General features: G+C 43.7%; 1 protein-coding gene, 2 long non-coding RNA genes and 1 other non-coding gene across 14 annotated transcripts; 3 read left to right on the top strand and 1 right to left on the bottom strand.

Annotated features, from left to right (window-relative positions):
* The first annotated feature begins 14,833 nt into the window (after positions 1-14,833).
* Positions 14,834-120,714, top strand: LOC132534953 (uncharacterized). Its single transcript, XR_009546722.1, has 2 exons — positions 14,834-14,962; positions 120,571-120,714. It is a non-coding gene; the product is annotated as an uncharacterized LOC132534953 (long non-coding RNA).
* On the bottom strand, positions 41,397-149,764 carry LOC132534952 (uncharacterized). 6 transcript variants are annotated; one of them, XR_009546717.1, is made up of 10 exons: positions 149,638-149,764; positions 147,347-147,441; positions 145,432-145,491; positions 143,418-143,523; positions 68,912-69,061; positions 65,796-65,981; positions 61,862-62,028; positions 58,713-58,819; positions 42,340-42,430; positions 41,397-42,098 (listed from the first exon to the last, which is right to left on the bottom strand). It is a non-coding gene; the product is annotated as an uncharacterized LOC132534952 (long non-coding RNA). The 6 variants fall into 6 exon arrangements; XR_009546721.1 differs by lacking the exon at positions 68,912-69,061; XR_009546718.1 differs by lacking the exon at positions 145,432-145,491.
* Positions 138,754-138,917, top strand: LOC132535179 (U1 spliceosomal RNA). Its single transcript, XR_009546957.1, has one exon. It is a non-coding gene; the product is annotated as a U1 spliceosomal RNA (small nuclear RNA).
* On the top strand, positions 148,663-230,627 carry PGR (progesterone receptor). 6 transcript variants are annotated; one of them, XM_060179725.1, is made up of 8 exons: positions 148,663-150,053; positions 150,571-150,722; positions 185,148-185,264; positions 206,087-206,389; positions 218,874-219,018; positions 220,486-220,616; positions 223,540-223,697; positions 229,219-230,627. In XM_060179725.1, exons 1-8 carry the CDS (start codon positions 148,663-148,665, stop codon positions 229,372-229,374), a joined length of 2,553 nt encoding a protein of 850 aa, XP_060035708.1. In that variant the 3' UTR covers positions 229,375-230,627. The 6 variants fall into 6 exon arrangements, with proteins under 6 accessions (XP_060035708.1, XP_060035709.1, XP_060035710.1 ...); XM_060179726.1 differs by lacking the exon at positions 185,148-185,264; XM_060179727.1 differs by lacking the exon at positions 206,087-206,389.
* The last annotated feature ends 15,074 nt before the right edge of the window (positions 230,628-245,701 follow it).

Genomic DNA, 245,701 nt, shown 5'->3' with positions numbered 1-245,701 from the left:
GAGGATTAATAAACACAACAAGCATCTCAAGACCACCAGCTTTACATCCTGTATTCACACTGCAGGCAGCTTAACCCTTTTAAAATAAAGTGGTTAACAAGCTAAGAGGAATTCATACAAAATGCTGTCACTGTGACATTGTTCTTCTCAGACCTGGTGTATTCTGGAGACGTGGATACCACCAGGAGGTACACCAGTGATGTCCACATTCTGCTGGCCCAGCCTTGTCCACTCCTATCACCAAGAAGCAAAACGAAGCCTGTTTCCTACATCAGTGCCTCACTTTCCTCTGTGCTTTTCCTCGTTACTATGAAACTGAGAAATCACACAAATGCAGCATGGTTCTACGAGGTATAGAAAGTGAATCACCAGAATCTTATTATCTTCCTAAACTTTGCAAGGACAGAAATGAATAGCAAACAAGTGTCTAATCTCAGGGGACTTGCAACCACGTGAATAAACAAGACTGCATACAATTTGAGAAGCACTCCCTGCATACCTACTGTGTAGAGGCCACAGGAATATAGGCCTCTTATACATTATCTAATATCATCCAACTCAATGCTTATAAAGACTGTCCAACAAAATGCTATTATCTTCCTTTCAGCAATGAGAAGATAGGTTGTCAGAAGTTGAGTGACATGCATGCACAGTGTCAGAGTCAGAAACAAGCCTAAGCCTACTTCATGGCAGGTGTCTTCACAGTGGCCTTGACCAATGAGACTAGAATGTGCTTGTCTCCTTCGAAGTTTATATTTTAATCTTTTGTTTTTTATTTTTCCAAGTCAGGGCATTGTGCATGCATGATTTCATCTCCTTCAGAGAAACTTTTTCATCCAACTGGGGGGAAGGAAGGAGAAACAGCACAGTGCCAGAGCCTCCCCTCAGTGCTTTGGCATTCCCATATGGTGTTGGGGCTCAACCTCAGATGACCCACATGGCAGGGCACTCGACCTACAGGGTGAGCTCTCTCTCTAGTCTCTTACATTTAAGTCATTTGGTCAGGAAAAATGCATAGAGCCTGATAACCTGAGTTCTGTTACTTATAATCTCAGGGGCAGACCACAGAACGAGCCAAGGGAGTCTAAAGAGAAGGTTTGGATTACAAAGGGCTTCAGATATAAAAGAGAATTAGGAAGAGGCACCTGTGAAAGGAGTGTGGTCACTGTCAGCAAGGCTGAAAGTTGGCACTCAGTCAGGGACACTAAGAACATTCTTTAGAGAGAAAGAGCCAGTTAAGTGGTTTGACTCTCAAGAAGAACAGACTGAGTCAGGGGCAAATGTGTTGACTTTATGTGGGCAAACTACCCCACCCAGAGCTCCAACAGGAAGGAATCTAGTGTCTTAGGAATAGTCAAAAGGAACCAAGCTGTCAACTAAAAATAAGAGACTGTTTGCCAACCAAACAGGCTGGCTAACCCCCAACAGTACCACCATCAGCAAGGTTTCTAGCTCCATGCCAAGGAAGATGCATTTCTCTGAGGATCAAAGAGTGGACTGATTCTGATTCCACAAGCAGAGGCAGCCTCCATCTTCACCCTGAAGTCTCCCTTCACAAGATTCCAGGCAAGGTTTGAGAGAGGTGTCTGCTGAGTGGTGATAGGCGTGAGCTCCAGTGTAGTTTGAATCTCTGCTGTTTGGTACATTTTAAATCACTAGAGAATAAAAAAATATATAATAAAAAAAGAAGAATTCCTGACTGGAGCTTAGCGTTATCCTTAAGAACCTTCTCTAATTAGCTATTCAAATGAGCAAGTTACTCAGAGGTTGTGAAAGGGTGGGGAAATAGCATGGTGATTATATAAAAGGCTTTCTTTAACTAACATTTTTATAAGTGACTTAATAGTGGTTTACAAAATTATAAGGTTAGGGGCCAGGTCACCACCTAGTTGAGTGCACACTGAAATGTACAAGGACCCAAGTTCAAGCCCCCCATTTCCCCCTGCTGTCGGGAAGCTTCACAAGTGGTGAAGCAGATCTGCAGGTATCTTATCTTTCTCTCTCCCTATCTCCCCCTCCTCTAAATTTCTGTCCTATCAACTTGATTAATTAATTAAAAAAGATCACAGGGGTACTGTAAAAGACTCTCCTGCCTGAGGGTCCAAGGTCCTAGGCTGGCATCATACACTAGAATTGAACAGTGCTCTAGTTTTTAAATAAATAAATCAAGGGTTGTAGAGGCATCAGATCCACCTTCCTTGCATGGATGATAGCTGAAAAGTCAGCTAAACCATACAAGACACTCTCATCCCAGGCCTTTACTTTTAACCAAGACAGGCTGGGGGTGGGCGTGGGGGTGTGGCACCCCAGGAACTCCATGAAAGACCTGGGTAATTCAGACAAACCCATTGTTTCCTGAACTGTTAGAATGGCTGCATTTTCTCCTTTACTCTGTATTAACACCTGTCACCAGAAAGTCTCCACAGACACAATTCAAAACATTTCTCCACAGCAAGTTTGATGATCATGGGTGGCAAAATGCTTTCCTTTGCTAATCAACTATTTGCAGAGATTTTTCTTTTTGTGAAAAAACTTGAGTAAACAGCTGCAGACACAAACTATACATATAATTTTACTATCAGTGCCCTGCTGGGTAGTCAATATATCTAATATAAGTGAATCATCTTGATACTGATTCATATTTTTCAAGCTTTCATGAAAATATTTTAAATGGTCATTGGCAAAGGGAAGCATACCTATTTAGGAGGTCATCTATTATTTTTTTAATTTAATGTACTTTTTAAAATTTGTGATTAACAGTAGGTTACAAGATTGTCGTTCCATACCACAACCCCCATCACAGGAGGTCAGATGTTCTGATAGTCATAGCACTCTCTAAATATTACGTGATCTGGAGTGCTAAAATAATATCCATGAGAAAATTGATGTGTGCAAAAATCTAAGAATTTGTCACTTTTTTTTTTCTACTGCCTGCCCTACAAGCCACAGGATTTTATCACTGTCTATTCATAAGCTGCAGGAACAGTGAGTGAACAGGAGATAGGCAGGCAGGCCGTCTGGGAAATATACAGAACATCATGTTTTCTTTTTCCTAACTCATTATATAAAACTTTGACAATGACATTCAAGAAGTGGGTCTTGAACTTCTCAGTTCTGCAATTTTGGCCTAATCATTGTCCCTGAAAATAGACTATCACCACTGAGTAAGCTCAGAGTGAAATAAGCTTGCTTATTTTCATGGCTCAGACTAAAGGAACTACAGCAATGCTCTGTTTCGGCCTTAACCTTTTCAGTATTCTGTGGCTCAGCCACCTGACATTTACCCTTCACTCTTCCTCAGAAAATGGACTGTTCCTCGGAATAATGCAAAAAGGTCAAATTTTGCCTTGCATTTCAAAAACAACTTACCCTGTTGTTGTATTGTTGTTGCTACTGATCTGCCTTTATACATTACATGTAACCACATACTGCTGCATAATCCCTATATACACATGTAGTGTGGATGCATGATCAAAGACCTTTTTTTTTTTTTTTTTTTTTTTTTTGCTATCAGGGTTATCACTGAGGCTCAGTGCCTGCATGAGTAGAACATTCCTGGTTACTTGGGTTTTTTTTTTTTCCACAGATGGTTAGAGATAGAGAAAGAAGGAAGTAAAGGAGAGAGAGAAGAGACAGCTGCAGCACTGCTCCATTTCTTGTGAAGCGTCCCCTACACATACACCCTCCACCATGAGCAGAACCAGGGGCTTGAACCCAGGTCCTCATACATAGTAACATATGTACTCTACTAACTGCTCCACCACCTGGCTCCTGATCAAAGACATTTGTCAGAGTGTAAGTTATGACTCTAGAGAAAACATACCTGTAAATATGGACTTTGCTTACTACTTGTCCATTGGTTTTTTTTTTATTATTATTTCAACGATCCCAACTCTAGTATCTCTGTGTGACCTACCTCTTTTACTGAGCTCTCACTGCCCTAGTAGTTGAGGGAACTGAACCTAGAAGCCAGAGCACACTGCTCCTAGCAACCATTTTAGAAGAGGGAGGGAGAGAGAGAATGGGAGAGAGAAAGAGAGAGAGAAGGGTGAAGGGGAAGAGAGGGGCAGAGAAAAAGAGGAGAGATAAACTAATACTGCTCCACTGAGCATGACACTTTCCCCCTCTGGGTGGAGACCAGGGGTTTGAACCCAGGTCTTCACATACAGTAATGTGTGCACTCTACCACGTGCACCATTACCCAGTCCCCCAGCTATGCATGCTTCATTCAAGTCCATTTACCTCTCAGAACCTCACCATCCCAATTCTTAAGATTAACAGTGCTTGGCACATAGTAAACATTCAGTCAATGTCAGAGATTGTAGATAAAGGAGGTGACTCTAAACTCCCCCTTTCTAAACCTGAGTTAAACTCTCTCTTACACCGAATAGATACTAATAAAAGTAGGACCAGGTAGTTGAGTACCCTGTGCAAGGACCTGGGTTAAAGACACCGGTCCCCACTTGCAGGGAGGAAGCTTCACAAACAGTGAAACAGTGCTTCAGCTGTTTCTCTATCTCCCCCTTCTTAATTTTTCTGTCCTATTAAATAAAAGTAATACATATTTAAAATACTAATAAAAGCTAGATTTTAGATATGACACCTAAAGTTCGGTTACAAGTGTAACGTAATAAACACTAGACTTCAGTTCATGTCTCTCTGATCAGCTGGCTTATCTGAGGCCTCAGTGGAGACCAGCAGGAGAGAATGACATGGGGACAGCTAGCAATGCTTGTCCATGGGAAGTCAGCCTTCATGACACACATCTGCAATCCTTAAAAAAGAGAAATTAGGGAGTTGGTTGGTAGCACAGCGGCTTAAGCACATATGGCGCAAAGCACAAGGCAAAAGGCAAGGACCAGCGTAAGGATCCCAGTTCGAGCCCCCAGCTTCCCACCTGCAGGGGGGGGTCCCTTCACAGGTGAAGCAGGTCTGCAGGTGTCTGTCTCTCTCCCTCTCTGTCTTCCCCTCCTCTCTCCATTTCTCTCTGTCCTATCTAACAAAGACAACATCAATAACAATAATAACTACAACAACAATGAAAAACAATAAGGAAAGAAAAGGGAAAATAAATAAATATTTTAAAAAACTTTTTTTAAAGTGAGAGAAATTACCAGCGTAAGGACCCTGGTTTGAGCCCCCAGCTCCCCACCTGCAGGGGGGGTTGCTTCACGAGAGGTGAAGCAAGTCTGCAGGTATCTGTCTTTTCTCCCCCTCTGTCTTCCCCTCCTCTCTCCATTTCTCTCTATCCTATCCAACAACAATAACAACAGCAATAATAATAACCACAACAATGATAAAACAACAAGGGCAACAAAAGGGGAAGAAAAAAAAAAGCCTCCAGGAGCAGTGGATTCATAGTGCAGGCACCAAGCCCCAGCAATAACCCTGGAGACAAAAAAAAAAAAAAAAGGGATTTTTATCTGTTTTCTTTCTTGAAATTGGTTGCCTTGAGTCAGCATCTCTGGGTGAGGAAACATGCTTTGTAATCTGCAGCCAGTGGGCCCATGGAAGCCTAGCAGGGAATACATTAGTTTAGCCGGTGCATGTGGCTTCAAAGAACCACCTGCAGGCAACCCAGAGCAATGAAGCCAAGACTGGCTCCATGGCTTTTAGCAGGTGCTGTCTAGAAACACAGCTCAGAGCAGTGGCAAGTGAGATGAGACCCTGGAAGGGCTGGGTGGTGGTACACCCAGTTGAGTGTATATAGTACTAAGTGTAAGGATCTGGGTTCAAGCCCCTGTTCCCTTCCTGCAGGGGAAGCTTCACGAGTGATGAAGCGGGTTTGCAGGTGTCTTCCTTCTCTCACTCTCTTATCTCCCTCCTTTCCCAATTTCTCTCTGTCCTGCCCACTAAAATGGAAAATATGGTCACCAGGAACAGTGGATTTATAGTGCAGACACTGAGACCCAGTGATAACCTTGGAGGGAATAAAAAAGCCTGTTGGGAATGGGAGCTATAGTATAAGCACTGGGCCCCAACAAGAATCCTAGTGGCAATAAATAAGTAAGTAAATAAGCAAAAAGCATCGCGCCCTTGGTGACTGTATGACAAATGAGTACAGCTATGACACTGAACTAGAACAGGGCTGTGTAAGTCCTCCCACTACTTTCTCTTCTTCAGCAATGAGAGGATGTCTGAACCCCAGGATGTAAGCAGCTCAAGTAAATATGTTCAGATATGAAATAAGACACACTTAAAATATCAACATTACCAGCAGCAGTCACCACTTGCCAACTACATTAAGTTCTACATTTCTGTTGTCTCTACCTACATGATCTCACATACTCCTTATGATAACCCCCCCCATGTAGAAATTATTTATTTTTTTCCTAGAGATGAGACTACTCAAGCCCGGTTCACTCAAACACCTTGCACGAGGCCACAAAGCTAACAGGTGGTAGAATCAGGAATGAGAGCTACCACTGTTTGAGAACTATGGTGAAACAGAAAGATCCATTTGTTGGGAGTTGAGGGGACATTAATTTGCAAAGTTGGGGTGGTCTCTGTGGACAGAGGGTGATTTGCACATGTTCAGTGGTGGTACACAGGCATGGAGTTGTGTGGCACGGATGAAAGAACATTATTTCCAGCGCCCAGTCTGGTTCCCACCCCCCACATAGTCCCAGTGCAAGGAGGACAATGGCTCTTCTTGGAGTTGAGGCCACAGAGGCTTAGATCACAGACAGATGCTGTTTTGTATCTTGACATCCTGAGTTAACAATGCAAAACACTTAGGTTGGTTCCAGCGTCCCCCCAAACCCCAAAACCTTGTAGGAAGCTAATATACCAAGTTCTGTTCAAATGAGATTCTAGGTTCTGTTGCTGGCCTAATATGAATTCTCATCCATCCTAAAATTACATGGGCTAAAGGTAGTCTTCGCTTCTTAGAAGAAGAACTGTGAGTTCCACAAAGATGTGCCCAGAAGATCTGCTAAGGGCATAGACATGGGCTGATTTAACTCTCCAAGTAGAACATTTAACTCGATACTGTATAAAGATGACAACCACTTGTTACAAATCACAGTGCCCTTATGATTATCTTAATATACCTGGATCCCATCTGACTGACAAAGCTGCGTCTCTGACACCCAAAGTAAGAACAACCTGTAAGCTGTCTGTCCTTTTAGAGACTGCTTGCTTAATGTGTGCCTTTTTCTCTGGGTGTACCTCATGTGATGCTTTAACACATCTGCTTATTTTAATCCTCTCATCAGTCACATCAGATTGAGGTCTAGAGAAAAGAAACGGCAATCATTACTCCTGCTTAAGGCCAGGATACTAATCCCGCTGTTTTTCAATGCCAAGTCTTGTGCTTTATGCATGTGAGCACATAATTGTCCAAGTGGAGACTATCTCCAAGAAGAAGAGTAGTGAAGTAATTACCAAAGTCAGGTCAAGTTGCTCCTGTTTGCCAGCAGTGAAGTTGCGTAAAGAACAAATTGTCTTTCAATTTACTAGGCAATAGCAGAAAAAGAAAAAGGAAAAAAAAAGAAAAAGAAAAATCTTGACAGAAGTCAGCCACTAGAGGGTGCCGTCACTCCTCGAGTCCTCAGGCTATCCAGAGAGCCAAAGGGACCCAGAGAGAGAGGCCCCAGGCTTCTCAAGGCATGGGGCTTCTGCATCCACTGTCCAGAAAATTCAGGAAGTCAGCAAGAAAACTTCCATTTAAGGAGTGTGGAGCTAGGCTTTATGAATACAGATAATATATTTGAAATGATCTTTAAACAGATTTTTTAGAAACTTTAATGGAGGGTTAATAGTTTACAGTACGGCCCTTGACATACAGGAGCAACCCCTCCCCTCCCCTCTTTAGAACTAACTAGGTGACAGACAGAGGGAAACTGATAGTCACACTGTCTTCCTGATGACAGGCCGCTGTCTTCTCTCAGGCAGACGGGATGCATGTGTGATGTGAAGAGTCAGCTGCGCCCTATCACCCAAAGACTCAGAGTTTACACGCAGGCAGGATCATCTCGAGCACCATCCATAGACCACCAGGCCGCCCTCGATTCTAAATGCTCTTTCAGCCACCGTACTGGACATGAGCACAAAGGAGGGGACAACACGGAAACTTCTCAGAGCATTTAAAACGCGCTGACTGGAGGAGTGAGGAGTGAGTGAGTGGGTGGGTGGGTGAGTGGACACATGAAATCTGTTTAAATGTGCCCACCAGTAACAAGGAGACCCCCACTTCCCCTTGACCCCCCTATGATATTGTGTTCTTTCTATGCATCAGTATGCTGATTCCACTGCAGAATACTGTGCCCCAGTATGGTTCCGTAGCCCCCATGTCCACTTGGTTGATTCCAAATTATATTCCTCCATGAGGATAATTTCTGGAACCATCCGTTCCACCCCGGTTCCATGGCTGCCAGTTCTTAGCAACATCGCTCCGCCAGATATTCGTCGGGATGCGGCATCATCTAAGTTCATTTCCCACATCTACGCTCGACCGGACCTGCCCATATACGCGGATATCTTCGCCCACCCTGTCCAATGCTTGACGTCTCATCACCCAATCTGGTCCCCTACGCCTACACTGAACTTCTCTGTTCCAGACTCTTGGAAACAGAGTTGGCAGTCAGCTGAGGTAAAGAACAAACACCTCATCACAGACCCCTGCAAGCGTCAACCCGGCTTTGACCTAGCACGTTATGATTGGGCCCTCCTCAATCGCTATCGAACAGGCCATGGCCGGTGCACTGCTATGTTCCATCGCTGGGGAGCCAGAGACGACCCGAACTGCCCCTGCGGCTACAGACTATGACCCACATAGTCAATGACTGCCACCTCTCCAGATTCAAAGGAGGTCTCAAAACTTTACATCAGGCTCAACCTGACGCTGCTGACTGGCTACGGAAGAAGGGCAAACGCTAGAAGTATGCTGAGGGTCAAGCTGAATCCTGTCCCTGCAGGTGATGACAAGCACAGCCTCATTCTCACAGCAGGTGCCTCACAAGCGCCTGATGAATACAGAAGAGAGGAGCTGGCTCTAATTAGATGTAATAGCTAAATCTGGGCCAGGGGAAAGTGAGAATGAACAGTGGAGGGGGGACATTAGTGATAAAGCAGTGCTGGCAGTGCCCTGCTCCAGTTCAGTGAACAGAAGAAAGGGTGGGCCTGAGAAGGCTTGTAGGGATGCAGTGAGAGCATGGGCAAGGTAGGAGAGGCTCAGCAAAGATGCCCTAATGGGTTTTCCACATCCAGGTTGATTGGCTGTTGAGAGAAGAAAGGACAGCTTGTACTACTCTGCGCAGCACGAGCACTGGTAGTTTGTGACAGCTATAGGTCATGTATCTATTTCTCTATCTGACAAGGACGAGGAGCAGCTGGTGGCTGGTACAAACCCAGATTGGCTTGTTCAGGCCATAAACTATGGAGGTAGAGCCTGGGTTTTCTTTTTTTTTTTTTTAATTTTAATTTTTATTTATTTATTTTTTTGCTCCCTCCCCCCGAGCCTGGGTTTTCTGAGTGAGTTGAAAAGGAGGTAGGGTGTGTGATTAGTGCTTACATGTCTGCGTAGACTCTGCTGGAGTGGACAGACTCAGGCTGCAGGTGGGAAAATGAAGCTTAATGATTCTTTGTCCCTGTTTGCCTCCTAAAAGTGAAAAGAAAGGAGCTTTTACACCTCTCCCTCCCCTACTCCCTGCCTACCCTGCTTGCCTCAACTTGATGAAATCTAACAAGCATCAACGGCAATCTTAGTATGTGGCACTGTGCTAGGCACAGAGGAAGTGAGATTGAGATGGCCTGCAACCTCCAGGGCTGGCTGAATACAGCAGTCAGTGCACAAGTCATATCCATGTGACCAGCTAGAGGGAGAATGATGACAACAGATGAATGAATAATAGACAAAGATGCAGAACAGATAAGAGACCTACAGCAGGATAATCATAGAAAACTTCACTGTTCATGGAGCAAACACCATTCAAAGGAATGCAAATGAATTTCTACCACAGAAGTCTAATTTTTCCTCCAATAAAATGATCAGAAAGGGGACCAGCAGTGGTGTGCCCAGTCAAGCACACAGTACTATGCACAAGGACCTGTGCAAGGACCCAGGTTTGAGCCCCTGCTCCCCACCTGTGGAGGAGGGTCTCTTTATAAGCGGTGAAGCAGGTCTGCAGGTGTCTTTCTCTCCCTTTCTATCTACCCCTCCCCTCTTAATTTCTCTGAAGCTAAGCCTTTGGCAGGGCAGGGCCAGGGCACACTGGAGGAGCTCTGCCCCTATGCAAATGGCACAGATATCTACTGTTATGCAGACTGCTTGTGTGATTTGTGCTTTCGCCCACCAGCTCCTTGGTTTCATATTTATTTATCATTGTCATGAGAGAGCACTGCTTACCTCTACTATATGATGATGCCAGGAATAAAAGCTGGGGCCTCTGAGGTGTCAGGCATGCACGTTTTGTGTACTGCCCTATTGCTGTGTCTGTAGCTTTTGACTCTTTTCTAATCATCTTACTTAGCTTCCCTGCCATGGCTGCAGCTGCTGCAGGCAGGCTCCCCCTCCCCAGAACAACTGTGCCCCCCACACACACACACAGGGCAAGGTGGGAGGGGCATTAAGAGTCATGCTTAACTTTTTTTTTTTTGGCCTTCAGGGTTATTGCTGGGGCTCGGTGCCTGAACCACAAATCCACTGCTCCTGGAGGCTATTTTCCCCCTTTTTGTTGCCCTTGTTATTTTTTTTTATCATTGTTGTGGTTATTTTTATTATTGTTGTTGTTGGACAGGATAGAGAGAAATGGAAAGAGGAGGGGAAGACAGAGAGGGGGAGAGAAAGATAAGACACCTGCAGACCTGCTTCACCGCCTGTGAAGCGACTCCCCTGCAGGTGGGGAGCCGGGGGCTTGAACTGGGATCCTTACGCCTGTCCTTGCACTTAGCTCCACGTGCGCTTAACCCGCTGTGCTACCGCCTGACACCCAATGCCTAACTTTATTTTATTATTTATTTCTCTTTCAAAATTGTTAGTGATTGTTATTTTATTTCCTTTGAACATTAAAAAAGATAATCTTATTAAAAATATCAAGCAAGACTGTTCTTGCCCTTTAGTGTTTGTTTTTACTAGATAGACAGAGAGAAATTGAGTGGGGAGGGAGAGATAGACACCTGCAGCCCTGCTTCACCACTTGTGAAGCTTTTCCCCATATAGGTGGGGACCAGGGGCTTGATCTTGGGTCCTTGCATGCTGTAATGTGAGTGCTTAACCCAGGTGCACCACTGCCTGGCCTCTGTTGTTGCCCTGTGCAAACCATTAAGTGCCCACCTTTCCCCTAGGAACAGGGCTCAGTAAGAGTTCCAGGTAGCTGAGTCACTTAACAACATCTAACACATAGGGTTTCCTGACATCTTCAAGCATCTTCTAGTTGTTCTTACCATGTTTTAAAATTTTTATTTATTTATTTTTGCCTCCAGGGTTATCGCTGGGGTTCAGTGCCTGCACTATCAATCCACTGATCCTGGAGGCCATTTTTTCCCATTTGTTGCCCTTGTTGTTTATTGTTGTTGTTGTTATTATTGTTGTTGTTATTGCTATCATCATTGTTGGACAGGACAGAGAGAAATCGAAAGAGGAGGGGAAGACAGAGGGGGAGAAAAAGATGGACACTTGCAGACCTGCTTGACCATTTGCGAAGTGACCCCCTGCAGGTGGGGAGCTGGGGGCTCGAACTGGGATCCTTACTCCCATCCTTGCCCTTTGCGCCACGTGCGCTTAAACTGGTGCGCTACAGCCCAAGCCCGTTAACATGTTCTTTTATCACTTTTTCTGTCCTTTCTCCCTAACAGCTTAGCCACCCGTCCCACCCCCACAACACAGGAATGGAAAACAGGTTTGTGTGTCAAGAAAAACCCCACATTCTTGTAATAGTCAATGCCTTCCAATCCTAACTTGGAGGAGGTAATAGGCAAATACACATTATTGAAGGTGTGTGTGTGTGTAGGGGAGACCCTCAATGTCATATGAAGAAAATTCACTGAGATTTTGAAGATACTGCTGTAATACCTGAATATCCCACTGGGTGGCAGCAACACCTTTCTCTTCCCGGGCAGCCCCTGGGACTGGTCTCCCCTGGGTAGTGGACTATGTAGAAACAGAATCATGATTAACTGTCAGAGAGCACCTCAGAGTGTCTGGACATTAGCAGAGATGCTCCAGACAGGGTGCAGCTGACTCAAGACACGTCCCTGAGATTTGCTGTATCAGTTACATCTTAAGCTGTCTCCCTTGCTTCTGTCACACTGAGGATAATTTCAAGGAGAATGTGACATATGCTCACTCTAAAGCGATCAGGTTGAGGCAGGCCAGCTAGGAGACAGGAGCAGAGGGAGAAAAGTCTTGCTGTTACAAAGTCATCTTTTTTTGCATTGCTCTAAGGCATGTCTGCTGCATACAAGCAATTATTTCTCCTTCATATCCACCCAGGCCAAAAACACAATAAGTAATGCAGGGGCTGGTTAGAGCTGCACCCCGTTAAGCTATTACCATGAGAAAAAGGACCCAGCTTCCAGAGGTCCTGCTCCCCTCTCAATTTCTTTCTATTCTATCCAAAAAAAAAAAAAATAGAAAGGGGGGGGATGGCCACTGGAGCAGTGGATTCATCTGCACTGAGCCCTGATAGCAATGAAAGAGAGAAAGGAAGGAAGGAAGGAAGGAAGGAAGGAAGGAAGGAAGGAAGGAAGGAGAGAAGGAGGGAGAAGAAAGAAGAAGGTAGCACAGTGGAGAAAGCCTTGGAATATCAAACATAAGGTCCCAAATTCAACCCCCTTGCACCAGAGTGATGTTCTGGGTTTCTCTCTTTCCCTCTCGAATTAACCAACAGGTAAATATTTTTTAAATACTTAAAAGTGTTAAGACACCAATCTTAACCCACTATCTGTGTGTTTATCCCCTAATACCCAAGATGCTAGAGACCATGAGTCAGCATGAAGAGAGATGGCTGTTAAAGACCAGTAAGCGCAGACCCAACACAATGCCCACCCATCTCCACCCGTGCACACCACAAGGACTAAGCAGAGCACAGTGTGAACGGGCCTATCATGGACAATGGGGACTGGCTTGAGAACCACTGTAAATGTGGAAGCCTCTCGCCCCTATGCGGGCTGACTTCCTGCCTGCCTTTCTATAATCCCTTTAGGTTTTCTACCCCAAGGCCTTATTTATCTTTAGTCCTTCTTTACCTGCACACACTATTTACTCCCTGTGGAGCGTGGAGCTAGGTTTTTCTCATTTGCTGAGATCAAGTCCATACTCAGCTTTTAGTGGGTGCCTTTTCTAAACAAATCTACAATCTTTGCCAAAATCTGGGGTGCCCAGTGACTTCTCTTTCCAGGTGACTTGAGAACCTCTCAGACTAGCAGGTTACAAGATCATGACTGACCAGAACACAGGGGTGGGGCAGGGCCCCCAAAGTACACACAGCCTGGAGGGGTCTTCAACATCTAATGGCAAGGTGCACTAGGCTACAACACAGCGGAGAACGTGTGCTTATCACAGTGCCTCATACACAGGGCAGCTGATTTGGCAAATGCTTCAAGTTTCAGTGTTGCCAAGTGAGTTGTTCAGGGACCTCATCCAATATTCTCCACTGCCAAATGAATTCAAACTACGACCTGCTTCCCTCAGCATGGAAGCTTTGCATTCTGATGGGACCCAACCGAGTGAGGGAGGAGGTGGTGAACTAACATTATGAAGTGCTCACCTCACAGTATGCAACACTTAAAAGCTGAAGGCTGAGGTAAACAACTCCTCACTGCAGCCAAGTATCCAGGACTGCAAAATCAAACTGAGCCCAGTCCTGCTTCTCTGGCTAGCCAAACTTGAGGGAGCGGGCCAGTGGAGACACCCTTGATGGGAGGCACCCAGGTCTTTCCAGCAGGGAACATTCAAGTTTGCACATAAGTGTTGCTTTCAGAGAGGTTCCCTCAGGAATCAGGATGGACTTGTGGTAAACAGTTTTGAGAAACGTTATACAATTTTGTTCCCTCCCGAAGATTCACAATACTCTTAATTGTCCTGAGGATGCTGAAAAGTCCTAAAGTCAAAATAGTTTTAACTTTTTAAAATCACTTTACTGGTTTGACAATCTTGAAATTGTATATGTGGAAATGTATATGTGGACCTCACAGTTGCAGTTTTACCTTTTGGGACAACTCTTCCCTTCAGATAGAGACAGAGACAGAGACAGAGACAGAGGGAGGTAGAGACGCAAGCACAGCGAAGCCTCCACTGCCATAGTGAGTGCACATCCTTAGAACTTCACTGCCACTCCGCTAGTCAAAGCCACCACCATCCTCCTTTGGTGGTGTGCATTTCTCAACAGCTAGGCCCAACACTCTGCTTACAGACTGAGGAGAGGGGCCTGAACCCTCGAAGGCTACACTAATCTCTCGTGCGCGGGGATTAATCACGACTTCTCTGCCTGAAATCTTGTAGGGGTCAAGGATATTGCGGAGTGAACTCTGAGAAAACCTGAGCAGGAGGCTGTGTGGCGGCACACCTGGTAGAGTGCATATGTTACCATGCATGAAGACTCAAGGCCCTGGCCCTCGACATCAGGGATCACCCCAACTGGCTGAACAATGCTGAGGTGTCTCTCATTTTATCTCCTCTCCCTCTCTCTGTTTATCTCTACCAGAAGAAATTAGAGGCGAGGGGGATGGCTGCTGGAGTCACACTGTAGGCACTGAGCCCCACTGATTAGCCCTATGGTAATCAGTAAGTAAATAAGAACCCAAATAGATCAGTGGCCTTAGAGGAAATAAACAGGTTATCCAAACAACTTGAAATCAATTATGATTTCCTTAAGAATGCATCCACGGGGGTCGGGCAGTGGCGCAGTGGGTTAAGCGCATGTGGCACAAAGCGCAGGGACCGGCGTAAGGATCCCGGTTCGAGCCCCCGGCTCCCCACCTGCAGGGGAGTCGCTTCACAGGCGGTGAAGCAGGTCTGCAGGTGTCTGTCTTTCTCTCTCCCTCTCCCTGTCTTCCCCTCCTCTCTCCATTTCTCTCTGTCCTATCCAACAACGAATTGTGTCAACAAGGGCAATAATAATAACCACAACGAAGCTACAACAAGGGCAACAAAAGGGGGGAAAAATGGCCTCCAGGAGTGGTGGATTCATGGTGTAGGCACCGAGCCCAGCAATAACCCTGGAGGAAAAAAAAAAAAAAAGAATGCATCCACATTGGACTGGGGAGATAATGTCATAGGTAGCAAAAGAGAATTTTCATGCCCAGGGCACCAGAGTTCCCAGGTTCAGTCCCCAGCACTGGCATAAGTCCCTCCCTCCAAAAAATTAATTTTGTTTACCTAGTCAAATGCTTTTTGCATATTTTAGAAAGTATTCATAATAACTTTAGATAAGAGTATTTTCTCAGTGTTTAGTTTGATTTTTTAATATTTATTTATTATTGGATAAAGACATAGAGAAATTGAGGGGAGGAGGAGATAGGGAGAGAGACAGAGACAGAGAGACATCTGAAGCTCCATTTCACCACTCGTGAAGTTTCCCCCTGCAGGTGGGGCCTGGGGGCTTGAACCTTCATCCTTGTGCACTGTAGTGTGCGCTCGCTTAAGTAGGTGCACCACCAACTGGCCTCTCTGTTCAGTTTGTATATTTTTTCCTCCAGGCTTTTTTGCCGAGTTTTTTTTTTTCCCTTGCCTGTCTAATTCCACTGCTTTTGGCTTTTTTTTTTTTTAATTGAGGGAGGTAGGCAGGGTGCTGGGAGACAACACCACACTGCTTCACTGTGAAGCTGCCCTTTGTGTGCTACTCCCTGTGGTTGTCTGAGATGTGAACCCCGGGCTCACCTCTGCTGAAGAAGTGATGCAAAGAGAAAGAAGAAGAAATGGGGAGAGAAATATAGGGGGAGAGAAAGACAGACACCTGCAGACCTGCTTCACCGCCTGTGAAGCGACTCCCCTGCAGGTGGGGAGCCGGGGCTGCTGCACTACTCACTCTCGATTTCTGTTTTCTTATTGCTCAGATTCATCTTACTGTTCTTAGTAAACTGAATACTGATGCTACTAAAACTTAATATTCAATTTTTAAAAATGTTTGTGAGGACAGGTGGAGAGCCAGATCATCATTTTGACACATGGCAATGCCAGGGATTATATCTAGGACCTCATGTTGGAAGTCCAGTGCTTTACCCACTGAGCCATCTCCCAGGATGCTCAAACCTTTGATCTTTACAGCTAAGCATTTTCAGAGGTTGGGAGACAGCTTACCTGATAGACAACACACCTTACTGAGCCCAAGACCTGGGGTGCAAGCCCAAGTCCCCCATGGGAAACCTGTAGAAACTCCTTAGGGAGGGGAGAGTGTTGCTGGAGGACTCAGCTTATGAAGGGAGTGCTCACCTGGCAGAAGCCAGGTCATAATTACCCGTGAGATTGTCAGGGCTGGGACAGCCAAGGGACTTGGTCAACAGCGGGTCTGGGAGATGGCTAGCTAAGCATGTGACAACTAGGAGCAGAATACATGCCGGCCCAAAATGGTGTTCTAAGAATCTACACCGCCAACCCCTCCCCACCAAGGAAATACAGAAGAGTAAGGGCCTGAGGACCATTACCCCAATAAGAAGTTGAAGTCCCTTGCTCAGTTCTCAGGCCTGAGTTGGAGGCAGATGTGGAACTGACTGAGGCATCTCAGCCCAGGAGAGATGGTGCCACCATGAAACACCTCAAGGATATGGATGCGGTGCCACTGCTCAGGCAGACTGAGAAGACCTCACGCACACAGGGTGCAGCTAGACTTCATGCACACAGGGTGCAGCTACTCACAGGGTAGCTAAGTTTTTCTATTTAAATTAGAAAAAACAACCTAGAAACTTTACATTTACTGGGGAGGGATAATGAGTGTTGCCTCTCAGTAGTTCTGTCCTCAGATGCTGTTGTGACAGTGCAATACCGGATGCCGTAGATGGGACATCCACAGGCCCATCACATCAGTAACAGCAGGGTGATCGGACAGAAACAGACTAGGACCCTGGGGAAACACACTCAGGGACCTGCTGTCTCAGGGATTTGTAGGAGTCCACGGGTCAGGAACTTGTGGACTTCCCTCCCCCAGTGTAAGACTGAGTCACGTCTACCAGAAGAAAGAAACAACACCTGCTAAGCCATTGGAGTGCTAGAAACAACCCTTCCAGCGGTGGGAGCACAGAGCCAGGTGACATAAAAGACCTCCAGCTTGGGGTCAGGTGGTGGCGGACATAGTTGAATGTGTGCTGTACCATGTGCAGGGACCTGGATTCAAGGCCCTAGTCTCCACCTGCAGGGGGAACTTTTCATGAGCAATGAAGCAGGTCTGCAGGTCTGCAGGTCTCTCTCTCTCCCTCCCTCTCCCTCTCTCTCTGTCTCATCAGATAGGAAAATGGGAGAGAGCAAGGAAAGGAGGAAGGGAGGAAGGGAGAGAGGGAGGTAAAGAAAACTGAGTTTTGAGAGCAACAGATTCATAATATAGGTGCCGAGCCTCAGTGATAACCCTGAGTAAAATAAAATAAGACCTCAGCTTGGAGAGAGACTGAGGCCAGCCAGTCGAGGCTATGGGACATGCAGCCCCGCCCCTTAGCTAGCACACTGGCTGACAGTGTGGGCCGCTGTCCACTCTGGCCAGTGGTGGAAAAAGACTGCGTGGGGCTGATGATGAGTGCCAGAGGGAGAATCGCCAGTCAGACACCTGGCACTGTGCAACAGAGAATTAAATGCACAGCTGCTAAAAAGCCAGCTCCCCATCTGGAGCACGTGACTGGGCTGCCAAGCAACCATGTGCCCCAAATTGCCTGTTGTGAGAGCTGGGTTCTATCACAGCCACCAAGTCGCCAAAGTGGATCAGGCACAGCCAGTGGGACTAGAGGACAGGCCCACTCTTGTGAGAAAATAGACGGCTTCCGTAGTCATGACCACCTCCCCCACCCCAGCCGGAACCTTCCACGGTGGCACTGCAGTGTGTGGAGTCCCCTCCCACCCAGCTGTCCTTCCCTCTGCCCTTCATGGTAGGCTGCTCCGCAGCCCCTCAGTGTCCCTCCTCTTCATCCTTCCTAGCACTTCCCTGTGTCTCTGGTGCATCCATGTGCTTTTTGGAGTGCCCAGGTTAATATAGGAGAAGCCTTTTGATGTTAGTCTGTGAGGGAAAAGAAAAACCCTGACTGAGGAAGAGACACCAAGACTAGCTTTTCTTGAGGAATTAGCCTTGAATCCATTCCCCAAATCTTTTGTAAATAACAGATAACGAGTTTTCTGTCCTCATCCTACCCCTATACTCTCGAGTCAGAATTCTGCTTCTCTGCATAGCTCCCCTGCACAGCAGTGCTATAAATTCTAACTGACTACAGCAGGGACTGGAGAATGTGAGTTCCAGTCCAGGCCTCCAGGCCAGAGAGTTTGCATTTTACCTCCCATTGCAAGTCAGCTGGAACTGGCAGTCATTAATACAAAGCCAAGCTTGCTGGCCCTATTCCTGTGTGGTCTCTCCCTCCCTCTACTTCCATTCCTGGGAGTGTGTGGTAGGTGGCCCACTTGAGAGCCACAAGGATTCTGCCACAGATGGCCCACCCTAGAAGAATCATTTCTGGTTCTGATAAGGTCTTGGGATTCACCCTGCCGAGGACTTTTGTGATGGAACAGGAAGTAATACTCTGGGGGGCCACTGTGGTTGTAGAAACTGGGAGAGGGAGGGGGTATTGGTGGAAATATGCCAAGGTGAGTGTCTCTTTGACATACTGGGCACTGGTCACTTTCACTTTGACCGACATCAATCATGAGGGAACCAACTAGCGGTGCTGAGGCCTTCATCCTAGAGTCCCCTGAGGCTGCTCCCAGGATTTATGTGCATCTTCTTTAGTGCCTCCCTGTGAGGGCTGGGTCCCACACTCACTTCATACTCTCCAATACATCTATTGTGGAATGCTGGTTCTTTGAGATGTTAAAAAAATGGTTCTATGGTATTAGATTAATTAAACCAGGAGGTGGCTCTAAGGTCCTGGTGGTCTACTCAGCAAAGCAATAGCTAAACCCCTACCAGCCTCCAGAGAGCAACACCAAAATCTCAGAACCAATCACAAACAGCCTATAGGCTTTCAGTTGTAAATTTTCAGTTCCATGAAAGGGTTTCTTCCTTCTGCTTCTGCTCTTTCTCTGCACCTGTCCAAAAGTCAGGCCTCCTCGCTGCCCATGCTCCCCTAACCACTTCAGCCCAAGACTGCCCTTTCTGCTCCACTTCAGTTCTTCCAGCTTGATATGCCTCACTCTATCTCTTAATAGTTGTCAAACTAATTTTGAAAATGTCAAACCAGATAACAGGCATAGGGATTATAAAGTTAATAACAGGCATAGGGATTTTAAAGTTAAGCCATTTTGACTTTAGGACTTTTCAGTATCCTCAGGACAATTCAGAGTATTAAGAATTTTCAGGAGGGAGCAAAAATGTATCGCAACATTTCTCAAAACTATTTACCATAAGCCCATCCTGATTTCTGCAGAGAACCTCTCTGAAAGGAACATTTAAATGTAAACTTCAAGGTGTCATATTGGAAAAGATCTGGGTGCCTCCCTGTCTCAGCAGGCCTGCTCCCTGCACACACACACACACACACACACACACACACACACACACACACTGTAAACATGGCAACTGGGTGGATAAAGGTAAGAGATGGGAAGCACACACAGTAAAGTGACCATATCCTTTCTTTATTTGTCTGTCTCTTCACCTTAAACATTTGTAGAGCCAGTGCCTAGGATAACAACCCAACATACACATAATCCGTGAATTCTCCACTGATTCTCTCAGTAACTATTTATTCCTCAAATTTGAGGAAATGCTGTTGTATTTCATGAATGCTACTACTTAAACACTAAAGGTTACTAAAGATTATCCAGATGTAAAAGTTGCTGAGGAAATGAAGATATCTGGATAAACTGACCATAAGTCTTGGATTTCATTACAAAGGACTGTGGTGAATGCATTAGCAACATTTTAAGAACTTATATGATATATGTGACGTGGGGGTAGCCAATGTACAGGGGAACAAAGGCTTTTAACTCAGTCTTATGACACTACACCACACACACACACACACACACACACACACACACACACACACTGAGAAAGAAGAACATCTTTTAGTTTGTCCACACTTGATAAAAGCATAGGGCCATATAAATGATTTTTAAAGTGAATTCTGGAATTTAAACAGTCTATTAGAAAGTACACTATGATCAGGAGGGAAAACACTTAAGCAGAACTTGAACTGGAGTTGGTGTATTACACCAAAGTAAAAAACTCTGGGGTGGTGGGCAGCATTCATATCCTAGAACATGATGGAAGAGGAGGACCTAGTGGGGGTTGAATTGTTATGTGGAAAATGGGAGATGTTTCACATGTACAAACTATTGTATTTTACTGTCAACTGTAAACCATTAATCTACCAATAAAGACATTTTTAAAAAGTTACACTATGAATAAGCACATTAAAAATTCAATAGGCTAACATTCGACTAGGTCACGATAAATATCAAGTTGTAGTCAGAATTCCTAACTATACAAAGTTATTTTTGAAGTTTTTCATAACTATAAGCCTCTGTGCCTCCGCAGACAGAGTTCCTTGACCTCCTGGGTGAGATCTTTATAGCAATGCTAACACACCATGAAAAAATGAATGTCTAGTTCCAAACTCAAGAACAAGAAAACAAATAACCCATCCAAAAATGGGGAGAGGACATGGACAGAATATTCACCACAGAAGAGAACCAAAAGGCCAAGAATCATATGAAAAAATGTTCCAAGTCTTTGATTGTCAGAGAAATGCAAATAAATAAAGACAACAATAAAATGAGATGCTACTTCACTCCTGTGAAAATGTCATATATCAGAAAAGGAAGCAGCAGCAAATGCTGGAGAGGTTGTGGGGTCAAAGGAACACTCCTGCACTGTTGGTGGGAATGTCAATTGGTCCAACCTCTGTGGAGAACAGTCTGGAGAACTCTCAGAAGGCTAGAAATGGACCTACCCTATGACCCTGCAATTCCTCTCCTGGGGATACATCCTAAAGGAACCTAACACATCCATCCAAAAAGAGCTGTGTACACATATGTTCTTAGCAGCACAATTTATAATAGCCAAAACCTGGAAGCAACCCAGGTGTCCAACAGCAGATGAGTGGCTGAGCAAGTTGTGGTCTATATACACAACGGAATACTACTCAGCTATTAAAAATGGTGACTTCACTGTTTTCAGCCGATCTTGGATGGACCTTGAAAAATTCATGTTAAGTGAAATAAGTCAGAAACAGAAGGATGAATACAGGATGATCTCACTCTCAGGCAGAAGCTGAAAAACGATCAGAAGAGAAAACACAAGTAGAACCTGAACTGGAACTGGCATATTGCACCAAAGTAAAAGACTCTGGGGTGGGTGGTGGGGAGAATACAGGTCCATGAAGGATGACAGAAGATCCAGTGGGGGTTGTATTGTTATGTGGAAAACTGGGAAATGTTATGCATGTACAAACTATTGTATTTACTGTTGAATGTAAAACATTAATTCCCCAACAAAGAAATTTAAAAAAGTGAATGTCTACCCAGTCTGTCCTTGAGTTTAAACTTCTGGAGGACAGCAACCGTATCTTATTAGCTTTTATATCTTCACAGACAGTATTTGGCATATAACTCAATGTTTAATAAATATGTGGTAAGTGGAACTCTGTCCACTGCTCATCCCCCTACCAATTTTTTATTTTATTTATTTTTTTGATTGTCAAATGGATGCAGTCTAAAATGCTTCAGTTCTTTTTTACTAGGAGCTACTGTGAATTAAAGATTTAATCTTTCATTATGTACCTACCTATTTTTTTTCATATTGCCCAGTTTCTCAACCTCAGCACTTAATGAAAATAGCATGAATTAAATATATATCACGACAAAGCATCACTCCAGCATATGCAATGCTGGGGGCTGAACTCTGGACTTCAGTCTTGTAAATTCTTTGTTCTCCTTCGGTGCTGCGTCTCTTTCCAGGCTGCAGCCTCAGCACTGCAAACACTCTGGGCCAGAAACCGCCCTGTTGGAGGATAGGGGAGGGAGGCTTCCCAGTGTATTCGAGGTTGTTTGCAGCATGACCTCTTCCTACTTGATGCCCATACCACTTGCACCACTCTGACAATCACAGATCTCTGCAGGTGATGCCAGTGGGATAAAATCACCTGCTTGAGAACCGCTGATTGTGTCTGTTGGAGATTTTACAAAAGGGGCAAAGAGAACACAACAAAGCAAGAGCCAAAGTCTTGTCTAAGACAGATTAGCTGGCCTGTACAGGATTATGTGACTCCAAAGTGAGAGCCACATTCCCCCAGGCCGTGACTGAATCACAGTGAAATAAAGCCTGGTCTGAAGGATGAGGGGTACTGCTCTTTATAAAGGAGGTAAGCACACCTGGTAGTTTCTGGCACCTACAGATCTGAGGATGCGCTTATTCAATCTGAACATGATGTAGGATGGCTTTGGAGAGTTGTGTAAGTCAACAAACACTGACCAGCAGGACAAAGCATTTAGGGTTTGCCATGAATATGTTCACTTTCTGTAGTGGTGGTTGCATGTTCCAACCTTTGTAGTTTCTGCCATCTGACTCTTTTCTACTCCCATTGTTGTACCAATAACTGAGACAGAAAGACCCAGCCTGTGGAGCTAGGTAAGTCCTGCATTCAGTGAGGATGATCAGATGTTCTTTTTTTCCCCCTTTGTTGCCCTTGTTGTTTATTGTTGTTATTATTGTTGTTGTCGTCACAGATGTTGGATAGGAGAGAAATGGAGAGAGGAGGGGAAGACAGGGGGAGAGAAAGATAGACACCTGCAGACCTGCTTCACTACCTGTGAAGCGACCCCCCTGCAGGTAGGGGGCTGGGGGCTTGAACCGGAATCCCTGTGCCGGTCCTTGTGTTTTGTGCCATGTGCACTTAACCCACTGTGCTACCGCCCAACTGGCCAAGAGCCAGATGTTCTTTAGCCATATAAGTGCTTCATGACAACACACCTGCATCTGACTGCATCAACATGTAATTACATCTGTTAAGCCCCCTTTTAGAAAGCAAGACAGGCCATCAGAGTCTCAGCTTTAAAACAATTTCCAAAGGAAGTAGTATATCAGCACGGAATACGCTGATAATACATACTCGAATGAAACGGTCCATTTTAGTATCACTTCTTTTATCTTCTTACCATCTGTAGCAAGCACAATTTTCATTAATTAATTAATTATTTGTCATAAATTTTCATTAAGTGAACCACTTCACTTTGGCCAAATTTTCATTTATACAATATATATGGCACAGTGTCTAAATGAAATATATATATGCCCTGATGGTTATTTATGAGGTTTGGTTTCCACGATGAATCCAACATTCCTGATGGCTGAATGGATCTCTCTCTCTCTCTCTCTCTCTCTTTCTATTTGATAGGGCAGAGAGGTTGAGAGGAAGGGAGAAATAGAAAGGGAGAAAGAAAGATACCCACAGCTTTGCTTCACTGCTCATGAAGCTTCCCCTCTATAGGAGGGAGTGGGGGCTTGAACCTGCATCTTTGCACATGGTAGTATGTGTACTCACCCCAACCTCCACCCCATCCAAATCCATGTTTATTTGCACGGAGCCTCATGCTCATCAGGGTCAATAATCTGACAAGACTCACTCCATGAATCCTAATGCATCATGTCTTCTAGAATGCTTTAACAATCTTCAGTCAGGACTTTGCCGTGAAAATTACAAAGAGCTGCCCAGGTAGTAGTGTGGTGAATTGTGGCAATTTTGGACTTGCCAACTTAAGGTCCTTAGTTTACTCCTTGGCATAGTATATGTGCTGTTATTGTCTCTGTCTCTTCCCTTGTCTCTCTGTCTCTCCCCCCACTCACATAAAATCTTTTTTCAATTTAATTTTTTTAATTTATAAAATGGAAACACTGACAAAACCATAGGATAAGAGGGGTACAATTACCACCACCAGAAATAAATCTTTTAAAATTAAGGAGAATAACTAAACCTATGTTTGCTGACAAGTGATTAAAAGCAGTACGAAAGCATTACATAAAGGAACACTGGACCTTTTCAAAATCTCTTAATATCATACACAAAGGTTTGCACTAATACAACCTCACAAGGGAAAAAAAAAACCCTAGTGTGGAGTAGAGCATTTTCTAGAATGCCCTAAACTGGATATATAGCTTGAGAGGCAGACTCTGCCCAGTTCTCGACATAGACTTCAGCATGAAAGGTCACGCTGTCCTGGAGAACAGGTCTCCATGGCCTTGGGTGTGCTTTCATTGTGCTGTGGAAGACAGAAAAATAAAGAACTGCTCTTCATGCCTTTCTTTTGGGCAAGGGCAGCTCATCTCTTGGCAAGCCTACTGCATTCCTCCTAGATTTGGAAGCAGCCCACCCAAAGTCCTGGAAGTCTTGCCACCCTGGAACTTTGGTTTGAAATAGTAATTGAGAAAGGAGATGTACACAGGGAGGCTCCCCCCACCTGCACAAGTATCTTCTGAGTGTTCAGATACTCTCTACCATTACCCCAAGTTCCCCACCCCTCAGCTTGGTGCAGGTGCCTCACAATCATCTCCCCCTTCCTCCTTTTGAAATGCCTTGAGGATCAGTCACAAGCCCCCTATTTTCCCAACTCCCTCCTCTAATTTGGTTGCCAGTTATCATTCCCATATAATGGAGGTATCTTGCCTCTCATGGAAGTCTTTTATGAAGAAATCTGATTTCCACTTTTTGCATGCACAAACACCATAGTTGCCTGTGGCTGGGGTGTAATCTTTTGAAAAGGGGGACTTGTAATCATGGTAAAGGCACTCCATCAAGTGCCTTGAATGCTTAGGAAGATTTTAGCAAACAGTGAGAATCCCATATCTTACTTTTCTATATAGTCATAAGTACTGAGAGCTGTGTTCGTTCATACTGACCTAATCTTAGACAGAAGCGCACATTATTCTCACTCCGAGATACAGTTTTAGAGAAAAACAGTGCTGTTCCTTGTCTATGTTATTTGAGTAGTAATAAAGATGTCTGCACTGGGCACCCTAGGAGGGTCAGAGGCCCTATTCAGAAATAAGAAAAGATAATGGAGGTAGAATAAAACTAGATCTGAAGGTGTGCCATTATTTTGATAGTCTGTAGTGCATTGTTGAGCTTAGGGTATTGAGGCGCTTTCATAACTAAATCTAAATGAGTGACAGTGAAGTTCTGAACTTTTCAAAATCCCAATTTGGTTTATATACTCTTGGGCGACAGAACTGCATTTCAAATAGAACACACCCTGACATGGGCTTTGCCAGGCCTAGATTTGTTTGTCATTCAGATCCACAATGAGGAAACAACAAAGCTTAGAACAGTATCTGGTACACATATCAGGGGCAGTTATACCAGACCACCTTGGAAATGTGGTTAGATCTGTACTTGTAAAAGGAGCCTGAATGAATGTTATTCACGAGCATTTGAAGACATTAGGTACCAGGGCTGGGTCCTGAGGCACATGTTACAATGCTCAAGGACTCAGGTTCAAGGCCCTGGTCTCCACCTGTGGGGGGAAAGCTTTGTGAGTGGTGAAGCAGTGTTTCAGCCCTATTTCTCTCTCTCTCTCTCTCTCTCTCTCTCTCTCCCTCATCCTCCCTCTCCCTTTCTCTCTCTCCCTCCCTCCACCTCCCCTCTCAATTTCTGGCTGTCTTTATGCAATAAATAAATAAAGGTTAAAAAAGACATTAGGTACCTGTTCTTTTTGAATGTGGCATTGACTCTGAAAAACCAGGGGGAAGAAAGCACTAGACACTGGAAATATGGGATGACCAATAGCAAGGACAAAAATGCTGCAAGCAAGATTGTTAATAAATGATGATGCTCCAGTGCTAGTGCATGTGAAGCTCGTGCTATTATATGGGCCTAGAAAGATCCACCCCCCAAAGTCTGCTCAGAGCAACCCAAGTAGTGCAGTTCTTACAGTGTCTGAGGTTGTCATACCTGAGAGTCCTTCTCTCATCTGGGCAACACAATCCCCTGCCTCTCTTAAAAGTAAAGCCCTTGTACAGGGGAGCTCCAGAGTTCAACTAAACATGAGCGACGTGTTCAGCCTCCCAGATTACTTCACTGCACACACCTACTGGAAACAGAATGTCTTCATGTCATGTATACCTGAATGCATTTCAAATTCTAACAAGTTATATAAGCATTCTGGGGCATTCCTCTGAGATCTTATGAAGCAGATGCATGCGGGTGTACTATCTAGGAAGCACTTGGGCAACTGTGTCATGTGTCCCCACCACCTTTGTTCCCCAGAGTTATTTAATTTCACTGTCAGGGGTTATCAAAGGAAAAAGGAAACATAGAATAAGAAATGGTTGCCAGAGTCATTTCCATTACACTGAAATTTAACCAAGGTCTTCTTTTGGCAGATGACTTCTCCACCACTGGAAGTTTTCTTGGAGGGAACAGTGAGTATTGAGTTAAGTACTAAGTACTGAGTTAAGTATTAAGTGTTAGCAGCTAGTATTTGGAAGCACTTGGTATTTTGAAAACAACAGATCACTTTTAATTTCTTTTTTTTTCTTTTTATGTGGCACGCCACAGAACAAATGCATGCAAGACACTGCTTAATGTTCTCCCTAGCCCATTTTTTTTCTCCCTTTACCTTTTAGGAAGAGTGACAAATACATAAAGGAGAGAGACACCACAGCATCTCTCTACCATCCATGGAGCTTTCCCAGGGAGGCTCATGCTGCAACCATGTGCTGCTAGGGCCTCAGCCATGGTCCTTGTGCTGGAAAAGCTTGTGTTCTATTGGCTGAACTAGCTCCAGCTCCAGACTGCGCTTATTTTGTTCGAGAGCTTTATACTATGGAGATGTATGAGGTGGAGTTTATCATCTTGATATAGCAATTCTTTTTTAAAAAAATAATTGAGGTAGCATTAGTTTACAAGACTTTCTATGTTTTAATGTGATTTCACACCTCCTCAGAATGCATCTCACCACACCAAGCCTACCACCTAAGCACCAGTATGGCTCTACCACATCCCCTGGGCCCCCTCTCTCTCTTCAGTAATTTCTTCCTCTGGTAGCTCTGTGGTCAGAACACAGGGTCTGTTTTTGTTTGGTTTGTGATGGAAGTTCTTGAAAAAAAAGTAATCCAGGTTGAGTTAATGGTAGTTTTTGATAACTAAGCATTTTTGTATAATCAATATGAACTTAATTTCAGAAAGTTCATTTTTATTTTTTATTGCTACCTGTGTTATCACTGGGGCTTGGTGCTAGCACTACAAATCCACTGCTCTTGGAGTCCATTTTTTTTCTGAATTTTTTTTTAAATGAGATAGGACAGAAAGAAATTGAGAGAGGACAGGGAGATAAGAGAGAGGGAGAGAAAGTTAGAAAAATTCAGACCTGCTTCAGCACTTGTGAAGAGAACTCCCTTCAGGTAGAGAGTGAGGGCTCAAACTTGGGTTCTTTTTTAAAAAAAATATTTATTTTATTTGTTTATTCCCTTTTGTTGCCCTTGTTGTTTTATTGTTGTACTTATTATTGTTGTTGTGATTGATGTCGTCATTGTTAGATAGGAAAGCAAGAAATGGAGAGAGGAGGGGAAGACAGAGAGGGGGAGAGAAAGACAAGACACCTGCAGACCTGCTTCACCGCCTATGAAGCGACTCCCCTGCAGGTGGGGAGCCGGGGGCTCGAACTGGGATCCTTACACCGGTCCTTGCTCTTTGCGCCATGTGCGTTGCGCTTAACCCACTGCGCTACCACCTGACTCCCTAAACCTGGGTTCTAGCGCTTGGTAATATAGGCGCTTAACCAGGTGTGACACCACCTGGCCCCCATTTCTTATTTTCTTTCTATTTTTATTTGATAGGGCAGAGAGAATTAGGAGGAGAGAGACAGAAAAGGAGAAAGCTAGACACTGTAGACATGCTTTACTGCTCCTGAAGTGTCTGGCCTGCAAATGGGGATGGGGTTTGAACCCAGATTACTGCACATTGTAATGTGTATAACCAGTCAGATGCACCACTGCCTAGCCCTAAAAGGTTTTAAGCACTAGAAAATGTGTGTCACTGACTTATTCAGGATCATTATGAATATATCCTCTGAGTCTCCTCACTGGTAGAATGATGAAGTTGAGCTAGCCATATAATCTGATGACTGCAGAACTGTCTTATCTGTAGTACTTATGAGTTCACTAAATACTGAATCTTTGGAAAATGATTGATGCACATGTTTCTTTCAGTAACCAACGTTCAGTGGATACTCATTTATCTTAATGACAATAGCTTTCTTATAGTCAGTTGAAATGTTACTAACATAAAATGCCTAATTGTTCTTTGAAAGAATGCTGGAACCTTATGCCAGCAAGGAAAATAATATTTTAAAAGCATGGCAATAAATGAAGAACAGTACTCAAAATTATTTACTGACCAAGTGATGTAAAGAGATAAGAGAAAAATACTGGATAGTTTCACATATATGTGGAAAATAGATAACAAAAAAAAATTAAAAAGAACTTTCCAGAAAAAGAAGAAAAAAAAAGGTAACCAACCAAATGGTGTCTCAGCTCTTAGACCTTCTGAGGAACTGTGGTGGTTATGAGAGGGTGGCAAAGGACTTCAGTGGAGGTGGCAGGGACTCACATATGCCATGTGTGGGTGTGAAATTATGGCCCTGAGACCTTACACTTTTGTAAACCAGTTAGATCACAAATAGTAAAACAATGCAAACTTATTCTAATTCTTGTGTTTTATTTACTTTCTTTATTATCTTTTTTAAAATTTATTTATTGGATAGAGACAGCCAGAAATTGAGAGGAGGAGGGAAGCTAGAGAGGGAGAGAGACAGAGAGACACCTGCAGCCCTGCTTCACCACTCACAAAGCTTTCCCCCTGCAGGTGGGGACTGAGGGTTCAAACCCAGGTCCTTGTGCACTGTAGCATGTGTGCTCAACCAGGTGCGCCACCACCCAGCTCTGTGTTTTATTTACTTTCTATCTGAAAGACAAACACATGTGTGTCTGCACAGTGAGGTTCCCTATGTGACAGAGCACAGTTCAGCAGAGGCTGGAGAGGGTGTGTTCAGTGGCTGCACAGTGGGGCAGTGGCCAGATCTGAGGATGTCTACTGTCATATGAAATTTCTTTTTTACTAAGGCAACTGAGTAGCATGACTAGTAATTAAATTGAGTCAAGATTCTAACCAGATTAGATTTCTGATGTCAATGAAAGAGAGGCTGGAAACAACCTTAGAACGAATATCATTCCTTAAATCTGCTACTTTCACATTTCCCTTTTCATAGCCCATCAATCTACTCTTTATTCCAGAGCATTCTGCTCATGAAACGTTGCTTCTTTTGTATTTGGAATTCAATTGCATCCCTTCTTGAAAGATTTATCATCTAGCTTACTGCCCAGTCAAAAGCACTTGGATCTACACTTGTTTTTCTTATTCCAAAGAGTATTCTCATTTTATATTTCTTTTTATTAGCTAGAATCCTTTCAAATTGTACCATTTGCCATTTTATCTTAAAGAAAAGTATATTCCATTTCCCCAGGGAACACCTATCTTTTTATCTCTGAATTCTCAGTCTGAACATCCTTTTAAGCATGTGAAACATGAGTTACAATGAGGCAACTCCTTAATTCTTGAAATTCAGGCTGTCAAAGAGGCCAAAAATCATGCTGCAAGGTTCATGCATCCCAAGTGTCACCATATTTTACCTTCATTAAGTTATTATGATATTTACTGAATTTATCTTTTACTAAATAGCAGGGTTTTAAAGTGCCCTGTAGAAATTCTTGTATGTTATGGCACTTGGGATTTCATATGTTTTATTGCAGAACTCCTAGGCCAAAATTTATATTCTTTTTTAAAAAGAATATAGAGATAGAGAAAGGGAAAAATTGAGACAGTAGGGGGAGATAGAGAGTTAGAGAGACAGAGAGTACACCAGTAGCTCTACTTCACCACATGTGAAACTTTCCCCCAGCAGGTGGGGACCAGGGGCTTTGAACCTGGGTCCTTGTGCACTATAATGTGTGTGCTTAACCAGGTGCACCACTGCCTGCCCCCACCCCAACTTATATTCTTTTAATGGGTATTGCTTTTTCTACAGTAAATACAATAGTTTGTAAATGCATACTATTTCTCAGTTTTCCATATAACAATTCAACTCCCACTAGGTCCTTTGTCATCCTTCTTGGACCTGTATTCTCTCCCCCCCGCACCCCAGAGTCTTTGACTTTGGTGCAATACACCAACTCCAGTTCAGGTTCTACTTGTGTTTTCTCCTCTGAGCTTGTTTTTCAACTTCTGCCTGAGAGTGAGATCATCCCATATTCATCCTTCTGTTTCTGACTTACTTCACTTAACATGAATTTTTTAAGGTCCGTCTCCAAGATCAGCTGAAAACGGTGAAGTCACCCTATTCTTTTTATTTAAAATATATTTAGAGAGGGACTAGCAAAATATTTCACATGGATAGTATGCTGCTTTGCCATGCATGCAACCCAGACTCAAGACTTACTTCCACTATACTGGAGAAAGCTTTGATGCCATGGTCCCCTTTACTCTCTCTCTGCCTTGTTGTGTCTGTCTGTCTGATAAGTTATCTTAAAGTGGTGAAGCCCCAGTGATGACTATTCAATAACTATTGCTCACTATGCCTGTATAAAGTGTTTATTCTTTTTTTTAAACTTTTTTATTGAGGGGGTTAATGCTTTACAATGTAGTCTTTGTATATAATTTCCTTATGCGTGTACATGGCCCTCACAGCACAAGTGTCTGCACACCTCACTTAATATTCAGAGCAGGCCCTTTGAGGTAGGTCATGTTTTCTTTATGCTCTACGTAAGGAAAATGAGGCTAAAAGAGGGTAAGTAGCCTGACAGGTTCACAATTAGAAAGCAACACGTTAAACTAAGCCTAACATCATAAGATTTCCGTCAAGGCTCATATTCTTGGGACACCTAGGAGCACAGTAAGGGAAAACCATATTAGCTATAGCAATTTACAGCGAAGCAGGTATCAACTTCCTTGTGAATCCCGAATTCCCCATGATAGTGTTAGAACTTCCTCTATCTAACTGGAATCACTATTCCATTCTTAGTAAGTTAAACTTAGATTAAAAAAAAAAAGACTTTCCAGACCTATTTCTTGTCTTCATTCAATGTAAACTGCTCAGGCATAAGATAAAATTAAATGTTTTCAACAAATTAAGCATTTGCATGCACATTCACACTCATATATTTACTTATTTATTTATACTTTGCCAGGGTCTCTCATAAGCATGATTATAGATAGCTCTCCTGGGCTGATACCCCTCTGCCATCCTTTTCACTTCAAAAAAACAGAGATAAACATGGAAGGAGGCACCAAGAATGGGGGTCAGAGAAGGAGAGACACTATACCACCACTTCACTATCCACAGAGCTTCGCTTGTGTGATGCTAGGGTTCAAAACTGAAGCTTTACACCTGGTAAGGTGCATATCCTGCAAGGTGAGCTATTTGCTGGCTCATCCACGAATCTTCTTGTGCTGAAACCAACTGCAATTTGCACACCTTTTTGCAGCAATATACTTAGATTGTATTATCTCACACAACACAAACCCAGGAGGAGTGTGAGCTTTATGGTGCTTATTTTATTCTCAAGACTATCTTCATGTACTCAGACCCTTCAAGCCTCTTCCTCTTGGTAACAAAATGGTTGCAGCAGTTCTGTAAGTCAACTTAAGAAGTGACTAGGGGGACCGGGTGTGGCTCACCTAGTCAAGTGCTCACATTATAGTGTGCAAGGACCCAGGCTCAAGCCCCTGGTACCTATCTTAGAGGGGAAGCTTCATGAGTGGTGAAGCAGGGCTGCAGGTCTGTCTGTCTGTCTCTCTCTCAATAGTAAATAAATAAAATGTAAATAGATTTTTTTAAAAAAAGAAAGAAATTACTAGGTCCAGTGGAAGAAGAGGGAACATTTCCTATTCTGACCACTTACAGGGAAAATGAAACTTGTAGAAAGGGGATGGAAACTTAATGACAGGCTGGGTGTGGTAGTGAACATCAGGAAATGGTCAGCCTTGACATGAACATTGCTTCTATCCAGGAAATAACCCACACTTAGGAAAGCATGCCCACAGGCATGTTTTCTGTAACAATGCTGTTAGATGATGTTACTAGATCTCCAGTTCTTCAGATGCAGAAACTGAGGCCCAGAGACAGTAAGTGCTTGACACGCTGAGCCAGATCTGGTGTATGCTCTTTCTCCTAAACAGAGATCAGCATACTAGGTAGCTGTCCTTATTTCCAGACCCCCATTCCTCTTCTCAGTTTTATGGTAGGTATGAACTATTGAGTATACACATACTAATCTAATTTCCCTGTCCTTTATTGACTAAGCAATTTCTACATCATTGGCTACTCATGAGAACAAAACAAAAACACTGCAGAATTGTAGTAAAAAATTCTGGTGTCCGTTGGAAGTAGTAATAGGTATAGGTGTGACTTAGAAAGGAAGAAAAAGCAAGACCACAGAAAAAAATGGGTGATTCTATATAACTACAGACAGCTGCAGAAATAACAAGCAGCCCGTATCAGTGACCTACTGCAGCTTCTAATGGAGGGAATGGAGACACAGGATCTGGTGGTGGGACAGTGTGGAATCTGCCTCTCTTATCATTTTATAAACTAGTAATAAGTCACTTATAAGAATAAATAAAATAAAAATAAAAGCATCAGAGGAAAAAAAAAAGATTCTGGTGTCCATGCCCTACTTCATACAAATTACGTGAAAATCTTTGGAAATGGTAAAGAGAGTTTGTTAAAAAGCTCCCTGAAGTGATCAATAATCAGCTAAAATTAAATAATACCCTAAAGATAAGCTTCTCTCTTAAAATATGGCTCTGCCCCTTTATCACCATTTTCAGGTATATATTACAGAGTAGAGCTTGTTAATGCAGACCCTCACGAAAGGGAACTCTAAAAGATGTGCTTGATTTAGGGAGAAAGGATTCCAAGTGGCATGTCTGAGAGGCAAAATGGGATAATTAACCAATATGACTGCTAATAGTAGTAACAAATATGGTATCTAGTTAAAAAATATAAAAATCACCCACATTAAAAAATGAAGTCTATAATTTGCCAGTTGGTTTAGATGAAATCAATTTATTCTAATCCCTGCATCATTAAGAAGTAGAAATATATTAATCTTATGTTGATTTTGATTATTTACTTATTTATTTTGACCAGAGAACTGCTCATCTCTAACTATTGGTAGTGCTAAGGATAGAACCGGGAAGCTCTGGCATGACTTAGTCAACCCAAAGGAAACTTTATGAAGAAATGAGATGATATAGAGAAAGGGAAGAACAAGCAGACAGCATAAACTGACATGACACCTATAAACCACAAATACATCAGTAATCACAATATGAATAGCTTAAATTTTCTAGTTTAAGCAACCAAAAAGTCAAAGACTATCAAAATCAAACCTATGCATAAGTGGTGTGCACAATACACTTAAATTATAAGAAAAACCAAGAATAAAAAAGGCTAAAGGAACGAAAAATAACATTTTAGCCAACAGTTAACCAAAAGAAAACTATTAAATATGATAGAATGAACTTTGAGGCAAAGATGATTGATAAAAATTTCAAGTTCACCTTTGGTGGTGGGAATGGTGTTAATATATACTCCTGGGCGCTGGGTATTGGCACAGTGGGTTAAGCGCACATGGCACAGAGCACAAGGACCGGCTTAAGGATCCTGGTTCGAGCCCCCGGCTCCCCACCTGAGGAGGGTTGCTTCACAGGTGGTGGAGCAGGTCTGCAGATGTCTATCTTACTCTCCCTATCTCAGTCTTCCCCTCCTCTCTTGATTTCTCTCTGCCCTATCCAACAACGACAATAATAACAATAACAACGATAAACAACAAGGGCAACAAAAGGGAAAAAATAGCCCCAGGAGCAGTGGATTCACTGTGCAGGCACCGAGCCCCGGAGACCACCCTGGAGGATATATATTAATTTATAGTCTTATAAATCACCGTATTAAATTTTTTTCAATTTCAATTTAGCAAGGAGAATTTACTATTTTAAGCACATAGTCACGTAACTATGGCAGATTTTGTTTTCTGTAAAGATATATTTATTTTGTTAGGAGCTAGAGGGAAAACGACAGCATTACTCCAGTACACACAATGCCAGGGATAAACGTGCCACCCCATATAAACATGTCCAGCACTCTATCTACTATGCCACCTCCCAGTTTACAACAGCGAGCCATTTTTTACACATACTTATTTCCTCCATTCTTTTTCTCTGTGTCTGTTGAAGTTATAATTGTATATCCCCCACGAATCTGATTGATCAAGCTGATAAATGTTAGAGAGGTATAGAAGATTTGAAATAAAAAAAAAATCAAACCTAAATTTAATGGGCACAGCACATAGCACAGTAAACCACCAAACTACACATATTTGTTACATCTAGCCAACAGAGAATATTCTTTTAAAAACACTGCAGAGTGGAAAATAGAACTTTTTTTCTTGAAAGGGAATCATAGAGATTGCCCTCTGACGTTAAAAAATTAAGATGTAAATTCCAAATGGATCTTGGACTTGGATGTTAGACCAGAAACTATCAAATATTTAGAAGAAGATATTGGCAGAATTCTTTTCCACCTAAATTTTAAAGGCATCTTCAATGATATGAATCCAATTACAAAGAAGACTAAAACAAAAATAAACCAATGGGACTACACCAAATTAAAAGGCTTCTGCACAGTAAAAGAAATCACCATCCAAACAAAGAGACCCCTTACAGAATGGGAGAAGATCTATACATGGCATGCATCAGACAAGAGACTAATAACCAAAATATATAAAGAGCTCACCAAACTTAACAACAAGAAAACAAATGACCCCCATCCAAAAATGGGGAGAGGATATGAACATAATATTTACCAAAAAAAGAGATTCAAAAGGCCAACAAAAATATGAAAAAATGTTCCAAGTCACTGGTTGTTAGAGAAATGCAAATAAAAACAACAATGAGATACCACTTCACTCCTTTGAGAATGTCATACATCAGAAAAGGTAGGAGCAACAAATGCTGGAGAGGTTGTGGGGACAAAGGACCCTCCTGCACTGCTGATGGGAATGTAAATTGTGGAGAGCAGTCGGAGAACTCTCAGAAAGCTAGAAGGGGACCTTCCCTATGACCCTGCAGCTCTTCTCCTGAGGATATAGCCTAAGGAACCCAACACACCCATCCAAAAAGATCTCTGTACACATATGTTCTTAGCAGCACAATGCATAATAGCCAAAACCTGGAAGCAACCCAGGTGTCCAACAACAGACGAGTGGCTGAGCAAGATGTGGTCTCTATACACAATGGAATACTACTCAGCTATTAAACATGGTGAATTTAGGGGGCTGGGCGGTAGCACAGCAGGTTAGGTGCACAGAGTGCAAAACACAAGGACTAGCATAAGGATCCTGGTTGGAGCCTTTTCCCTCTACCCCTGCTCCCCACCTGCAGGGGGACACTTTGCAAGTGGTGAAGCAGGTTGTTTATCTTTCCCTTTCTGTCTTCCCCTCATTTCTTCATTTCTCTCTGTCCTATTCAACAACAATAGCAGCAGCAGCAGCAGCAACAATAGCAATGGAAAAAAAAGACCCTCTAGGAGCAGTGGATATGCAGTGCAGATACTGATGCCAAGAGGAAAAAAAAAAACCCTGGAGAGGTAAGTAACCCTGGAGGCAAAAAAAAAAAAAAAAAATCACCTTCTTCACATCATCTTGGATGGTGCTTGAAGAAATCATGTTCCTTCATGAGATCAGCCAGAAAGAAAAAGATGAATATGGGATGATCCCACTCAGAAACAGAAGTTGAAAAATAAGAACAGAAGGGAAAACACAAAACAGAACTTGGATTGGGTTTGGTGTATTGCACCAAAGTAAAGGACTCTGTGGAGGGGGGAAGGTTCAGGTCCTAGAACATGATGGCAGAGGAAGATATAGTGGGGGTTGAATTGTTATGCAGAAAAATGAGAAATGTTACATGTGTACAAACTGTCTTCATTGTTGACTGTAAGCCATTAATCCCCCAAAAAAGAAAAAGAAAATAATGATTTCAAGGGTTCAGGCCATAAAGGACATGTTACCATGCATAAGTACCTGAGTTTACCACTCCCTCCCACCAACCTGAAGGGAGGGGAATTAAAAAAAAAAAAAAAAAAAAAAAGGAACTAAGGAAATACCAATCTTCTAGCCTACAGACCCTGGTATCAATGTACTGTGGTTGGTTTATGAATAACTTGGAAGATTTACAACTCCAAGGAAATGGAAAGAAAAATGAGTCAAATATAGACCACTTTGGAAAATGAGTCCAATCTAAATCAGTATGAAAAGATTTCAACGTTCCCTAAATCAAAACAGACCAGAGTATTTCTGACCTGCAAATTAAGATGCTTTGTTTGAGTCTACACAGGGCTTTGTAGAGTGTCCTCTCTGTGCTCTTAACCAGAACAGTCATGAAATATATACCTCAGCAGAAGAGGAAAACAGAAATTGTTCAAAGGAATTTCCTAGAGAGAATTCTACACAAGCATCTGTTTTTGCCATGGCCTCTTTCTTGCCTAGTTATAAATAGTGGAGGAATAAGAAACAAGTCAAGTTATAATAGTTGTGGATGGTAAAAATCTCTGTGCACCCTGGAGGATATGGACTCCTATGTAACTGCCGCTCTTCAGTAGAATCACAAAGTGACTAAAGTAAAACTGAACATGCAAAAGAATTCAGGAGGAAGATGATTTTTTAAAAAACACTCCTGATTAAGGGGAGAAGGTTAAAAAAAATCAGGGGTCAGGCGGTAGCACAGCAGGTTAAGTGCACTTGCCGCAAAGTGCAAGGACAGGTATAAGGATCCCGGTTCGAGCCGCCGGATCCCCACCTGCAGGGGAGTCTTCACAGGCAGTGAAGCAGGTCTGCAGGTGTCTGTCTTTCTCTCCCCCTCTCTGTCTTCCCCTCCTCTCTCCATTTCTCTCTGTCCTATCCAACAACGAACGACATCAACAATAACAATAATAACCACAACAAGGCTACAACAACAAGGACAACAAAAGGGGGAAAAATGACCTCCAGGAGCAGTGGATTCATGGTGCAGGCACTGAGCCCCAGCAATAACCCTGGAGGCAAAAAAAAATCATTCGGGCCAGGTGACGGCTCAGCCAGTAGAGTGCATACATTACTACACACAAGGATCTGGGTTCAAGCCTCTGATCCCCTCCTGCAGAGGGGAATTCTCATGAGTGATAGTCTCCTTTTCTCCTCCTCTCTATTTCTATCTCTCATCCTCTACCAGAAGGGGGGGGGGGGACAAGGCTGCTGGAACTGGTGAAGCTGTGTAGGCACTGCCCTTGAGTGACAGCCCTTGTGATTTTTGTCTTCTCTACTAAAACTTATCTTTTTTTTTTTATTGCCAAAGCTTGAAGACTCTAGTTTACTTGCCCTTTTCAGACAGAAAGACAGAGAAAAAAGAGAAGAGAGACCAAAAGACACCACAGAGCTGAAGCTCCACCCTGTGCAGGAATCCAGACTCAAAGTTGGGTTGTGTGCAAAGCAGAGCAAAGCAGGTGCCTTCCTGGAGAGCTCTCCTGCTTGCTCGCAATCTGCTCTCCTATGTCTTCAATCAGAGACTTGAACTGCTTATCCGGTTGTCGAAAACAATGGCTCACCTTCCTTGCCAGTTTCCCAATGCAGCGATGTTCCCGTCAAGCTAAATACTGGGAGAGGAGAATCCTAAATCATATCACCAAAGGGCCTCTCTGCTTTATCAATACCTAAGCATCCTGTTGCATCATTCTGACCCTCTGGTCTTCAGAAACCTAGGGATTTTGACACCCTGTCAGCTAGTATTATCATTATTTCTGAAGCTAATATAGACACTTAATCTATAAATCAGAGAAAGATGATATTACTAATTGTAGACATCTACCTGGTATTTCCAGATTAGCATGTTTTGTATATAACTCTGAAGTCAGCACATGGATGTTTCTGATATATAACTTTGACAATTTCATCTAGTAGAGGAAAGAGCATTAAAAATATTTGGTTTCAGAAAACTAAATTGTTTCTCCCCATGGGAGATAAGTATAAAAAATGTCAAGGAGAAAATTCTCTGCTTCACAGTTGGTTGCACGCCTCTTTAAAAGCCAGGGCTCCTTGACACCTAGCACCTCTGCTGATGACTGCTTTATGACGCACTTGTTCGGATTTCAGGCTCGAGGCTTCTGGATGTAAACTCAGGAACAGGACAGAATGTGTCTGTAGCAGCAGTAATGCCTGTGTCGATCTGAACCATTCTAAGGCTCCCTAGGTCTTGGGCTACCTTTTACTAGAGACTGGAAAACAGGTTGCTAATAAGGAAACAGAACGGAGCACACGGCTAGTCTGGAAAAGTCTAAGTCAGGCAAGCCCAGCTCACACGGAGGTGTGTTCTGTGTGGAGCAATAAAATAAGCAAACTCTCATGGATTTGGTGGAATTAAACTGGCTTCTGAGACACTTATATGTGGACTGGACCGACATCTACAAGCTAGCCCTGCACAGACTGAGGGTTTATTACGCAGCACCAAGAATGAAGAGTTAGCATAGAGGCAGCTGGGCAGCTGAAGCCCCCAGTAAAGTGCACATGCTACATCATGACCAAGGAACCAGGTTCAAGGCCCCGCTTGCCACCTGCAGGTGGAAAACTTCATGAAGCAGTGTTGTTCTTTGTGCTATATTCCACCCCACCCCCAACAATGTCTATCAATAATAATAAAAAAAAAAAAAAGGCTGTCAGGAGCAGTGGACTTCTTATACACACACGGCGCCCTAGGCTAGCCCTGGTGGCAATACTTATTATTATTTTTTCTAAAGAATTATTGCAGAAATACTTCTTGCAACAATTACTCCTCTCCCCTGTTCCATTAACAGACAAGTCTGTGTGTACCAGGGGACGTCTTCACTCCTGTACCTTCAGTTGGGGGGGAAACAGCTGCAAACTGCTACTGATGGCAACACTGGGGAGGACAATGACGGGCACTGTCACAGCAGGTCTGAGCCCTACTCGTGACATTGGGGCTGCTGTCCCAACTGCAGCTTCAGAGACAGGGAAACTGACCTCCCAGATCAAGATGTCAACCCGATTCCTAGAGCTCACAGGACAGTGCCACCGAGTGGGTTGTCCTGCCTTTCTGTCTCCCCCACCCAAGATGGCTCCAACAACCTCTGCTGCTGCGGACCCATTGCTGAGCGCCCACGCTGAGCAGCAGCCCCCCACCAGAAGACACGAGGGGGCTCTTCAGGTGTCTGCAAGGTGCACTTTAACCTCCCGCTCAACGGGAACAGCAGACTTCCTCATACTGCGGGGGCAAGGAGGGGATTCCTTTCTCTCGCTTTTCATATTTTTAATTTATTTTTAATGTTTACATTTCTCTTTATTTATTGGATGGAGACAGAAATCGAGGGGGGAGCGGGGAGACAGAGAGGAAGAAAGACAGAGACACCTGCAGCCCTGCTTCACCGCTGGCAAAGCTTTCCCCTTGCAGGTGGGGTCCAGGGCTCCAACCTGGGTCCCTGTGTATTGTAACACGTGCGCTCAACCAGCTGCCACCAGCCGCGGCCCCTCTCTTTGCCTCCAGGGTTACCGCTGGGGCTCGGTGCCTGTACTCTGAAGGCACTGCTCCTGGAGGCCATTTTTCCCTTTTTGTTGCCATTGTTTATCATTATTGTTGTCGTTGGACAGGACAGAGAGAAATGGAGAGAGGAGGGGAAGACAGAGAGGGGGAGAGAAAGATAGACACCTGCAGACCTGCTTCACCGCCTGTGAAGCGACTCCCCTGCAGGTGCCCCCCTTTTAATTTAAATGATTGTTCACACTGACAGGACAGAGAGAAACTGAGAGGTGAGGGAGAGATGAAAGAGAGGGAGAGAGAGCCCTGCAGCCCTGCCCCACCGTTCGCGAAGCTCCCTTCCTGCAGGTGGGGAGCGAGGGCTTGAAGCCCGGTCCTTGAGCGCGGTAAGGTGCATGTGTGTGCGGTTTCTCTTTTTCTTTTCTTTATGTAGGGAGAGGGGGAGGGGGAGGGGGAGGGAGGCGGCGGCCCGGCAGCTCCGCAGTGTGCAGAGCTTCCTCACGGGGTGCCCAGGGGGCCTGGGTGCTGGGTGGCATCGCGCTGCCCCAGCTGAGCTGACTCCGCCCCGCCTGGCATCTCTGGGTGCTGCACGTGACTCCGCACGAAGCCCAGGGGCCACCTTCGTCCTCGCAGCCCCCGAGTGGGGTGACACAAAGGGACAGGGCCCTGCTGTGGGAGGTCAGCTCCGTGTCGGCGCGGGCGGGGGCACCACCTCCCACCCCCACCCCAGGCCTGAAGAGGGGCGACCTCCCTGGGGGCCCCGGGCCCACCGTCCCCGCGTCCTCAGCTCGCCGGGCAGTTGTCACCTGACGTCCGTGGAAGTGCTTCTGAGGGCGCCCGCTCTCCTCAGGGCCTGTTGCCTGTGGGTGTGATCTAAGCGCACCGTGACGTGAACACGCTGAGACCTAAGCGTACCGTGACGTAAACACGCTGACCTAAGCGCACCATGACGTAAACACGCTGACCTAAGCGCGCCGTGAAGTAACCACGCTGAGACCTAAGCGCACCGTGACATAAACACGCTGAGACCTAAGCGTACCGTGACGTAAACACGCTGAGACCTAAGCGTACCGTGACGTAAACACGCTGAGACCTAAGCGCACCGTGACGTAAACACGCTGAGACCTAAGCGCACCGTGACGCAAGCTCTCTGGCTGACGCAAACCCACTGCCAGATTCCCACGCTGCCGGAAACGCGTCCCTTTCCAGCGGCTGTCGTGAAGCCGGAAGTCCTGGTCGGGTGACTGGCGCTCAGTGGGTGTCGCCTCCCCCGAGCAAGCTGGTGTTGTTGGAAGTCCTGGGTCTGCCGCTCCACATCCGCGTCGCCCGCGAAAATCAAGTGCGACCTCCAAGCGGGCGGTGCAGAAAGTCTCTCCACGACGAGACGCCACGGGGGCATGTGCTCGTTTCCCTGCGGTCCACACCGCGAGCTGAGACCGAGTATGACTTGATGAACCAGCGAGTCATCCAGGCTGCGTTCATTTTGTCCAGGAAGAATTTGTTTTCATGGCATCTACTCAGAAAGTCACCAGCCCAATACCAGATTGTAGAATTTCCAGTAATTATTTAAAATAGCATTAACTGTAATTGTACCATCCAATGGTTACTTATTAAAGACCCTCAATACATATTTACTGAATGTAAGGCATAAATTAAAAGGAAAAAATGATAAACACATTAATGATACGCGTAAAATAGTCTTTCAAAGTATCTTTATACATGCTCATTTCACAAATAGAAAAGATGTGGTATAAAAACTATCATAAAAAATGCACCAATAAAATAAAGCCTAAATTGTGACATCTAGTAATCTCTGAAATCCATAAATACTTTTATCACCTTGCAATGAAACAACAGTTTTGTAGTATTTGCTGATCCCTATTTTGAACATTCAGTACTTAAAATAATTTAAAATTTTTAATTACATAAATATTCATTAATCAACAAAAAGAAATGTGACTAGAGATTTTATTAAAGCAAAAGTTTTCTAATTCCAAAGCAAGGCACAGGACTAATGCTGAATGTTTACATCTTAATTGACTTTGAGCATATCTGTTTTCTTTCTCTCTCTTCATTTTATCCTTGTCAATGTGTGATTCCACTGCTTCAAGCAGACTATTTTCCAGTTTTAACTTCAGGTAGAGACATAGAGAAAAATAAGAGGAGACACCACAGCATTACTCTACCATTCCTGGAGCTGCCCCTGGTGCCATGTATGACACTCCCATGTAGTGCTGGGGGCTTGAGCTTGGGCCCTAGTGTGTGGCAATGTGTGTGTGTTCTACCAGGTGAGCAATATTCTGTCCCCTTGTCTGATTTCTAAAGCTTGTTCCTTCCAAAGAAAAGATCAGCCCAAGACTGAAAGGTGCCAGGTCAGCTGCCCTGGGCAATGGATGCACCTGCAAGAACAAGCATTAGGGAGAATCAGAGTCAGGGCAGAGTCAAGTTTTATCTCCCTCAGGATAATCTATCATGACCCTGTAGCTGAAGTCCTTAAAGTTTCCAAGGGACACATTAATCTGGGCCCTCATCATGAAGGTTAGATCAGCAGTCTACATGATTTTAAACTTTATCATTACAAAATTTGAATTCTGGCACAATCTATTTTATTTTATTACAGGGTAAGGAAAATATACTCACAATATAATGTTTTGTTGGGGAGAGAAGGTAGGCACACACATCCAAAGATTTCTCCTCCATTTTTTCATAACACTCCCAAAGATTTTAGAGACTTGTTTAGGTAAAAAAGAGAGAGAGAGAGAAAAAGTCAATTGAATGGTGGCTCTCCAGTCAAACCTAGATCACTCTGATTCCATGGTGATATTTTGTATATTATCAGTGGATTAAAATAACCATTATCCCATCCAGCTCCCAAAACAAAGAGAGATACCTTCACCGTTTGACATATGAATATCAGTCTCTGGGTTCAGCTACTGTCAGTGACTAGTTCATCATGGGCTTGAAACTACCTGGAAACACCTGTTGCCTGCTGTTGAAGGTGCAGAGTGCCAGTCCTCCCTGGGCTGGCCTGAAGCAGATCCCCATGCGATGGCTGCATGTGCATTACCCAGGAAAATGGGCAGAACTCTGCAGAGCAAACCTTGAGCCAATGGAACATACTGTGGAGAGTTGTTCCCCCTTTCTCCCTGCCAATGCACTATTCCGAGACTCAGTGTATTACAGCACATTCATTAAGGACTGTCTTTTAGGGGAAGCCATTTTATTTAACTTTATTTATTTATTTATTCCCTTTTGTTGCCCTTGTTTTATTGTTGTAGTTATTATTGTTGTTATTATTGATGCCATCATTGTTGGATAGGACAGAGAGAAATGGAGAGAGGAGGGGAAGACAGAGAGGGGGAGAGAAAGACACCTGCAGACCTGCTTCACTGACTGTAAAGCGACTCCCCTGCAGATGGGGAGCTGGGGGCTCGAACTGGGATCCTTACGCTGGTCCTTGCACTTTGTGCCACCTGCACTTAACCTGCTGTGCCACCCTCTGGCTCCCGGGGTGGCCGTTCTTATCTTGATGCTTTCTTCCTCCTTCTGTACTCTACCACCTGTCCTCTGAGGAGATTCCAGCACCTCCACATGTGCCATTCGCAAGTTCCTGCCCAGTGCAGAGCTAGCATAGAGTCTGCTCCGGCAGACGCGTCTACTGAATTTGAGAAACCATGGCATTTAGATGCCAAAGCGATGGTGAGTGGGTGTCCGGACTACTACTCCTGTCTCTATCTTTGTGAAGATTTTTGTCCAGGAAGCTACCTCATCAGAGCAGACAGTTGACCACCCCAAAATCACAGAGGTAGTTGCAAAGCCTGGTGAAGTCTTACCACCTAAGTCTTGACCATATGCTTTTCACCCCACAGTTTTGACCTTGACCTGTGACACAGGCACAAGCACAAAGGGGGTCAGTACATCTCACAAATCACTGGACCATATGTTCTTCCACCTTTTTTTTTTTTTTTCTTTTTACCAGTAGTCAGTTTTTACAGCTTTCATTCCAGGAAGAGGCAGTCATGATTTTTATACATAGTCGATCTACTTAATATCTACATTCCTAAGCATAAATTATTTTGGACTAGTATTACTTGATAATAGTTGCATAGTATCACTAATAAAACATCTCCTGTATTAGGGTCTGAGCACAAGACTTCAGAGTATTTTGAAACAACAACTCCCGAATATTAGCCCCAAGCTGACTCCATAGGGCTTCCCACTATGTGGTTCTAATCTGTGAATGATCAAATATGATCAGTTTATTTCAACAAACATGTTTGGGGATCATTTGAGCTAGTGGGCACCCAGCCCACTCTCTGACAGATTATCTAAATCAATTTTTTTCAACAGAAATCTTTCCTAGAGACTCTAGATTTCTCTGCGCAAGTCCCCAGAGCACTTAGCCTCACCGTGTGGAGGGAGCAATGGCAAATGGTGTGGCTGCATCCACCTTCATTCTTCCACTCTTCTAAGGAACGACTTTACAATTCTACACCTGCAGGAACTACATAGGAGTTGGTTTACTTTTGCAATCCCTGTGATCTGCACAGAGGAAGGCCGCACTAGATGTAGTAAATATTGCTTCAATTAAATGCTGACTCAGTTCACCTTACAGGGTGACCAGCCTGACATTTCTGCAGTGAAAGCCCCACATCCCACAGCCCCCCAATGCTAGTCCCAAGAAAACACAGATGGTGGATCACCCTGCTATAGGAGAGTACAGACTGCTCAAAAAAAACCAGGTCTTCTAAAGCATGAACCCTGAGACACTTCTGTGTATGCATATAGATAGACATTGCCAGACTGGAATTCTTTGAATTGTCTTCCCAAGACTCTTCCCCCAATTTACTAAGACCAGTTTCATGTTACTAGAATTATCTTAAAGACGCTTTCTCTGGCAAGAGATGAATTCCTCTGTTGTTAGAATTAGACTTCAAAGATGCTCAAGTGACCAAGCCAGTACATTGTGATGGTAGGTCACCGTGAAGGACTGTCCCATAAAGCATCAGAGGAAATATCCTTAGTCATCAGTGTCTGTGTCTTCTAACCTTTCTTTGATGCAGTAGAACTGGCAGGCCTGTTTACTCCTATATCCTGAAGGTGTGGCGATTAAAAACTATAGAAAAATATTCCTTATCAGCTCAAGATTTTACATTCATTTGTTAGACTCCACTTCCCTTTCTAACTGATGTCTCATAAAAGTAATGCAAAGTGGGAGTTGGGCAGTATAACAGTGAGTTAAATGCTTCACAGGTGGTGAAGCAGGTCTGCAGGTGTCTATCTTTCTCTCCCTCTCTGCCTTTCCCTCCTCTCTCCAATTCTCTCTGTCCTATCCAACAATAACGACATCAATAACAACAATAATAACTACAACAATAAAACAACAAGGGCAACAAAAGGGAATAAATATAAAAAAGAAGTAATGTAAAGCATCCATTCTGATTGTGTTAAAAATAGGAGAGGGGCCAGGAGACAGCTTACTTGGTAAAGTGTGCTTAACCATGTGTCCGGCTCTGCTTTCTAACCCTGGAAGCACATGAGTACTGTAGATGACACTGGGTGAGCTCTATGATGGGAGCAGTTCTCTCTCTCTCTCTTTCATCCCCACTCTTGCCTGTGTGTGCCTGTGTGTTCATTCTTCTCTATTTCTCTCAATTAAAATAAATAAAACCTAGGTCAGGGAGATTGCTCAGCAGGACTATACAGGCTCTCAACACATGTTTTGACACCAAATAAAAACACAGTAATAGGAAAGTATGCAAAGTAAACAGTTTCAAGTATCAGCCCTACTCCACACCTAACTCTGTCAATATTTTCCCCTCCTCAGAGAGCACTGCTGGGGATGACAAACTGAGCCTGATTTACTACAGAGTTGAGTTATTTGAAATCTGTTGTATCCAGACCACTAAACTTATCAGCTAAGCTATCAAAGACAGCACCTCTCCTGGGTTCTTGAGGAATGCTTGGTTACATTATATGTGAACATAATTTCTTCAAAAAGAGAATCATTTTGTGCACGTATCATTCCTATGTATCTCTCACAGGAGTTCAGTGGACATCTTCAGGCAATGAGATCTAACAGAAGAAACAACCAGGGAAAAGAAATTAGAGGCAAGCTTGGCATATTTAATTTCTTGGCCACTTTTTCTTCTTGTGCATTTGCTTATTCATACTGTATGAATAAGCAAATGCCACGCGTGAACACAATATGTTCATCCTTCCTCTTTATTTACACTGCAAATATTTTCTCCTAGTTTTTTTTTAATTCCATGCAAGAATACCATGTATACACCTCTTGTTCTTGTAGACAGAAGCTTTAGTATTTTGTGTCTAGATTTTCTTGAACAAGTCATTTTTTAAAATTATCTTTATTTACTTCTTAGATAGAGACAGCCAGAAATTGAGAGGGAGAGAGGCATCTGCAGCACTGCTTCACCACTCGCAAAATTTCCCCCCTGCAGGTGGGGACTAGGGCTTGAACCCGGGTCCTTGCATGTTGTAACATGCGCTCAGCCAGGGGTGCCACCACCCAGCTCCTGAACAAGTCATTTTTCCTGTGAAAACACATGTCACAACCCTTCAGTTATTGCCAATTGTCCTATTCCTTCCCCCTCTGTTTTTACCAATGGATTGCTCAACTCTGCCATGTGGTACTGGGGATTGAACCTATGAATAACCTTTTTGTGTTGTTTTTTTTTCATTTTAATAAAGTTTTATTATTCTTTCACCTAAAATGTTGCCACCCTGAAAGTCATTCATTGCCAAGAGACAGAACAACAAATCACTAGTAGGCACATTTTATGAGATTACCATATACCTCACAGTTGTGACAGCTTTGTAAAAAACCTTCCCAAGTCTGAAAATAACCTTCTACAGTATGGGTTCTGCCCCAAGAACCCTACAGCTGAATTTCAGATGTATTTTTTTTTCTTCAAGCAAAGAAAAATTTAGGATCGTTTTTCCGAAGCTCAGAGAGAACCTGAGAGTACATATTTCCAGGTTATCTTCTAGTTAGTTTTGGAAATGGTTTAGTGAAAGGATTACTCATAAATTCTTCCCCACTCATACATTTCTTAGATTCTAAGAGAGCACTTGGCAAGGGTATACAGATTATATTGAAGAGCTGATCCCTCAAAATTTTGGAGGGACAAACCGATAAGAAGCTCAAGTTAATTGTAAACCTACCTGTACTCAAGACCTGACATAACTTCTCCAGGCACGGCTCTAACAAGAATTGGGATTTTTGTGTATGGATGGATATTGCTAGGTCTGATTGATTGTAAGCCTGGGTAATATATGCGTGTGCGTGCATGCATGTGTGTGTGCGTGCGTGCGTGTGTGTGTTCAAATTGGAGTTATCAGTGGAGCTCCCTGCATGTATGATTCCATTGCTCTTAACAGGTTCCTTAAAAAAAACATTGGGGGGTGCACGGTGCAGGTGGTGGTACACCTGGTTAAGCACACACATTACAGTTCACAAGAACCCAGGTTTAAGTCCCTGGTTCCCTCCTGCAAGGGGAAAGCTTCACAAGTGGTGAAGCAGGGTTACAGGTGTCTGTCTGTCTCTCTCCCTCTCCTCTCAATTTATTTCTGTCTCTATCCAATAATAAATAAATAAATAAAAATATTTAAAAATGGTAATAATGAAAGGCAGAGACAGAAGGAGAGCCACCAAAGCACTGTTGCATTGCTTATGAAGCCTCCCCAGTGCAGGTACTCCCAAGTGGGCTCCTGCACATGGTAAAGTGTGTACTCTGCTGGACAAACTATCTCCCAGTCCCATGGAAACTGTTTTTAAATCCTTATTGGCATTGATGGTGCCCATTTATGCTGGGGAGGCCTGAGTGCATCAAAACTGAGCACACCAACTGTTTATCTCTCTCTTTCTCCTCTCCCCCTCCACTTACCTGTCTACTTGGAGAACATGAATCTTATGGACCACCTACTCAGTTTTGTGAGAATTCTTAGTGGCAAATATATAATCTAGAGGGCAGTAAATCTAGAACTGAGGCCCCCAATGGTACACCTGCACACACCTATACGTGGCCCTGTGTTTAGACGGTTGTGTGGCCTTTTCTCTCAACATAGGGAATTTCACCTTGCTTCTGTTCTATTTCTGCTCCCTAATTTGTTGTTTTCATTGGTAGGAGTAATTTCTTTTTTCCCCCCACTATAATACCCCAAAGGTCCAAATACAAAACTCAAAGCAGAGTGGTTTTCAAACCTATACTGTGTGACCACATACTCAGAAATCAGTAAACTGAACACATCACTATTACTTTTTAAAATTTTGTTGTTTAAACATCACAATTTGGTTCTCTATATACCATCCATAATGGAAACGGTATTGTTAATTAACACTCAACAGTAAAAAGTACATAAACCCTAAGGACAGATGAAACAACTTCCTTATCTTAAGTAAAGTTCTAAATCATTCAGAGGACATTCAACTGGGATGGTTAGAAAATAAAATATGGGGGATATCTAATCTTTGATAAGGGGGCCCAAAGTATTAAATGGAAGAAGGAGGCTGTCTTCAAGAAATGGTGCTGGGAAAACTGGGTTGAAACATGCAGAAGAATGAAATTGAACCACTTTGGATCAAAGACCTGGATGTTAGACCAGAAACAATCAATTACTTAGAGGAAAACATTGGTAAAACACTTTCCCACCTAAACCTCAAGGACATAGTTGATGAAACAAACCCAACTGCAAGGAAGACTAAAGCAAAAACAAACCTACATCAAATTGAAAAGCTTCTGCACAGCCAAAGAAACTATCAAACAAACAAAGAGACCCCTCACAGAATGGGAGAAGATCTTCACATGCCATACATCAGACAAGAAACTAATCACCAAAATATACAAAGAGCTCAGCAAACTTAGCACCAAAAAAAGCAAATGACCCCATCCAAAAATGGGCAGAGGAAATGAGCAAAACATTCACCTCAGAGGAGATCCAAAAGGCTAACAAACATATGAAAAACTGCTATGGGTCACTGATTGTCAGAGAAATGCAAATTAAGACAACACTGAGATACCACCTCACTCCTGTGAGAATGGCATACATCAAAAAGGACAGCAGCAACAAATGCTGGAGAGGATGTGGGGACAGAGGAACCCTTTTACATTGCTGGTGGGAATGTAAATTGGTACAGCCACTGTGGAGAGCAGTCTGGAGAACTCTCACCAGGCTAGACATGGACCTTCCATATGACCCAGTAATTCCTCTCCTGGGGTTATACCCCAAGGACTCCGTAACACCCAACCAAAAAGATGTGTGTACTCTTATGTTCATAACAGCACAATTCATAATAGCTAAAATCTGGAAGTAACCCAGGTGCCCAACACCAGATGAGTGGCTGAGAAAGCTGTGGTATATATACACAATGGAATACTATGCAGCTATTAAGAACAATGAACCCACCTTCTCTGACCCATCTTGGACAGAGCTAGAAGGAATTATGTTAAGTGAGCTAAGTCAGAAAGATAAAGATGAGTATGGGATGATCCCACTCATCAACAGAAGTTGAGAAAGAAGATCAAAAAGGGAAACCAAAAGCAGGATTTGACTAAATTGAAAGTAGGGCACCAAAGTAAAAACCCTGTGGTGAGGGGTAGACATGCAGCTTCCTGGGCTGGCGAGGGTGGGGGTTGGGGGGCTGGGATGGGACACAGTCTTTTGGTGGTGGGAATGGTGTTTATGTACACTCCTATTAAAGTGTAGTCATATAAATCACTATTTAATATGAGGGGGGAAATTGATTGTATGTCTTGGACTTTTTAAAACACAGACTGAGTCTTTTTAATATATAGGCTGAGTCTTTGATATGCGGACTCTCTCAAAAGCCTAGACCAGGTAGATCAGAAGCAACCGGTGGCACAGCTATATACAAGATGCTGGGTATTATACAGCAAACCCGAACAAAGGGACTTTTCAAAGTTAACCCAATTACCAAATAATGTGATGATAATAATAACTAACCATTGTCTTCTTGAACCCTAAGACAGCAGGAGCCTCACATTTCCACTATAGAGCCTATATTTCCCCCCAGTCCTGGAACCTTAGGGTAGGGCCCACTTTCCCGTATGCTTCTCCCAATTCATATCAAATAATATTGTATCCGCCGATTGCAACCTAATCAACGCAATGAGTGCCACCTCAACATGCTTCAGCTCAGACTGTGTCCAGAGACTTCAGGTGTTGAATGACAACCCTTCAGCTTCATTACTCGGGTGAGACCTTTCCTTTCATAGTATTCTCTAATTCCATCCCAGGAGGTTCACTTCCTAACAAAGTCCCAAAACCTAGATATAGACCAAGTCCCCTGAGACAGAGTATATGTTCATATGTATCCATAAACTAGGGCAAAATATATACCTGAAAGCAGAAGTACACTAGAGTTTGCAGTGAGTACCCCCCAACACTTCATCTCTACTATTCCAACCTTTGGGTCCATGATTGTTCAACAGTTTGTTTGGCTTTGTATGTTAACTTTCTTTTCAGCCATCAGGTTCCAGATGCCATCAGGATGCTGGCCAGGCTTCCCTGGACTGAAGACCCCACCAATGTGTCCTGGAGCTCCACTTCCCCAGAGACCCACCCTACTAGGGAAAGAGAGAGGCAGACTGGGAATATGGATCGACCAGTCAATGCCCATGTTCAGCAGGGAAGCAATTACAGAAGCCAGACCTTCCACCTTCTGCAACCCACAATGACCCTGGGTCCATGCTCCCAGAGGGATAGAGAATGGGAAAGCTATCAGGGGAGGGGATGGGATATGGAGATTGGGTGGCAGGAATTGTGTGGAGTTGTACCCCTCCTATCCTACGGTTTTGTTAATGTCTCCTTTCTTGAATAAATAAAAAAAAATAAAATATGAGGACTGGAGTTGGTGTATTGCACCAAAGTAAAAGACTCTGGGGGCAGGGGGAGGGTTCAGGTTCTGGAACATGATGGCAGAGGACCTAGTGGGAGTTGTATTGTTATGTGGAAAGCTGGGAAATGTTATGCATGTACAGACTATTGTATTTACTGTTGACTATAAAAAAATTATGCCCCCAATAAAGAAATAAAAAAAAAGATGGGCGGGGAAGGAGGGTTCAGGTCTTGGAACATGATGGCAGAGGAGGACCTAGAGGGGGTTAGACTGTTATGGGAAACTGAGAAGTGGTACACATGTATAGACTACTGTATACTGTCAACTGTCAACCATTAATCCCTCCAATACAGAAAAAGATAAAACACATATGGAAACTTTAGTATGGAAAAACATAAAATGACTCCTTTTTGAATGACTGGATCCAAGGGGGTGAAGGAGACATGGAGGAGATTCAGTTCCAGCAGCTTTCACTAATTTTATCACTCTGTGAAATCACTGTGTAGGAGTATGTCATTCCAACCTCAATCACAAGACAAAGATGCACTCCCCTGCAAACTTTCAGACAACTGCAAACTAAGTTTATGATTCCTTCAGGAACCCATGATTCATTCCGGAAGGCTCAGAGGCCAGCACCAGCTGCAGAGTCTTCTGAGCCTCCTGGGGACCAAGCAGCCCAGGCTTTCAGACCTCCAACTGAGAATCTGCACCCTAACTTCCTCCCAGAGGCATCTGCAAGATGAATGCTTTTCTAGATCCTCTTCACCAGCTTACTACCTCTCCAGCCTCAGTTTACCCCCAGGCCCCAAAGCTAGCCTGACAAAATTATCAAACCTAAGTTTCTTTTTCTCCCTCTTCCAGCTTTCTAAGAAAGTCTGTGGTTTCCATTTCTTAGCTCTGGACATGCAGCACCGGCATGATGACAGACAGGAAGAACCTATGGGAGGCTCTGTTGATACAGTTCACCTGACAGAACAGGAGAGGACGCTCCATGATGGTGCCTTCTGCTAGTGTAGGCTGCTACTGATGCCAACACCAAAGACCCCATTTTCTCAAGAGTTGGGGGTGCAACTCTGACTTGGTTTATGCTACAAGGTCCTCCCCCATGGACAGACTGTCTAAGGTTAGATAATACTTGAAACCCCTTCCTCTCCCCTCCCGCTTTCCTTTGCTGATTCTTCCTGCATGAATCACATGCACCCCAACTCCTGCCTCACATTCTATTTCTAAGAAACCCCAACAGAGGCAATGTCTAAAATGGACTTTTAGGAATTTTTCTGTGTTGCCTGTGAACTCGCTGCAATCCCACCCTCATCCCCTTAAAATAAAAGAGAAATTGAGAAAGGATGGGGAGATAAAGGGAAAGAAAGATACTCTTGAAGACCTACTTAACCACTTGTGAAAGCTCCCCCTATAGGTGGGGATTGAAGGCTTGATCCTGGGTGTCACAATCATTTTTATAAACATATTTGCAGTGCAGTCACATTTACATACATGCACGTATGTATATACCTGTATGGATGCACCTACTTTTATACGCAATGATTTCTTCAGCTTCAACGTTATCATTCACAGACCAGGAGGAAAAAATAAATAGGAAATTCAGGCCAAGCTGTAAAAGTCAAAATTATTGGGTGCTAAAGAAAATAAGAAGGGACTAGGTTGAAAAGAGGTTATAAAGCAAGTAGACAGTGGGGTTGAAGAGGAAGGATGCTTCCCAGAGCCTCACTCTTTCAGAAAATGCTATTAGATGTTGTAAATTGCAGTAGGACAGCTTCTCACAGAGCAGATTTACATGAAATTACTTTTCTAGGCATCCATTCATTTGCTTCCCCATTTTGTAGCTTGGTATAGTGAAGAAAAAAAAAAAAGACCAAGATTGCTCTTCTCTGTAGAACTGGGTCCAGAGAGAGCCTTCCAATTATATACATTTACATGTGGGGTGTGTGTGTGTGTGTGTGTGTGTGTGTGTGTGTGTGTGTGTGTGTGTGTGTGTGTGTGTGTTCCAGGTCTTGATTTTAAGGGAGAACTTGTGGGAGGGTGACTTGCATTGGGGATTATATTCTCCAGAGGACTGAGGTCAGGGTGAAACATTGCTTGTTCTGACTTTTTTTGCAATTGTATTAACATATCTGGAAACTCAAGAATATATGCTGCCAATAAGTTCTGCTCCCAAAAGACGGCTGAGTGTTGAATAGAACTCTGGGTCACCATGGCCCTCTATTCTCCATCATTGCCTCTCACCAGCTCTGCAGACAGCACACACTTCTCCAGTGATTACAGCCGACCAAGTTTCTACCACTGCAAAACTCCCACTGGCGTTACACTGTCCTCTCTCGAATAGCAGTCCATGCCTTCCTATGTCTCCTGAAGCATCCTCCCTGAGGGTGAGGAGTAGGGCTGGACCCTGGGTCCTTGTGCATAGCACTATGTGCGCTTAACGGTATGCTAGTGCCTGGCCCCCACTGTATTTCTTTTTTTTGTATAAATGTTTTTCTTTTTAAAACTCTACAAACTATTTATTAGGTAGAGACAAAGAGAAATCTAGAGGAAAGGGAAAGTTAGAGAGGGGAAGAGAAAGGGAGACATCTGCAGCTCTGCTTCACTCCTCGTGAAGTTTTCCCCTTCCAGGTGGGGACAAGGAGCCTGAACTCAGATTTTTGCACATGGCGACATATGTGCTCTATCATCAGGTGCACTGCCACCACCTGGGCCCGATTTTATTTCTTAATTCTCACTATTTTAAAAGTAATTGGTTGTCAGAAAGTCATAACACTTTTCAGAGTCCAGAGTGCTAACCATTACACCATGGAAACTCTTTTAGTCATAACATGTTTCTTTACATGGTAAAACAGAAAAATACACCGTGACTTTTCATCTATATATATATATGAATGAGATAGAGCTTCATGTCAGATAGAGGGAATGAGAGAGAGGGCAGACTACCACTCTTGTGCATATGTGGTACCAGGGGTTGAACCAGTAATCTCAGATATCTAAGTCCAACAATGGACCAAGCCAATTCCCCAGCCAGTAAAATGTGTTTTTTTTTTTTTAATACAAACAGGCTCTTATAGGTCTGATGGTGCTCACTGAGAGAGGCTCCCTGCCTAGCTGACTGGGAGGTTGAGGGTGCTGCATCAGAGCCGTGCTGATGTCTGTGAAGCACCTGGTCCATGGAGGCTCATGGCACACACTTAGTAAATAAAAGACTGTGTGAGTGTTCTTGAGTGATCTCAGCTCACCGTCTCTGTACACAGTCCTGTACCTCGTGAGTTTCACACAGATTTAGGGCTGTGGGCACCATCCTGGTTAGTCCATGACAGTGATAAACCAGAGCCATAGGCAGTTTGCATGACTCCGTGCAGGGCAACTGTCTGCTTAGAGACATCTAAGTGTGAAGACTAGCACTCACTCTTACCCTCCTTAAAGCTGATTCCCAAAATGAAGGAGATGCAAAAAAAAAAAAAAAAAAAAAAAAAAAAAAAAAAAACCACACGACTCCCTAATGCACTGATGAATGACTTCCTCAGTCATAAACGAGTTGAAATAAGACGGTTCCTCTCACTAGAAATTCTGCCATCAGCCCCTTTATGATGAACTGAATGGCTTTCCCACAAGAATCAGGCTTGTCTTGGGTCTTCAGCTGACCAAACCCCCTTTCTCCGCACATGAACAGCACTGGAGTCAACCCGCACAGCTTCCCACCATGAGGTATATGGAATACAAACTGCAGTCCTATGGACCAAACAGGAAAGTTTAGTTGCCTTCTAACCATTTTAGAATGGAAAAAAAAAAAATGTTTCCAAGGGAACTGCACAGTTGAATTGCAACCAGTAGAAAGGCTGAAAATAATGCTTCTGTCTGTCCCCCTAGAAACACATCTCTCCTTTCACACACCCGCCTCTGTCCTGAAATGCCTGGCGCCAGACGAGGTGGCTTCCAGGACCAGCTCTCTTGTAAGCAGCCCATCCCTACAGTGGGGAGGAACAGAGCCACTTTCACAACAGCAGGTTGTCTTGACATGATGAGGTAAATTACCTCCTCTTGGATACCAAGTGGTACCAGGAAAAAGTAATTTACCTTCCTTAGATTACACACCCCTGGAGAGAAGCACTCCTGGAGATGAGCAGATGGCTTCTCCTTGGTCCTGACTGTGTTCTCTGGCCTCAGCTATCAGAGGGTGGCCTTGCTCAGTCATCACAGGAGGGCTGCTTCCATAGAAAAACAGAGGTCATGGCTGGCTCCATAGACTGACAAATGTGTGTCCTACAATGCAACTGGGATCAGCAGTGGCAATGAAAGCAGTGTGCTTGCTAGCATGAGGCCTCCAAACAGCAAGGTTCGAACATGTGGAGCCAGGCTGGTTGGAGAAGCGGCCTGAGATCAGACAACCAACCACCCTCCCAACCACTCACTGGGTTGAATTAGACACTTAAAGGCTCAGTGACAATGAGGAGGTGACCTCTTGGGGACAACTCTCGAACTACAGTCATCATACTAGGTCCTGAAAAACTCAATCCCATAAAGTATCCACTGTGTCTCTAAAGAGTTAATGTGACTGTCCTCCTTCCAAATGACTCAGCTGAGACAGGTGTGCATGGATCTGATTGCATCAAAAGCAAACACCAGGGAAGATGGATGTTTACAGAGCTGGAGACAAGAGAGATTAAATTGACATATATCAAGATGGGCTGGTTTAAAAATACACAAGGGTGTCCTGACCTATCATTGTGTTCAGGGGAGAATTAGCTTCAAAAAGGCAATGATTTATTATCGTTTGTTTTATTTTGTGTTCTGGGAACACTGCTAGATTGAGAGAAATAAAACAGACCAGAAGCCTTCACATATGCAGTTATTATTTTGGTAATGTGATGTTGCTACTAAGCCTTATTTATGTCTAAACAACAACAACAAAAAAGGTCTGCATTTATAGTCATGGAAAATTAGCACTTAAAAGTAACAGAGCCATTAAATGATGAAATGTTTCTCAATTAATAAGACCCTAAAAGAATTCTTTGGAGTCACACCAAATTAAAAGAAAACGTCCTGTGGAATAGGACTGCTATAAAGAGTAAGGGGGTCGGGCGGTGGCACACCCGGTTAAGCACATAGTACGAAGTGCAAGGATTTGGGTTCAACTCCGTGGTTCTCCACCTGTAGGGGGGTCGTCTCAAGTGGTGAAGCAGGTCTGCAGGTGTCTATCTTTCTCTCTCCCTCTCTATCTCCCTGTCCTCTCTCAATTTCTCTGTCCTACTCAATACAATGAAAAAAAAATGGCTGCTAGGAACAGTGGATTCATAGTGTCAGTACCAAGCCTCAGTGATAACCCTGGAGGCAAAATAAATAAATAAATAATAAAAACTACTCAGTAGTTGACTTAGCAATTAAAAGAGATGATATTATATATAAAGATTTGAGTATTTCACAAAAGAAAAAGATACAGTCATGACAATTATGTACAGAAGATATTTTCACCATCACTACTCATGCAATTCAAATCACAATGAGAACCTACATTATACCTACTAGAAAGACTATTAAAACTACTGAGTAGAGCCCCCAGTGGTGGCCTAGTCACTAGAATGTTGGACTTAAACACAAGAGGTTCTGAGTCCGATCCCCAGCACTACATGTTGCCAGACTGATGCTCTGAGCTCCCCACCTCACCTTATGTTAATAAATAAATCTTTTAAAATACTGGGTTGAGGTCCAGAAGGTGGCACAGTGATGGGGTCTTGGACATTACACACGGAGTCCCAACTTCAACCTCCAGCATTCCATGTCACAGAGATGCTCCAATTTTCTTCCGCATCCCCATTAACAAATGCACATACGTATTTTCTTTTTTCTTTTCTTTTCTTTTTTTGGTCTCTGAGGTTATTGCTGGGGCTCGGTGCCTGCACTGCGAATCCACTGCTCCTGGAGGCTATTTTTTTCCCTCTTTTGTTGCCCCTGTTGTTTTATTGTTGTTGTGGTTATTATTGTTGTTTTTGCTGTCATTGCTGTTGGATAGGACAGAGAGAAATCAAGAGAGGAGGGAAAGAGAGAGGACAGAAAAAGACACCTGAAGACCTGCTTCACCACTTGTGAAGCAACCACCCTGCAGGCAGGGAGCCAGGGGCTAGAACCAGGATCCTTGTGCCGTCCCGCGCTTTGCGCCATGTGCTCTTCTTGACCCAATGCGCTACCACCCAACCCCCACACATATATATTTTCATACTGAGTATATACCCATATGATCTAGACTTCCCACCCAAGAGAAATATCAACCCATTCCCACACAAAGATTTGCTTGTGAATATTCATAGATGTTTTATTTGCAATGTCCAAATAGAGGAAACAACCCAAATGTCTATCAATAGACAACTGAGCAAACTGATTGTAGTATATTCACAATCTAGGGTATTACTGAGCAGTAAAAAACAGTGTTATAAGAAACATCCTGGGAGTCGGGCGGTAGCGCCGCGGGTTGAGCGCACATGGTGCAAAGCGCAAGGACCGGCATAAAGATCCAGGTTTGAGCCCCCGGGTCCCCACCTGCAGGGGAGTCGCTTCATAGGCGGTGAAGCAGGTCTGCAAGTGTCTGTCTTTCTCTGTCTTCCCTTCCTCTCTCCATTTCTCTCTGTCCTATCCAACAATAACGACATTAATAACAAAAACAATAATAACTACAACAATAAAATAACAAGGGCAACAAAAGGGAATAAATAAATATTAAAAAACTAAAAAGCTTAAAAAAAAAAAAGAAACTTAAAAAATAGAAAAAAAGAAACATCCAGATTATGGTGATGGAAAGCAAAACAGAAAGATACAAAGGGATAACTTGGCTTACATAAAACCCTTAAAACATAAACTAACCTATCGTCTCAGAAAAGAAACCCACAGCTGCCAGAGATCTAGGAGGCAGGAAGGAAGGAGTAGGTGAGAGGGAGGGAACCCAAAGAAACCTTTCTAGATGAAGGCTGTGCTCATTACTTTTCCTGTCATAGAGTGACAGACGTGTACGTACGTCAAAATTAGCCACATCTGACTCTTGAAATGTATGCAATTTATGCAATTTTTATTTGTCCTTTTCCCCTTCAATACAGTGAACAGTCTAAGAAACAAGTGAATTATATCAGTGCCACTAATACACTAATAGCAATAAACCTGGATTGAATCCTAGGTCTTCTAAAAGAAAAGAGAGATAGCAGAGTGAATTAAACCTGAGTCCAAGTGATAATTTCCTCATGTATACAAGTAGTAATGGCGCTATCCATTGTGGAGGGTTAGCACTGACTAAGCAGAACCCCTACGCCTAGCAACACTGTAAAACAAAGCACAGCAGTGCTCGGAGGGCCGTGATCCGCGTGCTCTCATTAAAATAAAAATAAGTAAATCTTTAAAAACACATTTTGTGATCTATGAGCCATTATATAGATCCGATATGTTAAAGATATTTCATTTTAAATATCTTTCTTAAATACCATTATGACTGATATAACAAGAACAAAGCTATAGTTTGAGTTTCATATTTACAGTCGACAAACACAGTGGCTGAAGATAATTCTTAACCAGAGTTGGGTGTGGGCACATCAGGTGGAGCATGTGCATTGTTGTGCATAAGGATCCACAAATGGTGAAGTAGTGTTGCAGGCTTCTCTCTTTCTCCCTCTCTCTCTTTCTTCTTTCCTCCCAATCTTGCTCCTCCCTCTCTCTGAATTTCTCTCTCTGTCCAAAAATAAATAAATAAATACATAAAAATACTAAAAAAAAAAAAGATAATCCTTAACTTTCTAGGGGTTTAAGTACAGTAAAAGCTACAAATATCTTTCCAAAAACTCACACACAACCATGTGACATTCTGCATACAATTCTGAGGTTTGTAGCCATTCCACCTTTGAGCCCATACATCTCAGGAAGGGAAGATGGCTCACATATGAATACATTGCATTAGAGGCAGGAGTAAAAGCCATCAAACCCAACTTCCTCTCTAGTGAAGAAATGTATAGTACAGTACACACATTATAGTATAGTGTGCAGTCTTTGGGCTAGTATTTTGACCCAGTCTTCTCACAAATACCTTCAGTGCCAGAAAATCTAGGTAGTGTTTTATAGTGTGGAGAGTTAAGAACTCTTGAGAAGTACCTACTATTCTTACTCAGCACCTGATTTGCATCTGTGATGTCCAGCGCTCTTCCACTCTTCTGAAACTTGAGCAAGCCCCAGCAAGTACTGCAAGGTGTTCTGCTTCTATTCCTTAAAAAATAATAATAATAAATAAAAAAAATAAATGGTGATGTCACTGTTTTCAGCTCATCTTGGATGGAGCTAGAAGAAATCATGTTAAGTGAAATAAGTCAGGAACAGAAGGATGAATACGGGATGATCTCACTCACAGGCACAAGTTGAAAAACAAGATCAGAAGAGAAAACACTAAACAGAACCTGGACTGGAGTTGGTGTATTGCACCAAAGTAAAAGACCCTGGGGTGGGGAGGGGGAGAATACAGGTCCTATAAAAGCTTGACAGGGGACCTAGTGGGGCTTGTATTGTTATGTGAAAAACTGAGAAATGTTATACATGTATGAACTATTGTATTTACTGTCAAATGTAAAACATTAATCCCCCAATAAAGGAAAAAAATTTAAAAACTCTCTCAAAGAAAGACTGAAATGGACAAAAAAATCCCCCCCGTACTCCTTTCTTTGCTGATGCTTGGTTGCTGGCACTACAAATCCAATGCTCCTGGCAGCCATTTTTTCCAATTTTATTGAATAGGACAGAGAGAAATGGAGAGAGGACGAGGAGGAAAGAGGAGGAGGGAAAGATAGACACCTGCAGACCTGCTTTGCTTGTAAAGTGGACCCCCTGCAGGTGGGGAGTCCGGGCTTGAACATGGATCCTTATGCTGGTCCTTGCACTTCATACTATGTGCACTTAACCCGGTGCAACCACCTGCCCCCCTCCCTCTGTATTCCTAAAGTCATGAAGATATACGGTTAATGAACAATGAAGAAACCTGACACTAAGACACCATCTGTCTGCTCAGTGAATGGAAGCACCATTCCCCACCCTCCCCCCCCCGGGGCATGGGATTCTGTGTTTGAATCTTCAAGTAGAAATTAGAAGTTTAATCTGGAGTAACATAGTAACCTTGTCTTCAAATGTGGTGTAATAAAGTACCTACCTCACAGTGTTTTCAGGACAGCTGATTGAAACTATAAATGCAAAGTAACTGTCACAGAGTACATCCTGTAAAAGGGAGCCATTAGTTATCACTACAACTGCACAGCACCTTTGTGGGCATAAAAAGACCTTGCAAACATAATTGGTGTTCATTTTCTTCCAAAGGTTGTTTATAATGTAGCAACTGGGATCAAATCACACTGACTAATTTAGACAATGGGTTTTGAAGTGATTTTAAATCTAACTAGTGTCCAAAAGATGCTATGAGGAAATTATTTTCACTGTTGACTCTAATTCTAGATTCAGTATCCTTCAATTAGTTTATTTATGACACTATCATTTTCTTCAGATGATAGCAAAAGACACAAAGATGTTTAATAAAAGTAGATCGACTGTTTTGTGTGCAGATCTTAGATTTGTGGGTTTTTTTGTTTGTTTGGGTTTTTTTTAAAAAAAAATATTTGTAGAGCTCTCAAGATAAATACTGAGGCACCACCTGAAATCATATGCTTTTAAGAATCCGAGTCATTCTAAACCTTAAGTCAAGTGCAGAAAAACGCGCATGGATTGTGAGTCTGAGCTAAAGTTGTAAAACTGGAATTAGAAATCCCAGATCCAAGTATTTATTTTGAGCATCTATTTGCATGTGTCTTGTTGACGGACTTTACAGGTAAATGCATAGCTTTGGATTATATTTACGAGTATAAATTTTGAACAGAGCCATTTATCTAGGAGCACAAGAGAGTTTCATTTATGAAGTTTAGCATCACTGTTCTTGAAATGAGGATTACCTACTAAACGTTTCACCCCTTAAGGAACTTAAAGGTAAAATGATATGTTGTGGTAAAATGGCATGTATCCATACACATCTTAGTCCACAGAACTTCATATGCAAAGTATTATTCACAGAGGTGATTTGTCCAAACCAAGCAACTACATAAAAAAAAAAAAAAAAAGAAGGCTTCAGGGTGTGGGGAATAGCTCACCTGCTAGGGTGCACACTCCAGTGCCTCAAGGAACTGGGTGAGCCCCCAGCAGCACACAGGAGCACCTTGCACAAAGGTGCTGTGGTGTCTCCCCTTATCTACTAACCTATCTATCTTACATTAAAAAAGGAAGAGCCTGCCAGAAGCAGTGGAACGGCACATAAGCACCAAGAAAGAAAACACTGGCAAAGAAGGAGAAGAAGGAGGAAAAGGAGAAAAAGAAAGAGGAGGAGGAAGAGGAGGAGAAGGAGAAGGAAGAGGAGGAGGAGAAGAAGGAGAAGAAGAAGGAGAAGGAGAAGAAGGAGAAGGAGAAGAAGGAGAAGAAGGAGGAGAAGAAGGAGGAGAAGGAGAAGAAGGAGGAGGAGGAGGAGGAGGAGAAGGAGGAGAAGGAGAAGAAGGAGGAGGAGGAGGAGGAGGAGAAGGAGGAGAAGGAGAAGAAGGAGGAGGAGGAGAAGGAGAAAAAGAAAAAAAGAAAAAAGAAGATGGGTATGGATAGATGAGAGATTGAAGGGGAAAGAACTTTGATTAAAGGGAAGACGTACTTTGCTCTAAAGAGAGGGAAATAGTTAATGGTATTCAGTTGGTTACTGGCCTAAGGAGATGTTGAGATGGGGTGACAACTGTTCCCTTATTTCAAAACATTTGCCAAAATCAGCAGCCAAATTTCTAGCAGATTAGATATTTGATTGCTACTTACTGTTGACAATATTGACAACTATTTATTGTGTTCCAGAAAAGGAATCTCATGTTCACTGTTAAGAGACACTATATCTATTGTTGAATAGGTGCTAAATCTATTATTTTAAAAAAAATACATAGATTATGGGAACTACTAAAATAGTGAAAATTGGGAGAAAAAAAGGGAGGGGGAAGAAATAAACCTTTGTGAGAGTCTTGCAGTTTTATTAAATCCTGTAAGTAACAGCTAGGTTATCACTTTGTAACAATAAGACAATAAAAGTTCAGAATGTTAAAATGTGTACATTTATTCCACATGTGTTGTATAGACAAATATGCACAACGATGGCACTTGTATTCAGAGGATATAAGGACAAAAACCAAACAAGATCCCTTTATTAAAGGAGACTGCTGTCCTAACATATGACAAGAACCAACAATAACTTACCCAGGGTCACATGACTTAACGGTGAAGGGGTCTGAGGAGCAAGGGGGTGTTTCTCTCCATCATTTCTAGTTACCATGCCCAGAATGAGGTGTGGACCCATACAGTGGCACAATTCCCTCCAATTTGAGTCTGGTTTTCCAGGCCTTTCCTGGAGAGCTGTCAAGATACTAAATATAACAGCAGGAATTGCTTAGAAACCTTACAAGGGACAAAAACTATAACTGAAATACATTCTGAGACATCAACTTATAGGTTATTTTTGTATTTTAAGCTTTTGCTTTCCTTTTGCTTCCTCCCTCTGTCTCTCTCTCTCTGTCTGTCTCTGTCTCTCTCTCTGTCTCTCTTCCACTGTCACCAGGGCTATTGCTGGAGCTTAGGTGCCTGTGTGATGATAGTCACTCACAGTGACTATTTCTTCTTTTTCTTCTTTTTTATTTTATTTTTTTTAGGAATACAAACAGAGTGAAATTGAGAGGGAAGGGGGAAGTATAGGGGAAAAGAGACAGAGAGAGACACCTGCATCAGTGTTTCACTGCTCATGAAGCTTCCCCCACAGGTGAGGACTGGGGTTTGTACTGGACCCCTGTGCATGGTAACGTGTGTGCAGAACCAGATGTAGCACTGGCTGGCCCCTCCTTTTGCCCACCTTCAAGTTTATGGCTGGTTTCGTGGTCACTGACTTAAGGAAAGTATACGCAGAAGGAAGACAAACACTATTAAGTCCATGTGGCTTTTGTTTCTCTAGGAAAAAAAAAAGGAGGTGAGTGCAGAGATAAAAGATATAGGAAGCAAAATTCTGCTGCCCACCCCAAGACCACTCCTGGAGCCTCTGGGGTGAGAAGAGGTGGGCAGAGAGAATGGGGCCCCTAGGGAACTCTCCCACCAGCTTTCTAGCAGATCCCCAAAGAAAGGCTGGATGGCATTTGGAGACACACACATTAAGCAGCATGGGAAAGAATTCTACCCTCAATGAAGCACCAACACAAAAGCCTCACAGTCTTCAGCGATGGAACTGGGGAAGTTGTAGAGCTGGCAGACCACCAGACTTGCACACCTCAGGCTCCAGCTTTAATCCCTGGCACTGCATGTACTGGAATGTTGCTCTGGTTTTTCTTTCTCTGTCTCTCTTTCTCTCTGAATGGAAAACAAAGTTGTATGAAGCAGGGATAACATGCACTTATAAACCCTGGTTGTGCGTGCACGCGTACACACACACACACACACACACACACACACACGACTACATGAAACATATTTAAAGGTTTAAAACTTACGAAATTTGCAAGGCACAGCAAGCTATTCATAGCTACCGGTTAATAGACTGGAGAATAAATTATTTATTTCCTTGAACCCTGCAGAATGCAGATTGAAAAGATAGTGTGGTTCGTCAAATGACAGCAAAGGTGACGTACACTAGGCATGAAAGGAAAGGTTGGGGACATCTGAAATTCAGCACAACAGGGAGATACGACTATGGTAGCGAAAACTCAGAAAGTATGAGACAGAACCTATAACTATGCAAAGGGCAGAGGGCAACTGACAAGTAGAAGAAAGACAAACAAGTCACTATTTAGCAAAGTCAAGGTCGAGCTAACAAAGTGCTACTTAGCTGCCGACTTGGGAGTGTTTGTTTCATTCATCTTTGCTCTAAGTTGTGTTTCTTCCATCTCTGCTGTAGTGGCCAGGGATGCTGGGATTTGCACACCTGGGGCTCCAGTTCACCCCCCACCCCACCCCTCTGCATGTCCCAGAGTGCTGCACTGAGTCTGTTCTCATGTAAAACTCTCTTACATATACAATACTCAAAATATAATTTTTTTTAAAAAAATAAATGCCTTTGTTGGGGCCAGGTGGTGGCATACCCAGTTAAGCACACATATTATCTTGAGCAAAGACCTGCGTTCAAGTCCCCTCTCCCCACCTGTGGAGGGTGCCCTTCATGAGTGGTGAAGCAGGTCTGTAGGTGTATGTCTTTCTCTCTCCCTCTCTATCTCCTCCCCCCTCTCAACTTGTCTCTGTTCTATCAAATAAAAACACAGAACGAAAAAAAAGAAATGGCTGCTGGGAGCAATGGGTTTGTGTTCCAGTCCTGTGCCCCAGTAATAGCCATGGTGACAATTAAAAGCAAAAACAAAAACCTTTGCTTTAAACGTGTTTTCCTCTAGAAGGTAAAAAATCACTATGGTCTTAACACAGATATTACACATTTGCACCCACATAAAGGAGTAAATATACTCAACAACAAGTCTTTACTCGTAATTTGAAACTTTATAGCTACTTGATCCACAAAGTCTCTGGAAATCAACTGCCAGTCACTTACTGGGTAAACTATACAGAAGCCAAGAGTTTTGTTTCTTTGTTTGTTTTTACTTTTTTTCCTGTAAGGGTCTTGAGTTATATCAGTTCTTTATACATTGTACAAGTACTCAGGCATAGTCTTAATTTCTGTCAATTCATTTTAAAAGCAGGGGCTTAAACCTACTTATGGGCAATGACTACAGAAACTTGGGACTCCCTAAAAATGCAAAAAGCAGGGGCCGGGTGGTGGCACACCTGGTTGAGTGCACCTATTACAGTGCGCAAGGACCCAGGTTCAAGCACCTGGTCCCCAACTGCAGGGAGAAAGCTTCACAAGTGGTGAAGCAGGGCTGCAGGTGTCTCTCTGTCTCTCTCCCTCTCTATCTCCCCCTTCCCTCTCAATTTCTGACTGTCTCTATCCAACAAATAAATAAAGATTACAAAAAAAAATTTTTAATGCAAAAAGCATCATCAGAGGCTTAATTTGTAAGTTCAGTTCTACTAATAAAAGCTTAGTTTGATTGCTAAAACTTACCTGCAGGTACACCTAGTAGAGCACACATATTAAAAATGCATTTCCTAAGATGCATAGAAATAAATTTAAAGTGTAGTTGAAAAACCATATCTTCCATCAGTTGGGCTGGTTGGTGGCCCACCTGGTGGGGAATACAACTTGTTCAGTGCAAAGGTGCCAGGGTGAAGCTCAGCACCACACGGGAGCACCGCAGACCAGAGGAAGCTCCCCACAAGTTAGAGCAACACTGTACTGTCCTTATTTCTCTCTGTGTTTTAATTATTAGTGATTGAATACTGGTTGCCAAGATTATAAAATTACAGGGACATACTTCAATAACACACTCATCACCAAAGTTCTGTGACACCTCCCCCCCGCAACTGATAACCTCTGTAGTTCTCACAATGGTTTTAGAAACCGTTTCCAGTTCTGGTTTTTTCTTTTTATTTTTACATGTTTAAATGTTTCAGCTCTCTATATTCCACTTATAAGTGAAACCATCAGGTAGTTTTCCTTCACTTCCATACTTACTTCACTAAGCACACTCACCACAAGTTGTATACATTTTTGTCCCCAAAGAAAAAAATTTTAAATTGCAGAATAGTGGGGCCTGGGTGGTGGAGCATCAGGTTAAGCGCATATAGTGCTAAGTACAATGACTAGTGCAAGGATCCCGGTTTGAGCCCTTGGCTCCCCATCTGCAGGGAGGTTGCTTCATAGGCGGTGAAGCAGGTCTGCAGGTGTCTGTCTTTCTCTCCCCCTGTTTTCCCCTTCTCTCTCCATCTTATCCAACAATAACAGCAAGAACAACAATAATAGCAACAATAACCAGAAAGAAATGGTCTTCAGGAGCAGTGGATTCTTAGTGTAGGCACCTAGCTCCAGCAATAACCCTGGAGGCAATAATAATAATAATAATAATAATAATAATAATAATAATAGTAATAATAATAATAAACTACAGAATAGTACTACATTGAGTATATGTCCTATGACTTCTTCATCTAGTCATCTGTCGATGGGAATTTAGACCGCTTCCACTTAGACATGTGAAGAAATACCACACTTCACTTACCATTAGAGAAATGCAAATTAGACCCACAAAGAGGTCCCACGTCATACCTGTGAGAATTGCTCCCATCAATAAAGCAAGTGATGACAAGTGCTGGAGATGTTGTGGAGAAAAAGGTATGCATTCTTGCTATGGAGACAGCACAGTGGCCATTCAGAAGACTTTCATCCTTGAGGCTCCTCAGTTTTAGGTTCAATCCCCGGCACCACCATTATAAGTCACAGCTGAGAGGTGCTCTGGTTTAAAGAAAAGTTTAAAAAAATACGTTTTTTTAAATTTCCTTTTTGTTGGCCTTGTTTTTATTGTAATTATTATTATTGTTTTATTGATGTCGTTGTTGTCGGAAATAACAGAGAGATATGGAGAGAGGAGGGGAAGACAGAGAGGGAGGAGAGGAAGATAGACACCTGCAGACCTGCTTCACCGCCTGTGAAGCGACTCCCCTGCAGGTGGGGAGCCAGAGGCTCGAACCAGGATACTCACGCTGGTCCTTGTGCTTTGCACCACCTGTGCTTAACCTGCTGCTCTACCACCCAACTCCCAAAATACATCTATTTTTTAAAATATGCACCTTTCTCTCTTCCTTCTTTCTCTCCCTCCTTCCTTCCTTTCTTTTTTACCAGAGCACTTCTCAGCTCTGGCTTACGGTGGTATGGGGAATTGAACCTGGGACTTTGGAGCCTCTAGCATGAAAATGTCTTTGCATAACCACTGAGCGATCTACCCCCACCCACTTTTCCTATTCTCAGACCTTTTGTGGTGGCAGTGGTGTACAACTCTATACGTGTAACCTCACAGTCTGTTAACCTATGATTAAAGCACTAATTAAAAAATAATAATGTTTAAAACCAGAAAAAATGTCTTCTTGACTGAGTTTATCACTACGTGCTTACTATGCTCATTTACTTCAGACATCCAGGTATTAAGCCCACTTCCACTGCCATGGCGGCTGTATGCATCCCAGCCTGATCTACTGCCCATTCTGTAGTAGTCTGGTCTTAACTGTTAGAGGCTCCAAGCCAAACATGGTTTGTTTTTACTATTCCCCCCCTTTCCTTCCCAACCATCTCAAGTCACCTTTTCCGTGGCGACAAAGCATATTTCAGACTCTACACCCAGATTCCAAGCCTTTAAAAAAATAACTTTCTAACAAGATGCCCCCTCTTCAGGCAAACTTTCAATGTTCCTCATGGAGAATGAAGAAGCCCAGCCTATAAAGCATGTATCTTCCCCTCAAGCACAGCCTAGCTCCATCAGAGAACTGCTGAAATGAGGGAGTGCAGTTTGATGTCCTCTGAGCCTCTGAATGAGAGAGTGCGGACCTGCCCCTGTCTGTTTCCTCAGACACATGAAAAGCCTGCTCTTCCTCTCTCAGTTCTATAATGAACTTAAAAATAAATGTGAGTGGTAATCTTTCCTTCCATTAAAATGACACATTAGAGAGCCTAGTAATTTTGGAAAACATTAACTTGCATTACGTTTTTTCTAGTTCCAGGACCAAAGAACATGGGCAACGGGGGATCGGGCAGTAGCGCAGCATGGCTCAAAGCGGAAGGACCGGTCTAGGGATCCTGTTTGAACCCCCGGCTCTCCACCTGCAGGGGTCGCTTCACAAGCGCTGAAGCAGGTCTGCAGGTGTCTGTCTTTCTCTCCCCCTCTCTGTCTTCCCCTCTTCTCTCCATTTCTCTCTGTCCTATCCAACAACGAATGACATCAACAACAACAATAACCACAAGGCTACCACAACAAGGGCAACAAAAGGGAGAAAAAAAAAAGGGCCTCCAGGAGCAGTGGATTCATGGTGCAGGCATCGAGCCCCAGCAATAATCCTGAAGGCAAAAAACAAACAAAAAAATAGACAATGATTATTACTCCAAGAGAAGCACAGACTAACGCTGTCCAGGACAACACATCTATTTTGGGAACCCACAAGTGCTGTGCTCAGTGCTAGGCCTGGGGATGCACAGGATGAGGAGCAAGATATTATTTCTACCCTTGAGGAACTGGATTTCTCTATGAGGAAATAAGTGCAATAGTAAATAACATTTATTAGGCTTTATAGTAGGGAATGAGCATCATGTAAGCGAGGAAAATGCCAGGGACTATCTCCAACGCTGTCTCACCTACCTCCCGCTAAGGACTATAACATGTCCACATCCTCACGGATGTGTGCTGAGGTGCATCTCTGCAGGCAGAGTCTATGTCCTCACCCTGTTGTCAGACATGACTATGCAACCTGCCTGAACTCAAGGAATCAGAAGTGGCATCGTACCAATTGAAAGCAGAAGCTGTAAAGTCAACTGCTTGTGTTGACCTGGTCTCTTGCACTCCTTTTCTTTGCCATGTAAAAATGGACACCTTAGACTGGGACAACTCTTTCTTCCTGAGTCTTAGAATGAAAACATTCATGCACTGAAATATACCAGGACAAGGCTGAGCTATCACCAAATTGTATCACACACCCAGAAGTAAAACAAACAAAAACACAAATGCCTGTGGTTACAACCTACTGATTTGTTTTTTATGACAAAGGCTAAATACAAATAAGCCTGCCCATCATGGTTCATCAGATTTTTTTTGTATGATTAGCTACATATCTGAATCTAAGAAGCAGAAAAGGTGCTAGTTGACTAGTATTTATATATGATTACTCAAAAAATAAAACAAAACCAAAAATTTCATGATGGTGTTCCATAATGCTTTTAAAGGATCCAGATGGGGCACACCTGGTTAACTGCACATAGTACTAAGTGCAAGGACTGGCACAAGGTCCCGGGTTCAAGCCCCCCTTCCCCACCTTTAGGGGGAACACTTCATGAGCGGTGATGCAGGTCTGCAGGAGTCTTTCTTCCTCTCTATCTCCACTTCCCCCTCTAAATTTCTGTCTATCTAATTAAATTAAAAAAAATGGAAAGAAAAAGAAAAGGAAAAAATGGCTGCCAGGAGTGGTGTGTTTGTAATGCTGGCTCTGAGCCCCAGCAATAACCTGGTGGCAGTAAAATAGTAATAATAATACATACGTGGATAAAATCTGATTTTTTTTTGTGGACTGATGTGAAATTTGTACAGCATTCTTTTCTGATGGCATTGTAACTGGCCATAAATCTTTAGGAAGGTAACTATGTGAATTTAAAGAACTTTCTACTTGACTGGGAAGCTAGCTCACCTGAGAAGGAGCCTGCTTTGCCATGCAGGAGACTGAGGTTCGAGCACTGCACACACTCCCACACTGGGGGGAAGCTTCAGTATTATGGTTTCTTTCCCTCTCTGTGTCACTACCTGAAGCAGATGGTCTGGAGTGGTGAAGCCTTTGGTGCTGACAAAAAACAAACAAACAAACAAACAACAACAACAACAAAAAACACTTCTTTTGTTCAACAATACCATTCCTGGAAATATATAAGTTGTAAGAAACAAAATTACTTAATGAGGAAAAGGTTTTCTTCTCCATAGCTACTACTCATGGCAAAAGCCATAAAAGAATACAATACTACACATAGCAGTGTGAATACATTCGGTGAATTATGACAAACCACTTTTTGAGAATATATAAGACATTAAAATTGTACTTATGAAGACCTGGCAGTAGTAGGGTAAGTAAAATCCAGTCAGCTGGGCTGAGATCTGTAGTTCAATTATAACTCAGCCAAATATGTAGAACAGGGGTGACAGTGGAGAGTAGAAACAGCTACTGCCATCCCCTCTGCTTAGCCCAGCTCATTCCAATACTTCCCTCGAGCTGCCGTTGATGGTTGATGGAACGGCAGATGACAAAGCCAGCCACATGCCAGAAATGCTCACATCACCACACAGTGTCTTTCACTGTAGAGAAAGTTCCCTGTGTTTCGGTTGCAAATCTGTCTTTATTGTAACTAAGAGTGTAATTCAGTGCTTTTGACTACTTACTAAAAGGCAGAGAACCAAATCTGAAAATATGAAATACCGGAGGCAATTAAAACAAGAACATGCTGACTGGGGAAGAGAAGATGTAAGGAGTGGGAAGATTTTTTTTGTTTTTTTGTTATATATCCATGGAAGGTCTTAATTACTCTCTGGAACATGCAGAGATGTGAACACTGTGTATAAATGAGAAAAAGAAACAGCAAGCTCATTAAAGAACTACAGAGATACTTTGCTTATTAACATGAATTAATAAGCTAAAGGGAAATGTATTGTTTTGTCCTCAAATGACTTCTAGGCAGAAATGAGTCAGAATGTTGATTTGAAGACAGCAAGAAATCAGTGCATCTGTGGAGCAGATGGCGTGGTTTCATGGAAGTGTGGACAGGCGTGTGACGGTGATACTGGGGAAAGATCTTCTTCTTCATAAGCAGACACTGAGGACTTATGGGTGATGGTATGACATGTGTGAAGATGACTTTCAAGTGGTTCTGAAGAGATCAGATTAGAGGCAGATACAGAGAATAACAGAACAAAGAGGTCTGTGATGACAAGAACTCAGGAATTCTTAGCAAAAGACATGCAGATGCTACAGCCATCATATAATCCTGAGATGATTTTTAAACAAAAGTCATCTTAAAAGTAAACTGCAGAAAGAATTAAGGAAATTTCAAAACGAGAAATTAAACTTGTGTTGGTCAAGTTACAGAGTTCTCCCTTCCATCTGGGAGAAATAAAGGAAACCCTCTCAAGATAAAAGAATCTTCATTCAGGATCCTCCAGATTCCCAAGGATCAAGCTATCCTAATTAACATTTCACAGTAAAAAAATTTACTAGGAACATCAGTAGCTTATCACCAAGAGAAAGTCGTCAGAGTCAACAGGAGGCTGGGAGTTGGTTTAGCCAGCAAAGTGCACGTGGGATCATCTGCAGGGAGGAAGCTGCACCAGCCACAGAGCACGGTCACACTGCCTCTTCTCACTCTTGCCTGTCTCTCTCTAGCCATCTCTGTCTCTCACCCTCTACCAAAAAAAAAAAATAAAAGAAAACAGCCACTGGGAGTGGTACAGTCATCTAATTACCAAGCCCATATCATGACCCTCTCTTCTCACTCTTGTCTGTCTCTCTCTAGCCATCTCTGTCTCTCACCCTCTACCAAAAAAAGAAAAGAAAACAGCCACTGGGAGTGGTAGTCTAATTACCAAGCCCATATCATGACCCTGGTTGTAACAAACAAAACAAAACTCAGAAAAAGCAGGGTGTGTATGTAAATTATTATATAAACAAGAAACAGTGATTTTAAATAGTGAATTTAGAATACTGAGGGTTTCAGGTGAAGGATATAACACAAGTGCATTTAATGCATCTCAAGAAATAAATTAATATTTATTTTCTTATTCAAGACATGGAACAGGAAATAATGTGATATCAAAAATAATCAGGCAGGGTGGGCAAGATAGTATAATGGTTCTGCAAAGAGACTCTCATGCTTGAGGCTCTAAGGTCCTATGTTCAGTCCCCCATATCACCATAAGCCTGAGCTAAGTAGTGCTCTGGTAAAGACACACACACACACACACACACACACACACACTCACACACACAGTGGTGCCAGGGATTGAACCTGGGAACTCAGAGCTTAAGGCATGAAATTCTCTTGCATAATCATTATGTTTTCTCCCTAGACCCAGATAAAGCACATTTTAAAGATCAAAGTGAATTAAATAAGAGTCACAATAAACATAGTCAACTCTTTAGCAAAGACGAGCTGTTGGGTCCTCAGGGTAAACCTGAGTCAGTACTCTGCCCGAGATCATGGCCATCCTTTTTGAAGCAGGGACACCAGAGTCCTAGGGATAGAGGCTATTTTGTAAAACCATTATGTGCTCTCCCTACCCAGTAAAAATTTTCCTGGGACAGCCAGCACCGGCTCAGATACCAGGGCCTGGCCTTGGAATCCCAAACTTTAATGCCACGAGGGTGGGGAGGATATAAATAGTATGAGACCATTTATCATAATAAATGAATACATCAATAATAGCAGTTACAAAAACATGCATACCAAGTGATAACAAAATACATGCAGGGAACATAAAATTCAAGATGGTGCTGCTAGCTCTCAGCACTAGAAATAAAGACTCTGGGCTGGAGAGATAGCTCACCTGGCAGGGCACCTCCTTCATCATGTGTGTGGCCTGGGTTTGAGCCCTGGCTCCACACAGGAGTGTCAAAGTCCCTGGAGAAGCTCTGGTGCTATGGTCACACACACACACACACACACTCTCTCTCTCTCTCTCTCTCTTTGAAAAAGTCTCATCAGAATGATGAAAAAATCCAAGTATCAGCCCCCTGCAATGACAAATGAAGAAATAAAAGGAGGAAAGGAGAGAAGGAAGGGAGGGAAGGAAGAAGAAAGGAAAAAAGGAAAGGAAAGAGACAGAAACAATTTGGAATGAGAGAGATTCAGCATTCTTAAAAGATACTAATGACCCTTTGTTCCCTACCTTAGTGTTTTACGGTCCCTTTTTATTTGTTAAATTAAGGAAGATGATAGGTAGATGGATGGACAGGTAGGTAGACAAGGATTATGACTGACTTCATAGTGAAACACCTAGCACAATATACATGATATAATCTTATTTAATATTAAAATGCTTTATGCAAGTAATGCTAAAAAAATATACACACCCAAAATGTGCAAACTATTTGTCGTTTCCCTTTAACTCTTTTAAGGCATCTAATTCCCTACTTTTAATGTTTATTTATTGGGTAGACAGAGAGGAATTGAAAGGAAAGAGAGAGAGAGCGAGAGAGGGAGAGAGAGAGAGAGAGAGATGCACCTGTAGCATTGCTGACATTACAAATCCCCCACTTCTGGTGGTCTTTTTTCTTAATTCAATAGGACAGAGAGAAATTGAGAGGGGAGAGTAGTAGAGAGAGGGAGAGAAAGATAGATAAAACACTTGCAGACCTGCTTAACTGCTTGTGAGGCGACTCCTCTGTAGGTGTGGACCTGAGGGCTCGAAATGGGATCCCTGTGCTGGTCCTTGTGCTTCGTACTAGTACTATGTGTGCTTAACCTGGTAAGCCACCACCCGTCCCTGCTCCATTTCCCTAAATAAATGCCAGACCTCTAAAACTAATCTTTAATAACTATGAATATAATAGCATATTTTTATTTTTCTATAACCTAAACTTCAATTAGTCATAATTTGAGAACTATTTTTAAACAACACATTTCCTTTGATTTTTTTGGGCTTGAAATGTCAAAGTCTTAACACTGTCAAATAGTCCACGTGCTTCAAACAGATGAGTGAGGAAGGCAGACTACAACAGCCCTCCATCCTCCACAAGCAGTGAGTGCTCTTGGCATAATACTGCTGCTCTCTCTAGTTACCAGGACAATCTATCAGCTCCTTCTTAGGTCAGACTGGCTTTCTGATTCACTTCCATTTAGACATGTTGACCTGATGTGTGCTCACAAGAGTAGGTCTTGACAAACTAGCAAGCCCTAAATCAAACCTGAGAGGGGGTTTCAGAAGGAAATGCTTGCCAGGCATTTCTGTGACATCAGCCACTTTGTGCTCAGGCTGTATTCAGGGTCAAGCAGGCCCGGCTCCTTCCCAGACACCCCCACCTCCCAAACACACACGTGGGCTTCTGTGAGCATCTCTGGGAAGCTGAGGTGGGTAGAAGTGGGCCAGGGGTCAGTTTATAACTGCAGCAAGTATTATAGGTGTTGCTGGTCTGGCATGGGAACCACAGTCGAGGCTGGTGCAGGCTAAGGCATAGTCCATGCACAGGTTCATGTCACCGTGACCTAGTCTGCATGGGCACAGGTAAACACACAGTATTACAGCCCCGGCTGATACAACCACAGCTCTCCTCCGGGGCCCATCAGCTCCTTGCTGGCATCTGCTTTCCACCTGGAGAAAACCAAAGGAGCCATGCCAGTAGGCTTGACTGGGCAAATAGTCTAGCTGTTTTATAAAGCTTTGTTTACAGTCTAGCTGTTTTATAAAGCTTTGTTTACAAATGAGAGAGGGAGAGAGAGAGCGAGCGAGAGAGAGAGCCAGAACATTAGCCAGGCTTATATGATGATGTCAGAGACAGAACTCAGGACCTCATGCTTGCCAGCCCTGCCTTTATCACTGTGCCACCTCCTGGGCCACACAGATTTTTAAGGATCTACTTACTTTTCAGAGAGAGGGGTGGGGGAGGGGGAGGGAGAGACAAAGAGAGAGAGACAGAGAGACTGAGAGACTCCAAAGCATTGTTCTGGCATATTTAATGTTAGGGATTGGTGAAACTTGGTGCCCCAGGCTTTAGCCACCTCCTTGGCCCTGTATTAACCACTCAAAGTAAGAGTCTTTCTAGCACAACTTCTATCACAATGGCATGGGAGCCTACCTACAGTTCTTGGCATACTATCTCTTTCTTTCTAGCACAGTACAAGCTTGCTGGGGGCCTTGTCTGTCTAATTCACTGCTAAATACTCAGTAGATTGAAGATAGAAATCTATGCAAATCATTGGGTAGAAGTGTTCCTTAACCACTGCTGATGCTGGCAGAGGGGGAACCAGCAGTATGTGCAGAAAAGCCCATAGGGAAGGGCACAGTCAGCATTTCTTGTGCACACCCACCACTTACCATTTCTTCTCTCCTCGCCATTTATCTCTCTGCTCTCAAGGATTTCATCATCTAAAAGGGGCCACTTATTCTCATTTGTACCACTAAAACTGAACCAAAACCTATCCAGCTTGTGACTTCACCTATTTCGTTGTATTTGTAATTCTTTTTTTTTTTTTTTTTTTTGCCTCCAGGGTTATCGCTGGGGTTTGATGCCTGCACTATGAATTCACTGTTCCTGGAGGCCATTTTCTCCATTTTGTTGTAGTTATTATAGCTATTGTTGTTGTTGGATAGAAAACAGAGAAATGGAGAGAGGAGGGAAGACAGAGAGATGGAGAGAAAAATAGACACCTGCAGACCTGTTTCACTGCATGTGAAGTGACTCCCCTGCAGGTGGGGAGCTGGGGGCTTGAACTGGCATCCTTATACCAGCCTTTGCACTTTGCACCATGTGCACTTAACCCGTTGCGTTACCACCCAGCCCTTGTATTTTTAATTCTGATTTGATTATTCTCTCCCTTTGTGAGAAGAACTCTTTTATCTTACGGAGCATATCAGTATAGTTTATTTTATTAGCTTTATTTATTTATTGGAGAGATCCAGAATTTGAGAGGGAAGAGGATGATAAAGAGAAAAGCAGAGACACATCTGCAACACTGCTTCACTACTGGCAAAGCTTTCCCTCTGCAGGTACAGGAGACCAGGGGCTCAAACCCAGGCCGTTGTATACTGTAACGTGTGCTCAACCAGGTGTGTCACCACCCAGCCCCTCAGTATAGTTTATTAAAACACTTAGATATCTAAAAATAGCCAAAGCAGAGCAGGCTCCAAAAGCAGAAATAGGAATCTACTGAGGCTAGTCTATAGTTTCCTTATTCTTGGGTGGTGGTAGATAACATAATGGTTATGCAAACAACCTCTCATGTCTGAGGGTCCGAAGTCCCAGGTTCAATTCCCTGCACCATCTAAAACAGAGCTGAGCAGTGCTCTGGTTTAAAAAAAAAAAAAAAAGAATATAGTTTCCTTATTCTCCCCAAGTTTCACACCATTGTCCAAAGTTAGAGCTTTTGGAAAGCAAGGTCAACAATCTAACTTGAAGGAATGCATGTGATCTCTTGCCAAGAAGTTGAAATGTTAGCTTACTTGAAATTTTAAGCATTATATTGAAAACATGTCCCTGTATTTTTTCCCTTTGTTTTGAATGAAACCTACTTTCTAAACACATTTTAAAGGCCTTCCACCAACTGCATCTTTCAGTGACACTACCTAATTCAGCTTTCTTTTCTTGAACTTTCAAATTAAGAAAAGCCAGTCAAATCAGATTTTTAATTTTCTTGGGGTTTACTGATGCTTTCTAATACTCTGATTTGCTACTCTAATCCCAGTGGTTGCCACAACTCCTCCTCCAGCAGCTGCAGCTTCAGTGAACACCCCCAGGTGAATCCTCTGGATTTGCAGCTGTGCACCCCCCCACCGCCACCCCCACCCCCGCCCCAGAGGGCAGCTCGTAGAGCAGGGGACTAGGACTTTTGGAATCAGCCACGTGGGTGTGAATCTCCATTTCTACTGGGTTTTCTTTTCTTCCACTTTTATTTCTGACAAACAGTGGATTACAAGATCATAAAATTATCGGGTATAGTTCCACACTGGCACCAGAGTTATTGCTGGGGCTTGGTGTCTGCAAGACTCCACTGCTCTAAGCAGCTCACTCGCCCTTCCTTTCCTTCCTTCCTTCCTCCCCTCCTTCCTTCCTTTCTTTTTTTTTCTCTTCTTCTCCTTCTCTTTCTTTTTTTTTGCCTTCAGGGTTATCACTAAGGCTCAAAGTCTATACAGTGAATCCACTGCTCTGCGAAGCCATTTTTTTTCCATTGTTGTTGTTGCTGCTGTTATTATTGTTGTTGTTGTTGCTGCTGCTGCTGTTGGATAAGACAGAGGGAAATTGAGAGAGGCGGGGAAGACAGAGAGGAGGAGAGAAAGACAGACACCTGCGGACTTAATTCACTGTTTGTGAAGTGACTGCCTTGCAGGTGGGGAGCCGGGGCTTGAGCCCAGATCCTGATGCTGGTCCTTGTGCTTCACAGTATGCCTGCTTAACCCACTGCGCTTCTGCCCAGCCCCTCCTCCACCTCCCTCTTCTCACCCTCCCTCTCCTTCTTCCTCCTTCTTCTTAATAAAAATTTTAATTAATCTATTTATTTATTTATTTATTTATTTATTTATTGGGTAGAGTCAGAGAGAAATGGAAGATCAAGAGAGACAGAGAGAAGGGGGCTGGGTGGTAGCATAGTGGGTTAAACACACATGGCACAAAACGCAAGGACTGGCATAAGGATCCTGGCTCAAGCTCCTGGCTCCCCACCTGCCGGGGGTCACTTCACAAGCAGTGAAGCAGGTCCACAGGTGTCTGTCTTTGTCTCCCCCTCTCTGTCTTACCCATCTCTCTTGATTTCTCTCTGTCCTATTCAACAATGACAGCAATAACAACAATAATAACAATGATAAACAACAAGTGCAACAAAAGGAAACAAAATAGCCTCCAGGAGCAGTGGATTCATAGTGCAGGCACTGAGAAAGAGAGGAGAGAGAGAGAGAGAGAGAGAGAGAGAGAGAGAGAGAGAGAGAGAGAGACCAACCCACAGACCTGCTTCACCACTCCTGAAGTGTCATCCCTACAGATGGGGAGCGGGGGCTCAAACCTATGTCCTTGTGCATTATAACATGTGCATTCAACCAGATGTGTCACTACCCAGGCCCCTGCCTTTTCTTCTTGATAGAGGGTTAAAGGCAGAGAGAGAGGAAGGTGGCAGTGGCCAGTGGCTCGCCAGGTTAAGCACACATAGTGCAAAGTGTAAGATTTGGAGCCCCCAGCTCCCCAACTGCAGGGAGGTGGCTTTCCAAGCGATGAAGTGGGTCTGCAAATGTCTATCTTTCTCTCTATCTTCCCCTTACCTCTCAGTATCTCTCTGTGCTATCAAAAAATAAAAATAAATGGCCTCAGGAACAGTGGATTCATAGTGCAGGCACCGAGCCCCACCGATTACCCCAGAGGAAAAAAAGAGAGAACAAAGGAAAGAGAAAGACAGACAGAGACACTACTTCATGGCTTACAAATCTTCATACGGTGACTGGGGGCTTAACCCGAGTCCTTGAACAGGGGTCAGTCAATGTGTGCTCTACCGAGTGAGGCATTTGCCGCCCCCTAGATCGGTGGTCTTCTTTTTTAATGCACTGCCACGGACTGAACCCAGAACTGCATGCATGTGAGGCACGTAATCTGTTGAGCCACTTTCTCATCCTCTCTGTCCCTACTTTTGTGCAAGACTTCAAGCCTGCTGTTTCCACCCTCAAAGTTTTCATTTCCTGTGTGCTTGAGAAAAATACCCAGTATCATAGCACATGTTAAATACCTAATGCACGACAGCTCAAAACCACAAGTCCCTTCCCTTCCCAGAGGAAGGTGCCTGAGCTCCTGCTTTATGTGTTGCATTTCTGGTGAAGCATCATGATCCTGAGTGGACTCTGGGCTGAAATGAGACTGACAGCTTCTAAATCTGATATTAGACTCAGAGAAATGCATGAGAGTATCAAGACAGAAAGAAGAGAAAATGGAGGAGAGACTAGGAAAGGACCCTCTGGAGCAACAGCATCTAAGAAATCACTATCCAGGGGGCCAGGGCTCGTGTCACAATGTGCAAGGACGTAGGTTCAAGGGCCCCCTCCCCACCTGCGGATGGATGCTTCGAGAGCAGTGAAGCAGAGCTGCAGGTGCATCTCTTTATTTCTCCTTTGTTTCTATCCAGTAAGTAAATAAATAAAATACAGTAAAAAAAGAAAGAAAGAAAGAAAGAAAAAAGAAAGAAAGAAAGAAAGAAAGAAAAGCAATGACTATCTAACCTTCCTATCTTTTCTTGTTCCTTTTGTTGGCATTTCCCACGGCTCAATAATGGGCACATTGCTTTTCTCTCCACCAGTGAGTCATGCATTCATTTTAACAGCGATTTACCTAGGACCTATAAATCTGTAAACCTTGTTGCATGGTCTAGACACAGAGTAATGAACCAGATGGAAAAAGTCCCTGGTTTCACAAGCCTATAATCTCGTGGGTCAGTCAAGCAATTAAGCATCCAACAATCAAAAGAGCAAAATAGCCAACAAAGAAAATATTAGCCAGCAGACACTGCCCTGATGCCACTAAAAGTAGATCTGTCATAGGATCCAACAACTCATCTCCTAGAGACAGACGCAAAGAAGAACACATTAACACATCCAAAACTATATGTGTACATCTATAATCACTGCAATATGACTTAAAATAGCAAAGTTGTAGAAACAATTCAAGTGCCCAATGACAGACATGTGGACAGGAAGCTCTGTTCTGTAGACAGTGGAAGACTCCTTGGCTATCACATGAACTGGAAGGGAACATGCCCAGTGGAAGAAGCCAGGTGGAGACAGATGAAGACTGGACAACCTCACTTACACATAGGCTCTCAGGAAACAAAGCAAGAGAATGGACAAAGTCAAATATAAACAAGACCCTTGGAGAATGCTCCAAGCTACAGATCTAAAGCTGCCAAGGGTAGAGGGGGCAGGAATCTCAAGAACTGTAGTAGAGGGAGACTGTTGCTTTGGTGGATTGTGGTAACATTTATCTTATCTTTCTTCCTTCGTTAGCTGCCACCAGGTTTACCAATAAGGCTCAGTGCCAGCATTATGAATTCACCACTCCAGGCAGCCATTTTCCGTCCCCCTCCCTCCACTACTTTAATTGATAGGACAGAGAGAAATTAAAAGGGGGGGGGGAGAGAGAAAGAAAGAGACTTGCAGACCTGCTTCACTGCTTGTGAAGCATCCCCCCACACACACACACAGGTAGGAACCAGAGGCTTGAACCCAGGTCCTTCTTTTTTTTTTTTTTTTTGTGTTGTGTATGCTCAATGGTTAACATTTAAGAGGTGTGAAATGTAGCCCTAAAACAAATATTCCTGTAAAACAAATTTGCCCTGTAACATACACACCCAGTTTGTGGGACATACTCCACCTGCTCAATCAGCTGGGATACCCTGCCAGATAAGCTAGCTGTTTCTGCCTAGGAAGCTTCTGTGGGGGGGTGCTCAGAAGCCAGGAATGTAACTGAGCTCTGTTCTAAACCCTGCAGGGTTTCCCAGATGCTCACTCCCTTCCATGCGCTCCCCTGCATTTACTAGCTCAATCAAAAGATAACACCCACTTATGGCATTCATATGTTTGTAGCCCATGCTTTGAACCAGATCAAGTGCTTCTGGATCAACCTCCGACATTATCCAGTACAGAGCAACAGACAAGTCCTGTTGAGCGTTGTTGAATGAATGAGTGATACACAGATCTCTTCATATTCTTAGTTATAGTGAAGACAGATGCAAGTTTTGTTTCTGTAAGTCTTTTTTCCTTTTGCTGTTTTTAACATTATTTATTTGATAGGACAGAGAAGTCTAGAGGGAAGGACAAATATATATAGAGGGGGGGGGGACAGAAAGAGAGACAGAGAGAGACAGAAAGACACCACTCGTGAAGCTTTCCCCTTGCAGTTGGGGAATGGGAGCTTGAACCTGAGTCCTTGTGCACTGTAATGTGTGCCCTGAACCAGGCACACCACCACCTTTATTTCCAGAAGTCTTAAACGCATGCCTCACATCTTGGCCAGTTCTACTCACTCCAAATGCAGACAAGCATAATGTGATAATGCATCTAGTGAGTCTCCTAGGCAACCCCTGTGGCAGCCTCTGGATACTGGATACCTGTTGTTTCCTATCTTCTCAGAGGAAAGAGCCCATAAAAATGAAGACAATGGGGGGGTCGGGCAGCAGCACAGCGGGTTAAGAGTAGGTGGTGCAAAGGGCAAGGACCAGCGTAAGGATCCCGGTTCGAGCCCCCGGCTCCCCACCTGCAGGGGAGTCACTTCTCTAGCAGTGAAGCAGGTCTGCAGGTGTCTGTCTTTCTCTCCCCCTGTCTGTCTTCCCCTCCTCTCTCCATTTCTCTCTGTCCTATCCAATAACAATGGCATCAGTAACAGTTACAATAACAATAACAACAACAACAAGAGCAACAAGGGCAACACACAGCAGTGGATTCGCAGTGCTGGCACCGAGTCCCAGCAACAACCCCTGGAGGCACACACACACACACAAATGAAGACAATGGATGGAGCACAGCTTCTCACTCTTTGTTTCCATGCCCATCAACTGTTCATGTTAAGATGGCTCTAGAAATGTTTTTAGCTTTTTAATGGGCTGCTGTTTCATAGTGAAGTATGAAAATGTAACTGGCTGCATTTCTCAACCAAGAAAGCAACTCAAGAAAAATCTGTGCAATTCCTATTTTAGAGGTTAACCAATGAGTGATTATATTCATTGACTTACAGAAACTAACATCTGTGAGGAGCTTACATTTTTGGTAAATCTTTTATTAATTTTAATGAGAGATACAGAGAGAGAGAGGAAGGTGACCAGAGTACTGCTCATCTCTGGCTTGTGGTGGCGCTAGGGATTGAATGTATGACCTCCGGGCATTGAGGTATTTACATTCATATGGTATTTTTGCACTTTTTTCTTCATATACCTCACCACAAGACAGTAGTTATCCACATTCATTATGGAAGAAACTCGAATGTGTTAAGTGACTTACACTAAGTGTCAGGTTCTATGACTCTACATCCAGTTGACACTCCACTTTCTCTGGGATTCAGAGGAAAGGCTTTCAGTCACTGTTAATTTTAACATCAGGAGTAATAAAGCACATGGGTTTAAGGCCCTAAGATAGTATAACTCCTTTGTGAATTATGATTAAAAAAAAGAAGAAAAAAAGCTCTAATACAGAGTGCCTGGATTTGAAGCCTTATTAGCTATACTAGGAAAAAGTTACTTAACCTCTCTTTGCCTCCGAATTCCTAAGTATTACACTGAAGCAATCATAACACTTATCTTCATGGGATCTATGTGAATCATAAAGAGCTTACACAACATGTAGCACATAGTTATCTTCAAAAATGTTATATTTGGAGCCTGGGGAGTGGCACACCTGGTTGGGTGCACATGTTACTGTGCACAAGGACTCAAGTTCAAGCCCCCAGTTCCCACCTGCAGGGGGAAAGCTTTGCGAGCAGTGAAGAAATGCTGCAGGTGTCTCTCTTTCTCTCTCCCTTTCAACCCCCTCCCTTCTTGATATCTCTCTGTCTCCAATAAGTAAATACTGTTTTATAAATATTTTTATTTTTTGGTTTCTTTCTTTCTTTCTTCCTTCCTTTCTTTCTTTCTTTCTTTCTTTCTATCTTTCTTTCTTTTGCCTCCAGGGTTATCACTGGGGCTCAGTGCATATACTATGAATCCACTGTTCCTGGAGGGCAATATTTTCCCTATTTTATTGCCCTTGTTGATATTGTTATTGCTGCTGTTGTTTTTGGACAGGACACAGAGAGAAATTGAAAGAGGATGGGAAGGCAGAGAGGGGGAGAGAAAGACAGACACCTGAAGACCTGCTTCACTGCTAGAGAAGTGACCCCCTGCAGATGGGGAGCCAGGGGCTTGAACCGGGATCCTTATGCTGGTCCTTGCACTTCTCGCCATGTGCACTTAGCCTGCTACCCTAGAGTCTGATGCCCGTTATCTCTGTTTATTTATTGTATAGAGACAGGCAGAAGTTGAGAGGAAGGGGGTTAGAGAGGGAGAGAGACAGAGAAACACTTATAGCCTTGCTTCACCACTTGTGAAGCTTCCCTCATGCAGATGGGGACTAGGGGATTGAACCAGGGTCCTTGTAAATCGTAATGTGTACTCAACCAGGTGAGCCACCACCACATGGCCCCCAATAAATACATATTTTTAAGACAGTATTTTAAAAAGTTATGTCTTTCAGGGGGTGGGCGGTAGTGCAGGGGGTTAAGTGCACATGGCGCAAAGCAAAAGAACTGCAGTAAGGATCAACCCCTCCGGCTCCCCACCTGCGGTGGAGTAACTTCACAAGTGGTGAAGCAGGTCTGCAGGTGTCTATCTTTCTCTCCCCCTCTGTGCCTTCCCCTCCTCTCTCCATTTCTCTTTGTCCTATCCAACAACAACAGCAAGGGAAACAAAAAATGGCCTCTGGAGCAGTGGATTCCTAGTGCAGGCACTAAATCCCAGCAATAATCCTGGAGGCAAAAAAAAAAAAAAAAAAAAGTTGTGTCCTTCTTAAAGATGACTAACCTTTATAGTTTCTTGCTACTGTTCACTGTGTTTGGCATGTCACCATCTGCCTCACTTACTCTGCTAATATCTAATCCACTGAGGCAAACATTAAACCCTAAATGGAGAGTACACAGATGGCCAGTCCACGGCCTCCTGCTGGACTCATCTATCCTCACCCTTGCTTTGTACACTTGTCTCTGCTGCCTTCCAACAGGAGAAATGGGCTAGACTCCACACACAGGCTTTAGTTTGGTCAAGCACAGCTCCCAGGGGGCTGAGCCCTCATGCTCAGCACAGCCTGACTCAGGACTGTGTGTGCTGCCCCAGAACGGTCCCCGGAGAGAGGGAGGAAGGCTGCTGCCCACCCCAGGTGCTCAGATCATTTTCTGCATGCAAGTCTTCACTGCTGGGGGTGATGCTTCTCTGACTCCCGACTGAAAGAAAAGAATATGACAAGAGGAAAGAAGTGCCCCATCTGTCTCCTTCCATTCACCAGGCTGTTCAACACACCGTCTCAGGAAGCTTAAGAAGAATACAACTAAATACATTTAGATGTTTTTCCTTTAATACTGATGATCGTTCTTTTCTCATAGAGGGTGCCAGGAATCTAGAGAGGGAGAGAGATGGAGAGAGGAGAGGCACCACAGCAGCAGCCCACTGCTGGTGAAGCTTCTTGCCTGCAGGTGCTCCCCTGTGGTGGCCAGGGGCTCAAACCTGGGACCTTGCACATGGTATTATCTGAGCTCAACCGGGTAAGCCACCTGCCAGTTCCCATTACCAAGAGTAACTCCACTGCACAATCTCATTTGTGGAAGATTTGAAAGGATCAAAGAAATGGCAGGAAGGCTCCAGAGCAGAGCCTAAGCTAGGACATCTTTTACCCTCTATGTGACTATCCCTGGGAGTGGTGCAGTTGTGCAGACAACAAGCCCCAGCAGCAAGGGCAAAAGAATTCCAATTCCCAACTCTTCATCTGCACTATTCCAGCCATTAGGTCCATGATTGGTCAACAATTTGTTTGGCTTTGCATGTTAACTCTCTTTTCAACCACAAGGTTCCAGATGCTACCACGATGCCAACGAGACTTCCCTGGACAGACAACCCCACCAATGTGTCCTGGAGCTCCGCTTCCCCAGAGCCCTTCCCCACTACAGAAAGAGAGAGGCAGGCTGGGAGTATGGCTCGACCTGTCAACACCCATGTTCAGTGGGGAAGCAATTACAGAAGTCAGACCTTCCACCTTCTGCATCCTATAATGATCTTGGGTCCATACTCCCAGAAGGTTAAAGAATAGGAAAGCTATCAGGGGAGGGGATGGGATACAGAGTTCTGGTAGTGGAACTGTGTGGAGTTGTACCCCTCTTATCCTCTGGTTTAGTCAGTGCTTCCTTTTTATAAATTTTTTTTTTTTAAAGAGGGAGTTGGGCAGTAGCGCAGCAGGTTAAGCACATGTGGCGCAGAGCACAAGGAATGGCGTAAGGATCCTGGTTTGAGCTCCCGGCTCCCCACCCGCCGGGGAGTCACTTCACAAGCGGTGAAGCAGGCCTGCAGGTGTCTTATCTTTCTCTCCCCCTCTCTGTCTTCCCCTCCCCTCTCTATTTCTTTCTGTCCTATCCAACAATGATGACATCTTAAATAACAACAACAATAAAACAACAAGGGCAACAAAAGGAAATAAATAATTATTTTTTAAAAAGAATTCCAATTAGAGAGGGTGTAAATGCAAACATGCATGATTATGATTGGCATAGGTGAAGGGCTCAGCTCCCGACCTGTCTCACTCTGCCAGAACTCAGCCATGTCCATTCTCCTTGGGGTGGGACCGTGGCCAGTTGGCCATGAGGGAGCCAGTGCTGGGCTCCAGTCGTCTTGTCTGCTTTCCTGGACCACAGGTGATGTCACTGATAAGACTTTTCTAGGAAGAAGTCACCAAGATGGGGAGTTAGGCAGGTTAGAGGATTTCTGGGGGAGAAATTCCTGGGGAAAAAATCATGGGGAGAAGTAGGGGGTCAAGGAGTTGGCAGTGGAGTAGAGAGACTCTCACAGCTCCTTGATTTAACTATAGCTCCCCTTTATGGAAAGAATGTCCTCATCTGCTGTTGAGAGAGAGAGACACATGGGTAGAGAGGGAGAGAGAGAGGAGAGAGAGACAGAGTGAGAGAGAGAGAGAGAGGAAGAGAGAAAGAGAGAGAGAGAAAAGAAGGAGGAGACTGGGTGGTGGTGGTACACCTGGTTAAATGCAGATAATACCATGTGCAAGAACTGGGGTTTGAGCACCTGCTCCCCACCTGCAAGGGAGATGCTTCACAAACCGTGAAGTAGGTCTACAGATGTCTACATTTCTCTGTCTGACTCTATCTCCCCCAACCCTTTCAATTTTTCTCTGTCCTGTCAAATAAAGTAGAAAGAAAGAAAAAAAAAAAAAAGGCTGCTGGGAGCAGTGGTTTCATAGTGGTGGAACAGACCTCCAGCAATAACCCTGACTACATGCTAAAATAGACCACATGCTAGAGCTTAGCAGTACTCTAGTTTCTCTCATGAAGAAGGAGGAAGAGAAGCAGAGGAGGTGGAAGAAAGAGGAGGGAGGGAGGAAGAAAAGGAGGAGAAGGAGATAAAGGAGGAAGAGGATGAAGAGCAGGAGCAGGCGTTGGTCACCTTGACTGCTATCTGCCATGCTAGTCCTGAAATGTGGAGTGGGCACTACACCTTCTGGGTGGGATAAGCGACTCTGGTACAAGTCTGCAAGCCTGGTGTTTGTGACTAGAAGAGTCATATATGTTTTCCCAATGAGGCTTGTGGTTTCTCTAATAGAATAATTTCCTCAAAGAATTAATAAACTCCAGAAATAATGTATCTCCTCACACGCCAATTCCCTGCCCACATAACACATGCTTATACTATTCCCTCGCATGCTTGCCCCAGGCCTCTCTTTGACCTGAATTTGCCTCCATTGAGACCACAGGCAATAAAGGCTTGACTAGGAGGTCCATGTTGCAGTCAGATCTTTTGCCACAGGACTAGGTTTCTTTGAAAAGTCCCTAAGAGAGACATCCGCACACCTAAAGACTCCTACTACTTGAAGTGCAGAAATGTTCTACCCCTGAAAGCCCCATATTTCTATATTTTCTCATTTCTTTTTTCTGCTTCCAGGGTTATCGCTGGGGTTTGGTGTCTGCACTATAAATCCACTGCTCCTGGAGGCTATTTTTTTTTCATTTTTTAAATTGGATATGACAGAAATTGAGAGGGGAGGAGAGTAGAAGACAAACACCTGCAGACCTGCTTCACAGCTTCTGAAGTGACCCCCCCCTGCAGGCAGGGAGCCGGGAGCTTAAACTGGGATCCTTGTGCAGGTCCTTGCACTTCATACTATGTGTGCTACTGTCCAGCCTCTATACTTTCTTCTTTTTTAATTTTCACTATACTTTTTTTTTCTCTTGATAGACCTTGTTAACAACATTAAGAGACAACAAAGCTTTTTCAAAATCTCCTTTTAAAGCTTTAGCCCTGGGGGCTGGGAGGTAGTGCATCAGATTAAGTGCACATGCCACAAAACTCAAGGATCAGTGTAAGGATCCTAGTTGGAGCCCTTGACTCCCCATCTGCAGAGGGGTCACTTCACAAGCAGTGAAGCAGATCTGCAGGTGTCTATCTTTCTCTCCCCTTTCATCCCCTCTCAATTTCTCTCTGTCCTATCCAATAAAAAAAAAAAATGGAAAACATAGCCTCCAGGAGCAGTGGCTTTGTAGGCAGGCACCGGACCCCAGTGATAACCCTAGAGGCAAGGGAAAAAAAAAAACAAAAAACCTTTAGCCCCAATGAACAAAGATCCTGCCTTCCAGCGTATCCCAGGCAACTGATGTACTGAATGCAGCAGTACAACACCAATGACCCGATTTCACGTTTCCGTGCAGCGCAATGCCATTATAGCCTGGGTATCGCTCAGAATCTAACTTCAAGTTACCAAAACCAGGTAGCAATAGGGGTGATCTATACCAGTCACAACACAAGAATCACAAGCAGTTCAGTGGCACAAAGACTAAGGAAGTCGATTTGCTTCTCATGGAATGTTCTAGAGTGGGTACGACAGGGGCAAGAGCAACAGCTCTATCATCTTCAACTTGTGGTTTGCAAGATGGCTGAGAACTATCAGATTTAAAGGCTGAAGAGCACAGAGGGTGATGAGCTTTGTGTTGCTGGAAATGTGTGTGTGCTACTCCAGTGGAGGTAACTCCTGGGGGACTAAAGGCAAGCTGAGAAGCAGGAAAGAACTCGCCAAACAAGGTGCAACTCTAGCTCTCATGGCGAAGGCTACAAGGGTGGAACACAAGTGAAAACACATGGAGAACTAAACTCGGAGACCTCTGAGCAGAGAGAAATCCAACTCAGGGCAGGGCACCCATGCCTAATGCAAAAGCTGGGTGAGCAGTGTGTGCCAGGAGTCACTCCTACTGCCACCTACTGATGGGAAGGAGGTGAAAAGAGGTAAAGGGTGGGACAGAAACCTGCAAACGCTGCCTTTCAGCCACCAAACTGCAGATGCTGCCATGGTGCCATCCTGACTTCTCTGGGCAGACGACCTCACCAATGTGTCCTGGAACCCTACCTCCCCAGAGCCCTGCCCCACTAGGGAAAGATAGAAACTGGCTGGGGGTACAGATCCACCTGCCAATGTCCAAGTCCAGTGTGGAAGCAATTACAGAAGCCAGAACTCCCACCTTCTGCATCCCTTAAAGAACTTTTGTCCACACTCCCAGAGAGATAAAGAATAAGGAAGTTTCCAATGAAAGGGATGGAAATCGGGTGGTGGGAATTGTATAGAATTGTACCCCTCTTATCCTACAATCTTGTTAATCATTATTAAATTACTTTCCCTTCCACTGAATCATGATGCCTTTTAGAATTTCATGAAGGCTATCAATTATTCCCCAGAGAAAAGCAAAAACATGTTTCAGAGTCTCACGTGTCCCCAAAGGGGCCCCTCATTAAAGAAAGTAAATAAAAAGCCTGCTAAAGATTATTACCACATGACTATTTCTCTTCTGATTTCCGTTTTCATCTTTTTTTTTTTCATGACCTACCAGCTGGTATCAGTGGAGTTCACTGCCAGTAGCAAAGGTGACCTTGACACTGCAGTTGGTCCCATTCTGTGGGAATTGCATGGTGATCCTAGGCTATCTCATTAGGGAGCCCATCTGAAAGGGAGAACTAACTCATCCTGTTCTTGTTCCTGGAAATTGACAAAAAGAAGCCCTAAATTCTGTCTTCACTTTCTTGTCGTTATGGCTATCCAGTGTATTTCACTGTTTTGTATCACGCTAAGATATCTTCTGGACTCTATTTCAGAGGTCAAGTGGCCTATTAGTAGTGGTAAAGAAACTGAACTTGCTTCCTGAATAAGGGAGTTAAGTGCCTATTGAGAAAAAAATGGCATAGTGGGCTTAATCCATGAGCTCAATGCTTACCATTCCAAGTAATGGGAATGATTTAAAAAAAAAAAAAATATATATATATATATATATAAGCATGGATAATGAGTGATGAAAATTCTGTCCATATAAAGGATATTATACCTTCACAAAATTTTGCATATTAGTGATAGGAAAAACAGTATTTAATTCAATAAACACTGTCAGGCAGCTTTTTACAATAATTGAAACAACATCATTAGCAAGTTCAGATTTTTACTTAGATAATTTTTCAAATATTTCTATTTTTAATGTTTTTATTATTGGATAGAAACAGAGAGAAACTGAAAGAGGAGGGATATAAGGAGAGAGAAAGAGAGAGATACCTGCAGACCTGCTTCACCACTCCTGAAGTTTTACCCCTGCAGGTAGGGACCATGGGCTTGAACCAGGATCCTTGTGCACTGTAATGTGTGCACTACATTAGGTATGCCACTGGCTGATTCCGTTAAAAATAATTTTAGAAGAATTATTTTATGAGATAGGTATTAGACACAGAGAGAAACAGAGACAGAGAGAGGAGACCAGAGTGCCACACAGTTCTGGCATGTTGTGATTCTGGGGTTGAACCTGTGGCTTTTGAGGGGGGGGTCTTAAGCATGCCAGTCCTGTGCTCTAAGACTGAACTCTCTCACTGGCCCCAAGTTAAGTTTTAAGTTAACATAGTGTGATTTTTCCATTTCTCTGCTTTGGAGTGAAAGGGGGTCATTTACTGACATTAATTAATATGAAAATACCTAGTGCACGTCTTGCCTGCAACTAATTACTCAAACAATGGGGGTTGACCCGATTTTCTGGGACAGCAGTGAGCCCTCTCACACAGCACATAATGGTGTGTGCATTGAGAGGAGAGGGTCCTGCTCCCCCCAGGGCCCAGCTGGATCAACATGGGGCAGTAGTTCAAAGAGGGGGGGGGGGCGAGGATAATTACAGGCCTTCTATCTTGCAAAGCATTGTTTGAAAATCTGAGGCCAGAGCTGGATTGTTATACACAATAGCAGAGATCTCAAAGTGTGTGGGTGTGTGTGTGGAGGGGGTAGATTCCAATGTTTGGTCATTAAAAGAGGGATTTGGATAAAAACAGAATCATCACAAGGGGGAATTGTATTAAACTGCTTTCTTTGCTCTGCAGTGCAAGAGGGAATTCCCCCCACCCCCCAGTTCCATGTGAAATCTTCATTATAACTCTCTGGCTCAGGGTTGCTAGGAGTCTATGTGCTTTGGAGAAAAATGTTTCAAACTAAATGCTTCTAGTCTGGGCTCAGGGAGAATTAGCCAGAGGCTGCCCTCTGGTGGGCAGTCAGGTAAGAAGGAACTAGGTGAGGATGACAGAGCTGAACAGTTTCACAAACATGAGGCGTTAATTTATTGCTGCAGTCAGCTGGCTCCTGAGTCTGAGGGAACAACTTAGCTCCCCAGAGACAGGTGGAGTGACTGTGTCACCGGAGATGGGTCCCACACCTCCCCAGAGAAGCAGGGGAAAAAGGGGCCTGTTCAGACAGCAAGAGAGAGGGAAAGGCACCACAGTTGGACAATGTTTCCAGTGCGATGGGGCGTGGACTCGAACCCTAGTTGAGTATGTGGCAGAGCAGCACACTAACCAAGTGAGCTATCTTGCTGCACTATAGTTTTTATTTTTATTTTTTTGCCTCAGGGTTATCACTAGTGCTCGGTGCCTGCCACCATGGATCCAATGCTCCCAGTGACCATTTTCTTTCCATTGCTGCTGCTGTTGTTGCTGCAGCTGTTGTTGGATAGGACAGAGAGAAATTGAGAGAAGGGAAGACAGAGAGGGGGAGAGAAAGACAGACACCTGAAGGTCTGCAGGTGGGGAGCCAGGGGATGAAACCCAGACCCTTGTGCGAGTGCTTTACACTACGTGCGCCTAACCTGGTGTACTTCCCGCACACCTCCCAGATTTTATTTTTTAATTTTTACCAAAGCACTGCTCAGCTCTGGCTTATGGTGTTGCAGGGGATTGAACCTGGGGCTTTGGAGCCTCAGGCCTGAGAGTCTGTTTGCATAACCATTATGCTATCTACCCCTGCCCCAGATTTTATTTTTTATCAGGACATTGCTCACCTCTGGTTTATGGTGGTGTGCCACAGATTGAATCTGGGGCTTCAGAGCCTCAGGCATAAAGTCTTTTTGCACAAACCACTCACTCTGGATAGAATTCTTTTTGCCAAATCAGTTCTCAGCTATTGACTTCACTTAACTATCTCACAGAAGCCAGCCCCTGCACTAGAGTTAGCCAAGCTAGCATGCCACAGCTGTGAGCATCTTGCTTCAGTGAGACAGTATGGCCCTCTGCTGCAGACAGTCTGAAATAAGCAGTACCGGTATGGGAACACGCCTTCTCTAGAAATGCCCTGGGGATGAATCTCCATGGATTGCATTTGAAAGAGCAGTTGACTTCATATTCGGTTATAGATTATGCATCCACTGCTTTTCCTACAAAATCCCAGCTTTACCCAGAGCTGAGGTGTGCCCTCTTCTAGACAGATCTCCCCCTCATCTTCCTGAGCAAGGTCTCTGGACAAAACACACACAGGCACCTTGCAAGGGCAACATTGGTGTGATCCAGCAGGTCCTTTCCACCATGCCTACACCCAGAAGTGGCAGCTGCTGAGTCCTGGGGTTGTCACAGAGATGGAGGCACGACTGGGAGAGCCTGCACAAAATGCCGTGAGGGGCGAGGGGAGGAGAGCACAGCAGACAGCTGTCACAACCAGATGCCAACTGGCCCCACCCACAGACACTCTGCATTCTTCTGAGAAGATCGAGGCTCACAAGAGAGGAGACCTCAAGCTTCTTCTCCTGCTCTATCTCTCTTTTTCTTTTAAAAAAATATTCATTTTATTTTGCCTCCAGGGTTATTGCTGGGGTTCTGTGCATGCACTACAAATCCACTGTTCCTGGTGGCCATTTCTTCCATTTTACTGGCTAGGAGAGAGAGAGAGAGAGAGAGATAAACCTGCAGATCTGGTTCACTGCTTGTGAAGCAACCCCCAGTAGGTAGGAAACCGGGGGCTCATACTGGGATCCTTGCTTGGGTCCCTGCTTTTCAGACTATGTGCACCTCATACAGTGCGCCACTGCCCGGCCCCCTCCTTTTTCTAAAGATTGATTCAATATGAAAGAGAGAATGAGAGGAAAGGGGGAGATATGACCACAGCACAGCTCTGGCATAAGGTGGTGCCAGGGCCTGAACCTGCAGCCTCTGTGCTCTCTGGGGCACAGGAGATCTCTGGTGCTCTAACACTGAGCATGTCTCTGACCTGAATTTGTGTCTCAGTCTTTGACTCATCTCTACACAGGATGGTGAAGAGTCAACAATAGTGGTTGCTATGCAGCCTACTTCACTTAGTCAGTGTCAGGGAGGAAAAGATTCCGAGCATCCCACCTCGGGTTTATGAGGCATCAGGTCAGCCACATCTGCGAAGACCACGTCTGCCTGTCCTACCAGGGGACTCACAGTATAAGCTGGCTGCTTGAGAAAGTCAACTGTGTTCCTATTTTCTACTACTGAAACCATGCAGCTGCCAAGTAAGCTCTTAGCATATGTGCAATATTAGAGAGAGAAACAAAACGGCAGATGTCGATGGCTGACAAAAGAATAATAAAAGCACGTAGATTTTTTCACAAATTTGTTCATGATATTCCAGACTCAACAAAAAAGAGTGCTTGGATCAATTATCAAAGACAGAGCGAGTCCGGCAGTAGTGCGGGTTAAGCACACATGGTGCAAAGCTCAAGGGCTGGCAGAAGGATTCCGGTTCGAGCCCCCTGTTCCCCACCTGCAGGGGAGTCGCTTCGCAGGTGGTAAAGCAGGTCTGCAGGTGTCTATCTTTCTCTCCCCATCTCTGTCTCCCCTCCTCTCTCGATTTCTCTCTGTCCTATCCAACAACGAATGACATCAACAACAACAATAATAATAATAACCACAACAAGGCTAAAACAACAAAGGCAACAAAAGGGGAAAAAATAGCCTCCAGGAGCAGTGGATTCATGGTGCAGCAATAACCCTGGAGGCAATATATATATATATGAAAATAATAATAGTAAATAAACAAATAAATAAAATTATCAAAGACAGCTGAGTACCCTCACAGAAGGATTACCTCATAGCCCTTATCACCATTTGAAATCTAAAAAAGATTCCAAAATGTCTTACATTTGGTGCATTGCAATTTTAACCCTTGTGAATCAACAATCTATCATGCATGCAATCTTTCTTTATATATTTTTATTTTCCCTTACGTTGCCCTTGTTGTTTTTTGTTATTGGTGTTGTTATTGATGTCATTGTTGTTGGGTAGGAAAAAGAAAAATGGAGAGAGGGGAAGACAGAGAGGGGGAGAGAAAGAGAAACACCTGCAGACCTGCTTCACCGCCTGTGAAGCGACTCCCTTGCAGGTGGGGAGCCAGGAGCTAGAACCGGTGTCCTTACACCGGTCCTCGCATTTTGTGTCATGTGTGCTTAACCTGCTGTGCTACTGCCCAGCCCCCATGCGTGCAATCTTATGCTACTATTATGTTGATGACAAATGACAGACCCCATTATTAAAGCTATTTTGTTTATTCATTTAGATATATGTCTTGGGGCTGTGTATGTCGTTCAGTGGTGGAACACATGCTTTGCATTGTTGTTAATGTTCAGAGGCGCCAGCAGGCCGGGCAAGCGTCGCGGCGGTAGACAGAGACAGACTTGGGGACACACGGCTGGGCTGAGAAGCTGCAGTTTAATCTTTATTCACGAATGGGCAAATCACCACACCATGTGCTTCTCCATCATTCTCCCTCTGCGGCTGCTGCTGGGATTCTGGACATCCTTAGCATATGGGGCGGGGAGAAAGAGGGGCATGAAACTAGCAAGGGCCAAACCATTTCTCTCAGAGGTCGGGGGAAGGGGACCAAACCAACAGGAAGAATACCAACATTGCATGTCTGAAACTATGAGTTCAATCCATGAGGCCACTAAATAGTTAAATAGGGAAATAAATGTCTTGGGTCCAGGTAGTGGCATACTGGGTAGAGCACACACACTACTGAATTTAAGCCCCTGAGTCAACCTTCAGGGGGAAGCTTCATGAACGGTGAAACAGAGCTGCAGGTCTCTCTCTTGCCTCCTCTCTGCTTATCTCTGTCTCTGTTAGAAAAAAGAAAAAAGGAAAAAAAAAAGGATGGGAGGAGGAAGGCCACCAGGAACAGTGGAATTGTCATGTAGGCACTGAGCCCCAGTGATAACCCTGGTGGAAAAATAGTAAATAAAATGAAATACATTCCTTGGTGGTGAAAGTAAACTCAGAAAGATTGATTAGGAGAGACAAGGATTGATTTATATTCCTGATGAATTTAACTATGGTGGTTTTGGGAACACGACGCTCCAGAAACAAAGTGTATTATTCTTAACCTATGATCCATGACTCCTATTCAGGAGAAAAAAAATTCTTTGTCCACAATATACATTTTCATTGATTCTTATCTTCCCATGACTACAGCTGAGGTTTTAAAAGTAATCACTTTAGGTTCTAAATCCTGGTTTAAAAATCTAAGATGTGTTAAGAATTTTTTGGGTTCCTTGAATTTATTTTTGGATATCCAGGGATCTGAAAATCTACTGTTTCCTAATGTACCAAAAATATTTTTCAGACTCTCCAAAAGCTGCAGTTACAGTGACATTTGTTACTGCTTAATTAAATGCCTTAAATTAGACCCAATCTTTGTTTTATAATTTTTATTTATAAAAAGGAAACACTGACAAAAACCATAGGATAAGAGGGGTACAACCACACAATTCCCATCACCGGAACTCCCTATCCCACCTCCTCCCCTGATAGCTTTCCTATTGCATAAGACAGAGAAGTTGAGAGGGAAGGGAAGACTTTGAGAGAGAGAGAGAGAGCAGGGAGAGAGAGAGGACAGGGAGAGAGAGAGAGGGCAGGGAGAGAGAGAGAGGGCAGGGAGAGGGGGGCAGGGAGAGAGGGGGGCAGGGAGAGAGGGGGGCAGGGAGAGAGAGAGAGAGCAGGGAGAGAGAGAGAGAGGGCAGGGAGAGAGAGAGAGAGAGAGAGAGAGAGGGCAGGGAGAGAGAGGGCAGGGAGAGAGGGGGGGCAGGGAGAGAGGGGGACAGGGAGAGAGAGAGAGAGGAAGACTTGAACACTGCTTCACCACTTATGAAGTTTCCCCCCTCGCAGGTGGGGACCAAGGGCTTGAACAAGGGCCCTTATGCATTATAATGTGAGTTAGCCACCGTTTCCCCACCCCACCTCCAAGATCTTGATATCAAATAGCATGAGGTCTTTCAATGAATCACTTCAGTATCCAGTGAATTTAATAGTTCTGCTCATGTAATAGTAGATATTGAGGAATGTAACCACAGGCTCGTAAACAGTGTGTATGTGCAGTTAGACTGAAAATACAGAGTCAGTTGGCGGTTCTACATAGAGATCTGGAAGTAGATTAGATTACTGGATTAAAAGCTGGATAGTCTAAAATCAAACTCAATATATGTGTCATTGTGGTTAAGCTTGCTATGCCTTATTTAGGAGCAATTACTACTCACTGTCAGGTCAGTGAACCAAGAGCATCAATTACCAAGTTCCTGAGATAAAAACTTGACTATTATACTTTTCATATCTCTGAATCACTTCTGATTTATTCCTTCTCCTCCAAACTTACAATCTGCTTTAGTCAATACAACTCTATTTATCTAAGATAAGAACACAGTATCTCCAAGAGACCACAAAGATTTTTATTAGGTAATTATCATAGCATAAATAACCAGTCAGAGTCCTAATAAAACATTTATCTAGAAATGTGGAATCTGGAAAATAAAATATGTAACATATATTAGGAATTGCTTTAGGGTTTGATAAAAATTTGCATGGTTTCCACACAGATTGTATAATAATTTTAACCATCATAAATACTCAAACATTATTTTGGGAGTGGATTTTTAAATGAAAGAATATAAAAGTTGCAGTTTGAAAACTCTATGAGCTAGGCGCCAGGTAGTGGAGCGTTCAGTTAACTGCACATAGTGCCATGTGTAAGCACCCGGGTTCTAGCTCCTCCTCCCCACCTGCAGGGAATAAGCTTCCTGAGCAGTGAAGCAGGTCTGCAGGTGTCTTTTTCCCTCTCTCTCCTTATCTCCCCCTCTCAATTACTCTCTGTCCTATCAAATATAATAGGAAAAAAATGGCTGCCAGAAGCAGTGAATTTGTAGTACCCTCACCCAACCCAAGTGATAACCCAGGATGTGTGTGTGTGTGTGTGTGGGGGGGGGGGCTCTGTGAACCCAAACCCAGAATATACTGCACTGATTTTCCAAAGCACAAGTTCATTCCTTCTTTTTACTAATCTGTAAAATCTGTCAAAGAAGAAATTAGTATAGTAGTTAAAGCAGTAGCAAGATGAGTCAAGTCCAAAGTATATGTAATTAAAGAATATTCTTCAGTTCAGACTGCCATCACATTAAATTCTGCTCCCCACCGGGCACTTGTTAGACTGTCACTGAGCACACCTGATGGGTCTGGCCATTAGGTAGGTCTCCCAGTAGCGAGTCATTTAAGCACTTCCTAAAGAAGTTAGGGTAAGTATTAACCATAGAAGCAAGAACCTTGAGGATATCTAGGGAATAGAATTTGAAGGAAATAAAACAGAAATTGCAAAGGCTAAAAGAATAATTGGTGGGGGCCAGGTGGTGGCACACCCAGTTAAGCACACATATTACCAAGTACAAGGACCCAGGTTTGAGCTCCGCTCCCCACGTGCAGGGGGGACTGTTCACTAGTGGTAAAGCAAGTCTGCAGGTGCCTATCTTTCTCTCTCTTTGTTCATCTCTCTGCCCTCTCTCAATTTCTCTCTAATTAAATAGGGGAGTACCCTTGTGCATGGTTTCCCTGCCAGAGGGGTGCAGTGAAAGAGGCTGGAGCCGGGACTCATTACTACAGAGCTGAACACAGCTTATTGCATTTGATAAACATTGATGATGTTACTGTGGCTATTCTAAGAAGACTCTACCTTGATTAGAAACAAAAAAGAGAAATTTGGGGGAGGAAATAGCATAATGGTCATGCAAATGAACCCTGGAGCCTGAGATGGGGGGGCCAGGTTCAATCTACTGCAGAACTACCATAAGCCAGAGCTGAGCAGTGATCTGGTTAAAACAAAGTGGGGGGGGGGGTCCTTAATGGCCACATATGTTACTGAGAGTATACTGCAAGCAAGGTGTAGCCATCTTTTTGAAAACAAGGTAGCATTTATCATTTGAGGGGATTTTAGAACATCTGCTTGAAGATAAGGTTTTTAAAAAAATGTCCTGGCCTTGGCCTGGGCAGAGAGCACAGTTATATTAAAAAAGACTTTAGTACCTGAAGCTCTGTATGTCACAGGTTCAATTCTCAGCACTACTGTAAAACAGATCCAAACAATGCTCTGTTGAAAAAAAAAGAAAAAGATAAAGTCTACTAATATAAAAAAGAAAATTAGAGGATAAAGAAAACAATAACTAAAGAATGGGTTGGGGAGACAGCAAGTAATTGTGCACCAGTCTTTCATGTCTGATACCCCAGAGGTTCCAGGTTCAATCCCCAGGACCACTACAAACCACAGCTGAGCAGTGCTCTGTTCTCTCTGTGCCACTTTTTTTTTCATTGAAATAAATCTTGAAAAAGATATCTACATACATCCTGCTCTCCAATATACAATGGACTATTAATTTCAAAAAGCAAAGATAATATTTTTGCTTAATACAATTCAGCTAAAATCTAGTAACAGAACAGAATATGGAACTCAATTTATTATAATCATTTCAAGTTTCAAGATGACAATAGTCCGAGAATCTATTTAAACATTAACTAAAATCAATTAATCTACAAGGCTGTTCAAGACAAACTCTCACAAGAAGATTTTCCTTTCTTCTGTATTTATTTTTAAATGATTCATCAGATTGCTGAGAATGTATACAGAATGTTCGGGAAGTGCTTTAAAAAGCTTCATGCAGGGGCTGGGTGGCACACCCAGTTGAGCACACACATTACCATGTGCAAGGACTAGGGTTCAAATCCCTGCTTCCCACTTGTAGAGGAGTAGCTTCATGAGCAGTGAATCAGGGCTGCAGGTCTCTTTCTCTCTCTCCTCTATATTCCATCCTCTTTCAACTTCTCTCTGTCCTTTCAAAAAAACAAGAAAGGAAGGAAGGAAAGAAGGAAGGAAGGAAGGAAGGAAGGAAGGAAGGAAGGGAGGGAGGGAGGGAGGGAGGGAGGAAGGAAGGAAGAGAGAGAGAGAGAGAGAGAGAGAGAGAGAAAGAGCGTGGTACGGGAGGTGGCGCAGTGGCTAAGGCACTGGACTCTCAAGCGTGGGGTCCTGAGTTCGATCACCGGCAGCACATGTACCAGGGTGATGTCTGGGTTCTTTCTCTCTCTCCTATCTTTCTCATGAATAAATAAATAAAATCTTTAAAAAAAAAAAAGGAAGGAAGGAGGAAAAGGACGAAGGACAGATGGAAGGAAGGATGGGTAGGTAGAAGGGAGGAAGGAAAAATGACGGCCAGAAAAAGTAGATTCATCCTGTAGTTACCAAGTCCCAATGCTAACCCTAGTGGCAAAAAAAAAAAAAAAAAAAGAAAGAAAAAAGAAAAAAGGAGAAACAGAGAGTAAAGTAAGACGCTTCATGCATTTGGATGATTTCTGCATATCTGAATACCCCTAGTGTCTCCACACAAGAGACTTTACACGGATCACTCCCTTCTTTCTTCACCTGGAACATTTCACAAATCCTTCAAATCCAGCCCCAATGAGCACTTACTTTGAAGATACATGTGACACTGATTTATTGCTACTATTTAATAAAGTAAAGAAAAGCAAACCTCTGAAAGGGAAGACAAGGAAGAGAGAGAGAGAGAGAATCTAAATTTTAAGCTGAACTGCCCAGCTCAATGGCTTTTGCCACACTGCCCTATATTTAAAAGGAAATGGAGAGTCACCAAGATGCAGGGGGGACAGAAAGACAGAATGAACATGGAGTCAGAGCTGTGGGACTCCAATCGGAGGTCTAGCATTTACTTATTGAGGGATCATAACCAACATACATAATACTCCTGGTTTCCTTAAATTAAAAAGAGCATTATTATGCACCTCTGTTTCCCTTCTATGAGGATTAAATGGATAAGAAATGTGAAGAACTAACCAGTAGGGGAAACTAACAGACAGTGGTGACGAGGTACCATGGCTTCCTGACTTTGCTTGAATGAGAGGCACTGTATCGTTACCCCAGGTTTCTTGAATAAAGTCACCTTCCCAACCCAAAAGCAAGCACCCCAGGTGGGAAGAAGAATAAAGGATAAAGATAGAGCATAATACAAGAGCCCTCATATCAGGGAGTACTGTGTGAAACAAGCAGAAAAAGGCCACTTCTGAATACTCGACACCAGGAAAGCACGTTGCTCTCTAGTTAAAATGTGCAGCATTTTCAAGTGGACTTAGAGGGTACACACATGCCACAGGTGAGAGGTTGCATGGCTGAGTGCATTGTATGACAAAGCATGACTAAACCTGCACTTAGGGGACTCCAGAAGCTGTGGCTCATACCAGGTCAGGAGGCACAGAAAAAAGACAGAAGAGCCTGGGTAACGTGAGCCAAATAAAAATACAAGCCAGGCAGAATGGGTTATTCTTACAGGAAACAGACACTTCTGCTAGGCATACTTTGCTTCATAGTGAAAGAGAGAAACTTGACATTAACAGTCAAGTTATCTGCTACCAGCCTCTTTTAATTGTCCAGTAGTGATCTCATTAGTGATGGCAGTCATGCTTTTATTTTTTTTTCTTCTTTCTTATATTTTACCTATCTTAGTGAGAGAGAGAGAGAGAGAGAGAGAGAGAGAGAGAGAGAGAGAGATTCCAGAGCACTGTTGAGCTGTGGTTTACGGTGGTGCTGGGAATTGAACCTGAAACCTTAGAGCTGAAACCATGAATACTATGCTGTCTCCCCAGTCCTTTGATCTTTATCTTTATTTGTTTTTTTTTAAAGATTTTATTTATTTATGAGAAAGATAGGAGAAAGAACCAGACATCACTCTGGCACAATATGTGCTGCCGGTGATCGAACTCGGAACCTCATGCTTGAGAGTCCAAAGCTTTATCACTGCGCCACCTCCCGGACCACTCTTTATTATTTTTGTTTCCCAAAATTCAAGGTATATAAGTTTCTTTCTCCTCCTCCTCCTTTGCCCCCAGGGTTATCTCTGAATAACTACCCAGTTACTGGTGGCCATTTTTTTCTACTTTATTGAATAATACAGAGAGAAACAGAGAGGAGGGGGAGATAGAAAGGGAAACACAGAGATACCTGATGACCTATTTCATGCTTATGAAGCTTTCCTCCTACAGGTGGGGAGTGGGGGCTCAAACCTGGAACCTTGAGCATTGTACTGTGTTCTTAACCAGTGTGTCACCGTCCAGTCCCCTGCGTAAGTTTCTTTAACCACTACTGTTGATAAATTCTGCTCTCTGGACTAAACACTCACTGCCTAGTTGTTGCAGTAACACTTCTGGTGTAGGTGCATGACCTAAGCCATGTGTAGCAAACAGCATTTGAAAAAGTTTTCATTATCAGCAAACCTGTGATAAATATCTTTGAGGCAATTAGGAAGAAAAAATTAATTTCCAAAGACTATTGGACAAATTTATCCACATCCTTCTGTTCTTCTCTGTGAAGCATATATCTTACCCCAAGTCCCACATTCCTTAGAGTGATATAACCTACCCTTTAGCACTCAGGTTTCTAACATAAATGATATGGGAGTGGGGGTCGATAGCATAGTGGTTATACAGAATCTCACACTTGAGGCTCCAAAGTGCCAGCTTCAATTCCCCACACCACCATAACTCAGAGCTGAGCAGTGCTCTGATAAAACAAACAAACAAACAAATGACTGAAGATTGCAAGAAACATTTCTGCAGGTATCTCAGCTGAAAAAAAGTGGGAAAGAAAATGATCTGGAAGTGGCCTGTGGCCTGAATCAACTCACTCAACAGAACACCATGACCCAGGGTACCAAGAAACACACATATTTTAGGTGACTCTAGGAATTTATATATATATAGCCAGTCTGTTTGATTCCAATCAGCAGAGCTCCTCCAACCTTATTTGTACAAATGAAAGCAGAGAAAAACTGGTGGTTGGTGGTGGGGGGTGGGGGAAGTAGTAGGTTAAAAGAAGTTTCAGATGACTTTCAGTGGAAGCTCTGTGCACCCAAGTGCAAGGGGTTTAACTGAGCAGCTTCCAATGTTCCACTGGCTGCACACACCAGGTAGTGAGAGCTTTACTTTTTATTTCTCTTCAGTTATATTCCTCCAGATCTTTTGGCCAACTGAACTGTGTGTTCCAGGTCATCACACCCCTTAATAACGTAAATTCCCAGATTCAGTCTCAGAAAGAGTGTGGCTGGCTCTGTTGGTTCTCCAGCAGAGAGACGATGCTGCTCTGAACACTCACTGAGGTGCCATGCCCTCCACCAGGCACAATCTCCCAGAAACACAGAGTAAGGCTGTTACTTCCAGAGTGAGTGGAACCAAGTCTTTCATTTTGCTCACCAATACCTAGCATAGTCTGACTGAGCTTTCAAGTGTGAGTTCTTTCCACTCACTCCCATGGGACGCCACCCCTCCTCTCCTCCCCGACTCATAGCTCTAGCAGGCCCACCCCATGACTGCCTTGGATAACATTCTTAGCCAGGCCACCTTTTTTTGACGAGGATTCCAGAGGAAAACTGGCTCTATAGGAAGTTCATCTCTGTAACTCTGGGGAGGGGAAGAGTCTTCTGGACAAACTGAGCAGTGCCCAGTGAGAGCAAGCGAGAGGGGTTGTTAGGTTTCATTCGCTGACTGGTCAGGCTTCTCACCAAGGGTGACGTGCACTGTTCAGAAACAAGGGCAGATACACCACACACAGGGAGATGGGAGCACAGGACGTGCTGATGGTGCCTCGAGCACTTCCAAAGGCAAGAAACATCTTGAGGCTGTGGGCAGTAAGGCAACTGCTCCAGGTACCTGGTGTTTGTGAAGGCTAGTCTCCCTCCAGATGCAGGACATTCTTAATTCAATTACATCGATTTTTGTCACTCATGCATTAGGGACAGATGTTTACTTACCTATGCACAACAGAACCTATAAAGGTAGAAGAAAAATTTATCATCATGCGTTAAGAAGGCTTCTCTGCTTTCGTGTTGCTGCATCACAAAATGTACATTGTTTTCTAATTTATCCTGCTTAGTATTTACTTAGCTTCTTTTATGTGTGTGAATCTATGCCTTTAACTAAATTATGTTCAGTCATTATCTCTACAAACAGTAACTCTTCTTCTCTCTCTCTCTCTTTTTACGAGAGTACCGCTCAGCTCTGATTTATAGGGCGATCCCAGAGATCGAACCTGGGGCCTCTGGGGTCTCAGGCATGCAAAGTCTGTTTCATTTTTCTCAAGTTTCATCTTCAGGCAGTTCTTTCAACTGGCAGTTCTTATTCTGCCCTCATTTTGCCCACCATTTTGTCTTGGTATTAAATCCCAGGTGATTTAGTCAGGCCTATATTCCGGTTCACTATTTTCTTCCCGTTTCTAAGCTGCTGCTTCACTAATGCAGTATCATCTGTTTCTATAGTGTAATGGTTATCATATTCACCTCACACTAATGCAGCATCATTTTTCCTACTATCATTTTCTTTATTTTATTTTAATTTGCTTTTTTTCCCCCTTTTGTTTTTTTTACTGTTGTTGTAGTTACTATTGTTGTTATTGATGGTGTCGTTGTTGGACAGGACAGAGAGGGGCAGAGAAAGAGAGATACCTGCAGACCTGCTTCACCACCTGTGAAGTGACTCCCCTGCCGGTGGAGATCTGGGAGATTGAACCAGGATCCTTACCCGGTCCTTGCACTTTGCACCATGTGCACTTAACCTGCTGCGCTACCATCTGATGCCCCATCATTTTCTTTATATCTAAAAGTTCTATTAGATTCCTCTCCAAATCTTCCTTCCTGATCATCTTTGAAGAGTCTTTTTCTATTTTTGTATTCTATCAAAACTGCATATCTTAAAAAGTACCTCATTCAGTTATATTGTGTTCTATGTCTGAAATTTTTAGTATCTGAAGTCCTTGGGGAAAATGTTTTTGCTATTTTTGCTCTATTTCAGCCATGATGACTCCTGTACTGTGATTTTTTTTTTTTCATTGCTGGGGCTTCACTGCTCCAGCCTCTCTCCCTCTCCCTCTCCCTCTCCCTCTCCAGAGAAAGAGAAAGACATTAAAGCACCAAACTTTTCTTCAGTGTTGCAGGCACCAAGCTTAGACCTGGATCCTGTTCATGGCAAAGCAAGCCCACTTACCCTGGTGAGCTAGTTGGGGCCCTAATACAGTTTTTATAGGTCTTGATTCTCAGTGAACTTAACTGATTAAAATCCTGTACTTGTTATCCTCCAGAGATAAGCACTGGCTCCTCCTAAGATTCGTAAGTTACTAGGTAAGCATTTGAGCCCACCTTAGAGATTCTAACAGATACCAGATTTCCTGCCTTGCCCCGGCAGAAGGTGGTCTTTCATTGTTTCACACATACTAGCATTTTCCTTTTCCCTGAGTGTTGTTTCCCTACAAATCACGATTCTTAAACCAGCGCACACATATACTTGCACAGCTGTCATTGTCTGTCTTGGAAATTTCCCTCAGTGCCCTTAAATTCAACAAAACATTGGAAGAATACTTTTTTTAAAAAAAAAAACTATTTTTATTTATTTATTATTGGATAGAAACAGAGAGGAATCGAGGGGGCTGGGCAGTAGCACAGTGGGTTAAGCACACATGGAGTGAAGCACAAGGACCCACGTAAGGATACCGGTTCCAGCTCCCAGCTCCCCACCTGCAGGGGGGTGGCTTCACAAGTGATGAAGCAGGTCTCCAGGTGTCTCGCTTTCTCTCCACCTCTATGTCTTCCCTTCTCTCTGGATTTCTCTCTGTCCTATCCAACAACAATGACAGCAATAAGAACAATAACAGCAACAACAATAAACAACAAGGGCAACAAAAAGGGAAAAAAAATAGACTCCAGGAGCAGTGGATTCATAGTGTAGGCAGAGCTCCAGTGATAACCCTGGAGGCAAAAAAAAAAAAGAAACAGAGAGAAACTGAGAGAGGGCTTCACTACTTAAAGTTTCCCCCATGCAGGTGGGGACAAGGGGCATGAACCTGGGTCCTTGCGCACTGTAATGTAAGTACTTACCCAGGTACGCTACCACCTGGCACCAGAAAGAGTGCTTTTTATCTCGGGTTTAGCTGATTTGTAGAAGGTTCTACACAATTTACCTTACTCCTCAAAGCACAAGAGGAAGGTTGGAAGGCTAGTGCTCCACAGTGGAGAACTGCATAGGCACAGGCACAACCTCTGGTCTCTTCTCAGCCCTGTGTAGCCTGAGGCCAGGGTCAGAGCAGAAGCCTCCTCATCAGATTGCTCTTACAGATGCTCTCATGTAGCATTACATTAAAAGAGTTTTTTGTTTGTACGTGGTCTCTTTTGATTATGTATTATTTTGCTTTTCACTGCACCATACATCACTACCTTTCACAATGCATCAGTAGGGAAGGCTGGGGAAATACAGCACAACACTTGTGACCCTGAGGCCCCAGGTTCTGTCCCTGGCACTGCAAATGCCCAAGTTGAGTAGCGCACCGGTCTCTCTAATAATGCTGCTGAGACGCCCTCCTCAAAGAGCTGTCTTTCCATACTGAGAGAATAAAAACCATTTCAAACTCTTTGCCTGGTTTGGTCAATCTGGAGGTTTGTTTGATATCCTGAATACAAAGGTTACTTATGACAAAGGTTTTAGTAATCACTGTTTTCATTCAGCACGACATGTGTCTTGAGTTACAGTTTCAAACTAGTATAATTGCTACGGAGAATTCAGAGTAGCTGTGTGCCACCTTGGCTGTTTAGCATAAAACTAGTGGCTTCTAATTATGACAGCAAAAGAGCTATGAAAGGCGAAATGAGTGAAGTAGATGTTAAATTCAAGAGTCATCTCAAAGGAAGCTAAGCAATATTGCTGTTGTATGTAAAAGGGAGTGACTTCAAGCATGCTGTTTGTAAACATCTTGCAGATAATGGCATAGCCTCTACAGTTTTATTTCATCACTCTTCATCGACAGAGCTAAAAGCTCCAAGCTATCTATATGTGAATACACTGCATGAAGAGCTCACAGAATGATAAAAAACTCACCAAATGCCAAGGTGACCTTCTTTGGTTAGTAAATTTCAAAATGATGGAAGAAAATTATCTATGTATGTGCATTTCCAGGAATGAAACGAGATGAAAAAAAAAAAAAACTATGTGACTAAAATGGCCAGTAATGCAGGGCCAGGAGATAGCTGATCTGTTAGGGCACACACTTTGCCAAGCGTGAGGATCTGGCTTCAAGCCTCCACCCCCCACGTGGGGGCAGCATGGGAAAGGCAGGTTCCCAGGCTGTGGTGTCTCTTATCTCTCTCTCTCTCATCCTGTTTTTTATTTATTTTTTTGTCTTGTTTTTCTCTGTCATCAGTGGAACTTCATGGCTCCAGGTTGATTTTTTATAGATAGAGAAGCAGAGAGGGAAATATCACATCACCAAAACTTGGTGGGGACGAGGGTTGAACCAAGTATATGAAGAAACTATCTAGGGAATTACTTCGCTGGCTCTCTCATTCTTTATCTTAAAAACAAAACAACAACAACAACGATAAGAAAATTCAGAGTCCACAGAGGGGTCACAGAGTCATGCTTGCAGAAAAACCTTGACAGAAAAAAAAGAAGTCCAAAACATTTCTGGTAATCCCCTGTAATAATTAAGACCCTACAGTATAATAAGTTTCTTTCCAGTAGAAGATTGTTGCCTTTCATTGTATCTTTATCAAAGTCAGTGACTGTTCCATCAATCTGTCTATTATAATAAAGTCCCACTTCTTGTCCTAATGGGGTAGCTGAACATGACCTGATTTTCTTGTGGTAAAAAGCAACAAAAAAAAGTAAGTTTGTGAGCAAAGAGAGGTCCATGTGAACATGGCAGTGCCTACATATTCTCAGGGGCCATGTGGGTGCTGGAACCTAGAGGAACAGCTGAGCAGAGCAGAGTCCTCTCTCCAGGCTGAGAAGTGGATCCCAGGCCCTTGCACTCTGCTCACTCATCTACAATCAGGCTCAGTAGAGACACCTTACATCTGTGCCACTCGGTCACATGGGAGACTGGAAAATCGAGGGCAGCTATTTAAATAAGGTTAAATAGACCCTTTAGATGGAATTAGTATATTTAAGTAATATGCATTTTTAAAAAAGGTTTAGTTGTCTTCACATGAGAGAAAGTTTCAAATGAAGCAGAAAGAAGAAAGCCCAAGCACCACTGACACATGTGGTGCCAGGGATCAAACCAAGACCCTCACACCTGCAAGTCTCATATTCTACTGGCTAATCTACTTCCCTTGCATTATAAACTTATTTATAGAGGATAAATAAGTATGACACCTATGTTTTGGTGGGAGAGGTGACATCTTTGGATTATATGTCTAGTATACCAACTCCCTATCAGATGCAAAATCTGAAATAAACTTACCTACTATCAATTCATCCAACTTGGTCAAATTTTTTCTGATGTACAAACCTCAAAATGATGCTTTTATTTTAAATGTTTTTTTTTTGGGGGGGGGTCGTATAAGACAGAGAGAAACCGATAGGGGAGGAGGAGATGAAGAGACAGACCTGCAGACCTACTTCACCACTTGTGGTGCTTCCCTCCCGCCAAGCAGGGGCCAGGGAACTTGGACACAGGTCCTTGCACATAGAACACATGCACTCTACCAGGTGCACCAACACCTGGCCCTTGCCTTTATTTTTCTTACTGTTGTGGCTGGAACTTCACCATTCTAGACTGACCTTTTCACACAGACAAAAGAATGAAATAGAGAGATGGAAAGACACCATAGCACCAATGTCCCCATGCCCTGTGTGGTAGGAACTGGGTGTGAGCCTTCGTCTTGAACATGGCAAAGCAGGCAGCTTCCCAGGTGAGCTATCTTGCTGATCTCGTGCTTGCTTTTCAAGCAGAGACAGTCGTGAATTGGTGCATGTGCTTTCTTACCCCCTTTCCCTTCCTCTAAAGATATCTGACAGCACTTTGACCATTACTTTCTTTCTTTTTTGTCTCCAAGGTTATCACTGAGGCTTGGTGTCAGCACTATGAATCCACTGCTCCTGGTGGCCATTTTTTTCCACCATTTTATTGGCTAGGACAGAAATTGAGAGGAAGGAGAGAGAGAGAGAGAGAGAGACAGACAGACAGACCTGCAGACCTGTTTTCATTGCTTGTGAAGCGACCCCCACCCCTGCAGGTGGGGAGCCAGGGGCTCGAACCAGGGTCAGGTTCCTTGCACTTTGTACTATGGGTACTTAACTCGGTGCACTACTGCCTGATCCTCAACCATTACTTCCTCATTTGCCTCTCAGTAGAATTGTTCAGGCCACCAATCCCGCTCTAAACCTAATTCCCCAGTTCAAGAAGATTATTTTCTCATTCTTTTCACAATGAAACAGACAAAAACAAAGAGCACTGGGATTTTGCAGCACCCTCACTGACTACGGTTGATGTTACACTTCACTAGCTATAATTCTCAGTTCTAACTGGAAGGCTTTTCACTAGAATGACCATCACTGGGTAACACAGAAGTGTCATAAGGATGATCTGAGATCCTCCCCCACCTGATAATAACTGGCCTTCCTGATGCAATCCCTGTTAATTCCACCTTTTTGAAAACAAAACTATGAGACTCTCCAAGCACAATGTAAAACAGAAAGCAATTAGTTATACAGTATAAATCCATTCTTTATGTCAGTGCCATTTATTCATACTATCTCTACTTAATCTGAAGGCCATTTCATAATGAAAGGATGATTTAGATATTTGGTTCTGGTCTATTTCATTATTCACTTAAGGCTTTGCAGATGAATACAGTTAACTTCCAAGTGAAATTAGCACAGTCAATAAGTAGTATGATATTGACTACCTGAAGTTTTGCCATCTTGGCAAAGTCAGATTTGATGTTTTCTACTGATTCATATCCATGACTCAGTGAGGTTAATGCTTATATCCAGAGTACAATGCAGTCAAGGTTAGACAGAAGACTTATCTCGGACACGACAGAGCACCAAGAAGTATAGTACCAAGAAGACTTGGATGTGACATTCCCATTATCTACTCTCTCTCTCGCCTCCAGGGTCATTGCTGGGGCTCGGTGCCTGCACTATGAACCCACTGCTCCTAGATGCTATTTTCCCTTTTGTTGCCCTAGTTGTTTATTGTTGGCCTTATTATTATTATTGCTGTTGTTGTTGGGTAGGACAGAGAGAGGAGGGGAAGACAGAGGGGGGAGAGGAAGATACCTGCAGACTTGCTTCACTGCTTGTGAGGCAACCCTCCTGCAGGTGGGGAGCCAGGGTCTGGAATGGTATCCTTATGCTGTTCCTTGGCGCTTCACACCACGTGTGCGTAATTCGCTGTGCTACTGCCTGGCCCCGGATGTGACATTATTAAGGATGCATTATCTGTTTTTCCCAAATATTAGGAGAAGAGATCTGTATCCTTACTATTAAATTTAATTTGTTTAGTCGTACATATTGAGAATGTGGTAAGCTTTCAATGAACTCTTAACTATAGTTATATAGAAATTCACTCACACATTACCATGCATTAGGACCCAGGTTCAAAGCCCCGGCCCCCATCTGCAAGGAGGAAGTTTTACTAGTGGTGAGGTGGGGTTGCATTATGTCTCTCTCTAGCCTTCTCTACCTCTGTTGCCCTCTCAATTTCTCTGTTCTACCAAATAAATAAATAGTAAGTGTGTTTCCATAATACATTTAAGTCAAATATGTGTTATAAAAAATAGCTTTGGGAGTCAGGTGATAGCGCCTCGGGTTAAGGGCACATGGCGCAGAGCAAGGACTGGAAGAAGGATCCCAGTTTTAGGCCCCAGCTTCCCACCTACAAGGGAGTCGCTTCACAAGCAGTGAAGCAGGTCTGCAGGTGTCTGTCTTCTGCCCCCCCGTCTTCCCCTCCTCTCTCCATTTCTCTCTGTCCTAGTCAACAACAACAACATCAATAATAACTACAATAATGAAACAACAAGGGCAACAAAAGGGAATAAATAAATAAATATTAAAATAATAGCTTCACAGAAAAGCTTCCACATTTTCTTCTCAGAGGCAGCCAAGCCATGATTCTATTTAAGAACAGACTCTTTCTTTGGTAGTAGGAGTGGTGCAGAATATACCCCTTATTGTATAATCTTGTAAATCACCTTTAGTTCACTAGTAAAAATTATATTAAAAAAGAGAAAAAAGAACATACGCTGAAAACTCTCACTTCACAAATTACTTAAATAAGTACATGATGGAAAATGCAGTGACAATTCTCTGTAAAAAGAATTAAACAATTTAAAAAGTAATTATGGAGTTCAAAAGATTTACATGTTGGGGAAAGCTCTTTGCTATTGAAGTCATAAGCATAGGAAAACATTACACCAAACAATGTAATTTGCAAATTGTATCAGTAAGTCAAGGATCCCTGTTGTCTGGAATCTGTGTGTACAGTAAGAAATACTTTTATTGATTATTTTCCCATAATTTGGAAGCACAACTACAAGAATTGCACAACGGGATCTGATGTGGAATGAATACGAACAGCTGATTTTCCTGCCCGTCTGTTTCGTGTTGCAGTGAGATGAGGTTACAGTGGTGAGCTAATCTAATCACATTACACTGACCTCATTCGCAACAAACAGCCATGGAAGCATATGACACACACTGGACTGTCTCACTGTTGTTTCTAAATCCTAGTTTTTCAGGCGAGATATGTGTCATCAGAGCTGCTATGATGCATAGTGCAGGCAACTGCTTATCTCCATGTCATCTTTCACATGAAGAGCTATTACACAAATCCTTCCATTATCAGAATGACTCTGAGAGTCAATTCTAACACCAGAGGAGTAATTTTGCTACATATTTTGAAATGGTAAAGAGCATTTCCTTTGAGATATGCTAGTTTCAGTTATCTAGATGTCCAGAAAATTCACCTGCCTCTCTGTGAATGATTCTCTGATTTACACAGCCATGGTTAATTATCTGCTTCAGCTCAAAGTTGCTTGAACTGTGTCTTGTGATCACTGCCAAACTTAATTCCATTTATTGGAAATATAATGCTTCTGTAAAATGCTGGCTTCCATCAATTCCTCTATTCTCCTCACTGCTCTGCTTTAAAACATTTTTAATATTATTTATTCAGTGAGCTAGATAGTAGAAGGAGAGACAGACAGACAGACAGAGGGGAGGACCTGGCAGATGGAGTACTAAGATCAAATTCTGAACCTCGTGTTGATCAGTCCTGCCCACTGCACCAACTCCCTACCCACCTTCTTATTCAATTTTTCTTCCATAAACACCCCAGTCTTCTAATCATCTGGGGTCAAAAGGAATTTTGCTTGCCTTAATTTTTTTAAAAAAATACATACATATTCATTATTTTATCGAGACAAAGAGAAATTGAGAGGATAGGAGGAGAGAGAAAGGAGAGAGAGAAAGAAGAGAGACACCAGCAGCCCTACTTCACCACTTGTGAAGCTTCCCCCCTGCAGGTGAGGACCAGGGGTTTTGAACCTGGGTCCTTGTGCCCTGTAATGTGTGCGTTACCTGATGTTCTACCGTCTGGTCCTCGCTTTCCTTTATTTTCTAAAGTCTACTGGTCCACAAGCATGCTCAGGGCTTCCTCTCCAATGTATCACTCTCCTATTTTCAATCCCCTTCCCTAGTCAAAGTCCCCATCAACTCATATGTATTCACAGACATCAAGCTCCTATGAAAAATTCCAAATCTTACTTTTAAAGTTCAGATCCTATGCCTGTTCAAGTTCTCACTCAAAACCTCAAAGTCTTAATATCTTTAAACGCAAGGACTTGACGAGTGACCCTTAAAATCACAACTGAAACACAGAGACAGAATGAAAATGGCCAGAGGTACACAAACTAACTTCTTCTTTTTTCAATGACAATCTTTTCAACTTGTTTATTCATGCTAAAATAACAAGTAGAACAGAGTGACTTTTTTGAAGTGGTTCTCTACACTGTAGATAGTATAACCAATGTGGGTACCGCGTGCTGTCGTGTATGCAGCATGGAATACTGCAGTCATCTCATAGCTGACCTTTCGGCCTATTGGCACATCTCTAATCTATCTTGCTCATGAATGCACGGTGAGTCTTCAAAACCAAGCCCTGTGGGTATCACTGCCACGCTCAATGTCCTTCAAGGGCTCCTCACTGCCTGCAAAAGAAAATACACAAATCTTGCTTTGAAATTTAAGGCTCTCATAAAGCTATCTTACTTCTTAAATTGGTGCCAAACTAAATTAAATCTTCTGGCTCCACTCACCCTTTATCCTTCTTTCCACAGTCATTCTTCCAACCATAAGGCTTACTATTTTAGTTTTATGTGACTCCATGGGTTAGGCATCTGACAGTCAACATATTACTTTAAATTTAATTTTTAATCACTATTTCCCTGTGTCTACTTACACTGAGAGGGCATGGATATCCTGTGTTGTTATTTCTCCTAAAACAAACAATTAAAAGCAGTATGGGAGAGAAAGAAAAAAAGTCTCCCTGCCTCCCATTTCTTCTTTTCCTGTTCCTGTTCCTCAGTTCCGTGGCTGTCCTCCCACTCTTGACCAGACCTTCGCCTGTGCCTTCTTTTATTTTTTCCATCTCTCTACCTTTAACCCTCACAAAGCTAGGAGTCTCTTAGCTGTGCATATTCATTCTCTCATTACTCTATTAATCTACCTTTAACCCTCACAAAGCTAGGAGTCTCTGAGCTGTGCATATTCATTCTCTCATGACTCTATTAATCTAGATTTAAGCTCTTGCTTTTCCAAACCTGCATCTTGGACTTGCTTTTCCTTAACTATGACACCTTATTAGATAGTACATTTGACTCACTTAATTCACTGCACAGCTCTTCCTGAAGCCAAGCTTTTGGCCTCTCTCTCCTCATCCTCCTCCTGTTACACCCTAGACAGTCTTGAACACAGGTGTCAGACTCAAGCTCTACAGGATGCAAAGCATCTGTAAACAGCTCACAGACACCAATGAAAGCTGTTAAATCTAAATCCAAATGTCCTAAACCTTGTCAAATAAAATGCTAAGATCTGGGGCCAGCCACCAGTAAAGTGCACACTGCCTAACAACCCAGGCTCACCCCCCACACCTAGTCCCTACCTGCAGGGAGGAAGCTTTTTAAGTGGTAGAGCAGTACTGCAGGTCTCTCTCTCTCTCCCTCTCTCCTTCTCAGTTTCTCTCTGTCTCCATCATTATTAATACAAGTAACTAAACTCTTAAAAATGAATAGGGGGCTGGGTGGTGGCACCCCTGGTAAAGACCACGCCTCAGGACCTGTATCCAAGTCCACCTGCAGAAGGGAAGCTCATGAGTGGTGGAGCAGGGCTGCAGGTGCCTCTCTGTGTCTATCTTTACTTCTCCATCCCCCTTCCCTTTCAGTCTCTCTCTGTCACAGTAAATAAATAGTTAAAATTTTTATAAATAGGGGGTCGGGCGGCGGCGCAGTCAGTTAAGCTCATGTGGCGCAAAGCACAGGGACTGGCGTAAGGATCCCACCTGCAGGGGAGTCGCTTCACGGGCGGTGAAGCGGGTCTGTAGGTGTCTATCTTTCTCTCCCCCTCTCTGTCTTCCCCTCCTCTCTCCATTTCTCTCTGTCCTATCCAACAACGAACAACATCAACAATGGCAATGATAATAACCACAAAGAGGCTACAACAACAAGGGCAACAAAAAGGGGGAAAAATGGCCTCCAGGAGCAGTGGATTCATGGTGCAGGCACCGAGCTCAGCAATAACCCTAGAGGAAAAAAAAAATTATAAATAAATAAATACAATTTAAAATCCAAGTCTGGGGGCTGGGCGGTAGCACACTGGGTTAAGCGCATATAGTACAAAGTGCATGAACCCACAGAAGGATCCTGGTTCAAGTCCCCAGCTCCCCACCTGCAGGGGGGGTCACTTCACAGGCGATGAAGCAGGTCTGCAGGTATCTATCTTTCTCTCTTCCTGTCTTCCCCTTCTCTCTTAATTTCTCTCTGCCCTATCCAATACAAAATGGGGAAAATGGCCGCCAGGTGCAATGGATTCGTAGTGCAAGCATTGAGCCCCAGTGACAACTCTGGAGGCAAAACAAAACAAAAAAAACAAAATCTACCTTAATAAAATAATGCATACTACCTTCCTTCTAGCTCCAGGTATGTTGAAACTTCTCTGGGTCAAGAAAATTTTACTGCATTCTAACTTATTATTAAAGAATGAAGAAAGTAGAATAATCCTTCAAAGGATTACTATTTCAAGGAAACACTGAGGCAGCCAGGTTATTTGGTAGGGCAGGTTCTGGGCCTGCTGAATATCCTGACAAGGAAAGCAAGTGAACTGAATGTCATCAGGGTACTGCTGTGTATCTATTCCAGTAAACTCACATTCCGAAAAGACAAAAAACAAAAACAAAAGACAAAGCAAAACAAAGCCGAAGGCTGAAGTGGAGGTGGCAGTAGTGGTATTAGTGACGGAATGATGAGTTTCCTGTGATACTACTTTCCTCTTGTTTTCCAACCCACAATTCTATTATTTCTAAACAGGCACAATTCTAGTTTTTTTCACTGATTTTTAATACATTTTTATCAATTTATTCTATTTTTTTAAATTTTCTTAGATAAGGACCTGTTATTTATTTACTGGATAGAGACAGCCAGAAATCGAGAAGGAAGGGGGGGGGGAGGGAGAGGGAGAGAGAGAGAGAGAGAGAGAAATCGACCTGCATCTTCACCACTCACAAAGCTTTCTCCCTGCAGGTGGGAACCAGGGGCCTGAAGACGGGTCCTTGCACACTATGTATGTGTTCGCTCAACCAGGAGCACCACCACCAGGCTCCTTTCACTGAAATTCTATGAACACCAGAGAAAGAGCCAGAGCATCAATCTGCCATATGCAATTCACTGGATCACATTTTTAGAACCTCAGGCTTATTACAAGCCCAAAGCTCTGGCCACTGCGCCACTGGCCACACTCATCACTGGCGCTTATGCTATGTGCTCCTCGTTGCAACTGGCTTCCTAAGGTTTTCCTTCTTCTCTGCTTGGTTCAAGTAACACTCGGGAACCTTAGTAACCATGGTTACCTATCTCTCTGAACCTCTTTTCTTTTCCTGGCACCCAGTAAACAATTACTCTCACCTCTTTATGTTTGGCCTCTGAAGTCTGTCACTGAATGTCTATAGTTTCTGTTTCATCTCTCTCCTCCGTTTTCACAATCCCTCTTACTCCCAGTTTCTCCCCAGCAAAATCTAAAACCACCTATATCTTCTATATGTTACTATAGTGATATGGATATATAAGAAAGGTCAATGATACAGTCAACAATATTTATACATTTTTCCCACGTTTGGGAGCTACTCTCTTCCCTGATCCAGCTCTCTAGCCCTTTTTCCAGCCATGACATCATCTCCCCAGACAGTAACTTGAGTCCAAATGTATATCACATGTCAGGTTCAGGCAAAAACTAATAAAGTCATGGGCCTTTTGGAATACACCTAAAATAGACCTACTAGCTATTTGCAAAATGGGAACCCCAACTCTTCATCTGCAATATTCCAGCCTTTAGGTTCATGATTAGTCAGCAATTTGTTTGGGGGCCAGGTGGTGGCGCACCTGGTTAAGCACACACACTAGTGTTCAAGGACCCAGGTTCAAGCCCCTGGTCCCCACCTGCTGGGGAAAAGCTTCACAAGTGGTGAAGCAGGGTTGTAGGTGTCTCTCTGTTTCTCTCCCTCTCTCCCTACCCCTCCCTTCTAAATTTCTCTCTGTCTCTATCCAATAATAAATAAAATCTTTTCTGCAGATTTTAAAGATCTAAGTAACTAGGATTGCTCAGCCCAGCTGAAAAAAGTAACTTGTTTATCCCTCTTCTAAAGCTGGTAAGATCAGAAATGCAGTTTGGAAAACAACAAGGGCAAAAAGGGAAAAAATACAGCTTTCAGAAACAGTGGATTTGTAGTGCAGGCACTAAGCCCCAGCAATAATCATGGAGGCAAAAAAAAAAAATGCAGTTTTGGGGGGGGTGCAATGGTGGTGTACTAAGCAGAGAGAAAGAATCTAGGTTCAAGCCCCTGGTCCCCATCTACAAGGGGAGAAGCTTCACAACAGTAGAGTAGTAAAATAAATAAATAAATAAATAAAATAAAATAAAAACAATTTGTTCAGCTTTATATCTTAACTGTTTTTTCAGCCACCACATTCCAGATGCTGCTATGATGCCACCCTGACTTCCCTGGGCAGATAACCCCACCAATGTGTCCTGGAGACCCGCTTCCCCAGAGCTCTGCCCAACTAGGGAAAGAGAGAGACAGGCTGGGTGTATGGATCAACTTGTCAATGCCCATGTTCAGTGGGGAAGCAATTACAGAAGCCAGACCTTCCACCTTGTTTTGCACCCCATAATGACCCTGGGTCCGTGCTCCCAGAGGGTTAAAGAATAGGAAAGCTATCAGGGGAGGGGATGGGATATGGAGCTCTGATAGTGGGAATTGTACCCCACTTATCCTATGATCTTGTCAGTGTTTCCATTTTATAAATAAAAATTTAAAAAGGGGGTCGGGCAGTAGCGCAGCAGGTTAAGTGCACATGGCACAAAGCGCAAGGACTGTTACAAGAATCCCCGGCTCCCCACCTGCAGGGGAGTCACTTCACAGGCGGTGAAGCAGGTCTGTAGGTGTCTATCTTTCTCTCCCCTTCTCTGTCTTCCCCTCCTCTCTCCATTCTCTCTCTATCCTATCCAACAACAAACGACATCAACAATAATAATAATAACCACAACAAGGCTACAACAACAAGGGCAACAAAAGGGGGGGGAAATGGTCTCCAGGAGCAGTGGATTCATGGTACAGGCACAGAGCCCCAGCAATAACCCTGGAAGCAATAAATAAATTAATTAACTAATTAATTAAATAAAATAAAAATTTAAAAATAGGCCAGTGAAATGATTTAACTTATTTCCCATTAAAAGTATAAACAAATTGGGATAAAATTATAAATCAACAAGCACTGAGCAGGAATTGAATTTATGGAACTGAAGAAAAAGCAACCATTTGTCATGATGAATCTTTTAAAAATCCCCAGGACATCAGCAAGCACATCGCTTGAATATGTTCTTAGTAGGTATAAACTAGCTACGTAATTTAAGCTTTACATTGAAAGAGCTGAGTCACATAGGCACACTTTAAACTTTATCTGAAAAGGAAAAAGAAAGAAAGAAAGAAAGACAGACAGACAGACAGAAAGAAAGAAAGAAACTTTATCTGTACTCTTTTTTATGAAGGACACCCAAGGTTACTAGAAAGCTCCTTGATAAATTGAAAGCAGAGGTCTGTAGTGCTAGTGTTTGCATCCTGTTCTACCTCAAAGAAACTTTCAGCATGGAAACCATGTCATCTTGAATACATGCATCCAGCAGAACTTTCTCAGGTGCTGACAGAGGTCATTAAGGATGTGTTAAACCTCTTGCAGGGTTGTGTTATTGCTTTAAGGGCATAGAAAACATCAACCCAATCTACAGAAGAACCCCTACAGTGATACTGATATGAATTCAAAAAGCTTTTACAGATTTTTCTTAGACTGATTCCATGGTCAAAGGCAAAACTACACATTAGCCATTATTGCAGTAACTCCAAAATACATAAATCTCTTGTGAGTCAGCTACAGGATGGCTCCATGGGGCCACTGACAAAGAGTTAGAGCAAGCATTTATCCTATGTGTATCTACCAAGGTGGCCAGCTGTCTCTGTCCTGCATTCCTTCCTGAAGCTGCATAGCACTTCTTAAAGATCCACCTATATGAGCTCTGGTTTCATCTCTCATGTAGTTCAGTAAGCCTTTAGGTCTTGAGCTTTCCAAGGGTAAGGGAGTTAAAACTGTTTGCAATCCACACGTCCAGGGTGTCCTCCACAGTGTCAGCATACAGTGAAAACTCCAACTGGTGGATGAGTAAGAGAATGGAGGTGAATGCAGCCAGCCTAGGTAAGCAATGAGAACGGGACTCCCGGGAGCATTCAGCTTATATGCTAGGCAAGACATTCACCAGGTTTGCAAAATTATATCTAAGAATTCAGAAGGAAAAAAAAAAAGAGGCCAAGAGAGATGGTACTTGGAACTAAGTTTCTGCTTTCTTGCTTTCTTTCCCACTTGCTCACTCATCTTTCAACACCTTTTCAACATGACCTCACCTCCAGAGATGCCGTTCTAGCACCCTCTGCAGGCAAGGCTAAGAGCTCATCTGCTATCGGAAAATAAGGTTTGGCGCTGAGGAGGCATCAACATCAATTCTGTGCTCTCTGAGAAGGAGAGTGACAGACTGGTATGAACTGGAGATGAAGAGTTAGAAGGTGGGCCAGGCATGAGCGTCTTGTCCCATGAGCGTCTTGTCTGGCAGGGGGGGTTGGGGGTGGGGGTCACAGACGGGTGACGGAAAGCCATGGTTGGGATGGACCAAGTGCAGCATAAGGATGTTTCATTCCTCTGGAGAAAAGGGGGAACTGGGGGGAGGGGAGGCAGAAAAGGGAAGGTACAGGATACAAACTACTCCCAAGAGTTTAGATAAGAGGTCTTTAAAGCCTGAACATAACAGGGGTGAGAAGAGAGAACAGATTCAGTGGGTGGCTATTTAAGGAGTAAAATAAAAAATCCTCTTACAGGATAACAGTTCAGATACAGGAAGGAGAGAAGGGTCATCCTTACCCACTAATTCATGTTTATGGACTATCTCTCTTGCTCTGGGTACAGCACTAGGTAGGGCAGGACTCTGACCCAGCACTGTTCCTGCCCTCAAGGAAGTTAGCATCCACTAGGAGAGATTCTGTAACAAAGCTGAGCAAGAGGGCGGCTCCCCACAACTGCTGAGGCCTTGGCTTACACCACTAAATAAAGGAAGATACAGGAGGAGCAGAGAGAAACAATACATGAAGTACTAAGAAACAAACTATAAGGGAGACACATAAGTTACCATGCATTATAGCATCATATAAGCTGTAACACAGAAATCTCAACTAACTTCCAGTTGGTGTTGAAGATTAAACGGTCTCCTAAAAACTAACCTACTAGTCTGCCCTCTTTATTATAGGGAATCTCATGGACCAAAGTTTCAAATTAATATGAAAAAAAAGAAAAGAAAAAAGCTAGACAGGTTTTCGGCTTTGAAAGAACCTCCTTAACTTCTTAAGTTAGTTTCTAGGGAGTTGTCTGAAACACTAAGCTCTCTCTACTGAATTCAAACTGTGATTTGCCTGGCTAATTTTAGAATCTCCAAAACAGTTTCAAAATGAAACTCTCCCTTAGTTGCTGCTAAATATTGAGAGAGGTGATTAAAAAGGAATGCATCAGCTTGGACAGAATAAGGGAAGTAGGAACAAGTCCAAACATTTGGGGAAAAAAAACTGAGTGGGAACCAAGAGTTCAAGGGGAGTACGGGACACTGAGGATAGTCTCGAGGTGGCTTGTAGACAGCAGGCTTTGACCTGTAGATTGAGACAGGAAAGTCTGATTTAATATGACAGAAAGCATTACTGTAACAGCCACATCAATGCAATGACTTACACACAGCCTGGCTGGCTAGAAGGTGGCTCAGCAGTGGAGTGCATGCCTTTTGGTGGGAGGTTCTGGGATTGGTCCCCAGCACTGCATAATATTTTCTCCCTCTCCCACAAGAAAAATATAAAGGGGCCCAAGTGGTGGCACAGCTGGTTGAACACACACATTACCATGTACAAGGGCCCAGGTTTGAGTCCTTGGTCCCCACATGCAGGGGGTTAGCTTCATGAGCAGTGAAGCAGGTCTGCAGATGTCTTTCTCTCCCTCCCCCCTCCCCCTTGCCTCTCAGTTTCTCTCTGCTTTATCAAATAAAATAGAAAGAGGTAAAAAAAAAAATAGCTAGTAGAAAATTTATAAAATAGAGTTAGGGAGACAGCTCATTCTTAGAGCACTGGGCTTGCATGTCTAAAGTCCCAGAGGCCTCAACTTTAATTCCTGACACCATCATAAGCCGGAGCTGATTGGTGCTCTGGTCTCTATCTCACCCTCTACTCTCATAAAATACATAAATAACACCAGCAAGGACAAAGAGCTCAAGGGGTAGATCTCAGGACTTGCATGTCTAAGGCCTCAGGTTTAATCCCCAGCACCACATGTGCCAGGACTGAGCACTGCTCTGCTATCTCTCCTCGCCCCTTCTCTCCTGTATTCTCTTTTTTTATTTTATAATTCTTTATATTTATTTATTTATTTTCCCTTCTGTTGCCCTTTTGTTGTTGTTGTAGTTATTATTGTTGTTATCGATGTCATTGCTGTTAGACAGAGCAGAGGAGAACTGGAGAGAGGAGGGGAAGACAGAGAGGAGGAGAGAAAGACAGACACCTGCAGACCTGCTTCACTGCCTGTGAAGCGACTCCCCTGCAGGTGGGGAGCCGGGGGCTCGAACTGGGATCCTTACACCGGTCCTTGCGCTTTGTGCCACGTGTGCTTAACCTGCTTCGCTACCACCCGACTCCCTCTCTTGTATTCTCTATCTCTCATAAAATATATATATTTTGTTCATGACTTCTGATGTGGCATTGGGTTCTCACCTCTCTCGGGGAGAAAGCTTCCCTATCTTTCCCTTTTCAATTCTCTCCAAGAGGGCATTTGGGTTTTTGAGCCTCAACTCAAATACAAACCCAGCAAGAAATGGGTTTAAAATTGTACTCTCTGGGTGGGGTTAGACAGCATAATGGTTATGCAGAGGCTTTCATGCCTGATTCTCCAGAGTCACAGGTTCAATCCCCTTGCACCACCAAAAGGCAGAGCTGAGCAGTGTTCTGATAAATAAAAATAATGAATTTTACTCTCCTTTGATACTTTCACACAAAGTTTGAGGGGTGCCTGTCCACTGCGAGGACTCTTTGGGGCTTGTGATCTTAGGGAGCGGACACCTGTTTCTGTGCACTGCAGACTGCTTCAGATTTGACAAAATGGCTCCCCTCCCCTTTCTTCTTAATGGTGTCACTAGAAAATTACTAGTACTTAGACTTAGATACCCTCCTCACCTACTTCCTATTACAGTTCTCTCACTCACTCCAAAGCAAACCTCATCAAAGCAAGGACTGCAAAAGCTGAATAAGGGCAAGAAACTGGCATACTTTAACGATGACTCTTTAGTCACTAGCAGGCCAACCCATCAGCTGGGGCTCTATTCGGAGAGTCCTGAGATTCCCAAACAGACATGATGGGCCTAGACCTCAAATAAATCCCTCTCTCCATTGTTACTGGTCATTTCTATCAGGAACAACAAAAAAGACCCCTTTGTGGGTCCCCCATAAGACCTTGCCCTCAATTTGGATCAACAATGGTAGAGAATGTTCCATCCTCCAAAGGGAGGATGGACAACATACTCTACGCTACACCTGAGGAAGATGGGTCCTGATATTGGGGCAGCTTGGAATGTTCCTACTCATGACCACAGAATGTGAGCTCAGATCTACAGGGATGTAGAGGTCACATAGGCTCCTAAGCTGAATATGGGCCTCAGACCAAATCAAATCGATGGGGTTTACAGTCAACAATATTTATACCCCTTTCCCATATTAGGGAGCTACTCTCTCCCCTGGTTCAACTTCCTGTCCCTTTTCTAGTCATAACATCATCTCCCCAGACAATAACTTGGATCCACCTGCATATAAGATTTCAGGCTCAGAGGAAAAAAAAAAAAGCTAGTATAGCTACAGGCCCTTTAAAATATAACTAAAATATGCCTAGTAGCTATCTACAAAATGGAGGATCCCCCAACACTTCACCTGCACTATTCCAGCCGTTAGGTCCATGATTGGTCAACAATTTGTTTGGCTTTGTATGTTAACTCTCTTTTCAGCCACCAGGTTCCAGATGCCAGCATGATGCCAACCAGACTTCCCTGGACAGACAACCCCACCAATGTGTCCTGGAGCTCCACTTCCCCAGAGCCCCACTCCACTAGGGAAAGAGAGAGACAGACTGGGAGTATGGATCGACCAGTCAATGACCATGTTCAGGGGGGAAGCCAGACCTTCCACCTTCTGCATCCCACAATGACCTTGGGTCCATACTCCCAGAGGGATAAAGAATAGGAAAGCTACCAGGGTAGGGGATGGGATACAGATCTGGTGGTGGGAATTGTGTGGAGTTGTATCCTTCTTATCCTATGGTTTTTAATGTCTCTTTTAAAAATAAATTTAAAAAGAAGAAAATTACCGGTATTGTCTAACTGGACTGTATGAATGTTAGACATGAGAGTATACACCTTTGTAAACTTCTGAAGGACACCTTTCAACATTCACTATAGAGCTTAGAAGATGACTTACTGGGGGTCGGGCAGTGGCGCAGTGGGTTAAGCGCATGTGGCGCAAAGCGCAAGGACCAGCGTGAGGATCCCGATTCAAGAAGCAGGTCTGCAGGTGTCTATCTTTCTCTCCCCCACTCTGTCTTCCCCTCCTCTCTCCATTTCTCTCTGTCCTATCCAACAACGAATAGTGTCAACAAGGGCAATAATAATAACCACAACGAGGCTACAACAACAAGGGCAACAAAAGGGGGAAAAATGGCCTCCAGGAGCGGTGGATTCATGGTGCAGGCACCGAGCCCAGCAATAACCCTGGAGGAAAAAAAAAAAAAAGATGACTTACTGATTATGTAAAAGGACTTTTATGCCTGAGGCTCTTATGTCCCAGGTTCAAGCCCCAGCATCACCAAAAGAGCTGAGCAGTGCTCTGGTAAAGGAAGATTATAATACAATAAGATTTAATGTATTGTTGTAAATTGACCAGTCAGGCTGAGCGGTAGCACACTGCCATGGCCACATCTCTCCAGGCAGGACAGAAGTGGTGAAGCAGGGCTACATTTTTTTTTTTTTTTTTGTCTTCAGGGTTATCACAGGGGCTTGGTGCCTACACTATGAGGCTCCTTTGGCCATTTTTTTCTTTTTTTTTTTATAGGACAGGGAGAAATTGAGAGAGGAGAGGAAAACATAGAGGGGAGAGAAAGAAAGACATCTGCAGACCTGTTTCACCACTTGTGAAACCACCACTGCTACAGGTGGGGAGCCAGGGGCTCGAACCGTGGTCCTTCCAAGGGTCCTTGTGCTTTGTACTATGTGTACTTAACCTGGTGCACTACCACCCAGTCCCTACTAATGTTTTTTGATCTCCCATCTTACTCTCAATTACACTCTGTTTTATTAAATAGAAGGGAAAAAAAGACACAAAATAGAAGATATGGGGAATAAACAATAGTGTTACTACACTGATGATTAAGGAAGCAATAATTACACAAAATTTCTATGCATGGAGCAATCATTTAGGATCTAGTAAATATACACATATACATTTAGCTACTTAATTAATTAGTTAGAGACAGAGAAATTGAGATGGAAGAGGTAGAGAGAGAGAGGGAGAGAGACAGAGAGACACCTGCAGCCCTGCTTCACCGCTCCTGAAGCTCCCCTCCTACATGTGGAGGCAAGGGGTCTGCACCTAGGTCCTTGTGCATGGTAACATGTACCCACTACTGGGTGCGCCACCACTTGACCCCCAAATAAATACGTTTTATAAACCTTAAAAAAAAAAAAAAAAGCAGCCAGGGGGATATTTTAACTGAAACAGCACAGGACTTGCATAGAGTCCAGATGCCCCAGATTCATTCCCTAGCATGGCCATAGGCCAGAACTGAGTTGTATGCTGTTCTCTTTTTATTTCCTCATTCTCTGCCACAAAAATAAATAGACAAGTAAATAAAATCTTTTTCCCTCTCCAGGGTTATCACTGGGGCTTGGTGCCAGCACTATAAACCCACTGCTTCTGGCAGCCATTTTTTTCCACTTTACTGAATAGGAGAGAGAGAAATTGAGAAGGGGGAGACAGAGAGGGAGAGGGAAAGACAGACAGCTGCAGACCTGCTTCACCACTTGTGAAGTGCTGCCCCCATCCACCCGCAGGTAGGGAGCCAGGAGACCAAAGCTGGATTCTTGCTTGGGTCCTTGCACTTTGTACTATGTGTGCTTAACCAGGTGTGCCTCTGCCTGGCCCCCCTAACCTTGGTTTTTTGTTTGTTTGTTTAAAGTAGCTGGGGAAATATAGCTCAGCCATTAGAGCACAGGACCTGTGTGCCTGAGCTCCTGGTTCTACCCTGGACCGTTCATGGTCTAGAGTACTACAAGAGTTTCTCCCCGGGGGTCGGGCGGTAGCGCAATGGGTTAAGCGCATGTGGCGCAAAGCACAGGGACTGGCGTAAGGATCCTGGTTCGAGCCCCCAGCTCCCCACCTGCAGGGGAGTCACTTCACAGGCAGTGAAGCAGGTCTGCAGGTGTCTTTCTCTTCCCCCTCTCTGTCTTCCCCTCCTCTCTCCATTTCTCTCTGTCCTATCCAACAACAAACAACATCAACAGTGGCAATAATAATAACCACAATGAGGCTACAACAACAAGGGCAACAAAAAGGGGGAAAAAATGGCCTCTAGGAGCGGTGGATTCATGGTGCAGGCACCGAGCCCAGCAATAACCTTAAAGGAAAAAAAAAAAAAAGTTTCTCCCTTCCCCTTTCTCATATAGAACTCTTATGTGATCTAGATTTTAAAAACATATTTAAAAGATTTCTTTAAAAAAAAAAAGCAATTTGGTATGGCCGCAGCAGCTGTAGAATGCCTGGACAGGAAATAGGCAGGGTGCAGGCAGGGCAACGAGTGCTGGTGGTTAAGACACTGGGCTTCTGAAAGGACTAGATAGGCTCAGTGACTCATCCCACTCAGGAAATATCCGGGAGAAGAGACGGGCAAAAAGAACTAACACATTCCAGACATGTGTTTGCATTGGAGAGGACTCTCAGCAGGTTATGTGAAAAGTGTCACACTGAAGAAAGACTCGAGAGCCCAGGTGGAGCTCCCCTGAGAAGGAGAAGCATGACCCAATGTAGCTCAAAATGACTGTGAGTTTCATTTAAAATAACTGAGAAAGGTCACCCAGAATAAAACTGCATTAGCTACAGAATGCTGAGGGATCATGAGAGAAGCCTGACTCCTTTATGGATAGTAGTCCGCTGTGTTAAGAGACACTCTCTCAGGCCACTAACAGAACAAAGACACAACACATCCGGCAGTGATCATAAACCTCAATGAGGAAACATTAAGACTCAGAAGTTGATGAGGGGTCCTGGCAGTGGCGCACCTGGTTGAGTGCACATTACAATGTACAGAGACCAGGGTTTGAGTCCCTAGTCCCCATGTGCAGGGGGCAAGCTTTGCAAGTGGTGAAGCAGGGCTGCAGGTGTCTCTCTGTCTCTCTCCCTCTCTAACACCTCCTTCTCTCTTGATTTCTAGCTGTCTCTATCCAATAAACAAATAAATAATTTTTTAAAAATTTAAAAAAAGAGGTTGATGAGGCAAAGTCAAGGCCTGCTTCTCATTTCACTCAACCCTGCACGATGAAAAAGAAGTTGTGACACAGCAGTTTTGAAAAACAACGCCGATATGATTTGGGTGTTCAATGGTGCAACTATTGGCGATGGAAAAACACCTTTCTTTTAAAGATGCCAGAACTTTAGGGTACAGAAGAAAATGAAAACAATTTGTAAGGTCTCTGTGTGGATTTGGGTCAGCTTTTTTTTAGGACAGGAGCAAAAAAGGGCCATGTTGACATTAGTTGTGTTGTTAACGCAAACAAAGCAGAAGTGAACAGTGCTGCTGGCCACAGCCCAGGTAGATTCTGGGTTGGCCAAATTTATCAAGTGCCTAGCAGATGGCAAGATAACAATGCTTTCAAGAATTTCTACAGTAGTCCTGGGATTAAAAAAAAAATGCATGCCCTACCAAGTAGAGAAGAGGAAAAAAAAAAGATTCTTTATACATCTCACTGAATATCCAGTGTGTGACGTGCAGTGACCTCACAGAGAGAGGACTCCAAGAAAGTCAATAAATTCAAGATTGGAGACAGATAAATACTTCCCAGTAACTCTGGGGAAATTAATCACTCAGTATCGCATAAAAAAAAGTTTAAATACACCCTTTTCTCAACTCTGACATCACTTTCCCAGGCAATGTTTTTAGTCCACCTGCACGTTAGCTATCAGTCTCAGGCAAAAATTACTAAAGTCATAGGCTCCTTGGAACATACCCAAAATAGACCTCCTAGTTTCTTCCCACCTGAAGACCCCTTATTTCATCTGCTCTATTCCTACCTTTGGGTTCCTGTTTATTAAAGTTTGTCTTACTTTATATCTTAGCACCTTTTACCCACCACTTTGCAGATGCTACTATGACTAGACCCTAACTTCCCGGGGCAGACAACCTCACCAATGTGTGCCAAAATCTCACTTCTCCAGAGCCTTACCCAACTAGGGAAAGATAGAAACAGGCTGGGAGTATGGATCCACCTGCTGACGCCCATATATAGTGGAAAAACAATCATAGGAGACAGAACTTCCACCATACACACCCCCATAATGATCCAGGGTCCATACTCCCAGCGGGATAAAGAAGAGGAAACCTTCCAATGGAGGGGATGATGATGGGAACTGTATGGAATGGTACCCTGTCATCTTGCAATTTTGCTCATCATTATTAAATCACTAATATTTTTTTTTTAAAAAAGATGCCTTGATCCTGTCCCAAAACCAGCAGGTCTAGAGTGGGGCCATGATCATATTTGCTTTAAAATTTCCAGCTCATGGGAATAAGCCAGAAGACAGTGCACCTGTTAAGAGTTTGTTGGTATAATGGTCTATGTCTTTGCAATGTTTTGGCAAAGTGAAATAAACTTGTTAAACACCCATCCTACTTATTTCCATAAATCAGATCTGCTGGAAGTTGCATTTACAGTGGAGAGAAGACAGTGAATTTCACAAACCAAAGGTTACACACCATGACCTGAAGGGTTGGCAGCTGCACAGCAGGAAGACCACCCACCCAGCTGACCCTCCTCCTCCAGGTACCAATGGTGGCTCAGGGTCCAGACCAGGAATTAAATGGTGCTGTGGGAGTAGACACTGACTCTCAACAGAGAGAGATGGATCACTTCTGCAGACTTGAGGGCTCAGGTAAAGCTAGGGCTGTGAGCAGTGTGTGACTGTTAGCAGGCCAGCTGTTTCACTGCACTTGTTAAGTTCCCACCTTTTCAAAGGAGATTTGCCTTGGCTGGGAGTTTAGGCCTCTCTGAAGTGATGACTGAGCATCATACTCAAACCAGCTTCCTCTGATCTCCCTCGGTGGGAGAGAAAGGCCTGTTTGGTGTGCCTGAATGAGACACCCTCACTTCCCTGCACCCTGGCTTTCCATTGCCTATTAATTGGTTTTAGTCTTTTGTTAGTTTTTTTTTTTTCTAAAGTGTGCAGGGAGTTTGCAGTAGCAATCCAATTTCACTGCCCTTACAATACCCCCCTATACATACACACCACTATTCTCCAAAGTCTCATATATATACAGTCTATGAACTGTGCACCAGTGACCATGTAAACTACTGGGCCACCACATGCAAACAGTATTCTCTGCTGCCAAGGCAATACGGTCTTTCTGTGGTGGAAACCTGGGCACAGCATCAAGAGGCTGACACCAGGGAGAACCAGTCTCCAAGATGTTCCTCCCTCCACTTCCACATCATATGTGTTCTCTTCCCCCACCCCCACCAAGTGCTGGGTGTTTCTGACACCTGGACATACAGAAAACTCAAAGCATTTAATGTGACAGGGTATTCTGAAAGTTAGCCCTAGATCCCCTAGATCTCAGAAGCTCAACTATCCCTTGATTCATTCCAGACTGTCCAGCTATCAGTTATTCTACCATGTGATTATAAAACAGTGTATGTGGGGCTAGGTCCACAACTCTCAGTGAAAAAGAGCTGAGACTTTGCATAATCAATAATTAGCTCTTATGCCAAGTGTTAGGTAATACTAACAAGAACAAAATGGCTAAGATGTGAAAAACTGCACGCTACCACATTTTTTGTTGTTGTCGTTCTTGTTTTGTTTGTTTGTTTTCAAGCTGAAACATAAGCCCAGCTCAGCCTCATTTCCACGGAAGTCATCACACTATGACTCGGCAACACCCGGTAACGAAGAGGAAATTGGTTTCTTGAGTCTGGCTACCTGGTTTAACAGCAACACAAGCAAGCATTCGTTAAGTATATTTACAAGATGAAATGTAGCAAGTCAAACAGTATTTGAAATCTGAATGCCAGCTCCTTTTCCTATCATTTGTAATTCATCACACAAAGGAAGATGGCCTCAGTCAACCTCTCTAATCTCAACCAATCATTAGATTGTCTCCTGCATCACACTCATGCCTGGCTCGGTGTGGCCTATCTCCCTGAAAATGCTTCCAGGGTTATTGCTGGGGCTTGGTGCCTGCACTATGAATTTACTGCTCCTGTGGCCATTTATTTTATTTTATTTTATTTTATTGACAGGACAGAGATAAACTGAGAGAGGAGGGGGCGATAGAGGAGAAAGACACCTGCAGACCTGCTTCACTACTTATGAAGCGACCCCGCCTCTGCAGTTAGGGAGCCAGGGGCTTGAACCTGGATCCTTGTGTTATGTATTATGTGTGTTTAACCTGGTGCACCACTGCCCAGCCCCCTGTTCCTTTTCTCTCTCTATCTGCCTTTGTCCATTGCTTGCCTGTCTTCATTGAAAAGTCCCTTGATTTCCCTTCCTCCTTCCCTTTCTTTTTGTTTGTTGTATTGTTTTATTTTGTTTACTGCTCCTAACCACTTTTATTCAGATAGACATGGATGGAGAGAGAAGAAAATATACCACTGCACTGAAGCTTTCCCCAGTGTGGTGGAGATTGGGTTCAAACCTGCGTCACATACATGGCAAAACAGGTGCATCATCCAGGTAAGTTACCTCGCTGGCCCATTGTTTATTCAAAGTCTACCTCAAACTATCTCTTCCATGAAATGTGTCCAAATGTGTCCAATGTGTCCAAAAACACATTGTTACAGCATGACAACCATCCTGACCTGAAATTTGGACTCAGAGGGTTAAAGTGAAGATGGAATGGTGCCTCAGGATTCAAACTTTCAGAGTTAAAATGGGACAGACCTGGACACCCCCAAACCATTGTTCACCCCGACAGGACACGCTGGTGGCTGGGATGCAGACATAGGTCTCTCTCACTTCAAAGTTCATGTTCGACTTTGAAATCGCATGTTCCCTCCTCCAAGAATTGTTTGCGTTCCTGTGGCATCTTTTGAAAATCTCTTGGTAGCAGCTGCTGTATCTAGCAAGGTGTTATGCTAATTCACATACCCATTGTTGTCCTCAAGAAGTTTCTTGAAGATTGGGTCTAGGTCTAGTTCATCTCCAGCTCTAGGATAACACTGCACACTGGGTCCTGGATCTACGCCAGTAGCGTCCCCAGCCTCATCACCCATGTCTTATCCTTTTCAGACTCATGTCTTAATTGTCGTATTTAAAGTTGTGATTTGCATCACCCCATACCCGTCCAATCACCTCTAAGATGCTCTAATATATCCTTTTTAAAAAAATATTTTAATGCAGCATTGGAGAAAGAACCACAATCCTCACGCATGTGTGATAATGCTGAGCCATCTCCCCAGTCCCAATTCTACGTCCTTGGGAAGAGGGAGAGGGAGAAACACCAAAGCAATGCTAAGGGCTGCCATGGCATTGCTTCTGTTGTTGTCCATGGTGCTCCCACCTTGTGCTGGGGATCAAACTCACAGGCTCATGCACAGCAAGGTGTATGCTCTACCCACTGAATTACCTCCTGATGCACTAATTTCCCCTATTAACACAGTTCTATCACCTTCAACATTCAAGTCATACACTTGTTTCTCTTTCATGCTTATTACTGACTGAACTGTACAAGAGAAAAGCATTCTCTTGTTTATTAATGTGGTTTTTTGTTTGTTTGTTTTTTGCCTCCAGGATTCTTGCTGGGGCTCGGTGCCTGCACTATGACTCCACTGCTCCTGAAGGCTATGTTTTCCCTTTTGTTGCCCTTGTTGTTTATTGTTGTCATATAGGACAGAGAGAAATGGAGAGAGGAGGGGAAGACAGAGAGGGGGAGAGAAAGACAGATACCTGTAGACCTGCTTCACCACCTGTGAAGGGACTCCCCTGCAAGTGGTTTACAAGAGTTAGTAAAACACAAGTATAGTTCCTTATCTTCCCTTGATAGGTGTCTATGCATCATTCCCACCACCAGGCCAAGTCTCTCTTTACCACCCTCTCCATCGGGCCAGAGCAGTGATGCTGCACAGCTGACAGAAACAAAACAAAGCAAAGCAACCTGTACCATTTTCAAATAGTGGGTTTTATTTTTTTAGATACTAAAGAATTATTGAGTCATATCAATCTCCTCTTCTTTGACTCATGCATAATTTCTAATAGCCATAGTTGAAAATGGCTGTCTATAAATGAAAGCTTTCCAACTACTTGTGCAAAACACATAATCTAGACTGAATAAGGCCAGCACAAAATAACCCTTTTTGCTTTGCTTTGGCAGTAACTTACTTTTACTTCAAAATTTGATAGTCAAAGAAAACATGTCAAGTTGAGATTGTGTTTCCTGCAGGAAAAGAAAAAATAATGATATACAGTGTTTACAAAAGTACTAGAAGTCAAATTCAGCTGCAAAGGGAAAGCTCACTTTTAGTTCTTCCTAGATTCAACCTTTGTGCTCTAACCAGGAAGTTCTCAACTGTCAGGCATCATCTCTAGAGCTGCCAGCTGAAAAAAGTAACATTTAGCCCAGGAGAGAGCAGCAGCTTATCTAGGCCACTTGTTTCATGCTTGGAAGAGACAGGCACAAACAGCAATGGCCAGCGTGGAGAGCAAACACAGCAGAGCAAGCAAAATCCACTCCTCCACCACAGCTTCAACTGTGTCTCTTTCATCTGGACCACATGGACATAACTCGAGCTAAGTGCAATTCTTCTTCTTCTAGCGTTTGCCAGCTAAGTGCAATAAGGAAGGAAGTGAAAGGCTATTCTGGGACAGTTTTACCTGTGTGGCAAAGAAATAAAACATATTAATATGCAAACACACAATAATAACAAAAATAACTCTCAAGCGTCGAGTGTGTCCGTTCAGTAGAGCACACACTTATCATGCACTAGGGACTAGAGTCGAGCCACAAGCCCCCACACGAGAGCACAACGCAAGAGCGGTGGAGAAGTGTTGTGGTATCACTCATTCTCTCCCTCTCTGTCTTGTGCCCGCTATCTAAGGGGAAACAAAATGACGAATCTTGGGGGGGGGGGGTGGAGGGATGGCAGGGCAGGGCATGGAATAATGTACCTATGAAGTTCTGATGGCAAAATCAAAAACAAAAATGATCAGTCTCCTTCAAACTACGATTGTTGGATAGTATGCCAGCTCCCCCTGGCTTCTGCTTAACCATATGCCTATATAGGGATAGATTGAATCCCATTCAAAGCTTTGGTCTATTTACATAAATCACTTTTACATTTACATAAAGCACTCCAGGGCATTGGTGGTTCAGTGATAGGATTCTCGCCTGCTCTGCCCCCTCCTTGTCACACTCTCTGATTTTCACCAGTCACTTTTCTCTCCATCCTCTCTATGTCACATCCTGTTTCCACCCTACTTGGCAAGTATATATAAAGACAGCATTGTGAGTTTTAGGGTACTTGAGTTTAGCTCAGCTCGGCTTAGATTGTGCTGTGTCCTGCATGAATAAAGAGATACTGCCTACAGCTCAACCATGAGTCCCTGGTCGTCTGTTACCCGCCCATGAAGCCAGCCCGGCGAAAACAACATAACCCATCGAAAACAACAACGATGGTTATAGGAGGGAGTAGGGAGAGGCAGTGTGGAATCTATATGGAGAAGTGTCTTTGGGCTTGGTCCTGGGCGTGATGACTCATACATATATACAGGTGTACAATCACAGCTCTAAAATTTCTTCATACGAGGGTAAGGGAGGATAGTTATGCAAACAGATCATCATGCCTGAGACTCTAAGGTCCTAGGTTTGATCCCCTGCATCCCAATAAGCCAGAGTTGAGCACTGCTCTGGTAAAAATTAACGATAACAGTAAAAAATGAGTAGTGGTCCAGGAGGTGGTGCAGTGGGTAAAGCATTGGTCTCTTAAGCATGAGGTCCTGAGTTCAATCCCTGGCAGCATAGGTACCAGAGTGATGTCTGGTTCTTTCTATCGCTCCTCCTGTCTTCTTCATGAATAAATAAAATCTTTAAAATAACAACAATATGAACATGGATGGCGGAGGACCTACTGGGGGTTGTATTGTTATGTGGAAAACTGGGAAATGTTATGCATGTACAAACAACTGTATTTACTGTCAACAGTAAAACATTAATCTCCCAATAAAAATAAATTAAAAAATAATAACAATAAAAATAAGTTAAGTTATATAACATTTTTTCATACTGTAAAAACCCATATTGTTCTGTTCATATGGTCACCACAGACTTGAACCCAGGTCTTCGTGCATGGTAAAGTGTTTACTTTACCAGATAAGCCCTCTCTAGGTTCCTAAACTCATGTTAAACCAATTTTTTTTTCTTTTCTTTTTTTTTTTTTGTCAACAGGGTTTTCACTGGGGCTTGGCCAGCACTACAAATCCACTGCTCCTAGAGGCCATTTTTTTCCTTTTTTTTTTTTTTGCCCTTGTTGTGGTTGTTATTGTTATTATAACTATTCTTGCTGAATAGGACAGAGAGAAATCAGGAGAGGAGGGGAAGACAGAAAGGGGGAGAGAAAGACACCTGCAGACCTGCTTCACTACTTGTGAGGTGACCCAGGTGAGGAGCTGGGGCTTGAACTGGGATCCTTACGGTGGTCCTTGTGCTTTGCACCATGTGCACTTAACCCCCCTGCGCTATTGCCTAGCTCCCTAAATCATTTTTAAAACATATAAAGAGCAAGATTATATTAACTGGTGGGAATAGAACCGAGAATCTAGGTCATGTACATGGCCAAGAAGGACACTATTCAAGTGAGTTACTTCACAGGCCTCACGTCACTATTATTCTATGCAACAGGATGCCGGATATCCCAGTGGTGTCATGAGGCTATGGAGATGGAGGAAGGGAGGATGTGGAAAGGGCTGGAAGAAGAGAGAGGAGAAAGATGAAGGAAGAAAGATAAAGACTGGTAAACAAGACAAAAATTTCAGGGTCCAGATGGTGGTACAACAGGCAGAGCTCACAGGTTACCATGTACAAGGATCTGGGTTCAAGTCCCTGGTCTTCACCTGCAGGGGGGAACTTTACAAGTGGTGACACAGGGTTTTGGGTGTCTCTCTTTAACTCTCCCTCTCTATCTCCTCCTTCCCTCATCCGCTATACTCTTACCTTTAGGATCCTAATTATTAAACAATTTGTTCTGCTTTGTATCTTTTTTTTTTTTTTTCAGCTACCAAGTTGCAGTTGCTACCAATTTGACTTCCCTGGACAGACACCCTCACCAGTGTATCCTGGAACCCCACCTCTCCAGAGCCCTGTCCTACTAAGGGAAAGACAGAAACAGACTGGAGGAATGGATCCACCTGCTAATGCCCATATTCAGTGGAGAAGCAATTACAGAAGCCAAATCTCCCACCTTCTGCACCTCATAATGGTCCTGGGCCCACACTCCCACAGAGATAAAAATAGGGAACCTTCCAATGGAGGGGGTGGGATATGAAACTCTGGTGGTGGGGATTGTGTACCCCTCTTTTTAAATTTTATTTACTTATTTATTTATTCTCTTTTGTTGCCTTTGTTGTTTTATTGTTGTAGTTATTGTTGTTGTCATCATTGTTGGATAGGACAGAGAGAAATGGAGAGAGAGGGGAAGACAGAGAGGGGGAGAGAAAGATGGACACCTGCAGACCTGCTTCACCACCTGTGAAGCGACGCCCCTGCAGGTGGGGAACCAGGGCTTCAAACCGGGATCCTTATGTCAGTTCTTGCACTTTGCGCCACATGCGCTTAACCCGCTGCACTACCGCCCGACTCCCCCCCCCCCCGTGTACCCCTTTTATCCTATAATCTTGTCAATCATTATTAAATCAATTTTTTAAAAGCTGCCATGAGTGGTGGATTAATTGCACAAGAACTAAGCCCCAGTGATAACCTTGGTGGCAATAAAACATTTTTTTTATCCAATTAGCAAAACACATGAATGAATACCTAGAAAATCCAATGGGACCAATTAAAAATTATTTGAAGTACTAAATGAATTAAAATGTAGGGATCAGTACACAAAAATCGATTAAATGTATTTTTACATGTTAGTGATGGACCACTGGAAACAATGTGTCCGGCTGCTGCAGGACTTCAGGACTCAGAAAGAGAAAGGCTGAAGGAGAGAAAGGAATACACCAGCACCTAAATTGCACCCAAGTGTGATGGAGGTCTGGCTCATTGCAAAGCAGACCCTCTCCAAGGTGAGCTATTTTGTCAGCCCAATCAACTGCTTTTATACAGTAAATATTTATACAAACAGCTACAAATCTAGGGAGTGTGTAATAGAGTTACATAATGAAAGAGAAGATTAAAGAGGATCTAAATCAAGACAGCTACTCTGTGTTCATGGATAGGACATCACACAGATTATAAATCTCGCAAAATTAGATTATAGATTTAACACAACTCCAAACTAACTCTCAGAAGGCTTTTTCATATGTTATTAGCTGATTCTAAAACTGATGCCTAAAAAAGTAGTCAATTTAGAAGGGCTAAAATAAAGGAATAAATCTGGTACAGTCATACTACCCAATGTGCAGATAACTAACTGTAATTAATATACTAGCAAAGCAAAGAACCAGATCGAGGAAGCAATAAAGAGAACAGTGAGTTTAGAATTAGACCCAGACAAATACAGTCAATTGAATTTTTAATATGTATTTTAAAATATTTATTTGTTCCCTTTTGTTGCCCTTGTTGTTTTATTGTTGAAGTTATTATTGTTACTGATGTCATCATGGTTGGATAGGACAGAGAGAAATGGAGAGAGGAGGGGCAGACAGAGAGGGGGAGAGAAAGACAGACACCTGCAGACCCACTACACCTCTTGTGAAGTGACTCCCCTGCAGGTGGGGAGCCAGGGGCTCGAACTGGGATCCTTATGCCAGTCCTTGGGAGCCAACTGAATTTTTACAAAATTATCAAATAATAAAAGTAAAAAGAGGGGTGGGGTTGGGCAGTAGGGCAGTGGGTTAAGTGAACATGGCACCAAACTCAAGGACTGGTGTAAGGATCCCGGTTCGAGCCCCCAGCTCCCCACCTGCGCGGGGGGGGGGGGTCACTTGACAAGCGGTGAAGCAGGTCTGCAGTTGTCTGTCTTTATCTCCCCTCTCTATCTTCCCCTCCTTTCTCAATTTCTCTCTGTCCTATCCAACAACAAAAGGAATAACAAGGGCAACAAAAAATTGTCTGCAAGCAAATCCTTGTGACCATCTATGCAGTCACCAAAAATTGGAAACATAGATATGACTTGATGCATCTTAAATACTGAGTGAACGAATCCTGCCTTGAATGTATGATCACGGCGATATGATACTACATTCTAGAAGAACAATGACAAAAAACAAACCAGTGGCTGTTATAAGAGGTTTGGGGAGAGAGAAGAGAGGGTAACAGAGATATCTTGTTTGTGGAGTGATCACATGATAAATCTGTGTCAAAAGTCAATTGTGCTAAATGCTACTTTAAGTAAGTTAACTAAAAACTACCATCAAGCAGCCAGGTGGTAGTACACTGGGTTAAGTACACATAATGCAAAGTGCAAGAACCAGCACAAGGATTCCAGTTCAAGCCCCTGGCTTCCCATCTGCAGGGGGGGCGCTTTGCAAGCAGTGAAGCGGGTCTGCAGGTGTCTTTCTCTCCCCCTGTCTTCCCTTCCTCTCTCAAGTTCTCTCTGCACTGTCCAACAAACAACTAAGGAAAAAAAAAAAAAGGCCTCCAGAAGCAGTGGATTGGTAGTGCAGGCACTGAGCCCCAACAATGACTCTGGAGATAAAAAAAAAAAAAAAAAAAAACCCTACCTTCAGGGTACATTGATAGATTAAAAGTTGTGTGCATGTTGACTGTTAGAAGAAATCAGCAGACTTTTCTCCAAAGTAGGTAGATGTTGCATTTTATCCCTTTCAAGCAATCCCCCCCCCTTTTTTTTTGCCACCAGGGTTATCACTGGTACTCGGTGCCTGTACTATAAATCCATTGCTCCTGGAGGCCATTTTTCACATGTTATTGTACTTGTTGTGGTTGTTATAGCTGTTGTTGTTGGATAGGACAGAGAGAAATCGAGAGAGGAGAGAAAGACACGAGGAGAGAATATAGACACCTGCAGACCTGCTTCACCACTTGTGAAGCGAGCCCCCTGCAGGTGGAGGATCTGGGGGCTCAAACTGGGATCCCTATGCCAATCTTTATGCTTTGTGCCATGTGCGCTTAGCCCGCTGCACTACCGCCCAGCCCCCACAATCAAATTTTCTTGAATCACCCCTAGACATGTTATAAGTTTACCCATAACAAATGAGGGTTGGTTTCAATTGTCATATCCTAAAATCTTGCCAAAATTTGGTGTTCTCAGTCTCTGGTATCATTGCCACTCGGGCTACACTGCTCTCAGCAGACATTTTCCAGACAGAAAGAGACAAAAGGCAGAGGCAGAGGAACCAAAGGAAAGACACCACAGCACTGAAGCTCACCCAGTGCAAGTGGGGGTGGGCTCAAATCTGGTTCACACACAGACACCCTCTCAGGTCAGCTATTACAAGGCCTCTTTTAGCGTGAGTCACATGACTGATGTGGAAGGATACCTCTTTGTGGCCTCTCCTCTGATTTTTAATAACTGTATAACATTCCATAGTTGCCAATCTCACAGTTAATTGAAAGCAGCCTGGTATGGGTCAGCTGGGTTCCTCTCCTCAGATTGCTCTGCCCACAGACACAGGGCACCTTCCAACCAATTTGCATCGTTTGTTTAACTGCTGTCTTTCTAAAAAGAAGCTGGCAGAGAAAGTGAGGTTAAACACATATGTTCACATCACCCTCTCGTATTTACTCAGTAGTTTTCATACATCTGCAGAATTTTGGAGCTACAAGGACCTTCAGGATCATATTATTTAAACCCTTCCTTTCATAAGCAAGTAGGCAAGCCCATACAGACTGGACTATCTTGTCTGGGTTATTAAGCCTAGTTAGTTTTAGAATCTTGTTGAGTCAAGAACCACATCTTTAATATTATTGTGACATTTACTGAGGAGAAACAATTTAGTGAATCACAACTACCTTTAGGGGCATTTTCCAGAAATGTATTCATTCATTTGACAAATATTTCTTGGGTCTCTTTCAAGGCCACTCTGCTAAGCTGTGAGGCTGATATAATCCACACTCCCAAGAAATGCAGTGTCTGGCTACAGATGATTTTATCTATTAAACTCTGCACTAGAAAATGCTGTAGAGAAAACAACATTGTAGATAGTGCTCTGATAGAAAACTAACCTTATCTCGCTGTTTTGGGAGTGTCAAAGAAAGTTGCACAGAGGAAGTGATATTTGATCTTGGAACTGAGTAAAAGGAATGAAACTTTTATTTAATATGATAGAATCAAGGCTACTTTCCTTTTAATTAAGATTACATGGAAACACAGAAAAACACAATTTAAACTACACATATAGACTAACTTCTAAATTTCCTGAGAGGTTGTAAATACAAGAGGGCAGAACCAAAAACCAATTAGTAAAAGCGTTTCCTTGAATGCTTTAGCCAAAAAGGAGACTGTCATACCCTCTAGTAGAGAAGAAAGCAATTGTCATGGTTCTTGTGTCTAAATCATAGTGAAATAATAGTGAAATAGGTCTTTTCTTTTTTTTTGCCTCCAGGGTTATCGCTGGGACTCGGTGGCTGCACCACGAATCCACTGCTCCTGGAGGCCATATTTTTCCCATTTGTTGCCCTTGTTGTTGTGGCTATTATTATTATTATTGTTATTGTTGTTGGATAGGACAGAAGAGAAATGGAGAGAGGAGGGGAAGACAGAGAGGGGGAGAGAAAGATAGACACCTGCAGACCTGCTTCACTGCCTGTGAAGCGACCCCCCCACACACACCTGCAGGAGGGGAGCCTGGGGCTCAAACCGGGATCCTTATGCTGGTTCTTGCACTTTGCGCCATGTGTGCTTACCACCTGCGCTTTCACCTGACCCCCGAAATAGGTCTTTTTAAAAAAGTAATGTTAGGTAGGCCCAGTGGTGGCATACCTGATTGAGCATGCATGTTATAAATGCTCAAGGACCCAGGTTCAAGCCTCCATTCCCCACCTTCGGGGGAAAGCTTTGCAAGTGGTGAAGCAGGGCTGCAAGTGTCTCTCTGTCTCTTCCTCTCTATCTCCCTCCCTCCTCTCAATGTCTGGCTGTCTCTATCCAATAAATAAAGATAATTTTTAAAAATTAAAGGGCTAGGAGATAGCTCACTGGCAGAACACACATTTTACCAAGTGTGAGGACCCAGGTTCAAGCCCCCATCTAGTGAGAATACCTTCAGAGGAGGAGCTTCACAAGTGGTGGAGCAGTGCTGTGGTACCTCTCCTTCCCTCTCTGTCTCTCATTTGTATCCAACTCACTCACCCTTCATCAAAAAAGGAGGGAAAAAAAGAGAGAGAAATCTCACCAGGAGTGGTAGAAGTGTGCAGGCACAAACCCTCAGCAGAAAACCCTGGCACAAGTAAATAAATAAACAAAATTAAAAGTCACAGCAGGGGCTGGGCTGTATCGCACACTCACTAGAGTTCACTTGTTGTCATGTGCAAGGACCCAAGTTAAAGCCCCAGGTCCCCAGCCTGGAGAAGGATGAAGCTCCACAAATGGTGAAACAGTGCTCAAGGTGTGTCCCTCTTTCTCTCTCTTTCTTTTTTTTTTTTTTTTACTGCCACCAGGGTTATTGCTGAGACAGAGAAATGGAGAAGGAAGGGGGAGCTAGAGAGGGAGAGAGAATGAAAGAGAGAGAGAGAAAGAGAGGAATGAAATCAAGGTAAAAAATTTAGAAATGCAACACATTCTTCTCTTTCTACTTTCAAGCATGCTCAGATCATGTCTGCTATGATATGAATCCCAATTCTTCACTCCTCTAAGAACCCAGACTCTTTGCCATGCTGCTTTGTAATTGTTTCTGAGGAGGTGAGCTGTTTCTCTAGCCCACACATGCAGACGTGACCACATCACCTGATCTGGCTAGTAGGAGGCAGAGCAGTCAGTGCATCAGTTGGGAGGCTATGCCTGAACAAGTCTTGGATGTTTCTCCTTATTCTCTGAAAACTGTTCTTCCATTTCTGTAAGAAATATATACCCACGCCAGGCCATATAGTCCCAGGAGAAGGGTGGTGGATAGGGGAGAGTCCAGTCTATAGGAGAGGCCCCAGTAGGCTTGCAGAAACACGAGAAAACACAGCTGCTATCAACCAACCCATAGAGGTGATATTTAATAATAATTGCTACTTTGATTTACTGTGTTTTAGTGTTTGTTCACAAATAAAAGTCAACTGAAATATCTCAAACAAAATTTTTTAAAAAAATTTGAAATGTCCTATTATTTTTGCACTTGTAATTAAAGTTGAACCCAGTGAGGTAGCATAAACTATCTAATTTTAGTTGTGTAATCAATGTATAATAAAACTCTTATTATACATTGATTACACAACTAAAATTAGATAGTTTATTTGTCTATCTTTCTCTCCCCGTCTTCCCTCCTCTCTCCATTTCTCTGTCCTACCCAACAAGTTTATAATTAATGAGTTGTAGCTATCAGTCATGCACATGTAGTACTACTGCTACCCAATCAAGACAAGTGTTTCTCTTTTTTATCTTTTTTTTTAACTGACATCTTCAACTCTTTTTTTCTTAAGTTTTTTTTAAATATTTATTTACTTGTTCTCTTTTGTTGCCCTTGTTGTAATGTTGTTGTTGTTGGATAGGACAGAGAGAAATGGAGAGAGGAGGGGGAGAGAAAGATAGACACCTGCAGACCTGCTTCACCGCCTATGAAGTGACTCCCCTGCAGGCGGGGAGCCGGCTAGAACCGGGATCCTGATGCCGGTCCTTGCGCTTCGCGCCACATGCACTTAACCCGCTGCACTACCTACCGCCTGACTCTCCAAAACAAGTGTTTCTAATTTCAGGTAAAGAAGAAAAGAGTGAACAGTAGGAGCTTCTATACTTCCTGGAAACTCAACACAGGTCTTGTCTTCTGCTTCTCTATCTGTAAGTGCCTACAGACCGGATTCTAGGATCACCATCAACACATTATCAGTTACAATCTCATGAACTCTTATCACATATTCTACCAATTATAACATCTAAGGTTTTTTCTATCATGGACCTTATAGGAATAGGGCCCAAAAGTGCTAATGATTTCAATAACTGGATCTAGAGCCATATTGCACATAAGGGGGTGGAAATATTTTTAAATAGGTTACAATTTCCAGAAACTACTTGAAGGCAGGTTAGTTATGAATCATTCAATTTCTGCAGAAAGCTGTACAGAAACAAGGGCAATAAGAAAAACGCAAATTCAGTTTTCAACAAAAGCAGAAAACGAAAGGCTTGCTTCCAAGCTGTAAATTGTGGATATAAGCATGAGCCAAAATAGAACTGCTAGCAGATACTTACCTGGCAGGGGAGATACCATGATCACGAAGGTGGTTTTCCCAGGGCGAGGCTTATCCATTGCACCCCGGATGTGCTGACCCCTGCGATTTCCCCAAATGTGGGAAACTCGACTGCATAATTTGTGGTAGTGGGGGACTGCGTTCGCGCTCTCCCCTGAAAAAAAAAAAAAAAAAAAAAGAACTGCTAGCAGAGTCTTGCAGAACACAGTGACAGAGCACAAAGTCAAGAGCAGTGGGAAAACACAGTAGCAGATTTCAAAAGTCATCAGACGTGGGAATATGTGATAGGACAGAACAGACAAAAGCAAACAATCTAAACAAAAACAAAACAAAATTTGCATGGGTATGTTTTATGAAACAATTCTGGGATTCTTTTATGTATACTGTTAGATTGAGGAACTAAATAAAAACTTTGCATGCTTTGATATTGTTGGGAACTGGGATTCTCTGTGTGCTAAGAAAGAAGATAGAAACATGGGGGGGGGGGGGTTAGATAGCATAATGGTTATGCAAAGAGACTCTCCTGTCTGAGGCTCCAAAGTCCCAGGTTCAGTCTCCTGTAACACCATAAACCAGAGCTGATCAGTGCTCTGGTAAAAAAAAAAAAAGAGAGAGAGAGAGAGAAGAGGACAAGGAAAACTGCAGAAATCCATTGGGTGTGGATATCAGTAAGAACCAATGAATACTACTATTATCAATGACAGATAATTCAGCGATAGACAAAGGTAGGCAGGCCTTTGTACAGATAATGGTGTTTATAACAGACTGCACGTTCACAGAGGCCTCAATATTAATATTTACATAGTATAATTTATAGTACAAATTCAAAAGTAATACATATTCATGAATATATATATTTTTGTTTGTTTTTTGCCTTCAGGGTTACTGCTGGGGGTGGTGCCTGCACTACGAATCCACTGCTCCTAGAGGCCATTTTTTCTCCTTTTGTTGCCCTTTTTTTTTTAAGTCGTTGTAGTTATTATTATTGTTGTTATTGCTGTTGTTGGATAGGCCAGAGAGAAATCGAGAGAGGAGGGGGAGACAGAGAGGGGGAGAGAAAGACAGACACATGCAGACCTGCTTCACCTCTTGTGAGCGACCCCCCTGCAGGGACTCTAACCGGGATCCTTGCGCCTCCTTGTATATTGTATCATGTGCTCTTAACCTGCAGTGCTACCGCCCGACCCCACCCGTTTTAAAAATCTTAAGTACTTATCAACGCATTTCCCCATCTTCCCTCCCCCATACCATTTAATAAACATAAATTGTTAATGACAAGTTAGAAAAATCTTGAATATCGTATTCCATTATGAAGAGAAGGCTAGACTATACACCTTAACATTACATATTTCAAAACAGTAATACAAGTCACCTATGTAAGTATCTACTGAACAAAAATTTAATAAATGCACCTATGTGCAAGTTTAGGATGACTATATGTTACACTGCAGAGGCAAAGCCACTAGCAATTAATCAGTCTAGAAAGATGCAGAGTAAGTTAAAGTATAGCAATATAGTTTGATTTGATAGACATTTTAACATATTACAGAATCACAAATTTGCATGTAAGTTTGAAAAATAATTATTGTTAGGACAAACTGTGAAAATATGTTATTTATAGAAACAAGCAGGCTATTTGCATCCATACGTCAGTGTTAATTTCTTTCAGTTTAGATTAAGTGGCATTTAGGAGACTGAGAGAAATGAGATCTTGGTACATTATCAGATAGCTTGTTGAATTCCTGTAACTCACCTTCCTCACCCCATTCCTTTCTAACAGACCCCGATTCTGTGTAGCTATTGGTACCAAAAGACTCAGAATGGGACTCAGCTGCAGAAGAATCAGAATTAATCAAATCAAATTTTCTTTGGAGCAACGGGTTTTGTGATGGGCAGATGGCCCAGTTTTAGCTCAGAAGTTTGACAGGATGTCTGGAGGGTCAGCTTCTGGGCCAGGTTTTCCTTCTTGATTAGGAAAAAAAAAAAAAAAAAAAAACCCAGAATACCAAAAGAAATCTCCTTTATTTCTTATTTTCTTATTTTATTTTATTGCCTCCAGGGTTATTGCTGGGGCTATTTTTTCCCTTTTGTTGCCCTGGTTGTTTTTTATCATTGTTGTGGTTATTATTACTATTGTTATTGATGTAGTTGTTGTTGGGTAGGAGAGAGAGAAATCCAGAGAGGAGGGGAAGACAGAGAGGGGGAGAGAAAGATAGACACCTGTAGACCTGCTTCACAGCTTGTGAAGCGACACAGCCCCTGCAGGTGGGGAGTCGGGGGCTTGAACCGGGATCCTTACATGGTCCTTGCGCTTTGCATCAAGTACGCTTAACCCGCTGTACTACCGCCTGACCTCCTCCCCCTCTTTTTTTTAACCACAGCTCTGATCAGCTCTGGCTTATGGTGGTGCTGGGGATTGAACCTGGGACTTTGGAGCCTCAGGCATGAGAGTCTGCTTGCATAACCATTATGCAACCATTATGCTATCTACCCTCCGCCCTCCTGATGTACTTTTCTATGCATAACTTTTCTAAGAAGCCAGTATTTTTTTAGTGAGTTTAGACTGTAAACAACTATTATACAAGTGACTTTGATTGCCCTACTATTTGAAATCAAAATATATCTCACAAAAAAAAAAAATAGGCCTACATTTATGTAAAGTTATTACACATATGGAGGAACACAAGTAACCCAGGAGATGTATGGGACACTGGATTCAGGGCCCCAGGGAATGTTTTCAGATCACCAGAGAAGCAGCCTTGGTCTACTCACACCAAGTGCTAACTTTACTGGCAAGCATCTGTAGAAAGACCTGAGAATCGGGGCCAGTCAATGGCATACCCAGTTAGGTGCACATATTTTCATGCACAAGGACCCAGGCTCAAGTCCCTCGTCCCTACCTGCAGGGGAGAAGCTTCACAAGCAGTCTCTCTCTCTCCTCCCTCTCAATATCTCTGTTTTAGGCAATAAAATAGAAAGGAAAAACGACAACAGAAACGATGGCCACTGGGCGCAGTAGTGGGTTCATAGTGCAGGCACTGAGCCCCAGTGCAAACCAGTGAAAGCCCCAATGACAACTAAAAAAATTAATTAAAAAAAAAATCCGAGGGTTGCCTCAAGGTAGAATGGCAAATAGGAGATTTTAGTTTTCAAAGTAAGGTACAAAAAAAAAAAAAATACCAAAGTTTACCAAAATATAGCCCTGTGTGGCCCAATTTGCTTTTATGAATTTTTTTTTTTACATTTCTGGGATCTCAAATCAAGTAAATGATTCTCTCACTACTCCACAAATCCTGTCAACTACCCAATAACTCAGACTATACAAAACAGTAAGATGCATGTATAATATGAAAACAGCATTAGATTTCAAACTAGGAGGCCTGAGGATAGCTCATCTTGCCATGCACATAAACCGGGTTCAAACCCTGGGATCACGTGGGAATTCCATGGTACAAGGAGAATCTCCTGTGCTATGGGCTCTCTCTCTCTCTCTCTCCCTCTCTCTCTCTCTCTCATAAAAGGAGGGAGGGAGTTGGCCTGGAGTGGTACAATTGTGCATGTGTGAGGCCCTAGTACCATAAAATTTAAATAAATAAAATCAGATGTCACAATAATAAGCTAGGGCTCTTACTATCAGGTCAAAGATTTTTATCTATAAAATTATGTGTAATGAAAACAGCTAGATGATAAAAGCATGCATTGTATTGTGGGGGGAAAATAACAACTAAGGAATAAAAATGAACACAGAATACATTAAGGGTCAAGGGTCAGATGGTAGCACACCGGGTTAAGCACACATAGTGCAAAGGACAAGGACTGGTGCAAGGATCACAGTTCAAGTCCCCCGCTCTCCACCTACAGGGGAGTCGCTTCACAAGTGGTGAAGCACGTCTGCAGGCATCTGTCTTTCTCTACCCCTCTCTGTCTTCCCCTCTTCTCTCAGTTTCTTTCCGTCCTATCCAACAACAGCAGCAACAACAATAACAGCAATAATGGGAAAAAGATGGCTGCCAGGAGCAGTGGATTTGTGGTGTGGGCACTGAGTTCCAACAATAACCCTGGAGGTGTAAGAAGAAAGAAAGAAAAGGAGAAGGAGAGGGAGAGGGAGAGGGAGAGGGAGAATGAAAGAAAGAAAGAAAGAAAGAAGGAATACATTAGCTCCCAGACAGTCATTTTCATGGTATTTTCCAGTAGATGACTGATTTGAGGGTTGGGGTAGCAAACAGATTGCAAGTTGCAGTGCTATGAAGTAAGGAAGAGGCATGCTTGCACACAGACACACAGGATCTCAATGCCCAAAGCTGAAACAACCAGAGCAATACAACAAAAATAGGAATGAATTATAAGTTAGATATTCTGCCCTAAGAGAAAGCCTAACTGTGCTCCCCACCACTACACCCTCCAGTTAGGGTTGCCAAAGGTCAAATACAAAGAGCACGGCAGGAAAGAGTGACTGTGTGGTGAGGGACCTCCAGCCAGGTGTCTTGGTCAGCACCAACAGTGAGTGACAAAGTAGGTTGCCAGCACCTTCCCACGACATGATGTGATAAGCACAGCACTTCACCACTCTGCCTGCCCTCGCCCAAGTCTACAGCACAGTGCAGTCATGAGGGAAAGAAGAGACTCTACTGGAGGCTCATCCTATAAGATGTCTCACCAGTGAGTCTCAGGTCTGCCAAGGCCGGTGGATACAAGCATGCTCTCAGAACTGGCCACAGCCAAGAGGGATGGAAGGAGAGTGATACCGTGTCCTGGACGGGATGCTGGCAAAGAAAGCAGGAACAAACAGAGGGAATCGGAATCAATGAAGTATGCTAGTTGTCATATATCTACATTGCCTTGTAAATCTTAGTCACATGAGTTGATAAACTCATGCATGCAGAAGATACAAAGATACAAGATACAAGTTGATAAACTCATACATGCAGAAGATACAAAGATACAAGATACAAAGAACAAGATACATGGGAACTCTTGTACAATTCGCACAATTTTTCTGTCTATTTAAAACTGTCCTAGGAGACAGAGAAATAGCTCACCTGGCAGGGTGTGTGCTCTGCCATAGGCACGCCATGTGGGAGGCACCAGAGCACAATAAGCAGCTCTGGGACTGTGGTGTCTTACACTTTCTCTCTCTGAGAACAACACAAGTGTCCTGAGCAGTGACATCATGCATGCCCAAGGCCCTTGTGTCACAAAATGCATGTGTATATATTTTAGTATAATGGTTAAAATCACATATAAATCCATAGTGACCGCAGAGTATCAGATGTCCAGGGACAGATGAGAAAGCAGGGGTGCCCGGTGAGGGCAGGAATAGCAGGGGGACTGTGAGGTGGCATGAGGAGGGCCAGGAGAGGGCTCCCTGGAGAAGTGTGCTCAGCTGCCACCGCCTGCCTGCCAGCTCTGCAGACTGGTATGGCGCTGAATGTCCTACTCTCCCTTCCCTCACCACCTCCTTCCTTCCCTCTGTTTTCTTTTTTTCTAATGTTTTAATTCATATTTTTATTATTAGATAGAGACAGATAAATCAAAAGGGGGGAGATAAGAGTAAGAGACAGAGAAACACCTACATTACTGCTTCACCACTTGTGAAGCTTTTTACCTGCGGGTGGGGACCAGGAGATTGAACCTGTGTCCTTGAACACAGTAATGTGTGCACTTAACCAGGTTGCTTAAACTGGCCCCTCCTTCCCTCTGTCTAAATAAAAAGTAAAAAGATGGGGCAGGTTGTGGTACAGCTGGTTGAGCGAACACATTACCACATGCAAGGACCTGCGTTCAAGTCCCCGCTTCCCACACGCAGGGATAAACTTCATGAGTGGTGTAGCAGTTCTGCAGGTGTCTATCTTTCTCTCTCTTTATTCTCCCTCCACTATCAATTTTTCTCTGCCTTACCCAATAAAAATAGAAAGAAAAATAATAATAAAGATAGAAACAATGGCCACAGGGAATGGTGGATTTGGAGTGCTGTCACTTAGACCCCGTGACAACCCTGGAGGCAATAAAAATTTTAAAAATGTTTTAAATAATGAAAGGGAAGCTACACAGCTATATCACACCAGGGTTCATTCCTAGGTGCCACAACAAACAAAGGAACAACAACAAACCCCTGAGGAAGCTGCTGGAAGTCAAAGGTACCTTCATCTTCTTGCTTGGGGTGATGATGCCTTCACAGCATCACAGTTCAAAACAACAAAAGGTTCATCGTAAATCCATGCAGCTTGTTGTAGGACTAGTCTATCTTCGAAAAACTTTTTCAAAGGGTAAGAAAAGACACACCCTTCCAAACTTGAGTTTTCTTCTTCATAGATAATGCCCAAGGCAACCTGGAGTGAGCCCCTCACCAGAGAGGAGCCGTGAGCTTTGTTTCACTCACAGGCCTGTGAGTCTAAAAGTGCCAGTGCCAACAGTATGGGTGGCCAACCTCAAGTTTCATCGATCAGTGGTGGCTTGGGGACATGTGGGGAGCTTAAGTATTGCTCCCCACTTTGAGGTTTTTGATCCAGTCAGACTATCAAAATGGGAAGAATTTTATTCATTCCAATCATTGTGTGTGTGTGTGTGTGTGGAGGGGGTAATGGTTTACAATATATGTGTTGACATGTGGATACGATTTCTCACCCCCCCTTGAATGGGAGAATTTTTATAACCAATCAAAATTCACTCACCTATTGATATAATCTACCAGATTTAAATAAATCCACATGTCAATTTCATGGTTACAGGACCTGGAAACAGAATTATGAGCTACTTGCTATTCTTTCTTATTGGTGCTTTTTCCCCCCTCCTTTTAATTTTTTTAGTGACTTAGTAGTAGTTTACAAGATGATAAAACCATATGGTTTCATTTCTACACTAGACTAACCACCAAAATTCTGTATTCTCTCTCAAGCTCATTCATGCCAGAGAGAACCAGCTTGGATCTCACAAAGACTCAGTAACAGTTTGCAACTTGGATTTTTTTTTTTCCAGTTCATGTGCTTTAATTCCCTGTATTCCACAGATGAGCAAATCATCCTGTAGTTGCCTGTCTGCTCTTTCACAACCACATCTCTAAGTAGGCTGGCATTTGGTTGCCTGGTTCAAGTCTGGATATACTGCTCACTTTTTAAAAATATTTATTTATTCCCTTTTGTTGCCCTTGTTGTAGTTATTATTGTTGTTGTTACTGATGTCATTGTTGTTGATGTCTTTGTTGGAGAGGACAGAGAGAAATGGAGAGAGGAGGGGAAGGCAGAGAGGGGGAGAGAAAGAGAGACACCTGCAGACCTGCTTCACCGCCTGTGAAGCGATTCTTCTGCAGGTGAGGAGCCAGAGACTGGAACCGGGATCCTTATGTTGGTCCTTGCACTTTGCACCATGTGCGCTTAACCCGCTGCACTACAGCCCGACTCCCTACTGCTCACTTTTTTGATACTATCAAAAAAAAAAAACCTCTGTGCCTCAGTTTTCTCAACTGTGAAATGGAGACAAGAAAGTAGATTCCATGGGGCTGGTAAGGGCTCAGTAAACTCATACACACAGACATCTTACTAGACTAGCAGGCAGTCTGCAGAAGACTCACTCAGAAGACTGCACAGAGGAAGAATTCATCCGTGCAGACTGCAAATTCTGTGTTCTATGGCATCACCTGTTATAGTCATGATGAAACAGTACTGCAGTCACTTTGAAGGCTACCGCAGGCAGGGCACAGTGACACGAGAGAGGCTTCTTTGCAGTCCCCATAGCAAGTCTTCAGATTCAAGGTTCTCTGGACACACTTCCTCTGCCACCTGAACTCTCTTCACACCTTCCACTATATGTCTAACTCCTTCCTAAAACTTATCAGAGTAAAGTGCTGGACAATCTATGTCAAATCTGGCCACTGACATGTTTCTTTTACACTCCTCTAGACCTTCCCCAGGTGACTCAAAGGTCCACACTCTTGACCTCTGGATTCTCTACTCATGCTGGGGTGTCCAGGGTCTTTCACTGTGTGCTCTATCAGGGCTAAGAGCACCAGGGTGTCAGCACAGGCAGAACCTCAAGGCCCGGTATACAACTTTTCAAATGAGCCCGTTCACTTGGCACAGGGCATATTAAAGATTATGTGTAGGGTCGGATAGTGGACAGTGTGCTGCTCAAACGTGTACACCACTCAAGTTTGAACCCAGCCCTCACCACAATGAAGGAAGTTTCTGTGGTGTGGTGTCTCTGCTTCGCTCCATTTGTGTCTCTATCTAAAATGGCATGGCAATAATAATAATAGTTTGTAAAAAAATGACATGGGGGAGTTGGGCGGTAGGTAGCACAGTGGGTTAAGTGCAGGTGGCGCAAAGCACAAGGACGGCATAAGGATCCCGGTTCCAGCCCTCAGCTCCCCACCTGCAGGGGAGTCACTTCACAGGCGGTGAAGCAGGTCTGCAGGTGTCTATCTTTCTCTCTCCCTCTCTGTCTTCCCTTCCTCTCTCCATTTCTCTCTGCCCTATCCAACAACAATGACAACAATAATAATAATCACAACAATAATCAAACAACAAGGGCAACAAAAGGGAATAAATATTTAAAAAAATAAAAATATAAAAAAAGATGACATGGACATACCCAAAGGTCTTGGATTCTGCACAGAGATTACTGGTTAATGGCGCTGTATCTCAATTTGCAATTCCCTCTGCACATCTTCACGAAGAAGAAGCAACCTGCTTAAAAAAAAAATCACAAAACATTTTTTTAAATAGTGCTGAGGGGACAAAATACTATTCAGCAAATACTTCCATTGATCTTTTTACAAGCTGAAACTAAAGGGGGCCTCCCTTAAGGTTCAATCTACTGTCTGCATCCCAAAGGACAAACCAAAACACAGACAGCAAGCTTCCCAGCCCTCAGAGATATGTCAGCTGGCTTTCACACCCCCACTGTCTGCCATGCCACTGCTGCTGGGCTGCTGCATGCTGGTTGCAAGAGAGAAATGAACGCACTCACTTATGTAGAATTCATCTCACTTCTGCAGTACTAAGCACCACCTTTGATACATCCCTCCTACCATTTCATAAAGCCACCCTGAAATCTCAACACAAATGAGAACCTGAGCCGCTTCTGACCCAACCAGTCTGCTTCTCCGATCAGAAAAGGGGGGCACAACTGCTCAAGGGGAGAAGGGGGGGGAGGACATAAGCTGAAGCGCTGGGTAACTCCCCGCCCACAGCACCTGCTCCCCGGGTGGCAGTGGGACCCGCGAATGCCAAGGGCAGAACCGCAGCTCCGCAGCTGGAGGGCGGGGCTGGGGGCGGGGCCTGGCGACACCCAGAGGTATCCTTAGGCAGCAGAGGGGCACTCGAGGTCTGTCACTAGTGGGGCTGAGCCTCCCAGTGCTGGACTGTGCGAGGAGGATCTGGGGTGACAGCAGCAGCCTCGATGCGAAGTTGCTTCACTTGGCATTGGGGTGGAGCCTCCAGCGGCGCCAGGGACCAGGAGAGCAGGGGAATGTCCTTCATCGCCGGCTGCAGGGGACGGACCTGCTGGGACACTCCCGCTCCTGAGGAAGGACTGTCCAGAGGGGGGCCGGTAGCCCCAGGGCTGTAGCAAGAGAGGAAGGAGGGACCGACCGAGGCAAGGGTTGGAAGCACGGGAAAAGCTGGTAGGGGGCACCTGTGGGACTTGCCACTCGGGTGTGCAAGGTGTCTCCCGCCCCCGGACTCAAGTCGCAGCGCCCTACCAGGACTCTGCCAGTTGGGAGGCGACACCCTCGCCCGCCCCGCCGGCCTCCGGGTCCGGAGCGCAGGAGCCGCCCAGCGCCTGCCCTGCCCACCCGGGAGGTGGAGACCCGCGCCCTCGCCTGGGTCTGGGCCGGCCAACACCCCCGCCCCGCCGTCCCCTCCTCCCGGGGCTCGGGGGAGGAGAAAAGGGGAGCCCTGGCGGACATGTCAGAGCTGAAAGCAAAGGATCCCCGCGCTCCCCACGTGGCAGGCGGCGCGCCCTCCCGGACCGGGCTCGCCGGGCCCCCGCCGGCCGGCCTCGCGCTGCCCCTGGACGGGCTGCTCTTCCCGCGCCCCGAGCCGCCGAGCGCCGAGCCCCCCGGCTGCAGGGCCCCTGAGAAGGACGGCGGGCTGCTGGACAGCGTCCTGGACTCGCTGCTGGCCCCCGCCGGCCGCGCGCACAGCCACCCCGGCCCGGCCTCCGGCGAGCCCGAGGGCGCCTGGAGCCTCTTCGGGCCCGAGCTGCCGGCCGAGCCCCGAACCGCCCCCGCCGGCTGCGCCCCGCGCCCCGAGCCCATGAGCCGGCCAGAGGGCAAGGCGCTGCCCCGGGGGCTGTCGCCGTCCCGCCCGCCGCTGCCGCCGGGGCCCGGGAGCCCCCCGTGGGTCCGCACCGCCCCGAAGCCCCCGCCGCCGCCTGCCGTGGTGGAGCTGGAGGAGGAGGAGGACGACGAGCAGGAGGAAGACACGGAGGAGGAGGAGGAGGAGGTCGCCGGCGAGCCCCGGGACCCCGCGGGGCCGCCGCCGCTCAAGGGCAAGGCGCGGCCTCCCGCAGACCCGGGCCCCAAGGACGACGCCCGCTTCCCCGCGGCCCGGGCGGCACCCGCCGAGGCCGAGCGCGCCCCGCTGGCCGGCGCCGTGGTGGACGTGATCCACCTGCCCATCGTGCCGCTCGGCCAGGCCTTCCTGGCGGCGCGGACGCGGCAGCTGCTGGAGGACGACGGGATGGACGGCGCCGCCCCCGGGCCCCCGCGCGCCTCGCCCCCCGCGCCCGCCGCGCCCGCCGCCGACTTCCCCGACTGCGCCTTCGCGCCCGACGAGCCCAAGGACAACGTGTTCCCGCTGTACGGCGACTTCCCGCCGCTCAAGATCAAGGAGGAGGAGGAGGGCGGCCGGGCGGCCGGGCGCTCCCCGCGCCCCTACCTGCTGGCCGCCGCGCCCCCCGCCGTCTTCGCCGACTTCCCGCTGCCCCCACGCGCGACGCCCGCCCGGGCCGGGGAGCTGCTAGCGGCGGGGCCCGCGGGCGCGGCGGGCTTGGCGGGCTTGGCGGGCTTGGCGGGCGCGGCGGCGCCGGGGCCCGGCCTGGAGGGGCTGCTGTACAAGGCGGAGGCCGCGCCCCCGCCCGGCCCGTGCGCGCCGCCGCCCGCCAGGACCCCGGGGGCCGCCTGCCTGCTGCCCGCCGCGCCCGCCGCGCCCGTTGCGCCCGCCGCGCCGCCCGGGTCCGGGCCCGCGCTCTACCCGCCGCTCGGCCTCAACGCGCTCCCGCCGCTCGGCTACCAGGCCGCGGTGCTCAAGGACGCGCTGCCGCAGGTCTACCCGCCCTTCCTCGGCTACCTGAGGTGAGGCCGCCGCGCCGCGCCGCGCCGCGCCGCGCCGCGTCCCCGCCCCGCTCCGCCCCTCCCCGCCGCGCGCGCTCGCCCGGGTGCCCGCCGCCCCCAGCCCCGCACTGAGCCGGCCCAACTTTGCAAAGCCGCCGCCTGGGGGCCGCCGGGAGGTGCCGGGGGCGCGACCCGGGCCACCCCGAAAGCCTGTCCTTCGCTAGGGAGGGCTGGTCTTGCAGAGGTGCCCCGCGGGGGTCGGGTGGGGTGGGGTGGGGTGCGGATGACCCGCGCGAACCCGGAGTCGTCTCCCTCCCTCCGCGCGAGGCGCGGCCCCGGAGGCGTTTGCGCTGCAAGCCGCAGTCTCTCTCTCTCTGTCTCTCGGGTTTCCACGACATGCTCTGCAAGTAGGGAAATGAGGGTGCGGGTCTGCAAAGGGGAAGGGGGCCAAGACCCAGGCCCTGTGGAGAAAGCTCGCTGGCTGAGGAGGGGGAGTGGTGCACCTCAAAATATAAATGCGTTTGCTTTGCACGGCAAGGCCGGATTCGGAAGCCAGCCAGAGCCCACAGTACAGCTTCGAGTCTTTGCCTCAGAAGATTTGCTTGATCTGCGGGGACGAGGCGTCGGGCTGTCACTATGGCGTCCTCACCTGCGGGAGCTGCAAGGTCTTCTTCAAAAGGGCCATGGAAGGTAGGCTGCTCCCCGCCCGCCCTCTGCTGCACGGAGACCCCGCCTCAGGGCTCCCTGTCTCTGCTCTTGCAGATTGAGCTGCCCCGGGCTTCCCTTGAGAAGTGGGGATATTCCTCTGGAAGTTCACTCTAGGTGGCTTTAGCCCTGAGGTTATTTATGAAAAGTGCTAAGCGGATGGTGGCTGGAGGTTATGACTGCATCCTGATTGACTAAAATGCTCAGTTGCACACACCAGTAGTGTTGCTCTGGGAAATACACTACTGTTCTTTAACTACTTAACTTTAAAGAAACAGCTTTGGAGGGAGCCTGCGGCGGCGGCGGCGGGGGAGGGGGGCACGCCCAGTTTAGCGCAAGGATCTTGGTTCAAGCCCCGGCTCCGGCTCCCCACCTGCAGCAGGGACACCACCACAAGTGGGGAAGCAGGTCTGTAGGTATCTCGCTTTCTGTGTTCCCCACCCTCTTTACAATTTCTCTCTGTCCTATCCAATAAAAATGGGGGGAAAATGGCCACCAGGAGCAGTGGATTTATAGTGCCAGCAGGAAATTCCCATGATAGCCCTGAAAGGGGGGGGGGGGAGGAAAGAAAGGAAGAGCTTTGGTCCTATTACAGAGCTCGTGCATTTCTTTCTTTTTTTATATGGATGTTAGTGACTCAATATTGTTTTACAAAATCTTGAGACAACAGGGGTATAATTCCAGTGTTCCCACCACCAGAGTTCTGTGTCCCCATTCCCTCCAATATCACTTCCACAGCTATTGATATTTAAAACATAAATTTCAGTCAAAAGGAATGGTGAATGTACTTAAAATTGTATTTGTGTATTTGTATGTGATATGTATTCGTATATGTATATGTATTCATATATCAATGCAGTTACTAGTGTTCTGCATGGTTTTGCCTTTTTCCTATATGATTATCCATGCAACATTTATATAATGGCCATTCTTTTTAAAAAATATTTATTTACTTATTCCCTTTTGTTGCCCTTGTTGTTTTCTCATTGTTGTAGTTATTGTTTTCGTCATTGTTGGATAGGACAGAGAGAAATGGAGAGAGGAGGGGAAGACAGAGAGGGGAAGATAAAGACAGACACCTGCAGACCTGCTTCACCGCCTGTGAAGTGACTCCCCTGCAGGTGGGGAGGTCGAGGCTCCAAGAAGCGACTCCCCTGCAGGTGGGGAGCTGGAGGCTCCAAACAGAATCCTTACACCTGTCATTGTGCTTGGTACCACCTGTACTTAACCCAATGCACTACCGTCCTACTCCCAATATAATGGCCATTCGAAACTATAAAAAAGTTTGCTCCTTTTCTATTTAGGATAGTTATGTAAGTGCATTAAGAGGGATAGGAGTAAATAATTTAAAGCAAATGAAGAATTTGTACATCGTGGTATTTGGATTTCTGAAGTATTTTGCTTTAAGTAAGACCTCTGCGTCTTTAAAATTAAATTGTACTGTGAAGTGCCTTGCATAATGTGTACCAGATTTGAACTTCCATAGAAACTTATTTTTCTCAGCACTAAATTTAAAGCCACATTTATTTATATTTGCAGATTGCAATAACCTTAAAATCTGATCACATTTGAACTGTAATAATAAGTGTTTTTTTTTGGGGGGGGGGTTTATAATGCCCTGAGGTAGTGTTTAGAGTTTTCTCCGAATTCTGGTTTGAGGAATAAAAGATCTGTCTGCTTTTCTGCTTCCTGCTTGCATGCTTTCTGATTTCAGAAATCTTCCATATAAATAAAAGAAAGAGTGGGAATTTTTAAAAAGTTTGCCATGAATATTAATGCATGTTTACACCAAAAATAATAATAGAAACATTTAACAAGTCAATTCACTATCCCTCTAAATGCCTATCAAGTGCTTCTCTGCAACTATTTTTGAATATAGATTTTGTGTAATAGTAGTTTTTGATTTCCTTCTGACATTAAGTCTTCATAGAAATGTTAGTTTTGTGTCTCTCACTGCCAATGTTTTTTCTTTTTTCTTTTTTTTTTTTTTTTACAGAGAATGAATTTATTACATTGATGCTGAACATAGGTATTCAACTAGAGGGGAGGGATGCTAGTTACATTTTTAATTTTCTCTGTGAGGAAATGGAACAACTGAGAGTGGCCTCAACTTTCCTAGTAGCATCACTGAGTGGTGGTTTTCCAGAGTGTCTGTGTGAGGAAAATCAGTTCAGAGAATGACAGGCATTCTTGTTCCCAACAGTCCTTTGTTCTGTTTTCTTGAACACTCACTTTGTATTAACATGACTCCTTCACTCTTAGTCTCCTTAAAATAATATGATTTATAAGTGAATCCTTCTTAGAATCCTCTAAAAACTCCGCTTATTCTAACCCAGTTCCTCCTATGAACTGATCCAAAGACATAAATTTCAGTTTTCAAAAAGCACACAACTGATTAACAGCTGAGCGTTGGTCAAGATAAGTGAAATATTCTATAACCACAGTACTTACCAATCAAAGACAATATGCAAACTTAGATATATGATGACTGTTTCTTCACTTTTAAAAGTTACTTCAAAAATTGAATATAAAAGACTAAGAGTATCCTTAAAAAACAGCTATTCTCACAACCTTACTAAAGTAGCATCTAACACATTTTTTAAAACATGCCATGGGGCCAGGTGGTGGTGCACAATACAATTGAGCCCCTAATCCCCACCTTCAAGGGAAAAGCTTTGTGAGCGGTGAAGTAGGTCTGATACAGATGTCTCTCTTTCTCCCTCTCTGTCCCCCCATCCTCTCAATTTCTGGTTGTTAGAAAGCACTTTTTGGACACTGTTTACTTCTTGAGTCGTAGAAATAAATCCCCACGGACAGGTGGAATGTCTCACTAACGGCTGCTTTGGCATATGTGCCCACAGGTTTGAGTCTGGCTCCCACCACACTGAAAGGTACTGTGGCCTCTTACACTCTCTCTGCCTCTCCGTCTCTATCTAAGAGAAAAAAAAGAAAAATTCCCCTTATTTGGCAATATTGACAGAGAAACAGTTTTTGATAACTCATTATGAAAGTACAGCAAGTTTACAAAACTCTATGCATAAGTCCATTCATTTGGCAATTACTGTGTACCTTTTATATTGATATTTGTGATAGAAAAAAAGTTCCCTGGCTGCTTTCTGCCTTATAGATAAAGTAAGGATAGCAGTAGCTACTTCTGAAGGTTTTTTCAATAAATTGATACCCAAAGAGTTATTTAAAATAAAAGCTAATTTACTGCTAGCTTCATTTGGAATTTTTAACTTCAAGGAGCTTCTAACATATTCAAGGAGTTACATGCATATATCTATATAAAACATTAGTATGAAATAGAGATTCTCCGTGTTAAGTGGCACAGATCATCCAGAAAGAGGAGGATGAATATGGGATGATCTCACTCATAGGCAGAAGTTGAAAAATAAGAACAGAAGGGAAAACAAAATACAAAGCAGAACTTGGACTGGAGTTGGTGTATTGCACCAAAGTAAAGGTCTCTGGGATGGCAGGGAGGGGGATGGGAGAGAGGGTTCAGGTCCTGGAACATGATGGCGGAGGAGGACCTAGGTGGGGGTTAGATCATTATGTGGAAAACCGAGAAATGTTGCATATGTACAAACTACTGTGTCCTACTGTCAATTGTAAATCATTAATCTCCCCAAATAAAGGAAAAAAGAGAAATAGAGATTCTCTTTAAATACCTCATAAGCAAGTCTGTGAATATATATGATTCATGTGCCTTGTGAGTTTGTATGATTGGGCAGGATGGAATGTGTATGCTCTAGAGTAATAGGAGAGATAGCTTCAGAACATAAGGATTTTACGTAGTTTTTAAAGGACCAGTATGATTTTTTCTGGGTACTGAGAAGAGATTTTAAGTATATATGTACAAAGAAGAGGGAAGATGTTAAGATTTAGACTGAAGAAGACTTGGACACCCATGTGGGAAAATTGTGAGAGTTACGAGGTTGGGGAGTTAGGTTGCTTTGTGTCCACAAATCAGTGATGTGAGGACAGAGACTAGAAAGGAGGTCCTGTGAGTTTTCAAAGGTGGGGAATATACTAGGAGGTTTTTTCCAGTTGGACAGAAAGAGCAGGTCTGAAGTCTTAAATAAGGACTGTGTGTTCAACTGGTGCAAGCAGAGCTGTGTTGAGATGGCACGCCAAGAAGCTGAAAGTCAACAGAATGGATTCTTCCACGTGTAGTGACAATAGCAATAGCATGGGAGAGCACTTTCTGTGTTCAAGCAACTACTTAAGTGTTACTGCATTGACTCTTTCAGTACTTATGATTTGGATATTGCCACTGCTCTCACATAAGGAGACTAAGGCTCAGAGGTGTTCAGTTATTGTAATCCAGGAAGTGATAGAATTCAAACCCAAGTTATGTGGTCTTGTGACAAAAAAACAAACAACAACAACAACAAAAAAAAAACAACACCCAGCAGGTTGAGAAGGGTTTAAAAGGGGAAAAAGTGACTCAAGATTAAGCCCCAATAAGGTAAAAGTGGATCTTGAAGGACAGTGCAAGACGTGAAGTGGTGAGAAGTGTGTGGTATGAATGAATTAGCAATACTGACTTCACATCTAGGACAGGAGGAGACAGTCAGGGGCCAAGGACTGTTTTCCCCACCTTTCCTCAACGTCAGACATGGAAAACTAAGCTTCCCTCGGTATGAGAAAGAAGAGAGAAAGGAATCCACTATGATAGTAGGGGTCCAGAAGTGAGGAGAGGGTGGGCATAGATGGCATAATGGTTATTCAAGAGACTCTCAAGCCTGAGGCTCCAAAGTCCCAGGTTCAGTCCCCTGCACCACCATAAGGCAGTGTTGAGCAGTGCTCTGGTAGGAGAAGGAGAAGGAGAAGGAGAAGGAGAAGGAGAAGGAGAAGAAGGAGGGAAGACGGAAGAAGAGGAAGAGGAAGAAGAAGAAGAAGTGACGAGAGATCATTTCTTCTAATCTTAAAAACAAATGTATCGGGAGCTGGGCAGTAGTGCGGTGGGTTAAGCACGTGGCGCAAAGTACAAGGACCAGCATAAGGATCCCGGTTCAAGTCCCCAGCTCCCCACCTGCAGGGGAATTGCTATACAGGCAGTGAAGCATGTCTGCAGTTGTCTCTCTTTCACTCCTCTGTCTTCCCCTTCTCTCTCCATTTCTCTCTGTCCTATCCAACAATGACGAGATCAGTAACAACAACAACAATAACTTCAACAATAAAACAAGGGCAACAAAAGGGAATTAAAAAAATGAATTAGCCAAAAAGCAACTGCATCCCCCCCCCCTCCCGGAAGATTTGCAGTGAAACAGGAAGTGCCTTAAGATCTTTCAAGGACATGAAGTCATATTGACCTGCCAGTCTTGTAAAGTCAGTGACCTGACTTTATTAACAAGAAAAGGCTAAGTTCTCACTGACTTACCCCTGTATGCTAGCAGTATGCCAGGCATTCAAGAAGTAAATGTTTGCTGAATCACCTAATCATAATCGATGATGGGACCTGCATGCTAATAATGTTGTAATGGATACATTTGCTGGAATATTGTAGGACAGATATAACAATAGAGGAGAAGCCTGCTGTTTAGAAGGCACTAGGCTAAGACGGCATTTATTAATTCAAATTATGTTATTACCGTCATCCTTGTCAGCAGGGTTATTGCTAGGGCTCTGTGCCTGCATGACTCCGCCACTCCTGGCTGGTTTTTTTTTTTTTTCTTTAGATAAAAGGTGAGAGATAGAGGGAGTCGGGCTGTAGCGCAGCGGGTTAAGCGCAAGCGCAGGTGGCGCAAAGCACAAGGACCGGCATAAGGATCCCGGTTCAAATCCTGGCTCCCCACCTGCAGGGGAGTCGCTTCACAGGTCTGCAGGTGTCTATCTTTCTCTCCTCCTCTCTGTCTTCCCCTCCTCTCTCCATTTCTCTCTGTCCTATCCAACAACGACAACAACAATAATAACTACAACAATAAAACAACAAGGGCAACAAAAGGGAATAAATAAATAAAATAAATATTTAAAAAATTTTTTAAAAAAGGTGAGAGATAGAAAGGAAGAGAGAGACAGAGAGAGGAGAGACCGTGTAGCATTGGTCCACCACTCATGGTTCTTACCCCTGTGCGGATTCTCATGGGGTGGCTGGGAGCTTGAACCTGGGTTCTCATACATGATAACATGGACTCTGTGGGCAGAGCTACTACCTGGCTTGTAGCTTGCTCTTTTAAGCGTTGTATGAAATTTTGGGATCCATAAATCCTCTTACTAAGCTGTCACTATCACACTGTTATGGGAGGCATCACTATTTGCTCTGGATCCTTGAGCACGGGCCTTGTTTTTCATTCCAGAATATAATTGTTTTGATATAATCCCAAATGAGCTAGAGGAGTATCTTCCTTTACCCTGCTCAAATAACTGAATCTGTTCACTTATTTGCTCCAGATGTATACACACTGATACTACTTTTAAAACTTGCCTGTGCTGGGAGCATAACAGGTGAATATGAAAGCAATAGCCATCTTTGTCATGGATAAAATTGGAACAAGACAAAACCCACTGTCTACTCAGTGAGCCTAAGAGGACTTTGATCTGAATTTGGCTACAGCCTTGAATGATGCCCCACAGTCTCCACTTAGGCAATTCTGGAAAGGCTGCTGTTTACTCAGTTGCTGCATACTGGTATTATACAGGAGGCATATCTAGTTGGCAGACACTTAATGACCCTGGATTTTGCCCAGACACTGTTCTGAGCATTTTGCTGTAACCACTCAGTCTTTGTTATTTGAGTCCTAGTAGAAGGAGGTGGTTTTCTGTCTGCTTCACAAAAACTGGACAGAGAGATCTTTGCAAAGTGAGAGAGCCAGGACACAAATTCAAGTCCTCTGTCTCCAGCCTCCTTGTTACCTGTTTCTGAGCTGCCCTCCAGGTGGCTCTGTACCTGAGCAAACGTGCATCCCTTTATGCCTTTTCAGACAGAATCATCACCTTTATTTTATGGGTGGCTAGTGTTCAGGCTGTGCTCCTTAACTCAGTCCCATTTCTTCTATTGCTGTTTTGTCTGTTCATTGGGGTTGCACTTCCATTTGAAACTTCAATAAAGGATTCTCTACCAACATTTGTTTTAGTTCCACTGCTTTATGACAGGAAACACTTAGTCTCAGTCAAGTGTATATTTAGAGACTTGAGTGAATTTTCAACAGTTACTTAGACTTTGTCGATACCTTTCTGACGTCTGTGCAAAAACAGGATGAACGTCTGACCAAGATTTTAAACTTACTGCTCAGTATTCTGATGCCTGAACATCACATGAATTATAGAGTGGACCCGCCCCCCATAGCCATTATTGAGCCTTTTTTTTTTTTTGCCTTCAGGGTTATTGCTGGGGCTCAGTGCCTGCACCATGAATCCACTGCTCCTGGAGGACATTTCCCCCCCTTTTGTTGCCCTTGTGGTAGCCTTGTTGTGGTTATTATTGTTGTTGATGTTGTTCATTGTTGGATAGGACAGTGAGAAATGGAGAGAGGAGGGGAAGACAGGGGGAGAGAAAGACAGACACCTGCAGACCTGCTTGACTGCCTGTGAAGCAACTCCCCTGCAGGTGGGGAGCTGGGGGCTCGAACCGGGATCCCTAAGCTGGTCCTTGCACTTTGCGCCATCTGCGTTTAACCCGCTGCACTAACGCCCAACCCACTTTGGTTTGTTTTTTTGAGTTTCTCTAGGGCTTCTCTGCTCTGGCTGACTTTTTCAGGTAGAGAGAGTGAGACTGAGAGGCAGAAAGAGGGAGAGGGAAAGGAAAAGACACCCGAAGCTCCCTTCAATGTGGTGAGGACCAGACTCAAACTTGGCTCTCATGCATGGCAGAACAACACACTACCCAGGTGAGCTGTTCAGCTGGCCTTGCTCTCACTTATCAGGAAAACAAAGTGACTTGGTCCCAGAGATTTTTCTTGCATGACTTCCTTAAAAGACTGGGAGACAGTGATTCCAAAATAGTTATTTGCTTGCTTCATCATTGTCATTATTATTATTATCACCAGGGTTGTCACTGGGGCTCAGTACCTACAGGACAAATCCATCGTTGCTGGTGGCCATTTTTTCCTTTTCCTTTTCTTTGATAGGCCTGAGGGAAATTAAAAGGGGAGAGAGGGAGCCAGACGGTGGCACGCTCAGTTAAGTGCACATATCACTATGTGAAGGATCTGGGTTACAGGCTCCTGATCCCTATCTGCAGGAAGGACACTTCAAAAGCAGTCGAGCAGGTCTACAGGTGTCTATCTTTTTCACTCACCTCTCTATCTCCCCCTCCTCTCTCAATTTCTCTGTCTTGTCAAGTGAAAAAAATAAAGTAGAGAGAGAAACCACAGTTTTGTTTCACTGCTTGAAAAGCTATCCCTCCCCACCTCAACCCCCCCACATACACACACACACACACACACACACACACACACACACACACACACACACACTGCAGGTGGGGCCTGGGGGCTTGAGCCTGGGTTTTTGTACATGGTAACGTGTGTGTTCAACCAAGTGTGCCACGGCCCAGCCCCCTTCCATTAACACTAATTGCTCCCTGTCTGTGCTGACTCATAGAGCCTTCACCACAATGCTCTGTGGTTAGTCTGGTGTCCTCCTTGGTTCAGCTGAGGCTCCTTGAGGAAGCGAAAATAGCACAGGACTCAGCTCTTGGAGCCCGTGCTCCTGCTCCTGCTCCTGCTCCTCCTGTCTAGTGCCTGCTGCCTCTCAGGCGCAATGTCAGAGTTCAGAGAAGGTGCAGTGCACGTGGCAGTGGCAGGTACACAAATTCAGGTGAGGTGGGGTACAGAGGACCGTGCCATTGGCTGTCACCACCACCAGGTGATAGGTAGAGCCTCTGCTAGAAGCTGTGTGTGTGGTCTCTTCTCCCATTCTCAGAGGTGTGAGCATAGTCTCACCCAGATTAACCAAAAGCTGTGAGTTTGTCCTGAGAGAGATTATTCTCCTTGTAAAAGTTAGAAACAGTGATGTATTGATAGGTGTGGATTAGGCAAAGATAGTAGGACATTTCATAAATTCAGGAAAAAAAAAAAAAAAAAGGAGTCGGGCGGTAGTGCAGCGGGTTAAGCGCAGGTGGCACAAAGCACAAGGACCGGCATAAGGATCCCGGTTCGAGCCCCCGGCTCCCCACCTACAGGGGAGTCGCTTCCCAGGCGGTGAAGCAGGTCTGCAGGTGTCTGTCTTTCTCTCCCCCTCTCTGTCTTCCCCTCCTCTCTCCATTTCTCTCTGCCCTATCCAACAATGATGACATCAGTAACAACAATAATAGCTGCAACAACAATGAAAAACAAGGGCAACAAAAGGTAAAATAAAATAAAAAAAAGAATAGAGGCTGGGTGGTGGCCCACCTAGTTGAACGCTCATGTTATAGTGCACAGGGACCTGGGTTCGAGCCCCAGTCCCCATCTGCAGGGGGAAAGCTTAGTGGTGAAGCAGGGCTGCAGGTGTCTCTCTGTTTCTCACCCCCTATCACCACCTTCCCTCTCAGTTTCTAGCTGTCTCTACCCAATAAATAAAGATAATTTAAAAACAATTTTAAGAGTACTGGTGGGGCTAGTAAAATGACTCACTTGGATAGTGTGCTCTTTTGCCAGGCGCATGGCCCAGATTTGAGCCCAGGTCTTTCCTTGCCCCCTGCCTCTGCCTCAAAGAACATGCAGCTGTCAGGGTTGGGGTAGACAGAATAATGGTCATGCACAGAGACTGTCATGCTCAAGACTCTGCCATCTCAGGTTCAGTCCCCTGCACCGCCATAAGCCAGAGCTGATGAAGCGATGAAGCAGGTCTGTAGGTGTCTCTCTTTGTCTCCCTCTCTCCTTCACTCTCCTCTCTCAATTTCTTTCTGTCCTGTCAAACGAAGCAAAACAAACAAACAGTGGCCTCCAGGAGCAGTGAATTTATAGTTCCAGCACCAAGCTAAGCAGTAACCCTGGATGCAAAAAAAAAAAGAAAGAAAGAGAGAAAGAAGAAAAATTCTGAAGAAAGTTGACAAATACAGTTCAAAGAAGTTTAAAAAATTGCTCAGCTCACTAATAGTTACTATTGATTGACATAGTAATGGACTTTCTGATAATCAGCTTAATAGAGTAATCAATAATGACTTCTTGAGAGCCCGAGAGCAGTTTGGTAATTTCTACTCAAGTTGTGCAACATTTCCACTTCTACAGACTGGTTCTTAGAAATATTCTGAAAATGTGTAGTGATGATGGTAGGTGGAGTATGTTTTTATTTACAATGCTAAGAAACCAAAAGCAATGTCAGTGTTAATACGAAATCAATTAATTATGATGAACCTTTACACTGGGATACTCTGGCATTAAAAAAAAAGTGGAGCCAGAGGCGGTGGTGCACCTGGTTAAGCACAAACAACTACAGTGCACAAGGACCCAGGTTTGAGCCCTGATCCCTGCCTGTAGGGGACAAGGCTTCACAAGTGCTGAAGTAGTGCTGTAGGGGTCTCTCTCCCTCTCTCCCTCCCCTTCCCCTCTCAATTTCTCTCTTTCTCTAGCCAGTGATAAATAAATAAAACAAATAAATCATACACACACACACACACACATATGTGCATATATATATATAAAGTGAGCCTTCTATCTGAACTGCAGATGTAAGATCTATAGAATAGTTCTGAACAAAAAAAAAGTTTTGTGAGAAAGTCAACAGAAATATTTGTTGGGGTAAAAACTAAATCACTCATTTGGTATTATGAACACCTATTGCACCTATCAGGATAGGATGTGCTCTGTTCATTAAACAAAACTTGTCTGAGAAGACCTCTGTACGCATGCAGCTACGCCTGAGCTTCCTAAGACATTTAAAGAAGCCAGTAGTAGCTGGGGTGGGGGCTTGGAGGTAAGATGCACGTCATGATGTGAGCTTCCAGTCCCCACCTGCAGGGGGAAAGCTTCACAAGTGGTGCAGCAGGGCTGTAGGTGTCTCTCTGTCTCTCTTCTTCTCTATCTCCCCCTTCCCTCTTGATTTCTGGCTGTTTCTATCCAATACATAAATATAAATAAAGATAAATAAGTAAATCAAAGAGAGAGAGAGACCAATGAAGAAGACTGAAACTGGGGACTGGGTGGTGGCGAACCTGGTTGAGTACCCACCCATGTTACAGTGCACAAGGACCTGGGTTCAAGCCCCCAGTCCCAACCTACAGGGGGAAAGCTTTACAAGTGGTGAAACAGGGCTGCAGGTGTCTCTTTGTTTCTCTCCCTCTCTATTGCCCCCTTCCCTTTCAATTTCTGACTGTCTCTATCCATTAAATAAATAAAGATAATTTTTTTAAAGATGTCTTTAAAAAAAGAAGAAGAGTAGTAGTAGTTATGGCAGAAAATTCCAGGAGGGAACTCAAGATTTCTAGCCTCCAGAAGTCAGGAAACATTTGTTGCTGATAAACCACAAACAACAGAGTAACTTGAGAGAGGCAGGCCTGCAGTTGTCTCTCTTTCTTTCTCCCTCTTTATCTCCCCCTCCTCGCTCAATTTCTCTCTGTATCTACCCAATAAAAGGGAGGGTGGGGAATGGATGCCAGGAGCAGTGGATTCATAGTGCTGGCACCAAGCCCCAACAATAACCCTACAGGCAAACAAAACAAAATAAAACACAATAAGAAAAAATAAATAAGTGGGGCCAGGTGGTGGTGCACCTGGGTGGTGTACATGTTACAGTGTGCAAGGGCCCGTGTTCGAACCCCTGCCGCATCCAGAGGGGAAAAGATTTGCAAGTGGTGAAGCAGTGTTTCAGGTTTCTTTCTGTCTGTCTCCCTCTCTATCACTCCCTTCCTTCTCGATATCTGGCTGTCTCTATCCAATAAATAAATAAAGTTAATTTAAAAAATTTAAAAAATGCTACAAACATGCAAACAAAAGTAAATACTCCATAATACATAATCCCACAAGAATTTTAGTTCCCTCAAGGAGATAAGAGAAATTGACAAGAGAGACTTAGTTGCTGGGAATTGGGTACAATTGGGGGGCTGGTCTATGAAGAAACTCACTTAGTGTGATTGCTATCTCGTGTTGACCACAAACCCAGTTTCAACCCAGCCCCTGACTCCTTCACTGCCCTGAAGGAAGGAAGCTTCATTGCGCTGGTGTCTTTGTCTCTCTTCTCTTTCTAGCTGAAAATACTGGTCTGGAGTGAAGACCTTATGATGACAAAATTTTTAAAAAGAAGAAGCACAGTGGGTTAAGCGCACACAGAGTGAAGCACAAGGACCTTGTAAAAGGATCCTGGTTTAAGCCCCAGGCTCCCCACCTTGGGGGGGGGGAGGTCACTTCACAGGCAGTGAAGCAGGTCTGCAGGTGTCTGTCTTTCTCTCCCCCTCTCTGTCTTCCCCTCCTCTCTCCATTTCTCTCTGCCCTATCCAAAAACAACGACATCAATGGCAAGGATAACAATAACAACAACAAGGACAACAAAATGGGGGGGAAAAGGACCTCCAGGAGCAGTGGATTCGTGAGCCCCAGCAATAACCCTGGAGGCAAAAAAAAAAAAAAAAAAAAAAAAGGAAGAAGAAAAACAAATAAAATGTGGCTTGGATTTTTTGGGGGAAGGGGATCATATGTAGTTTATAGAACAAAAAAAGTCTTTGTGGAAATGTAGCATGACAGATGACCTGCTTGATACATGATTTCTGATAGCAAGACTCATTGGAATGACTAAACCATAAGTATGGAGTGGGTGGGAGTGGTGGTGCTGAGAATTCTCCTCTTTCTAGTAATAGCTTCTCATCAGCCAGATGGAGAGAAATGAATCAGGGATACTAGGAATGTGGGGAAAAAACTCAATTTGAAATGTGGATTGATGGCACATTATCACGAAAGATGAACCACGATTGAATCTCTTGCTAGTGACTTTGGCTTACAGCTTTAGGGAGTCACTATCAGACACAGCATTAAAAGACAGTATATTAGAACCTGAAGGCAAACTTCTACCATTTCTAGCAGTGTTTATAGTGGCAGGATACTCAGATAACCTTGGGTAAATTTCACTTAATGGGGCACATCTGGTAAAGCACATGCATGACCTTCTGTGTGGACCCAGGTTCAAGCCTCCAGCTCCCACCTATGGGGGGAAGCTTCACGAGTGTTGAAGCAGTGCTTAGGTGTCTCTCTTACCCTATTTACCACCCCCCATTTTCTCTGTTCCTATCAAAAGGAAAAAGAAAAAAATGGGGAAAAATAAAATGACTGTTGGAACTAGTGGATTTGTCATGAGGGTACCCATCTATGAAGCCCAAGAGATAAGCTGGTAGCAATTTCACTTCATAGAAAACACTAAGAAATTCCTTTTCAAGGCTCCTAGGTGAAAAGTCACATAGCCAGGTTCCTGCTACTCTTCCTGCCAATGTATACATGACTGAAATAACACAACTTGGTAGCAGTATTTTTGGAAGCTATACAGTAGAAAACATTACCCCCTGCATTTAAAGAAATCAGCATAAGGAAAAAATTGCCTATTTGTGGGGGTCCAGGTGGAAGCACACGTCACCATGTGCAAGTGTGCAAGGACCCTGGGGAGATGCTTCATGAGCGGTGAAGCAGGTCTGCTTCTCTCTCTCTCTCTCTCTCTCTCTCTCTCTCTTTCTCTCTCTCTCTCTCTCTCTCTCTCTGTCTCCCTCCCTTTCTCTCTCCCTTTCCCTCTCACTCTCTCTTTCTCTCTCTCTATCTCCCTTTATCTCTCTCTCTCTATCTCTTTTATTATCTTTATGTATTTATTGGGTAGAGATAGCCAGGCATTGAGAGGAAGGGGGAGATAAGAGAGGGACAGAGTCAGATACCTGCAGCCCTACTTCACCACTCGAAAAGCTTTCCCTCTGCAGGTGGGGACAGGGGGCTTGAACCTGGGTCCATGCACATTGTAACACGTGCTCTCAACCACGAGCACCACCACCTGCCCCCCTTTCTGTCAGTCTGTCTGTCTGTCTACCTATCTAGCTCCCCTCCCCTCTCAATTTCTCTGTGAAATAAAAATAAAAAGGAAGGGGGGGAATGGCCTCCAGGAACAGTGTGTTTGTAGTGCAGGCACTGAGTTCCAGCTTTAACCCTGGAGGCAAAAGGAAAAAAAAATCCGTATATGTAGGAGATTTACTAGACAGAGCAAAGAACAGGGTTTCATCTATCTTGATTTTCATTAGTGTGGATTGCTGCTAAGGGATACTCACTGAAGCAATCTGTTCAACAAAATGCGAGTTTGCATCACTGTGGGGCTGATGCAGGGCATGGGACAAGCTTCTGCAGCCTGTAGCTGGAGACTGGGCTCCACAGCTTGGCCAGATCCCGTCCACCTGCCCCAGAGTCAGCTCTGCACTGCGCTTTAGCACCAGCTGAAAAGACCCCAGATCTCAAGGGCAGAGGCCTAGAAATCTCATTTCACCTGTTTTGAGAGCTAGACTAGGACACATCCTTTCACAGCCAAGACTCCACTCAATGTTTCAGAATAAACATTTGGTGGATGGTAAGAGCCACTTGAAAATTAGGGGGTTTTCCCCCCTTTTGTTGCCCTTGTTCATCATTGCTGTTATTGTTGGTGTTATTATTGCTGTTGTTGTTGGATAGGACAGAGAGAAATGGAGAGAGGAGGGGAAGACAGAGACCTGCAGACCTGCTTCACCGCTTTTGAAGTGACCCCCCTTGCAGGTGGAGGGCCGGGGGCTTGAACCAGGATCCTTACAACAGTCTTTGCACTTCAAGTCAGGTGTGCTTAACCTTCTGTGCTACCGCCCGGCCACCCTGAAAATTGGGTTTTATCTGACTCAGCACTATCTCAACATTACTTGATTCTTTGTAACTGTTTTTAATGATTGCTCTAGGTTGTTGGCATAATGAAATATGTAAAAAAAAAAAATCTAAACCTGTGATTTTGATGAGCCAGTAAAGCAAATATGTACAAATCAGATAGAGCCTAGAGCTGGGGAGATGGCTCAGCATTGGAGCTAAGGGTTTGCATGCCTGAGGCCCCAGAGCCCCAGGTGCAGTCCCCAGCACCACACAATCCCGATTTGAGTGGAGCTCTGTTCTCTCCTATAAAAATAATGATGAGAGAGTCGGGCAGTGACTCAGCAGGTTAAGCGCATGTGGTGCGAAGCCCAAGGACTGGCCTACGGATCCCGGTTCCAGCCCCCAGCTCCCCACCTGCAGGGGGTTCGCTTCACAGGCGGTGAAGCAGGTCTGCGGGTGTCTATCTTTCTCTCCCCCTCTCTGTCTTCCCCTCCTCTCTCCATTTCTCTCTGTCCTATCCAACAGCAATGACAGCAATAACAACAACAACAATAAACAACAGGGGCAAAAAAGGGAAAAAAGATGGCCTCCAGGAGCAGTGGGTTCCTAGTGTAGGCACCAAGCCCCAGTGATAACCCTGGAGGCAAATAATAATAATAATAATAATAATAGATACATTCTAAGTAGTGACTTTTTTTTCAGAGACTATGGCTTCTAAATTTGTGATTTCATTCACCACTCCTAGGCAGCCTTTTTTTTTCCACTTAGAGGGAATATCCCCAGAGATTCCCTTGGTGCCTTAGCACCTTCCACATGATACCAGGTTTCACACGTGGCTGTGTGTGTGTGTGTGTGTGTGTGTGTGTGTGTGTGTGTGAGTGTATTTGTGTGAGTGTTTGAGTGTGTGTCTGTGTGTGTGAGTCTGTGTGAGTGTGTCTGTGTGTGTGAGAGTGTGTGTGAGTGTGTCTGTGTGTGTGAGAGTGTGTGTGAGTGTGTCTGTGTGTGAGTGTGTGTGAGTGTATGTGTGTATGAGTGTGTGTGTGTGAGTGTATGTGTGTATGAGTGTGAGTGTGTGTGTGAGTGTGTGTGTGTGAGTGTGTGTGTGAGTGTATGTGTGTGAGTGTGTGTGTGAGTGTATGTGTGTGTGAGTGTATGTGAGTGTGAGTGTGTGTATGTGTGAGTGTGTGTGTGTGAGTGTGTGTGAGTGTGTTTGTGTGTGTGTGAGTGTGTGTGTGTGTGTGTGTGAGTGTGTGTGTGTGTGTGTGTGTGTGTGATAAGGCCTGGGCCTTACCTGATGAGCTTTATCTCCAGCTCAGAGAGTTGCTTCTCTCTTGTACAGAAGAATATCACTGTGTCCTATTTATGGGCAATGAAAACTGGCATCAGGGAAGGTAGATACTTGCCAGCTCAGTTTCAGGGGTGGGGGAGACAACCTTGAGTGGCTGGGAGGTCGTGCATCCAGTAGAGCACACATGTCACCATGTGTGAGGACCCAGGTTCAAGCCCCGGACCACCACAGTTGAACACCATGAAAGGGGGCAGCTTCATGCGTGTTGATGCAGTGCTGTGGTGTCTCTCCTGCTTCTCTGCATCTCTGCCTCTGTCTTTTAACCTGTACCTGTTCACTGGGAGCTGTAGTCGTACAGTCACAACACCTCATCAATGCCCTGACACCAAAAAAAAAAGGGAGGGAAAACCAAGCTTTACGTATTTGGTGGTTAGGATGGGAAACAGTGAAGGGCTGTGCCTGAGTCACGGCCTGCAGGCGGCGCAGCCGTTGCACATGGCGTCTGGGAGCGGCTTCCCATCTGCTCCCTCCTCTCCTCCTCCTCACACTCTCCCGCCTTCACTTGAAGCTGATGGTCTTGCTTCCTAATTTCTTCCTTTTTTAAATTTATGAATGGGAATTTATTTAATTATGAGAGAGAGAGAGAGAACACCAGAATATCACTCTGGCAAATGCCGTGCCAGGGATCAAACTCGGGACCTCTTGCATGCAAGAGTGTTGTGTCACTCTGTGCTATGTCACCTCCTGGGCCTTGCTGCCTAATTTTCTGAGAAAACTTACTGAAACTTCTGCCGCCATAATTCTGCCTGTGGTATCGGACCCTGGATTGATATGTCCTTCCATTGCCTGGAGGGGTCTCCCTCCTTTCTCCTGTGCACAGACCCCGTCTGCTGATTCAAGGGCAGGCTCCGGAGATCTTCCTAGTTTTTTAAAAAAAATTTTTAAATTTGTTTTTGAGTGGGAGAGAGAGAGCCAGAGCATCGTGCTGGCACATATCGTCCCAGGGGGTGTAGTCAGAGGCCCTCATGCCCACAAGTCCGTTGCTCTACTTGCTGTGCCATTTCCCAGGGCTGCCACCTGCCTCTCTTAAATGGTGAGTGTTTTCCTTCTTAGCTGATCTGTGGGTGACTTGTCTCCTCAACTCCCCTCCCTGGGAATACTTCCTTCACTTGGTTTTCAGGTCACCTTGCCTTTCACTGTTCACTCAGGAGGCCCCAAACTCTGTACTTGGGGCTCTTTTCCTTCTTTTTAAAAACATACTTCTTAGGGGGGTCGGGCGGTGGCGCAGTGGGTTAAGCGCATGTGGCGCAAAGTGCAAGGACCGGCGTAAGGATCCCGGTTCGAGCCCCCGGCTCCCCACCTGCAGGGGAGTCGCTTCACGGGGGGTGAGGCGGGTCTGCAGGTGTCTATCTTTCTCTCCTCCTCTCTGTCTTCCCCTCCTCTCTCCATTTCTCTCTGTCCTATCCAACAACAACAACAATAATAACTACAACAATAAAACAACAAGGGCAACAAAAGGAAATAAATAAAATAAAAACAGAAAAAAGAAAACAAACAAAAATAACGTTACTAGCCTCATGGTTTTGTTTAGTTTGTTTTACTAGAGCAGTGCTCAGCTCTGGCTAATAATGGTATAGAGGACTGAACCTGGGACGTCAGTGCCTCAGGCATGAGAATCTGTTTGCATAACCATTATGCTGCCTTCCCTGTCCCTAGCCTCAATGTTTTAGATGAATTACCCATATCCTGACCAACCCAAAATTTCTAACTCTAGACTCATATACCCACTTCCCTTCCGGCCCGGTGGCATCTTTGCAGATGACATTTGAATCTCTAAGACAAGTAAATTCAAAACTTACCTATCAAGAACTTTGGATTTTTATTCACCTGTGCCTCCCAGTTTGGACTTAGGTTCTGATTCAGAATCCCTTGGATACTGGTTTTGATGAAAGATCACCATTGCCAAGTGCCGGGCTGGCATGAGGGTGCCTCTTCCCGGGCGCGTACTCTCTGGGCTGGAGAGAACTCGACCAGAGCCAGCCTGGGCTGCTACTCACTCAGTGACTTGAGGGAGATGACTCAAGAATCAAACAAGTGGCGCGACAATGTAATGTCTTTATTGAGCAGAGAGCCACGGCTTTTAAAAGACAGACCCAGACAGACCCGGAAGTGGCAAATTGGAAATGGAGATGGCTAGGAAAGGGGTTGAGAAAAGCAAAATGGAGCTGGGAAGTTAGGAACTTCCTTAGCAACTGTTGCGAGGGTTTTAACTGGTAGAATTAATTAATACCCTGGAGGCAGGGAAGGTCTTGAGGGTAGAAAGAAGATAGATCAAAGGAATGGAATGGGTGGGGATCTTTCAGGCAAAACAGTGATTATGTAGATAGGCCATAGTATCAGGAATGCAGAATGCTTTGTGAGCCCTGCCAAGCTCAACCACATCCTCACAATTTCCCCACATTTCCCCACATTTCCCCCTTTCTTATTATTTAATGGTCATAGTATCAGAAATGCAGGGTGCTTTGTGAGGCAGGGAGTCTGATAAGACGGGGCACACCTTTGGGGCTACTCCTGTCCCTCCTTGCTCAACCTCTCTGTAGAGAGAGAGACTGACAGAATAGATGCACTTCTCAGGACAAGCCCTGCCAAACTCAACCACATCCTCACAATTTCCCGACAGCCAGGCCTCACACCAGCTCTGCACATCCAGGTATCAAAGAGTGAGGCCTTGGAATCAGTGTTCTGGATGGCTGTTCCCTTTCTCTTGCATAAGAAGGGGATCCAGTGTCCTCAGGCTGGGAGGTGACACCATGGGCAGTTTTCCCTCTGAGAAATGTAATTCCAGAAACAGTGAAGTGGGGTCAGATCTTGGCACATCTGCCTGAGAGGACATACTACCTTGCTCACGGACCCAGGCCCTACCTGCAGGGGTGGGGGGTTGAGAGGGGCTTCATGAGCAGTGGAGCAGGGCTGCTGGTGTCACTCCCTTTCTATCTCCCTTCCCTCTTGATTTCTCTCTGTCTCTATTCTATAAAATAAAATAAACAGCATGAATGCTGGGCAGAAAGAGATGCCAGAGAGTATTTGAAACGCTGTTTGAGGAGCTAGCTACAACACATGTTGCCCTGTATGAGGAACCAGGCTCAAAACCCTGGCAACCACATGGTAGCAACAAGCAAAGGAGAGTCTTCATGAGGGATGGACTATGGTGCTGTGGTAGCTTTTTCTCTCAGGCCATCTGGAGAGGGAGAGAGAGGGAGAGGGAGAAGGAGAGGGAAAGGGAGAGAGAGAGAGAGAGAGAGAGAGAGAGAGGGAGAGAGAGATCACCATTCTCAGTGAACTGCTGCAGCCACAGGACCCCAGTGAAGCCCTGACAGCTAAAACAATGAGTAAAACACCCTCTGATCGAGGTGGGGTGAGGGTATGTGTCACTCTCTTGATAAGGAAAAGCATCCTCTCATTCTCAAATACAGGGGCATTCAAGTTTCAAAGGCAAGCAGACAGTTCCCTTTCCAGGAATTTCCCTTTCTTCAGGAAGAATTCTAAGATAACTGAGAGCAGAGGGCAAGAGGGTGGCTGTCTGTTTGCATCCTTGCATAGCAGGCACCAGAGTAGAGTCGTGGCCCAAAGCTATCATCTCCTTTAGCCCTCAGGTAGGAGTTGGCAGAGCTGCTAGAATTCTCCGCAGAGAGCAGGGTTGAGACAGGGAGATATCTCAGTGGGTGAGCACAGGATTTGCAAGCCTGTAATCTCAGGTTCAGGCTGCCACGCCACCTATGGCAGAGCAGAGAGGTGATCTCGTCTCTTTATTTTCTCTCCCATAGAAGTTAATAAGCCTGAAACAAACAAAAAGACGAGAGACATCGAGGTAGGGTTGACATCAGCTCAGTCAGTTGGTGGAGGAGCTGGTTATCAAACCCACTCCTACTGACTCCAGAAGCTAAACTGTCCACACCTCACCTTCCGACACTGGCTAAAGACAGGTGGGCATAGGAGGCAACCAATAGAATGATCAGAAAAAGCTGTAGCCGAGTAGTGGCACACCTGGTTGAGCACAGATGCTACAATGTACAAGGACCTGGGTTTGAGCTCTCAGTCTCCACCTGCAGGGGGAAAGCTTTGCAAGTGGTGAATCAGTACTGCAGGTGGCTTTCTGTCTCTTCCCCCCCCCCTTCTCTATCACCCCCTTCTCTCTCGATTTCTGGCTGTCTCTGTCCAATAAAGATAATTTTAAAAAAGAAGAAAAAGCATAAAAGAGCCGGTTTAATAGCTCATATGACAGGTGCACTGCTTTGTCATGGCATGGCCCCAATTCAGCCTGGCTCCCATCGCATAGAAGGAAGCTTCAGTGCTGTGGTGCTCTTTATTCTCTCTCTGCTTCTCTAGTTGGCTTTGTCTAAACAAATAAGAAAATATAATCCTAAACACACACACACACATGCACACACAGAAAGAAAAAGTGTAAAATGTGGTAGTATCATTTTGTATATTTGGGAACAGAATATAAATAACAAGTAAGAAATGCAAATTAAATATTCTTGGAGGGCTGGGAGAGATAGCATAATGGTTATGCAAAGATACTCTTGCCTAAGGCTCCAAAGTCCCAGGTTCAAACTCCCCCCCGCACTGCCAGAGTTGAGCAGTGTTCTGGTTTTTTTTTCTTTTTTAAAATCATCTAATTCTCATTGTTTGTTTGTACAAAGTCAATTTTAAATAAGGTCAGGCTGACTCTGGAAAATCATGAGACAATCTGACTTATCTCTCATGCCTGAGCAAAAGTTTGGGCTGAATAATGAAACAGAACGCTGACAAATTTGGGATTGTTGTATAGGGGAGGGGGGATAACTGCACAAATATGAAGGAAAGAAGCATGTTTATGTGTGTGAAACAAAAATCAGTCTTTTAATTTTTTTTATTCCAGTAGCAAAAGTCTATAACACTGTGAGTGGCTTCACACCCCTTTGAAACGTGTCACTGCACACCTGCCATCAGAGCCCCACCCCAGCACAGGGCTACCACCCTGCACCCAGCCCTCCTTCTTTTCCCCCCTTGTTGCTATTTATTTACTTATTTATTTAGCCTCCAGGGTTATCGTTGGGGCTTAGTGCCTGCACTATGAATCCACTGCTCCTGGCGGCCATCTTTCTTCCATTATTGTTGCTGTTGTTGGATAGGACAGAGAGAAATGGAGAGAGGAGGGGAAGACAGAGAGGGGGAGAGAAAGACACCTGCAGACCTGCTTCACCGCCTGTGAAGCGACTCCCCTGCAGGTGGGGAGCCGGGGGATTGAACTGGGATTCTTGTGAGGGTCCTTGCACCTCATACTATGTGCACCTAACCAGGTGCACTATCACCCGGCCCCCATTTTTTAAATTTTTTATTATCTTTATTTATTTATTGGATAAAGACAGCCAGAAATCAAGAGGAGAGATTGAGAGAGAGAGAGAGCACTGCTTCACCACTCGAAAAGCTTTCCCCCTGCAGGTGGAGACTGGGGGCTCCAGCTCAGGTCCTGGTGCACTGAAATGTGTGCACCCAACCAGCTGTGTCAGTGCCAAGCCCTCCCTCTCGCCTTCTGATAAGCTCAGTGTTGCTTGCTCTCAGTGGCTGAGGGCTTCTTTGGCTTTGCTTTGTCTGTTCTTTTGCTTTGTTTTTTAATAGTCCACTTAGAAGTCAAGCCATCCGATGAGTGTCTTATTTATGCCCTTCTAACTTATTTTGTGTAGCAGAATCCCCTCAAGTTCCACTCATGTTGTTGCCACTGACAGAGTTCTTCCCATCTGGTTTTTGCTGGAGTACCAGTCTGCTTTGTATCTACACCTGCTTCACCCAGACATCCACCCTTGGCACCTGCGTTATTTTCCATGTGTTGACTGCTGTAAACAGCGATGCAGTGAATAGAAGGCCAAAGGCTTTCCAGATTAGTCTTTGTGTATGTTCTCCAGATAGATAGCTAGGCTTGGAATGGCCAGTCCTCTAGTAGATTAGGCTTTCCCGTGTTGAAGAACCACAATACAGTTCTCCACGGAGCCCAGACAGTCTCTATTCCTTCCTAGCAATGTGCAAGGCATCCAAAAGGTCAGCGCCTGTCAGCAGCACCAAGGTGATTGCAACAGCTTTGTGGCCATGTAGTTTCCTAATGGTTTCATAGTTAGAGAGTTGTCCTACACACCTGCTTTCTCATTTAGTATGTGGAATTTTCTTTTCTCTTTGCCTCCAGGGTTATTGCTGGGGCTCGATGCCTATATGAATCCACTGCTCCTGGCGGCCATTTCTCCTTTTTTTTTTTTCTTCCTATTTTTATTTGATGGGACAAAGAGAAATTGAGAGGTCAGGTGAGATGGATAGAGATGGGAAGAGAAAGATAGACACCTGAAGACCTGCTTCACTGCTCATGAAGTGTCCCCCCCCCCATAGGTGGGGAGTGAGGGCTTGAACCCAGGTCCTTGCTTGTTGATATGTGTGCTTAATCCAGTGTGCCACCAGCTGGCCCCTTGGAATTTTCTTAAGTTCAGATAATTGTGTAAATCTGTTTTTAAAGTGTGCCTCTCAGAATTGTGTAATGTACATTGTTATAAGCATTTCATTGAAGGAAACTATTAAGTTCCCAATATGGCCCAAATTGTACTCAGTAAAATTGGTGTCTCCTTCCTCTCCCCCACCCCCACACTTTTTTTCTTCACTTCAGTAAAGACCCCTTGGCTCTTACATGCAGGTACTTTGAACTTACTACCCTCCTGTCCTGCTCCATTGGGCCCAGTTGACCACTGACAAGACTGGCCCGATTTTATCTCATTCTTCAGGGATATTCAGAATGCTTTAACATCCAGAAACCATGTAGAAAATCTAAAAGAGAGGTGTCATTAATAGCTCAGCTATTTGAAAGCAAGCTGTAGGCATCATACATTACCTGTTTATTGGGTTGTTTCTTTCAGGTGAAGCATATTGATAAGAATTATACACAGGCCAGAGGTGTCAGGACTTTTTTACATGCTCATAAGATATTGAGAGCCCAGGGGCTGGCCGGTGGTGTGCTTAATTGAGCACACATGTTACAATGTACAAAGACCCAGGTTTGAGCCCCCAGTCCCCACCTGCAGGGGGTAAGCTTTTTGAGTGGTGAAGCAGTACTGGAAGCATCTCCCTCTGTCTCTCTCCCTCTCTCTCGCCCCCTTCCCTCTCAATTTTTGGCTGTCTCTATCCAATAAATAAATAAAGATAATTTTTTTAAGAAAAGGCATTGAGAGCCTGAGTTGTTTTTTTTTTTTGCTCATGAGGATGATATCTACCAATACTAACATTAGAAATTAAAATGGTGTGTGACCCAAGTCTGAGCGTAAAGCCCACCACATGGAAGGAAGCTTCCATGCTATGGTATCTTTCTCTTTGTCTCCCTATTTCTGTCTATCTAAAAAAAAAAAAAAAAAAAAAAGTTGACTTGGAGCAATGAAGTCCCAGTGACAACCAAAACAAAAAGAAAGGAAGAAATTGTAGCTGATAATTCCAAAGAATTTATTGACTCATTAAAAAAACACAAGAAAACCCATTATATGTTCATTCCCCAAGCCAAAAAGAGTTTAATGACAAGAGTGACATTGTTTTACATTTTTACAAGTCATTTTAATGTCTACTTTAACAGAACACAGCTGCATCTCCTACCCTGGTCCATACTCAAACTGTCGCAATATGCTGTTTGGGTGGAAGCAGATAAAGAAAAGATGGCGTCACACAGATGTGGGGTTGGAAAACGGAGGAGTATTTTAACTGTTTTTTTCAAACTTGACAAGTGATAGTCATTTCATTCGGGTTGCAAAAGGATGACTTTCTTTTTTAAAAAATTTTTTTAAATATTTATTTTATTTATTTATTCCCTTTTGTTGCCCTTGTTGTTTTATTGTTGTTGTTGTTGGATAGGACAGAGAGAAATGGAGAGAGGAGGGGAAGACAGAGGGGGGAGAGAAAGATAGACACCTGCAGACCTGCTTCACCGCCTGTGAAGCAACTCCCCTGCAGGTGGGGAGCCGGGGTTCGAACCGGGATCCTTATGCCGGTCCTTGTGCTTTGCGCCACCTGTGCTTAACCCGCTGCGCTACAGCCCGACTCCCAAAAGGATGACTTTCTACCCCTGTCATTCTTCCTCATGTTATCAGCTTCCTGATGGATCATTTTCCCTCTAACTCTTTCTCTTCCCAAAGGCAGTGTAGCTACCTGAAAATGCCAGGTGCCAAGTGGTGGTGCACATGCTACCATACACAAGGACCTGGGTTCAAAGCCCTGGTGCCCACTTGTGTGGGGAAGCTTCACAAGCAGTGAAGCAGCTCTGCAGATGTCTCTCTCTCTCTCTCCCTTTCTGTCCCTCCATCTCCTCTCAACTTCTCTCTTCCTCTTTGCAACATAAATAATAAAACTTTTTTTTTTTTGCCTCCGGGGTTATCACAGGGGCTCAGTGCCTGTTCTGTGAATCCATGGCCTCCTGGTGGCCTTTTTTCCCCCATTGTTGTTGTTGCTGTCGTTGTTGCTGCTGCTGCTACTGTTATTGTTGCATAGGACAGAGAGAAATTGAGAGAAGAGGGGAAGACAGAAAGACAGACACCTGCAGACCTGTTTTACCGCTTTCAAAGCGACGACCCCCCACACACACACAGGTGGGAAACCGGGAGCTCAAACCCAGATCCTTGCACAGATCCCTGTGCTTCACGCCATGTGTGCTTAGCCCAGTGTGCCACCACCCGATCCCCAGGTAGAACTGTTTTTTAAAGAAAAGAATAAAACATTTTGTGGGCCTCAAAGTGCTTAATCAGAGGTGTAGAGCCTAGTGAATTGCGACTCAGTAAATGAAACCAAATTATCATCAGGCAGGCTCAGACTTTTAAAAAGCATTTGCTTCCCAGAAGCTTCCTGCACCTCTTCCACTCACTGCCCCCAAGTGACTCCCACCCCTCCCATTGTAACATGGTTTGGGAACTTCACTTAAAGCACTTATACTGTATCTTTTAGTGTGTGTGATTCTTACAAAGGTCTCCCCTCTTCTCTACTGGTTAGATACTTATTGTCATTGCTGTGCAATAGCAATTTGTTGAATAAATACAGTGGAGTTTATTTAAACTTTATGCATCTTGTCCAAACACTGTTTATACACAGGTGATGACTTGGGTTAGTTTCATCTAGGAGCTCTGGTAAACCTTGGAATTGTATGTAGTCTTGTCTCTTTTTCTTTTTCTTTTTTTCTTTTTTTTTTTGCCTCCAGGGTTATTACCAGGGGGCTTGGTGCTGTCACTACGAATCCATTGCTCCTGGAGGCCATTTTCCCCCCCATTTTACTGTATAGGACAAAGAGAAATGGAGAGGAGGGGAGACAGAGAGAGGCCAGCAGACCTGCGTCACTGCTTGTGAAGCTTCCCCCATGCAGGTGGGGGCTTCTTGCAGTGTCTGTAGTTTCTGTTGGAGGGGGATGGGAACGCAGAACTCTGGTGATGGGAATGGTGTGGAATTATATCCCTGTTACATTACAGTTTTGTAAATCACTATTAAATAGATAATAAAAATATCAAAAAAGGGTCAGCTGGTGGTGCGCCTGGTTAAGCACAAACATTATAGTGCACAAGGACACGAGTTCAAGCCTCGTGGGAAAGCTTCACAAGTGGCAAAGCAGGGCTGCAGGTGGTCTCTCCGTGTCTCTTATCTCCTCCCCTCTAAATTTCTCTGTCTCTATTCAATAATACAGATAAATAAAATTTTTTAAATAAATTAAAATATCAAAAAATAAACTATAAAAATCTTATTTCACTGAAAATGAATTTTAATCTTTCATGTTTGTAAAACTTTTTTCAGTCACTAGGTAAACAAAATAAGGCAATCATACTCCAATAATGATTTTATTTTCACAAAATATTGTATTTTAAGTAATAGTAATCTTGGGTTTGTAATGAAATGTGAAATGGAGAGAGTAAAAATTATATAAACATAAGCATTCATTAGCACACACACACACCTTTTACTACCACCAGGTTTTTTACCTGTACCACTAATCCATTGCTCCCAGTGGCCTTTTTTTTTAAATTTATTGCATTAACTTTATATATTTATTGGATAAAGAGAGGAGGGGTGGGGGGGGATAGATACCTGCAACATTGCTTCACCACTCGTGAAACATCCCGTTCCCCCTGTGGGTTGGGGCTGAGGACTTGAATCCAGGTCTTTGCTCATGGTAACCTGTATGCTGAATCTGATGCACTGCCACCTGCCCCCCTCCTTTTTTTTCTTTTAGATAAAAATTGAGAGGGAAGGGGAATGTAGGAAGGGAGAAAGATGGTCTTCACCTGCTGAGGGAAGCATCACAATCTGTGAAGCAATGCTGTGCTATTTCTCCTCTTCTCCTCCTCCTCCTCCTTTTTCTTCTTCTTTCTTCTCTCTCTCTCTCTCTCTCATCTTTAGAAAAGTGAAATTGTCCACTGGGGGCAGTAGAATCTTGTAGGCACAAAGTTCCAGTGGGCCATGTGGAGGGAGGAAAATAAATTTTCATAGTAAATCAGAGTCTGCAAGCAGAGAATCTAGAGGATGGGAGAGACTCATCCCAGCATGGAAGAATTTGGGGAAATACAAGAATGGGAGCAGAGCAGGAGCCTGCCAGAAGAAGAGGGCTCTGTAGTTAAAAAAGAGAAGACACCCCCTTCCTTTTGCACTTTCTGCCCCCACGCAGCTACTACGCCCCCCCAAAGGAGAAGGAGAAAGCGTCATGGGTCCTGGGTCCTGGGAGCCAGCAGGGGCAGATGACGTGCCATGATGGGGGAGGGCTAGGTAGCTTCTGACCTGGGGGAATGCTCCTTGCAGGTATCTTCATGCCAGTGCTCCAGCTTGTGGTGGCCACAGCCCACAAGTACCTGCAAGCCCTGAAGGTGAGGTGGTGGAAGGACAGCAAGGGTGTTAGAAAGCAGAACGCTCTGCCTGCTCTGTTATTGTTATTGTCTGGTCTCAAGGTTACGTGGCTGCAGAGCAGCACCAGGTGCAGCTTGGACCATCAGTGTGTGACTTGTGACGAGTGAACAACTGAGTCTGGAATATACTTGGGGGGGGGGGTTATTGTTGGAAGGAAAATGGTAACATCACGCAAGAGAGTTCGCTGGGAGTGGTGGAACCACACAGGCAGCAAAAGAAGTGACAAAAGAAACTCAAAAGACAGATGTGGCTGCTTAGAATCAACTGACTTTCCTGAGTGCTTTAACCTCTTTCTTTCTTTCTTCCTTTCTTCCTTTTTTTCCTTCCTTTCTTTCTTTCTTTCTTTCTTTCCTTCTTTCCTTCTCTCTTTCATTTTTTTTTTAATTGCCAACAGGGTAATCACTGTTTTGTTTTGTTTTTCCTTTTACTTGACAGGACAGAGAGTGGGGTGGATATTGAGAGAGAGGAAGAAAGAGAGACACCTACAGATTTGTTTCACTATTCATAAAGCTTCTCCCCTCCATGTGGAGACCAGGAGCTTGAACCTGGGTGCTTGTGCATTATAGCAAGTGCACTCTGCTGGGTGCACCATGGGTTAGCACCTCTTTAACTCTTTCATTCCATGACAGAACAGAGTTAAAAGAGTGAATTCAGAGAATCATGGTCAGTTTTATAGATCTTTCTTAGAAAATTTCTGGTACCACGAAAGTAAAATTTCTAGTTAATTAATATTTGCATGCTTGAGATTTTTGTTTGTTCATTATTTATTTTGGTCCATATCTTTTTTATTATTATTATTTTTGCCTCCAGGGTTTTTACTGGGGTTTGGTGCCTGCACTACAAATCCACTGCTCCTGGTGGCCATTTTTTCCCTTTTGTTGCCCTTGTTGTTTTATCGTTGTTGTTATTGTTATTGCTGTCATTGTTGTTGGATAGGACAGAGAGAAATGGAGAGAGGAGGGGAAGACAGAGACAAGGAGAGAAAGGGAGACACCTGCAGACCTGCTTCACCACTTGTGAAATGACCCCCTGCAGGTGGGGAGCCAGGGGCTCGAACCGGGATTCTAATGCCAGTTCTTGTGCTTGGTGCCATGTGTGCTTAACCCACTGTGCTACCACCCTCCCCCCTGGTCCATATCTTTTAAAGAAACATTTGTAGTTGGAAAATCATTATTGTGGGGCAGAGCAGTGGTGCACCTGGTTGAGTGCACATGTTACAATGTGCAAGGACGGGTTCAAGCCCCCAGTCCCTACCTGCATTGGGATGGGGTGGGGGAAGCTTCACTCGTGGTGGAGCAGTGCTGCAGGCATTACTCAGTCTCTCTCGCTCTCTGTCTCCTGAGAAATTTCTCTGTCTCCATCCAATAAATAAATGAAATCTTTAACAACACCAGAATTGCTGAGTATTAAATTCAGATAGCCTTCAGGGTTTAAGTAGTTTCCCCACAGGCTACCCAGAGTCGTAAACTGATACCAGTGACCCTGATTATCAGAAAACTGACTGCACCCTCAAATGTAAAAACAAACAAACAAACAACTTGGAATGTTTAGCCCCCTCCCCCAGAATAAGAAGGATTTTATTCTATTTGGTAACTCTTAATTTCTTGATTTATGCTGAAATGTTTAAACTTATTCACTGTGGTGTGTGTCATCATTTCCTTCATACCAGACTTCCTCCCTCAATTCTTGTCTGGATTATGTCTTCAGAAACCTCATGGGGAGACTACCCTGGCACCTTGATTTCATGCGTGTTTGAGGTTGCCTCTCAGCTGCCTTTAGAGTAACTGACTAAATTAAGTTAGGTATCCAGTTCTTGGGCCATATCTGAGACAGATCTAACTATACTTGTGACTGAAGGGAATGTGATAATCATCATAATTATAGTAGACTTCATTAAGTACTTGCTATGTGCCAGACATTCGAAGCTCTTGACGAGCTCATTTTGTATTTGAGGCCAACATTACGTGCTAGTAATGTTTTCATTTTACCTACAATGGGAGACACCGCAGATACTTGAACTTCAGCAGTATTGCGCCAATGTCCTTATTTTTAAAATTTTTTTATCTTTATTTAATTATTGGGTAGACACAGCCAGAAATTGAGAGGGAAGGGGGTGATAGACAGGGAGAGGGAGAGAGAGAGGGGAGAGAGAGATACCTTCAGCACTGCTTCACCACTCTTGAAGATGGGGACCCCCTGCAGATGGGGACCGGGGACTCAAACCTGAATCTTCGCTCACTGTAACATGTATGTTCAACCAGGTGGACCACCACCTGGCCCCCAATGTCCTTATTTTTTAACTTCCAATGTTTTTTTTTTTTTGATTTCTCAGGTTAACTGAGCAAGATTAATTACACAGTGATGCCTAGCTGTGTGACCTTAAACATGTTATTAACTCCTTTGTGCGCTCAGCTACCACTATGCCGTGGGTCTGCTAGTGCCTTCCAAGGTTTCCTTCATGATTGAATTAGTAATTCACACAGCAGATCTGAGCTTTGCGACAAGTAGTTTGACTTCAGTACCTGCTTTGTTTAATTTTGTGCTTTAAAATGCATGTATTTGGGGGTCGGGCGGTGGCGCAGCGGGTTAAGCGCACGTGGCGCAAAGCGCAGGGACTGGCGTAAGGATCCCGGTTCGAGCCCCCGGCTCCCCACCTGCAGGGGAGTCGCTTCACAGGCGGTGAAGCAGGTCTGCAGGTGTCTATCTTTCTCTCCCCCTCTCTCTCTGTCTTCCCCTCCTCTCTCCATTTCTCTCTGTCCTATCCAACAACAAAGCAACGTCAACAATGGCAATAATAACCACAACGAGGCTGCAACAACTAGGGCAACAAAAAGGGGGAAAAATGGCCTCCAGGAGCGGTGGATTCATGGTGCAGGCACCGAGCCCAGCAATAACCCTGGAGGGAAAAAAAATGCATGTATTTATTTATTATGAAAGAGACAGAGAGGGCAGAAGGGAGAGATAGGGGACCAGAGCACTGCTCAGTGTTGGCTTATGGTCAGTACCTGCTTTTTGTCACAGTAGCGTGAAACCAGCAATTCAGATGCTACTTAAGGGGGTTGGACAGTGGCACACCCAGTGGAGCACACATGTTGCAGTGCAGAAGGACCCAAATTCAGGGCTCTGGTGTCCACCTGCTGGGAGAAAGCTGTCTGAGCTGAGAAGTAGTAGTGCTACCGGTGTCTCTCTCCCTCTCTGTCTCCTTCTGTATCTCCCACTTCCTCTAGATTTCTCTGTCTCTACCCATTAAATAGTAAATAAATTATAAAAAATGATGTTACTTCAGGCTGGGAGATAGTCCCAGAGGCCGCATGTTCAAATCCCAGCACCATCACGTGCCAGAGCTGAGTGGCACTCTGATTCCTCCTCCCCTCCCCACTACACGGCATGAAAATAAATTTAAGCACCTTTCAGAAAAAATGTTGTTTCAATTTAGTACTGAAAAGGATAGTTTTTTTTTTTTTTTTTTAATTATTTATTTTTACCAGAGCACTGCTCAGCTCTGGCTTATGGTGTTGGGGGGGGGGGGGGGGGAGTTGCCCCTGGGACTTCAGAGCCTCAGGCATAAGAGTCTCTCTGCATAACCATCAGGCTATCTACCCTTGCCCAAGGCTAGTATACAAAGCAGTTTTTGGAACACATCTGAGAAACAATAAATACTTGCTAAACGAATGAAGGTTTTGCAAAAGTATATTTGCACTTAACAAACACTGACAAGTAGATGCAGTGGTGAACTCTGTAGGTGGAGGCTAGATCATCTACAGGTAGTGCTGGCCCCAGCTCATCTGGGAGAGTGCCTGCTTCGACATGGGTTCAAGCCATGCTCGATCCGGACCCCCTCAATCCTGCACTGGGAGGAGCTTCGGAGCTATAGTCCCCCTCTGTCTCTGTCTCTTTCTTTGTCTCTGTTTCTGAAACAGTCCGAGAGATGAAGTCCTGGTGACCACACAAACAAAACAAAAACAAACAGATCTTTGTAGATAAATAGAATGGAGAGCACACAAGGGAACTAGTTTCATCATATTAGGATTGCAGATGGTTTTCTGTTTCGCATTTCCTTCATCTGCTACAAGTCTTCTCTAACAATCAGACATGTTCGAGAAACCACTTGACCCGTGAGCCAGAGTCTTGCGGTCTGTACTCATTGCCTGTGAGGGAAGGTCAGAGCTGGGGATGAGATTTGAACCAGGAGAAGGTGGGGCTACCCCCCCACAGTGTGCAGGGGCACCGCTCTCAAGGAGGAGCAGCAGAAGGAGTTTGAAAGGAGCTGTTGGAGTCAGTCAGCTGGCACATGCTCTACAAACAAAGAGAGGGTCTGTGGACAGAGGATCCTGGGTTAGATTATCCAGGTCAGCAAAAAGTCCACAGTACTTGAGAAGGAAGAAGGCCTTGTTGGCGCTAAGCCACTTCATAAGCACACCATGTGCGCTTAGCCCGCTGCGCCACCGCCCAGCTCCTTCCTTCCTTCCTTCCTTCCTTCCTTCCTTCCTTCCTTCCTTCCTTCCTTCCTTCCTCCCTCCCTCCCTCCCTCCCTCCCTCCCTCCCTCCCTCTCTCCCTCCCTTCCTTTCTTTTTAAAAATTTATTTATTTATAAAATGGAAACACTGACAAGACCATAGGATAAGAAGGGTACAATTCCCACCACTAGAGCTCTGTATCCTATCCCCTCCAATGATAGCTTTCCTGTTCTTTAACCGTCTGGGAGTATGGACCCAAGGTCATTGTGGGATGCAGGTGGAAGGTCTGGCTTCTGTAACTGCTTCCCACTGAACATGGGCGTTGACAGGTCGATCCAGACTCCTGGCTGCCGAGTACTAACCCTGGAGGCAAAAAAAAAAAAAGGGTAAATAAATGAAGAAGCCAGACTTAAAGCATCAGGCTGCAGGCTGCACTACCATCACAGGAGCTGTGCTAACCCTTTATAACCAGCCATCTCTAGAGGAAGAAAAACTCACCAGCAGCCTCCTGAGCACAGGGGGAGCAATTGCTAGTGAACTTGTATGCTTGAAGTCCCAGGAGGAAGCAACACCTATGAAAAGCCCCACTGTGCTTTCCCAGAATGCCATGTCACCTTACCAACCTGTTAACTGTCTGTAGACCTAGCTGTGGGCCCCTTTAAAACTCAGAGGTGTCACCTCCCCAGCTGGGTGATGCCCAGCCCCTGGGCTCCTCTACTTCAACTCTTACCAGACGAGTGAATCTGACTTTCACGCCCACCAACATGAATCGCAACAGGGAGACCGCACATCCTTTGAGGTTGCGAATCATGCTTGGAAAGCACAAGTCAGCTGGGGATATGAAAGGACACATAGCCTGTCTAATGGGGAGTCTCTGAGAAATCGGTTAGAAAAGTGGGTTTTCCACTGAGTTGATGTTGACATATGTAAGCTGACTTTTTTTTTCTTCTTAATTTGACTTAATTAGATGGATTCTCACCTTAAAAAGCAGAGCATCTTTGGGGTTTAAAAGTCATTGCTGAAAGTTAGATTTATCAAGTAGTTTGCCCTGCTCAAAGTGACAGCAGTTCTGTGTTTCGCCCATGTTTATTCTGTGAATCTTCTGTCATCTCCATTCAGTATTTCTCATTCTTTTAAATTCTTCTCTCCGTAGCATTATTTATTTTCTTTCTCTCTTTCCTTTATATTCCTCTTCTTTCCTCTCTTTTTTAGAGAGCAAGAACTAAATATTACTTCTGTGCGTGTGTGTATGAGGTTGTCAGAAAAGTCATGACACATTTTTTGCTTTGAGAAACAGAAAATACATCATGACTTCCTTTTTTTTTTTTTTTTTTGCCTCCAGGTTTATTTCTGGGGCTTGGTGCTGAATCCACTGCTCCTGGCGGCCATTTTTTCCATTTTATTGGCTAGGACAGAGAGAAATTGAGAGAGGAGGGGGAGATAGAGAGGGAGAGAGAAAGACACCTACAGACCTGCTTCCTGCTTCACCGCTTGTGAAAATTACACCCCTACATGTGGGGAGTGGGGGCTTGCCCCTGGATCCTTGCACAGGTCATTATGCTTAGTACTATATGTTCTCTTTTTTTTTTTGCACAATTTTTTAAATATTTATTTATTCCCTTTTATTGCCCTTGTTGTTTTATTGTTGTAGACATTATTGTTGTCGTCGTTGTTGGATAGGACAGAAAGAAATGGAGAGAGGAGGGAGTCGGGCTGTAGCGCAGTGGGTTAAGCGCAGGTGGCGCAAAGCACAAGGACTGGCATAAGGATCCCAGTTCGAACCCCGGCTCCCCACCTGCAGGGGGTCGCTTCACAGGCGGTGAAGCAGGCCTGCAGGTGTCTATCTTTCTCTCCTCCTCTCTGTCTTCCCCTCCTCTCTCCATTTCTCTCTGTCCTATCCAACAACGACAACAACAATAATAGCTACAACAATAAAACAACAAGGGCAACAAAAGGGAATAAATAAATAAAATTAAATTAAATTAAAAAAATTTAAAAAAGAAATGGAGAGAGGAGGGGAGGATAGAGAGGGGGAGAGAAAGATAGACACCTGCAGACCTGCTTCACCGCCTGTGAAGCGACTCCCCTGCAGGTGGGGAGCTGGGGGCTCAAACCAGGATCCTTAAACCGGTCCTTGTGCTTTGCGCCACCTGCTCTTAACCCGCTGCGCTACCGCCCGACTCCCATACTATGTGTTCTTAACCAGGTGCGCCACTGCCTGCCCCCCCCCATTATGACTTTCTGACAACCCGATTGTATTGTGGATCAGACTCTGGACCACCTGTGTACAAGTCCTGCACGCTGCCTGCTGAGCCACCTCCTCACCACCAGGCTTCCTAACCTGCGGCACTAACAGACCAGGCGTGTACAGACAAGTGCACAGTTGATGAGCATCCCTGGCGCCTCCATATGCCGGAACGATGCTTTTGGATTCTCTCTCTCCTGACCAAATCTTAAAAACATCAGGTCAGACTATCTTTCCCATTCAGAGAAGTGAAGTAAAGTAGGTATGAGATCATTTCAGTGAGTAACCTCATTGTGTCTGCTGTTCACAGCCCTAAGACTTACCCGGAAGAGGGAGCAAGCTTCAGAATTTCCCTGCAGACCTGAGTGAACATAGTCCCTTTCATTCTACAGCATTCCCCTGTCAGCTGAAAGATTCAGCTATCACAAGGAAAATGGTCTTAGTGGAGCCTGACAGCTAGCTAATGTTGTCAGCAGCGCCGGCTGACTTGCAGATGGCAGAAAGGTCCAGGTGCTTGTCACAGAGCTGGCACCTTGAGGAAGAGGCAGGGAACTACTGCTGAGGTCAGCCCTCGATTCCTGAGTCGAGCTCACTGCCGTCAGGCCCTGGAGACAGCAGTGAGGGAGGAGGCAGGAGGTTGCCACTGACCTGAAGGAGAGTCAGCCGGGCTTCTGCCCCTGTGCTCCCAGCCTCTCTCCACTGTCACTGCAGGGAACCTCTGGAGGCCTGCATCCATGGCAAATCATCTTCACTCTCTCTGTTTTTCAGGGCAGCATAACTATTTATGTGCTGGAAGAAATGACTGCATTGTCGATAAAATCCGCAGGAAAAACTGCCCTGCGTGCCGCCTGAGGAAGTGCTGCCAGGCCGGCATGGTTCTCGGAGGTAATGTGGACGGACGTTCGCACTCGTGGTGTGCAGATTCCAGAACGGTAAAACCGTGGTCGCATAGCCCTGGCATTCTTGTTCATCTTTGTTCTCTGTGTCTGAGTCAAACCACCCAGACTGCCCCTTCAGTCTGAGAGCTGGATGTAGTCTGTCAGGAGGGCTAGGAGCAGCAGCAGCACATGGCTGTGGTGGCTGGGGCCACCTCACACCCTGTCCCCCCTCAGCTGAGTAATGTGGCTTGGAGTGCAGGCTCCATCAACCTGCCCCTGTGACCTGGAGTCACTCACCAGCTCTGTCTGGATGTCCTCATCTGTGAAAAGCAGGCAGTAGCACAGCATGTTAAGCACATAAATTACCATGTATGTATAAGGACCCAGGTTCAAGCTCCAGTTTCCCTCCTTGGGGAGGGGGAGGGTGGAAGGCAGACAGTTCACAAGTGGTGAAGCAGCTCTGCAGGTGTCTTTTTCCCTCTCTCTACCTTTCCCTCCTCTCTCAATTTCTTTCTGTCTCACTCAATAAAAAAATGGAAAGAAAAAAATTAAAAAGGAAAAGATGGCCACCTTGGTAAGCCTGATAGCAAAAAAAGAGTAAGTTGTTGTTTTTTTTTTTTTTTTGCCTCCAAGGTTATTGCTGGGGCTTGGTGCCTGCACCATGGATCCACTGCTCCTGGAGGCTTTTTTTTCCCCCTTTTGTTGCCCTTGTTGTTTTTATCATTGTTGTGGTCATTATTATTGTTGTTGGTGGTGGTGTAGTTGTTGTTGGATAGGACAGAGCGAAATGGAGAGAGGAGGGAAATGGAGAGAGGGGCAGAGAAAGATAGACACCTGCAGACCTGCTTTACTGCCTGTGAAGCGACTCCCCTGCAGGTGGGGAGCCGGGGGCTTGAACCGGAGATGATCCTTATGTTGGTCCTTGTGCTTTGCTCCACTTGTGCTTAACTCACTGTGCTACCGCCTGACTCCCCCCCCCCCCCTTTTTTAAATATATATTTGACAGGACAGAGAGGAATTGAGAGGGGAGATTGCGAGGAGAGAGAGACCTGCAGACCTGCTTCACCACTTGTGAAGCTATCCCCTGTAGGTGGGGAGTCAGGCCTAGAACCCAGGTCCTTGACCATGGCAATGTGTGCACTCAACTGGGTATGCCACTCCCTGGCCCCTGTAAGTTCATAAGGATTTCAGTGTGTGCTCTGTGTACCAGCTGGAAACAGCTCAGGCGTAGTAGGTGCTGTGTGTTGCTCTCTGGGAAGACGGGAAGGCGAGTTGCATCCGTGGTTTCTTTTACTGTTTTAAAGAGAGAGAAAGAGGAGCCTGGTTGATCGCACATGTTACAATGCGCAAGGACACGGGTTCAAGTCCCCACTCCCCCACCTGCAGGGGGAAAGTTTCATGAGTGATAGATCAGGGCTGCAGGTGTGTCTCTCTGTCTCTCTCCCTCTCTATCTCCCCCTTCATTCTTGATCCAATAAATAAATAAAGACAGTAAAAATTCAAAATAAATAATAAGAATCTAAAAAACATTTTTTAGAAGGAGAGAAGAGGCAGGGAAGACAGCACAACACTGCTCCACCATCCATGGGGCCTTCCATGTGGTGCTGGGGTTCCCCTGCAGGGCCTCACACATGTGGTCTACCAGGTGAGCTGTCTTCCAGCACCCTCAAGAGAATGGAGGCCACTAGGGGAGTTGGCAAAGACTCCTGAGAGAGGACTTGGAAACAATGAGTAGGAACTTTGTACACAGAAAAGGACAGTTAAAGTGAGAACAACCTATGCCTGAAAAAGCAGATACATCCCACTGATTTATTTATTGATTGATTGATTGATTGCATCCAGGGTTTTTGCCACTCCTAGAGACCATTTTTCCCCTTTCGTTGCCCTTGTTGTTTTATCATTGTTGTGGTTATTATTATTGTTATTGTTGTTGATGTCATTGGATAGGACAGAGAGAAATGGAGAGAGGAGGGAAGACAGGGGGCAAGAAAGATAGACACCTGCAGACCTGCTTCACTGCCTGTGAAGTGACTCCCCTGCAGGTGGGGAGTCAGGGGCTGGAACCGGGGTCCCTATGCCGGTCCTTGTGCTTTACACCACGTACGCTTAACCCACTGTGCTACCGCCAGACTCCCCTGATTTTTTTTTTTAAGTATATGATTTCATGAGAACAATAGCAGATGAGTGAGCCCTTGGGCCATTGGAACTGTGGAATTTTAACTCTTTTCTAGGCAATGGGCCAAGTGTCTTGGACTTTCCTTGGATTAGCCCCCAAATGAAGTCAACGTTTGTTTTATTTCTTTATGGGTTTTGTCCTTGCCTGGACTTCACTGCTCTAAGAAGACTTTTCTTCAGAGGAAGGAGACAGAGGGAGAGGGAGAAGCCCCACAGTGCTGACATTTCTCTTAGTGCAGTGGGGTCTGAGCTCACATATGGGTCTCGTGCATGGCATGGCAAAGTGGGCACCTTCCCAGGTGAACTATCTGGTCACCTTAAAGCCCAGGTTCTTTTTTATTATCATTATTTATTTTGCCTTCAGGGTTATCGCTGGGGCTCAGTGCCTGCACTGTGAATCCATTGCTTCTGGAGGCCATTTTTGTTGCCCTTGTTGTTGTTATTATTGTCATTGTTGCTATTGCTATTGTTGGATAGGACAGAGAGAAATGGAGAGAGGAAGGGAAGACAGGAAGGGGGAGAGAAAGACAGACACCTGCTGCAGACCTGTTTCACCATTTGTGAAGCAACCCCCTGCAGGTGAGGAGCTAGGGCTCGAACTGGGATCCTTGAGCCCATCATTCTGCTTTGCACCATATGTGCTTAACCCGCTGTGCTACCACCTGGCCCCCTGAAGTCCAGATTCTTCAGGGTAACACAGGGGCCTTTCACAGCTGCACTATCCCTATTTCCCTTCTTCCCAGAAGAATCTCCTCTCTCCCGACTCTCAGCTGTCCTCCCACACATTTCCTCTTGCCTGCACCATTCTCCCTTCTCTCCTATCAATTTATCCTTCATATGAAGTTCAAGCATCCCCTTTTCTGTGGCATCTCGCTTCTCTCTTGTCTGCAGGGACAGATAGTTGAGGGGAGTCTCTCTTGTGCAGAGAGGTTGAAATCTGTCTGCAGTCAGGATGGGGCCTTCCCCCGACTATACATTCAGTGTCCTGTTCTGATAATGGAGAGTCAGCAAAGTGATCCGAGTGGAAGTGGTAAAAGTCCAGCCACCCTGCCCCTTCCCAGCTCACATGAGGCCTTGGCAACCTCTCTCTCTCTCCCCCCCCCTCCCCCACCCCCAAAATTCTTTACACTCTCATTTCTCCATAAAGGTTTACTTACTAGGATCCTTGGCAAGGATTTTTCTCTTTATCCAAGATTGATTTGCAAGCAGGGATCTGGATTTAACAGCATGTGAACGTGGTGCCTTCAGCACCAGTATATTCTCATGGCTATTGCTCTGAGGTCATTGACACCTAGGTCCCTGTGCATTCTGGGTACACAAAAGGCCCATCCGAGGGTGCCGGGCGGTAGCGCAGCTAGTTAAGTGCACATGGCATGAAGTGCAAGGACCGGCATAAAGAATCCCGATTGGAGTCCCTGGCTTCCCACCTGCAGGGGAGCCACTTCACAGGTGGTGAAGCAGGTCTATAGGTGTCTATCTTTCTCTCCCCCTCTCTGTTTTCCCCTCCTCTCTCCATTTTTCTCTGTCCTATCCAACAACGACGGCAATAACAACAATAGTAGTAACAACAACAATGATAAAACAACAAGGGCAACAAAATGGAAAAAAATGCCTCCAGGAGCAGTGGAATCGTAGTGCAGGCACTGAGCCGCAGCAATAACCCTGGAGGCAAAAAAAAAAAATCCGTGTTAATTTCCTGGACACGGATGGTGTGTTTGCAGGAGAAGGAGAGGACGTGGTGGACGTGGTGCAGTATGGTGTTTTTCATGTCAGGCTGGGTTACTTGACCTTGAGTGGTCATTCACCCTGCCTTTATGATTCTTCTATTGTGAAAAGATGATTTGGAATGACTAAAGGAAAAGTGTTAAAAGACTTCCATCCAGTCAGTGAGCAAATGGGGCATACTCATAGGACAGACTTGGAATCTGGACAGCAGTCAGATAGATGCCACTAAAATAAACTAACAGCCATGGAGTACTACTTTACCATTAAAAATAAACTACCAGCCGTGGAGTACTACTTTACCATTAAAAAGATGACACTGGGGCTTTGGAGGCACAGTGGTTAGAACTGGAGAGAACTATACTAAGTGAAATATGAAAGGAAGTGAAAGACAATGACTGGATTTTTTTACTCATGTGAAATATAAATAAAGGAAGTTAATTTAAAAATAATAATAATAAACAAACAAATAATAAACTAAGACTGAAAGCTCATGGTGACCAGGTGGAATGAGAGACCTAATGGGGGCGGTGAGTGAAGGGGTCTCTGGAACATTGCTGGTGGGGTGATGAGTTCTTATGCACACATATTGTGTGTGTGTGTGTGTGAAACCAATATTTTGAGACTTCACAGCTTTGTAAACCAACGTTAAATCAATCAAAATATAAGAGGCTATACTGATTTTTTTAATGGGGGTAACAAAGAGAACGCCTCTTCAGAGAAGACTGAGATGAAGGAGAGGTGAGAGATGAGGTCTCCCGCAGGACAGAGACCAGGTGGCAGCAGAGTGGCTGGTAGCATTGCCCTTCCTGTGGCTGAGGCCCCTGCAGAGTCCCCTGATGCTGTCCTGGACCCCCATTGTGAAGCGTTAAGGGCTTTCTTCCCTCTACACACCTGGGTTCAATCAGTGAATCCACCTATGTGGCTGGTGACCTTACCATCTCTCCTCTGGACACTTCTGAATGAAGTAGCATGTATCTCAGTCTCAGTACCAAGGCCTGCACCAGAGAGATGTGAGACCCAGCCCCGTGGTTGGTGATTACAACTGCTCGCTCACCAGCTGGTTCTTCTGATCTTTATCTCATTTCCAAGGCTTTTTGTCCCTACACCTGGGAAGGCAGGACAGCCCACCTCTCACCTGGATGCTGCACCTGTTTTGCCTTGCTGTGTCTGACCCAGGTTGAACCCAGCCCCCGTAGCACTGAAGGGAGCTCCCAGGGCTGTGGTATCTTTCCCTCTCTTCTTCTGTCTTTGTATCTCACTTATTTATTTATTTATTTATTTATTTATCTATTGGAAATATTGACAAGACCCTAGAATAAGAGGGGTACATTTCCCACCACCAGAATTCCCTATTCCACCTGCCTCCCACCCCATCCCCCTTGATAGTTTTCCTATTCTTTATCCCTCTGGGAACACGGACCCAGGATCATTATGAGGAGCAGAAGGTAGAAGGTCTGGCTTCTGTAATTGCTTCTCCACTGGGCATGGGTGTTGGCAGGTCTATCCATACTCCCAGCCTGTCTCTCTCTTTACCTAGTGGGGCAGGGCTCTAGAGAGATGGGGTTCTAGGACACATTGGTGGGTTTGTCTGCCCAGGGAAGTCAGGTTGGCCTCATGGTAGCATCTGCAACTTGGTGTCTGAAAAAGCATTAAGATATAAAGCAGAACAAACTTAAATAATCAGGAACCTAAAGGTAAAAGTATAGCAGATGACGCTTGGGGTCTTCATTTTGGAAGAAGCTGGTAGGTCTATTTTAGGTATATTCCAAGGGGCCCGTGACTACTAGTTTTTGCCTGAGCCTGACAGCTAACTAATTTAGCACTAATTTCAGGACCCATTCTCCTCAGGTAGTAGGTAGAGTATGTTGGCCCAAACTCTGTTTGGAGAATGGGGCAGTCCCTACCATTATTGATCCACTTTGAGGGCAAGGTCCTATAGGGCCCACAAAGGGCTCTATTATGTTGTTCCTGATGGAGATGCCCAGTGACAGTGGAGAGAGGGATCTGTTAGAGGTCTAGGCCCAGTCTCTTGCCCTTCTCCAGCTTTTGTAGTCCTTTGTATCTCACTTTCTACCTGAAAAATAAAAAAATTGGAGTGATGAAGTCCCAGTGGCAAATCCCCTCACCCCCCCCTCCCAAAAATACATATATCAGCCCAGGGATAAGATGTTACTTGTGGACCCTTCTAGGCTGGTTCTTAGCTCCCACTCACCCAGTTAGAAAATGGAATTGAATCTGGCCAGAATGAACGCATCAACTTTTAAGAAAGTCCATGAAATTGTCCAGTAGTGGGGAATATATATATGTATATATATGCTTGTTTAATTTGACACATTATTTCTTTATTATTATTTATTTACTTACTCTTTTTGTTGCCCTTGTTTTTTTATTATTGTTGTTATTGATGCCATCATTGTTGGATAGGACAGAGAGAAATGGAGAGAGGAGGGGAAGACAGGGGAGAGAAAGATAGACACCTGCAGACCTGCTTCACTGCCTGTAAAGCAACTCCCCTGCAGATGGGGAGTCAGGGGCTCCATCGGGGTTCCTTACGCCGGTCCTTGCGCTTTGCGCCACGTGTACTTAACCCGCTGCACTACCACCCAACTCCCACATTATTTCTTTATTATTATTATTTTTACTTCTATTAGTGATGGAATAGCAGTTTACAAATCAGAGGTTCAGTTTCACATCCCCTTTAACAAGGCCTGTGTGCCCCACCCTCTCCTTCCCTCGCCTCCTCCCATTTCCCTCTAAAAATCACCACCATCCTCATGAAGTCTAAGAGGCCGCATGGTTGCTACTTATTGTGCAAGTTCAATTGTTTCATTAGAGACAAACATTTAAGTCAGTGCACATCTCATCAGCAGGTTTATTCATTCCTGCCAATTTCACAAGCCTTTTGGCTGTCTCCAGTAGAACACATTTTAAGGCAGTTCTTCACTTCCCAGAATTTGTTGTTGTTTTGTCTAAAATGTTTGACGGGCAACACTCTTTGAATCTGTGTGTATTACTGTAATTGCAAATCTACCCGGAGCCAAAAATATCCATTCATGGAATCAAGTAGCTTGAACATTTCTCCTGAAAAGTGTTTGTGTGTGTGTGTGTTTTCCCAAAAATATAACAGCTTGTTGTATATTTTAAATTATGAAATATTTCAAGCCTACCAAAAAGATTAGAAGAAACACCTGTGTGATTCTTTTAAAAAATTACCTTTATGGGAGTCGGGCTGTAGCGCAGCGGGTTAAGCGCAGGTGGCGCAAAGCACAAGGACTGGCATAAGGATCCCGGTTCGAACCCCGGCTCCCCGCCTGCAGGGGAGTCGCTTCACAGGCGGTGAAGCAGGTCTGCAGGTGTCTATCTTTCTCTCCTCCTCTCTGTCTTCCCCTCCTCTCTCCATTTCTCTCTGTCCTATCCAACAACAATAATAACTACAACAATAAAACAACAAGGGCAACAAAAGGGAATAAATAAATAAAATTAATTAAAAAAAAAAAATTACCTTTATTTATTCATTGAATAGATCCAGCCAGAAATCAAGAGGGAAGGGGGTCATAGAGAGGGAAAGAGGAAGAGAAACATCTGCAGCCCAGCTTAACTTGGCAAAGCTTCTCCCCTGCAGGTGGGAACCAGGGGCTTGAATCTGGGTCCTTGCACATTGTAGCATGTATGCCCACCAGGTGTGCCACCACCCAGCCCCTCCTGTGTTCTTATTTTTTTTGTGATCTTTCAGGAACAAAGACAGTGCAGATGTTTCTGGTATTTCCATCCAAACTAGCTTGTGAAATTCTACAAAAGTTGGTAGCCTCTAGGGACTAACACATAAGGTAGTGCCTTCTTTTCTGAGGGCTAGTTCTGGGAATAAAGAAAGATTTCTTGGGGCCAGGTGGTGGTGCACCTGATTAAGCACTCACATTATAGTGTACAAAGACCCAGGTTCAAGTCCGTGGTCTCCACCTGCAAGAGCAAACTTCTGACTACAGATGTCTCTCTGTCTTCCCCTGCCCTCTTAATTTCTCTCGGTTTCTATCCAATAATAAGTAAACAAATAAAAATGTAGAAAAATAGAAAGATTTCTGGCCATGTGTCAGGCACTTATGAAAGAACCATTACATCCATCTTTATGATGGACTGTGACCAGAATCACAAATGAAATGTGAACATGGTATTTTTCATGATCCCATGAGAGTTGCATGGCAAGAGGCTATAGAAGTTGATAGGCCAGGAGATAGCCCAGTGGGTAGAGCACATGCCTTACAGTCCATGGGCCTGGGATTCCATCCCCAGTATCACATGATAGTGCTGTGAATACCAGTGAAAGGAACTCCAAGGATAATGGAGTGAGACTGCAGTGTCTCTTCCTCTGTGCCTCTCCCTTCATCTGTCTCTTTTCAAGTATACAGAAGAAAAATTTGGACCAGGGGTCAGCAGGCTGGCTTACCTGGGAACATGTCTGCTTTGCCATGCATATGATCTGAATTTGAGCCAACCTGTCCCCACCATACCACAGGGGGAAGCTCCAGAGTTGTGGTGCCTCTCTCTGTCTCTGTCTCTCTCATTCATAAAACATCAATCTGGGGAGTCGGGTGGTAGCACAGCGGGTTAAGCGCACGTGGCACAAAGCTCAAGGACTGGCGTAGGGATCCCAGTTCGATCCCCTGGCTCCCTACCTGCAGGGGAGTCGCTTCACAAGTGGTGAAGCAGGTCTGCAGGTGTCTATTTTTCTCTCCCCCTCTCTGTCTTCCCCTCCTCTCTCCATTTCTCTCTGTCTGATCCCAACAACGATGACATCAATGCCATCAACAATAAGTACAATAATAAAAACAACAAGGGCAACAAAATGGAATATTTAAAAAAATTAAAAATAAATATTAAAAAAACATCAATCTGAAGCAGTAACGCTCTCATGAAGAGGGGGGGAGAAAAAAAAAAAAAAACCAGGCCATGGCAGCCACTCAGCTATTTATTCCCTGGCACTGCATTTAATAATAATAATAATGATTTGACAGCACTGCTAGGTCATAGTCCTAACAATGTTCTGCATGGGAGAGTCAGTAGAAAAATCCTAGGGATTCAGTAACTCATCTCTTCTGACCCAGGAAGACGGTAACAAGTTCATAGGAAATATATATATATTTCCACCAGCGTTATCACTGAGACGCAGTGCCTGCATAGCTCCTCTGCTCTAACCATTTTCTTCCTTCCTTCTTCCCTTCCTTCCTTCCTTCCTTCCTTCCTTCCTTCCTTCCTCCTCCTCCTCTGCCTCCTTCTTTAAAGAGAGAGAGAGGAGAAAGACAAGAGAGAAAAAAGAAAGATACCACAGCACTGCTCCACTGTTTTGTAAAGCTTTTCCCCATTTGCAGACACTCAGATGTGGCGACTGGGAGCTCAAACCTGGGTCCTTGCTTGTAGTAACATAAACATATGCACTCTACAGGGTGAGCCACTTCCTGGCCCCTGGTTAATAAATTCTTACAATACACTCCTGGAAGTCAGAAATATGAATGTCTCTGACATGTCATGACACAGATTTTACAAGTTGTTCTTATCTGCTCCAGCAGCTATGTTTTGATGGTATGAATGATGGTTGAGTTCTTTGGTCTTTTAGTTGCATATGACTCTTGTTTTTAGTGAATCATTTCCCTTACCTTCACCAGGTCATGATGAACTTTTTGCATTTTGTTCATTGCTGAGAAGGAATGATAGTTATATGCTGAAGGATGGTAATATATCTTCTAATTTAGGCATTCTGCTTCTTCAGAAAACATTTTTGTATAATGACTCATGAACAATATTCTGGAATGAATACAACTCTGTTTCTGCATTTGTAGTAAAAATGCTAAACTCTTATGAAGGTAATTATCTTTTGCAAAAAAAAAATAAGCAGTTTTACATATAAAGGAGTAATTAGATTCAGAGGTATGCTTGTTGAATTTTTTTTTTTTAAGAGTGAGAACTGTCTAGTAGGGCAGCTTTGCTTTTGTATATGGTAGATGATCTTATCCTCAAAAAGGTTTTGTTAGAGAGGAGCTGGACAGTAGTACCCGTGGTGGAATGTGCATGTTAATATGCGTAAGTACCCAAGTTCAAGCCCCCAGTCCCCCACTTGCAGGGGAAGCTTCATCAGCAACAAAGCAGGTCTGCAGGTGTCTTTCCTTCTCCCTCTCTACCTCCTTCCCATTCAGTTACTCTTCATCCTATCAAACATAAGAAATATAAAATAAAGGGGCCAGGTGGTAGCACACCTGGTTAAGTGCTCACATTACAGTGCACAAGGACCTGGGTTCAAGCCCTTGGTCCCTACCTGCATGGGGACAGCTTCATGAGTGGGCAAGCAGGGTGCAGGTGTCTCTCTCCCTCTATCTTCTCCTCCCCTTTCAATTTCTCTCTGTCTCTGTCCAATAATATATTATATGCATATACATATACATAATATGTATATGTATATGCATATAATATATAATAAAATAAGTTGTGTTGGAAAAGCCAGTCTCTCTATTACCTCCTCCTTCACCTAGATCCACAATCCTTTTGGCAAAGAGTAACTTCCTTGGCTGCAGAGTATGTGCTAAACAGCATGTTGTTTATTTGTTTCTTTCTTTCTAAATTTGAATCCAATAAAGTCTCAATGTATTTGCTGGGGAAAAAAAATCCTAAAATTCCTGATATCAGAACACCACACAGAGCCTTTTTTGAAGGTATAAATGGCCAGTCCCTCTCTATAAAAGCTAAAAATCACCTTCCTTTCTTGAGTGCAGAAATTTCTGGGGGGAGGCCTACTTCTACCTGTGCCTCACAGCCCTTCTGGTTAGTTTAGCATGATACTGAAACCCCAAGTAGAAAAACATTCACAGATGTATATATTGAAAGAAACAGTTACCAGATCTACAGAAGACTTTGCAGGAAAAGTGACAGAACCAGGGGCTCCTTGCCTAGCACCTTTAAGGTGTGGTAGAAACAGGCAACCTAAACCTTTGTCATCAGCAAAATCAACCTTCATTCAGAAACAAAATTGAGAAGTCTTTTCAGAGAAAAAAAAGGGAAGGTAGTTATCACTAACAAATTCCTACAGAAGGAACTTTAAAATATGTATTTCAAAAAATAAGGAAACTGAATGATGAGTTGGGCTGGAAAAGAATTGAGCAGGTCAGAGCAGTGGCTGGGGGAATCAGCATAATGGTTATGCAAAAGGCCCACCTGGGGCTCCAGAGTCCCAGGTTCAGTCTTCAGCACCCATAAACCAGAGCTGAGCAATGCCGTGAAACAGACAAACAAAAAGACTGAATACAAGAATGATGATGGGGGTGGGGAGGGGAGATAGCATAATGGTTATGCAAGGAGACTGTCATGCCTAAGGCTCTGAAGTCCCAGATTCAATCCCTTGCACAACCATAAACCAGAGCTGAGCAGTGCTCTTGCAAAAAAATAAATAGATAAAATAACGATGATGACGATGATGATTAATTCTGGCTCTTGCTCCAAAGCAAGTGCTGTCAACCACACATAGCCTTTCCTTCCATCATTTGTCTTCACATTTTGGGGAAAAGATAACATTTGACATTGAACAAGTGATATAAGAAGAATTTCTATCTTTTTTTTTTTTTTTTTTTTTTTTTTTGCCAGAACACTGCTCAGCTCTGGCTTATGGTGGTATGGGGGATTGAATCTGGGACTTTGGAGCCTCAGGCTCTTTGCACAATCTCTTTGCATAACCATTATGCTATCTACCCCTCCCCAACAATGATATAAGATATTCATATGCTTATGCCAGACCTGCAGTGTAGAAGCCAAGGGAGGGTGTTATGCTGAAGATGAACATGATTTCTGTCAGCCAGAACGTTTTTCTGGAATCAGATGAAGAAAGCAAAGGTAAGGATTGGTAGGCAGTTAAGGAATGGTACAACCCTCTAACCTTAAGAAGGTCAGTTCACAGACTAGCACCGTAGCAGGGCATGAAGGGGATGATGTCTAGGTCCGTGGCGCTGTTTTGCACTAGCAAAGGGTGAAGCGGCTGGGGCCAGTCCATCAGGGCGTCTTGTGTGGCACTGACTGCGCTTGCTCTCTCATCTTCAGGTTCCATCTCTACTTCCTAGACCAAAACAGTGGACCTGCATCCGTACTACCAGAAAAAGGGGGTGGGACAGAAAATATAGATGTTAAATAACAGGGACTATAGTAACTAGATACATTCATCATATACCTATTATCAAATAATTTTGTAATAGAGTAATACTACCTACTGTGTGTAATTTCTGAATAGTTGTATTGCTTCAAATTACACTAGAGGTTTTTTTGCTTTACAATATTAAATTTATTTATTTATTTGTTTATTTATTTATTTTTGCCTCCAGAGTTATCGCTAGAGCTCGGTGCCTGCACTACGAATCCACTGCTCCTGGAGGCCATTTTTTTTTCCATTGTTGCTATTGTTGCTGCTGTTATTATTGTTGATGCTGCTGCTGCTGTTGTTGGACAAAACAGAGAGAAATTGAGAGAGGAGGGATTGATAGAGAGGGGGAGAAAGATAGACACCTGCAGACCTGCTTCACCTCTTGTGAAGCAACCCCCTACAGGTGGGGAGCTGGGGGGGGGGGGGTTTGAACTGGAGCCTTGCGCCAGTCCTTATGCTATGCACTATGTGCGCTTAACCTGGTGTGCTACCACCCGGCCCCTAATTTCTTTATTTCTGATGCTAAAACTTTCACTGGAGCTCCGTGCCTGCTTGATTCCATCACTCTGAATGGACTATTTTATTCAAGTCAGGAGCTGAGAGGCTGAGAGTGGAGACACTACAGCACTGCTCCACCACAGGTAAAGCTTCCCCCCTGCATGGCATTTGCACATAGTGGCTGAGGGGCTTGATGCTAAAGTGTGCATTCTGCCAAGTGAGCCCTATTATTGCCTTATTTAATTTATTTTTAAAAGATGTTTATTGTTGATTTAACATAGCTTATAAGATCATAGGATTTCAGGGGTGTAGCTCCACACCACTCACCACCACAGTCTGTGCCTTTCCCTCAACAATAACCACCATAGTTTTATAGTTTCATAAAGTCCTAGTGACAATTTGGCTGCTTTTTTTTTTTTTTGACAAGTGTATGTGTTTCAGTTCCTTCTTCTTCTTCTAGCGTTTGCCCTTCTTCCGTAGCCAGTCAACAGCGTCAGGTTGAGCCTGATGTAAAGTTTCGAGACCTCCTTTGAATCTGGAGAGGTGGCAGTCGTTGACTATGTGGGTCATAGTCTGTCTGTAGCCGCAGGGGCAGTTCGGGTCGTCTCTGGCTCCCCAGCGATGGAACATAGCGGCGCACCGGCCATGGCCTGTTCGATAGCGATTGAGGAGGGCCCAATCATAACGTGCTAGGTCAAAGCCGGGTTGATGCTTGCAGGGGTCTGTGATGAGGTGTTTGTTCTTTACCTCAGCTGACTGCCAGCTCTGTTTCCAAGAGACTGGAACAGAGAAGTTCAGTGTAGGCGTAGGGGACCAGATTGGGTGACGAGACGTCAAGCGTTGAACAGGGTGGGCGAAGATATCCGCGTATATTGGCAGGTCCGGTCGAGCGTAGACGTGGGAAATGAACTTAGATGATGCTGCATCCCGATGAATATCTGGCGGGGCGATGTTGCTAAGAACTGGCAGCTTATACTGCACATTTAAGTGAAACCAGCCGGTAGTTGCCTTTCAGAGAAATACAGGTCATTTGGCAAGAGTCCTCGAACACATACGCCAAATCAAAGAACCTCAAGTTATTATATAGGGTATGAAGGATGAGAAAAACAAGCAAAAAAGATGCAGGAAAGATCAAAGAGGAATAGAGAGGAACTGACATAATTTAAAAAGCCACGGGGGACTATATGTGTGTGAATGTTATTCATAAAAGTACTATATAGATAATTTATATATGAATATATTACCTATAAATACATTTAAGAGAATCTTTTTTACTGTGTACTTTTTTAAAAAAAATTTATTTATAAAAAGGAAACATTGACCAGGATAAGAGGGGTACAACTCCACACAGTTCCCACCACCAGACCTCCATATCCCATCCCATCCCCTGATAACTTTCCTATTCTTTATCCCTCTGGGAGCATGGACCCAAGGTCATTATGGGATGCAGAAGGTGGAAGGTCTGGCTTCTGTAATTGCTTCCCCACTGAACATGGGCGTTGACTGTTCGATCCATACTCCCAGCCTGTCTCTCTCTTTCCCTAGTGGGGAAGGGCTCTGGGGAAGCAGAGCTCCAGGACACATTGTTGGGGTTGTCTGTCCAGGGAAGTCTGGTCGGCATCGTGCTGGCATCTGGAACCCTATCCAGAGAACCCCCAGTCACAAGCTGCTACTAGTTGGAGCTCATGCCAGCTGCTGCTTGCAAGTTGCCATCTTGGCTCCGCCTAAGAGAATCTTTTGTTCAAACTGTTCCTGTCTCACCATTCTTTGTTTGAACATCCTCTATCCATTTCTTTCTCCCCTTTCAAACTTTAAATTTGTGTCCTACTTCTCTAGTTTGTGTTCCTGGGTCTGTTTCACTGTGCATGTCCTTGTTGAGAGTTAAGTGATCCTTGATTCCTTCTCTGGGGCACTCGTTTCAGTAACTCCTGCAAGGCAGGTCTGGTATTGGCAAATTCCTTCAGTTTTTGTATGCCTGGTACTGCTATGATTGCTCCTTCATATTTGAATGAGAGTCTTGTAGAATAGAGTGTGCATGGCTGGTCACTATTACCTTGAAAAACCTTGAAAACAAAAGGAAAAAAAATGACTGCTGGGAGCTGTGGATTGGTCAGCAGGCACTGAGCCCCAGAGATAACTCTAGCAGCTATAATAACCAACTAACTAACTAAAGGCTAATCATGACTAAAAGTGAAATGTAGAGGTGGCAAGGTTGGAATAATTTAGCATATTAGAGAAACAGCTGTGGTCTATTCCTTAGAATAATCCTGGTGGGCAAAATTCTCCCTGGACAAAACACTTGGGTCAGCTCTCGAAGAGCCATTGGCCTACAGATGGAGAGAAATGCAGGCTGTTTAATGTGGTTAGTGCGTTCTAATAGGAAGACTAGTGTGATTGCCCCAAGCATAGTATTCTTCACATGACACATGTTTAACACATACTGGGTCCTGTGGTCTAGTAGGGCTTATACCTCACCTACTCACTATCTCCTCCCCTTTTCCCCCAGAACGTAAGCTCCATTTAAGCAGATGCTTGGTGTGGTGGCTCTCAGCTGCAGGTTCAGAACCTTAAACTGTGTCTGGCACATAAAACCACCCCATAAATACTTTATGAGTGAGTTAAATAAGAGGAGCCTTGATTAGTATCTCTGTTCTGGCATGTATTAGTTTTACAGATGCTTAGCCTCTGTGGACCTATTCCTTATCTTAAAAGCAAAAATACTAGTACTGATTCCAAAGGGTGGGTATGCACATCTAATTACACTTGTCAGATCTCTGAAAGATCTAGCCCAATATGAGCACCACATTAAGAAGTCATCTTGGGGTGCGGGGGTTGTGCAGCAGGTTAAGCTTTGCACAAAGCACAAGAACTGGTGCTAGGATCCTGGTTTGAGCCCCCATTTCCCACCTGCAGGGGGGTTGCTTCAGGTCTGCAGGTATCTATCTGCCTCTCCCCCTCTCTGTCTTCCCCTCCTCTCTCCATTTCTCTCTGTCCTGTCCAATGACAACAACAGCAATGGCAATAATAATAACAGGCAACAAAATGGGAAGAATGACCTCCAGGAGCAGTGGATTCATAGTGCAGGCACTGAGCCCCAGCAATAACCCTGGAGGCCTGGAGGTGAAAAAAAAAAAAAGAAAGAAAGAAAGGAAGAAGATGAGGAGGAGAAGGAGAAAAAAGTCATCTTGGTATTTATTTGGCGAGGAAAACTTTCTAAAGTCTGATCAAAGTATAAGCTGTTTGCTTTGGTTTTTCAAAGGTTGATTCCAGTCTTATAGGGATGAAGCCAGAACTGAAATGACATGACAAAGGGCAAGGAGGCTAAAAGTAGACCCTAAGGGAAGCCATCCTGGAGCCACAGTTGGGCAGGAAGGGAAGGGTGACTTCTGTGAGCCACAGTATTTTAAGGTTGGAAGAAACATTTAGAACACAGTTGGGGGTCATGGTCTTCCCCACAATGTCCTCCCTAGCTGCCTTCTCCCATGAATGAGTAGTAAAGTCCCAGCTTCAGACTCCAGTTGTGTCGGGGGTAGAAAGAACCTGGACAGGGGCCGGTCGGTGGCGCAGCGGGTTAAGTGCATGTGGCACAAAGCGCAAGGATCCCGGTTCGAGCCCCCGGCTCCCCACCTGCAGGGGAGTCGCTTCACAGGCAGTGAAGCAGGTCTGCAGGTGTCTATCTTTCTCTCCCCCTTTCTGTCTTCCCCTCCTCTCTCCATTTCTCTCTGTCCTATCCAACAATGAACAACATCAACAATGGCAATAATAATAACCACAACGAGGCTACAACAACAAGGGCAACAAAAGGGGGAAAAAATGGCCTCCAGGAGCAGTGGATTCATGGTGTAGGCACTGAGCCCAGCAATAACCCTGGAGGGAAAAAAAAAATAGAAAGAAAGAACCTGGACTTCAGAGGCTCATTATACAGTAGGCTGTAGTCCTCCACTGCTACTGAGGCTGCTGTCTTCTTGCTTCTTGGCTGCCCAGTTCTCACACAGAGTCTACAGTACTCACCATCCAAGGCCGTCTGAGGGGAGAGAGAAGAGAATTCCTGGTGTATAGCAGAAACTCTAAGAGCCTTCCTTCCCTTCCTCCAGTGACCCAGCCTTTCCCTAGAAAGCCCTTTCCACCTCTGAGGACAATTCTTTTTTTTTTTTTATCTAAGGCCACTGGCTTCATTGGGTTCTGGCTCAGCTCCTGAGATTGTAGAGAGCAAGTGACATCCTTCAAAAACCCTACTGAAGCACACATTCTAGCACTGCACAGGTGTGGATGCACCGGGGAAGTAGGCTTCCCCAAGCTCAGTCTCCCTGCTGTGTAACCACTCATTGCTATTGGGTTCCAGTGTTTGTGGTTGTTTTCCCAATATACTATGAATGAGTGACATCAGATGGTGTTTGTCTATATCCATCTGGATTAAAGTTTATCCTTTGACAAAAATACATTTTAATTTTTTATTATCTTTATTTATTTATTGGATAGAGATGGTCAGAAATCGAGAGGAAAAGGGGTGACAGTGAGAGAGGGGGGGCTGGGTGGTGGTGCACCTGGTTGAGCGCACATGTTACAATGCACAAGGAACGGTTCGAGCCCCCAGTCCCAACTGCAGGGGGAAAGCTTTGCTAGTGGTGAAGTAGTGCTGCAGGTATCTTTCTGTCTTTCTCTATTTTAAATTGTATTATTATTATCTTTATTTATTTTTTGATAGAGACAGCCAGAAATCAAGAGGAATAGGGAAGGTAGAAGGGGAGAAAGATACCTGCAGCACTGCTTCACCACTTGCAAAGCTTTCCTCCTGCAGGTGGGGACTGGGGGCTCAAACACAGGTCCTTATGCATTATAACATGAGTGCTCAACTTGGTGTGCCATCACTGGGTCTAACACAAATTAAAAATTTTACATCATGTGTGAAAGAGACAGAGAGACCAGAGCACTCAGATCTGGCATACTCAATATAGGGGAGTGACCTGGGCCTATGCATGAACATCCTAGGCTCTACCCACTGGGTCACCTGGCTTCCTTCCTTCCTTCCTTCCTTCCTTCCTTTTTTTTTTTTTTTTCTTTCAATAGTTGAATAAGATGAAGAACTCTAAAGGCGGGCCAGGGAGCTAGCATAAAGGTTATACAGAAAGGCTTTCATGGGGCCACATGGTGGTGCACCTGGTTGAGCGCCCATGTTACAATGAGCAAGGACCCGGGTTTGAGCCCCCAGTCCCCACCTGCAGGGGGAAAGCTTTGCAAGTGGTGAAGCAGTGCTGCAGGTGTCTCTCTCTTTCTCTCTCCTTCTCTATCACCCCCGTTCCCTCTCGATTTCTGGCAGTCCAGAAAATAATAAATAAATAAATAAATAAAATCTATCTAATAAATAAATAAATAAAGATAATTTCTTTAAAAACTGCCTTTAAAAAAGGCTTTTATGCCAGAGGTGCCTGAGGCTCAGGGGTCTCAGGTTCAGTCCCTGGTATCATCATAATCCAGAGCTGAGCAATGCTCTGGTAAATAAATTTAAAAACATTCAGAGAGAGAATAGGGATGAAATCGGGTATGTATACTCTTTGAACCAAACATTGCAGTCTTTGAAAACACGTTCTACTTCTCTCACCTATGGATGTTTTTCTTTCTTTTTAAATTTCTTTATTGGGGAATTAATGTTTTACATTCAACAGTAAATACAATAGTTTGTACATGCATAACATTCCCCAGTTTTCCGTATAACAATACAACCCCCACTAGGTCCTCTGTCATCCTTCATGGACCTGTATTCTCCCCCCCCCCCCACCCACCCTGGAGTCTTTTACTTTGGTGCAATATGCCAATTCCAGTTCAGGCTCTACTTGTGTTTTCTCTTCTGATCTTGTTTTTCAACTTCTGCCTAAGAGTGAGATCATCCCATATTCATCCTTCTGTTTCTGACTTATTTCACTTAACGTGAATTTTTCAAGGTCCATCCAATATCCGCTGAAAACGGTAAAGTCACCCTTTTTTATAGCTGAGTAGTATTCCATTGTGTATCTAGACCACAACTTGCTCAGCCACTCATCTGTTGTTGGACAACTGGGTTGCTTCCAGGTTTTGGCTATTACAAATTGTGCTGCTAAGAACATTTGTGTACACAGATCTTTTCGAATGGGTTTTCTTCGTAACACTTCACATGCAATTCACTACAGTAGGAGTTCTGGGGATATAAATGTGATGTGGCCAGGACAGTTTGTAGACTCTCTTCTCCTTTAGACAAGGGGTATTAAAAAAAAATTATTTATTTATTTTCCCTTTTGTTGCCCTTTTTTTTTTACTGTTGTTTTTTTTTTACTGTTGTAGTTATTGTTATTAATGTCATCATTGTTAGATATGACAGAGAGAAATCAAGAGAGGAGGGGAAGTCAGAGAGGGTGAGAGAAAGATAGACACTTGCAGACCTGCTTCACCGCCTGTGAAGCGACACCCCTGCAGGTGGGGAACCGGGGACTCGAACCGGAATCCTTACCATGGTCCTTACGCTTACGCGCCTTGTGCGCTTAACCTGCTGTGCTACCACCCGACTCCCTGCATGGAATATTTTTAATGCAGTGTTGGGGACTGAACCTGCGGTCACATACATGCCTGAGAGCACCCAGTGGCTTCCTAAGCCCAGTCTTTCATTCTACATTCTGAAAGAGACAGACAGAAAACAAAGGTAGCCCTTCCCCGCCGGTGGAGTTCTTTTTAGTTTTGCTCATGTGGTGCAAAGGTATCACACAAGTGAAAGGTGAGTCCTACCTGCTGAGCTGTCTTCCTGCCTGAGAAAAGAGTCTTAATTTTGGCTCCTTGGGCTTCATCAACACTGTGTGTTGATTTTAAGCAGTGAACCAACTGAAAGTGTACGCAAAGCTTTGTAGGTTGTAATGCCTGATTTTAGTGAGTTATTTTTATAGCATTGTTTTAAAAGAATGAAGTCACAAAGAATATTTGTTAGAAGACTGATGGTTATGTTTTGTTTGTTTTTTTACCAGAGCACTGCTCAACTCTGGTTTATGGTGGTGCAGAGGATTGAACCTAGGACTTTGGAGCCTCAGGCTTGAGAGCATAACCATTATGCTATCTACCTTTGCCCCAAAGGTCATTTTTTAATGTAGTCTGTAGCATTTTCTTTTGGGGATAATCCCACTGGAATATCAGGCAATGCTGACCTGAGTCCCTATTAAATAACACCACTGTCCATTCTCTGTAAGGTCTCTTACCCCTCCCTCCTGACATTGGATAGTCCTTTCATCCAAGACTGAAGCTTGACATTGCTACTTATTCCATCTCACTGTCTTTTATTGTTACCTTTGCTTTTAGTTTTAAAAGTTTATTTATTTACTTATTTTGACAGGACAAAGGAATTACAAGACAAAGGGGAGATAGAGAGAGAGAGAGAGAGAGACACCTGCATTTCTGCTTTACCACTTTTGAAGGGTACTTAAATCTGGGCCCTTTCACATGATAACATGTGCAGTCAACCAGTTGTGCTACTGCCGAGCCCTTCATTTTGTTAAAGATTGATGTCACAAACCTGTATACTTTGATTGAAAGTCTTAAGAAAAATGGGGCTCGGGAAACAGCACAGTGGCTATGCAAAAGACTTTCATGCCAGCGGCTTCAGGGTCCCTAGCTCAATTCTCAGCATCCCCTTAAGCCAGAGCTAAATAGTGCTCTGGTATCTCACTTTTATCTATCTATCTTTCTTTCTTTCTAGCTCTGTCATTAAAATTAATTAATACATAAATAGGCTTAAGAAAAATGCATCCCTCCTGAAAAATGTATTGATCGCTGATAGGTATTTGACCTGAATTTCTTTCTTCTTCTTCCTCTCCCTCTTCTCCCTCTTTCCACTCTTTTTTCTTTCTTTCTTTCTTTTTTTTTTTTTTTTTTTGCCTTCAGGGTTATTGCTGGGGTTCAGTGCCTGCACCATGAATCCACTGCTCCTGGAGGCCATTTTTCCCTTTTGTTGCCCTGGTTGTTTTATCATTGTTGTAGTTAATATTATTGCTGTTATTGATGTTGTTGTTGGATAGGACAGAGAGAAATGGAGAGAGGAGGGGAAAACAGAGAGGAGGAGAGAAAGACAGACACCTGCAGACCTGCTTCACCGCCTGTCAAGCGACTTCCCTGCAGGTGGGGAGCAGGGGGCTCGAACCGGGATCCTTACGTCAGTCCTTGCGCTTTGCACCACATGCGCTTAACTTGCTGCGCCACTGCCTGACCCCCTCCACTCTTCTTTCTTTTTTTCTTCTTCTTCACAACAGGCCGAAAGTTTAAAAAATTCAGTAAAGTCAGAGTTATGCGAGCTCTCGACGGAGTCACCCTGCCACAGCCAGTGGGCATTTCTAACGAAAGCCAAGCCTTAAGCCAGAGACTCACCTTCTCGCCGAGTCAAGACATACTGCTGCCCCCGCTCATCAGCCTGCTGATGAGCATCGAGCCGGACATGGTGTACTCAGGGCACGACAACTCCAAGCCTGACACCGCCAGCTCCCTGCTGACCAGCCTCAACCATCTCGGTGAGAGGCAGCTCCTTTCAGTTGTCAAGTGGTCTAAATTACTACCAGGTAAGAGCCAAGTGTCCGTGACAGCATGTAAGTAGCATCCTAATAAGGGTCTTGAGCTCAGGAATTGTTAAAGACCATAGTACAAGTCCAGTCAAAATGCCTAGTGCAAACAGCATGCTATACACTGTCTTTTAGCAAGTCTTTATCTAGAACCCAGTTCACTCAAGTGTCTGAGAACTCCCCAGGGCTGTGCTCTGTACTCTGGAGATACAAAAATAAGGGACCCACAGTGGTGTATCTGGTTAAGAGCACCTAGTACGAGGACATGTGCAGGTGTCTGTCTTTCTCTCTCCCTGTCTATCTCCTCCTCTCTCAATTTCTCTCTGTCCTATCCAGTAAAATGGAAAACAATGGCCACCAGGAGCAGTGGATTTGTAGTGCTGGCACCGAGCCCCAGCAAAAAGGAAGGAAGGAAGGAAGGAAGGAAGGAAGGAAGGAAGGAAGGGGAAAATAGAGATACGAAAATATACCCTAAACCTTGTTTATGAATCAAGGATCACATGCATGAAAAGATTAAGAAAGAACATAGGGTGATCTGTCCAACTGCAGATCTTATCATCATTCAGAAAAGATTGACCACCTGCTTTATTCTAAACTGTAAGGCATCCAATCTCCATTAAATATAACTAAAACTAGGTGTATGTACTCCTAGTACAAATCAAAATTCAGAGGACAGAGCAGGGTGTGTGAAGTTAATTAAGAGATGGCCACAGAGGTGCTGGCAAGGTGTGTTCCCAAGTCTCGTGACCAACTACACCAGTGCTAGAGTGAGTGATACCCTGAGTCCCCCTCATTCTGGCTCATCAATATACATCTTTAATAAAAGCTAAGTTCCTAGTCACAATTAATCAGTGAGTTATTCCATCAATTTCTTTTTTTTAAACATTTTATTTATTTATGAGAAAGATAGGAGGAGAGAGAAAGAACCAGACATCACTCTGGCACATGTGCTGCCAGGGATTGAACTCGGGACCTCATGCTTGAGAGTCCAAAGCTTTATCATTACACCACCTCCTGGACCACAATCCATCAATTTCTTAGGACATCTGCAATGACCCTTTTCTCTAATTTATATTCAGGCACAGGTGGTAGTTAATGATAAGATGCTGAATTTTATCATTAAAAAGCTTCATTAGTAAGCTTCTATTCTTTTCTCTTCTCTTCTTTTCTTTTTGCTCCTTAGGAGCAAAAAGGCTGAAAGAATTATAAGTTTGTAGTTCTCACTAGGTCAGATCTTTGACTGCAGAGCTGAGAGAAAAATGAGTAGAAGTTGCTAGGGAGGCATTACTCTCATAATTAGAAATGGGACATTTTTTAAAAATTATGTTCTCTTCACACCAGTGATAATCTTCATACTAATTTATTTTTCCAGTGTCTGATCAAGACTTAAACATACTGTGTCATTTCAGTCTCCAACTAAATTCAATAGTCTTAAAAAAAAAGTTTTATTTTCACAATCTGCTGCAATACATTTTTTGGTTATTATTGTACCTGAAAGGTTTGAGATTCAATAGATAGATTATTATGAAAATTCAAGGTCTTATGAAACAGAAAGAAGAATGGATTCCTGTTTGTTGAATCCTTTAGAAAAATGCATGTTGAGGAAAGTTAATAAGATGCACTAGTCTAGTGGAGAGAAAGTAATTTTATAGAAAGATCAAAATGCCTAGGTTCTCATTGGCTTCTTTGTTACAGAGAGGCCTTGGACGTGTAATGCCTTTTTTTTTTTCTATTAGAAAAGTTCTGAATGTTTAAAACTAAGTAGAATTAGTCAGCTATTTGCTTTACTTTATACCTTAATTCTTTTTCAGCCACCAGGTTTCAGATGCTACCATGATGCCAACCTGACTTCCCTGGGCAGATGACCCCACCAATGTGTCCTGGAGCTCCACCTCTCCAGAGCCCTGCCCCACTAGGGAAAGAGAGAGACAGGCTGGGAGTATGGATCAACCTGTCAACGCCCATGCTCAGAAAGGAAGCAGTTACAGAAGCCAGACCTTATTTTGATAGGACAAAGAAATTACAAGACAAAGGGGAGATAGAGAGAGAGAGGGAGAAAGAGAGACACCTGCAGTTCTGTTTCACCACTTCAACCTTCTGTACACCATAATGACCCTGGGTCCATGTTCCCACAGGGATAAAGAATAGGAAAGCTATGAGGGGAGGGGATGCATACAGAGAGTCCTGGTGGTGGGAATTGTGTGGAGTTGTACCCCTCTTATCATATGGTCTTGTCAATATTTTCATTTTATAAATGAATGAATGAATAAATAAAAACTTAGTAGAATGTCCTTTTCCAATTGGACAGACTGCTATTAAATCAAACTATTATGATAGCACTAAAAAAAACTTTTTTTTTGTCTAAACTACAAGTGTTTACTCATAAGTTTTATGTTTCTTAGGTTTAAGTTTTACTATTATTTTGAAAAGCTCATCTCTGCTTTTTGTTGACAAGAGTTCATATTTCTTTTGAATTTTGGAGGTTCTATTCTTTTTGAGAAGATTCAGTATGAACTGACAAGATTTAGAATAACCATTTGTAGCTCAAATAGTAGTTTGTTAATTTGGATGAAAGCTCAGTGAGCTCTTCTTGTTGTTATTATTATTATTATTATTGATCAACAAGACCATAAGACAAGAGGGGTACAGTTCCTACCACCAGAGTTCTGTATCCCCTCTCCTCCACTGGAAGCTTTCCTATTCTTTACTCCTCTGGGAGTATGAACCCTAGATTGTTATGGGGTGCAGAAGGTGGAAGGTCTGGCTTCTGGAATTGCATCTCTGCTGCACAGGGGTGTTGGCAGGTCGATCCATATTCCCAGCCTGCCTCTTTCCCTAGTGAGGCAGGACTCTGGGGGGGTGGGGTTCCAGCACACATGGGTGAGGTCATCTACCCAGAGAAGTCAGGTTGGCATCATAATAGCATCTGCAACTTGGTGGCTGAAAAAAGCATTAAGATAGGGAGTCGGGCGGTAGTGCAGTGGGTTAAGCGCACGTGGTGCAAAGAACAAGGACCAACATAAGGATCCTGGTTCGAGCCCCCGGCTCCCCACCTGCAGGGGAGTTGCTTCACAGGAGGTGAAGCAGGTCTGCAGGTGTCTGTCTTTCTCTCCCCCTCTCTGTCTTACCCTCCTCTATCCATTTCTCTCTGTCCTATCTAACAATGATGACATCAATAACAGCAATAATAACTACAACAGTAAAAAAACAACAAGAGCAACAAAAGGAAAAATAAATAAATAAATAAAATTTAAAAAAAACATTAAAGCAGAACAAACTATTAAATAATCAGTAACCTAAAGGTTAGAGTATAGCAGATGAGATTTGGGGTCTTCATTTTGGAAAAAGCTAGTAGGTCTATTTGCTGTGTGTAAGACCAGCAAAAGTGGCATTAAAAGGAGAAGTCAGGAGCCTGGGCTCTTGATGTGAATGCATTTTGGTGCAGCCCATCCTAGCAGGTGGGTATCAGTTCTGCATGCAAGAGAAGCTCCATTTACCCATCCCTACACTTGCCAGTGGCCTGTGCAAGGATATTTGCTAAAGGAGGCTCACTAAAAAGCCAGGAAGCCAATTTACTTATTTACAGTATAAGGAATTATGCTACTAGAAAGCTGTGTTGGTCATCAGGTTATTCTTTCACAATAGGAAAGTGTGGTGGGGGAGTTAGATTACAATCAGGAGTGAAGGGTTAGTTTCAACAAAGGTGGCTGCATGCTTGGGAGCCTCCAGCCAATTGTCTACAAGTTCCTGTTAACAATCTTTGTATTGGCTCCTCATTTCTCCTTTGTCTGTGTTCTGCTGTTATTTTGGACCTGTTAACAATAATTGCAACTTATCTTATAATATCTTCCATAGTATTTCAGGAATACTTTTCTTTCTTTTTAAAAATATTTTATTTATTTATTCCCTTTTGTTGCCCTTGTTGTTTTATTGTTGCAGTTATTATTGTTGTTGTCGTCGTTGTTGGATAGGACAGAGAGAAATGGAGAGAGGAGGGGAAGACAGAGAGGGGGAGAGAAAGATAAACACCTGCAGACCTGCTTCACCGCCTGTGAAGCGACTCCCCTGCAGGTGGGGAGCCGGGGTTCGAACCGGGATCCTTATGCCGATCCTTGTGCTTTGCGCCACCTGCGCTTAACCCGCTGCGCTACAGCCCGACTCCCCAATACTTTTCTTTCTAATGGAGATCCCCAAGACATTGGAGCCTACAGATGGCACTTTTTTTGTTTGTTTGTTTTTAAAAGTTTTTATTTATAATATGGGAAGCACTAACAAGACCATAGGATAAGAGGGGTACAATTCCACACAATTCCCACCACCAGAACTCCATATCCCATCCCCTCCCCTGATAGCTTTCCTGTTCTTTAAACCTTCGGGAGCATGGACCCAGGGTCATTATGGTGTGCAGAAGGTGGGATGTCTGGCTTCTGTAATTGCTTCTCTGCTGAACATGGGCACTGGCAGGTGTGTCCATACTCCCAGCCTGTCTCTCTCTGAGGAGGTAGGGTCTCCAGGACACATTGGTGGGGTCTTCTGCCCAGGGAAGTCAGGTTGGCATCATGGTAGCATCTGGAACCTAGTAGTTGAAAAAAAGAGTTAACCTATAAAGCCATACATATTGTTGACTAATCATGAACCTAAAGGCTGGAATATTGCAGATGAAGATTTGAGGTCTCCGTTTTGGAAAAAACTAGTAGGTCTATTTTATGTATATTCCAAGGTGTCCACGACCCAACTAGTTTTTACCTGCACCTGACATCTAATATGCGGGTGACCTAAGCTATTATCTGGGGGCATGATGCCATAGTTGGAAAAAGGACCAGAAAGCTGGATCAGGGAAGAGAGTAGCTCTCAAATATAGGGAAAATATATAAATATTGTTAATTGTAAACCCCATCGATTTGATCTGGGGCCTATGTAGCAACAGCACAGGAGCCTATGTAACTTCTGCATACCTTTAGGTCTGAGATCACATTCCATGGTCACTGTTAGGAACCTTCCAGGCTGGGCCAATTTCAGGACCCATCATCCTCTGGTGGTAGGCAGAGTATGCTATCCAACCTTCCTTTGGAGAATGGAGCATTCCCTACCATTGTTGATCCACATTGAGGGCCAGGTCCAATAGGGGCCCACAGAGAGGTCCATAATTTTGTTCCTGATGGAGATGACCAGTGACAGTGGAGAGAGGGATCTGTTAGAGGTCTTGGCCCATCAAGTCTGTGTGGGAATCCCAGGACTCCCTGACTAGGGCCCCAGGGGATGGGGTGGCCTGGTAGTGACTAAAGAGTCATCATTAAAGTATGCTGGTCTCTTGCCCTTATTCAGCTTTTGTAGCCCTTACTTTGCCTGACAAGATTAGCTTTGGAGTGATTGAGGGATATGTAATAGGAAGTAGGTGAGCAGGGTATCTAGGTCTAAGTAGAAACTTTCATTAGGTATGTTATGGTGTCTTTTTAGGTCTTTCTGCTCACTTGTTATATTTATTGACTCACTGAAAACTACTGAGCACTTTCGCTTTAAGATATATGTTTTTCCCCAACTTCTGAATATGTGTACATATGCCCCATCTCATGGACCCTGGTCTATATCTAGGTTTTGAGGTTTGTTAAGAAGTGTACACCCGAAATGAATTTAAAGAGTGCTATGAATAGCTAGGAAAGGTCTCACCAGAGTAATGAAGCTGACGGGTTCACATTCCATGCCTGACGTCCCTGGATGCAGTCCGAAATGAAACATGCCGAGGTGGTACTGGTTGCATTGATTAGGTTGGTATCAGCAGATGCAGTATCAGTTGGTATGAATTGGGAGAAGCATGCAGGAAAGTGAGCCTCCCCTAGAGGTTTCAGGACTAGGAGTTGAGAAAGAACAGAAAGGCAAACTCAAAGCAGAATCTGAGTTTGGAGTAGGACACCAAAGTAAAAAAATCTCTGGGTAGAGGATGAGGGTGAATGTTCTCCTCACTGGGGGGCTGAGGGTGGGGGTGGAGAATGGGACACAGACTTTTGGTGGTGGGAATAGTGTTAATATACACTCATATTAATTTATGGTCTCACAAGTTACTATTCAATTTATGAGAGAGGGGAAAAATAGATTGAATGTCTCAAACTTTTTGTTGCATAGACCATAGCTCTGAGTATATGCTCCTTCAGTCTAAGCACTTAAGACTTCAAATTAGTAATCAGATTGAATTTTAACAGTGGGCTCAAATTCTTATTACATTTCTAATAATGGCTTGTTCTTTGAAATATTAAATCTCCTAAAAGCTTAGACCAGGGAGAACAAAAGCAACTGGTGGTGTTCCTTTATAAGATACAGCTATAAGTAAGTAGCATAAAAGGACATAAATTATGGTGAAGTCTTGTATGCTACAGCAAATCCTAACAATGGGATTCTCAAAGTTAACCCAATTGCCAAATGATTTGGTTAGAGCTATAACTATCTATTGCTTTTTTAAACCCTAAGACAGCAGGAACCTTCCCCTTTCTCTATAAAGTCCAGATGGCACTTGTACAAATGATCTTAGGCAGCCAGGTGGTGGCGCACCTGGTCAAGTACAGACACAACAGTGCACAGGGATGGGTTCAAGCTCTTGATCCCCACCTGCAGGGAGAAGCTTCGTGAGTGGTGAAACAGGTCTGCGGTGTCTCTCTATCCCTCTCCAGGGTGTTGTAGACACCCCAAGTTCTCCTATATTGCTGACTCCCTCTCTGCCTTGTAATTGGGTTCAGCTTGTCCTCACCAGACAAGCAGTGTAAAAGGCCAAAGCAGTGACTTTCTGTTCTTTGTCTTATTTCAAGCAAATGCTTCATACCAAAGAGGTGCTTAAACAGATACTTAGGGAACTCTAAATTATGGGGTTGAAGAGTTGATATATAACAAGAACTGTATTTCCTCAGGTTATTAATCCTCAAGTCTGTTTACTCATTATTATTATTATTATTTTTGCTGCCAGGGTTATCACTGGCACTTGATGCCTGCAAAACACCACTGTTTCCAGCATCCCAGCCCCTCCCTGTATCCCTCCCCCCCTTCCTTCCTTCCTTCCTTCCTTCCTTCCTTCCTTCCTTCCTTCCTTCTTTCCTTCTTCTCTCCCTTTCTTCCTTTCTCTCTTTCTTCCCTTCTCTCTATCCCTTCCTACCTTCCTTTCTTTTTTTAATAGAGGGTGAGATGCAGGGAGAGCTAGAGATCAGAAGAAGGAGGAGGAGAGAAAGAGAGAGAGAGAAGGAGGAGACACACCTGCAGCATTGCTCCATCATTAATGAAGCATCCCTCCTTCAGGTGGTGACCAGGGGCTTGAACCCAGATCTTTGCACACGTTCACTCTAGCCAGCCCCCAACATAAATGAGAGCTTTTACAGAAGCACTGTCTCTGTGTTGTCCCCTTCTATCTAGAGGTCAGATAGAAGGCTTGGAAGGACTTTTTCAAAGCATTAGGGCCTGGGCAGGTATAGCTGTATTTTTATCAGAAATTTTCAGGCCAAGTCATTTAAAAGGAAAAGCTATTTTTCTTTACTATTTGCTAAATTAATTAATTAAGAATTATCTATCCCTTTTCTGTGTGAAGGTTTTCGTCTTGATCATCATCTCAAATGTACCTGATCCTTATAATCAATGGGAATTTGATTGAGCTGTTCCACTCTTTGTCTCAGTGTGCATTAATGAGTGGCATTATGGTTAATGGCTACTACTCTTCTGTATGAGGCATGTTCAATGATTTAACATTGTCCATTTATCAGAGACCAGCCTGCTGGAAGGCAGAGCAAACAGAATTTTCTGGACTGGACTCCATTTTATGAAATTGAAAGAATATACTTTATGCTGTAAAGATTGGCAGTTGTCTAAGTGTTGAATTTTCTCAGTGTCATTCACCTTTTATAATATAGCATGCATGCCAATGTTCCACTGTTGTCTAAGTGTTAAATTTTCTCAGTGCCGTTCACCTTTTATAATATAGCATGCATGCCAGTGTTCCACTGTTGAAAGCCCTCAATAACTTGAGAGTGCAGTGCCCCAAAGGCTAATAAATGCTAATAAGAGAAACAAGCATAAGCATGTGAATGGGAGAATAATCTCCATTCTAAAAAGCTACTCATGAAATAGCTGAGACATAGTTTATGACTTTTGGTAAAGATAGACATTGAGGCTAAGGGCAGAAAAGCTGAGGGGGGGGGAAGGGGGGAGAGAGAGAGAGAGAGACCACAACACCAAAACTTCCTTCAGTGCACTGGGGGACAGGGCTTATCCTGTACATGACAAAGCAGCACACTCCCCAAGTGAGCTATTTCACCAGTCTTGTTTTTTTTTTCCTCTTCTTTTTCTTTTTGCCTCCATAGTTATCACTGAAGCTCGGTGCCTGAACCACGAATCCACTGCTCCTGGAGGTCATTTTTTTCCCCTTCTGTTGCCCTTGTTGTTTTATTTATTCTTGTTGTGGTTATTATTATTGTTGCTATTTCTGTCATTGTTCTTGGGTAGGACAGAGAGAAATGGAGAAAGGAGGGCAAGACAGAGAAGGGGAGAGAAAGACAGACAACTGCAGACTTGCTTCATCACATGTGAAGCAACCCCCTGCAGGTAGGAAGCCGGGGGCTCGAACCAGGATCCCTACGGCAGTCCTTGTGCTTCATACCACGTGCACTTAACCTGCTGCACTACCATCCAACCCCTATTTCATCAGTCTTATCCCCCTGCTTTTTATTTGTGACTAATCATGGGTTACAATATTTTTTTAATTTTTATTTATTTATTTTTATTTTTGTTGCCCTTGTTGTTTAACATTGTTGTAGTTATTGATGTCATTATTATTGGATAGGACAGAGAAAAGTGGAGAGAGGAGGGGAAGACAGAGAGGGGGAGAGAAAGACACCTGCAGACCTGCTTCACCACTTGTGAAGCAACCCCTCTGCAGGTGGGGAGCCAGGGGCTCGAACCGGGATCCTTACACCAGTCCTTGCGCTTTGCGCCATGTGCGCTTAACCCGCTGCACCACCGCCCAACTCCCGGGTTACAGTATTTTAAGATTACAGTGTATACTTCCACACTACACCCACCACCAAAGTTGTGTATTCTCACCCTCCCAAAGATAACCAACAGAGTTCTTACAAGTCTTAGAAACAGTTTGTGTGTGTGTTGCAAGTTGATGGGTATTAGTTCTAGACTCCATATGAGTGAAACCATCTTGTAGCTGTCTTTCATCTCTTTACTTATTTCATTAAGCATCATCACTCTAGTTCTATCCATTTTGTCCCAAAGCACACAGTATCATCTTTTTTTTTTTTTTTTTCTTCTTTTCCTTCAGGGTTATTGCTGGGGCTCAGTGCCTGCACTAGGAATCCACTGTTCCTGGAGGCTATCTTTTTTTTTTTCCATTGTTGTTGCTGCTTTTGTTATTGGATAGGACAGAGAGAAATGGAGAGAGGAAAGGAAGATGAGGGAGAGAAAGATAGACACCTGCAGACCTGCTTCACCACCTGTGAAGCAACCCCCCTGAAAGTGGGGAGCCAGGGGCTCAAACTGGGATCCTTGTGCCGGTCCCCATGCCTCACACTATTTGAGCTTAACCCAGTGTGCTACTGCCTAGCCCCCAATATCATCTTTTTTATTGCAGAGTAGTATTTCATGGAATATATATCCCGTAGCTTCTTTATCCAGCCATCTGTTGATAGCCATTTAGGCTGCTTCCACTCTTTGGCTCTTGTGAATAATGGAGCTATGAACATAGGGGTGCATATGTCCCTTTGAATTAGTATTTGTCCTTTGGATAAATGCCCAAGAGTGGTGTTACTGGATCATAAGGTACTTCCATTTTTATTTAAAGGCTTCCCATGGGCCAGGAGGTGGTGTACCTGGTTAAGAGCACACATTCCAGTGCACAAGGACCCAGGTTCAAGGCCCTGGTCCCCACCTGTAGGGGGAAAGCTTCAGGAATGGTGAAGCAGGGCTGCAGGTGTTTCTCTATCTCATTTACATCAGGCTCAGCCTGACGCTGTTAACTGGCTATGGAAGAAGGGCAAACGCTAGAAGAAGAAGATTCTCCCTCTCTCTCCTCCCCTTTCAATTTACCTCTATCTCTATCCAATAATGTTGGGCTAGCTTCGCGGGCAGGAGAGAGATAACCAGGAACTCATGGCTGAGTGGGAACACAATGCAATGTTTTTATTCATCAGAAAAAAAATCTGCCTTTATATCTTCTGAGGTGGAAGTGGCCGGCCGGAAAAGGAAGTGAGTAGGAAAGTGGGTGGAGAGAAGGAAAAGAGTGTGAATTCTATCTAACCAGTGGGGATTAAACCAGTGCCCTGCAGGCAGGGCGGGTCTCAGGCAAAACAGTGACTATGTAAATAGACCACAGCATCAAGCAATGCAGCAGACCTGGCATAATGAACAACACAATAATAAATAAATAAAAGTATTTTTTAAAAGACTCTCCATACCGTCTCCCAGTGAGGCTTCACCACTCCTTTTTTAAAATTTTAAACACCACTCCAATTACCATAAAACATAAGCCTAGTGTGAAAAATAACATAGTAAGTCAATTATTGATATAATATAAACACTTTCCTTAGATGGTTATAAAATCAATTTAAAAGATATAGGGGATAATAAATATTTTCTATAGATGATAGATTATTTACTCTTATATTATTTTATAGGTTATTTACTATTATATATTTCTATAGATGATAGATTATTTACTATCATCTGTAGAAAATATTTATTATTCCCTATATCATACTCAGCTAGAATCTCCTCTCCCTCACAACAGGGAAAAAAAAGGGAAGAAAAGAAAAAAGAGAAGAGGACGGGAAAGAGAGCGAGGGAAGATGGTGTCTACTTTAGTCAAAATGCATTTACTTGTGAAAGAATAGAGCATATGTGCACACTCTAATCCTCTGGGGCTTGCGAGTATTTAAAACAAGACTGGATGAAGTTTCAACAGGTGTTCAGAAGATTATGGAATCTACCTAAGATGTAACTAAAGGTTGTTTAATAAAAAGGAGATGTGACACAATTGAAAACAGTAGTATTAAAAACAACAACAACAACAACAATAGTTGAGCCTCCTGGTGGTGGTGCAGCAGCTAGTGTGCTAGACTCAGAAGCATGAGGTCTTGAATTCAGCCTCTGACATCATATGTATCAGTGGTGTCCTAGTTCTCTTTCTAGCTTACATTTGAAAAAAAAAAAGTTTGTTTGTTTGTTTAATTGCCACCAGGGTTGTTGCTGGAGCTCGGTGCCTGCCACTCTGGCAGCCACTTTTTCCTTTCTTCTTCTCTTTCTATTCAATTCGATAGGACAGAAAGAAATTGAAGAGTGAAGGAGGGGATAGGCATGGAGAGGGAGATAGACAGAGAGACTGAGAGACACACAGAGAGAGAGAGAGAGAGACTGAGACCTGCAGGCCTGAAGATGGGTAGTGGGAGCTTGAACCTGGGTTCTTGCTCATGTTAATGATTTTATTATTTTTAAATGAGAGAGATAGAAAAACACCAGAACATTGCTCAGCTCTGGTTTATAGTGGTGCGAGGGATTGAACCTGGGGCCTCAGAGCCTCAGGCCTGAAAGTCTTTTGCAGTCATTATGTTGTCTCCCCAGCCTGCTTTCTATCTTATTGATAAACAAATAATAAAATCTTTAAAAAAAAAAATTTAAGGGGCCGGGTGGTAGTGCACCAGGTTAAATGCACATAGTAAGTATGAAGAAAAAGGACCCGTGCTGTGCAAGGATTCCAGTTCGAGCCCCCAGCTTCCCATCCCCACCTTCAGGGGAGTCACAGTGAAGCAGGTCTGCAGGTATCTCTCTCTTTCTCTCTCCTTCTCTCTCTTTATCTCTCCCCCCCCTCTCCCCCTGTCTGTCTTCCCTTCCTATCTCAGTCTTATCCAGTTTTTGTTTTTTTTAAAGTTTAAGCGGTCTGTGAGGTGGCACAGTGAATAAACAAAACCAAAAACCCATTAGAGTCCTAAGCTAATGAGGTTCCAAGTTTGACCCCCAACACTGTCTATGCCAGAGTGATGCTCTGGTGTTAGCTTCATCTCTCTCTCCCTTCATCTCTCTCTGTCTCTGATGAGTTAAACAAATATTTAAAAGTAGCAGTTTATGTGTATATCCCTAAGAATTTCAGTTCTTGAATAGAATGATTCTATTCTGTAGTGATGCTTTCTCTTCCTCTTTCAGGGGCCTTCCCCTCAGCTCCCAGCTGCCTGCTGCATCTCCTAGTCTCTCAGGCACCTCTCCTGTTGAGTAGTTGAGCTGGCCTCTCCTGTTGAGTAGTTGCACACAGTGGTGCTCAGCCAATGAGAGTAGAAGGAATGAGTGATGGGGATGGGTTCAGTTAGTGGATTCCCAGAAATGCCAGATCACTGTGACTAACTGCAGTGACTTCCAAAGTTACTGAGCCTTTTCAGTTTATTCTTTTATTTGGGGAGGTGGGTGGCGGGGAGATAGAGGGAGAGACTGTTATTTGATATTCCGTTATAAAATTTTGTAGGCTTTCGAAACTTGCATATTGATGACCAGATAACACTCATCCAGTATTCGTGGATGAGCTTGATGGTGTTTGGACTGGGCTGGAGATCCTACAAGCATGTGAGCGGGCAGATGTTGTACTTTGCTCCTGATCTCATCTTGGATGAGTAAGTAGCCACCTGACTTGGGCTGTTCCTGCTAATCCTAGGAAGTGTGTGGAGGGCAACCTGAAAAATTAGGTTTCTACAGATTATCATATAGTCATTATCCTAAACAATAGAGCTTTTCTGAAAGATTTAGCAGAGTGACTTCAGGATGTCGCTTTGTGTGGAAATATTAATAAGAACTATTTTTTTTTATCAGTCATTTGCCATTTGGAGAATTTTTTTCCTTTTGTTTCAATATGTGATAATTGTCTTAACTCCAGTTTAAAAAGTTTTAAGAGAATATCAAGAAATGTACATAAATACAAAATTAAATATGTGTCAAATTAAATGTGTGTACCTTAGTACTAAAGAAAATAAGTGAAGTGAATTAGGAATATTTCTTGCTTAAAGTGCTAACTTACTTTTAAAAAGTAAAAATATTCTCTCTCTTCCTAGAAAAATCAGACTGGTAATTTATTTAAAATATTGAAAGGTAAATATGATTAATTTTCTACATACAACCTTAAGCTAAATATGAGTCTCTGTGAAAATATTTACACTCTTCTAATGATGAATGCTAACTCAAAATTCTAAACTAATAAACCTATACTTGTAAGTTACTATATAACTTACGTTTTTCAGACTTGCGTAAAGTCATTGCAGATTGGAGGTACTTTTCATATACCTTACTACATTTTCCCCTACAATTCTTTGAAATTTGTAAGGAGTCAGCATCCTTCATCCTCAGGAAACTGAGACTTAGAAGAATTGTAAAAACCTGCCAAAACCTGAGTGACAGTTGAGTTTAAGCTTCATATTTGAGTCAAACTCTGGTTCTCTTTTTAGCTTCATTTGACTGGTACGGATTTTTACAAAACAGCTCATAGTTGAAGAATTACCTTGAATAAATCTCATCCTTCAGAATTTGTTTGATTTTATCAATTATTTAATGCTTGCTGGTTCATTGCTAATCACTGTACCTACTCCTAGAATGGTTCACAGTGTGCCCAGAATACATTCTTTCATTAGACAACATATAATGTAAACTCTGTGGGGAAAAAAAAATCATTGTATGCATACAAACATATACATGTGTTTCATGGGGGGAAAAAAGGACCAGTAAATAAAATATCACCTAAGTTTTCCTCAGGTGCTACAACTGTCCTCTGTGTTTTTTGGCTTGGGTTTTAAAAATGTGATAATAAAAGTAAGAAACAACATTAATCTTGGTATGCCTAATATTATCTTCTAACTTTTAAATTTACCAAGCCTCAAAAGTTCAATGTGTGAATATACCTTGAGAAGATGTTTTTTGAGTCTTTTTACTAAAAGTTGTTTTCAATAGTATATAAGGAAAAAAAATACTATATAAAATGATTACTAACCCTTCTGTACTCTGGTGAATTACATAACCTGACTAAGACACTGTGTGTGGCTCTCCCCTCCCCCACCCCTGTTTTTTCTTTTGTGTGTTGTGTGTGTTGCAAGACAGCGGATGAAGGAATCATCCTTCTATTCGTTATGCCTTACAATGTGGCAGATCCCACAGGAGTTTGTGAAACTCCAGGTGAGCCAGGAAGAATTCCTCTGCATGAAAGTATTACTTCTTCTGAATACAAGTGAGTGAGTACAAGAAACTGAACACAGAATGACTTGCAAATCCAGAGATTTGGTCCATTAAGAGAGTCTCAAACCATCACGTGCTCAAATGATTATACATGAGGTGTGAATTTTCACTTGTGACTGCAAAGGAGAAGCACTTGCCAGACTGTCATATACACTAAAGATGGCTTCATATTGCTGAGACTTTTTTATGCAGCGCTGGAGAGCAAACTTGGGGTCTTCTACATTCATGATACCACTGAGTCACCTCCTGGCCCAATTTGTGTTCTCTCTCTCTCTCTCTCTCTCTCTCTCTCTCTCTCTCTGAGAGAGAAAGGCAGGGGGAAGAGAAGGCAAGGCACCAAAGCACAGGTGTTTTCATTTCCATTACATCCTTGGTGTTTTCACTTGCTGTCAGAGATCAAACCCCGGGTCCCATGGAAGGCCTGCAAAGCACTTCTGAGCCACCTCGCATGCAGCTATCTCTCAGGCTATTGTCTAGCACATAATGTCAAAATAGTCTATCAGTTCACCTAATTCTAGTTTTTTTCTTCACTTTATGCATTTTTTTCCTTTATTGGGGGGGGGTAGTAGTTTCCAGTCAACAGTAAAATGCAGTGGTTGGTACATGTATAACGTTTCTCAGTTTTCCACCTCACTCCCTCTAAGTGCTCCTCTGCCATCACGCTCCAGGCCCCCGCCCCAGAGTCCTTTACTTTGGTGCAACACACCAAACCCAGTCCAAGTTCTGCTTTCTGTTTCCCTTAACTCCTATGAGTGAGATCATTTTATATTCATCCTTCTCTTTCTGGCTCACTTCACATGATTCCTGCAAGCTCCATCCATCCAAGATGAGGGGAAGAAGGTGAATTCACCTGTCTGTTTAGTGAAAAATAATCAGGTGATTTTTTTTTCCTATTCACCCAGTCAAATATTAAAGATGAATTTTCACTGTATAAATACTCATTATACTTCCTTCCACCCCTACCCCACAAAGGATTTACTGTGCAAAACGCACACATAGGTTTGAGGCTGTACCCTTGATGTCAGAACAGGTTCACTGCTGTCAGCAGTAGCCACAAAGATCAGTAGCATAAAACAAGGACCATTAACTTATGACTCTGCCCCACAGCAATGAGTGAGCAAGAAAGACCAGGTGCCTGCCTGCTGGGGCTGCACCATCTCCTAGACTCCAGAGAGTCCTCCATGGGTCTGCTTGGTGGAGGAGCCCTGATTAAGAAAAGGTTTAGAGGCCAGGCCCAGAAGTGCCCTGTGCCACACAGACACATATCTGTTGCCCACTGTAAGCCACTGGGAAGTGTTACTTCAGTGTGTAGCCAGGAGAGTCAGGGAATGCATTGTTGAGAATGCAGCATTGATCTCAGAGGAAGAGGCACAGACTATTCTACTTCTGTCCTGTAGACAGAGAACACATGTCCCTCGAGCTTAGTGATTTACCATGGAACCGAGTGAGACTTTTTTTATTTATTTAATTTCCCTTTTGTTGCTTTTGTTGTCTTTGTTGTTGTTGTTGTTGTTATTGTTGTTATGAGACATCTTTAAAACCCATTGTGGCTTTGTTTCATTTTGTTTTTACCTTTGCATGTCTTTCCATGCACAGATAGACCCAGCCCTTGAATGTCTGTATTAACATCCTTTGATTCTGCTTCTCCTAATTTGCCACCAAGATGTTTATAAGAACAATGCACATGAGAAATTAACAAGAACCTGAGAGGGGGCCAAGCGGTAGCACATGGGGATTAAGTGCACATGGTGCAAAGTGAAAAGACCAGCGTATGGATTTTGGTTCGAGCCCTGGCTCCCCACCTGCAGGGGGCGGGGAGGGGGTCGGGGGTTGCTTTACAAGTGGTGAAGCAGGTCTGCAGGTGTCTATCTTTCTCTCCCCCTCTCTGTCTTCCTCTTCTCTCTCGATTTCTCTGTGTCCTATCCAACAATAACGACAGAAATAACAACAACAATAATAACTACAACAACAATAAACAACAAGGGCAACAAAAGGGGAAAAAATAGCCTCCAGGAGCAGTGGATTCATACTGCAGGCATTCTTCTTCTAGCGTTTGCCCTTCTTCCGTAGCCAGTCAACAACGTCAGGTTGAGCCTGATGTAAAGTTTCGAGACCTCCTTTGAATCTGGAGAGGTGGCAGTCATTGACTATGTGGGTCATTGTCTGTAGCCGCAGGGGCAGTTCGGGTCGTCTCTGGCTCCCCAGCGGTGGAACATAGCGGCGCACCAGCCATGGCCTGTTCGATAGCGATTGAGGAGGGCCCAATCATAATGTGCTAGGTCAAAGCCGGGTTGACGCTTGCAGGGGTCTGTGATGAGGTGTTTGAGCTCCGGTGATAACCCTGGAGGCAAAAAAAAAGAACCTGAGATAAAATTCTTCCAGGTACATAATACTATATGTGATGATAAGGGAACAGTGACTAAGGGAGAGGGCTCTAAGGAAATACATGTTTAGCAGAGCTGTTTCACCATAGATCTGAAATCCAGGAAAGAGGGTGAGAGAGAAAAATTTTGAGCTACCCCAGCTGCTCCAGTGAAATACTGAATGACTTAATTATCACATATTGGCAGCCTGTTGTTAATTGATAAACTACTACTAAAAGACATCAGGCAGGATGGGATTTTTTTTGGTCCTAAAAAGGGCAGCAAAAGGAAAATAAATGGCCTCTAGGAGCAGTTGATCCGTGGTGCAGGCACCGAGCCCCAGCAATAGCCCTGGAGGCAAAAAAAAAGTTACCTGTCCTGAAACTTGTTAGAATCAGAACTGTTTCCCTCTTTTTGACTTGAGATCCTTGTTTTTAGACTTGCATGTTTAAAGAAAACATTACACAGTTCATTATAAACTCTTGTTTTTTATTTTGTGTGTGTGTGTGTGTTTTTCAAAACCTGACTGTCACGTGTAATTGCCACTTACAGTTCCTTTGGAAGGACTGAGAAGTCAAAGCCAATTTGAAGACATGAGAACAAGCTACATCAGAGAGCTCATCAAGGCAATTGGTTTGAGGCAGAAAGGAGTCGTCTCCAGCTCACAGCGCTTCTACCAACTCACAAAATTTCTTGATAGTTTGCATGATGTAAGTCATTTCATTCCTAGAATATCAATACTTTCTGACACTATACAACTTTTTAAAGATTTATTTAGGAAACAAAAAATAGAGGGAATTTGGCTGTAGTGCAGGGGTTAAGTGCACGTGTCACGAAGCACAAGGAACAGCGTAAGGATCCGGGTTCGAGCCCCTGGCTCCCCACCTGCAGGAGAGTCACTTCACAAACAGTGAAGCAGGTCTGCAGGTGTCTGTCTTTCTCTCCCCCTCTCTGTCTTCCCCTTCTCTCTCCATTTCTCTCTGTCCTATCTAACAATGACAACATCAATAACAACAATAAAAAACAACAAGGGCAACAAAAGGGAAAATAAATTTTTAAAAAGTGTTTAAAAAAAAGAAATACAGAAATAAAAAAATAAAATAACAAATAGAAAATATCGACAAAAGCCATAGGATAAAGAGGGGTACAGTTCCACACAATTCCCACCACCAGAGTTCCATATCCCATCCCCTCCATTGAAAGCTTTCCTATTCTTCATCCATCTGGGAGTATGGACCCAGGATCATTATGGGGTGCAGAAAGTGGAAGGTCTGGCTTCTATAATTGCTTCTCTGCTGAACATGGGCATTAGAAGGTCAATCCATACTCCCAGCCTGTCTCTGTCTTTCCCTAGTGGGACAGGGCTCTGGGGAGGTGGGGCTCCAGGACACATTGGTGAGGTTGTCTGCCTGGGTGAGTCAGGTTGGCATCATGGTAGCATCTGCAGCTTGGTGTCGGAAATAGCATTAAGATATAAACCAGAACAAACTGTTTAATAATTTGGAACCTAAAAGCAAGAATATAGCAGATGAGATTTGGGGTCTCCATTTTGGAAAAAGCTAGTAGGTCTATTTCAAGTATATTCTACAGGGGCCCATGACTTTACTAATTTTTGCCTGAGCCCTGCAGCTAACATGCAGGTGGGCTAAAGGTATTGTCTGGGGAGATGGTGTCAGAGTTGGAAATAGGACTAGAAAGATGGATCAGGTTGTTATTGTTGTTTTTAACTGATTTGTGCATTTATTGTGTGAGGGAATGGCAGGCAGACAGGCAGACAGACAGACAGACTAGAGCTTCACCCTGGTGTACGCTGTGCTAGGGATAAGCCCATGCCCTCACACATGCACTCCTGTCCATTGCACCATTGCTGAATCACCTCCCGGGTCACCAGGTGATTTCTTAAATGCTAAACCTAAACTTTGTCCCACTTGGTTCCTTTCCATTGTTCATACTTAAAGTTCTTTTTTTTTTTTTTTTTACTTAATATATTTTTGCCTCCAGGATTATCACTGGGGTCTATTTCTGGCACTATGAATCCACTGCTCCTAACAGCCATTTTTTTCCTTTTTTTTCTATTTTATTTTATTTTGTTTGTTTTGCTTCCAGGGTTATTGCTGAGGCTCGGTGCCTGCACTACGAATCCACTGCTCCTGGAGGGCATTTTTCCCATTTTGTTGCCCTTGTTGTTTATTGTTGTTGTTGTTATTGCTGTCATAGTTGTTGGATAGGATAGAGAAAAATCGAGAGGAGAGTGGAGACAGAGAGGAGGAAAGACAGACGCCTGCAGACCTGCTTCACCACTTGTGAAGTGACTCCCCTGCAAGTGGGGAGCCGGGGTTTGAAGCGGGATCCTAATGCCGGTCCTTGCGCTTCGTGCCATGTGCGCTTAACCCACCTCTCTACCAACAGGCCCCCTTTTTTCTATTTTATTCAATAGAACAGAGAGAAATTAAGAGAGAAGAGAGAGAAAGGTAGACACCTGCAGACCTGCTTCACCGTTTGTGAAGTGACCCTGCTACGGATGGGATGCAGGATTCAAACCCTGGTCCTTGCTCATATTGCTTTGTGTGCTTGACTGGGCACACCGACACATAGCCCCCGTACATAAAGGTTTTAAAGCACTGTTTGTATCACACTGTTTAGAGACTACTATGGTAGTTTTTCATGCGCATTGTAGGTCACTCAGAGACCACTATTAACACACACACATTTGTCTCTTATTGTCACCAGGATTATCACTGGGGCTCGATGCCTGCAGGTGGACCCACCACTCCCAGTGGCCATATATTCCTATTTATTTATTTAATAGGACAGAAAGAAGTAGAGACAGGTGATGTAGATAGAGGGGGGAGATAAAGTCACCTGCAGCACTGCTTCACCACTTAATGAACTTCCCCTCTGTAGGTGGGAATCAGGGGCTTGAACCCAAGCCCTTGCACAAGGCAATGTCTGCATTCAGCTGGGTGTGCCTCTTCCCAGTCCCTGATCATATTTTTGGAAAATGACTTACGACTAATAAGAATCATCCTTCATCTTCCTGAATACATTCTGAAATGTCTTGCCTAAGTTAGAAACTATCATATACACATCTGGGAGAAACTGCTAAAGCTATGAAAAAGGAGCCCCTTATACCATTTTGGATAGGATTTGAAGCTACTAGCAATGCTGAGACAAGTTGGCAGTACACAGGAAAGGTGACATTTTACATGTGTGGGGCTGTGTGACAGTTTACCTGGTAGAGTTCACGTAGTACCAGGCATGAGGACCTGCTTCCTAAGAGCTAGAGCATTGCTACAGGTATTCCTTCTCTCTCCTTACTTTCTGTCTCTCACGCTATCAAAAAAAAAAAAAAAAAATCCCTCCAGGACCAGTGGATTTATATAGACACTGAGCCCTAGTTCTCTGATGGATAAAAAAAAGGTTTTGAATGTCCACTTTCTGAGCATTTATCTTAAATAAATAGCTGAGTAAATGTTTAGCATATGTGCGGTAATGCCCACTGTAGTACTGACTATGCAAGATAAAAAGAAAAGTAGAAATGTCCAGTATTAGAACTAGGTTAATAAGACAAACTAGATGTGGTTAGTCAAGATGTATCAGATGCAAGCTTTAATTGTTGCTCTGCTCAGAAGCCACCCTGAAATGGCAATCAGAGCATTAAAAAGAACACTGTTCGTTTACTCAGCAGGTCATATTTTGAAACCTCTCTCCTGAGCGGGAGAAGCAGTAGAGATTCCTTGGCTATTGTGACATCATAGCCTTCCTAACAGAAAGCGGAAAGCAGGGAAAAGCTACTTGAAGTAACATTGACCAGTGCAAAGAACACAAGAAAGTTTAGGAGGAAAGTCAGATATTCAAAAAAAAAGTAAAATTATATCCTGTCTTTTAAACAAGAATAAAAACTATTAAAATAAAAATTAATGCCAGACCCCACCTGCAGGAGGAAAGCTTCACGAGTGATAAAGCAGGGCTGCAGGTGTCTCTCTCTTCCTCTCTCCCTCTCTATGTCCACTTCCCTCTGGATTTCTCTGTCTCTATCCAGTAAGTAAAATAATTTTAAAAATTAAAATAAATTTTTAAAATTTAAGCAATAATATACATAAAATTAAGCATTGAAGAACAGATATGATGGCCAGGGAGGTAGCTAGAGAGAGACGAGCTTGGGACTAAGTAAAACTGAGACTCCATGTTTGATCCACAAACTGTATGTACCTGAGTTGATGTTCTAAAGTCTCTCTCCTTTTCTCTCATTTAAAATGCTCTGTATGTCTCAAATGAAATAAATAAATATAGGAATATCAAAGAGAAGTAATTGTGCAAATAATCATAGAAGCAGAGTTGCTGGAACTGAAGGGTGTATGTTTTCTTTTTTTCTATATATATATTTATTTATTTTCCCTTTTGTTGCCCTTCTTATTTTTTATTGTTGTAGTTATTATTGTTGTTATTGATGTCATTGTTGTTAGATAGGACAGAGAGAAATGGAGAGAGGAGGGGAAGACAGAGAGGGCAGAGAAAGATAGACACCTGCTTCACCGCCTGTGAAGCGACTCCCCTGCAGGTGGGGAGCTGGGGGCTCGAACTAGGATCCTTATGCCCGTCCTTGTGCTTCACACCACGTGCGCTTAACCCGCTGTGCTACTGCTCAGCTACTGCTTTCTAAGAGTGAGGGCTTAGTGAATAGACACAGTTGAGCCAAGGCAGGATGCTGTGAATGGTTTCATGTGGGAAATGAAGAGAATATCCCAAACTATAGCAATGAGAAGAAGAGCAACCCCATGCAGATGGTCAGGATTCAGATTTCGGTCACACTTGCCAAGAGCAACACTGGAAATGAAAAGCTGATAGAGTGATAATTTCAGGATTGTGAAGGAAAGGAACATCTTCAAAAAATGTATACCCAGTGTGATGGCATCAAGTTCTATTTCTAGCCATGCAAGGTCTCCGAGAGCTTGCTTCAAGCACAGCTGCAAGAGGGGCCCACTGGAGAGGGGTGCAGTCATCAGTCCCAGCAGTTTAACAGTGCTGAGTCTGGACTAAAGCAAGCAGGCATAGAGCAGGGGGGCCAAGGGGGTTCAGAATGCTAGTACAGAAAAAGCAGGTGAAACTGAGAGGCTGCCAGCATGTCTGACCATACTGAGGTGTGTTTTCACAAATCTGTCTGTTAGACTGAGATAAATGTAGATTACAGGCCTGGGGATAGATAGCATAATGGTTATGCAAAGAGACTCTCATGCCTGAGGCTCCAGGTTCAATCCCCAGTACCACCATAAGCCAGAGCTGAGCAGTACTCTGGCGTCTCTCTCTCTCTCTCTCTCTGTGTATCTTTCTCTGTGTCATTAAAAAAATAAATAATTTTTAAAAAGTATACAGAAACACGAGGTGATTAATCTAGCAGAATAGCAATTGAATCATATAAAAAGGAACATGAAAGGTGATGGGGAGATTGCACAGTGGTTTGTATAACAGACTTTCATGCCTGAGACCCAGAGCTCCCAAGTTCAATCCCCAGTACCACCGTGAGCCAGAGCTGAGCACTGTTCTGGAGGGGGGTGGGGGGGAGTGAGAGACTCCATACAATAAAATATTTATGATATTAATGTTGGATACTGATAAACCTTTAACTTAGTTAGTACCCATATAGAGAAGGGGGAGAACGGCCGGGTAATGGTTCACTTGGTTGAGTACACATGTTACAGTGCGCAAGGACCCAGGTTAAAGTCCCCAGTTACCAACTGAAGGTACAGGAAGCTTCATGAGCAGTGAAGCAGTGCTGCAGTCATACCCCTCTCTCTCCTCCCTCCCCTCTCAATTTCTCTCTGTCCTATCAAATAAAAAGAAAAGAAGGGGAAGGGGAAAGAGGAGGAAGAGAAAGGGAAAAGTGGCCACCAGGAATAGTGGATTCATCACACAGGTACCAAGTCCCAGGGATAACTCTGGTAGCAATTGTGTGTATATATATATATATATATATATGTGTGTGTGTGTGTGTGTGTGTGTGTGTATGAATATATATACACACATATATATATAATAAAAGATATATATATTATAAAATATATTCATATGTGGTTTTTACACATTATTGTAGACAATAAGGGGAGTTATCTCCATTTTAGTAAGAAGAAAACATTAAGTATTTCGTCAGGAAAAGTAAGGTGCCATGTTTGAATAAAATATGAATTTATCATTTTTGCTCACATGTTTCTCATGCATTTGTTAACCCCACAGCTGGTCAAACAACTTCATCTGTACTGCTTAAATACATTTATCCAGTCCCGATCACTAAGTGTCGAATTTCCAGAGATGATGTCTGAAGTCATTGCTGCACAGTTACCCAAGATCTTGGCAGGGATGGTGAAACCTCTTCTCTTTCATAAAAAGTGAACGCTATTTTTATCTTTTAAAAAAAAAAGTCAAATTTTGTGGTATGCTTTTTTGTTTTGGTCAGGATTATGAAGTCTTGAGTATTTACGATGTTTTCTTGAAGCCTTACATTTATAACATCATAATGTGTACATTTCAGAGAAACTTGTGAGGTTTTATTTCCCTTTATAAAACATAATTGGAATTTCTAAAGTGTTTTGTGTACCCATATTTTTCTTTAAATGTTTATAAGATTGAAAATGTGCTAAAGCTGATTGTTTAAGTAAACTAATTCTCAACCACATTGTTTCATACCATATAGGAGATTTTTAACTTTTGCATCTAAAAATCTTCCCTTTAAAGGAAAAAAAAAAATTACCATAACATGCATGTTCCTCTAGGTAGCCCCCTTCGCCTTCACTATATTTACAAAAATGGACCTTTAAAATGGTATGCAAGTTTTTATCTACAAGATGCTTGTATATAGATTTTTGTGAGGAGGAACTTTACAGCCATCACTAGGTTTTAACAAAGATTTGTCATGCAAAAACTATAGTACAAAAGAATTTATAGTACCTGCTGCCATAGACTTTTTTTTAACTAGGAACAACATCAGCCCCTAAATTGACTGTTTCCCAGATTGGAAACACAAACATCGAAAGAGGTTATTATGAATGCATAGCACCAGGGCCAGGTGGTGGCACACCTGGTTAAGCGCACACATTACAGTGCATAAGGACACAGGTCTCCTTGTCCCCACCTGCAGGGGGAAAGCTTCACAAGTGGTGAAGCAGGGCTGTAGGTGTCTCTCTGTCTCTCTCCCGCTCTCCTTCCCCCTCCCCTCTCAATTTTTCTGTCTCTATCCAATAATAAATGAATGCATAGCATCATATCATTATGCTAACAGTAAGATGGGATTTCTAGAGCTTTTTGCTAGGCTTTTGGAGGAGGAGTTTTCAGGAATGCAATTTTGTTCTTGTTGTTTTCCTTTTCTTACAGAACACTTTGAGTTCTGATTAATGGTGGTGCTGGGGATTGAATTTGGGACCTTTGGTGCCTGAGGCATGCAAAGCTTTTTGTATAACCGTTATGCTATCTCCCCAGCCAGGGAGTTTTCAAGTAAAGCTTTAAAAATTAGAATAAGAAGTTAGGAATGTCTAGTCTTTCTTTACCTTCTGGGGCTTGTGAAAATCATGAATGCCAGTGATTCTGGACCTTTCAACACTGGGGCAGTAGTAGCTTTCCTGTAGAATTCCCCTTCTAGCCAGAGCTCTCATTAACATCTTCCCAAATCAAAGAAGGAAGGAGAGGAGGTAGAGAGGAAACAAATTACAGGGAACAGGGAGGAGGATGTGGGAAACACATGTCTCCTTGTCTTCCTCTGGCTCAGTGGGGCTTTGTAAGTCGATGGATCACTATTACCTACTTGAGTGCCTTTGATTCTATTTTAAGAGAGATACTTCAGGAAATACTTGATACTGGCCTAATATAATGTAACCAATTACAATGACTAGTAAAGACAAAATCTGCATTATCATGTGAACTGAAAATAGGCTGTTAAGTGATGGACAAGAATTACATTCTTTTCTGAGGTGAGTCACCAGAAATCTGTTTTTTTTAAAGATATGCATATTATAACAGGAAAAAATCAAGTTCATACTACAATAAAATTCTACTGAAATGTTTTTTTTTAGATTAAAAAAATATAGCATTTTGGGGGCCCAGGCGGTAGCGCAGCGGGTTAAGCGCGGATGGTGCTGAGGGCAAAGACTGGTGTAAGGATCCTGGTTCGAGCCCCCTGCTTCCCACCTGCAGAGGGGTCTCTTTCAGGGCAATGGAGCAAGTCTGCAGGTATCTGTCTTTCTCTCCCCTTCTCTGTCTCCCCATCTCTCTAGACTTCTCTCTGGCCTACCCAACAATAACAACAACAATGACAATGACAACAATAATAACAATAACAACAATAAGGGCAACAAAATGGGGAAAATGGCCTCCAGGAGCATTGGATCGTAGTGCAGGCACCAAGCCCCAGCAATAACCCTGGAGGAAAAAAATATATATATGTTTCAATCTTAAGAAACATTACTGTGACCACTGAAAAAAAAAAACATAGTTTAATCTGGTAAAAAAAATTGACATGGGACCCGGGCAGTGGCTCAGTGGGTTAAGTGCAGGTGGTGCAAAGCACAAGGACCTGCGTAAGGATCCCGGTGTAAGGATCCCGGTTCAAGCCCCCGGCTTCCCACCTGCAGGGGAGTAGCTTCACAGGTGGTGAAGCAGGTCTGCAGGTGTCTGTCTTTCTCTCCACCCCTCTGTCTTTCCCTCCTGTCTCCATTTGTCTCTGTCCTATCCAACAATGACGACATCAGTAACTACAACAATAAAACAACAAGGGCAACAAAAGGGAATAAATAAACAAATAAAACATTTAAAAAAAATTGACATGATAATGTTATATCATTCTTTCTTACCTATAACTTCAATTTATAAAAATGATTGACTATGAAGTTTTTACCACTTTAGGCTTATGGTGGTCCTGGAGAGTAAACAGGGGACTTTGGTGCCTCAGGCATGAAAGTCTTTTTTGCATAACCATAGGCTACCTCCTCAGACATCTTGACTAGAAATTAAAATCAGCTCTACCCAGAGTTTCTGCCTTGTACTCTTTAAGTTAATATGACAAAGTAATGTGTAATACTCACATTCTGTAACACTTGGTTATAATATTCAGGAAGTTTAACCCAAAGCCATTAAAGTCACTCCACGGGTAGAATGCTTCCTTTCAGTGCATGAGGGACAGAAAGGACTAACATGGGTGGAGCTCCATGAATGGTGGAACAGTGCTTTGGTCTCTCCTGCAACACAGCAGAAAAATCTGAATCGGACCAGGACGGCTCAGCAGTAGAGTGTATATCCTGGGTTTATTCCCTCACACTAATATATCCATTTAACCCAAGTAGTCCAAATAGTCTTGATATTAGTATAAAAGCTATCTCTTCTTTACTATATCCATCTACATTCTTTTTTTTTTCCCTGTCATGCATGTTAATGCAACAGGCTTCATTGGTCTGCTGTGTGCCAAGTCTTCACAGCTCAGCTGCTGGCACTGCAGAGCCTGCGTCTTTTTGCATAACCTTTGTGCCATCGACCAACTCCCCTCCCCCAAGTCTTTAGATTCACTTTCTCTTCACTCTCCAGACCAAGAAATCTTCAAAAGGCTCTAGCTGTACCACGCTGTCATTGCAGATATTCATTGACTACTACAGGTGACCCTCAGCTGTAACTGCATGTGAGCTTTAAAGCAACCAGACAAGGACATTCTAGTCCACCCTTCTCACACCAAACGGTAGGAACTCTGCCATGGGAAACAGGCACTAATTGTTGTAGCTCTGCTCTAACTGTCCTGAGCTTCCTTGTGTCCCAGCAGTGTAAATCGCTTTATAAATATCACTTTTCTCTTTCTTTGATACCGGCCTTACTTATTTGCCATCCTCCAAAGAAAGCATAGCTACTAGCATTTCTGTAGTGTCTCCCCAACATCTTTCAGACAGTGGATTGCTTCCTCCTGAGCTCCCCAAGGCATTGTCTGCACATTTGAATTATCACAGCATCCTGTTCCCCTATAACTCTGACACTGAAAGCCACTGAGCTGGGAATATCGCTTATATTGCTGGGGAGCTGATGGCATGTTCTCTGTTCTAGTGTCACTTGTCATTCTTCTGCTGTATTACTGAGTGTTTCTGTGATTTCATGATTTTATCAATTTTCTCCTCCCAAGGTTCCTATTTATCCTTAACTCTTCATTTCTTTTCATCTGTCTAAAAGTTTCTACCCTTCTTTTCTTGTATTGCTTCTAACATTTATAAATATAAATGCATTTTGTTTATTTAAGAATATTGTATTTCCTTGTTCTAAATTTTAAAACTGCATGAAATAGTATGTCTCCCTCTAAGAGAAATACCACACATACTATTTTTTTTTCTGGTTAAGTACCCCTAATTTGTTTTGTTTTATAAACTTCGGTTTATAAATTCTTCTTATTTCTGATTTCCTTCAGTAAATATCTGTTGAGTACATGCTATTAGCCTGGAAATGTGTTTAAAAGCACAAGGAGAAATTAGAACTGAAGGCAGTCTATAACTCAAGAATGATACATTTCAGTAAATGGTATAAGACACAGTGCACAGTAAACAGTAAGTGTTCTAAGCTTTATTGAATATACAAATAAAAATAAAATTTGGATCTGGTAGACGCAGAGGTATTATCTACATGTAACTTTATTCAAACAAATGCGGCACATCAAATAAGTCCTTAATTCAGTCTTGTCTGTAATTCCTTTGCACAAAATCCTTTGCACAGGGTGGAGAGACAGCATAATGGTTCTGTAAGACTTTCATGCCTAGGGCTCTGAAGTTTCTGGTTCAACCTCCCACACCACCATAAGCCAGAGCTGAGTGGTGCTAGGATCTCTGTCTTTCTCTGTGCACCTCTCTCATTAAAATAAAATATACAAAATAATTATTTTTTAATCTGTATGAACAGTTTCCCCCCACACCAGGGTTATCACTGGGGCTTGGTGTCTATACAGTAATTCCACCGTATCCAACAGCCTGGTTTTTTTCCCCCTTTAGTAAGAGAGAAATAGAGAGAAAGTGAGAAAAAGAGATATCTGTGGTACTGGTTCACCACTCATGAAGCTTCCCCTGTAGGTGGGGACTGGGGACTTGAGCCTTCATCTTCATTCATGGTACTCTGTGCCATAACCCAGTCCCTGAACAGTTAATTTTTTGAAAAATGCCATCCCAATAAATGAGTCTGACTTCTTCCATATGCAGTAGTTTAAGGCAATCTATCACAGAGTAGATATTGTGGCATAAGTAATAAAAAATAATCACCAACATCATTTCTAAATTTCACTTAACTATGGCCTGTGGGGAGACAGAGTGTGGTGGCCAGAGGGTGGAGTTTATCCTCGTGGTTGCTTTACAACCTCATAAGAATGTTTTACAGTCTGCGTTCTTGGTTTTGACTCACAGTGTAGATATTGAAATACTAGTATTTACTTTTGTAGGCTATGCTTAAATAAAAAAGAAGAAAAGTCTTTGAAAAGGCGCATGAGTTCACCAAATGGAAAATATGTAGTCTCTAAATCTTCAGTCATCTCTGCCTGCTAATGTCTCTACTCCTATGTCATAATTAAAACCTTTATCTTTATCTTACAGGTTATTTCCTCCTGGTAACTTTAAAGAGAAATTAAATTATGAAGAGACAGGTTATATATCAGAAAGTACTTGAAGATGAACAAATAGATTGTTGAGTTAAAAAAAAAAGCATTTCCTTAAAAAGGTTTGTGAAACTATTATTATACCTTCAAAATCACTGATATGTAACTTTTTGTTAAAGATGGAGAACGTTTAAATCAGATATTGTCATTAGTTTCTGTCTTTCACTTTAAAATAAGCTACTGGTATGCAGTTGGTTTGCACACGTGATAGGAATATATTTTCTGCCAAAACAGTGCCTTTCAAATAGCCCTGGTGTGTGAACTGGGGGCTTGCAGACTGACTGCTACAGTGACGAACTTGACGGGCACTGTGGACAGCTGCCATGGCCTGTGGCCCACTTCTTTGCTAGTTACTGGCTGGATGACCATGAACAAGACATTTCACTTTTCTGACTATGCCTGCCTTTGCCCAAGTGCTTTGTGATTAATAACTATCAGCAGCAACAACAACCAAAAAATACATATATATATATATATATATATATATATATATATATACACATATATATGTGCATATATATTGCTATTCAACACAGTAATTGTTCTTGTTATGTTGTCATTAAGTCTGTGTTTTTATCAAATTAATCTGGTATGATTAATGAGTGCATTGTTATATTTTCCTAGTGATTTTGATTTTGACTTGAAGTATCTGTTTTGTGTGTGTGTGTATGTGAAAATGTACTGAGGGTCTCATGCATGTGAAACATCCACTAAATTTAATTATCTTTCTCTTTCCAGTGTAAAATAATTTGCCTAGAGCAGAGTCCCTCAAAAAAAAAATCTATGCTCTATAATGCACCCTCTGGTTTTTTTTTAAATTATAGTATAGTTCCACAAAAGGGAACAATGGTTCTGGTAATCATGATGAGATCATTAACTCAAAAAATAACTGTCCTGTTATGATGCGAAATACTTAATAGAGATCTTCATGTTTCCGTTGATCTGATATCTTTTATTCTTTTGGCGAAATGGCTATTAAATTTCTAGTTTTACTGTGAACACCTGAGTAGTTTCTCTCATTTACCCCTTACCCTTTTACACAAGATTTCAGGGTGGTGAGTGAATCCCTTGAAACACTTAATCACTCTCCAGAACATAGTGTATAAAAGGTATTCAAAAGTCAAACTATTTTAGTCACATTTAAAGATGTCTCATTTCTATGTGGAGGAACTGAACAATCAGGTCTTTGCTGATATAGTGCAACAGACAGGCAACCCATTGAAAGGATAATTTATTTTTCTTTTAACATTATCCCTCCAGATTTTTAAATTGTCATAGGATGTGGAAATTTTCCAAAACTCATAAATTTTACAGGCATATATAGGCAGATAATTAACAAAATATTACCAAGTCTAAAATATCTCGTACTCTAAAACATTTCATTTGAACTGTATTTTTCTTATTCAGAGTTGGTGGAAAAGGTGGTTTCTCTCAACCTAATGTATATGGTCTATTGAATGTACCATTGTTTCTCAACAAATAAAAATGACCCAAATAGCAGTAAAATAAACATCTCTTCATCTCATCTTGTGGAATCCCATCCAACCTGGACTGGTCCACAGTCATGATAGGAATCCCTAATATGAACTGAGCCTGTTTGGGGGCGGGGGTGATTGTCATTCCTGATGAAGCTCAGGAAAGAGACACTATAGGCTACTGCTTACCTGGCCTCTAAAAAAAACACTGACCTCACAACCGGTTTGAAGCGCAGTGGGTTAAGCGCATGTGGCGCACAGCACAAGGACAAGCGTAAGGATCCCGTCTCCCCACCTGCAGATATCTACCTCTCCCCCTCTTTGTCTTCCCCTTCTCTCTCAATTTCTCTCAGTCCTAACCAATAGCAACAACAACAAGGACAACAAAATGGAAAAATGGCCTCCAGGAGCAGTGGATTCATAGTGTAGGCACCAAGTCCCAGTGATAACTCAGGAGGTAAACAAAAATCAAAATCAAAAACAAAACAAAACAAAAAAAAAAAAAGCAGACTTGACACAAGTCCAAGTAGGTAAGAGGCTGCCTAGTGTTAGAGCACAGGTCTTCCATGATGGCTTTGAGCCAGACACTGCCTGGGGGCAGAATGACAAAGGTGAGGCTCCATGAGTGGGGCCATGATGCATGTGGTGGGAATGCCCACTCCCACCTCTGAAAATTATATCAACTATTGGCTTGCAAGCCGGCTCAGTGGCATCACACATATGCAAAGCCCTAGATTCATTCCCTGATACTGCACTTTTAAAAATAAAAAAACAAACTTTTTTTCCTGTAATAATTTGCCTTCCCTGTTGCGACATTGCAAAAGTCCCACGGCAACAGTGATTTAGTACAGACATTGTCTGAGGACTGTGCATCCAGAGCAAAGCAACCCAGAAGGGTTCCGTTCCCCTTTCTCTGGCAGAGCTGGGGCACAAGCCTGGAGGCTGCGCCAAGCCCCTCCATATCCTCTTGCAGCTGTGGTGTTTTCCAGACTGTTGCAGGCCTGCTGGATTCACCCCAGAATGTCAACCTCATTTTCAGTTTACTGGCTCTTGTTGCTTTATGTCATGCTGACCTTACTGTTAAACACGCATTTGTTTGCGTTCTTTCCACTCATGGAGAAATGGGAATAGCATTACTTTTCAGCTGGTTGAAAGCTTGAACTGACAAAGCACTTTCGGAAAAATGGAAATTAATCAGCTAAGAAAGCGTTTCCTGTTCATTGCTTTAAAGGATATCTGTGGTGGTGGTGAATCTGTAGTGTGACACGAGCATCACAATATTAAGGCAGATTGATTACCTCTTGGATTCAACCTGCCTTTGCCCTGTTTTGCAACTAATAAAAATGAAAACAAGTTATGTATGAGCAAATGTAAGATGATACTGTGAATTAGTTGTTGAGATACACTGTAGCTTATTAATTTTTTGAAATTGGTTTTTAGTACATTAAAGCCTGATGTAACAAATTTCACAAATTACATGAATCCCATCTCAATGTTTGCCTCTAATAAATTATATGTAAAGGTTTAACATCTCTTTTTCTGTGATGTACCCTTACCTGTGATTTTTTTTTGTTTTGATTTATAGAAAGCAGTGGTCAAAATGTGTTAACAGTTCAGATATCTTTTAATATCCACCTCCATCAGGAAAAAGCTATATTAAAGTATATACCCACCACAGTGTATCCCAATTACTGATTTGATTATTATTGCTTTGTAGCATAGTTTGAAAGCAAGGTACCTCATGCTTTCATTTTGTTCCTTGTTCTAAGGATTGTTTTGGCTATTTAGGGTTTTTTTTTTTTGTAGTTTTATGCAAACATTTGTTCTTTTTTCTTTTTCTTTTTTTTTTTTTTTACCTTATTTATCCATTAACAAGAGGGAGAGAGAACCAGAGCATCGCTCATGACACATGCATTTTGGGGGTTGAACTTGGGATCTCATGCTTGCTGTTTAATGCTTTATCCATTGTCACATCTCCAGGGCCATACACATTTTAGTTTATAAACATTTATGTGAAAAATACTAGGATCTTGATGAGAATGACACTGACTTTGTAGGCAACTTTAAGTAATATGGAGATATTAGAAAAAAACAAAATGACTAATGCTCACATTTCATGAGCATAGATGTCTTTTTATTTCTTTATGTCATCAATTTATTTTAATAGTCATAGTTTTAAGTGTACAGATCTTTTAACACATTTGTTAAATGTATTCCTAGATACTTATTTTTATGTGATGTGAATGTATTATTTTATTAATTTTCTTTCTGATAGTTGATTGTTAGTATATAGAAATGCAGCCAGTTTTTTACACTGGTTTTGTGCCTTGTCATTTTATGCATTTGTTATCTAGTAGTTTGTTCATTTGTTTGTTTATTTTAGTGGATTCTTTAGGCTGTTTGCTACATGAAACAGTGATAGCTTATTTCATTTCTTCCTTTACAACTTGGATGTCATATCTCCCCCACTGGCATTTTTGTTGCTATTAAATGTTAACTCTTGTTAGGTGTCCTTCTTACTTCTTCTCCTCCTCCTTCTGCATTTACTGAGATAATCATGATTGTTATGTCCTTTCTGAGTTGTGTTGAACAGGGTTTATATCCCAGTTATAATCCTACTTGATTGTGGCATGTAATCTTTTTAGTGTTTTGTTGAATCCAGTTGCTAGTTTATGCATCTGTGTCTCTCAGATATATCTGCCTGTAAATTTATTTTACTTTGTGATGTTCTTGTCTGTTTTAGATGTCACAGTAATGCTGACTCATGAGCTAGGAAACATTGACAACTCATCAGAGTTTATTTGGTTTTCTTTTCTGGAAACCTGAGAACAAGTATTATAAACTTGTGCCCTTGACTTTGGTTTGGGGGAGGTTTGGGCTACTTTCTCAATCTCCGTATGAGTGATTAATCTCTTCAGATGTTCTGTATATTTTTTATTTTAAATATTTTATTTAATGAGAAAGACACAGAGTGAGGAGAGAGACCAAAGTACTGTTCAGCACTGGTTTATGGTAGTGGTGGGCATTGAGCCTGGAACCTCAGAGCCTTGGGTATGAAAATCTTTTGCTATCTCCCCTGATGTATTTCTTTTTTTCTTTTCTTTTTTTTTTTTTTTTTACTGGAGCACTGCTCAGCTCTGGCTTATGGTGGTGCAGGGGATTGAACCTGAGACTTTGGAGCCTCAGGCACAAGAGTCTCTTTGCATAATCATTATGCTATCTACCCCTGCCCTATTTCATATATATATATATATTTTACCTTCAGGGTTATTGCTGGGGCTCAGTGCCTGCACCATGAATCCACTGCTCTTGGAGGCCATTGCCTTCCCCCTTCTGTTGTCCTTGTTGTTATAGCCTTGTTGTGGTCATTATTGTTGATGATGTCATTCGTTGTTGGATAGGACCGAGAAATGGAGAGAGGAGGGAAAGACAGAGAAGGAGAGAGAAAGACACCTGCAGACCTGCTTCACCACCTGTGAAGCGACTCCCCTGCCAGGGTCCTTACGCCGGTCCTTGCGCCTTGCGCCACGTGAGCTTAACCCACTGAGTTACCGCCCGACCCCCTATTTCATATTTTTTAAAGATTGGTTTATTTTTTAAATTTTATTTATTTATTTTCCCTTGTAGTTATTATCGTTGTTATTGATGTCGTCGTTGTTAGGACAGAGAGAAATGAAGAGAGTAGGGGAAGACAGAGGGGGGGAGAGAAAGACACCTACAGACCTGCTTCACCGCCTGTGGAGTGACTCCCCTGCAGGTGGGGAGCCGGGGGCTCGAACCGGGACCCTTATTCCGGTCCTTGCGCTTTGCGCCACGTGTGCTTAACCCACTGCGCTACCGCCCGACTCCCAAAGATTGGTTTATTTTTATATGCGTATGTGAGACCATGAGTTCATCACCCAGCATATAAGGTACTGAGGACCTAATTCAAAGTTTCATGCAGATTCTTCCCCTTTACCTATTGAACCACTCCCCAGTACACAAATATTTTATTTTCTCATTCATTTTTACCAAAGCACTATTCAGGTCTGGCTTATAGCAGTACTTATAGTGCAAGGTGATTGAACCTAGGACTTTGGCACCTCAGTCATGAGAGTCTCTTTGCATAACCATCATGCTATCTACTCCCGCCCCACGGATTTTCTAGTTCAGTTCTTAACGACTCAGTATGGAAAGGTTATATGATATTATTATTTTTCTTACATTTGATAGAATAGCAAAATTTAGAGGAAAAGGGAGATAGGGAAAAAGACACCTACAGCACTGTTTCGACACTTTGCGATGCCTCCCCCGCCCCCGCAGGCGCAGTCAGGGCCTTGAACCTGTGTCCTTGAGCATGGTTATGGGTGCACTCAACCAAGTGCGCCACCACCAGTTATGTGATTTTTTTTTACAATGTGTCAGTTTTTTTTGGTAGGTGGCCTACTTTGATGGCAGATATCTGTAATAAGTTTCTAAGATCTTTAGTACTTCTGTGGCATCCCTTTGAGGCAGATAGGAATTGTCTGCACTTGCACAGCAGGTGCGGAGCCCGACACCCGCCCGCACGTGGAGCTCACGAGCCACAGGTGGAAGTGGGCGGCACTCCGAGGCTTTTATAAGCCAGCGGGTGCGCAGTACGCCTGCGCAGATCGCCTTTCCAGAACTGCGCAGGCGCCGGGAAGCCCCAACATGGCACCTGCCAGCTCTTCCAACCCTGGAGGATTTCCCTCTGTGGCTCCTATCTCTCCCGCTGCTTTCTCAAGGTTAGCAAATGATTCTTTTCTTACGGTCTGCGCTCTCTGCCGCTTGTGCCGGGCTGGGGTGGCTGCTGTGTGCCATAGACCCCCAGTTTTTGCGGAGAAAAGCTCCTGCTTGTACCACCCCGCACCCCCCAGGTCCCTAGGCTGGGGCTGGAGCTTTTGGTGAGGCCATGTGTCCATCTCTTCAGTTCTTCGTCTATTTACTTATTTATCTATTTATTTATTTATTGCCTCCAGGGTTATCGCTGGGGCTCGGTGCCGGCACTATGAATCCACTGCTTCTGGTGGACACTTTCCCCCCATTGTATTTCATAGAGAAATGGAGAGAGGAGGGGAAGACAGAGATGGGAGAGAAAGACAGACACCTGCAGACCTGCTTCACCGCCTGTGAAGTGACTCCCCTGCAGGTGGGGAGCCGGGGCTCGAACCCGGATCTTTTCACCGGTCCTTGCACATCGCGCCACGTGCGCTTTCTCTCTCTCTCTTTTAGTGTATTTATTTATTTATTCATTCCCGTTTGTTGCCCTTGTTTTATTGTTGTCGTTATGATTGATGTCGTTGTTGGATAAGATAGAAATGGAGAGAGGAGGGGAAGACAGAGAGGAGGAGAGAAAGACAGACACCTGCAGACCTGCTTCACCGCCTGGGAAGCGACTCCCCTGCAGGTGGGGAGCCGGGGCTCGAACCAAGATGCTTGCATGGTGGGTCCTTGTGCTTAGTACACTTTGTGCGCTTAACCGGGTGCGCCGCCGACACCTCCCCCTCTCTTTGCCTCTTTATTTTTTTTTAAAAAAATATTTATTCCCTTTTGTTGCCCTTGTTTTATTGTCGTTGTTATTGCTGTTGTTGTTGGATAGGAAAGAGAGAAATCGAGAAAGGAGGGGAAGTCGGGGAGAGAGAAAGAGAGACACCTGCAGACCTGCTTCACCTGTGAAGTGACTCCCCTGCAGGTGGGGGGCTGGGGGCTTGAACCAGTATCTTTACTCCGGTCCTTGCGCTTTGCATCACCTGCGCTTAACCCGCTGCGCTATGGTCCGACTCCTGACTCTTGATTTCTCATTGTGGAGGGTTTGTTGTTGTTGTTGTTCAGTAGGCCTTCTGGTCTGTTTGGCGAGTTCTTTTTCTGTGTTGGAGAAATGCAGCAGTTCCGCACCTTCCTGCTCTGCCCTGTCGCGCCCCCTCCGGGTGTTGAGCTTCTAGTTGAGAGAGATTCTCTGTGAGTTGTCTCCGCATTTGGATTTCAGTGTCAGCAATGCTGAGGAGCTCCGTGGTTACCTGTAAGCCACTATGCCGCACCTTTTATTGTTTATGGATATCGATGGTTGGGGTTTTCGAATTTATATTTACGCTATGTATTTAATAACTAAAACGTGAAAAATGACTGTGGGTGTACATGCCTGTTGAGACTGTTTCCCAGTGCCAGGGTCAAAAGAACAAGCTGGCAGGTATATGTAAAGCTTGACCTGCGTCTTAGGGCTGGCAAAATAGTACATCTGGATGGTGGACCTACTTTGCCACACATGCAGCCCGGTTGGCTCCTTTAACAAGAGTTGATTTATAATAGACAATATGATTTTGTTGTTTATATATTTTTATATATTTTTGTTTATATATTTTATGTTTATATATTTTTATATGTTTATATATTTTTTATTTATAAAATGGAAACACTGACAAAACCATAGGATAAGAGGGGTACAATTCCCACTACCAGAACTCCGGATCCCATCCCCTCCCCTGATAGCTTTCCTATTCTTTATCCCTCTGGGAGCATGGACCCAGGGCCATTGTGGGATGCAGAAGGTGGGAGGTCTGGCTTCTGTAATTGCTTCCCCGCTGAACATGGGCATTGACAGGTGGATCCATATTCCCTGCCTGCCTCTCTCTTTCCCTAGTGGGGAAGGGCTCTGGGGAATCAGGACATATTGGTGGGGTTGTCTGTCCAGGTAAGTCCGGTTGGCATCATGTCAGCATCTGGAACCTGGTGACTGAAAAAAGAGTTAACATATAGAACCAAATTGTTGAACAATCATGAACCTAAACGCTGGAATATTGCAGATGAAGTTTTGGGGTTTCTGTTTTGGAAATAGCTAGTAGGTCTGTTTTAGGTATATTCCAAAGGGCCCCATGACTTTATTTTTTGCCTGAGCCTGACATTTGATATACAGGTGGATCCAAGTTATTGTCTGGGGAGATGATGTCATGGCTGGAAAAAGGGCTAGAAACTTGGGTCAGGGAAGAGAGTAGCTCCCAAATATGGGAAAAGTGTATAAATATTGTTAACTGTAAACCCCATCAATTTGATAGGAGCCCGTGTAACCTCTGAATCCCTGTAGGTCTGAACTGACATTCTGTGGTCATGACTAGGAACATTCCAAGTTGCACTTATTTCAAGACGTATCTACTATCTTCCTCAGGTAGTAGATAGAGTATATTATCCAACTCCCCTTTGGAGGATGGAACATTCTCTACCGTTGTTGATCCACATTGAGGGCAAGGTCCTGTGGGAGACCCCAAAGGCATCCATTATGTTGTTCCTGATGGAAATGACCAGTAACAATGGAGAGAGGGATCTATTCGAGGTCTGGGCTAATTGTGTCTGTGTGGGAATCTCAGGACTCCCCGAATAGGGCCCCAGCTGATGGGGTGGCCTGATAGTGAGTAAGAGAGTCATCATTAAAGTATGCCAGTCTCTTACCCTTATTCAGCATTTGCAGTCCTACCTTTGATAAGGTGAGCTTTGGAATGAGTGAGGGAAGTGTAATGGGAAGTGTGTGAGGAGGGTATCTAGGTCTAAGTAGACACTATTTCACTAGCAACTTTATGGTGTCTTTTTAGGTCTTTCTACTTGCTGGCTTCATTTATTGACTCACTGCAGACTGTTGGGCACTTTTGCTTTAAGGTATATTTTTTTGCCCTATTTATGGATACATGTGAACACATGCCCTATTTCATGGGCCCTGGTCTATATCTAGGTTTTGAAGCTTTGTTAGGAAGTGAACCACCCGAAATGGAATTAAGGAGTCCTATGAGAAAGGAAAGTTCTCACCTGAGTACTGATGCAGAAGGGTTGTCCGGAAGTCTCTGGACACAGTCTGAAGTGAAGCATGCCATGGTGCTACTCATTTCATTTATTAGTTTGGGATCAGCAGATGCAGTATTATTTGGTATGAATTGAGAGAAGCATGCAGGGAAATGAGCCCCACCCTAGAGGTTCCAGGACTGGAGGAAATACAGGCTCTATAGAGGAAGCAGGGGGTTCCTGCTGTCTTAGGGCTTAATAAGGCAATAGATAGTTATTGCTATAATCAAATTATTTGACAATTGGGTTAACTTCGAAATATTGTTTATATTTTTAACCAAATACCTCCTCAGTAATTTATAATGGCTTTGCAGTCATATGTATCAAAAGGAAGCACTGGAAAACTGATAGGTCTGGTGGATACAAAGTAATAAACATATCTGTTGTTAACATATACAACCAAAGAATTACTGTGAACTCATCTGTAGCCCACCACGTGTAGCCCATCACTTGATAGGATGAGAGAAAATGAGGGAGGAGGCGAAGAGAAAGACAGACACCTGTGGTACTTGCTTTTCTGCTGGAGATGCTTCCCCCTGCAGGTGGGGAGTGGAGGCTTTATATCACTTCTGTTTAAAAAAGTCAGCCCAGAAGTTGGGGAGGGGGGTGTAGGGCGGTAGTGCAGCAGGTTAAGTGCATAAGGCGCAAAGCGCAAGGACTGGCGTAATTATCCCGGTTCGAGCCCTTGGCTCCCCACCAGGGGAGTCACTTCACAGGCGGTGAAGCAGGTCTGCAGGTGTCTTATCTTTCTCTCTCTCTGTATTCCCCTCCTTTCTCCATTTCTCTCTGTCCTAACAACGACAACATCAATAACAATAGCAATAACTATAACAAGGGCAACAAAAGGGAAAATAAATAAATATAAAAAAAATTTTTAAAAAGAAGTTGTGACCAAAACAAAAGTAAGATATTATATTTTCTGGTTTACATGAGATTGAATTTCACCTAATAAGTGCTCTAGTTAACAAGATAGAGTATAAATACAGAGATCTAGCATCACTTACTTGTGAGAGGTTTGGAATACTAAAAAACAGTTGAAGCAGTCCATGTGAAAGCAAACAGTTTTTCCTGCTGATTTGAATCAGCTGATACCAGAGCAGTGGTATAGCCAATGTTAAGAGCAAATTTTCTGGAGCCAAACCACCTCAGTCTAACCCCAGGCTGCACCATATGCTGCCTTGATGTATCATCTCTCTGCCAGTTTCCTTACCTGTGCAATGGACATGAGCCAGTAACTCTTTCATAGTGTTGTTATCAGGATTAAATGAGTTAGTGGCAAATGCTAGAAGAAGAATGAGTTAGTATGTAAGTGCATACTTAGAGCAGTGTTTGGTTACACGTCCTATACCAGGCACTACATAGGTGTTTGACCTGAATTTAGGGACTTTTAAATAGTCATTCTTTTAAAAAACTAAAATTGAGATAACATTGCATTACAGTATATTATTTAAGGTGTGCATCATTACAAATCAATTTATGTATATACTATGTTAACCACAAACATTATTTTGTATAAATGTTATTCACCTCAGTTTTTTCTTCCCTTTTCCTGATGTACCCATACCACTTCCCTTTTTATTTATTTTTTTAAATTTATTTTTATTTTTATTTTTTAAATTTTATTATTTTTTAAATTTATTTATTTTATTTATTTATTCCCTTTTGTTGCACTTGTTGTTTTATTGTTGTAGTTATTATTGTTGTTGGATAGGACAGAGAGAAATGGAGAGAGGAGGGGAAGACAGAGAGGAGGAGAGAAAGATAG

The sequence above is a fragment of the Erinaceus europaeus genome, chromosome 20 (genome assembly GCF_950295315.1).
Source record: "Erinaceus europaeus chromosome 20, mEriEur2.1, whole genome shotgun sequence".
NCBI classification, from domain to species: domain Eukaryota; kingdom Metazoa; phylum Chordata; class Mammalia; order Eulipotyphla; family Erinaceidae; genus Erinaceus; species Erinaceus europaeus.
Note: the sequence above shows the minus strand (reverse complement) of the source record. Positions and strands in the feature narration are given on the sequence as shown.

Excerpts from the sequence above, each read along its gene's own strand:
- PGR (XM_060179725.1), top strand. The coding sequence starts at position 148,663 with ATGTCAGAGCTGAAAGCAAAGGATCCCCGCGCTCCCCACGTGGCAGGC. Across the intron at positions 150,054-150,570 it reads CCCTTCCTCGGCTACCTGAG|GCCGGATTCGGAAGCCAGCC; the intron begins GTGAGGCCGCCG and ends TTGCACGGCAAG. Across the intron at positions 185,265-206,086 it reads GGCCGGCATGGTTCTCGGAG|GCCGAAAGTTTAAAAAATTC; the intron begins GTAATGTGGACG and ends TCTTCACAACAG.